This window comes from Eurosta solidaginis, chromosome 4, assembly GCF_040869045.1.
Source record: "Eurosta solidaginis isolate ZX-2024a chromosome 4, ASM4086904v1, whole genome shotgun sequence".
Taxonomy (NCBI): domain Eukaryota; kingdom Metazoa; phylum Arthropoda; class Insecta; order Diptera; family Tephritidae; genus Eurosta; species Eurosta solidaginis.
In genome coordinates, this window is record NC_090322.1 from 277,643,636 (window position 1) to 277,916,201 (window position 272,566).

Sequence of the window (272,566 nt, forward strand, 5' to 3'; positions counted from 1 at the left end):
ACAATCAATAAATATTGATAGTAGATCTAGATTATAGATTAACCAAGCCCCAAAGAGTGTTTCCCAATATTGCCTATTACAAAGCCTTTAAAAATTGTAATTCTCATTACTAAAGTGATATTAACTGATAATTTTTTGCCTTCTCCAACATAATTCTATAAAATCAAATCTATGTATATGTGTTTATATAAATTTTACAATTATGTAAGTACCTATGTATTTATTTTTACTGTATCGCTTAAATAATGTTGCTTTTGAATAGCTTTTTATAAAGTCGGATGATCTAAAAGCTTAAATAAAACAAATCAATAAGAAAAAACTTGAAGTATTATCAAAATTATTTTAGTCAATCCTTTGAACAAATATGGTAAAATAATGATAACTGTATGCCGAGTCCGAATGGCATATGGGATGTTAGAGCCATTGTGGAATTACAGGTAAATCTGGGTTGCTCTTGTTGTTTCGATTGAAAACGAACAATCAGGGTTCTGTGCGGGGACGTAAATGAATAAAACAAGGCTTAAAACCCCGTGAAATAAGCAGCTTTTCATATAGATGTGTTTTACTCAATCTTATGCATTATGAGTAGATTGCACCTATTTTTATGGAGAACGGTAGGTTAAGCGACACTGGCGCCATCTAACATGAAAAAGTAGCCAACCTGCAACTTTTGTTGCAAGCAAAGCGTAAGAAGAAGACTTTGACATTTGCTTTGGCTAAGGGTGCTGGCGCACTTCGCAATTGAAATTATTTTTCCCGTTCGTTGGTAACTTTTCTAACCTTTACGCAATTAAAAACTGCAATATAAGAAATGAATACGGCACAAAATATGTTAGCAAGTATTTTTGTTGTATAGGGAGAATGTTTAAAACAGTGCTTCGCTAAATTTTGTATGTGAATGGGCAAGGCGAAATAAACTTCAGTTGCCAAGTCTGAAGTTCCTTCATATTTATAAACGCAACATCTTGGTTGATTGTGGCGATGTTACTGGAATGCATAACACGCGATAACCTCCGAAGAGCCGCACTTGTCTATAAAGGAAAAGTTAATGAAATGCATTTAAAAATTATATTTAATATTATAAGTTGGAGGTAGGTTCTTTTTTAAGTTTCACTTACTTTCACGTTAGACGCTTGACTTTTGCGGGGACAATGACATTTTCATCAAAATCATGACACCAGACGGAAAATTTTAAAAACAAATTTCATACGATGGATTTTATCGACATCCACGATAATTAAAATTCATGAAGTCTTATATATGTACTTGTTAGGCGCGGATCTACGGGGGGCAAATATTGGGCATTGAAGGTCGAGAAATCCGAATTTGGTTTAGAAATTAAAATATACACTTATTGAAATCATTCTACGTTCGGATATTGTTCATGCCTATTATCTATTTTCAAATTGTTATTTTACGATGATTTTGCTCCAAGTCCAAGGTGTGCAAATGAAAATATCTAGCATCAATACTTCGGGCCATTTTTTTCTCAACGGAATATCATAGAGAGTAAAATTTTGCGAATCTGGTTTTCCTTGCGTGCAAAAATGTGCTCCAGAACAATTTTTTTTTGCACGGTTTTTGCAAAAATTTTAAAAATAGAAACTTATTTCACAGAAATAAAAAATGTGCTCTTAAAGAGTTTTTAATTGCAAACAATTGGTGTTTGAATTGTCAAAATCGGTGAAGCCTATCGTTACTATTCAACTTTAAAAGAAAAAGGACCAGAAAAATTCAAATGGCGATAATTAAGGATACAGTTTTTTTGGAAAAATCGAAGACGAGCATTTGTTTGTATTATCTATAGCTATCGAATAAAAGCTTTGTTGCTCAAAAATAAATTATGACGTTTTTCGGTGATCACTTTCAGAAATTTTCACGCTGTGTCTTTATCATAACATTTATTTCGAAAATACTTTGAAATCGAAAGCTTACATTTTGGTATTATTAAGCGCTGTACGCAGATCAAAAGCGAACATTCAAGAAAAATTTGCATTTTTCTTGAGCATGGAAATAGCAGTAGGCACAAAATTTTGGCATTTCAAGATGCATGGCAATTTATACATGAATACCGCTTTTATAAAAATAAAACAAAATTTATGAAACTTTTTGATACCAATTACCCCTCAACAGCCAAATTCGCGATCCGCCACTGGTACTTGTACATATACATATTGTAACGAATTTGCTTGCAAATCCTCTTATTTGCAATCCTCTGCTAAGTTCGAATCACTAAACTGTTGAATAAATAACTCCAATTTGTAATAATGCAAAATGGCCTTTATTAAAGTACTTCACAATACACTCAAAATGTGCAACGAATAGCTTGCTTAATAACCACACTGATTGATAGCTCAATGAAACTCTACTATTCAAAATAATACTGCTATTGCTCGCTAGATATCGTCTTAATCGCAACTGCTTGATAACTCAAATCAAACTGAATTACATTTTACTCGCTTGTGCCGCTTTTATAGTTTACGCTGCATACATCTAGGCTCTTCTATTTCCAGAACTTACCAACTATTTCGAGTGTTTATAGTTCTCATATAGTTTCTACTTGTTTACAATTTTCTACTTTTCAGCGTCTCTCAGATGTATGCGAGTTTGTAGTTTACAGTCTCTCGCACACACATAGGCGTATAAGTAAATGCATCTGTGTGTGACATCTCTCGGCTGCCTTATATATGTGTATACATGATTTGATTATTGACGTGAACATCGCTTAGCATCGCCTTAGTGATGGTATAGCTTAGGGATGCTAATATCCGTGACAATATGTATATTTCTCTGTGTGTTTGTCACTGAACTCCTAAGCGGCTGGACCTATTTTGATGAAATTTTATGTATGTTCAAGGGGGTTGGATGAAGCTTTAGAACCACAATTTGGTCTGGGAATTACCAGGAGCCGACCTATTCTAAATAAAACCGTTTATAGTGCGATTTTCCTGAAATTTTGTACAGGGGTACTTCTTTGACAAAGATAGTATTTGAGTAAAACTTCATTCCGGGAAGTTGACCAGGGGCCAGCCTATTCTAAATAAAATAGTGTATGGTGAGGTTTGCTTGAAGGGGTACCTCCGTGACAAGCTCGTTATTTGAGAAACTTGTTCTCCGTGAAGCGGATCAGGGACAGACCTTTTCCAAAAAAATCGTATTTATAGTGCGATGCGGTACAGGGGTATCTCTTTGACAAAGATTTATTTGAGAAAAATTTCGCTACTGGAAGTGTACTAGAGGTCGATATATTCTAAATAAAACCTTTTATAGTGCCCACCTATTCCAAAAAGTCTTACTTTTGGTGCAATTTATTTGAAATGTATTGTTTAGGTAGCTTTTCGAAAATAAGATATCGGAGTGGGATTTGAAGAGTGGCAGAAAGAGAAGGGAAAATAAAGAAACTGTGAATAAGGAAAGAAAATAAAAATGAAGAAATTGCGAGGGGAAGATGAAAAGGAAGCATGAGTAAGGAAGGAGAAGTAGAAGAATTGAGTAATGATCAGGGAGAGGAAAGAAATTGTAAGTAGAAGAGAGAAAAATCGAGAATGTAAAAGGGATAGGTACTGAGGAAAGACATGGATCAAATATGGTGAGAAGAAGGGAGAGGCTGGCTAATGGTAGAGTCTTATTATCGGACAGAAGCACGGGTCATTTATCTATCTATATCTTATTTATAAAAATGAAAGCGATTTAAAAAATTTCTTTAGCTTCATATAGTTTCGCAAAGCTTTATACAATCAAATATATTGAAATCGGTCGGCCAGGTGAAGCAGGTATTCGATATTTGGTATAGAGATTCCACATATGAGGCAATTAGGTGAGAAAGGAGACGGAGTGGTAGTCTTTAATAACCCCATGCAGGAACTCAATAAAGTTTGTAAAGGAACAAAATATCTTAAAGCCGGACCCAATGCAGACAAAGCTCTGCTCGAAAGGAAGCTATAACGGGTTTAATTTGGATGATAATAATCACATCTCAGTTCCAAATCTCGAAAACAAATCTGGAAAGCAGCAACAAGTTTCCAAGTACATATAGAGAAGAAAATGTTCCCAAAGCTTTGGTTTTTATTTGTTTAAAGTTGACACCAAATAAAAAATGGGCGACTTCATGATATAAAAAAAAATATATATATATATATATATATATTGTTACGAATATTAGCAACACTAAGGGGTACTGCCATCTCTAAGCCGATGCTAAGCAGTGACGTGAATGCACATCAATAATTCAATCATTATGCCTACACATATGTACGTACACGCAGCAGAGAAGCAACGTACAAACACATGCAGATATCTATCTGAGATACGCAATTATAATTGTGGAAGTGTCGCTCACAAACACACTCGCATTTGAGAGCTATACACGTACATCTGTAGTTATAATTATAACAGATAACCAACTAGTAGATTCTAGAACAGAAGCGCCTAGAAGATGCAACGAAGAAATCAAAGAGTATAAAAGTACTCAACGGTAGAGGCGCTACAATCAGTTTCGATTAAGCACGCTATCTGTCGGGCAATAGTAGAGTTATTTATTGTGAAGTACTTTAATAAAGGCCATTTTGCATTATTAAATATTGGAGTTATTTATTCAACAGTTTAGTGATTCGAAATAAGAGGATTTGCAAGTAAATTAGTTACAATTGGTGTCAGAAGACGAATTGCTGAATAAATTCCAGAGGACAACAAGGACATGGCAAAGTTCAGTGAATTAAAGATCCAGCAACTGAAGAAGGAGTTGGAGAGCCGTGGATTAAATACAACCGGCATTAAACTCGAACTTCAGGCACGACAACGAGAGGCAATGGAAGCAGAAGGAATTAACGTGGAAGAATATGTCATTCATCTTGATGTTGACGAGGCAACAAAAATTGAAGAGAAAAATGAAACATCGCAGACAGTTACGAGCACAGACTTGAACATAATTTTAGCTTCAATATCTGCTCAAACATCGACAGTGTCATCTCAACTGCCAGAACAGAAGACATATATGGCATCCCAACTGGAATCGCAAGAGACACGCATAACATCCAAGATGGAAACTCAACTGGAAGAACAGAAAACGTATATGCCTCACAGATGAAATCCCAAAAGACACGAATAACATCAAAGATGGAAACACAACTGAAAGAACAAGAGGCACGCATAACAATACGACTCGAAGCGCAAGAGGCGCGTATATCATCAAAACTCGAAGCGCGTATGGACGAGAAAATAACACAGTTTGAGGAAAAAATCGAAGCCGAGGTGGATGCTTTGAGAGGTCGTATACAGGAGTTGCAATTAAATCGCCCAGCTGTTTCAGCAAGCAATCCAAAGATAAAAACACCATTCTCTGAAGGTTCTGTTCCTTTCCAGGTCTTTAAGCTACAGTCTGAGAAGACAGCAGCAGTGAACAATTGGAATGCTGAAGATAAAGTTGCAGCTCTATTCGTAGCATTGAAGGGGCCAGCAGCCGAAATCCTACAGATGATTCCCGAAGGAGAGCGGAACAACTATGAAGCATTGATGGCCGCTGTCGAGAGACGTTATGGAAGCGAGCATAGAAAACAGATATTCCAAATTGAGTTGCAAAACCGTCACCAAAGAGCGAATAAGACTTTGCAGGAGTTTGCCTCGGATGTTGAAATATTGGCTCCTCTCGCAAATGCGGACGCACCCGTGGAATACACCGAGAGGGTAAAAATCCAGAGTTTTATAAATGGCATACGGGACGTGGAAACAAAGCGAGCTACATACGCAAACCCAAAGCTGACATTTGCTGAAACGGTATCACATGCACTGATTCAGGAAACAGCGTCCCTTCTGTGTAATAGTTCCAACAATGTGGGTGGTCGTAAACGCAAAGCTGGAGGAAATGAGCAGGAGCGTGTCAGATGTAAAGAACGAAAACTTGCCCCAGCTATTGAATGTCCTGTGATATCTGTGTCGCAAATTGGAAGAAAATCGAGCAGTCTTGCCGTCGAAGGAAAGTTGGATGGCAAGGAGTATGTACTGACTGTAGATATGGGCGCATCTCATTCCTTAATCCGATCTGACTTGGTCAACAGGAGAGTAAAGGCAAGGTTGCGTACGTTCACTGGCGAGTATAATCAAGTCCAAGCAGAAGTGGTATGTGAGGTATTAATTGGAAAGGTCATAAAAAAAAAAAAAAATAAATGTAAGGCGCGATAACCTCCGAAGAGATCTAAGGCCGAGCTTCTCTTCCAATTTGCGTCGTGCTCCTCTTGATTTTTCCCTACAAATTGGCCGGACGGGACCTACATGTTTTATGCCGACTCCGAACGGCATCTGCAAGGCAGATGAGTTTTCACTGAGAGCTTTTCATGGCAGAAATACAATCGGAGCGCTTGCCAGACACTGCCGAGGGGCGAACCCGCTTAGAAAAATTTTCTTCTAATTGAAAAATCTTATTTCTAAAATTTTGATGTTGCTTTGCCCGGGAGTTGAACCCAGGGCATACGGTGTGATAGGCGGAGCACGCTACCATCACACCACGGTGGCCGCCATGGTGGAAAGGTCATGGTTCTACACAAATTCATTGTGTCGGAGATTGTTGATGAAGTCATATTGGGAGTGGACTTCTTGGTTGACCATGACATCAAGATCGATATGCAGAGAAGGGTGATGCGTTATGAGAACCAGGATGTGCCACTTAACTTCAGTTTGGAAAAAGGTTTCAGTAGTAATCGAGTACTGGTGGAGAAGACTCGACAAAGGCCACGAAAGTCAAAGGCAATGGATCGAATGGGCCAAATAAATCAAAACCAAAGGTATCTGCGAAGAAAACACTGGCATTGACAAACGCTAATGGACGCACTAAAATGACTGAAAGAATTTTCCAGAAATGATGCAAGGGTGGTTTCAAGCCAGCGCGCACTACTGTTGTGAAGCGTCAACACGATACTGATGATGTAAAGTCAATCCGTCAAGATCAAGCTCTACGAAGTAGTTCTTCATTGGCCAAGCAACAGAGTGTGAGGGAATGGCCCAGGGTAATGAGAAGTAAGATGAAACACAGGCATGCCAAGAACTTTAATTCGGAAGGTTTCTTGGAGGGAGATTTGGTACTGTTATGCAACTCTCACCGGCGGAAAGGTGTTCCATCCAAATATCGGTGCAGTTGGGAAGGGCCGTACAGAGTTGTGAAGAGGATCAGTGATGTCATCTACCGCATACAAACAATTGGGAAACCACGAAGTAGAAGGGTAGTTCATTTGGAGATACTAGCAGCGTTTAGATCGAGAGATTTGCCTGACCGGGACGATCAGACTTAGGTGGAGGGCAGTGTTACGAATATTAGCAACACTAAGGGGAACTGCCATCTCTAAGCCGATATTAAGCAGTGACGTGAATGCACATCAATAATTCAATCATTATGCCTACACATATGTACGTACACGCAGCAGAGAAGCAACGTACAAACACATGCAGATATCTATCTGAGATATGCAATTATAATTGTGGAAGTGTCGCTCACAAGCACACTCGCATTTTAGAGCTATACACGCACATTTGTAGTTATAATTATAACAGATAACCAACTAGTAGATTCTAGAACAGAAGCGCCTAGAAGATTCAACGAAGAAATCAAAGAGTATAAAAGGCCTCAACGGTAGACGCGCTACAATCAGTTTCGATTAAGCACGCTATCTGTCGGGCAATAGTAGAGTTATTTATTGTGAAGTACTTTAATAAAGGCCATTTTGCACTATTAAATATTGGAGTTATTTATTCAACAGTTTATTGATTCGAACTTAGCAGAAGGTTGCAAATAAGAGGATTTGCAAGTAAATTCGTTACAATATATACATATATATAACTCAAAAGCTGAATTTTAAATACATCGAAATTTGAACAATGTAAATTAGACAAACAATATTCTATCTAACAATACAATTGGATTTCTGAATATACTTATAGCAAGAAATAATCGTATAATGTATCGTCCGGGGAAAAATATTACTACCATTACTACTATTTCTACTCACATTGCTACCAATAAAGCATGTTTTCTTTGACCAGCTTATATTTAAAAAAATTGAAGACAACGTTTACTTGAAAACGTGTTTAAGCGTTAGGTTATATTGAACTGGCTGGTTGATAAAGACCTCGCATAGACTGAATGTATCCATACTGTTATCAGAGTTTGTTTGACGACCAAACGTAAGAACCCCAATCATGTGCCAGGACTTAAATATGTTATAGAGTAACTCCGTTCTCTTGGCAAATACTAGAAGTTTTCTAGGCCTAATGTCTGCCTCGATACCTGGCAACTCTGCCGCCCCTAATAGATGGAGCCTTGACCTGGAGCGCACGAAAACAGAACGTGCTAAACTATTTCTCCCTGCAGCTCGCACTTCCTACATCTTTTCTTACCGACGAGGCCTAAGATGTGACGCTACAAGGCAGTGTCCAGTTAGTATGGCCATCGGGAGCCTTAAGTCTTCTCTATTCAGAGATATGAACCACTTTGTGTCAATAATCGTAGGATTTGCCCATGATCTTGCAACTGCATTCTCCTTTTGATTTTTCCCAAACGCGTGCGTTTAGCGTTGATTCAGCGAGTGTTGTACCCTCCTTTGCCAACTCATTGGTCTTTTCGTTACGTTCTACCCATTAATGACTGGGAACACTATACAGATGTATGGTCTGGCCTGAGCTAAGTTTCTCCAATGTTTCTTCGCATTCCAGGACACTTCTTGATGGAGTACTGTGTGAGATTATTACCTTAATAGCCGCCCTACTATCAACCCCCGGTTCAATTGTCTCTTTCGACGATCAGGCATGGGACCATATATTCTATTTGCCATAAAACCTCCCATATGCAAGGCAGATGCACTTTTGTCTTTGCAGAAATACACTATTTTTAAACGGTTTTATTTAGCTTGACTCTGTGTAGCGGCCGGGCAATCGGACGCGTCAAATTTCTATTGATAGTCATAAGTATGACCAACTGAACCTTAATCAGGGTATGCGCGCATCGTATTTTTAGAAATTTCACGCGCCCAGCGCTTTTATTTAATTGTGTGATCAACGCCCTAGATTGATGAGGAGTGTGATGACTAGTACCTAGGACCTACCTAACTATTTTCTAGCTTTTCGTATTATTATTACTTAATGTAAGTGTTGTTTTCCATAAAACTGTTTAACTTAAAGTTTTTTTTTAATTATTTTATTTTCAAGTTTTTAGTCTTTATTTAATTGCCCAAATAATAGGCAATTCATTCTATTTAGTTCATTTAGTGACTCGTTATTACAAGGACTCTTTCCTGACAATTTGTTACAATCTAAGTCCTCAATACATAATCCTTCCAAAGACTTTACTCGACTTAGCGCCACGTATGCTTGTCCCTCCTCGAATTTTAAAGTATTTTAATGTCACTTCTACCGGTGTTACGGTCTGCTGTGATGGTCTACGGTTACGGTCCACTTGGGAGCGTTTTCGTGCGAACACACCTAGTGACTGGGGATGGGGCGAAAATTGCGATACAAAAGTATCGAAAAACAAGAAAGAAAGATCGGCGATCACTAGCGAAAATTGCCATGAGTTTCCGGCCGCAAGTAAAACGAAGAAGACATGGAAAAATTGAGAAAAAGAAAAGCAATAAGAAAGCACGTTTTTCCGGCCGGGAAAAAGCAAGATTTGGCTTTTCTTTTGCGCAGTTAATCGGAAAATTTTATAAACCAAAGAGGCAAAGGCGTCAAGCACAGCTCCTGCTTCATTAACACTATTGCTTACATCAACTGCACATCCCCGACTATATTCAACTCATCGCAAAACACCCTCGCCGTGCTGTGCACATATTCAAGAGAGTATTGTGAAGAACCACAAGACCGCAACGAGGAATTGCAGGCCGATTCCTTCACCCAACTACCAAAATAACAAACGGGACCAGTTCATTCCGACAAACCCCGTTTTTACTCGTCAACGTAAAGAATATCCAGTTGAAGTAGTAGGTCGGCGTTTCACAGTCACACCTAGTGAGGAAAGTTCTAGTGATTCCGATTCGGATTCGGACGGCACTAAACAAATTGTTGATGAGAAATCCTTGGTGTCCGAAGATAAATTCCTTTCTCTACGTTTACGACGTACACCACCACCTTTGGATAAGCGTCCAACACCACCTCCGCCTCGAGGGCCAGCAGTACACTGCAGCGTAATACAACGAACGCCAAAGTTAGCATCAAGTCATCCAGATCGTAAAGGTCAACACGAAGTTTTATTGCCACCAGGTTCACTTGGTCACCTCGGACCAGAGCGCAACAACCACCAATAGTACCAACACAGCGCGCCCAAGACCGCGCGCCATAACCAACAACAGCTACAACTTCACCAGCAACAACAACATCACCAGTAACCACGCCGGCAGAGGCCCACGGTACATATTCTGGTGGCCATGTAAGTACCAGCCATGTATGAACTTCAAAATAACTACCCTACAAAAAAATTTGGTCATAAAACTTACCCACGCCCATGCAAATGTGACTAGGAATATAACCTATGACTGTATAATAGCTAGTCAAATGACGTGGAATGACGAGAGCGTTTTTGCAGGGTAGTTAAAGAAACTTCTAAGTGGTACTTGGAGGGTTTTATACAGTCCGGTTGAACCATTTAACAAGGGTCGATTTTTCCCGTCAAATTTTATTATTGAATACTTGAAATTGTTAGCTTTACAACAAAGGGCATACATTTTTTATATCATTTTAATAATATATTTTGTTGCTTTAAAATGATTGAAGTTAGCTCTATAAATTTTATTCATAATAAGCCGTCTTCATCACGTGAAACGTTTTAGCGATCCATTTTTGGAGCTCAACCATAAATTGTTAGAAAAAAAATTTGCGACTGCAGCCATTGGTCGATTATGCACGAATTGGCTAAAAGATTTAAACTTTTTTTCTTATATCATACAAATACGATATATATATATATATGAATCAATATTGCTAGCAATATCGTTCGAACAACCAGAAGAAAATAATATACGTGCATATAATACGTAGTACTATCACAATTTGATCTTTATTGCTTTTATAACAAATTTTCTTAGCACATATTACATATTATTCTCATCGTACTATGCCATTATACCAAATTGATATTTTGTGACACTCAAAAATAAGTTCTACTACAACAACATAATAATTTTGTAAGAGAGCCCCAATTATCAGAATTTGTATCCAAACTTTATAGCCCTAAAATATGTTTTGTGAATGGAAAAAAAAAGGATATTCGACCAAATTCTTACTTTGTATGTAGTATATTTACTATACATAAGTACATTTAATTACATATTTTTCTCACACATAGCGTTTATAACGATTATAAAAAAAAACAAAGGGGGAGACGTAAATAATTGCATAATTTAAAATATTACGAGCAAAAGTAAGAGAAAAGAAAAGAACTCCCAACAGAACAAGCTTAGTCAGACTTAAGTATTCATATTAGATTTCGTTTCGATTTCGGCCCAATAAAGTGTGATCTGTTGGATCATTTTTTTTTCTCTCACTTATGCACTACACACACTTACCTACATTTTCATAGTGTAATTAGCTATTCGTAGTTCAACAATGCTGTAGCCCTGGTTAAGAAACCTGCACTATCGCATTTTTTTTTTTGTTGCATACATACGTTAATATGAATTGTGAATAAATTGTGTAATTTATAACGGGAATGCTGACGTCGCCCTTTATTTAGAAGGCATAGGGTTTACAGGTAAGGGGCCATCGAAATTTTAGGTGCGTCGGTGGCCATGGTTTTTGAGGGTGGGTATATGCACCGGGCGTCGCAACAACATCCGCGGAGCCCCCAAGTTATATTCGGCCCTTTTTGTTTTTCTTATTTTAATTTTCAGCGTTTTTTTTTTTTTAATTTCAGCTTTAGTAACCGGCCATGTCCGGTTCGGTAAATTTTTTTTGCGTTTGATTTTTTTTTTGAAGTTTAAATTTTTTTGAATGTTAAGGGTCTGTCCGTGACATCCGGTTCGACCGGATGTTGTTTTAGTTTGAATTTATAAGCGTTTTGAGTCGGTCTCTGCGCTTCTGTCAGGTTTTTTTGATTTTGACAGTTGACCATTTAATAGGCGTGATAGGAATTTTTTTCTGATTATGGCGCAGGAACAGTAAGTTTGGCAAGGACCCGCCCCAGCCGACAATGACTAGCCACTGTGCACCACCACATCATGCCGACCGCCTTCCTTACTGCTTCCACCGAAAATGCGTATCCATAACAGATGGCGCCCAACGGGATTTGGTGCCTGAGGCGCTGTCGCGCTGATCATTCCGGCTCAACTTGGGAAGTTGACCATCCCGCCAGTCCGAGGTGAGCAGCCGCAGGAGCAGTCATCTGCGTTGCGGTGGGATGGTTGGACGGATCAAGTTGTCCGAAGTGATCAACGTTGATAGTTGCTGAGGGCGCCATAACAGATGGCACCCAACGTGGCACCTGAGGCGCTGGTCTCAGTGGTCAGTTCGGGCAACGTGTGAAGGTGACCATTCCACCTGTCCGAGGTGGGCAGCCACATAAGCAGCCACCTGCGTTGCGGTGGAATGGTTGACGGATCAGGTTGTCCGGACCGGTCATTGGGGGCAGTAGTCGAAGGCGTCACGAGACTTCACGTAAAGTCATCCGGACTTTGTATTCACCCGATGAGGCAGTGCTGCACGCACTTTATTTTTTTTGTAATTGGGGTTTTTATTTTCCCGGAATGTGGTCCGTTAGTCGGCCTAGGTACATATATGTCCGCTAATTGGGATTGTTATAATTTTTTTTTTTTTAATCTTTTTTTTTTACTTTTTATCTGCCGAATTTGTTTTGTTTTGTGATGTTAGTGTGAGTGCGTGTGTGTATGCGATGAAAGGACCCCAGCTCATCCCACGTCCCAGGTGGTAAGGTTGAATACCACCTGTATTGTGACGGGTTGAGCTGGGATTCCTGTCCCACCAGTCTGGGGAGTGGCTCGAAAACCGTTCCACCCATTGCGGCGGAGGCAGCAGGGGTGTCCAGGGTGAATGACGGGAGGCCTCAACACCCCCAGCCAGTCCCACTAGCGCGTCCTTGGAGACCGTCTCTGCGTTGCGGCTGGGTGGGTTGGGACCAACCTGAGCGTGTAGGAAATTGACCCTAGTGGCCCCAACCAGTCACAGAGGCCGGTCCTTAAGACCCCCTTATGCGTTGCGGTTGGGAGCACTAGGGACAAGAATGAATGAGTTTGTGTTTTTTTTTTTTTTTTTGGAGCCCGAGTGCCTTCGGGGAACAGGAGATGTCAGCGTTCCCATTGAGTATCCAAATTTTTTTTTGGAGCCCGAGTGCCTTCGGGGAACAGGAGAAGTCAGCGTTCCCATTGAGTATCCAAATTTTTTTTTTGCCTTCTGTGGGGGCGATGACCACTAGCCTTTCGGAGTTTGGACGAGTTCTCCATATCATATTGCCACCAGGTTCACTTGGTCACCTCGGACCAGAGCGCAACAACCACCAACAGTACCAACACAGCGCGCCCAAGACCGCGCGCCATAACCAACAACAGCGACAACTTCACCAGCAACAACAACATCACCAGTAACCACGCCGGCAGAGGCCCACGGTACGTATTCTGGTGGCCATGTAAGTACCAGCCATGTATGAACTTCAAAATAATTACCCTACAAAAAAATGTGGTCATAAAACTTACCCACGCCCATGCAAATGTGACTAGGAATATAACCTATGACTGTATAATAGCTAGTCAAATGACGTGGAATGACGAGAGCGTTTTTGCAGGGTAGTTAAAGAAACTTCTAAGTGGTACTTGGAGGGTTTTATACAGTCCGGTTGAACCATTTAACAAGGGTCGATTTTTCCCGTCAAATTTTATTATTGAATACTTGAAATTGTTAGCTTTACAACAAAGGTCATACATTTTTTATATCATTTTAATAATATATTTTGTTGCTTTAAAATGATTGAAGTTAGCTCTATAAATTTTATTCATAATAAGCCGTCTTCATCACGTGAAACGTTTTAGCGATCCATTTTTGGAGCTCAACCATAAATTGTTAGAAAAAAAATTTGCGACCGCAGCCATTGGTCGATTATGCACGAATTGGGTAAAAGATTTAAACTTTTTTTCTTATATCATACAAATACGATATATATATATATATGAATCAATATTGCTAGCAATATCGTTCGAACAACCAGAAGAAAATAATATACGTGCATATAATACGTAGTACTATCACAATTTGATCTTTATTGCTTTTATAACAAATTTCCTTAGCACATATTACATATTATTCTCATCGTACTATGCCATTATACCAAATTGATATTTTGTGACACTCAAAAATAAGTTCTACTACAACAACATAATAATTTTGTAAGAGAGCCCCAATTATGAGAATTTGTATCCAAACTTTATAGCCCTAAAATATGTTTTGTGAATGGGAAAAAAAAAGGGTATTCGACCAAATTCTTACTTTGTATGTAGTATATTTACTATACATAAGTACATTTAATTACATATTTTTCTCACACATAGCGTTTATAACGATTATAAAAAAAAAAAAGGGGGAGACGTAAATAATTGTATAATTTAAAATATTACGAGCAAAAGTAAGAGAAAAAAAAATAACCCCCAACAGAACAAGCTTAGTCAGACTTAAGTATTCATATTAGATTTCGTTTCGATTTCGGCCCAATAAAGTGTGATCTGTTGGATCATTTTTTTTCTCTCACTTATGCACTACACACACTTACCTACATTTTCATAGTGTAATTAGCTATTCGTAGTTCAACAATGCTGTAGCCCTGGTTAAGAAACCTGCACTATCGCATTTTTTTTTTTTTTATTTTAAGCTTCACAAAATTCTAGTAGGTCACATTCACCACTTACCACAGCAGAATTTGTTAAACTACCACTGTCTGTAGTTGTTATTTAATAATTATTTGTAAACTTTTTATTCAGCTAATGTGTTCAGAATTTTAACTTTTACTCACTAAAACTCCAATCAGTGTATTTCTGTGCTTAAATTATGTTAAAAATTGTTTTAACGTTTTTGATGTGGTGAAAGTGACCTACTAGAATTTTGTTACGCTCCGCTGCTTTCCACCGAAGTTCGCGCATGCAATATCTTTATATTCAAAACTTTTTGTATGTACCATGTACGTATACGAGCAGCGGAGAGTCAATGCACTAACCCATGCATATATCTGAGAAGTTTGGGAGCTACTGGACTAGTAGATTCTGGAAGCGCCTAAAAGATGTATAAAATTGTACAATTTTAGTTACAGCTGTGAAGTTTGAGAGCTCATGGACAATGCTAGTAGATTCTAGAAAAATGCGAACGAGGAAACCAAAGAGTATAAAAGGCGACAGATGTAGAGGCGCTGTAATTCAGTTTGATTTGAGTTGTCAAGCAGTTACGACTAAGACGATATCTAGCGAGCAATAGCAGTATTATTTTGAAAGTCAGTTTCATTTAAACTATCAGTTTGGTTATTAAGCTATTCGTTGCACAGTTTGAGTGTTATTGTGAAGTATTTTAATAAAGCCCATTTTTGCATTATTCAATATTGGAGTTATTTATTCAACAGTTTAGCGATACGAACATAGCAAAAGGGCAAATAAGAGGATTTGCAGCAAATTCGTTACAATTGGTGTCAGAAGAGGAATTGTTGAATAAATTCTAGAGGACAACAAGGACATGGGAAAGTTAAGTGAATTAAGGATCCCGCAACTGAAGAAGGAGTTGGAGAACCATGGATTGAATACAACCGGCATTAAACTCGAACTTCAGGCACGACTACGAGAGGCAATGGAATTAGAAGGAATTGACGTGGAAGAGTATGTCTTTCATCTTGATGGCGATGAGACAACAAAATTGGAGGAGAAAAATGAAACACCGCAGACAATGGCGAACACAGACTTGAACATGATATTGGCTGCAATAGCTGCTCAAACATCGACAGTAACATCAATGTCGTCACAAATGTCATTACAACTGGAAGAACAGAAGACATATATATCATCCCAACTTGAAGCACAAGAAACACGTATGTCAGAAATGTCGACACAGATTACATCGAAGATTGACGCACAAGAAACGCGTATGGCAGAAATGTCGACACAGATTACATCAAAGATGGAGACACAACTGAAAGAACAAGAGGCACGCATAACAGTACAACTCGAAGCGCAAGAGGCACGTATATCATCAAAACTCGAAGCACGCATGGACGAGAAAATAACGCAGTTTGAGGAAAAAATCGAAGCCGAGGTGGATGCTTTGAGAGGTCGCATACAAGAGTTGCAATTAAACCACCCAGCTGTTTCAGCAAGCAATCCAAAGGTAAAAACACCATCCTTTGACGGTTCTGTTCCTTTCCAGGTCTTAAAGCTACAGTTTGAGAAGACCGCAGCAGTGAATAACTGGAATGTGGAAGATAAAGTTGCCGCACTCTTCGTAGCATTGAAGGGACCAGCTGCCGAAATCTTACAGACTATTCCAGAGTACGGACGGAACAGTTATGACGCATTGATGGCTGCTGTAGAACGGCGATACGGAAGCGAACACAGGAAACAGATATTTCAAATAGAATTGCAAAACCGCTACCAAAAAGCTAACGAGACTTTGTAGGAGTTTGCTTCGGACTTTGAAAGATTGACTCATCTTGCAAATGCTGATGCACCCGTGGAATAGACGGAAGGAGTGAAGATTCAGAGCTTTATAAATGGCATACGGGACGTCGAAACGAAGCGAGCCACATACGCGAACCCAAAGCAAAAATTTTCTGAAACTGTATCCCATGCATTGACTCAGGAAACGGCGTCATTATTGAGTAAACCAGCATACAAAGCTCATCGTGTGGAAGTAGAAAGGCCAGAGTGGGTAGATACAATTTTGGAAGCTCTGAAGGGATCACAACAGAAAAATGCCGGAGTTATGAAATGTTTCAAGTGCGGTAACCCAGGTCACATTGCACGTCATTGCAGTAGCAGTCCCAATAGTTCCAACAATGTGGGTGGCCGTAAATGCAGAGCTGAAGGAGACGAGCAAATCTCCAAATCCACTCAATCGTTAAACTAAAGCGAGTCAGCCGCAAGGGGCGACAGCTGGCTCCCTCAATTGAATGCCCCATAATCTCTGTCTCGCAAATTGGAAGAAGGTCAAGCAATCTTACTGTCGGAGGACATGTGGATGAAAAGGAACGTTTACTGACTGTAGATACGGGTGCATCCCATTCCATCATTCGATCAGATTTAGTCAACAAGAAGGTAAGACCATTGCTTGGAGCAAGATTACGTACAGCCACGGGAGAGGACACCCAGGTAATTGGAGAAGTAGAATGTGAAGTAGCAATTGGGAACGTCACGGTACTTCACAATTTTATAGTGGCAGGTATTGTTGATGAAATCATAATTGGAGTGGACTTCTTAATCAACCAAGGCATCAAGATCGATATGCAAAGCAAGACGATGCGATATAAGAACATGGATGTGCCACTTAATTTCGGCTACGAGATAGGCTACAGCAATAAACGAGTGCTGGTGGAAGAGAGTCAGCAAATACCACCAAAATTAGAAGCAGTCATCTGGGTTGATGGAGATTGTGGGACAAACAAATTGTGGGTTGTCGAAGCAGCAAATAAATCAGCACTGAACATACGTGTAGGAAAAACCCTGGCTATGACAAAACAAGATGGACGTATTCCGGTAAGAGTACTCAATGAGTTGAAGTCACCATTCAATTTGACCAAAGGAGCTATTTTGGGAAGATGCCAAGAGACCGAAGTAGTTATTAACTGTGAACAGCTCCAGGAATACGTCTCATCTATTAATACTGATCTTTCAAATGATATCACGGCATGGACGCATGGGCTAGAGGAAGCCTATCAGAGTAAGGCACAACAACTGCTCATAAAATACGCGAACATATTTGACCAGGATGGTTCCAAACCAGGCCGCACCAATGTTGTGAAACATCAAATTGACACTGGAGATGCGAGGCCGATCCGTCAAGCTCCACGTAGTGTTCCACTGGCGAAGCGGGAAGTTGTGAGTCAAATCATACAAGAAATGAGTAACAGCGGCGTCATCGAACTATCAGCTAGTCCATGGATCTCACCGGTAGTACTTGTAAAGAAGAAGGATGGAAAAATGAGGTTTTGCGTGGACTACCGAAAGTTGAATGACGTTACGAAAAAGGATAGCTACCCATTGCCAAGAATTGACGACACCCTGGACTCGCTATCTGGTACGAAATGGTTTTCCACACTGGACTTGAAAAGCGGCTACTGGCAAGTTGAGGTGAAGGAGGAAGATAAAGAAAAAACAGCCTTCAGTGTCGGTGATGGTCTTTGGCAATTTACAGTGATGCCTTTTGGACTTTGTAATACACCAGCTACTTTTGAGAGACTCATGGACCAGGTACTGAAAGGACTACATTGGAAAACATGCTTGGTGTACCTGGATGACATCATCGTATTGGGCAAGAGTTTTGATGAACATCTTAAAAACTTGGAGGAAGTTTTCCAGAGAATAGCTGGCGCTGGTCTGAAGTTAAGTCCCAAAAAGTGTACGCTGTTTAAAAAGGAAGTAAATTATTTCGGCCACAAAGTAACGACAGAAGGTGTCTGTACAGCGAATGAAAAGATAAAGGCAGTAAAGGATTGGCCAAGACCACAGAATCTGCATGAATTGAGAAGTTTCCTTGGGCTGTGCACATATTACCGCCGATTTGTACCAAATTTTGCCAGCGTAGCCCATAGTCTCCACGAGTTAACAAGGAAAAATAAAGCTTTTGAATGGAAGAAGGAGCAAGAAGTAGCTTTCCAAACATTGAAGGACCGGTTGTGCACTGCCCCAATGTTGGCATATCCGATTCCAGGAGCAACGTTTATTCTAGATACAGATGCGAGCGGATATGCTATAGGAGGCGTTTTATCACAACTGGTCGATGGACAAGAGAAGGTAGTTGCATATTACAGCCGTTCAATTGGAAAACCAGAGAGGAACTATTGCGTTACACGGAGAGAGCTGTTGGCATTGGTAGAGTGCATTACACATTTTCACAAATACCTCTACGGCCAGCGATTCCGTGCCAGGACAGATCACGCAGCGTTGAAATGGCTTCTGCAGTTCCGTAATCCGGAAGGACAATTGGCACGGTGGATCGAGCGACTACAAAGCTATGAATTTTCGATTGAGCATCGAAAAGGTACTACCCATGGAAATGCTGATGCAATGTCACGAAGACCATGTAGTCTGGAATGCAAGCACTGCTCAAAGGCCGAGGCTAAAGAAGACATTATAGATGTCCGGGTAATGACTATAACGTGTACGGATGAATGGGACAAGGAACAACTAAGAAAGTGTCAGCTAGAAGATACAGATCTGTCACGATAAGCAATTAATTCGAAAGGGTTTCAGGAAGGAGATTTGGGCTGCTATACAACCCACAACGAAAAAAAGGTTTGTCCCCGAAATTGCAGTGTAACTGGGAAGGTCCATATAAAGTTGTAAAACGGATCAACGATGTAGTGTACCGCATACAAACCACTACCAAACCACGAACCAAAATGAAAGTGGTTCATTTGGAGAGATTAGCAGCGTTTAGATCGAGAGACTTGTCTGATCGGGACGATCAGACTTAGGTGGAGGGCAGTGTCACGGATATTAGCATCACTAAGCTATACCATCACTAAGGCCATGCTAAGCGATATTTACGTCAATAATCAAATCATGTATACACATATATAAGGCAGCCGAGAGATGTCACACACAGATGCATTTACTTATACGCCTATGTGTGCGCGAGAGACTGTAAACTACAAACATTCACATCAATAATTCAATCATTATGTATCTACATAAACGAAACAATAACTGCGTCTACATATATGTACCATGTACGTATACGAGCAGCGGAGAGTCAATGCACTAACACATGCATATATCTGAGAAGTTTGAGAGCTACTGGACTAGTAGATTCTGGAAACGCCTAAAAGATGTATAAAATTGTGCAATTTTAGTTATAGCTGAGAAGTTTGAGAGCTCATGGACAATGCTAGTAGATTTTAGAAAAATGCGAACGAGGAAACCAAAGAGTATAAAAGGCGACAGATGTAGAGGCGCTGTAATTCAGTTTGATTTGAGTTGTCAAGCAGTTACGACTAAGACGATATCTAGCGAGCAATAGCAGTATTATTTTGAAAGTCAGTTTCATTTAAGCTATCAGTTTGGTTATTAAGCTATTCGTTGCACAGTTTGAGTGTTATTGTGAAGTATTTTAATAAAGGCCATTTTTCCATTATTCAATATTGGAGTTATTTATTCAACAGTTTAGCGATACGAACATAGCAAAAGGGCAAATAAGAGGATTTGCAGCAAATTCTTTACATAATTATATAAAGTGGACGATGAGTGAGTGGAAGATGAATGCTAAAGAGCCCAAATTGCAATAACATATCTAAAAATTTACTTAAATTATTGTGTTTACATCCGGACGGACGAACGGAAATGGCTAAATGTATTTTCTTTTTTACCGCGTTGTTTTTGACATATGAAATTCTATAATCATATCACATCTTCAAAAAAGAAGGTAGTTCCACTCAAAATTTTATGACGTATTTGGGGATTTTTGAAGTTTCATAATGTTTGTTGTTTTGCCAGAAACGTTGCTATACCGTTACTGTTTAAGCCGAAATTGTGATTTTTCGAGATGGAAATTTCTTTTAGGATGAAAATGCAACGGTCACCTGAGACAATAATAATACGCTTTACGTGATAATACGATTTATGTGCATATATATTGATTGAGAATACAGTAAAACGTGCAATTTTATTGAAAAATAGTGGATAATGACTCATATATTACGGTGTTTTCTTTTCTACACGAAAATGTCGCCTTCACGCCAACCCTTCAAAAAGTTGTGTTCAGTTGTAAAATCAGCTTAGCCTCAATAGAGGGCATCTCTTTTCTCAACAACCTACCCCTAAAAACTGGCAAAAATGCAACATTACTTGCCCCCGCTGCCATTGACGGTGCATAAAACAGCCCTGTCAATTAGCTGATGAATCACACGAAGCTGAAGCGAATGCTATGTATGTACGTATGTGTCGCATCATGCCTCACTCAAAAACAATTTGCGATCACAGTTGACAGCGAACAACCACACAAACCGCTTTTTTTTGTAAAAATTGTTACAATTTTTGTTCTTTTCAAGTCATGCAGGGTGGCACTGAACATTTTAAGTGGCTACAATTTCACAGGGCGAAGTGAGAATCTTAAAAATGTTTGCTCCTGAATCATGCCCCTACAGTGGATATTTCTGAAGGCATGTTGAGAAAAAGTGTACCTCCAAAGTCTACAGATCTATGTGTATAGGCGGGGCTGCCCCAAGGTGACCCCTGGTACAACGGACAGAAACGCTCTCATAATTAGTGGCTAACCTGCAGAGCTACAGGGTAATGTTCTCCCAAAAAAAATAGTTTAACAATTCCCTCCTAAAGCTCAACGCTTGAATTATACAATAAATAAAAAAACTAAAAAATGTGGAGTTGTAGCCAATTGATCAAGAAATTGCGGTGTCGATTTATAAGGACCTCCTTTGAGCAAGCAATTGACAAACGTCTATGTTTTGTGAAAATATTCTGACCAAACGTACGGACACTTAAGAAGGCTATATTCCCTTGCTTTGCATACATCGATCCATGTTTCTTCCACCAAAACAATTTTCGGGAGCTCAAAAAGCTTATTAAAAACCTCCTTTTCTATGCTGATATTTCGTACTAAAATATTTCCAAGGCATGGGGCTCACTTTTTTATTTAAAATAACTATGAAAGTAATTTAGTCGTATTCGTTAATATGAAATCCATCAAAATTAGAAAAATTCGGTAAATTTTTCAATCTGGTAGCTTGTTTTTGGTTAAATTGTCATTGTCCCCGCAAAAGTCAAAGGGCTAACGTCACACTAACAGCCTGATTCTAATGTGGTAACAACTTTCTTCACCACGGCAACTTTCTTCATGTGGAAACTTTTGTACCCTTTTGGTATTCTTCCCACGAAAGTAGCCGGATAATTATTTACCCACTCAAATAGGTGGTAACATCGATGTAACCACACAAAAGCTGTTGAGAAAAAGGCAATACTGAAAAATAGAGAATTGTAGGCGCAAATAAGTAAACATAATGGTAAAAAAGTGTTGCCTCTTGCTATACTTATTTGTTTCCATGTACTTTCACAGTATATATTACAATATAGCTATGTAAAAACGTATGCATGTATGCACATATGTATATACACATCGTCCCGTTTATTCGTTAACATCGTATCTACGAGTGACACATCGTCGGTAAAGCCATGACGGAACCATACACGGTGGCAGCATGGTGACATACCTACAAACATAAATAAAAATTCCATGTACTTCGAATCGCGATAAAACAACTGGTAACGATTTTCGGTTACATAATGTTCTGGGTACTATTTTACCGGTAACGCTAAGAATCGGGCCGTAAATGGAACTTCCTCCATTTTTTGTATCATGATCTCGCTTAGTCCATGCCGTTACAAGCTACCATTATGCAGCCAAAATAAATAATTATACTCTTTGAGATTTGCTCAGCTGTGTATAAAAATGTTTCTCAACTAAAAAAAGTATCGTTACAATAATAAACCAATTAAGCTCCATTTTGAACCCAACATTTTTTATTCAATAAAAAACTCCAAAAATTTACATAGATACACAGTAACCGTATGTATGTACAATAGCAAAGATAACAATATTAGCAATTCACAATTTCTTACTACCAAGGTAAATGTTTTCCATCATACTGATAGAAGCCTCCATTATCTGTCTTACCAAGTTTTAACAAAGTTTCTATTATTTTGCTAGAACTTGTTTGAACATCTAGTGGAGCATTTGCACCGCCCATGTCTGTACGGACCCATCCGGGATGTAAGCTTACGGAAAGAATTTCATTTTTGCTTAGATCAATACTCATCGATTTAGTAGCGGCATTCAACGCAGCCTATAAATAGATACACAAATAAAAAAATAAGATTATTGAAACGTGAAAGCTTCAGGGGACATATACCGGTTTCGAACCGGAAAACCACTATTTTTTCTTAAATACTCGAACAGTAATTCTATGCGACATCATGACATTCTTAATACATGTCCAATATCGGGAGGGGTGTCAAAAGACACGTTTTGCTCCTGTCAAAAGATATTCCAAAAAATCCGAAAAATTACCCCGGACCGCTTCAAAACGGGGGGTGGGCATAGTATTTTCGCGCAGAACACCTTTAAATTAAATTTGTGCAAAATCCCTTTGAACGCAATTTGTTTCCTGTGTACAGAAACCACATGAATAGTTTCAATTTCTTTTGCAGATATCTCTTCACACAAGCAACATTTTTAATATCCGTTTTCGGATTCGCGAAACCAGGCAACTTTTCATAGCGGCTCAATGGTTCATTCAATAAAATTTTCGATAGATAAACTCATGGTATAATAACTTCAAGGTAAATTCATTTGAAACTTTTTGACGGAAGCAGACATTTTTTTGAAGTCTTATTATTTGTATACATTACGACTAACCTTGCCATATTGGTTTAATTGAAAACTTGGAATTAACTTGGAAGTAACTAGTATTTATATCGGACCGGCCGATCATAGGCCCTTTCGTTCAGTTTCCCCTTAATTCGGACTCTAACATGCATTTGTGTGCAACAGTTAGACAATAAAAAAGTGCACATTAGGGTGGCACGAGATATTTAGCTTATCGGCCTAAACATCCCGGCCCCCTTGCGGTAAGAAAGCATATGTGTCTAGGGCAGCCGCAGAAACTACCATTTCGAAAGCTGTAAATGTTGTAAACTAGAATATAAAAAAACATACGTGGATTAAATTCAATTGCACTGTCCAATATATCTATCGAAAAAAAGAATGTGGTAGAGGCGATGCAATATTGTCACAATTTAAATATAAATTTAAAAATTCAAAATAGGTTTTGCATTTAGGCGCCTCATATAATATTCATTATTTGAAAGAAAAGAAATGATTTGTAAAACCTTAAGTTTGATGCTAAAAAGTTTAGACATTGGTGACTCCGGAGAGTACCCACCCAAATATCGTGCTTTGAGCTAGAAGAGGTCCGAATGTGTTCGGTACAAGGCCAGGTAACAAGATTTCTCCGTAGATGTCCGCTCCAAGAACTAAACGGATGGGCGTCGACCTATAAAATTGAGGGTCTGCCAGCCGAATGTGGGTGTAGCTGCTGGCTATTGACGAGTCCAGATGGCCCCCTGGCGACACCCTCTGATAATATGGGATTAGGGTAGCGTATGTGGATATACGTTTATTTTCGCCATACTTCCCTCTTAGACGCAGAGTACAGCTATCTTGCTCACTGATCCTGGACGGGGTTAATCCTAATTCATATGCCAAATCGGATGACATGATTGTATGTGGTGAGCAGGCGTCAATGAGGGCTCTGACAGGGTGGAGACGTCCCATGGCTTCTACTCTTACCACTGCGGTGGGTGCAATCGCGAGAGTTAGCCGCAATGTTGGTTGACTGGCTGCGTGTTGTCCTATTAGACCATTGCGAAAGGTTGTCGGCTTATGAAGCTGGCGTGAATTACTTATATCCTTCCCATGTCGCTGTCGATGCAGGTGGAGAGGCCTTGACTCCACTCCGCGCTTGGTGACTTTATTTTGTCGGGTAGGATGTTGGCGTTCGTGTTGTAAGCGGGGTCGGAGAGACCGAGTCTCCAATCCCCTGGTAAGCGCCGGGCGAAGAGGCCGTGTCTCCGCTCCGGACCGAAATACGTCGTAATTTGTTTGGGATTCAGGACGAAGAGGCCTGGTCTCCGTTCCAATTTCCGAGGCGTATAAAGAGATAACGTCGTCGTCTTCTTCTTCAGCTACTTGCGTGCTCCAAGGTTTGCTGCATGCTTCCCAAAGAAGGTTTAATTCTTCGTTGTCGTCCTCTAGGTGGAGAGTTGAGTGGTGCTTCTTGCCGCATTGACGGCATCTCCCTTGACTTGTGCATTCCCTAGGGAAATGGTCCATGGCCAGGCAATTTCCACAGAATGACCCTTTTAGGGCTTCGCGGAGTCGTTCCTCTGGTGTCTTGGCGCGGTATATGGGGCACAGACGTATAGGGTGTTTTTTTTTTCACAGAGATGGCACTTTTTGTTCAGGCTTTATGAAACCTCAGCATGCTGTTTTAATGTGCGGAACCGACTCATTTCTCCTGAAAAGGTTTTGGTTATAACTCTTAAAAAACAAAATGATTTGAGTCGGTTTTTTTTACTGAGGTCGGGTGACGAGAGATTTGACGATTTGTCTCGGGCGTCGAAAATTTTCGCTCGTTAATTTTGTTATAGATAATACATCATGCGATAGCAAATGTGGCTATGGCCTAAATTAAATTGAGCAGTTTGAGTGCCCGTGTATTAAAATGACGGATATGTGATTGTCTTAAAGTGCCAATAGACGGCGCGCTTGCAACATCTTAGAGCAGCTGACAGATCGACATATTCTAAAACGTGGTTGCTGATCACAAAAAATCAAACCCACAAAAGCTGCTGTCACTTCGTGTTGTAACGTCGTCGCGTCAAGTTCGTTTCCCCACAATTCAACCGCGTGCTATAAAAGGACGCTATTCATGCGGTTGAGAACAAAATGGCGGATAGTTTACTTGGAGTAAACCATTAAATCGAAATATATAATAACCTTAATTACGCAGAAACCTACGCACATGGTTCTGGCCATAGTGTATTACCTGTGTGTTGGTGGAGCAACTGTACAACAATTTAAAGACATTAAAATATGAATATATAACATGGTGTTATGGATTAACACCAATGGAGGGATAACCTGGTGTTTTATAAGCTTAAGCTTTAACCAAGAAACTAATAATCCAAAAAAAAAAAAAAACAAAAGCTGCTGATTGAAATTTACGTGTCGTGAAAAAATAAAGTATTTACGCATATTACTAAGATGTCTATACGTAAGCTCTCATTTCCTATAGGATTTTGTTAGCAGGCAACATTCAGTCAAAAATATGGCGAAAACAAAAAAAGTAGAAAACCATAATAAATCTGCCATCAATGAGGTAGTTAAACGTGAACGTACAATACATTTGTCCAAACGTGTGCATAATATTGGCTTCAAGAAGCGCGCAAAACGCGCTATCAAAGAAATACGCAAGTTTCCAGAGAAAGAAATGGGTACCAATGATGGGAGAATAGACACACGCCTGAATAAGCACATCAGGTCAAAGGGTATTCGCTCCACTCCAGTTCGCGTGCGTGTACGTCTGGCGCGCAGGAGAAACGACGATGAAGAGTCACCCAACAAACAGAAGATGTTGAATCCAGCGATGATTGAACAGAACAATTTGTGGCATGTATCAATGCAGTTAAGCTAAACGTCCGTGGTTAGGAGTTTATTAAAAGTACACTTTAAAGTTAATAAATGCATTTTATATTTGCAAAAAAAAAAATGTGCATGAAATTTGAAAAGGGAAAGCATTAAAGTTCATATCGATGAAAAGTGCTGTGCATGAAAAAGTAAAGTTTTTACGCATATTAGTAAGTTGTCTATAGTTCTTTAAATCTAAAATATGCAGTCAGGTGGCTCCTATGAGTTACGCCAATTTCCCGATTACAACAGTGCCAATAGTGTAAGCAGTCCACCAGCACAAATAAAGTAAATTCTCCAAGCCATTCGTCTGGCGCTGCAAGTGGTGGAGGCTTTGGTAATACTGCGTCAACGATTAAAGGTATGATATGTCCAACTCTGCTGGTATATTTGGTGATTTTGGTTTGGGTAGATATGCAGGCTGTTGCTGGTGCAACAAGGTATCCTTACGATGGAATATTACCAGCAATTCCTTAATGTAGACGCTTTTGTTGTATTGGAACGTATTGCGAATTCAATGATACAGAAACGTGCTGGTGCAAATTATTTGCGTTTGCGTATTGGACACAATCCCGATTTGTATGGCCCCTATTTGCACCACGCCAAGGATAACTCCCATTAGCGTTATAATTTTCATTTGGTATCTTATGCTGCTACTGGTATTTCCAACTATGCCAATCTTTTTCCAATGGCGTTATGGGCTGTACTCAAGTATAGCTTGAAACCAATTACTGATGATGTGGAAACTGAAAGTGGCGACTACTCCCCCTCTCTATTGTCCCTAATGTGCTTCTATGGTTATTCACTCAATATATATATATATATATATATATATATACCCGTATCTATGCTTTGGGTCATACAGATAGGCTTACTACAATGGCTACTTGTTATTACCGCGGCTCTACTCTCTGGCTCTGTCTTAATTATCGTACTTACACCTGCTCTGCGCAATTCTAAATTATCTTTATTTCTCATAATTGGCATGGCAAATACTTACATATGAGTGCAATATACATATGCCACAATAGCTGATGGTATTAAAATATTTAATTCCAAATGTATATTATTTAATTGTCATTTTTCTATAGAAAATACGCGCTTCTAAGCTATGGATAATGAAAATAAAAGACAATAAGAAGTATAATTATACTAAAAAAAGAAAACAAACCAAGTACTATCATCGGTATGTTATTTCAAAACATTAATACATATTAGGTACCTACATTAGGCCTATTATGGTTTCGTGTTTGTTGTCACGAAGACGTTAATTTAGTTTTGGGTGTGATATTTTAAGAAAAATATTCGTTGATTTAAAAATTTAAGTTATGCTTTTAATGACGTATTTCTCGCATATTTCTTAGACAATTTCAACAAATTTTCCATTCAAAAGAAACTTTCCACGCTGAAAACGTCAAATAAGATATTGGTTCATAGTGACTAAAACGCAGTTCTGCTCATCTATGTCGGGCAAACAAAACTAAAAGGATATATTAACGAGTATTTGCAGTGGCAGATTGGTTTTTCCTTCTTCGTTGGATTCATAAAGGGCCTCGTTAGGTGGGAACGAGAGCGGTGGCGCGGTTTCTCCTGGCTTCTCCGCGTTATCCGGTGGAAGTAAAACCAACTTGGTCAGTGGCCTCGTCACTTCGCCCCTTTCAGTTGTGATGTCGACAACTCTGACCCGGCCATCGGGACCAGGGTGGAGGTTGGCTATTCGGCCTAATCGCCATTCGTTAGGAGGTAGATTGTCCTCTTTTATTACTACAAGATCCCCAGTTTTTATATTTGTCTTGGGATATTTCCATTTATTGCGCTTCTGTAGCTCAAAAAGATATCCGTTTTTCCAACGCTTGCAGAAGTGTTGGTGTAAAACTTTAAGTTTCTGCCACCGGTTTACTAAGGAGGCAGGATTCTCGTTGGAATCAAGTTCCGGCGGAGCTAACAGATGGCCCCCTACTAGGAAGTGGCCTGGGGTTAGAGGCTCTAGGTCAGTGGGTTCGTTTGAGGATGGGCTAATTGGGCGGGAGTTGAGGCATGCCTCAATTCGGCACAGTAGGGTAGTAAGCTCTTCGTAGGTGAACTTGTGCCCCGTTGCCATTTTCTTAAAACGGGTTTTAAAACTTTTTACTCCTGCCTCCCACAATCCTCCCATGTGTGGTGAGGCAGGAGGAATGAAGTGCCACGAAAGCGTTTGATGGCTATACCTAGTTATAGTTCTATCCCTCGTTTCTGTGATAAGCGCCTTAAATTCGGATCGCTACGACCGAGCAGCTCCGACAAAGTTAGTGCCATTGTCGGAGTAAATATTTTTCGGACATCCTCGCCTGCTGATAAATCTGTCAAGGGCAGCTAAAAACGTAGGGGTACTAAGATCTGTGGTAGCTTCCAAGTGAATCGCTTTGGTCGCAAAACAGATGAAAGGGCCGACGTAACCTTTTGAGATCCGGCATCCTCGGCCGCAATAACTTTTGACTTCAAAGGGACCGGTAAAGTCGACTCCTGTATTCGTGAAGGCACGAGAGAAGGTGGTGCGTTCCTTTGGTAATATTCCCATAAGTTGTGTTTGAACCCGTTTTTTATAGATGGTGCAAGTTTTGCAGTTATGTATGACGGTTCTGATCAGGTTCTTGGCTTTGGGGATCCAGTATTGTGTGCGAATGAGACGCAGCATTAACTGGTTTTCCCCATGGAGTGCCACCTGATGAATGAACTTGACGAGAAGGCGGGAGAACTGGCTGCCATAGGGCACGTGACGGTGACGTTCTTTGAATGGTATATCTTGCGAAGCGCCAAGACGACCGCCTACTCTTATGATCATCCTTATCCAGAAAGTGGTCAAGGGGTAACAGTTCACTTTTCGTTTCTATTAACTCCTGTGATTTTAATTTCGAAAATTCCTTCCCATAGTAATATTTCTGTTGGATATGTATCAAGCGATGGGTCATTGTTTCGATTTCTTCTGGGGAAATTAACAGAGATTTAAAATGGAACGAGGTTTTTGTTTTTGGATGAGTCCTTTGGATAAATCTCCTCACATAAGAGAGTACTCTTAACGCTCTGGGCAAATCTGAAAACCTATCGAGAATGTCTGTTCTATTGTCAGTTCTGGCTATCGCGTGAGCTTGAACCTTTTTTTTCTCTATTGTTGTGTCGTAGTTGCCCTCTTGTATAGGCCAATGGGATTCGTCCTCTTGTAGCCAAGAGGGCCCCTGCCACCACAATGAATTTGTATTTCCCACTTTTTCGACTATTTTCGTTATGCGATGGGCGACGAATGTAGACCATGAACAGGGCGGCTTTCGAATCCACCCCAAAACGATTGTTGAGTCAGTCCATAAATACGTTTCCACCTGCCCTATGTTGAGGTTGTTGATGACTGAATTCATCATTTCCGCCAAAAGTACAGCTCCACAGAGTTCCAACCTTGGGAGTGATACCGTTTTTACAGGGGCTACCTTGGTTTTTTCTAGAAGCAAGTTAACAAAAACTTGACCATCTTTCTTGACCCTGAGGTACGCCGTGGCTGCGTAGGCTTTTTCAGAGGCATCGCAGAAACCGTGGAGTTCGATGCTGTCTCCCGGCGAAAAATATACCCAACGCCGAATCTTGATATTGTCTATTTCATGGTAGTGTTGAGTAAAGTTCTTCCAGCGTTCCAGCGTTGTAGTGGAAACTACCTCGTCCCAACCCGTACCTTCCAACCAAATACTTTGCATAAGTATTTTGGCTACGATTACTATTGGTGCGAGCCATCCTAGTGGGTCGAATAGTTTGGCTATGGCTGAAGAGCTTTTACTGTGCTGGTATCTTCGAATGCCAAAAAGTCCTCACTGAGTAGATGTTGCTTAGGGATGTCCTTAAGAATTTCTTCACAGTTGGAAGTCCATTTTCGTAAAGGAAATCCTGCTGAATGTAGAGCTTTCGTGATTTCGTCTCTTGCCTTTATAGTTGTTTCGATTGTGTGCCCTCCCGCTAACACGTCGTCCACATACATACATTTTCGCAGAATGTTGGAGGCCACAGGGAGAGAGCTTTCGACATCGTCAGCTAATTGTAGCAATGTGCGTATCGCGAGATAAGGTGCACAGTTTATACCGAATGTAACCGTTTTTATCTCATATAGATTAAGAGGTTCTTTTGGGCTGGCACGAAAGACTATACGCTGATACTTGGTATGATCTTTGTTCACCCATATTTGTCGACGTCTGAGTTAAACACGTATCGATATAATCTCCAGCGTAGAATAAGTATTGGAAGATCTGCCTGAAGTACCGGACCCGGGAGTAAAAAGCCATTTAAGCTTTTACCATTAGCCGTCGGGCTCGAGGCATTGAAGCCAACACGGACCTTCGTGGAGGTACTTTCGGCTTTTATGACAGCGTGGTGGGGTAGGAAATAGTTGTCGATTGCATCTGCTGATATGCTCCTACCAATTTTTGACATATGTCCCAATGTCTCATATTCGCTTAGAACCCTTGTGTACTCTTTTTGCAACTCAAGATTTTTTGCGAGCCTTGTCTCATTTCGGAAGAATTGAGAGCACCCTCTTTTAAGAGAAGAGCCTAAGCATATAGCTGCAGGAAATTCTTGTTTGAAGGGGAGGGACACTATATATTTCCCATCTTCATGCCTTTGCGTAGATTTTTCAAATAAATCTTCACAAAATTTATCGTCTGCGCTCATAGCTTTATTTGCAGGGATGTTTTCTAACTCCCAGAAAGCCGATAATTGTTTATCTAAGTTAACTTTGCTATGATACGCTACTATGTTATTGGTTGGATTTTGTGGTTCTGTGCGGCCGGTTAATATCCAGCCAAACACAGTTTCTTGTGCCAAAAGCGTGCTCAGTACATTTTTCTTCAGGCCGCTAAAAATTATTTGGGGATATAAATCGCCTCCCAGTATCAGATCTACATCTTCGTTTACATAGAACCTTTTATCCGCTAGAACCAAATCTGGAAATGCCTGCATAGTCATAGCGCTGATATGACAGGATGGCAGATTACCAGTCAGTTTGGCTAAAACTAGCACCGTGGCATGCATGCGGAAAATTGGATCAACTGGCGATCGTATTTCTATGTTGCATGCTTCTTTAATTGGCACAACTCTGGAATCTGTGATGCCCGAAACTTGAGCTCGGATCTTTCTAGCGGGAAGCTTGATTCTGCGTTTGAGTCGTTCAGTAATGAAGGAAGACTCAGAGCCAGGGTCGATAAGTGCCCTAGCGGAAAAATCTGTGTCATTAATGTGGATATTGACCCTTGCTGTACCGAGAAGCACGCCGGAAGTAGCATTCGCATGACAAGACACTACAGTATTTGTTTGCTTCTCAGTGGATGTATTCTTCTCCCGATTAGTTTGGGCCTGCTTGGAAGTCGAGGGTATATCGTCGGACTTGTGCTGTTCCGATGATGAAGTCCGATGTGCTGTTGTCTTTTGTTGATTTGTCTGCAGATGTAGGAGCGTGTTATGTCGTGAGTGGCATTTATTACAATTGTATGCGCTTGTACATCTCGACACAGTATGGTCACAGCTTAGACAATTAAGACAACCGTTTTCCTTTTTGATAAAGTTTAATCTATCCTTGGGTGTAAGCTTTAAAAAACGTGAACAAGTGCGCAACTTATGATCATTAGTGCGGCACATTTTACACATGAAATTGGTCACACTTGCTTGGAATGTACCAAGTTTCTTCGGGGTGGTTTCGTGACGTGTAGGTTGCGGCTTCGGTGCCTTCACCTTACCCTTCAAACCGTATAGTGTTTCCAGGGTTTGAAACCTGCTAGATAGGAACTTTCCCATATCCTCCCATTTTGACAAGCCACTTTTTTGTTCGATGGTTTGTTCCCAAAGTGCCAGAGTATTTTCTGGTAATTTTGTGGAACAGAGATAAATAATTATTGCATCCCAATTACAAATATCAACTTGGTGACACGTGAGGGATGACAAGCAATTGTTAATATCTCTTTGCAGTCTTTTTACGGAGCTACCACACTCACTTTCAATTGGACTAAGGTTGAAAAGAATTTTTAATTGCGTATTTACGAGGATACGCTTATTTTCGTATCTCTCGCACAAGTTTTTCCAGGCCATAGTAAAGCCCTCATTTGTTAGAGGACATTTTTTACTATATCTCTGGCTTCACCCTGGGTTTTGTTGGTGAGATGACATAATTTTTCAACCCCATCGAGGTCCTCGTTTTTAATATATATAGCCGAGAACATGTCTCGAAAAGATGGCCAAGACAGATAGTCACCTTTAAAAACCTCTGTATCGCATGGAGGTAGGCGAACATGGTGTTTGCGTTCGGTCTTTTTTTGGGTTGACTGTTCCAGGTTCTCTCTTTCTGCTTTATTCAGGATTTCTAATTGGGCTGTTATAGCAGACATACATTTTATATAACTATTCATAGATAGTTTGTTTCTTTTTTACGGCCTTATTATCTTCTTTTGAAAGACCCTCTTGTTTCACTAAGTCGTAATAAGCCTTTTTGGTAGCCTGCCACATGCCTTTCAACTCTTCTTGTTGTATCAAAAGAGTATGCTTGTTGGCATCTTTTGTGGCGCTGTGATCTGTCTCAAAGTCAATTACTGCTTCAGCAAAGCATATGTAAGCATCCATTTTGGAGTATAATGTATGGACAGCTTAAGATATAAATGTTTGAGATGGTTCAGAACAGCTGGTGGTTTAGTAGTAGTTACTACGAAATGGCCAAGACAGTGGCAAGGGGAACTAAGAAGGAATTTGCCCCAAACGAAAATTTTCTGTCACCCGATACAATATAATGGTTTTTTAAATATTTTATTGGTTATATAGCAAATGTGTGTCAAATGTATATATGTATGTGTATATTATAAACTATCCTAACTCGCCACCCGACAGTGCTATTTGTATTTATGTTGACACAAAAAATACGTGCCAAATAATGTTGTACTATGTACTACCAATGTGTTTTCAAGATAAGTGATATTTTTGTGCAACAAATTTAAAAGGAAATGAAATAATCAGGTGAAAAAAAACTTTAGATGTTTACGAAAAAGTGTGGTTATGAAAAACCTTAGTGCAGTGTTTGTGGAGTAAATGTTATGTTGGTTATGTTAACCGAAAAAACAATGCATCAACAGCCCGTTTCTGCATCGAATATTCTTACCTTTGGTTGGGGGAATACTCGAGTGCAAAGGTGCTGCGTGCCACCTTTAAACTAACACAAACACTAGCGCACTTCTGTTGCACAAAAAATTAAACCACTTGCTCAACACTAAAAAAACGTCTGTTTTCCACGCACTCGTAAATAAAATTTTCTCACAAAACCTTATTTAATTATATCAAAAATATTTTAGTGCAATTGAACACCCACGTACCTTTGATTTTATGAATATGGTGATGTGTTGTAGTGATGGAAAAAGTTGTTGTGTTAAGCCGGGTTTAGCAATATAGCAATTCCGCTGTTTTGGACTGTATTTCAGGTATGTGCCGGTTCGCTTTCCTACGGGGAGATGGACCAAAATGTCAAGCCGGGGCACTCTCTATGGGCTTATGCTCCGGAATGACTCATATTATGGGAATGAGACGGGAGAGATAAAGTACACCAAAATGAAAATGAATTAGTTTGAATTCGGTACAATGGTTTTATTATATTTATATAATAAAGTATAAAAAAGGATGAAAATATAAAGGTATGTATTTAACTTTAAATTACCTTCGATGTGGTAGCTGCTCCCATGCTCCTGACTGCAGTTGTTGAAAGTCAAAAAGGAAAGAAAAACGAAAAGTAACTAGGATTTACATCGGACCGGCCGATCATAGGCCCTTTCGTTCAGTTTCCCCTTAATTCGGACTCTAACATGCATTTGTGTGCAACAGTTAGACAATAAAAAAGTGCACATTAGGGTGGCACGAGATATTTAGCTTATCGGCCTAAACACCGGTAGTACTATGAAGTAATTTGGACCACAAAAATGCAGTCGTTTGAACCAATGGAGCATAAAAAGGCCCTCAGAGTCATCAACAAGGAGTCGGCAAAGTCATATGCCGATAAATACGCGGCGAACCCAGTTCTCAATGTCAAATGCCCGGAACTCACAATTGAGGAAAGTAGCCTCTCAGGGAGACGAGCGTCACTTAGGCACAACTTTGATATGGATACTGTAATACAAAGAACCCCGACATATTTCGCACGTGTAATGGGTGTCCAACCATCTTTTCAATTGTAATGTGAAACCAACGCCTCTAACACACTTTCTTTGGTTCAACCCTGTTGAAACTGCAAGTTTCCTTGAACTTCCGTTTGTTTTAATTTTATTAATTTATTAATTTTGTGTTCTGACACGAGTGACAGTTAACGAGCCAAAATGAATGTGTTCATTCTGGTAGTATGAAATGTCATCATGACAGCTAAGGTCAAACGGTTAAGATGGCTGCTTAGTCAAAGAGTGAATTTACTTATACCATGGATAAACTTATGTAAAATTTTTGTTTTTTGTTTACTATTTGACATTATCAATTTTGTTAAAATTCAGTACCGTTCAGAAAATTTATGAAATTTCAAAAGAACCGAACAAAATCCCGATTCAAAAACCGTTCTTCGATCACTGAATCGAACCGATCACATTATTTTACTGGTGCACGTCCCTGGAAGGGCTTATAAATGTGTGCTTGCGTGCATACATAAATAATATGTATATGCTTACATTAGACCGATTAAGGAAAATATTTGTTCTTCGAAGCAGGCTCATTTAGTTTCTGTTGCGTTCAAAGAGCTTAAAGCCCCGTCACCAAATAAACAGTTTTTCATATAGATGTGTTTTACTCTATCGTATTCATTATGAGTAGATTGCACGATTTTTATGGAGAACGACAGATTGAGCGACACTGCTGCCATCTGACATGAAAAAGTAGTAAACTTCCAACATTTGTTGCAAGCAAAGTATAAGAAGAAGAATTTGACATTCGCTTTGGCTAAAGGCGCTTTCACACTTTGCAAGTGAAATTATTTTCCCCGCTCGTTGGTAACCTTTTCTAACATTTTTCACAGTTAAAAACTGCAATTTAACAGATGAATAGGACACAAAATATGTTAGCAAGTATATTTCTTGTATAGTGAGAATGCTTTTACAGTCACCCTTATCGCGAGTTTTATTTTCACGCGAAAATATTCACAGTTTTTGTTCACCCTATCGCAGGTGGCGAAAAAATGTTTCGTGTTCGAAAAAGATTTCACCTTATCGGCAACTCTTTGTTCGGCGAAATGAACAGCGGGGAAGCCCAAATTTGTTCACTTATATTTTACAGGCGAACGAGAGGAAAACAAAATGTAAGTAATTTTTTGTTTTGAAATTTGATACTCTGATAATTATATGTACTTTTATTATTACCCTTCAAAAACGCGAGTACTCCATAAATAGCGTAAGGAATACTCCTTTAGGAGTATAGGAGTGTTCCAAAACTAATCTGTATTCATACAAAAAATGTCCTCGAATTAACATTGCGATGTTCTAGGAGAGGAGTAGGTGATCCCACTCTCGCTTTGTTTGTGAGTATTCCATAGAGTACATACGTGAGAGTACTTTCCAAAGTACTTTCACTGTAGTACTCCATGGAGCTCCCACAGAGGATCATATGCCAAAGTACTAAAGTGGAATTGTGTCGGAAAGAATTATCGGAGTGAATTTAATTTAAAATGAAAGTAAATGAAGAGGGGCAATACAATTTTTATATTTTATACTACGTATATTCTTATGTTTTTTAGCATTTGCATGAATAAAGAAACTAATATTTCTCTATACTATAGTATGTATACATAAAACCAGTGCGCGGTTGCATTTTATCAGAGTTGTCATAGTAAAATTTTATTATCAGTTATTTGTATGCAATATTTTACTTTTGGCAACTCTGTTCGATCGTCATCGTGTCGTGATCACGGTCGTTAAAAAACGAGCAATGATCAGCTGATGGTGGTCCGCAAACGCATTGCAAAGGAGTATTGTTACAGTACTCCAACATGAAGAAAATGGAACACGTAATCCAACAATTTTTGCAGGGTAGAAATAAATCAATAAATAACGCACAATCGGAAGCTGTATAGTAAAAAGTGAAGTATGTAAATTCTATTTTTTATGACAACGTATCAGTCTGCCAAGTTATCCATTGTGAACAAAGCAACGGTTCCAAAATGTTGAGTACCCCACTGAAACAAGATTGGCTAAGACCCACTTCATGGTCCTTTCCAACGCCTTTTCTCTATGCGATTACAATTGGTGGAACTCAAATTTTTGCTTCAATGGTGGCAAGGAGTTGGTAAGAATATCTAGCAAACATTATAATGCCGGCCTGTTTAGCCTGTAATATTGGCGAAAGCTAATTGAAAAAAAATTAACTTGTTATTCACAAGTGTTGAAAATAGTATGACGGATATTAGTGACACTAAATGATACTCACATCACTAGTCTGATGCTAAGTAAATGAAGCCACAACAACAATAAAGCAGGCAGTCACTTGTATCTACATAAAAGAATCAATCATTATGTCTACACATATGTACGTACACGCAGCGGAGATGAGACGCACAAACACGTGCATATATCTTATCTGAGATGCTCCCAAAAGTAGGCAATTATAATTGTGGAAGTATCACCCACATATACACGCGCATATGAGAAGCTATACACGTGCATCTGTAGTTATAATTATATAGCAGTAACTAAGTAAATTCTGGAAGAGCCTAGAAGTATGCAAACGAGAAATCACAGAGTATAAAAGGCAGCAACAGTAGAGGCACGACAATCAGTTTGATTTAAGACGCTATCTGGCGAGCAATAGAAGTGTTATTTTGAAAGTAGTATAATAAAGGCCAGTTTGCATTATTGAATAGTGGAGTTATTTATTCAACAGTTTAGTGATTCGAACGTTAGTAGAAGGTTGCAAATAAGAGGAATTTCAGTATATTCGTTACGATTGGTGTCAGAAGAGGAATTGTTGAATAAATTCCGAAAACTTCGAATACAACTTGGACATGGCAAAGGTAAGTGAATTAAGGATACAGCAACTTAAAAAGGAGTTGGAAGCCCGTGGATTGAATACAACCGGCAATAAGATCGAACTTCAAGCACGGCTACGAGACGCTATGGAGTTGGAAGGAATTATTGTGGACGATGATGTCTTTCATCCTAATGGGGACGAGACAACAACAAAAATTGAAGAGAAGAACGGAAGTCCGAGTCCAGTCGCAAGCGGCGAGAATAATGCGATATTGGCTTTGTTATCACAGATATCGGCAAAAATGGAAAACCAGAAAACACGCATAACAGAAATGTCATCACAAATATCCACAAATATGGCATCCCAACTGGAATCGCAAGAGACACGCATAACATCTAAGATTGAAGCACAGGAAACGTGTATTTCAGAAATTTCGACACAGATTACATCCAAAATGGAAACTCAACTAGAGGAACAGAAGACATTTATGACATCTCAGTTGGCTGAACAATTGAAAGCACAAGAGGTTCGCATATCCTCGCAGCTGGAGGCGCAGGGGATAAGGGTATCATCGAAGCTGGAAGCACAAGATGCAAAAATTTTGCAACTCGAGGATAAAATCGATGCCGAGATTGAAACATTGAGAGGTCGTATACAGGAGCTGCAACTAAATTGCCCAGCTTTTTCAGCAAGCAATCCGAAGGTAAAAACTCCATCTTTTGACGGCTCTGTTCCTTTTCAGGTGTTTAAGCTTCAGTTTGAGAAGACCGCAGCAGTGAACAACTGGAATGCTGAAGATAAATGCCCCTATTACCGTTTACAACTCAACTCTGATTGGGTTGAAATTTCGCAATTTGGTATTACGGATTACAACTCAACCTGTCAAAAAAAAATGTCGGTTGAGTTGTCTAGTCTAACAACTTTTTGTGGCATTACCGTTTACAACCTTGTGTTGGTGTAGTTGTCAAAGACTTCAGAATCTTACAACTGATTACTAGCAGTTGTCTCATACAATTTTGCAGTTGTTTTGAAAAAATGTTAAGTTTTAGAAGACGGTTCACCACCTAATTTTTAACAAAAATTTTCAAAGTTGGTATCAAAAGACACGTTTCGACCTCCGATTTAAGAATCCGAAAACAAAAATTAAAAATTTTATTTCTGTCATATCATTTCGGTTCAAATTTTCATGTGGTTGTTGTATTTTGCCAGATTTTTTGTACACACTAATGCAGAAAGGCGTTGGATCCACCCAGGGTTATTTTTATAAATCGCGGGCAAAGGCCGCCAACGCAGAAAGATGTTCTGTGCAAAAAAACTGTGCATCGGACCTCATATTTCGGAGCCTCTCGGGCCATTTTGTGAGTTTTTGTAAATATCTTTCGACTGAAATAAAATTTTTAATTTCCGCTTTCGAATCCTAAAAACGGAGATCGAAACACGTCTTTGGTACCACCTTTGATAAGAGTTAAATGGTGCACGGTCTCATAAAACGTTACCTAATAAAAACAAAAAATTGAAAACCGGTAGTTAAACGTTTTTTAATCAAACAATAAACAACAATTTTGTATGGAAAAAACCACGTTTAAATGAAGGATTACATTGAATAATTTTTTGACTCTATGGAGCGACATTCCGAAGGTGGACGAGACTGGCCGCAGTTCGGATGCAGCCAAAATAGGTGAAATAATGCGAACATGAGTCCCATTGATACTAATTACTACTCCTGGGAATCCTGTTTTAGAGTAAAATACAATTGTTACTGTTTGGGTTTTAATCCACTTCGCACAAATATGCTCCTCAATAATATCTAAAACCAGTCCAACACAAAAATCATTTCCACAGCATATTTGATAGCTGCCGTCAGCAAGGAATCGGAGTGTGGCGCATAATTTTTAAATACGAAGGCGTATGCAGAAATGGTCCTTAATTTTGTTTAGTAATGAGCAAAATGCTTCCTTTTAATACTGCAAAATAACTTCATGAGAAGCTGATCATTTGTCACTTAAACAAACATTCTTACTTGGTGCTTGGTAGTTCCAAGGGATTGGAATGATCACGCGAATGTTTTCCACATTCACGACATGTCAATCACCAACATTTTCGCCATTATAAAATAGATTTTCATATAATTTCCGTTTTGCTTTTATTTCGTAAATGCTTAAATTTCCTCCACAAATTGATCAGCTGTTCATTTATCTGTCAAATCATCACTTTCTGAAGTTGGCAACTCAATTCAACTTCAACTGAAATAAGTTGTAATTCGTAATACCAACTGGTGTTGAGTTGTCTAAAAGTTGAGTTGTTTTAATTACAACCCAACTAAGTTGAGTTGTTCACCGTAATAGGGGCAAAAGTTGCAGCTCTATTCGTAGCATTGAAGGGGCCCATTGATGGTTGCTGTAGAACGACGTTACGGAAGCGAACACAGGAAACAAATCTACCAAATAGAATTGCAAAACCGCTACCAAAAATCTAACGAGACTTTTCAGGAGTTTGTTTCAGACATTGAAATATTGGCTCATCTTGCAAATGCGGACGCACCTGTAGAATACACTGAAAGGGTAAAGATTCAGAGTTTTATAAATGGAATACGGGACGTCGAAACAAATCGAGCTACATACGCAAGCTCAAAGCAAACATTTGCTGAAACGGTAGCCCATGCACTGAATCAGGAAACAGCGTCACTTTTGAGTAAGCCCGCATACAGAGCTCATCGCGTGGAAGTGGAAAGGCCAGACTGGGTAGACACAATTTTGGAAGCATTAAAAGGAACGCAGCAGAAAAACGATGGTGGCGTCAAATGCTTTAAACGTGGAAAGCCAGGGCACATTGCACGTTATTGCAGTACCAATCCTAACAGTTCCAGCAATGTGGGTGGCCGTAAACGCACAGCTGAAGGAGATGAGCAAATCTCCAAATCCACCCAATCGTTTAACTAAAGCGAGTCAGCCGCAAGGGAAGACAGCTGCTGGTGGAAGAGAGTCAGCAAATACCACCAAAATCAGAAGCAGTCATCTGGGCAAAGGTTGATGGAGATTGTGGGACAAACAGATTGTGGGTTGTCGAGCAGCAAACAAATCAACACTGAACGTACTTGTAGGAAAAACCCTGGCTATAACAAAACAAGATGGGCGGATCCCGGTAAGAGTACTCAATGAGTTCAAGTCACCACTCAAACTGACCAAAGGAGCTATTTTGGGAAGATGCCAAGAGGCTGAAGTAGTTATTAACTGTGAACAGCTCCAGGAACACATTTCATCTAGAAATACTGATCTTTCAAATGACATCACGGCATGGACGAGGGGCTAGAGGAAGCCTATCAGAGTAAGGCAAAACAACTGCTCCTAAAGCACGCGAACATATTTGACCAGGATGGTTCCAAACCAGGCCGCACCAATGTTGTGAAACATTAAATTGACACTGGAGATGCGAGGCCGATACGTCAAGCTCCTCGTAGTGTTCCACTGGCGAAGCGGGAAGTTGTGAGTTAAATCGTACAAGAAATGGGCGACAGCGGCGTAATCGAACCATCAGCTAGTCCATGGAGCTCACCGGTGGTACTTGTAAAGAAGAATGATGGGAAAATGAGGTTTTGCGTGGACTACCGCAAGTTGAACGACGTCACGAAAAAGGCTAGCTACCCATTGCCAAGAATTGACGACACTCTGGACTCGCTCTCTGGTACGAAATGGTTTTCCACACTGGACTTGAAAAGTAGCTACTGGCAAGTGGAGGTGAAGGAGGAAGACAAAGAGAAAACAGCCTTCAGCGTCGGAGATGGTCTTTGGCAATTTACAGTAATACCTTTTTGACTTTGTAATGCACCAGCTACTTTTGAAAGACTCATGGATCAGGTACTGAAAGGACTACATTGGAAAACATGCTTAGTGTACCTAGACGACATCATCGTATTGGTAAAGAACTTCGAAGAACATCAGAAGAACATCCAAAGAATAGCTGGTGCTGGTCTGAAACTTAGTCCCAAAAAGTATTCTCTGTTCAAGAAGCAAGTTATGTACTTGGGTCATAAAGTAACGACGGAGGGCATCTGCACCGCGAATGAAAAGATAGAAGCAGTGAAGGTTTGGCCAAGAGCACAGAATCTGCATGAATTGAGAAGTTTCCTTGGGCTGTGCACATATTACCGGCGATTTGTACCAAATTTTGCCAGCGTAGCCCATAGCCCCCACGAGCTAACAAGAAAAAATAAAGCTTTTGAATGGAAGAAGGAGCAAGAAGTAGCTTTCCAAACATTGAAAGAGCATTTGTGCACTGCCCCAATGTTGGCATATCCGATTCCAGGAGCATCGTTTATTCTAGATACAGATGCGAGCGGATATGCTATAGGAGGCGTTTTTTCACAACTGGTTGTTGGACAGGAGAAGGTAGTTGCATATTACAGCCGTTCAATTGGAAAACCAGAGAGGAACTACTGCGTTACACGGAGAGAGCTGTTGGCATTGGTAGAGTGCATTAAACATTTTCACAAATACCTCTACGGCCAGCGATTCCGCGTCAGGACAGATCACGCAGCGTTGAAATGGCTTCTGCAGTTCCGTAATGCGGAAGGACAATTGACACCGTGGATCGAGCGGCTACAAAGCTATGACTTTTCCGTTGAGCTTCGAAAAGGTAGTACCCATGGAAATGCTGATGCAATGTCACGAAGACCATGTAGTTTGGAATGCAAGCACTGTTCAAAGGACGTGGCTAAGGAAGACATTATAGATGTCCGGCTAATGACTATAACGTGTACGGATGAATGGGACAAGGAACAACTAAGGAAGTGTCAGCTAGAAGATACAGATTTGTCACATTTATGCAAGGGCTCGAATGAAACGAAAGACCAAACAGAGAGGAGATGTCAGCAGAGAGTCCCATTGCGAAGTCATATTGGGCACAGTGGAACAGTTTAGAACTGATATCCGGTTGCTTGCATCGAGTATGAGAGAGTGAGGATGGTCAATGCAAGAAGAAACTGATAGTTGTTCCCAGAAAGAGGATTCCTAACGTGCTCAGCGAGCTGCATAATGGTCCAAGCGGAGGTCATCTTGGAATCACGAAGACGCTCGAGTAGATTAAACAGAGATTCTATTGGGTTGGTTGCCGTCAGTCTGTCACTGAGTGGATTACGAACTGCGAGGTTTGCAGCAGAGCGAAAGGGCCCACGCGAAGTCATGGCCAGATGAAGCAATATAACTCAGGTGCGCCATTTGAAAGGATCGCTATGGATGTTGCAGGTCCATTTCCTACTAGCAACTGCGGAAACAAATATGTACTGGTGGTTATGGATTATTTCAGCAAATGGCCAGAGGTATACCCAATCTCAAATCAAGAAGCGGAAACAGTAGCAGAAGTGTTTATAAACAATTGGGTTGCAAGGTATGGTGTACCAATGGACTTACATTCTGACCAGGGCAGGAATTTCGAATCAGCTGTGTTCCAGGAAATGTGTAAATCATTAGGCATTCTAAAAATACGGACAACTGCATTGCATGCTCAGTCCGATGGTATGGTGGAACGTTTCAATAGAACCTTGGAGGAGCATTTAAGGAAAGTAGTAGACAAGTACCATAAGGAGTGGGATATCCGCATACCATTATTTTTGATCGCTTACCGATCAGCAGTGCATGAGACAACGGGCCAAACCCCTGCAAAAGTAATTGTAGGCAATGACCTTCGACTGCCAGCTGATTTGAAGTTTGGGATAGATGCCGATGCGGAGAGAAATGTCAAGAAATCCACTGGTGTCTTGGAAGAAGAGCTGAGAGAGATACACGATCTTGTAAGGCAACGAGCAAAGATTATGAGTGACAAGATGAAAGCCAGATACGATAAAGCAATTAATTCGGAACGTTTTCAGGAAGGATATTTGGTGCTGTTATACAACCCGCAACGAAAAAAAGGTTTGTCCCCGAAATTGCAGTGTAATTGGGAAGGCCCATACAAAGTTATAAGACGGATCAACTATGTAGTTTACCGCATACAAACCATTGGCAAACCACGAACCAAAATGAAAGTGGTTCATTTGGAAAGGCTGGCAGCGTTTAGATCGAGATATTTGTCTGATCGGGACGATCAGAGTTAGGTGGAGGGCAGTGTGACGGATATTAGTGGCACTAACATGCCAACCTAATAAAACCGCACTGCGTTTTTTTAGCGCAGGCAAACAACCGGCATTTTTTGCCCTCACCCCAATAAGCATGCGTTGCGACTATGTAAAGCATGTGTGCAAACGTCAAATCTAAATGTCACGCAGAACAAAAATTGGAAATCGAGTTAAGCCGGAGTCATTGGTGCCGTATGTCGTATCGCTGTATCCGTATCCCTAACGTAATCAGCTGTTTATCGTTACGACGGTAAACCAAAACCCAATTGGTTGGCTACGATACGGTTACGACCTTACTCACATCACTAGTCTGATGCTAAGTAAATGAAGCCACAACAACAATAAAGCAGGCAGTCACTTGTATCTACATAAACGAATCAATCATTATGTCTACACATATGTACGTACACGCAGCGGAGAGGAGATGCACAAACACGCATATATCTAACCTGAGATGCTCCCAAAAGTAGGCAATTATAATTGGGGAAGTGTCACCCACATATACACGCGCTTATGAGAAGCTATACACGTGTATCTGCAGTTATAATTATATAGCAGTAACTTCTGGAAGAGCGCAAACGAGAAATCACAGAGTATAAAAGGCAGCAACAGTAGAGGCACGACAATCAGTTTGATTTAAAACGCTATCTGGCGAGCAATAGTAGTGTTATTTTGAAAGTAGTCTAATAAAGGCCATTTTGCATTATTGAAGAGTGGAGTTATTTATTCAACAGTTTAGTGATTGAACGTTAGTAGAAGGTTGCAAATAAGAAGAATTGCACTAAATTCGTTACAATAGTAATTTTTAGCTTACAATGAATCATTTAGCTCCAAAAAGTTAGAACTGTCCCTTAATTGCCTCCGAATCGCTTTCACATTTATATTCTCCTCGCGCTCAATCAATACAAACCTAAGCACAATACTAAATATTATTTTATAAATTTTATATTTCCATTTTTGTTGTATTTGAAGGAAATATATGCTTTACACAATTGTAAGTAAATTATTTGTTCACTGCCAATTCACAATAGAGCATCAGCTGTTTCGAAGTGAACTTTTGTTCGCCCGAAATTGCCGATAGGCGGAAAAAGTTCACCCGAACAAAAGAAGTGAAGGCGAACACTTTTGCGCTTGAACTTCGCGATAAGATGAGTGATTCGCAAAATTGTGTACGTGAATGGGCAAGGCGAAATAAACTTCAATTGCCAAATCTAAAGTTCCTTCATATTTACAAACGCAACATCTTGTGCGATTGTGACGATGTTACTGGCATGCATAAGATTGCGTTGAATACGTCTATATTAAAAATGTAATTGTGCCTCGGCCATTAGAGGTGCGTACATATAAAATAAGTCCAACGCATACGAATAGTGGGAAACTATAAGCCAGCAAATCAGTGGTATGAATAATTTGATTCGTAATTCGACAATTTTAATGCTAGCAAAGGCGTTTAGTAATCTTTCAAATCGATTTAAACGACTAACTTAATTAATTATATAATTTTATAATATTAGTTTGCCGTTAATGGCATACTGTTTATAAGCCAGTTTTAAAGCTCGTTCACGAATGGGTTTGAAAACTTATACGAAATCAATTAATCGTACGAACGTGTAAATAGAAAACAATGTATACCTAGTGAAAGTTAGTTTTCGTATGTTGCTACTAATTAGAATTTTTGATTTGATTATAAAGAATGAGTACTTAGATACCTTAGAAGTGCGATACGCATACATAGCACCGTCTGTATTAGCTCCAATAGAACCAAGAATTGAACTCATATTAATAATAGCTGCACGTCTAACGCCCATTTCCATGTTGCAATTAGCCTCTGAAGCTTGTTTTAGAAGTGGAAGGCAAGCCTTAAATTACAAGAAATGTAAATATGTATGTAGTTTTTTAAATAAGTCGGTATAGGGTAAAACGCATCAGTATCCGGACAGTGTTAGTGTCCGGACACTATGCCCTTTTTTTCGTTAATAAAATAATCACCCACACATACATAGTCTCAAATAAAAAAAAAATCGCAATCCTGTATATTCCTTAAGTATGCTCAACAAATTTTAATTAGAGTGAGAAGTAAGAGAAGTAAGTGACAGTTTATGCCGATTGTAAAATGTAAGACAATAAAGGAGTGTTTTTAAGAGTATCGTAATAAAATTAGTTATCTCTGTTGGGTATTGAATAAACTTTGGTTTTCTAAATAAAAAAACAAATTTATTAAATTGGTTGCCTAATTTATAGGCGTACGGATATTGAAACCAAAATTTAGCAAGATTTTGAGACTCCGGAGAGGCTGCCCGGTTAACGAAATTATGGCAGAAATAACCAATTACCATTGTAATCCTTTTAAATGATAGTATTTTATATGGTTTACAAAAAGATACATCAGTTTTGGTTTTATATTTTCAGTATTCGGACAAGATTTTCTAAGTACGCATGTCGCTGTCCGGATACTATGATTTAAAGGTACGTTTCAGTGTGGGGACCTCTCTTTTGTATACAATTTGTGGTTGTTAACCGAATTAATATGCCCCCTTCTTATTACCTCCAAGAAATTGATATATTTTTTTTGTTTTAATGGACGTTGTGACAGCGTCCTATCGTCAAGTGGCCCAATGAAACGGGCTAATCCTTTTCAATTTGTTTTTTTTGTTTTTGTAATTTTTATACCTATGTATATATTATATCTATAATATTTTTTTTTTGTCTAGTCGTTGATGGGTAGCGGTTTGTCAAGCATCGGGATTTAAAACTCCTCAGCTACAGAAGAGATCATCAGCTGAGTATGATAGAGATAGAGAAGAAATATTAGAGACATACTATACTACATTAATTATTAAGGAAGGACAATCTTTAATATAGAGAAGAGACTCCGAGCTACCAAATGTGTTAGAGTGAGAGTTATAATCCTGTCATAAACACCGAAAAGGTTCATTGAGTTCGAAGTTCGTTCTACATTATTTTAAAGGAAAAGGTTTATAGTGCCTCGTAGTTCGAGAGGAAGCACAGGGATTGATCGACCGGTGTCTGTTCCCTCATAGCTCTCACTTTCCTGGTACTATGAACTAGTACCTGCCTCGCAGGTGCCGTTCGAAGTCGGCACAAAACATGTAGATCCGTCCCACCAATTTATAGGGAAAATTAAAAGGATCACGACGCAAATTGGAAGAGTAGTTCGGCCTAAATCTCCTCGAAGGTAAAATCGTGCCAAATATTTTTTTTTTTTATGAAACAATGCACAAAATTATTTCTTAGCAAAACCAAGGTTGCCGGGTGAGTTTTTTCCTAAAAATCTTTAGGAAATAGTAGTGGAAATTTTTTAAGAACTGCGCACTTCATTTTACAAACGAAATTTTTCTTAAGCATACGGCTCTTAATAATGTATTAATAATAATCCTCTTAAGGGGTCTTCTTGATTTTGGGTCTTTCTTACATCCACCTTTTTTCATATGAAAAACAGTTTCACTACACTATTTCAAGATGAACTGTATTTTAGAAAGAGCTAATTAGATTTTAGAAAGCAAGCGTTGGAATTTAGAATTGTAAATTGGAATTTTTAAAGCGATATTAGAAAGTATTTATTGGATTTAGAAAAGGGTGAAAAGATCAAATTCATCTTTTTAAAATCCGTTTGACCTTCTCTAAAATCGTTTTTTTTTTTATCAATTTGAAATAGTAAAGAACTGTCATTTGGATTCTAGAAAATGCTTATAAAATCCAACTTACTATTCTTAATTATAATTAACCGTTTCTGAAATCCATCTGGAAATGCTAAAGAAAAAAAGCTTTCAAAAATCCAAAAGTCTTTTAAGGGAATTAAGATAACATTATTACAGTAAATGTCACTCACAAAATTCTAAAAACTTTTAGTAAATTGTTTAGACTTTTCACGAAAATTGATCGATTTTTCCAAGGAGTTTTAAGCTTCCATTTAGATTGGTAGTCTTAAACACTGATATGTACATATATTTTTAAGAAAATTAAGCCAATCTAATTTAGGTTTAGCCAAAGTTAGTGAAAGCTGCATAGTCCTGTTTGACGGTGAAATTTGTTTAACGAATATACGTACATATATACATAAGTAAAATATATTGATTTTTCAAAACTGCACTTTTCGCAGAGATTTGGATTATGTATATATGGAGCTACATCTCCAGTAAAAATTTAAATGTGTTAGAACCAATCGCAACGAAGTTATAGCACTTTTAAAATGCTATATCTTCATGAAGTGAATTTAAAAAAAAATGGCTTTTGCTTCTCCCGTAAAATTAAATTAGTTAGAGCCATATATGGAATACTCCTATTGCTACTATTAGCTAGGTACACTCACAAACATCAGAGTGCCGATATATTGCTGTTTATATGTTTTTGTTTTTTTATTCAATAATCGAATGTACCTAAATTAAAATTTTTTTCTTGTCACACTTATGCTGCTACAATCACAAAAATTTTGTGGACTCTCTTGTTTTGATTTCTAATTAAAAACTAATTGCGAGCATTTTCTATTAGCAATATAAGAATATTACATACATATATACATTGTGGAGTACCTGGGCGACCGAGCGACGGAAACGTTTCGTTGTGCTGGCAACGTTTCTTTTTTTTAATTTCGAATAGGTGGCAACCTTAAATGGCAACCCTACTCAAAAATGTCCCAATTGTAATGCGGAGTGAAATATCTTTCGAATAGGTGGCAATCCCAAATGGCAACCCTACTCAAAAGTATCCCTATTGTAATGCGGAGTGAAATACCTTTCGTTTGATACCCATATCGGCATATTCCATGCAATTTTTTTTTTATTTCGAATAGGTGGCAACCGTAAATGGCTGCCCTACTCAAAAATGGCCGTATTGTAATGCGGTGTGAAATACCTTTCGTTTGATACCCATATCGGCATATCGCATGCAATTTTTTTTTATTTCGAATAGATGGCAACCGTAAATGGCAACCCTACTCAAAAATGTCCCCATTGTAATGCGGAGTGAAATACCTTTCGTTTGATACCCATATCGGCATATCTCATGCAATTTTCTTTTAATTTCGAATAGGTGGCAACCTTTTGAAACATTCTGAGTGGCAACACCTAGGTAGAAAGTCTTAGAAGGTGATACATTATCTCTGTGCCAAATTTTATTTAAATCGGTTGAGCCATTCCCGAGATTGTTCGGCTATACAAACAAGAATTGCTCGTTTAAAGTTATAAGATAAATCATATCCGTCAACTGCTTGACAGATGGCGGCGCATACCTTCGCCTATCTTCAGCGGGTGATAGAAAGACATACAGGATGAGAGCACGATAGACACTTTGAAAATCAGGTAATCCATTCTATATTTGTAATTTTGACGTCTATGCAGAAGTTATCACACTTGTCTTATCCACAATGATTACATATATAGTTAGAGCCTTTGTGAATTGATCTAAATATAAATAATAAATAAAACAATGATCTGTATAAAAAGCACAAGTAGATATATAAATATAATTATATGCCATTTTTTAATTAATCATTTCGTAAAAAATTTCAATTGCTCCTTTTTAAATTGGTTCTGGTATATGCACCTGTAACCGAGTATTTTAATTTCAGAACAGTCAGTGCTTATAAGCGGCACTTTAATATAAGCACCCCCACTTATAAGCACAGAATCTTGTGCATTTATAGCAGTGCTTATATCCAGGAATTACTGTATTTACATTAGTTGTTCTTTTAATTTGGCCGATATGACACAATTTCAAAAAAATTGCATATTTTTGTTATAATTTGTAAGTAATATAAATCAAAACCAAGGAAAACAATTTTTAGTTTTTGCTCTCTCTGTTGTGGAAGGCATTGGGCAGCTGCAGGTAACGCAGTTTTCTCCAGTCACTGCTACGACTTCCGCCTTGGCCTTCGCATTTCAAATATACATATGTAACAACTACATATTCATTTACAATATAATATACAATTACAGTACAGTTTGCTTATAAAAAAAGTACCTTTGTCAGCATTATAGGCGCAACGGTATTGATTTGCAAAGCTTGCATTAAATCATCCAGCTTAATTGTTGTTATTCGAGTTGATTTGGGAGCAAAACCAGCATTATTGAATAAGACATTTAGGCCTTCATCCTTCACCATCTCATTTATTTGCTTTGTTAAGTTTTCATAGCTATTGAAATTATTCAAATCTAAAAAGTAAATTAGCATATTACATTACGCTGTCTTGTCTCCCTCAAAAAAGAAGTTAATTTTTTCCACCTGGGTTATAAAATTTAGGTATGTTTAGACTTGGGGCGATCTAAAAATGTTTGTAAATAAAAAAATGTTTGCTTCAGTTGGGAACACCTACGAAGATCAACATCAATTAATTAATTAAAATATACATATAAATACCTATATTGGTAGGAGTCTTAAAGCACGCCAAATTTTATACGTCCGGTGAAAAGTTCAATAATTCTAGTGATCTACCATAATATGCACAAATATTAAATATAAGAAGTAAACTATGTAGTTTAAGTTCGGATGTAAATATGGTTGTTCCGATACGAATAATATGAGTAAATTTTTTTTATTTTGCTTCGACAATTCACCCTAATTTGTATTTTAAGATTTCCTACATTTGGCAATTTTGAGTTCCCATATAAAAATGCTTCAAAGCATTGAAATAATTTCTGAGTCTTCTTAAGAATTAAGCGTATCGTAAGGATCTGGTCTATACTGCAATTTTCAGGTCTGAAGCTGCGCTTAGAAGGTCCAATATGTTAATTGACTTTGGACTTCGGTCTTTTTCGTAAAGGAATTCCGCAACTTAACATGTATTGATCGGTCAAAAGTTATGAGTAACTCAACTAATGCGCATAAATTTTGCATAGACTTTACTGCAATTTTATTTTTCGTTCACCAAAATCCAATCTACATATCTATTAATATTGTGGCGAATTTTAGCATTTCGATACATCACAACAGTAAGCAAGCAGCCCCATACATGTAAATATCAAAGCAGACAGCCACACATACATGTAAACAACGAAGCTAACAGAAAGAGAATATTTCACATATATACATGTAGGCAGCTGCTAAGAGCAGAAGTCATTTTATTACTCACACGTACACACGCACACAACTCGAAGGCAAGCGTGAATATCAGAAACGTAAAGGAGAAATAAATAAGCAGCTGTTCACGAAACGTCTAGAGCTTAGGAGAAATATGTGAACGAGGCAACAGAGAGTATAAAAGCAGCGCAAGCTGAGGAATAATGAATCAGTTTGATTTAAATAAAATAAATAAATGTAAGGCGCGATAACCTACGAAGGCAGAGCTTCTCTTCCAATTTGCGTCGTGCTCCTTTTCATTTTTCCAACAAATTGTCGATACAGGATGCACTTGTTCTATGCCGACTCCGAACGGCATGAGTTTTCACTGAGAGCAAAATTACACACGCAGTGTTTGCCAAACACTGTCAAGGGACGGCCCCGCTTAGAAAAATTTTCTTTTTTTTTCAGTTTGATTTAAACACTCTATTAGTGAAGTACGTGATAATTGTAACTGTGAAGTACTACTCCCAAAGTAGTCTAAATAAAGATCGTCTTGCTATACTGAATATTAGAGTTATTTATTCGGGAGTTCAGAGATTGGAACGTTAACAGAACCTGCAAAATAATCGGGAATTTCCCAAAAATTCGTTACAATATAAAATGAAGTACCTACACAGAAGTTGACCGGGCAAACCTGCCAAACGGCTTTACCGATTTTCATGAAATTTTCAATGAGCATAGATTTCAGTCACGATAATTTTTGTTCAAAAATTGTTTAAAACTATGCAGGAAAGGAGTAACACGCCTTTAAAATCCTACAAAAAAACACACACATCAATAATGTCACTTTGATTCCCCTACTGTGTTGTCTAAGCACTCTTTTCTCTCTTTGGTACATGTCTACAAGTGTACACACGTTGCAAATCAAACTTATTTAGTGAGCTTCGTTTATTCATTTCGTAAGCAGTGCTCGCATCAAACGAGTTTAATTTCTCATTAACGCCCCGATTCTCCTTTTAGGCAGTAGCCACGATTAGGTACTTTTCTTTCTTTTCACTCAGGTAAAAATTCACAATACTGCCCAAAAATTCGCCACATTTTCGTTAGCCCCCATATAATTTTGAATTTACTTCAATGGAACTCTCACCATAAAAAATTACTCAGTCACTAAAATGTACCAGAACAATAACATTTCACCTAAGATATAATTTATGCTAGGCATTAAAAAGAAAAGTGTTGGCAAACACATTGTCGTTAATTATTGATGAAATAACCGACTAATCAAAAAAAACTCCTTTTTATAATAATATTAAAAACGGCTAGATATTTCGATCGGTTGTACAACACTATGTAAAATATATGAAAATAAAAATTGCTTCTCGCCTAGCATAGCTTATAGCGAGGACTCTGCCGTGAGCCTAACACTTTCAAAACTTATACAAAGAAATTCTATGCATTACTTCTCGTTTGGCACGTTGATATTTAAATCTCTCTCACCCAGCACCCCAGCGGGTTAGGGGGTCAGAATATACCCGTGGTAGGTATGCCTGTCGTAAGAGGCGACTAAAATACCAGATTCAAGTGGCTGTGTGGCGCAACCCTTCAGGTTGTCAGCGCAATATACAGCTTCTCCAAACCCAATTGTCGACCTCACCTATCCGCGGCGAATCCTGTTTCACGACAGACGAGGCTCTGGCGACCCAAGCTCCTCATGGAACTTGGGGGTGGGGAGGGAGGGATGATGGCCTGAAGGTTTAATGTGGCCATATAAATCGTTCCCGAGATGGTCGGGCTAGCACCTTAATGGTGCTGTGTTACCGGAGCGTACCGGATCGGTATCTGGCAAATGACTATCACAACGATAACACTCCCAAAAGCCTTCGGGGAGCAACCTTATCACTACAACAACAACAACATTTCAAGGAATTCCAGGACTATTGTGGTGTTAAGCCACGCAAGGTAATTGAAAACTAAGTATCTCGGCCCAAGAAATATTTTAACTCGAAGACAGAAGGAAGAGATTTGATTTCGGAAGAAATGTTTTGTATAAAATTATTCCCGTAGGTGCTAGCAGAACCCCTGGGGACTGGGATCAAAACTCACACTTACTGAATCTAGGCTCTGATATGAAGTTTAAACGTTAAGGGAAAAAGTATGCATTTATAAAAATAGCACTAACAAAATTGTCTAGTTTCATTTACGATTTACTGAGTTTTCCACATACATAGTTCGGCAACACCAGAACGCAAATTTTGAACCGTTTCTTACTAAAACCTAACTGCACTATACATTTTATTTCATTGCAATCAACAACATAACGCTAGAACCAAGAGCTTTGTGACCAAAACTAGGTTCACAATGTTTGGTTGGTGAAAGACATAGATAGACTTATCCTATGTCAAAATAAGTACCATTTTCGGTTGCATGCACATATATTTGTTTGTTCAGCTTGAATTAAAGGAAAGTTTTCACTATGTTTAGTAAAATTTCATATGGAAACATCCTAAAATTTTGTATTTTACACTAATAAAATAAAACAAAAATTTGGTCCTTTTTTCGATGAATTTTGGTCCCAAATTAAAACATGGTGTGGCAACGGTGTTCGCTTTACAGAAAATGTCTCGCTTGTAGATACGAGGTTAACGAATAAACGGGACGCTGTGTATATGCATATTATGCATGATAAGTTTCTACATATGTATATTGTAATTTATTCTGTGAAAGTACATAATGTAAACAAATATGTATAGCAAGAGGCAACACTTTTTTACTATTATCTTTACTTATTTTCGCTTACAATTCTTTATTTTTCAGTTTTGCCTTTTTCTATACAACAGCTGTTGTGTGGTTATTTCGATGTAACCACCTACTCTTGTGGGTAAAAAATTAGCCGGATACTTTCGCTGGTAGAATACCAAAAGGGTGTAAAAGTTGCCACATGATTTCGTTACCGTGGTGAAGAATATTGTTAGCACACTAGAATCGGGGCGTAAATATGAAAACAAAATGTACTAAATCCACTCACTGTCTGTATGCAGACATATATCTTCTATCTATAAATCTTATTAAACAAAGTCCCGAAAGCCCATTGAGCGCCCATCATTTCAGATAGAAAGCTCCGATTTTAAACTTGGATTTTTACATTTGAAAGCTTAGCTACGTTAGATGGCCATTTTCAATATAATTTGAAGTTATACATTGATATATTATAGGGGCGTGTGAAATTGCCAAAATGTAATAAAAAATCATTACATTTTTGTTTACGCAGTTATTACTCAAAAACGGATAGATCGATTTTATTTCTTCTTTGAAGTAAACCTTTGAAATATTTACCTTCGTTCTGCATCAAAAATATAACTCTATTTCCTTCTAATATGAGGAAAATTGTTTAAACAAAAGGAAAATGTTTTAAAAAAATGAAGTGCGGGTGTTTGTTCGCTGTGAACTGTTCGAATAAACTTGCTTTGAGTGGGACATTCACAAGTTTATATCGAATGATGAAAAAATCCAAAATTCGCTAGCGTTCTTTAGCTTCGTTGGCGACGCAACATAAATGGTTAAGAATACATACATCTCATAAAAAATACTCTTTCGTTAAAGTCCTCAAACAAAAGTTCTATTTTTTGGTATTGGGACGAATGTTAGCAATTTCCATGCGTAACTGTGCCGCTAGTAAATAAATGCACAACAACAGCAAAGTAAACAAGCACACATACATGCAAACAGCGAAGCTAAGAGCGAAGTGATTATTTCACATACACACATATAGTCATCACCTAAGAGCAGAACCATGCAAAAAATCGTGCGATTAACCCCTAAAGAGATTGATCTCCGATTGTTTCTTTTGTCTTCATTTGGGTATAATTGATCCCCTTTAGTCGCTTTCGGGTACAGTTGGGATTAGTCAGTGTGAAATCTATGTAGCCCATTTTAAGAAATATTAAAAAGCCGGCAACGAAATGAGTAAAATAAAAAAGGTGATTGAATCCAATTATTCAAGAAATATGCGGAGCCTTATACCGAACCTAAATTACTAGGATTTAACGAATACGCCGGAAATAGGGTTAAATTTTCGAAGAATATTTTTTTATTCCTTTTTGAAAAGCGGGCGAAAAACTGACATTAAATAGATTTGGTGGCTTCACAAACCCTTGTATTGTGTTTCTGCCATGAAAAGATTCTCAGCAAAAAAGTCATCTGCCTTAGCAATTGCTTATTTCAATATAAACCGGAAACGAAAGTAAAACAATTTTAATTATTGTTTTATTTTAAACTGGATTACATCGGTGAGTATCATTCTACTACCATTGGGATTAAAAATGCCACTGTGCCCTATTTGAGTCCTTATTGAACCGAAAAGGGACTAGTCTTCATATGTCCCCATATGAGGTCAAAGGGGATTGGTCCTATCGATACCTTTCGGATATAAATGGGTACAATTAATCTCTTCATAGGACATGCTCAAACAGAAGGAAACAGTTCAACTCATACAAAGAGACTGGCATTGATTGCATATTCCTTACTTACACGCGCATCTAATTAGAAGACAAAAGTAAATACCACATACATAAAGGAGGAATAAATAAGCATCAAAGTCTAGACCCTTGGAGAAATATGAGAACGAGGCAACATATAGTATAGAAACAGGGCAAGCTGAGGGTAAATATAAAATTTCAGCGCAATCGGGAGACGCTTACAAAGCTTATATGAGGAATAGCACTATATGGGAGTGTGACTAACTAAAAATTGATCAATGTAAAAGGGTGAATAGATTTTTTTTAATAAATTCATATCACGGAATTGATCAATATTAACACTTTTTTTTTGAGTAAATATGTATATGTATATGTAATATGTTTGTTGATGTTAGATACCGATTTCCAAAATATGTATTGAAGGATTGATGGCAGCCAAGTCTTTTAATTCCTGAAATAAATGAGAAAATTTAACTGATTAATTTTTCTATATATGTAAATAGAATTATTTTAACACTTGACTCTATAAATTTACGAAACATATAAATTTATACTGTTACCAGTTCATTTAGATGAACGCTCTATATAAATTTATGTGCATTTTTTGTCAAACGCAAATTTTAAATGTAGCAACTCGTAAGCAAAAGCACATCTTTACACTAAAACAAGTAAGAACGGGACTGTCTTCGGCTGTGCCGAAGACTTCATACCTTTCATGAATGGAGCTGAACAATAATCTTATCCCGCTTGTAATCTCCGAATAATCGGATGTATAAGATAAGAAATATATAGTGAACAGATCTACATACCTTAACGATTTTTAAGATAAATATAAAATAAAAAACAGGTAGGTACTTTGTGTGAGGATCCAAAGTTTCAGGTTCTGCGTGTAAAATCTATGACTACGAATCACGTATTTCAACAATATATGACGTAAACGTAACTATTTGATGAAATTTGATGAATTTTGAAGCTTCTAGCCGTAAAAAGGGGGCAAAAATTAGAGTTTATATGGGGTATATAATATATATACCACCGATCTCTATGATTTTTTCAGACAACAATATATGCTATATACGTAAGCATATGGTGAAATTTGAAGCGTCTAGCTGTTAAAAAGGGGCAGAAATTGCGCACAGTTTCTTATCTGAACAATCGGTTGTATGAGATATATACTATATATACCACCGATCTCAATGATTTTTTCAGACAACAATATATGCTATACACGTAAGCATTTGGTGAAATTTGAAGTTTCTAGCTGTTGAAATGGGGAAGAAATTGCGCAAAGTTTCTTATCTGAACAATCGGTTGTATGAGATATATACTATGTATACCACCGGTATCTATGATTTTCTCAGACAACAATATATGCTATACACGTAAGCATTTGGTGAAATTTGAACATATCTAAACGATTTTTAAGATAAATATAAAATAAAAAAGAGGTAGGTAATCTGTGTGAGGATGCAAAGCTTCAGGTTTTTTGTGGTCTGCATGTAAAAACTATGAGTACGAATCACGTCTTTCAAAAATATATGACGTAAACGTAACTATTTGATGAAATTTGATGAATTTTGAAGCTTCTAGCCGTAAAAAAGGGGCAAAAATGACAGTTTATATGAAGTATATAATATATATACCACCGATCTCTATGATTTTTTCAGACAACAATATATGCTATACACGTAAGCATTTGGTGAAATTTGAACATATCTAAACGATTTTTAAGATAAATATAAAATAAAAAATAGGTAGGTAATCTGTGTGAGGATGCAAAGCTTCAGGTTTTTTGTGGTCTGCATGTAAAAACTATGAGTACGAATCACGTCTTTCAAAAATATATGACGTAAACGTAACTATTTGATGAAATTTGATGAATTTTGAAGCTTCTAGCCGTAAAAAAGGGGCAAAAATGACAGTTTATATGAAGTATATAATATATATACCACCGATCTCTATGATTTTTTCAGACAACAATATATGCTATATACGTAAGCATTTTCTGAAATTTGAAGTTTGCAGCTGTTAAAACGGGGCAGAAATTGCGCAAAGTTTCTTATCTGAACAATCGGTTGTATGAGATATATACTATATATACAACCGATCCCTATGATTTTTTCAGACAACAATATATGCTATATACGTAAGCAATCGGTGAAATTTGAAGCTTATAGCTGTTAAAATGGGGTAGAAATTGCGAAAAATTTCTTATCTGAACAATCGGTTGTATGAGATATATACTATATATACAACCGACCTCTATGATTTTTTTCAGACAACAATATATGCTATATACGTAAGCAATCGGTGAAATTTGAAGCTTATAGCTGTTAAAATGGGGTAGAAATTGCGAAAAGTTTCTTATCTGAACAATCGGTTGTATGAGATATATACTATATATACCACCGATCTCTATGATTTTTTCAGACAACAATATATGTTATATACGTAAGAAATGGGTGAAATTTGAAGCTTATAGCTGTTAAAATGGGATAGAAATTGCGAAAAGTTTCTTATCTGAACAATCGGTTGTATGAGATATATACTATATATACAACCGATCTCTATGATTTTTGCAGACAACAATATATGCTATATACGTAAGCAATCGGTGAAATTTGAAGCTTATAGCTGTTAAAATGGGGTAGAAATTGCGAAAAGTTTCTTATCTGAACAATCGGTGGTATGAGATATATACTATATATACAACCGATCTCTATGATTTTTTCAGACAACAATATATGCTATATACGTAAGTATTCGGTGAAATTTGAAGCTTCTAGCTGTTAAAATGGGGCTAAAATTTGCGAAAATATATATGTATATATATACTATATATATATACTATATATACCACCATATATATAGTATATATACCACCGATCTTTATGATTTTTTCAGACAACAATATATGCTATATACGTAAGCATTCGTTGAAATTTGAAGCCTCTAGCTCTTAAAATAGGGCAGTAATTACGAAAAGTTCCTTATCTGAACAATCGGTTGTGGGGGATATATACTATATATACCACCGATCTCATCAATTTTTCCAGGCAACAATACGAGCAATATACGAAAGTATATGGTGAAGTTTGAAGCTTCAATCTGTTAAATTGGGTAAGATATTACAAAAATCCATATACATAAATCTGAAAAATCGGTTGTATGGAGGATATATGCTATAGTGGTCCGATCCGGTCGGTTCCGACAAATGTCTAATCGGACGCCCAAATACACCCGCTCACCAAATTTCATCAAGATATCTCAAAAATTGAGGGACTAGTTTGCATACAAACAGACAGACGGACAAACGGACAGACGGACATGGCTAAATCAACTCAGCTCTTCAACCTGATTATTTCGGTATACTTAATGGTGGGTCTATCTATTTTCCTTTAAGGACTTACAATTTTCGGTTTCGTGACGAAATTAATATACCATTTCATTTTCATGAAAGGTATAAAAATCCTGAAATCTAGAAAAATAGATGTTAAAATAAGGAAAATGTTATATGATATTTCGCCATAGAAATCCTCTCTGCAAATAAAAACTGCTTTTTCTAAAAATGTGAGGCGTAGCATAACCTGATTAAGGTTCAGTTGGTTTTACTTATGACTATCAATAGAAATATGACGCGTCCAACGCTTTTATTTAATCAGACAATCAACGCCCTAGATTGATAAGGAGTGTGATGACTAGTACCTAGGACCTACCTAAATTATTTTCTAGCTTTTCGTATTATTATTATTTCATGTAAGTATTGTTTTCAATAAAACCGTTTAACATAAAAATTTTTTTTTAATATCTTATTTTCAAGTTTTTAGTCTTTATTTAATTGCCTATTATTTCTCATTCTATTTAGTTCATTTAGTGACTCATTATTACAAGGACTATTTCCTAACAATTTGTTACAACCTAAGTCCTCAATACATAATCCTTCCAAAGACTTTACTCGACTCTGCGCCACGTATGCTTGTCCCTCCTCCAACTCCAAAATATGTTGATGTCACTTCTACTGGACTGTATGCAATATTTGTTCCAAATATGAGCCAAATCGGGCATCATAGGTCGCTTTCTGTTCATGTATGTATTATGTGTTCCAAATATGGACCAAATCAAATCGGGCCACAAATACGATTTTTGTGAATATCTCGATCCTTGCGCCACCTAGCGGCGATTTTTTTTGATAGGTCGCTTTTTATTCGTGTATGTATTATGTGTTCCAAGCATGAGCTAAGTCGGACCACACATACGATTTTTGTGAATATCTCGATCCTTGCGCCACCTAGCGGCGATTTTTTTTTTCATAAGTCGCTTTTTATTCTTGCATGTATTATGTGTTCCAAATATGAGCCAAATCGGACCACAAATGCGAATTTTGCGAATATCTCGATCCATGCGCCACCTAGCGGCGATTTTTTTCACAGGTCGATTTCTATTCTTGCATGTATTATGTGTTCCAAATATGATCCAAATCGGACCACAAATGCGAATTTTGCGAATATCTCGATCCTTGCGCCACCTAGCGGCGATTTTTTTTCTTATTATTGCATTGTCATCGGGTTCTGAACTATATTCCAAGTTTCAAGCTTGTAGCTTATCGGGAAGTTACTTAAATTTCAATTACAAGATTCGTTCACAACGGCCGTGCGGCCTGCCTGTCAACTCAAGCTAAATAAAACCGTTTAAAAATAGAGAAAGCAGTGGCGTAACAATAGGGTGGCAGGGCGGGCAAAAGGCCATGGGCCCTCGACCCAAAAGGGGCCCGGGCCAAAGGCCGCGAGCTCAAACATATTTTTTTACATTGTACATGAGTATCATGGCTCAACTATACTCGCCGATTTTGACAATCTGAACAAAGGTATGTTGCTGCTGTAGAGATGAGCCAACCATATAGTTTAGCCATGCTGAGTATTTTATTTTATTTGAAAAGTATATTTTTATAAGCTCATACATTTTCAAGTTAATCGTTAAGCATATCCACCAAACTCAATTTTAGAGATGTACACGATACACAGGTTATTGATATGCACAATTTTTTTGGATATAATTCAACAAATTTATAATTTTTTTGAGCATAGTACCTAAAGATTAAATATTTTATAAAGTTTTATATTTACCCGGCGTACGTTGTAACTCCCGAGATCGAATTAACGTTGCGTTATTTTTTCTGTTTTGTTTGTTGATAATTTAGTTTGTTTTTCTGTAAATTGAATTGAATTTTGTTCGCATATCTGGTGAAATTTTCGTGTAAGACATTTTATTATTGTATCTTATTGTTTAACAGATTCTTATTATTATTAAGAAAAATAATCAAACTTGACAAAATTTTATTAGAGTAACGCCATCTGTTGGAAACAGAACGCAATTTCGTACGTATGTCATGCGGTTTTTCTGTAAAGTGGTATAAATCAGTTCTATTGTAATTTTGAAACATTTTTTGCAATTTGGCTTGGAAAAAAAGATATTTTCAAAATTCCGGAGAAAAAAAACGAATTAAAAAAAAACCTTAATTGAAAAAAAAAAATTTTTATTTAAAATTCTTAGTTCTGAAATATGAAAAACCTTCATCTTGATCGAAGGAACATATAGCCAAAATTTGGTGATGATTGAAGTGTGGGAAATACGTTTCCATAGGGAACACACATACAGAATTTGATTTTTATATATAGAGATAACGAAAGTGAGTGAGCAAATCAGATGAAAGAAATGAAGCTGTTTCACTGAAAAAGAAGATCGAAAACTACATTTTTTTTTTTTTTTGATGATGGATGTAAAGGCCATTTTGATGAGCTTTGCGAAAATGATCTCCCAGAACCGGAAAGTTTGTTCAAAGTGAACGTATTTTATCGAGTATTGGACATCAATATAAACCAACCAACTGGAATCAGGTTTTGTCCATTAAATAAAATTGTTTCAAGTTCCAATGATTTACAGCCTTCCACTTTAAAAGTTTTAAATGACACTGATCTGTTTAAAAAAGCTCTAGAATTTGTTGAGATATATAAAAAAAAGACATATCTGAATCATTTGCCACAGAAATTCTCAGTTTTAGTCCACTTCCAGAGACGAAATGGAAAAATCGCTTTGCTGATTTATTAATAATAAAAAATCATTTTATGTCTTGAAGCTTTCCTGAAGTATGCACTGCATTACTGTTACTTCTTACAACTCCTGTGACTACAGCTAATGTTGAACGATCATTTTCAAAACTAAAATTGATAAAAACCTACTTCAGAAACTCTATGAGACAAGACAGGTTATGTAACTTGGCTATACTGTCTATAAAATAAAATTCTATAGCCCGACCTTTAAACTTTGATTAAATATCTTATTAAAATTAAATTATTTTTATTTCATTATAAATGCATTCAGGTTTCCGCATTGGGCCAGCGTGGACTACAGATCATTTTCTCTTGTCTAAGGAGGAGGCATATGGCCATTAGTGGGATATATAACACGTGTTATTGAGTACGCTGTAAATCTCGAAGTTTATTAAAATTAAGCTGAGTACAACGTGACGTTTTTTATTGATAAGGTCCCATTAAAAGAATTTGCCACGGGCCCAAGATGGTATAGTTGCGCCACTGAGAGAAAAGTGTATTAAAAAAACTATATTATGTTATGTTATTGTGACGAATATTAGCATCACTAAGCTGATACTAAATAAATGCACAACAGCAATAAAGCAGCCACTCTTATGTAGAAGGCGACGAAGAGATATCTCACACACACAAATATGTAGTCATCAGCCGAAGTAGTTACTTACACATACACACGCATATGGGTATGGGAGAGGCGTGGACTACATATATACATTTATGTAGCTGGTAACTAACCACGCATGAGCTACAACTGTTCGCGAAATTACTAGAGCTTAGGAGAAATGGGTGGACGAGGAAACCGAGAGTATAAAAGTAGCGCAAGCTGAGTAATAGTAACTAATCAGTTTGATTTAAACACGCTATTAGTTGCGAAGTGAAGTATTATTATGCTACTCCCAAAGTAGTCTAATAAAGACCATTTTGCAATACAGAATATTGGAGTTATTTATTCGACAGTTCAGCGATACGAACGTTAGCAGAAGGTGCAGTAATAACCAGGATTTTCCCAAATTCGTTACATTATTATTATGAAGTGCATTGTAGATTAGTGTGGTACACAATGCTTTGAACGAAACGCTCATCTTGGCGTGCAATCGCAGATTTGTTTAATAAACAGTGGTTTTCGACCTTTTATTTAATTTTACATTTTTCTTTGCTTTTCCTTATTTTTCGTAACGCTCGAGTTCAAGGTGAGTGATGTGTAGTGCAAAAAAGGGCAAAAAATAAGTATGGTCCTTCGGGCCGGATGTGAATCCTCAGCCCAGCTGGTTTCTCCTTAAAAAAGATTACAGGAAATCACACCTAAATATAAGTAAAGAAAATCTATTAGATACAATTGTAGTTTGAAAGAGCAGCACCAAAGCTCTGGGGATACAATGGAATGCAATATCAGATAAATTCTCAAACACGCTTGAAGCAATGCCTGCAATATCCCCAACAAGTAAAAGACAAATTCGGTCATCAGTGACAAAGCTTTTCGACACCGCAGGATGGTTTGCGCCAATTATGATACAGCCCAAGATACTCATCCAAGAATTATGGCTACATGGAACTGATTAGGATGAAGTGATTAAACCACTCCGATTAATAAAACGGTAACAATTCGCAAATAACACAAGCCACTTATTAGTAGCAAAATGCAAGGACGCACCACCAAAAACCGTAAGCATACCACGGCTTGAGCTATGCGACGTACTTCTGCTTGCCAAACTAGTCTCAGCCGTTCAAACAAGCTTAGATCTGAGGACTCGAAAATTATATTTATGGTCTAATTCCGAAATCGTCCTAGCCTGGTACGAAAAACAACCCCATACATGGAAGACATACATGTCGAACCGCACAACCTAAATCATTGACCTAGTTGGACCAGAAACTTGGCGACATGTTGCCAGTGCTGATGACCCTGCGGATCTTGACACAAGAGGATGCAAACCCTTGCATCTAAGGACCACCACACTTTGGTGGAATGACCCCAATCGGCTGATAGTATCACTAGAAACATGGCCGCAATCCCCTGCATACAATATCATAGCCCCAGAATGCCGAACAATCGATGGTTTCCACAGCACCCTGGAGGATAACGACATCCTTGAGCTATTTTCGTCGTTCCCCCAGCGATAAGGGTAATAGCGTAATGTTTCAATTTGTAAATCGCCTAAAGAATAAGGTAAGAGGAATACCAAATAATACCAGTTATGCTCTAACACATCAACAGGTGAAGCGGCCAAAAATATCCCTAATCGAATTCACACAGAATCGATATTATAACAGCGAAAAGACACTGTTGATAAATTTAAGGCCGATTGACAAAAAGAGCTCACTTTCAGATCTTACCACTTTTTTAGACTCGCAGGTCGATTTCTATTCGTGCATGTATTATGTGTTCCAAATATGAGCCAAATCGGACCACAAATGCGAATTTTGCGAATATCTCGATCCTTGCGCCACCTAGCGGCGATTTTTTTTCTTATTATTGCATTGTCATCGGGTTCTGAAATATATTCCAAGTTTCAAGCTTGTAGCTTATCGGGAAGTTACTTAAATTTCAATTACAAGATTCGTTCACAACAGCCGTGCGGCCTGCCTGTCAACTCAAGCTAAATAAAACCGTTTAAAAATAGAGAAAGCAGTGGCGTAACAATAGGGTGGCAGGGCGGGCAAAAGGCCATGGGCCCTCGACCCAAAAGGGGCCCCGGGCCAAAGGCCGCGAGCTCAAACATATTTTTTTACATTGTACATGAGTATCATGGCTCAACTATACTCGCCGATTTTGACAATCTGAACAAAGGTATGTTGCTGCTGTAGAGATGAGCCAACCATATAGTTTAGCCATGCTGAGTATTTTATTTTATTTGAAAAGTATATTTTTATAAGCTCATACATTTTCAAGTTAATCGTTAAGCATATCCACCAAACTCAATTTTAGAGATGTACACGATACACAGGTTATTGATATGCACAATTTTTTTGGATATAATTCAACAAATTTATAATTTTTTTGAGCATAGTACCTAAAGATTAAATATTTTATAAAGTTTTATATTTACCCGGCGTACGTTGTAACTCCCGAGATCGAATTAACGTTGCGTTATTTTTTCTGTTTTGTTTGTTGATAATTTAGTTTGTTTTTCTGTAAATTGAATTGAATTTTGTTCGCATATTTGGTGAAATTTTCGTTTAAGACATTTTATTATTGTATCTTACTGTTTAACAGATTCTTATTATTATTAAGAAAAATAATCAAACATGACAAAATTTTATTAGAGTAACGCCATCTGTTGGAAACAGAACGCAATTTCGTACGTATGTCATGCGGTTTTTCTGTAAAGTGGTATAAATCAGTTCTATTGTAATTTTGAAAAATTTTTTGCAATTTGGCTTGGAAAAAAAGATATTTTCAAAATTCCGGAGAAAAAAAAACGAATTAAAAAAAAACCTTAATTGAAAAAAAAAAAAATTTTATTTAAAATTCTTAGTTCTGAAATATGAAAAACCTTCATCTTGATCGAAGGAACATATAGCCAAAATTTGGTGATGATTGAAGTGTGGGAAATACGTTTCCATAGGGAACACACATACAGAATTTGATTTTTATATATAGAGATAACGAAAGTGAGTGAGCAAATCAGATGAAAGAAATGAAGCTGTTTCACTGAAAAAGAAGATCGATAACTACATTTTTTTTTTTTTTGATGATGGATGTAAAGGCCATTTTGATGAGCTTTGCGAAAATGATCTCCCAGAACCGGAAAGTTTGTTCAAAGTGAACGTATTTTATCGAGTATTGGACATCAATATAAACCAACCAACTTGAATCAGGTTTTGTCCATTAAATAAAATTGTTTCAAGTTCCAATGATTTACAGCCTTCCACTTTAAAAGTTTTAAATGACACTGATCTGTTTAAAAAAAGCTCTAGAATTTGTTGAGATATATAAAAAAAAGACATATCTGAATCATTTGCCACAGAAATTCTCAGTTTTAGTCCACTTTCAGAGACGAAATGGAAAAATCGCTTTGCTGATTTATTAATAATAAAAAATCATTTTATGTCTTGAAGCTTTCCTGAAGTGTGCACTGCATTACTGTTACTTCTTACAACTCCTGTGACTACAGCTAATGTTGAACGATCATTTTCAAAACTAAAATTGATAAAAACCTACTTCAGAAACTCTATGAGACAAGACAGGTTATGTAACTTGGCTATACTGTCTATAAAATAAAATTCTATAGCCCGACCTTTAAACTTTGATTAAATATCTTATTAAAATTAAATTATTTTTATTTCATTATAAATGCATTCAGGTTTCCGCATTGGGCCAGCGTGGACTACAGACCATTTTCTCTTGTCTAAGGAGGAGGCATATGGCCATTAGTGGGATATATAACACGTGTTATTGAGTACGCTGTAAATCTCGAAGTTTATTAAAATTAAGCTGAGTTCAACGTGACGTTTTTTATTGATAAGGTCCCATTAAAAGAATTTGCCACGGGCCCAAGATGGTATAGTTACGCCACTGAGAGAAAAGTGTATTAAAAAAACTATATTATGTTATGTTATTGTGACGAATATTAGCATCACTAAGCTGATACTAAATAAATGCACAACAGCAATAAAGCAGCCACTCTTATGTAGAAGGCGACGAAGAGATATCTCACACACACAAATATGTAGTCATCAGCCGAAGTAGTTACTTACACATACACACGCATATGGCTAAGGGAGAGGCGTGGACTACATATATACATTTATGTAGCTGGTAACTAACCACGCATGAGCTACAACTGTTCGCGAAATTACTAGAGCTTAGGAGAAATGGGTGGACGAGGAAACCGAGAGTATAAAAGTAGCGCAAGCTGAGTAATAGTAACTAATCAGTTTGATTTAAACACGCTATTAGTTGCGAAGTGAAGTATTATTATGCTACTCCCAAAGTAGTCTAATAAAGACCATTTTGCAATATCCCTAATCGAATTCACACAGAATCGATATTATAACAGCGAAAAGACACTGTTGATAAATTTAAGGCCGATTGACAAAAAGAGCTCACTTTCAGATCTTACCACTTTTTTAGACTCAAAGGGAATTATTCGTGCCAATGGCATGTTAGACAGTCGATAAGTGCTTGCAGGACTCCCTGTCTTGGTAGACCTACCTCCGGGGTAAAACACAGATCAATGTCCGTTGATCTTCGGCCCAACAAGTTGGTACCAATGGGTGAGCTGGGGTGTTCAAGTCCACCAGCCTTGGTTTGGCCGAGGAGGACTATCCATCCTCCCCTTCCATTTTCGGGTAATGGCACCCTGTTGCACGGCAACTCCACCGCGAGTTCCGTGCTTGTCTCAGTGTCCCTCCTTCATTGATTTTGATATCTCGATATCTGATTAACAAGTTAATCAGACTGAGATATTGTGTTTTGTCGCAATTTAGGAATGTGACCAACCTTTCCTGTCCTGCAGTGTTACAACAATGTAAAACATTGTTGACGACGGAGCTGGTTTTGCTTAGATATTGCTTAAGGGCCGCACTACGTTGACAAACAGAGTGAGCTTGGAACCTATTATGCTCCGTATTAAACTCTCTTTACAATTAAAATCAAGGGATGTGACCAACCTTTTCCGCACACAGACCTGTGAGTGCCGAGTGCTCGCCTCAGCAATGTCTCTCGACATCGCTTAAGACCACACTCGTTGACTTGACATTGCGCGCCATATTGTGCTACATTTGGCTTCCATATTTGCTACTATTATTTCACTCCAATTTCCACTCAATTACGCAACAATTCTGCTCCATTTTACACTCCAAATTACACTCCTACCACAATTAAAGGGATGTGTCCAACCTTTTCCGATCACAGACCTGTAAGTACCGAGTACCTGCTCCAGCAACATCTTCGCATAGCAGTCGGCCACACTGCAGTGATTTGACAGCATCAAATCTTGCCACATTTTTGGATGTGGCCATCCATTCTGTGAACGCCTCCTATTCGCTACGCAGTCTAAAGCAGCCTCAAACATCTCAAAAGACGAGATGAGCACCGGCCCACTCGTACAATTATCGATTGTTGTTCGGCTGGCAATAGACATACGTTGCATCTCTCACCATCTTTCAACCGTGTTTCACCATCTTTCTCCGGCATCTCCGGTTGCCACAATTATGGGATGTGACCAACCTTTCATCTGCCCCTCAGGGTCAGTTTCTCAATGAATTTGGGTATACTGTGACAAGCAAGAGACCCAAGGGAAAACAAGTCTACTCAGAGCGTGTAATAAAGTGAACTCTTACTTGAAACCACAACCACCGCGATGCTCCCACAAGGGGGCCATCCCAGGACAGGAGGTGAGACCTGAATACAAAGCATTGTTCGATGCAGTGCATCAGGACACACTGGCTTCTCCTGCTCCCGCGGTAGCAGTATTTATAAAGACCTTGCCTAGGGTCCCACAGGGTGATACCCGCGTCCACCCTGCTACCTTTCGAGTAAAACACCTTACTCATGGATTGGGTACCCATGGTATTATGGTCGCATTTTACGACCGGTATACCTACCGTGGGCATATTCTAACCCCTAACCCACAGGGTTTAGACAGCTGACACGAGCGGCATCCTATTCTAATTCCGGAAAAATCCTTTGCCACACTATATTAATTATCTGTATCACTCAATGTTACACGCCGAACATCGGCTAATGTAACAAATGATCCGACAAGAATTTTATATTCCACGATTAAAGTGCCTGATAAAAGAATGCATTTTCATGTGCAAAATATATAACTTGCATTAACAAAAAATGCGCAAGCAGATCTACCACCTAAGCGCTGTAATTTTACTCTGCCCTTCACTATCACTGGTGTTGATTTTGCCAGACTCTACCAGCAAAAGGTCTCGATGCTAAGGTCTTCTACCATAACGAAGGGTTACGTTGCCGTTTTTGTATGTTTTACGACAAAAACCGTGCACTTAGAGTTATGCTCCAATCTTAAAACTGCGGCTTTTTTTGCAGCATTTGCATGCCTTGTTGGGCGGCGAGGATTTCCATAAAAAATCATGAGCGGCAATGCATAAACATTTAAGGGTGCAAAAAAAGCCACCGAAAAAGAATTTATACAGTTCGCTAAACAAGTCTCGCAGGAAATCATTGAAAATAAAGCACCCCGAGGCATTAAGAAACATTTTTAAACAGCGAGTGTAGGTTTTACGTGAGTACCTGTCTTCGAAGACCTAACCTCACGTATGTACCAAGTACACAGGTCAAAGCAGGTCTAACCAGCCCCCAAGGCTCGCTTACCTTGGTACCAATCGATAATTTGAGTGGACACATCATCACCTTGGTGGGGTTGGAGGCCTATCTAACACCTCTTCCATTCTATGGGTCATGGCACCCGGTTTCAATGCAACTCCACATTCGAGCTGACCAACTCTTACCGCATTCGGATATCAACCACAGCCACCACGATGCTCCCAAAGAGCCAACCGCAATCGAACAGAAACGGAGCAAGCTTCGCGGGCTATCTGTTCCCCGTGGTACCACTTTAAAGTCTTGGTATGACTTTCGCAGCCGAAGCCACTTCCGGCTGAGTATCCACCTACTCCGGACCGGCCGCCTAGGGGAGAGGTGGGGTTAGAACCCCCCCCCCCCCCCCCCCCACATCCACGGACACACACACGAAATAACCACCACGATCACCACCACGTCTCCTCCGTCCAAAACACCTCCAAAGCATACCTATTGAGCAAATCAATAGTCCGACTAGTGGAGAGCGCTCCACTCACATCAACCCTTCCTTCTTCAACATTAACTCCAAAACTACCTAAATCCCTTATGTCCGAGTACTCCGGGAACTCGCACAACACATGCACCCAATCCTCACATACAGCCCCACATCATTAAGAAGGAACAAGATAGTACTGTGTTGATTGGAATCTGGTGCATTCCAACAACGTAAAAAACATGCTTTTTCATGAGTCACTGACCGGAATCGTATGCATTCCGGCAGTATAATCTTATGGGTCAGGCATCGAGCTGATTGGAATCCGGTGCATTCCAACAACACAGGTCATGTTACTTTTTTATGCCTTGTGATGGCGTATCCTCATTACACTACTCTTAGCACTGCCGGATTCCCATGACATGCTGATTGGAATCTTGTTGCATTCCAACAGGGAGATTGGAATCCACTGCATTCCGATATCATGCTGAGCGGAATCTGATGCATTCCGCCAGTATAAGATTTCGGCATAAGATCTTATTTCCACTCATATTTCTTATTATTATTATATTTTGAAATTAAATAGTAATGTTCATTAATATTTCTTTGTTTGTAATATAACATTGTTGAAATCTCGATATATCTTAAATTTTATCTTTTGAGTTGTATATTTATATATCTTTTATATTATGCAGTCGACCATAGTTTGTCGTCGACAAGCCCCTCTTATGCAAGAATGCATTAAGAGGATCATGACCCGTAAGCAGAAAACCCAGGATCAGATTAAATCTGAAGTCTGGATTTTCCGCCACAAATGAAACGTCCCGGATGTACCCGTACGTTACCCTGCCGTTGGGACTATTGTCCCAGCGCTCCTTCACTTCCCTCTAACCACCCCTTCTAATCGACGCCTATTTTCTAACCATCCACTCTCCACATTATCGTCGGCGGCCCATTCATCCTCCAACAGCGGCAAACTTGCCCTCCTTCTCAGCCTGAAGGAAACAGCGAGCTGTATAACCACCAGGTCGAGAGGGGGTGCACCAAGAAGCACCTGCATCCCATCCGTAGATACGATACGATACAAGGGCAAGCATGGGAGCATCATGCACCTCTGTATGCTCAGCACGCGCCTCTGACCATGAGTAGTCATGACCGTTCGGTACCATATGGCGGCACCAAAAGTAGTGCATGCTACGAATAGGCCACGATATATTGTACGAACGGCACGGCGACTCAGGCCCCAGTCACTCCGAATGATAAGTCGTAACTGCCCCGAAACATTCTGCATCCTGTCCCTGACAGCATCCAAGTGTGGCAGAAAGTTCATTCGCTCACCCATAATCAGCCCTAGGTATTTGACTTTCGTCGCATATCTGATGCTGACCCCGCCGATGTGGACAACCGGTGGGCGATTCGGTGACAATCTGCCCTTAAGCAGCATCATCACAGTTTTGTCCACCGAAATCTCTACGCCAACATGGGCGCCCCTGCCAGCCACTATTTGGCATAGGGACCCGCTGGTACGCTAAATGCTGGCGCGAGAATCCCCCTCTACTAATAAGAGGAGATCATCCATATATATGGACCACAGATGGATCCCTGCGGACAACCTCGAGCCACCTCTCTTTCCACACTTTCACAGGCACCAACGATAGTAGCTCGTCTGTCCGAGAAATAGCTCTTCCAAAGAGAAATTTCTGGGCGGCCCAGCTCCACTAACCGCTCGATAGCCCTGTCCCAGCGCAGGAAGTCAAACGCCCCCTTGAAGTCAATAAATATGCCAATTACATATTTATTGGAGCTTCTCTCAACACATTTTTAAACAGCTGGAAGAGTTTACGACGCTCTTAATTCGATTCGAAGCCGTACTTAACTCACAGCCACTCTCAACTCTCTCGCAAGATCCCTCCGCCTTTACATCCCTATCTCCAGGACATTTTCTGAGAGGAGCTCCACTTCTGGCTATACCCGAAACAGATGTGGACTCACTTGCTCTAATAAACCGATGGGAACAAACCAAGATTATCCGTCACGAATTCAGTCGCCCATTGGAAGGAAGAATAACTAAAATACCTATATAGTTGACCTACGTTCGCAAAACGATATACTGACTCGACCGCTCGTAAAGCTTTGCTTTTTACCAATCGATTATAATAACGCAAATAAAGACCGCTCAAATAACTAAAAAGTACAAATTAAATATGCAAATGGTCTTAAATGAGTATGATGCACAAAAATATAACATCGCTTAAAAGTTATCAAGTTATATAAGAGTAACACACTATATATCTCCATGCTTATGTATACATATGCTATTGTAACGAACTTTGGGAAATTCCGCTTTTTTGAAACCTTATGCTAACGTCCAAATCGCCAAACTGTTGAATAATTTACTCCAATATTAATTACTATTAATTACTTACCTATCTTAGATTGTATTATCTTTTATTAATTTACTTTTCTGTATCTGTTTTATGTATAATGATTTCTATGAATAGTATAATATACACTCCTAACTGGATGTTTAGTTTTGATATAATTTTTAAATTTAAATTAAATTGATTTTAAATAAATATTATTGAGTAAGGGTTATGTGATAAAAGTTGTACTAAAAAAGACTGCAGTCAGGTCTTATTGTATTAATGTTTCCTAAATATATAATAATAACTAGCCTTTACCCGCGGCCCCGCCCGCAAGGAGAAAATAAAATATATGTGGTATTCACGTTAGCCTGCTTATCAAGTTATCTGTTTAAAAATTATTTTTGTCTAATGTATTTTATTTTTGTAATTAAGTAAAAAAAAGAACTAAATTAGAAGATAAGCTGAAAGGTGCGCTTTCATGAATAGTACAATATAGTTTTCTCGAATTAAAAAAAATACATTTTGTTTTTAAATTAAATTAACTGATATGAGAGGGGTGAAAGAATTACTACTCATAGAACAAAGGAGTGAAACTACAATTACCTAAAACCAAAGAGAATTTTTTAAATGAAAATAGTGTTGCTAGTGTTGTAGTCCCCAAAAATTCCTGAAATGACCCTGACGGGATCCCGAAAACCATCCAGAATTGATCTCTGAAGTGTCCGCAAATGATTCCGAAATAGTCCGGAAAAAGACCCGAAAAAATCCGACGGAATCCTGGACAGATCACGAAAATCATACAGAAATTATCCCGAAGAGTCCCAAAATGATCCCGAAATAATCCAGAAAAAAGTCCCGAAAAAGTTCCGAAATAACTCTGACGGGATCCCGAAAATGACCCAGAAATTATTCCGGAGGAGTACCAAAATGATCCCGACGGGATCCTGCAGGGATTCCGAAAATCATCCAGAAATTATCCCTGAAGTATCTATCCTGAAATGATCCCGAAATACTCCCAAAAAAGTCCCCAAATGTTTTTGACGGAACCCGATATAGCCCTGAAAAAGTTCCGAAAGTACGCTGACGGGATTCCCTATGGATCCCGAAAAACATCCCGAAATAATGCCGGAAGGATCTCCAAGTGATCTCGAAATAGTCCCGAAAAGTCCCAATTTGACCTTGACGGGATCACGAAAACCATCCATGAATCTGGAGGGATACCCAAATGATGCCGGAAATGTCCAGAAATAATTCCGACGGTATCCCGGACGAATCCCGAAAATCATTCAGAAATTATCCCGAAATGGTCCCAAAATAGTCCCGAAATAACTCCGACGGGATCCCGGACAGATCCCGAAAATCATGCAGAAATTATCAAGGAGGGTCCCAAAATGATTCCGAAATAGTTCCGAAAAAGTCCCGAAATGACACTGACGGGATCCCGGACGGATCCCGAAAACCATCCAGAATTGATCTCTGAAGGGTCGGAAAATGATTCCGAAATAGTTCCGAAAAAGTCCCGAAATTACCCTGACGGAATCCCGGACGGATTCCGAAACCCATCCAGAAACGATGCCGAGAGGGTCCCCAAATTATCCCGAAATAATAGGGAAAAAGTCACGAAATTACCCCTAAAGGGTCCCCAAATGATCCCGAAATAGTCCCGAAATAACTCCGACGGGATCCCGAACAGATCCCGAAACCCATCCAGAAATTATCCCAAAATGATCCCGAAATATTCCCAAAAAGTCGCAAAATAACCCTGATGGGATCCCGGACGGATCCCAAAACCCATCCAGAAATGATGTCGAGAGGGTTCCCATATGATCCCGTAATAATAAAACAAAGTCACGATATGACCCCTAAAGGGTCCCCAAATGATCCCAAAATAGTCCCGAAAAAGTCCCGAAATTACCCTGATGGGTTCCCGTACAGATCCCGAAATCCATCCAGAATTGATGCCGGAAGGGTCGCTAAACGATCCCGTATTAGTCCCGAAAAAGTACCGAAATGCCCCGACGGGTTCCCAAACGGATCCCGAAAACCATCCAGAAGTGATACCGAAAGGCTCCCCAAATGATCCCGTATTAGTCCCGAAAAAGTCCAGGAATCCCGAAAACCATCAGAAATGATGCCGGAAAGGTCCTTAAATGATCCCCTAATAGTCCCGAAATGACCCTGACGGGATCCCGGACGGATCCCGAAAACTATCCAGAAATTATGCCGAAAGGGTCCTCAAATGAGCCCGTATCAGTAGAGAAAAAGTCCCGAACTGACCCCGATGGGATCCCGAAAACCAACTAGAAATGATGCCGGAGGGTACCCCAAATGATCCCGAAATTGCACCGACGGGATCCCGAACGGATACCGAAAACTATCGAGAAATGATGCCGGAAAGTTCCCCAAATGATCCCCTAATAGTCCTGAAATTGCCCTGCTGGGATCCCAAAAGGATCCCGAAAACCATCCAGAAATGATGCCGAAAGGGTCTCCAAATGATCCCGTATTAGTCGGGAAGAGTTACAAAATGACCCCGACGCGATCCCGGACGGATCCCGAAAACCATCCAGAAATGATGCCGGAAGATACCCCTAATGATCCCGAAATAGCCCCGAAATGGCCCCGACGGGATCCCGGACGGATCCCTAAAACCATCCAGGAATGATTACGGAAAGGACCCAAAATGACCCCGAAAAAGTCCCGTAGTGATTCCAGAAACCATAAAGAATTTATCTCTGAAAGGTATGCAAATAATCCCGAAAAAACCCCGACGGGATGCCGGACGGATCCCGAAACCCATCCAGAAACGATGCCGGAATAGTAAAAATGTTCCAAAATAACCCCGAAGGGATCCCGGAAGGATCCCGAAAAATATTCAGAAATGATACGGAAAGGGTCTCCAAATGATCCAGTATTAGTCGAGAAAAAGTTACAAAATGACCCCGACGCGATCCCGGACGGATTCCGAAAACCATCCAGAAATGATGTCGGAAGATACCCCTAATTATCCCAATCGTTTCTGGAATGATAACGGAAAGGACCCAAAATGACCCCGAAAAATTCCCGTAGTGATCCCAGAAACCATAAAGAATTTATCTCTCAAAGGTACGCAAATGATCCCGAAAATACCCCGAAAGGATGCCGGACGGATTCCGAAACCCATCCAGAAACGATGCCGGAAGGGTCCCCAAATAATCGCGAAATAGTCCAGAAATTATCCCGGAATAGTGCCGAAAATGTCCCAAAATGTCCCCGACGGATCCCGAAAACCATCCAGAAATGATCCCGTAAGGGTCTCGATATGACCCTAACGGCATTACATATAAGGTGAAGCTAATTATAAAATCATGTTAATAAGGCAGCAGGCGCGTTGGAGCAAATGAAGAGTTACTTTGAAACATACAGGTAAAGCTAATAAAAGCGTGGCAATAAAAACGATAGAGGGAGGGCGGATGGCAGGAGGAGAAGGAGAGGACCCTGATCGTTTTTCCAAAATTGTTTAGATCTCGATCTGTATGAGCCAGATACAAAAAATTATTGATTTACCAGAAAATTTACATTGAGTTTGTAACGACAGCCTGTCTCCATACTGGCTTGAATGAGTGACAGGGGACAGACTCATGTCAGGTTTGGGGGCACTGTAAGGTAAATAGGAGTCAGCACAGTGCCCACGGTGCAGTGCAAGTTGCACTGCAGAGGGAGGGTAGACTCCACCTGACAGGACAGGCCTTCACCTTTTTCTGCCCCTCATGCTTTCCCCTCTATAACTTTGCCCCTCACGTCTATTTATATCTTTTTCAGCTTTTCTTTCATCCTTTTTTTTTCATCATGCAGGTATGAACCCCAATTTTGTTCATGTGGCTGCGGGTGAGGTCGGTGGTGCAATACCCCGCCCAAGACGACGAGCTAGCCTGGGCCCGCAAGCATACCTGCTTGCCGCCGCTCCTCACCACCCAAACAGTCAGCCACGTAACAAGTTGTAACAATTTATAGATTTTGCACCAGAGCGGGAGAGGAGGGGGGAGGGTGGTTTCACTGCTCATTTTGTAAGCCCTCGACTTATTTGACCCATTGAGTTTGTAATATTGGTGAAGGTCAGTATACGTTAAGTTATACTGTGTAAAAATTATTAAAAAGTAATTATTCGAAGGGGTCGTGGGACCTCCGCCCCCCTCTCCATGTTCGAAAAAAATTTCGCCAGTAGAGTATTGTCTGTGTTCTAAATTTCATCAAAATCCTTGAAGCCGTTCTGGCGTGATTCAGTCACATATACGAAAAAATACAATAATTAAATTATAACTGTTCCTAGGGGGCGGAGACCTCCACCCTTTTCAAAAAAATATAGCTAGTAGATCCTTCTAGACTATTGGCTATATGTGTGCCAAATTTCATCCAAATCCGTCCAGCCGTTCTCGCGTGATTGAGTCATAAAGACAAACGTCTGGACAAACATACAAACATACAAACATCCAAACTTTGCCATTTATAATATATATTAGATAAGACAATAATAATAATATTGTGTATTGCAAAATGGTCTTTATTAGACTACTTTGGGAGTAGTACAATTATAATTCACTTCGCAACTGATAGCGTGTTTAAATCAAACGGATTACTGATCGCTCAGCTTGCGCTGCTTTTATACTCTCCGTTGTTTCGTTCGCATAGTTCTCCAAAGGTCTAGACGTTTCACCTTCTAGAACTCTTGTATCTCCTGCTTGGTAATTAGTTATATGAGTACATGCATATTTGTAGTTTATAGCCATATGCGTGTGTATGTGTGAGTAACTACTTCGGATGATGGCCACATCTGTGTGTGTGAGATAGCTCTTCGTCGTCTTCTATATAAGTGTTGCCAGTTTTAATGTGTACATGTACATAAGAGTGGCTGCTTCATGTTTTTGTTGTACTGTGATTATTTACTAACAGCTTAGTGATGCTAATATTCGTCACACTATATATATTCATACCTACATACATAGATGCATCTCACATAACATAAAGTAGGTTACATCATGATATAGTCATAACGCCTCTCCCTCTCTCGGCAAACGAAAATCATACTCTACAAGTCACTTATCGTTCCCGTCCGGGTGCAGAAGCATGGACCATGATATCATCAGATAAAACGGCTCTGGGAGTTTTCGAGAGAAAAGTTCTTCGAAAGATTTATAGACCTCTACGCGTTGGCGATGGCGAGTACCGAAGAAGATTTAACGATGAGCTGTACGAGCTATACGCAGACATCAATATAGTACAGCGAATTAAAACGCAGCGGCTGCGCTGGCTAGACCATGTTATGCGAATGAAAGATGACGCTCCGGCCAAGAAAGTGTTTCTATCGGAACTCGCCTATGGAAGCAGAGGTAGAGGGCGGCCCCCACTTCGTTAGAAGGACCAGGTGTGACCCATTGGCGCCTGTTGGCAGAGAGAAGGAGCGACTGGCGCGCCTTGTTGGACGGCCATAACCGTTTAAATGGTTAAGCCATATTCATAACCATAGTTTTACTTATCCATATCGAATTGGCATCAGTTATTGGTGCCTTAACCTAAAAATCATGAAAATTTCATAAAAATGAAGAAAACGCAAAAAATTGGAAACATATACCACAAAAAATAAGTCTCTTATCCAAAACAATAAATAAAATCTAAAAAAGTTAATAAATTCTCCAACTCAAATATTTTTAGGTTATGGATATGGCGAAAAACAAAAAACCAATTGGTTGGCTACGGCGTTATGGTATGGCACCATTAATCGATTACATTGATTTCCATAAGATTGGCTCGATCAGCTGTTTTATCTGGTTATGGTTATGTCACCATTAACTGGCCCTTAAAGTGTTTCTTCAAGCAGAGAAATGGGCCAAATCACCCCTAGACCAGCAATACGTTCAGCTCGCAACGCATGTTTACATAGTTCAACTATACATGGTTGGCTCATCTGTAAAGCAACAAAATATATATGTTCAAATTGTCAAAATCTGTGCATTGGTGTTGGTGCGAATGGTATGGAATGGAAACATAAAACTTAGCAGTTTTCGTATGTGTAAGTAAAATGTTGCCAATGTGTTGGTTTCATTTTGAGTTTGCCATCTCCTTTTGGCAATCCCTTCGACCATGCAATGACAAATAAAATTAGCTGATGAGATGAGCCAACCTGTATAATTGAACCATGGCATGTTTACAAGTATGATATTTATGAGAAGGAAACAATTCCTTTCTAACACACTGCCGTTTGACACTTCGGTCAGTGTCCAAAATTCACACACACAAGATTGCGCATTCACGAGTTCAAAATTGCTTCGTTCTGCGCATCTACGTCACACTTGAATGCTTCAGCGAATGAAAGAAAGAGAAAAAAAAAACAAGATTTAAAGGAAAATGACGTAAAAATTTACCATAAAAAACACCTGATCTTTTGTTTATATGCGCAATGCGCAATCTTGTTTGTAATTTGTCAGTGTCAAACTATTGTGGAACTCAGTGGAACCTGCGTGGAACATGCGTTTGACCATGGTTCAACTATATACAGGTTGGCTCATCTGTAAAGCAACAAAATATGTCTGTTTAAATTGTCAAAATCTGTGTATTGGTGTTGGTGCGAATGGTATAGAATGGAAACATAAAACTTAGCAGTTTTTGTATGTGTAAGTAAAATGTTGCCAATGGGTTGGTTTCATTTTGAGTTTGCCATCTCCTTTTCACAATCCCTTCGACCATGCAATGACATAAATAAAATCAGCTGAAGAGATGAGCCAACCTGTACATAATTGAACCATGCGTTTGACACTGAACGAAGTGTCAAAATTACCGGGTTTGCCGTCGTGGAAAGCGTAGTTATTCCAGTATTAAGAATACAAACACGGGTGCTAAGTTTTTCTACCCGCTCAAAAACAGTGTGAAACCGAGGTCGACTGCGATGACCCGTCCAAAAATGTGGAAAGAGAAATGAAAAGACCCGTTTTTTCCTGTTATCAATAGTCCAAAGGCGAACCAGTATTCGAATTATTGGGGGCGAGGCAAAAACGCGTCTATTACTACCTCCCTCGACGGTTTTGGTCGTGTTTTAGCAGGGAGTGCCCCTAAATCTCCCAAGAAAAAATCCCCAAACACAGAGTCCCCAGCTAAAAAAAATCGCAAATACATAATCCCCAAATTTAAAATCCCATAAACAAAATCCCCAACACAAAATACCCGCACTTTTTTGGGGCTAAATCCCCAAACCTTTTTTGAGGAAATATCAAAAAACCTCGAGCACAAAATCACAAAATTTTTAATTAAATCATAAAGTTCTGACGCGTATAAACATTACGCATTTATATATATGTAAGTATGATAAAATATATAAGCATAAAGTAAAATGATGCGGAATAACCTAACGGTATACGTTCTATTTGCATTGTGTTTTCATATCTTCTTTCTGTTAATGTTATATTGCGAATTTGACAACAACATCTCATGTACATCAGTGGCACAGAGGCTTAGGTCTCAACTACCATACAAAAGTCGTCGGCTCAATGCCAGATCACGGATTTAAATTTTATCTTTTTTTATTTAATTTTGGAAGGCGAGGTTTATAAATTTATTATTAAAAATACTGTGAAAAAATATTAAAAAATTTAAATGAAAAACTTAGATCTAGCAGTGAACCGACGATGAGAAAGTATCGCAAATCTAGCAAAATATCGTTAATATAGCTATTGAATAGAAGGAAACTACGAAAGCAAACTGCAAAAGTTCTCAAAATAATTGAAAAAAGGAAAATTCAAAACGTTACAGATCTCCATCGCCCAAATATCTTCTTGCAGAAAAAATTCTGTTAAACTATAAATTTTTATGTCAAATGAATATCTATCGCCTTATTAACTGAAAAATGTATCGAATTAGTTACTTCTTGGCGATAGACAATAAAATTATCAGAAAACTGCTGGCTGGGTTTTGTAATGTAATTTATACATAAAAATATATGTACATATGTATGTATTTATAATTTGTAAAAGCAAAAAAAAGTGTTCCGGTGTTTATCTGCAATGCAATGATTTTTGAATTTTTTTGTTATGTAAATACTATATTAATTGTATTTATATGTTATTGAGTTGTACTGTATTTACTTTAATGTGCCCATTAAATATTTGTGCAATCATCAATATTGAAGTGTTAATTTGGAAATAGAATAAACACAACTATCCTTTTTCTTCGCGGCGATTTTAAACCTAATTTGAATACTTTTCACACAGAAAATGGGGATTTCGTGTTGGGGATTTTGATTATGGGTTTTTGATTTTGGGGATTCTGATTTGGGGATTTAGGTTTTGGGGATGAAGGTGGTAACCCGTTTTAGCAATCGTCCCCGGTAATAAAGTATCACAATTTGTTAATTAAAACTGTCCAAAACATATGGATTTTAAAGAAATATGTAATTAAGTGCTCGTTTGAAAATAAATAAGGATATTTCTTCTTACAACAAAAATTTTACGCAGTTTCTTTAGCAGCTATTACACTTTTGTTGGACCTAAGAAGTACAACAGTGCCAAATAGCATCCACAAAAAAACAACGAACAACAACAAGCATTTTATCAGGTGAGCGTGGCTGTGTATGTGCGTGCTGCCGCAAATCACGCACACAAGATTGCGCATTGCGCATGTAAACAAAACATCAGCTGTTTTTATGGGCAATTTTTACGCCATTTTCCTCTAGCTCTTGTTTTTTTCTCTCTTTCTTTCAATCGCTCAAGCAGTCAAGTGTGACTTAGATGCGCAGAACGAAGCAATTTTGAACTCGTGAATGCGCCATCTTCTTTGTGTGATTTGTGGCGTGCTGCTACATATCCTACTTATAGACCTTTACAATGTCGCAACGTCTCACCGGGCGACACACAAGACTTGGAGCGGTTGCAGCTTTAACTAACAAGTGTCTGACTCATAACTCAAAAACATAAATTTTTTACGAGAGCCATGCAAAGATTTAAACTCCCATGTGATGCGGATTATGAGGCGGGTTTGGTCAAAGGCTGAGGTATGCTCAAGTCGATCCAGAGTCGGATGGAGGTCCCACTCCCCCCACCTAAATAAATACACAGTAAATTAGTGTTTTGACTTCGAACACACGCGGCTTCAGGCTAAAATATCCACAACCTTTAATCCAGGAGAGAGAATGTGGATAATCGGGAGGGCGTCCGATAGGCAGGGGGCGTACCATCGGTGGAGCCGACCTTGTAACGGACCCCCCTAACCCAAAGGGCACCCCTTGTCGACCGCCAATGGCGGCCGGCAAGCCCTTCACTTACTTACGGCGAAGTGTGCCTGGTGTATTCCGACAAATCATTTTATTCATATGCAACTATGAACACATTGGGAATTATGCTCGCATTGTCGCGCACAGCGCGCCACGAATGAAAATTCCCAAGGATTGTGCGTTCACCATCGCTGGCTTCGCCTTGTGCTTGCGCGATGATTATTGGGCCAGTATGTATGTATATGTATGCCGGTACATACACTACTGGGGGTGGGCAGTAAATAGAAAATATAATGTTAGGGGTGGGCGCTAAATGGGAAATAGATATTGTGGCGTAGCATTTGCTACGTTACAGCATATAAAGGCAGAGTGTACACGTGCTTAATTTTTAATGGATTACAAAGACTTTTTTATATAACATAGGTCATGGTCATTGTGAATTCGTACATTCAATTAATTCAAACATCATGTTTTTGAGTTATGATACAATTGAAGTAAATAAGCGATATGTTGGTCCATCATCCAGCAATGTTCTTGATGTCACATTGAGGTCTGGCCGCTCTTGTTGTTGCTGTTGTAGCGATAAGGACACTCCCCGAAGGTCTTGGGAAATGTTATCGATGTTGATGTTCCTTTGTCGGATGCAGATCTGGTACGTTCCGGTACAAAGCACCATAAAGGTAATAGCGCAACCATTTCGGGAACGATTTGGTATGACCACATGAAACCTTCTAGGCCATACCCCCCTCCCACTCCCAAGATCCAACAGGAGTTCGGGATCGCCAGAGCCTCGGCTGTTAATGAAACAGGATTCGCCACGGGTAGGTGAGGTGGACAATTGGTTTGGAGAATCTATATATTGCGCTGGCAACCCCTTGAGAGGTTGCGCTACACAACCCTTTGAATCAGTTTGGTATTTTAGTCTCCTCTTACGACAGGCATACCTACCGCGCGTATATTCTAAGCCCCCTTGCCCGCTGGGGCGGAGGTCTGGCCGTTATATATCACGGTATATTTGGAGGGTCCTTGACAGGAATCTTTAGAAACCCTAATTCAACGAACTGGACCAAACTCCCGAAACATGGTGAAACGAAACTTGGACAACCAAAGCGGTGTGAAGTTAGCCCCCCCAACTAAAAATTTTCAATTTTTTAAAATGCTAATCGTTTGATAGTCGTTTGATAATGATTGATACGCTTCTATTTTCGTTTGATAGTTATTCGTTTGTTAGAAAAAAAAAATTTAAATATCTATGTGAAGTTAGCCCCCCCAACTAAAAATTTTTAATTTTTTAAAACGCTAATCGTTTGATAGTCGTTTGATAATGATTGATACACTTCGATATTCGTTTGATAGTTATTCGTTTGTTAGAAAAACGACATTTTTTAAAATATCTATGTGAAGTTAGCCCCCCCAACTAAAAATTTTTAATTTTTTAAAACGCTAATCGTTTGATAGTCGTTTGATAATGATTGATACACTTCGATATTCGTTTGATAGTTATTCGTTTGTTAGAAAAACGAAATTTTTTAAAATATCTATGTGAAGTTAGCCCCCCCCAACTAAAAATTTTTAATTTTTTAAAACGCTAATCGTTTGATAGTCGTTTGATAATGATTGATACACTTCGATATTCGTTTGATAGTTATTCGTTTGTTAGAAAAACGAAATTTTTTTAAATATCTATGTGAAGTTAGCCCCCCCAACTAAAAATGTTTAATTTTTTAAAACGCTAATCGTTTGATATTCGTTTGATAATGATTGATACACTTCGATATTCGTTTGATAGTTATTCGCTTGTTAGAAAAACGACATTTTTTAAAATATCTATGTGAAGTTAGCCCCCCCAACTAAAAATTTTTAATTTTTTAAAACGCTAATCGTTTGATAGTCGTTTGATAATGATTGATACACTTCGATATTCGTTTGATAGTTATTCGTTTGTTAGAAAAACGACATTTTTTAAAATATCTATGTGAAGTTAGCCCCCCCAACTAAAAATTTTTAATTTTTTAAAACGCTAATCGTTTGATAGTCGTTTGATAATGATTGATACACTTCGATATTCGTTTGATAGTTATTCGTTTGTTAGAAAAACGAAAATTTTTAAAATATTTGTGTGAAGTTAGCCCCCCCAACTAAAAATTTTTAATTTTTTAAAACGCTAATCGTTTGATAGTCGTTTGATAATAATTGATACACTTCGATATTCGTTTGATAGTTATTCGTTTGTTGGAAAAACGAAATTTTTTAAAATATCTATGTGAATTTAGCCCCCTCAACTAAAAATGTTTAATTTTTTAAAACGCTAATCGTTTGATAATGATTGATACACTTCGATATTCGTTTGATAGTTATTCGTTTGTTAGAAAAACGACATTTTTTAAAATATCTATGTGAAGTTAGCCCCCCCAACTAAAAATTTTTAATTTTTTAAAATGCTAATCGTTTGATAGTCGTTTGATAATGATTGATACGCTTCTATTTTCGTTTGATAGTTATTCGTTTGTTAGAAAAAAAAATTTAAATATCTATGTGAAGTTAGCCCCCCCAACTAAAAATTTTTAATTTTTTAAAACGCTAATCGTTTGATAGTCGTTTGATAATGATTGATACACTTCGATATTCGTTTGATAGTTATTCGTTTGTTAGAAAAACGACATTTTTTAAAATATCTATGTGAAGTTAGCCCCCCCAACTAAAAATTTTTAATTTTTTAAAACGCTAATCGTTTGATAGTCGTTTGATAATGATTGATACACTTCGATATTCGTTTGATAGTTATTCGTTTGTTAGAAAAACGAAATTTTTTAAAATATCTATGTGAAGTTAGCCCCCCCAACTAAAAATTTTTAATTTTTTAAAACGCTAATCGTTTGATAGTCGTTTGATAATGATTGATACACTTCGATATTCGTTTGATAGTTATTCGTTTGTTAGAAAAACGAAATTTTTTTAAATATCTATGTGAAGTTAGCCCCCCCAACTAAAAATGTTTAATTTTTTAAAACGCTAATCGTTTGATATTCGTTTGATAATGATTGATACACTTCGATATTCGTTTGATAGTTATTCGTTTGTTAGAAAAACGACATTTTTTAAAATATCTATGTGAAGTTAGCCCCCCCAACTAAAAATTTTTAATTTTTTAAAACGCTAATCGTTTGATAGTCGTTTGATAATGATTGATACACTTCGATATTCGTTTGATAGTTATTCGTTTGTTAGAAAAACGACATTTTTTAAAATATCTATGTGAAGTTAGCCCCCCCAACTAAAAATTTTTAATTTTTTAAAACGCTAATCGTTTGATAGTCGTTTGATAATGATTGATACACTTCGATATTCGTTTGATAGTTATTCGTTTGTTAGAAAAACGAAATTTTTAAAAATATTTATGTGAAGTTAGCCCCCCCAACTAAAAATTTTTAATTTTTTAAAACGCTAATCGTTTGATAGTCGTTTGATAATAATTGATACACTTCGATATTCGTTTGATAGTTATTCGTTTGTTGGAAAAACGAAATTTTTTAAAATATCTATGTGAAGTTAGCCCCCCCCCCCCCAACTAAAAATGTTTAATTTTTTAAAACGCTAATCGTTTGATAATGATTGATACACTTCGATATTCGTTTGATAGTTATTCGTTTGTTAGAAAAACGACATTTTTTAAAATATCTATGTGAAGTTAGCCCCCCCAACTAAAAATTTTTAATTTTTTAAAACGCTAATCGTTTGATAGTCGTTTGATAATGATTGATACACTTCGATATTCGTTTGATAGTTATTCGTTTGTTAGAAAAACGACATTTTTTAAAATATCTATGTGAAGTTAGCCCCCCCAACTAAAAATTTTTAATTTTTTAAAACGCTAATCGTTTGATAGTCGTTTGATAATGATTGATACACTTCGATATTCGTTTGATAGTTATTCGTTTGTTAGAAAAACGAAATTTTTTAAAATATCTATGTGAAGTTAGCCCCCCAACTAAAAATGTTTAATTTTTTAAAATGCTAATCGTTTGATATTCGTTTGATAATGATTGATACACTTCGATATTCGTTTGATAGTTATTCGTTTGTTAGAAAAACGACATTTTTTAAAATATCTATGTGAAGTTAGCACCCCCAACTAAAAATTTTTAATTTTTTAAAACGCTAATCGTTTGATAGTCGTTTGATAATGATTGATACACTTCGATATTCGTTTGATAGTTATTCGTTTGTTAGAAAAACGACATTTTTTAAAATATCTATGTGAAGTTAGCCCCCCCAACTAAAAATTTTTAATTTTTTAAAACGCTAATCGTTTGATAGTCGTTTGATAATGATTGATACACTTCGATATTCGTTTGATAGTTATTCGTTTGTTAGAAAAACGAAATTTTTTAAAATATCTATGTGAAGTTAGCCCCCCCAACTAAAAATTTTTAATTTTTTAAAACGCTAATCGTTTGATAGTCGTTTGATAATGGTTGATACACTTCGATATTCGTTTGATAGTTATTCGTTTGTTAGAAAAAAGAAATTTTTTAAAATATCTATGTGAAGTTAGCCCCCCCAACTAAAAATGTTTAATTTTTTAAAACGCTAATCGTTTGATAATGATTGATACACTTCGATATTCGTTTAATAGTTATTCGTTTGTTAGAAAAATGACATTTTTTAAAATATCTATGTGAAGTTAGCCCCCCCAACTAAAAATTTTTAATTTTTTAAAACGCTAATCGTTTGATAGTCGTTTGATAATGATTGATACACTTCGATATTCGTTTGATAGTTATTCGTTTGTTAGAAAAACGACATTTTTTAAAATATCTATGTGAAGTTAGCCCCCCCCAACTAAAAATTTTTAATGAACATATGACGACTGAATTTCATTCCAACTGTTCGTCGCCCTTGACAATTTCGATCAGAACATTTCTTGTTTGTTATACCATATTGGCTTTTTATTTGACTCTCGATTATACCGAATCCCTCAGATTCAACTTTATAATAATCATTCACCTGTAATAATAGTTTGGTTTCTTTTTTTGTAGTACCACAAGTTCCTGAACAGTCTTCTGTATAATAAGCACTTGGTTCGGATTCCATAAGCTTACGTAGTACTCCAATAATGCTATCCCAAGCGTTAATGGTAATTGTTGTAGGAACACCCTGTTGCCGAAAATTTACAGTTGGGGGATATACTGATTCTAAAATATTTGCTCTATGTAAATATGTTTTGCTAGTTGCACCATTGTCCAAAAAAGTCTTTATGAACAGCAGAAATTTATTAGATGACTCTCTCACATATTTTTCGTATTTGCTATATTCGAGAGCACTCACTAATAGTAAATGTGCAACTGAATCAAATGGACACGTGTTTTCTAAATTAGCTACTATTTTCACTGAAGTTACATTGCTCAGTTGAATAGTTCTCAAATCTACCGGTCGGAGCACTGAGCCGTTTCGCAAAAGAAATCCAACCTGCATAGACCTCAAATTATTTTTATATTTTGTTTCGGGATATGGTCTCAAATATTTAGTTTTTTTCTGCCGTTTCTTTGTTGTAGATTCAGTTAGAACTGCATTTTTCTTGATTTTGTTGATAGCTATGTGACATTATAAATAACTCTATAATACCAATACTAATTCTATTTGACTTTTCGTATAAGAGAATTAACAGTACATCATACCAGTTTCGATGTGATCAGATACTTCTGTGTTAATATTTACTGAGTCATGATTTTCTTTCTCATCATCTTCAATTAATTCGATGGATTTACTCATATCAGCAGGCGCAGTATTGAAGTCTGCAAAAAAATTAATAATTCTTAATACGATAGACTTATTAAACAAGCAGCTAAGAAAATCACCACCGGGGATGCGATCAATGTTTAGTACATCTTGATTCGCTTCATCATCTTCAATTGAATCGTGTAAATTAGCTGGTACATCATCGAAGTCTAAAAAATGATATGTAATAAAACAGACTTGATTAAACAGCTACAAGAGTTACATATGCATTTCATATACCGATAAAACTACCTGAGCTAGCAGCTCCAATTCTCGAAGGACTTCAGATCAGAGTCATTTAGATTTTCAATTAAAGAGCTGTTGGCATTTATATCAATATCACTGGCGGTTACATTATTATCCCTGCACTGCCACTCTTGAATTTGAGTTTGGGCCATTTTGGCTTTAAAAAGAATAGCACTACCCTTTTGTTCGGGAATTTCGATTTTTAAAAATCGATCTGCATCAATTGGAAGCGTGTATTTTTTCAAAAGATTATTCTTCCTTTCGGAGAAATGCGATTCAACATAACTGGAAGATCCACGCTTATATTTTGACTTGAAATGTGGGATCATCGTACCGGACCATAAAGGAAAGTCTTTCATTAAATCACCAAGTTGTTTGGCAAATTTAAGTAAATAAAAAGCATTTACGGGCCCTTTTGCAACATCAGCCTCAATACCAGCACGAGATTGAATATCTCTTATCCAGCTGACGATATCTTTTGCAGAGTCATCATCATCGTCGATATTGCATTCATCGGGTAAGGACGAGATTGTCTTGGAAGTTTTCTCAGCCAACAATAGAGCTTCTTCAACCTCCTTCACTTTCCATTTCTCTATGTACTTCTCTAATTTTTTCCTAGAATTTATTGCACATTGATCATCCAGTTTTTGATTCTCGTATCCATCAAACTGCTGAAGAGCAACATGGGAAACTGAGAAAAATACGTCTTCCAATTGCTGAAATTTCTGACAATCGACCATGAATGCCAAGCATCTGACGTAGAATTCTTTGACAAAAGGGTGGTTATCTTTTGTAAAACACTTCCATTTACATGCAGCATGTATTAAGTGAGCTACATCAATCCTCATGAAGGTTGGTGCTATTCTTGGAATTGCAGATAATCCATGAATATTGGAATGCGTTGCAAGTACTGAAAAACAGTCATTTATATAAGCTTTTGTTGTCCGTTTGTTACAAGAAAGCGACAGTGCATTGAGAAGTGCTCTTGAATTGTCACACACAGTTTCGGGAGGTATAGGCACATGTCGTAGCCATTGCTGCAGCCATAGACAAATAAATTCAGTATCGGAATTTTTTATGTAATTGTACAAAATGGATATCAAATAAAGATGCTGATGACATAAAAGTAAACTATTTGGTTTATTTAAAGCCTTTTAACAGATATAATCAAAACTACGGATAAGAGGTACCCTGAAATTAATGTTTATCTTCTTCCTATATATATAAAAATGACATAAAATTTGTATGCCCTTCTAACTTAAGAGCCGTAACGAGGGGAGTGCAGCCAGTTGCATTATCACGTATTATCAACCAGAGAATGACATGGACATCGCTTCGAGCTCCTAGGCCTCTAGAGCCTGAAAAATTATCAAGTGGGGGCAATTTGACATATGTAGATGTTTAAATTTTTTTTTTAACGAACGAATAACTATCAAACGCATATAAAAGCGTATCAAACATTATCAAACGATTAGCGTTTTAAAATATTAAAAATTTTTAGTCGGGGGGGGGGGGGGGGGGGGGGGCTAACTTCACATAGATATTTTAAAAAATTTCGTTTTTCTAACAAACGAATAACTATCAAACGAATATCGAAGTGTATCAATCATTATCAAACGACTATCAAACGATTAGCGTTTTAAAAAATTAAAAATTTTGAGTTGGGGGGGCTAACTTCATATAGATATTTTAAAAAATGTCGTTTTTCTAACAAACGAATAACTATCAAACGAATATCGAAGTGTATCAATCATTATCAAACGACTATCAAACGATTAGCGTTTTAAAAAATTAAACATTTTTAGTTGGGGGGGGGGGGGCTAACTTCACATAGATATTTTAAAAAATTTCGTTTTTCTAACAAACGAATAACTATCAAACGAATATCGAAGTGTATCAATCATTATCAAACGACTATCAAACGATTAGCGTTTTAAAAAATTAAACATTTTTAGTTGGGGGGGGGGGGGCTAACTTCACATAGATATTTTAAAAAATTTCGTTTTTCTAACAAACGAATAACTATCAAACGAATATCGAAGTGTATCAATCATTATCAAACGACTATCAAACGATTAGCGTTTTAAAAAATTAAACATTTTTAGTTGGGGGGGGGGGGGGGGGCCTAACTTCACATAGATATTTTAAAAAATGTCGTTTTTCTAACAAACGAATAACTATCAAACGAATATCGAAGTGTATCAATCATTATCAAACGACTATCAAACGATTAGCGTTTTAAAAAATTAAACATTTTTAGTTGGGGGGGGGGGGGGCTAACTTCACATAGATATTTTAAAAAATTTCGTTTTTCTAACAAACGAATAACTATCAAACGAAAATCGAAGTGTATCAATCATTATCAAACGATTAGCGTTTTAAAAAATTAAAAATTTTTAGTTGGGGGGGCTAACTTCACATAGATATTTTAAAAAATGTTGTTTTTCTAACAAACGAATAACTATCAAACGAATATCGAAGTGTATCAATCATTATCAAACGACTATCAAACGATTAGCGTTTTAAAAAATTAAAAATTTTTAGTTGGGGGGGCTAACTTCACATAGATATTTTAAAAAATGTCGTTTTTCTAACAAACGAATAACTATCAAACGAATATCGAAGTGTATCAATCATTATCAAACGATTAGCGTTTTAAAAAATTAAACATTTTTAGTTGGGGGGCTAACTTCACATAGATATTTTAAAAAAATTCGTTTTTCTAACAAACGAATAACTACCAAACGAATATCGAAGTGTATCAATCATTATCAAACGACTATCAAACGATTAGCGTTTTAAAAAATTAAAAATTTTTAGTTGGGGGGGGCTAACTTCACATAGATATTTTAAAAAATGTCGTTTTTCTAACAAACGAATAACTATCAAACGAATATCGAAGTGTATCAATCATTATCAAACGACTATCAAACGATTAGCGTTTTAAAAAATTAAAAATTTTTAGTTGGGGGGCTAACTTCACATAGATATTTAAATTTTTTTTTTCTAACAAACGAATAACTATCAAACGAAAATAGAAGCGTATCAATCATTATCAAACGACTATCAAACGATTAGCATTTTAAAAAATTAAAAATTTTTAGTTGGGGGGGCTAACTTCACACCGCTGACAACCAAAGAGGTTGCCACTATAGATGAACTGACATGATTCAATTACAAGAGGTTCCGGATGTAGCTTTTTTTTAAATTTGACACTCCGCACTCATGGTTATTTTTAAGAAGGAGAGGAAAAAGGGGAAGAAGTTAATCCCGTTTTAAAAAAGGTACTAAATCTTTACAAAAATGTATGGATAGAAGTTGCTAAAATTGTTTTAAAATCGCATATAATATAACGAAGGTAATGAATTTATTGCCCGGTTTTTCATTGCGAGTTTAAACTCCAGTTAAAGTTGACTAGAGTTTAACCCTGCCACTTCGGCCGCTTAAGCAGAGATGAGACCCAAAATTTTATGTTATTGAACAAAGTGGCAAGGTTAAACTCTAGTCTGGAGTTTAAACTCTCACTGAAAACCCGGCATAGGCATGTTATTTGCAAAACTAGCCCGGAGGTACAGTGTTGAATTTCCTAAAAGCGGTTTGCTACGTTCCACCCGCCTTTGTCGTTGCGTCTTCTCTATGCGCTTAATATTAGCAATGCCAAGTAAAATAAAATTCATAGTTTAAGTTAACGTTTCTAGAGAAAACCCACCTTTAATACCTTCTCTTAGTTTTTTGGACATTTAATAACAATTGTTTAAATTTTTAATCCGAAAATACATTCGACATTTGAAAAAAAGCTTTTTGACATCTAAATTTATGTTCAGATATTCGGCGCATGATAATAACTTTTGCATATAAGATGACACACCCGAAATGCCGTTGCCGTTAAATTTAATAAACACTGATTCCAGCAGCTGTATTTGTTTTAAAAAGCAGTCGTTTGGCTTAAGAAGCCCACCACAGGCCACAGGCAATCATCATAAATATTCGAGGACTCATTTTCAACGTACTCTGTAAGGCCTAGTTTTCGAATTATCTATCCGGCGACATATTCCAATGCATCTTCTTTCAAAATATCGATATTACATTCCTGATTTGACGGTGGGGAGAATTTGGAGTCTTGAAAAGCAATCTCCTCTCCAGGAAGGAGAGTGGTTATATCTTCAACCGACAATTCATCCATTGAGATCCACGCGGTTTCATCAAGTTCCGTTTCTGAGAGCTGCGAGAATTTCCGTGCTACGAGCTAAGGAAAGAAATTATAATTAGTTATAAGCCCTGCAAAAATCGTTGGATCATGTGGTCCACTGGAGTACTTACCATTGTAGTCCACTGTAATGCAGCAATGGACCAACTCATGTTTCTACACGAACACATTGTAAGCGTTTAACAAACTTTTTCATAAGGTTAGTTTCTCTTGGGAGGTACACGAATTCCCGAAGGAAATTTCTAGGATCGATGGTTGCCTTATCCGGAAGTATAACGTTGCAATGTAGTATTCACTTAACGATCAGAAAACAGTGGCACCGTTACTTTATGTGTTTAAGTGAGCTGCTTCCATCTAGTCTGAGCAGCGGCTAAAAGGATCTTCTTTGAAATTTTACAATACCGCATTAGATGATCCACCATTTTTTTACTGAACTCTGTAATTCCTCAAAACTCACTAAGGGGAGCTGCCAACAGGGACTATCTATCGCTCATCCTTAAAGCACGTTCTTTTGAAACGTATGAAAAGTGAGGTGTTAGGTTGGCTTGGTGACTAATGCAAATATGTTTATTGGTATTATATAAAATCTTACTCATTCAAGGTTCGAATCGAGCTCAAGGCCAGAACAATAATTTTTTTCTAATGATAATTATTGTTATTTTTTAATTTTTCTAAATTTGAAAAATTGAATTTTGTTTTTGGAATAGTAAGTAGAAAATTTTTCAGACAAACTGCCATAGCTGCGCAGATAGATCCATTTCGAAGGGTGCTAAGCCTTCATCATCAGTACGCTTTAGGCATGCTGCGCTAACCATTTAGCTATACAGCGGTGGTTTGTTTGACTGGCAAATTTGCTACTTCTATTCCTTTTTACCAACTATATTTATTCAGTGTTGCGCCATCTGGTGCAAAGCACTGATAATGCTGGATTTTTGTTTATTGTCAATTACTTTGTTTGACATTCCCAAGTGCTCATGGTTTATTAACAATTGTTTTTGTTTTTATCGGCCTATTGATAAATCATTCAAGGTTCGAATCGAGCTCAAGGCCAGAACAATAATTTTTTTCTAATGATAATTATTGTTATTTTTTAATTTTTCTAAATTTGAAAAATTGAATTTTGTTTTTGGAATAGTAAGTAGAAAATTTTTCAGACAAACTGCCATAGCTGCGCAGATAGATCCATTTCGAAGGGTGCTAAGCCTTCATCATCAGTACGCTTTAGGCATGCTGCGCTAACCATTTAGCTATACAGCGGTGGTTTGTTTGACTGGCAAATTTGCTACTTCTATTCCTTTTTACCAACTATATTTATTCAGTGTTGCGCCATCTGGTGCAAAGCACTGATAATGCTGGATTTTTGTTTATTGTCAATTACTTTGTTTGACATTCCCAAGTGCTCATGGTTTATTAACAATTGTTTTTGTTTTTATCGGCCTATTGATAACACAAAAACAAAAACAAAAACAATTGTTAATAAACCATGAGCACTTGGGAATGTCAAACAAAGTAATTGACAATAAACAAAAATCCAGCATTATCAGTGCTTTGCACCAGATGGCGCAACACTGAATAAATATAGTTGGTAAAAAGGAATAGAAGTAGCAAATTTGCCAGTCAAACAAACCACCGCTGTATAGCTAAATGGTTAGCGCAGCATGCCTAAAGCGTACTGATGATGAAGGCTTAGCACCCTTCGAAATGGATCTATCTGCGCAGCTATGGCAGTTTGTCTGAAAAATTTTCTACTTACTATTCCAAAAACAAAATTCAATTTTTCAAATTTAGAAAAATTAAAAAATAACAATAATTATCATTAGAAAAAAAATTATTGTTCTGGCCTTGAGCTCGATTCGAACCTTGAATGATTTATCAATAGGCCGATAAAAACAAAAACAATTGTTAATAAACCATGAGCACTTGGGAATGTCAAACAAAGTAATTGACAATAAACAAAAATCCAGCATTATCAGTGCTTTGCACCAGATGGCGCAACACTGAATAAATATAGTTGGTAAAAAGGAATAGAAGTAGCAAATTTGCCAGTCAAACAAACCACCGCTGTATAGCTAAATGGTTAGCGCAGCATGCCTAAAGCGTACTGATGATGAAGGCTTAGCACCCTTCGAAATGGATCTATCTGCGCAGCTATGGCAGTTTGTCTGAAAAATTTTCTACTTACTATTCCAAAAACAAAATTCAATTTTTCAAATTTAGAAAAATTAAAAAATAACAATAATTATCATTAGAAAAAAATTATTGTTCTGGCCTTGAGCTCGATTCGAACCTTGAATGATTTATCAATAGGCCGATAAAAACAAAAACAATTGTTTATAAAATCTTACTTTTACAAAGAAAAGCCTGGTATATGAAAAGCAACTAGTTGATACAAAGTCCTGAAAATAAGAATAGCAATACAGAAGACATATTTACTTTATTTTTACATCACTTTCGATTATACTTACTTTTTTCTGATTAATTTCCTGCAGGAAAAGCCAAAGTCCTGTAAAACCTTAATATGGATATGCTCGTGTATTGTAAATCCCACCTGCAAAAGAAATTCAGAGTTAAACCAATTAAAAAATTGAATTTTGGTTTGTGACTTACCTCAGAAAAATATTTTATTTTTTAACGGATGAGAACAAAATAAACTATCAAAATTATATAAATGTACCCAACTTGTACTTTTTTCTTAAAAGTTAAACTTTAAATACGTTTTTAAAATTGTTGTTCAATGTTCTGAAAGGAGTTTAAAAAGCAGTAACACCTTAAGTTTTAGGAGCAATGTGGGAGTTTGGAAGGTGAAAAGTACAGAGTGACATTGTGCTACAAGGGTAACCTTGTATAATTAAACCATGTGAACTGATGGAATCCAATAACTTCCTATCATAGACGCCTATGACTGTATACCAGAGCTTACCCACTGAGAATATTCAGAGGAAAAGCATACGCCGCCATGGTGGAGCAAGGAGCTGAGTCTTCTTAGAAGACAGGTAAAATAAATGTTTAAGCTTGCAAAGGTTGCGGAATGCGAAGTTTGCCCGCTCTACCTTACAAATTAGTGACCGGTTTTGTGAGCATGTGGACCGGAGAGGTAGGTAGGTTGAACTGGCCGGTCCATGAGGACCTCACATAGACTGATTGAGTCCGTAGTGTTACCAGAAGTTTGTTTTAATGACCAAACTGAAAAACCCTATCAAAAACCAGGACCTATGTTATAAAATAACTCCGTCCTCTTGGCAAATACTAGAAGCTTCCTAGGACTTAAGCCACTTGCTGCTTCTAGATCTGACAGCTGTATCACTCCTAATAGCTGGAGTCTTAGCCTGGCAAGTGCAGGGCACGAGCATAGAACGTGCTCGATCGTTTCCTCCTCCAACCCGCACTTCCTACACCTGCTATCACTGACCAAGCCTAATTTAAAGGCATGTGACGCCAGAAGGCAGTGTCCAGTCAGAATACCCGTCATGAGTCTACAGGCCTCTCTTTTTAATAATAGAAGCAACTGTGTTAGTCTAAGGTTGTAAGACCTACACATAATCTTCGACACTTTACAGCCCCGCGCTTGAACCCACGCCTTTTCTGCTTGGTCGATCATGTGCACCTCTCGCCTTCGCTTAATCTCGCCCAATCTAATTGGGACGTCTACGGAGCAAGCTTCAAGGGATGCGCCCTTTTTAGCTAATTCGTCCGCTTTTTCATTCCCATCTATTCCCATATGCCCTGGGACCCAATATAGATGTATGCTTCTCCCTGTCCCGATTCTCTCCAGAGACTGCTTACACTCTAACACGCATTTAGATGATGTGCTATGCGAGATTATTGCCTTAATTGCTGCTTGACTGTCAATATAAAAGTTAACACGGTTGCAGCTTAAGCTATTCTCTTCCAGGGTTTCTACTGCTTTGGTTACGGCTACTATTTCCGCTTGGAAAACGCTACAGTAATCCGGCAGCCTGTAGGATCTGCTTAATTCTGGATCAGCGCAGTATACCGCAGACCCTACTCCTTCCACTATTTTGGAACCATCGGTGTACACATATATCGCCTCGTCCGCCATTTGCGCACCCTTGCGCCAACCGTCCACCTCTATTGTGGCCTTAAGATCTCCCTCAAAGTGCAGGTAGGGAATCATGTAGTCTGTTCGTCTTGTGACTGAGGACGCTATACTACTATGGCCATATGGTCGGCGCTCAAGCTGCCCCGAAGCACCGAGCCTGGTTGCGGTCGTTAATGCTTTGTTCTTTGCTACCAGGTCTACAGGTGGAATGTGCAGAATGGCATACAGTGCAGCCGTCGGGGTTGTTTTCAGGGCTCCCGTAATGCAAAGCATCGATAGTCTGCATACCCCCTCTAATTTTTTGAGGTATGTTGTTTTTTGTGTGGCTTTCCACCAAACAAGAACTCCATAGTATAGAATAGGGCTTACAATCGCTGTAAAAACCCAATGAGAAAGAGAGGGCGATAGGCCCCACGTACACCCCAGCATTCTTTTACATGCATAGAGTGCCGTTGAGGCCTTCTTGACCCTCTCCTCCACGTTGAGCTTCCATGACAGCTTACTGTCTAGGATGATTCCTAGATATTTTGTGCAAGGTTTCTCCTGTAAGGTCACCGCTCCTAACTTAGGCCTGGTCCAATTTGGGACCTTGTACCTCTTTGTAAACAAGACCATATCCGTCTTCTCCGCATTGACTTTCAGCCCGACATTAGATGCCCAGGTATGAATATCCCGAAGCGCCCGATCCATCAAAGAACTAATCGTTGGAAGGCATTTTCCACTTATGACAATTGCAACGTCATCTGCGTAAGCCGTAAGTTTTACGGGTCCCTCATCGAATTGCCTGAGCAGTTGGTTGATGACCAGTGTCCACAGCAGAGGTGATAGCACCCCTCCCTGCGGCGTGCCCCTGTCCACTGATTTCGTGGCCTCGTACAATCCCCATTGTGATGTAATCTTTCTGCAATTTAACATGCAGCCGATCCATCTGATTAAGGCAGGATGTACTTTAATGTAATTAAGACCATCCATAATCGCCCATTTTGCAACATTATTGAAAGCCCCGGCAATGTCCAAGAAGACTCCTAGAGCATACTCCTTATATTCCAGGGATTTCTCTATGCTTATTACCACCCTATGCAATGCGGTGTCTACCGACTTGCCTTTGGTGTACGCATGCTGTGTTGTGGAGAGCAGCTTTCCATCCACGTTGGACTTTATGTACACATCTATCAGCCTCTCAAAGGTTTTGAGCAGAAATGATGTTAAGCTAATGGGTCTATAGTCTTTGGGATACACGTGACCGATCTTCCCCGCCTTTGGTAGAAAAGCTACACGAGCAGTTCTCCAAGAGTGCGGAACATGATTCAGTCTTATGCACCCATCGAATATTATTTTAAGCCATTCCACGACCGCCCTGCTTGAGAATTGTAGCATGGCCGGGAATATACCATCTGGGCCCGGCGATTTAAACTTAGAAAACGTCTTCACTGCCCACTCGATCTTGGTATCGGTCACCAAGCCCGGCACCACTAGCTCCGTGATCGAAGTGTGAGTGATGTCTGCTGGTTCTTCTAAACCGTATCCCGATGGGAAATGTGTACCGAGAAGCACCTCAAGGGATTCCTCACTATCACGTGACCATTCCCCGTTCTCTTTCTTTATTAGTCCCTGGACTATGTTTCCCTTTGCTAGGACTTTTTTCAACCGTGCTGTTTCACTGGAGCACTCTATGTCCGTACAGAAACTTTTCCATGAGTTTCTCTTCGCCCTGGTAATTTCACGCTTGTAGATCCTCAGTAGATCCCTGTACTCGTCCCGACACGATTCGCTTTCCGCGGTCTTTGCGAGTTTAAACATTTCTTTTACCTGTCTTCTTAGAAGACTCAGCTCATTGCTCCACCATGGCGGCTTTGCTTTTCCTCTGAATCTTCTTAGAGGGCAAGCTTTGTTATACGCAGTCATAAGCGTCCTTGTTAGGAATTCATTCGACTCCTCCAGTTCCTCTACATTAGCAACCTCTTTGGGTTGTCCCAGTTTCGTTTCTACATGTTTCTGGAATTTAGTCCAATTCGTTGCCCTAGGGTTTCTAAAGGTTCCTCCCTTCTCTACCCTCTTTAGTGGGATGCTGAAGCTTATATACGCATGGTCGGAGAAGGATGGTCTATCGAGAACCATCCAATCATACCTTGATATATCACGCTCGGAGCTCAATGTAATATCCAGAACATTGCTGGATGTTGGACCAATGTATGTAGGAACATTTCCCCTGTTGGCTATCTGCAAATTGGTTTGCAGGATGTAACAAAATAGAGATTCGCCTCTCTCGTTCGTATCTGCTCCTCCCCACGCATTGTGGTGCGCATTTGCATCTGCGCCTATGACCAACCGCCCTTTGCGCCCTTCCTCCTGTACTAGCCTTTTGCACTCCATCGGTGGAACCTCCGCAGCATGGGCCATGTAGCAGGACGCCAGGATAAATGCCTGCTTATTCTTTTGCTCAACGGCCACCGCTACGAGATCCTCGGTGGTGTAATTAGGCAGCATATATGAATGCAGCTGTTTCCTTACCATTACTACAGCTCGCACCCGTCCTTCCGTTTGTGCGTAGTAAACGCCAAACCCGCGCGCGCTAATTCCAGAAACCTTTCCTCCCGATGAGAGCCACGGCTCCTGGATCAGCGCCACGTCAAACGAACCCTCCTCAAGGGTTAGGAGGAGTTCGCTCGACGCCACTTTACTGTGTTGGAGGTTTATCTGTAGGACTCGCAGCACCATTGGGCTGTTTGTCCCCCTCCAGCACCTTCGTCTTGACGTCGTCGTCCTCCTCTTGCCCTTTTGGTTTAGAGTATTCGAGGCCCCCTTCAGCCCCTCGTGAATGTTGTGCCGTGTGTTCCTCTGTGCGAGTCACAGCACCATTTAGCGGTTGGTCCTCTTCTAGCACGTTCGTGGTGACGTCGGGGACCTCCACCTGTCTTTTTTCCCTTAGGCTTCTGAGGTCCTTTTCGACTTCGCCCACTTCCAGCGTGTTAGGATTTTTATCCTCGGGACTTCTTTTCCTGAGTCGCATGTAAATTTTGCCAGTGCCAAAGGACATTTTGCCAAGCTGCGTGTACAGAATATCCTCCGCCTGCTTGTTTATTTGGAAGATGTAGAACTGACCATCCTCGGTAGGCCGAGATACAGTAATTACCTTCCAATCCTGTATCGGTATGTTCGGATTCTGATTCTGCAGAAGTCGCAGTGTATCCTCCGACTTCATCATGCATGGTATCCATACCTTAACTTTTGGTACCGTGGGGATTTGCGCTTTATCCACCACCTCAAACCGCGCGTTCGTGCCTTGCCTTTGGAGGTTTGGAACGACTTCCTCCAGCCACCGCAAGCTCGCGATGTTGTCGCACGCTATCATCTTCACACCATTATACCATCCCCCCGAATCAAAGGTTGGAAGGGGCTTACTTGGTTGTTCCCGCATCATCTTAAGCATTAAGCTAATAAGCTCCCTTTCCACAGATCTCCACCTTTCAGTAGTCATTTGTCCGAACGGACTGCTACGATCAACCAGCGCCACAGTCAGTGACTGCTTTGCCACATCACTCATCTTCTCGGGAAAAGCAGGAGTCTTAGTGTTATCTCCCTTTAGAACCTCCGAGAACACCGGAGTCTTCGCGTTAACTCCCTTTAGCGCCTCCGAGAAAGCCGGAGTCTTAGCGTTATCTCCCTTTGGCTTATCTCCTACTTCCGTAGTTGGAACTTCCCTCTGACTGGCAGCTTTCGAGGTAGTTGCTACCTCGCTATTGGAACCCATCTGTCTTACAGCTTTGGGCCTACTTGTCTTGTCTATGCGACTGCCCTGCCTCGCGGCTCTAGGACTGGGTCCTTTCTGCCTCTTGAAAGCAGGCTTGTCGCCTTCTGCCGAACGTTTCCTCTTCATTCTGCCATTCGACGCTTCTTCCTCCTCGTACCGGTTGCAGAACCGAGGGTTTCTCGCAGCAAACCTTTTGAACTGCCTTCGACCTACTTCTACCGCTTCATGGGCCCATTCCAAGCGCTCGATCTCCACTTCTGTTGGGTCGTGGACCGGAGACAGCATAGCAAATTAATTGTTCAATTGACCGGATCTCTTAACTGAACAAGTGAACTAGATCTTCGATTTCGGTTCTATTTGTTCTTTTAGTTCGTTTTATCTAATGTTATTCTTTCTCTCTTCTCGTTCGCGAACATTGTAAATTCATACATACATACGTAGAAATTCACAGGGAGCACGAATGTCGATGATACCACTTACACTAAAAATACACATACACAAAGCATTTCTGCATACACACCCCCATCAATACTTGTTGACTTTTTTCGTGGGTGTGAGCAGGGCCCGAATTACGTATTCCGTGAACTGAACACTCGTCTCTTAAAAGTACTTATTTGGTATTACGTGATACGTGAACGAATAGCTGCTATCGAAATTCGGTATTATGTGTTCAGTGAACGTACACAACAAATCGTAAACGTCAAAAAATTTCATACGATAGCAAAAAGACGTTCGAGTGCATTAAAAATTGGTTGTAGTTTGAAAATTAAACGAATTAATTTATAGTTCTTACGTTTTAAATTTGTTTTTAAAAAAGTAAAGTGATCTTAGCACAACTAAAAAGGAAAATTTTATCAATCATTAAAAGGAAAATTTCGAGTTTAATAATGTAAGTAAATAAATATAAAATTAGTTAAAAGTATTTATAATATAAAATGTTTGTTTCCCCAAAGGACGCATCTAAATAAGCTTAATTATAAGCAAAAGGAGATGATGGGAGAATTTATGCAGCAGCACCCCAACCTGGCCAAAAACATCATACCAAATTGTGCCCAAGGAAAGGCGACATCTCAACGATTGTGGGAGGATCTATCTAAAAAACTTAACGCTGTAGGCCCACCTATGAAAGATGCAAAAATGTGGAGAAAGGTAAATCAAACAACCGATCGGAACACTCATCTCTTGGTATGATAATTTGTAATTCTGTGATATTTATAATTTGTAGGTATATGCTGACTAAAAATACCAAGCGAAGCGAAAACTAACTTTTAACCGCAGCTCAAAGTCTCGGACTGGTGGTGGAACATACGAGGAGAAATTGATAACATCAGCGGAGGAAAATATCATTGAAGCAAGAGGAGGAACTCTCTTCCACCTCTTTTTTATATTTATTATTAATTGTGCACTCATCACTAGAATTACCTGTGTTAATTTCTTTGTAAGCAATTCTTTTCCCCTTTTTTCCTTTTAAAATTTGCATAGGAATTTATTCCACAATGTAAATAAATAAATGTTCTTATTTACAATCAGAATATGACATTTAACTGTCAAAGTATCTATTACAAATCACCATTCAATCTATTACTGCCTGTCATAAATTACGATACGTTACTGAACGTACCTCATAATACCAATATTGCTATTCGAACGATCAGTCACGTAATCTTTATTCGTACGATTGCAGTTTCGATCACGGAATATGTAATTCGAGCCCAGTACTTAACAAATTTGCTTGAAAAAAAGGAACAGATGAACAAAAAGAACAACTTGTTCGTTCATCACAAAAAGAACGAAAGAACCGAATCTCTGAAATGAACGAAAAAACACAACTCTATTCCAAACTGATTTTCACGCCAAAATGTCTAATGTAGTGATTAGAAACGGCCAAGGCGAATTAAGTACCAGGTGTTATCCCAACAGCTGATTGCTTCCTCTTGACTATTTTCCATACAGCGCCTTGTACTTTAATATGTCAGTTAATCGAAATAAATTTTATTTTGACTTGACACTCTTCTGCACGGCGAATTGGTTGAATTCGGTTTGCCACCACATGGGGGCAAGGCGAATCTATACTAGGTGGTGGCAAAGCGAATTCAACCAATTCGCTGTGCGGAAGAATGTCAAGTCAAAAGAAAATTTTCATTGATTTCGATTAACTGACATGTTGTAGTACAAGGCGCTGTATGGAAAATTATCAAGAAGAAGCAATCAGCTGATGGGATAACACCACCTGTAATAAATTCGCCTTGTATGGGGGTCAATTCCCTAACTGTGAAAAACTGAGAAATGTCCATTTATTGAAAACTCATTTGCACACAAAATTTAAACTTAAAAGTATTGTGCACATTGTTTTACTGAATGAGCGCTGAATGTAAAAGTAATATGTCAGTGAGAAAATGTTCATGAAACGCCCTGAAAATAAAAAAAGTTATTCTGCAACAGTGCATATGAGTTTTGAATATCACAATAATGTACACCAAGGATGATAAATGGATTTTTTCATTTTGTACCAAACGAGGAAAAAAAATGTACAAAATCATCCAAAAATGTACCAAAAGTCTTCGGATGTGAACTTGAACCAAACGAGGGATATATTCTGCTTCTTTATCCAAGAACTGTTTTTAGTCAGAAAACTTTCTAATACAAATTAAAGGTAGTATAACAGGGAAATATGATTTATGAAGAAATACTTTTCCAGTAAAAATCCTAAAATAAGTTTTTCGATTGAAGCGTAAAATTATGTATGTACATATATAAAAACATTTCATTATTGAGTACCAGTAAGGAAAATAAAATTAATATTTAAAAAAAATATCAGCTGCATTCAATGCAAAAACATTTCATAAAAACATTTTAGGTACAAAAGTTTAAGATTCAGGTATAAAAGTTGACAAATTGTCGCCTAATCTATACTAATAACTCGTGTTTCAATCACTACCTTAACAGTTCTTCTTCTTTGAGTTCCTTAAATACCTCAGTTGATAAAAAGCTTTTTTTCGTATCTAGATTATGACAAATACTTTTATTTGATTATATCAAGTCTTTAGTTTTTATTAAATTCGAAATATTGTTTATTTGGAGTCTATTTCTACACTTGATTATACTCAGTTGAGCAGAGCTCACAGAGTATATTAAGTTTGATTGGATAACGGTTGGTTGTACATATATAAAGGAATCGAGATAGATATAGACTTCCATATATCAAAATAATCAGGATCGAAAAAAAATTTGATTGAGCCATGTCCGTCCGTCCGTCCGTCCGTCCGTCCGTCCGTTAACACGATAACTTGAGTAAATTTTGAGCTATCTTGATGAAATTTGGTATGTAGATTCCTGGGCACTCATCTCAGATCGCTATTTAAAATGAACGATATCGGACTATAACCACGCCCACTTTTTCGATATCGAAAATTTCGAAAAACCGAAAAAATGCGATAATTCATTGCCAAAGGCAATTAAAGCGATGAAACTTGGCAGATGGGTTGACGTTATGACGCAGAATAGAAAATTAGTAAGATTTTGGACAATGGGCGTGGCACCGCCCACTTTTACAAGAAGGTAATTTAAAAGTTTTGCAAGCTGTAATTTGGCAGTCGTTGAAGATATCATGATGAAATTTGGCAGGAACGCTGCTACTATTACTATATATGTGCTAAATAAAAATTAGCAAAATTGGATGAAGAACACGCCCACTTTTTAAAAAAAAAAATTTTTAAATTCAAATTTTAACAAAAAATTTAATATCTTTACTGTATATAAGTAAATTAAGTCAAAATTCAACTCCTGTAATGATATGATGCAACAAAATACAAAAATAAAAGAAAATTTCAAAATGGGCGTGGCTCCGCCCATTTTCATTTAGTTTGTCTAGAATACTTTTAATGCCATAAGTCGAACAAAAATTTACCAATCCTTCTCAAATTTGGTAGGTACATAGATTCTATGACGGTAACTGTTCTCTGTGAAAATGGCCGAAATCGGTGGAAGCCACGCCCAGTTTTTATACACAGTCCACCGTCTGTCCTTCCGCTCGGCTGTTAACACAATAACTTGAGCAAAAACCGATATATCTTTACTAAACTTATCCCACCTACTTATCTGAACTTACTTTATCTCGGTATAAAAAATAGCCGAAATCCGACCATAACCACGCCCACTTTATCGATATCGAAAATTACGAAAAATGAAAAAAATGCCATAATTCTATACCAAATACGAAAAAAGGGATGAAACATGGTAACTGGATTGGTTTATTGACGCAAAATATAACTTTGGAAAAAATTTTGTAAAATGGGTGTGACACCTACCATACTAAGTAGAAGAAAATGAAAAAGTTCTACAAGGCAAAATCAACAGCCCTTGGAATCTTGGCAGGAATACTGTTAGTGGTATTGCATATATAAATAAATTAGCAGTACCCGACAGATGATTTTCTGGATCACCTGGTCCACATTTTGGTCGATATCGCGAGAACACCTTCACATATACATCTAAGGGCCACTCGCTTTTAAAACCCTCATTAATACCTTTAATTTGATATCCATATCGTACAAACACATTCTAGAGTCACCCCTGGCCCACCCTAATGGCGATATCTCGAAAAGGCGTCCACCTATAGACCTAATGCCCACTCCCTCTTAAAATGCTCAGTAACACCTTTCGTTTGATACCCATATCGTACAAACATTCTAGAGTCACCTCTGGCCCACCCTAATGGCGATATCTCGAAAAGGCGTCCACCTATAGACCTAATGCCCACTCCCTCTTAAAATGCTCAGTCACACCTTTCGTTTGATACCCATATCGTACAAACATTCTAGAGTCACCCTTGGTCCACCTTTATGGCGATATCTCGAAAAGGCGTCCACCTATAGACCTAATGCCCACTCCCTCTTAAAATGCTCAGTAACACCTTTCGTTTGATACCCATATCGTACAAACATTCTAGAGTCACCCCTGGCCCACCCTATTGGCGATGTCTCGAAAAGGCCACCTATAGACCTAATGCCCACTCCCTCTTAAAATGCTCAGTAACACATTTCGTTTGATACCCATATCGTACAAACATTCTAGAGTCCCCCTGGCCCACCCTAATGGCGATATCTCGAAAAGGCGTCCACCTAAAGACCTAATGCCCACTCCCTCTTAAAATGCTCAGTCACACCTTTCGTTTGATACCCATATCGTACAAACATTCTAGAGTCACCCTTGGTCCACCTTTATGGCGATATCTCGAAAAGGCGTCCACCTATAGACCTAATGTCCACTCCCTCTTAAAATGCTCAGTAACACCTTTCGTTTGATACCCATATCGTACAAACATTCTAGAGTCACCCCTGGCCCACCCTATTGGCGATGTCTCGAAAAGGCCACCTATAGACCTAATGCCCACTCCCTCTTAAAATGCTCAGTAACACATTTCGTTTGATACCCATATCGTACAAACATTCTAGAGTCCCCCTGGCCCACCCTAATGGCGATATCTCGAAAAGGCGTCCACCTATAGACCTAATGCCCACTCCCTCTTAAAATGCTCAGTCACACCTTTCGTTTGATACCCATATCGTACAAACATTCTAGAGTCACCCTTGGTCCACCTTTATGGCGATATCTCGAAAAGGCGTCCACCTATAGACCTAATGCCCACTCCCTCTTAAAATGCTCAGTAACACCTTTCGTTTGATACCCATATCGTACAAACATTCTAGAGTCACCCTTGGTCCACCTTTATGGCGATATCTCGAAAAGGCGTCCACATATAGAACTAAGGATTACTCCCTTTTAAAATACTCATTACCACCTTTCATTTGATACCCATATCGTACAAACACATTCTAGAGTCACCCCTGGCCCACCCTAATGGCGATATCTCGAAAAGGCGTCCACCTATAGACCTAATGCCCACTTCCTCTTAAAATGCTCAGTAACACCTTTCGTTTGATACCCATATCGCACAAACACATTCTAAAGTCACCCCTGGCCCACCCTAATGACAATATCTCGAAAAGGCGTCCACTTATAGACCTAATGCCCACTCCCTCTTAAAATGCTCAGTAACACCTTTCGTTTGATACCCATATCGTACAAACATTCTAGAGTCACCCTTGGTCCACCTTTATGGCGATATATCGAAAAGGCGTCCACCTATAGAACTAAGGATTACTCCCTTTTAAGATACTCATTACCATCTTTCATTTGATACCCATATCATACAAACACATTCTAGAGTCACCCCTAGCCCACCCTAATGGCGACATTTCGAAAAGGCGTCCACCTATAGACCTATTGCCCACTCCCTCTTAAAATGCTCAGTAACACTTTTCGTTTTATACCCATATCGTACAAACATTCTAGAGTCACCCCTGGCCCACCCTAATGGCAATATCTCGAAAAGGCGTCCACCTATAGACCTATTGCCCACTCCCTCTTAAAATGCTCAGTAACACCTTTCATTTGATTCCCATATCGTACAAACACATTCTAGAGTCACCCCTGGCCCACCCTAATGACGATATCTTGAAAAGGCGTCCACTTATAGACCTAATGCCCACTCCCTCTTAAAATGCTCAGTAACACCTTTCATTTGATACCCATATCGTACAAACACATTCTAGAGTCACCCCTGGTCCACCTTAATGGCGATATCTCGAAAGGGCGTCCACTGATAGACCTAAGGCCCACTCCCTCTTAAAATGCTCAGTAACACCTTTCATTTGATACCCATATCGTACAAACAAATTCTAGAGTCAGCCCTGGTCCACCTTTATGGCGATATTCCTAAATGGTGTCCATCCATAGAACTATGGCCTACTCTCTCTTAAAATACTCTTTAATACCTTCCATTTGATACACATGTCATACAACCACATTCCAAGGTTACCCTAGGTTCATTTTCCTACATGGTGATTTTCCTTATTTTGTCTCCATAGCTCTCAACTGAGTATGTAATGTTCGGTTACACCCGAACTTAGCCTTCCTTACTTGTTTTAATTAAATTTTGTATAGAGCTCAAACATACTTTGAAAATATCCTTTCTAAGTTTGTGGATGAATGTGGAATCGACAATATGCCTTGAAATATTCTATAAATATTGGAAAACATTTGCGCATTTAATTTATTTTTAACTGATCTTAATTCTTCCCAAAAGCTGCATATATTTAATGTCTTGAATTTTTTAAGGCTCTGATGCTCTGCTAAAGCTCTAAATTCAGAATGAATTTTCTACATTTTATCAAATGCAGATATTGGAAACGAGTCCATAACTAAAGGCACAGTACTATTTGTGTCACCGCTTAAAATACTTGCTTCACCTAAAATATAAGAAATAAATGTAAAATATACTTTATAAATAGGAATTTAAAAAATTTCAGATATAAGATTAATATTTTGATTACTGCTTTTATTTTAAAATACGTAAAGATTTAAATAATACTTGGGGGCATCCCATTGCTCAAGAATTCTATCTATGAATGCTTGTCTAGAAAGCCACCTTGTTGGGGGCGTACTTTAGTATAACATGCATTTCTGTACCGAAATGTTTTGGAAAACTCAGAGAGTGTACCCTCCTGTTACAAAAATGATAGTTTACGCCTTTTAAAAATTTATCAATTTTGTTGGGAAATTCATCACAAGCGGCCATTGAAGCTAAATTTAAAATGTGATAAACACATCAATTAACATGCAGATTTGAAACAACTTGCTTTAGCATTGCTTGCACTCCGCTTTTTGTTCCCATCATAACCGAGCAATTGTTGGCAGTGAAACCAATCATTTTTTCAAGTGATATTGAATGGTCTTTCAAAGATTTAATAATGACATTAATAATACCCTCCGTGCTACTATCGGTCAAAGATATCAAACCTAAAAATCTATCAATGCACATTTTATCAAAAATTCGAATCGAAACTGCCAAATCACTCGTTTCATCTATTATTAGAGAGTAATCATTATTCTGCAAAAATGCAATTATGGATATATAATTTTCTGGCCCTGTTATTTGAGTTGTTATTTTCTGTGCTTTAATTCTATTGATGCAAGATTTGTTCACAATTTTAGAATCAGTTATGCTATTTCTCATAAGCATATATAAATGATCCATAATTGCAAATGGTAAATTGTGCAAAACAACTTAACTAAATATTTTCTTCGAAAAATTTAAAATTTTTTTGTACATTCAGAGCTGCTTGGCAAGTGACTTGAAGTGTAGTGCTGCATTTTACAAAAATGTGCCAAATATGTCAATGTAGGGAAGCGAAATGTACCAAAAAGTACAAATGTACCATGATTATCATCACTGGTGTACACTGACTGTCAAGAAAACTCACGAAGTTTTTATCAGTGAGTTTTCTTGTTCACAATTTTGCTTTACAGAATCAGAATTCTAATGTTTACACAATTTCTTGTGTACACTTTAAAACTCACATATAGTGAATTGGCCCCTTGGAAACGGCTTACTGAATTTAGCTGTGAAGGGCGAATAATGGTGACTTATAACCATAAATCCATAACCAGATAAAACAGCTGATCACACCTACCTTATGGAAATCAATGTAATCGAGTTAGCGTTATCGTATGGCACCAGTTTGTTCAGCTGTTTTATCTGGTTATGGCTTTATGGTTATAAGTCACCATTAATTCGCCCTTAATGGTGCCATACCATAATGCTAACGCCATAACCATACCATAGCCAACCAATTGGTTTTTGGTTTCTGGCCATATCCATAACCTAAAAATAATTGAGTTGGTGAATTTAATAACTTTTTGTAGATTTTATTCATTGTTTTGTATACGTTATAACTAAGAGACTTATTTTTTGTGGAATATGTTTGTACTTTTTTGCGTTTTCTTCATTTTTATTAAATTTTCACGATTTTTAGGTTAAGGCACCATTAATCGATCACATTGGAGATGGTTATGGATATGGGTGTGGTTACGACTATGGCGTTAGAGTTAAGGAGCTTTAAGCCGGAGTCATTTGTGCCGTATGTCGTATCGCTGTATCCGTATCCCTAATGTAATCAGCTGTTTATCATTACGACGGTAAACCAAAACCTAATTGGTTGGCTACGATACGGTTACAACCTTAGCGGCACCAATAATCGGTTGCATTGATTCTCATAAGGTTGGTCGAATCAGCTGTTAAAAGGTTACCGATACGGTTACCGATAAAGCACCAATGTCTCCAGCTTTAATTAGCCCTTAAAACAAGCTTGTCAATCAAGCAAAAAAAGTTGGTACATGGCAACAATATTTCCAAAAGTATTCAAACTAGGTCTGGCAATAACAGATTTGGAATTATTGGAAATTGGAAGCCGAAGGAACATAGAAATATGGATAAAAGCGAAGTGAAGCTAGGAAAGTAGTTTATTTCTAGTATAATTTTTGTAGATCTGGGCGCTGTTGGCTGCTACTCTAAATATTTAGTGAATAGTTTTACATTGTGCATAATTGAAATTAAATTGCTAAAGTGCTTTGTAATAGTTGTAAGAAATTTGTCAGATATATTTTCTTGGTCTTAAACGTAATAGTGATACCGAATTCAGAAAACATTCAAAGAATGGCGCCCATCAACAGTATGTGCTTTAATTATTTTTACTTAATTTTAAAGAGCTTTTAATATAAAATATATGTGAAATTAACTTACCGTAGCGTTTGCTAAATCACGACATGTTGCGAAAATGTGTTGTGGAGGTTTTGATGATTTCACCAGCACTTTGACTAGACCTAAGCCTAAGCCACGATTGCATCCAGTAATTAGTATTGATTTCATTTCGAATTTTCCTCGCACTGCACCAACACTTGAACTTTATAGTACCTATATACTTTTAACTGGTTTTTACAGTTACGCAATTAATTTCCGCGATTAGATACAGAGCGAGCCAAGATGAAATTATGATTCACAAATAGAATGTAATAAATGTTTTATTAATTCGGCTGGTGGAATGCGGTTTGCGAAGCGCTGTCTCCCTCGGTTTCACCACATTGTTGGTTTTGTTTTATTTTTCCTCCAAATGAGCATCGGCAAATAAGTTTCCTTCCAGTCCGCTTTCCACGAATGTCAGTGAAAAGTCAAATCGTGACTGGTTAATTTGTAATATATTCGATTGCTGAATTTTTAATAGATTTGATCTGAATTATTGTGCATTAATGGAAGTAAAGTTTGTATTTATAAAGAATAAAGAAAATGTCTATATATACGCTTCGTAGTTCGAAAGTCATAGTAACAATCTTTCGCTTATCGACGCCGTTTGGGATCAATGCAACGTCTTTCCCAGGCAAAATATTAAGTGTTGCGACGAGATTCGTCTCAACAATAAAAAAGCGTAAGTTTGTACCGCCAAGTACATTTGAATGATTAAAATGTTATAAAGGTATGAAACTGGATTCTTTTTTAGAATATGGTTATACTTTCGAGTACAATCGTTAAGCCAATAACTGCTGAGTCATTATCATGAACAATGTCAAAAATAAGTTATCTTCAATCTTTTAAAGAGTCTACGTGAGAATATCAGAGTTCTGTATATGACAAACACTTAACACCATTTTTAGTAAATATTATATGGTTTATAGTTAAGTGTCAGTGACGTAATTGTTTTTCGCGCTTATTGTTAGTATGTTTGTACATTATTAATTTGGGTAATAGTCTAGTTGAGGGGTCGACTGCTAATACGCTACCAAAAATATCTAGAGGGATGTCAAACGACGCGTCTTGACACCAGTATTAATAATCCGAAGGCGGAAAATAAAAATTTTAACGCGTTCAAAAGATATTAACGAAAAACCGAAAAAAGACCCGCGGTTACCTCCGAAACCGAGGGTCGGATCCATAGTATTTTTGCGCAGAACACCTTTCTGCGTTGGCGGCCTTCGGCCGCGCTTATAAAAAATAACCTTGGACTACGCCATGCCAAGTCCAGCTATGTTGTATAACCGTGGCTACCGCCACGGTGATGCACAGTTTTTTTTGTGGGTACAAACACAACAACAACCACATGGAAATCGCCTACTTCAACTGCAAATATCTCCGGACAGAGAAAAAATTTTTCTTTTCCGCCTTCGGATTAATGTTCTCGAGATTAATACGCGTCTTTTGACACCTCACTCGATATTTTTGGTAGCGTATTAGCAGTCGACCCCTCAACTAGACTATTACCACGAAATATTTTAAGATACATACATATGTACATATATATGTGCCGAGTTTTTTTATATCCCACACCTAGATCTAAACAGCGACCAATTAAAAATATCACAATGTTCAGAAAACTAAAGAAAATTGCTTTCCCGTATGCATGCCCTCAAAATTTAAAAGTTTTGACTTAGTCCACTTAAGGCGTAGGTGGGCGATTTTATGAAATCTTTTGAACTATATTTAGAACTACTGGTAATTCTAAACGACACCATGACGTTTAGCACGGAAGGGATAATCATGCTTTTCAATACCAGGATCGTGAATCCAAAAAAGGAAACCAAAAATTGTGCCTCTATCAAAAGATGGTCACAATAAACCGAACATGACCCCGTACTTCTCCGCGCAGTGCACCCTTCTGCTTTGGCGGCCTTGTTGTTGTTGTTGTTGTAGCAATGCTCGCCCCACCTAATAGCCGCGACCGATCACAAATTGTCATCAATATCCTCTAACGGGAGTCCAAGGAAACTTGCCGTTTCAACAGGGGTGGACCATAAGGAAAGAGGTGTTAGAGGCGTTGGTTCCACATTACAATTAAAGAGATGGTTGGTGTCATGTGGGGACACATTGCAAGCAGGGCATACATTTTGTATGTCGGGGTTGATTCTGGATAGGTAAGAGTTTAACCTGTTACAGTATCCAGAACGAAGTGGAGCAAGAGTGACACGCGTTTCCCTGGGGAGTATGCGTTCCTCTTCTGTGAGTTCTGGATATTTTTCTTCAAGTACTGGATTCACCGGGCAATTCCCGACATAAAGGTCCGACGCCTGTCTATGGAGTTCACCAAGGACCTGCTTGTGTTTTTCCGCTTCATACGGCTGGGTTCTCAGGTGCCGTATTTCCTCAAAATGCTTACGGAGATGACTCCTTAGGCCCCTAGGCGGTGCTGGTTCGTCAATCAGATGTCTGTTGGGATGCCCAGGTTTCTGGGTATTCAACAGAAACTGTTTGGTCAGCATCTCATTTCTCTCCCTGATGGGGAGTATTCTCGCCTCATTATGCAGATGGTGTTCTGGGGACATAAGAAGACAGCCCGTGGCGATTCTGAGAGCAGTATTTTGGCAGGCCTGTAGTTTCTTCCAGTGGGTGGTTTTTAGGCTTGGCGACCATATGGGTGACGCGTAGCACGTAATCGGCTGGCTAATTGCTTTGTATGTGGTCAAGAGCGTTTCTTTATCTTTTCCCCAGGTACTGCCAGCAAGGGATTTGAGGATTTTATTACGGCTCTGAATTCTTGGAACAATTGCGGTTGCGTGCGCATCAAAATGTAGATCCTGATCAAACGTCACACCCAAGATTTTGGGGTGTAGGACAGTCGGTAGCGTAGTGCCATCGACGTGGATGTTCAATATGGTCGACATGGCGGCCTTCGTGCGCTCTTGTAAAAAGCACGCAAGAAGGGTCCAAGACCAGGTCGGAGATCAAAAGTGTATCCGCACAAAACGCAAAAATTACAACAACCACATTTAAATTTCTTTTGCCAATATATCGAGACGGACGCAATATTTTTAATTTCCGTTTTCCGATTTGCGTTTCTGGGACCAAAACACGTATTTTGACACCCGTTCCGATGTTTTTTAGCGTGTGATAAGATTGCCGTGCTGTCGTATGGAGTTACCGATCTATTTGCGCACGTACGCTATGTGCGTGATTGAAAAACGAGCATGCTAAAAGGTTTTATGCATAAACTAAGAAACATATTTTTTAAGTAATATATAGAATATTTATTTATTCTACACAGAGTTGTAGATCTAGCTTACATCTATAAGATCTCAATTTGTTATTAAAAAGTTATCGAAAGACTAGCGTTAAAGGACGACTCGAAAGCCCTGGAAAAAATTCTCGTTATCATTTGTTTATATTAAATTATTATACATAGAAAATTAGTAAATTAGAAAAAAAAAAACAAAGTTCTTAGATCGCATAGAAATACTCGGCTTTACGACAATAATTTTTAAAAATGATCTAAATGAAAGCGGTACTCATCAAAAAGTTATTGGTAGGAACCGAAACTTACAAGTTTGTCGAGGATTAATTTGTATTTGTATTTGTATTTATTATTTATTGGTTTATTTAGTAATAATATTACCGTAAATTAGACATATTTATGACGAATAACAAAAGTATAAGATAGGTTAAGCTGATACATTTCGTTTTAAATAGGTGATAACACTTTCGTTTTCTATATTCGATGCCATTGAATTAAATAAGTCCTTTGTAGAATATGGTATTTTGAAGTTGGGTGGTCTGAAATTGCTCACGTTCCTAAGACTGCGAGGCTGGACTTCGCCATAGTATATAATTTTCTCTTGTGTGTATTTTGCGGTTTGCCCTGTTTTGGCTTGTAAACTAATGATAGGGTATTCAACTCTAGACGTTGTTTTATATTTAGCCACAGAAGTGGTTCCGGCATAATATCCACAGGTGTGTATTTATTGCATCTTAGTACATATGCATCGCATGTTTTTTGTTGTTGCTGTTGTAGCGATAAGGTTGCTTCACGAAGGCTTTGGGGAGTGTTATCGGTGTGATGGTCCTTTGCCGAATACAAATCCGGTACGTTCCGGTAACACAGCACCATTAAGGTGCTAGCCCGACCATCTCGGGAACGTGCTTAGATATGCTAGTTACTGTGCTAGTCGGATTGTTATGTATTCTGATCAATTTTGTAAATTATAAGTCAGAAAAGGAAGTCTGGCTGGGACAGTTTGATTGCTTCTTGAGCGAACAACTTTTAATGGTTTTGCGATCACACGTACGACTGATGTTTATTTTCGTGCTCTTACGCACATATCCACCTTTCGTCACGTGATTTATGATTAACTTGTAGCTTGCCGCTTTTCCAGCAAGTTACTTATACAAGGGAACGGGGGCTTTTAATTAAAAATTACGGTTTTTCTTTTGCAGCTATTATTGTCATTTCTTATTTCATTTACTCAGGGGTTTAACAAGTAGTACAATAAGTTTTGAAAAAAAGGCGTGAGTATAGATAGGTAGTTAAACAAAAGTAGTAGTTTTTAGAGAAAATTTAATTCTTGAAATTGAATTCTATCTAGCAGCTGAGATTGAGTTCCAGGGAAGCGTGGCATTGACGACGAACAGTCTTGTGGAAGTTACATAGTTACAATGAAATTACATGGGCGCATGTATTTACTAAATACTAGTTTTTCATACAAATACAACGCTGTTTTCTCTGAAATCAGCCGCTAAAGAGAAATGCAACTTCTAGCCTTCTGAAACCCAGAAATACTGCTACCTAAAAGTTTCAACCTCCAGGCGGATATGTGGTCAAACTTTTGCAAGCCGTATACATATCCTGTGACTTGATTAAAAGCAATTTCAATTTTATGTGCGGATGTAGAATCTAGCTTGTACACTAATTCTGAGTAGCATATTAAATGCAAAATGGGTTCCATTGCTAGCTTTTTCCTTATATGAAAAGGCGTGTATGTTGCATACTGCCACAAGTTAGGCAAAGTTCCATCAGACACATAAAGTTTTTAATTTTTCCTCTAACGCCTGGCATCAGTGTAGCTAGTATTCCCTACCTTATTTCACAATACCTTCCCTCGACATTAATGGCTATTCAAAACAAGAGTTTTGGTATAAACTACCCAGGAAAAATAAACCGGTTTAAGTCGCCATTGTCAATTTCTATAATTTGTCTCCAAGTTTACTCAAATCTCATTCAGATACAAACTTCATATTACATATTTGCAATGTTGTCATCGAATTATCGGAATATAGATATATAATTTTTTCTTTAATAATTAAATTCAATTTAATGCATTAACGCTTTATTACAGATGAATATGATTACGATTTAGTGGTGATAGGAGGCGGATCGGGAGGTCTTGCTTGTGCCAAAGAAGCAGTGGCCTTAGGTGCAAGAGTTGCCTGTTTGGATTATGTTAAACCTTCACCAGCTGGATCTAAATGGGGTCTTGGAGGAACTTGTGTAAATGTCGGCTGCATTCCAAAAAAGCTGATGCATCAAGCTGCACATTTAGGAGAGGCTGTGCACGTATGAAAAATTTAGATTTTGTAAAAAGTAAATTTCATAACTTTTTTTAATTTGTATACTGCAGGAATCAATTGCTTATGGCTGGCAAATACCAGAGCCCGAAAAAATAAAGCCGGACTGGAACAAATTAGTGCAAGCGGTACAGAATCACATTAAGTCTGTTAATTGGGTTACACGTGTGGACTTGCGGGATAAGTAAGTATAACAATTATCTTTATTATAGTTTCGTAGCTCAATATTTTATTATTATTTCATAGAAAAGTCGAATACATCAATGGTTTGGGCTACTTCAAAGATCAACATACAATTGTTGCTAAGATGAAGAATGGAACTGAACGCTCACTTACTGCCCAGAATATTTTAATTGCGGTTGGTGGACGTCCAAGATATTCTCCTATCCCCGGTGCAGTAGAGTATGGTATAACTAGTGATGATATATTTAGTTTAGACCGCGAGCCTGGCAAAACTCTCGTAATTGGCGCTGGATGTGAGTATTCATTTTCTTACTTCATTTTTAAAACGTTCAAAAATTAATCGTAGTTGTTCCCCTTCATATTTTTGTCAGATATCGGATTGGAATGTGCTGGCTTTCTTAAAGGACTAGGATATGATGCCACTATCATGGTACGTTCTGTCGTACTTCGGGAATTCGATCAACAAATGGCTAACATTATAAAAGATTCATTGATCGAACGTGGTGTTAAATTTTTATTTACAACCTTGCCATCTTCTGTAGAGAAGCAAGGTGATCGATTGCTAGTAAAGTGGACAAACAGTACAACTGGTGAGGAAGGATCCGGTATTTTTGATACCGTACTTTTTGCGATTGGCCGCAAAGGTTTAGTTGACGATCTCAACTTGGGAGCAGCTGGAGTTGAAGTCAAAAATGACAAAATTGTCGCCAACGACGCCGAACAGACAAATATTCCACATATTTATGCAGTTGGTGATATTTTGTTTGGTAAATTGGAGTTAACGCCTGTCGCTATACATGCTGGCCGATTGTTAGCTCGTCGCTTATATGCTGGGTCAACACAGTTGATGGATTACACTAACGTCGCAACAACTGTGTTTACACCTCTGGAATACTCTTGCGTAGGTTTATCGGAGGAACAAGCTGTTAAACAATATGGGGAGGATAATATTGAGATATTTCACGGTTTCTACAAACCTACAGAGTTTTTCATACCTCAAAAAAGCGTTCGATATTGCTATCTTAAAGCGATTGCTGAAAGAAGTGGCGGTCAGAAAGTGTTGGGTTTACATTATGTAGGTCCAGTAGCCGGGGAAGTTATGCAGGGATTTGGCGCAGCAGTAAAGTAATTATTACTTGTAATTATAAAATATTTTTATTTTTAATGTAAAAATCTATGATTATAGAGCTGGCCTAACGATGAAAATTTTAATGAACACAGTTGGTATTCATCCAACTACAGCTGAGGAGTTCACGCGGCTCTCAATAACGAAGAGGTCGGGTCTGGATCCCACACCTGCAACATGCTGTAGCTAAGCAAACATTTTGATATATGTACTTATGTAGCGTGAACTAATCACTGAATATCTAAATATTGTATATAAAATTGTAAGAAGCTCAAGTTTATACACCGTATTAGTTTCCTAGAAGAAAACAATAAATCGTTGGTATATGCATATGTATACATATTCTATATTATTTGTCGCTGTTGATGATTAACTAAGGCTAGATCAAGTGCTTAAAACTTAAAGAAACGTTATGATTACTAATCGAGGAGGATCACACCGTCCGATATCTTTCCTGTCGCCAACAACACAGGAATTGAAAACCGTTCCGCATCTTTATTTTCCCTCTAATCGGCAAGCCTGTCATCGGCATGGCTTCCGGAAAGAGATTACTACAACTACCAAGCTGAACGCCATTTACACCCAAATAAATTGTAGATTAAATCACGGCCGGACCAAATCAGGATTTTTCCCGAACAAGTACTATCATTTCAGTGTAAGCTCATTTAATTTGTAGTGTCTCTCCGACAAATTGCCATCCTTGAAGCAGTCGGTCGGATCCATACTCTTGCTCTGGGAAATGGTGGAGCGTAGCCCCAAACCAGAGAAGTAGGTTTGCTGCATTTGCGGGAAATGATTTTCAAGGGTGCAATCGTGACCCCGTAATTTTGTTAAAACTTTTATGGCACGTTGCTGCTCTCGCTTTGGGGCGTCCCATACTATGCGCCTTAACATAAACACAGTAGGCCTCCCATTACCGCCAAAGTGGGAGGAGTAGCGATCAAATCCAGTAGACTCGGTAGGAATTGCCATGCCTATGCTAAAAAAAAAAACTTGGCAATGAAGGACTTAGTTACCTAGCGCTTGTCTTCAACTTGCGTCTGTACATTTTTGTCATCCTTTAAAAATTGCAATGGTGTTACCACCACTAAAGCCTGGAAAACGAGTTAACATAGAGGCGGGAATATCGTAAAGGATAGAAGCGAAACACTGAACAAAGAGTTTCTGTTAAATACTCAGAAACCTGGGTATCCTAACAGACATCTAATTAAATAAGGCGCATCTCCGAGGGACATAGGGCGTCATCCCACACACAAAGAAGCCGTCAGCCCCATCCACAAAGACGCCTTTGTTCTTTTCCCATATGACACCACCCATCTTTCCAATTGCAATGTGGAACCAACGCCCCTAACAACCATATCTCCGGTTCAAGCCTATTGAAACTGCTAGTTTCCTTGAACTTTCGTTAGAGGAGGATATCGGTGGCAATTCGTAAGTTATCGCACGTATTGAATGTGGCGAAGATCTGCTTCCAGAGGAAGATTAAATGAAGTAACGTACCACCGGACAGTTCTTGTGGAGCTCAACAGCGTGCACGGGACAGAAGACAGATTTATAGGACGTCAACGTCGATGGTATTACGCTACTGATTGCCGATTATGAGTAACATTTAAAAAGTTGTGTTGATTTGGTTACCAATTTGCAATAACATAGCTGGAAAGTTATTTATGTATTTAAAACTTTTTTGATATCTGAAAAAAGGTTCACTTAAAAAGTGGGCGGTGCCACGCTCATTTCGACAAAATCGAACGTAACTCAACTTAGTTAACACGATGTCAGTAATATATAAATAAAAAAAATTGATGTTCGATAGCCTCCGAAGAGATTTTAGGCCGAGCTTCTCTTCCAATTTGCGTCGTGCTCCTTTTTAATTTTTCCTAGGAATTGGCGGCACGGGACTGACTCCTAACGGCATCAGCGAGACAGATGAGGGTAAAAGTCTAGTTGACGGGTCGACTGCTAATACGCTACCAAAAATATCGAGAGAGGTGTCAAAAGACGCGTCTTAATCTTGAGAACAATAATCCGAAGGCGGAAAAGAAAAATTGTATCTCTGTCCGGAGATATTTGCAGTTGAAGTTGGCGATTTTCATGTGGTTGTTGTTGTGTTTGTATCCACAAAAAAAATTGTGCATCACCGTGGCGGTAGCCACGGTTATACCACACACCCGGACTTGGCATGGCGTAGCCCAGGGTTATTTTTTATAAGCGCGGCCGAAGGCCGCCAACTCAGAAAGGTGTTCTATGCAAAAATACTATGGATCCCACCCCCGGTTTCGGAGGTACCCGCGGGTCTTTTTTCGGTTTTTCGTTAATATCTTTTGAACGAGTTAAAATTTTTATTTTCCGCCTTCGGATTATTAATACAGATGTCCAGACGCGTCGTTTGACACCTCTCGATATTTTTGGTAGCGTATTAGCAGTCGACCCCTCAACTAGACTATTACCCAGATGAGTTTTCACTGAGAGCTTTTCATGGCAGAAATGCACTCGGGGTGCTTGCCAAACACTGCCGAGGGGCAACCCCGCTTAGAAAAAGGTAATAGTCTAGTTGAGGGGTCGACTGCTAATACGCTACCAAAAATATCGAGAGAGGTGTCAAAAGACGCGTATTAATCTCGAGAACAATAATCCGATGACGGAAAAGAAAAATTTTATCTATGTCCGGAGATATTTGCAGTTGAAGTTGGCGATTTTCATGTGGTTGTTGTGTTGTACCCACAAAAAAATTGTGCGTCACAGTGGCGGTAGGCCCATATATCTTATCTGAGATGCTCACAAAAGTAGGCAATCATTTGTGCAAGTATCACTCACATATACACGCGCAGAGAGAAGCTATAACGTGCATCTGTAGTTATAGCTGGTAATTTTATAGCTGGACCAAGTTAAATTCTAGAAACGCCTAGAAGTATGCGAGCGAGGAAATCGAAGAGTATAAAAGAGCGCAAGCTGAGCAATCATGGAATCAGTTTGATTTAAGCACGCTATCTGTTGAGAAGTAGAAGTGTTATTGTGGAAGTAGTCTACTAAAGACCATTTTGCATTATTGAATATTGGAGTTATTTATTCAACAGTTTAGTGATACGAACGTTAGTAGAAGGTTGCAATTAAGCGGAGTTTCAGTAAATTCGTTACAATATGTATATACATAGTTGCAAGATCAAACTGAACAATTGGGATGAGCGGTTCCTTCGTTATGGAGCCAAATTTTTATTCTGACCTCGAAAAACAAATTTCCGGAATTATAAAACAAAATTTCAAATTTAATAATTTATCTCGGATTAAAAAATTTAAGTCCGGAAATGATATTTTTTGGAGGACTTTTTATAAAACGAAAATTAGTTTGGATACCAGAATTTTGGGATTTCATTTCGCTATACCTACTTTGGAAATGCCGATTTCGCCCCGCAGTCTTCATTAACCACTACCTTACTACATTTTTTGGGAAAACCGGTTTTTATGTGAAAACACTGATGTCTTCACAGGCCAAATAAATGTACGAGTACATACCATGTAGATATTTGTTATATAATTTATTAAAATTAAATTCCATGTCCTAAAATACAATATTAATTCTAATCTTATTTACATTCTTATGAATAAATATAAATTGCTATATATGTATGCATGTTTGTATTTATTTACGATGCATTGCTGTGTATAAAAAAAGTTTTATTATGCATTTCCATTTATTTGAATTTCCCTTGCATCTGTTGGGGACGATAAGTGATTTGTTCCGTTGCTCATTATCATAACTTTTTTTTTACATTTTCTCTTTCTTGCTTATCCACATATGTGCATATGTATATGTATATATGTATTTAGGTATGTGTTTGACTTGTTAAAGAAGTCATTATTTAATTACATCTTTTAATACTCATTTTTACATATAAATCTAATGCTAAATAGTTCGGGACTTAATTATTTCTACACATTTAAATTTGTTATTTAGATATTGAATTTTTAATTTTTTGTATCTTATGTAACTTTCAGTTGTGATTTTTATTAAAAATTGATGCATAACTATACATTTATATTTATAAGTATGTATATATGTATGACATACATATGTCATTTGTGGGTATATTTTCGTTTTGAGTCTACATACATACATACATATTGGAGACGTTTAATGGAGTTATCATATTACATACATACATACATAGATATTACCGCCAATATAGATACATAATACTAAAGTAGTCATTCATTAATCACTTACATCTGTATATAATAGATAATATCGTTACAAAAGTATGGATAAATTTGTATAAATTTTCCTTTGGTGGTTTTAGTTACGAGTGCGTTTCTTATTGCCGACATAAGACCGGAATAACTTAGAACACTCTGTCGCATCAAAGCGAAGCAAGGCGGCAAAAGCATTTATGTATTTCAAGGCCTACTCGTCGGCAACTAAATTGCATACACACGGTGGTGACTTCTTACGATTTAAAAACAATTTATAGACATTTATTTCAAAATAATCGATTTCTTAAAGAGCAGCCAAGATCCATGCATATGTATGAAAATTACCTGTGTGTGTGTAATTTTCTAGGCAATTTTATAAGCTTTGCTATTTGGAGTTTCATAGTAAGCTCTACACATCATCTTGGACACTTTGCATCCCGCTCTTTTTTCCACGCCTTTCCTGGTTATTTAATCAGCTGTAGTATGGATGTAGGTTTCTCCCCAAGTCAAAGCTTTTTCGTGCTACTTTGCTCTTCAGCACGCTTTTGGATAAAGTGAGACAATTGCTTTAATAGCCGGCAAAAAGGCACTACAGTGATCTGCAGCTTGTTGGATCTCGTTTTTCCGAATCATATCATTGGCTTGTATGTGTTTCGTATCCGGGGCTAAAACCGCCGAATTACCGTGATGGGAAGAAAAAGTCCATAAAAGGCAATTAATTGAGAATGGTTAATATTCTCAAACCCGTAAGCAAAACGACAAAAAGACAGCCGCCTAGCTGCCCTCCCTATCCCGACTGATGCCCACCAAGGGGAGCGTGCCTTCCGTAAGGTCATTAAATCCGCCTCGGCACATTTCATTCCCCCCGGGAGAATTCCCGAAATCCGGCCCCACTTCCCGGCGGAGGCCGCAAACTTAGCGAGAAAACGTGACCTTATAAGACAGCTTGACCCAGGCGACCCCCAAATAAGGGATATAAACCAACGCATCAGATTGCTTGTAGATGAACACAAGCGGGCGAAATGGGAGGAGCACCTAAGAGGTTGTAACCTCTCTACCGGTGTGGGTAAACTTTGGTCCACCGCAAAGTCCCTATCGAATCCGACTAAGCACAAAGACAAAGTTTCCATCGCCTTTGCCGACAAAGTGCTGTCGGACGCGAAAAAATGCGCGAGCGCCTTCTGCCGCCAATAGACGCGCACATAAACACAAATTCAGCGCGTCACCAATCACCATCACCGCTAAAGAGGTTGAGGACGCCACTGGTCGTGCTAAACCATCCAAAGCAGTGGGCCCAGACGGCATAGCCATGCCGATGCTTAAAAACCTAGGGAAAGAGGGGATCAAATATTTAGCGCATGTCTTCAATCTGTCTCTTTCCACCTTAGTCATACCTGAGAAATGGAAAATGGCCAAGGTGGTCCCGCTACTAAAGCCTGGGAAACCAGCTAACATAGGTGAGTCGTATCGTCCGATATCTCTCCTATTGCCAGTGGCAAAGACGCTCGAAACCATTTTGCTCCCTTATTTCCAAGCAAATTTGCAGCTAGCCCCTATCAGCATGGCTTCAGAAAACTCCATAGCACTACCACCGCGCTAAATGCCATTAGCACCCAGATAAATTGCGGTTTAAATCAATACCCCCACCATAGAACAGTACTCGTAGCGCTAGACCTATCAAAAGCTTTTGATACGGTCAACCATGGCTCGTTACTGCAGGACCTGGAAGGGTCTACCCTTCCCCCATGTCTTAAAAGGTGGACCGCAAATTATCTGGGTGGTCGGCAGGCATCGGTGCAATTTAGAAACGAAACATCAAAACCAAGGAGAATTAAACAGGGGGTGCCACAGGGTGGTGTCCTATCCCCACTTTTGTTTAATTTCTACATATCTAAGCTACCTTCACCACCGGAAGGAATCACAATCGTTTCCTACGCCGATGACTGCACAATAATGGCCACAGGCCCAAAGATCGATGCGCTATGCAATAAAATAAACGGCTACCTCCCTGATCTCTCCAGTTTTTTCGCCTCGCGAAACCTGGCATTATCACCGACTAAATCTTCCGCGACCTTATTTACAACATGGACGCCCCAAATGTCGACCATTTTGAACATCCACGTCGATGGCACTACGCTACCGAGTGTCCGACACCCCAAAATCTTGGGTGTGACGTTTGATCAGGATCTACATTTTGGTGAGCACGCAGCCGCAATTGTTCCGAGAATTCAGAGCCGTAACAAAATCCTCAAATCCCTCGCTGGCAGCACTTGGGGAAAAGATAAAGAAACGCTCATGACTACATACAAAGCAATTAGCCAGCCGATTACGTGCTGCGCGTCATCCATATGGTCGCCAAGCCTAAAAATCACCCACTGGAAGAAACTACAGGCCTGCCAAAATACTGCTCTCAGAATCGCCACGGGCTGTCTTCTTATGTCCCCAGAACACCATCTGCATAATGAGGCGAGAATACTCCCCATCAGGGAGAGAAATGAGATGCTGACCAAACAGTTCCTGTTGAATACCCAGAAACCTGGGCATCCCAACAGACATCTGATTGATGAACCAGCACCGCCTAGGGGCTTAAGAAGTCATCTCCGTAAGCATTTTGAGGAAATACGGCACCTGAGAACCCAGCCGTATGAAGTGAAAAAACACAACCAGGTCCTTGGTGAACTCCATAAACAGGCGTCGGATCTTTATGCCGGGAATTGCCCGGTGAATCCAGTACTCGGGGAACAGTACCCAAAACTTGCGGAAGAGGAACGCATACTCCCCAGGGAAACGCGTGTCACTCTTGCTCAACTTCGTTCTGGATACTGTAACAGGTTAAACTCTTACCTATCCAGAATCAACCCCGACATACAAAATGTATGCCCCGCTTGCAATGTGTCCCCACATGACACCAACCATCTCTTCAATTGTAATGTGGAACCAACGCCTCTAACCCTTTCCTTATGGTCCACCCCTGTTGAAACGGCAAGTTTCCTTGGACTCCCGTTAGAGGATATTGATGACAATTTGTGATCGGTCGCGGCTATTAGGTGGGGCGAACATTGCTACAACAACAACAACAACAACACGACTTTGAGGCCATTAATAAACTTCTAAAAATAAATGTTGATGCTGAAGGCTTGCTCAACTTTAAAGTCTGAAATAGATGTGCAAAGGTTCTGCATGCACCGCACCGAAGTACAATGCTAAATGGGAGCTCTTCGATTCAGACCTTTATTAGACCGCCTCTGCAACCCCAGCGGGTTAGGGGAACAGAATATACCCGCGGTAGGTATGCCTGTCGTAAGAGGCGACTAAAATACCAGATTCAAGGGGCTGTGTAGCGCAACCTTTCAGGTTGCCAGCGCAATATATAGCTTCTCCAAACCCAATTGTCAACCTCACCTATCCGCGGCGAATCATGTTTCACTAACAGACGAGGCTCTGGCGACCCCAAGCTCCTCATGGAGGCAAAAAGCAAACATCGAAAATAGTAGATATGCACAAATAGGGTTTGCTCGAGCTGCCAAATAATAACAGTAGTAAGCTAAAATGCTAATTCAAGTAGCTTGAAATTTTTTTTTTCTAAATTTCAACAAATCGTTCATAATATTTGTGTATATACATAAATGTACATACATATGTATGTATATATACTTAGTAAAGTAATGATGTTACCTATACATACATATACCTGGTTAGCACGTTCTGTGTTCAGTCAGACTAATAATAAAAACGATATTAAAATGTCCGGGTTGAAGCTGGAAACGTGTCCGGACACTTTTTTATACATATATTTTACGTTTAAAAAATCAATCTTAGCGGGAACATTTTCAACACTAATAGCCATTTTAAGTTTTTTTAATGGTCGCATAATTTGTTTTTGGAGAGCGTTAGAGGTGAAGATTGTAAGGATGTCGAAGGTTGGAACTTCCGAACGATTTTTTGAAAATTTTCCATTATTTCCTTCTACATTTTTTATGAAATAGATTTTTCCGTGTTTCAGTGGTAAAGTTGAAAAATGAATTTGGCTAATAATAATGGCGATTTTCGACAAAATATTGCACATTAGTAATAAATCCCTTGTACATATATTCCTTATAGAACCATTTGTACAACGTATTTATGCAGCTTAAACAAATTAAATAATTCTTAGCAAATATAATGTCACCTCAAATATGAGGAACGTTTTCGAAACGTCCGCACAACAACTTTAAGTCGAGATAAAATGGTTGTGTATCACTTATGGAAAATATGGAATATCATTCATATGAAAAGAAGGCACCTGCTAAGTGTGTGCCATAATGGAACGTCCATAACGTTGGAAACACCCATACATATGTATGTATATAAATATGTACATATATAATCTGCAAAAACAATTGTTATTCACGTAATTTCCTCTCATATCAATAGTTGTCGATGCGACCAACGTGGTGTGGTGGTAGCGTGCTCCGCCTGCCACGCCGACGATCCTGGGTTCAATCCCCGGGCAAAGGAACATTAAAAATTTAGAAACAAGTTTTTTCAACTAAAAAAGTTTTTCTAAACTGGGTCGCCCTCGGCTATGATATGGCAAACTCTCCGAGTGTACTTCTGCCAAGAAAAGCTTCTCAGTGAAAAATCATCTGCTATGCAGATGCCGTTCGGCAGTTATCGAATTTATTTTTATTTTAGTTGTCGATTCGTACTCATATTTTACGATGCGTAGTTACAAAAAACCGTATTAATTCATTCGTAACATTTCATCTGCCGAAACATACCAACTACATACATTGTATGATTAAAACATAACTTATTATCTGGCGCGATTTACCTCCGAGGACATTAAAGCCGAGCTTCTCTGCAAATTTGTGTCGTGCTCCTTTTAATTCTCGGAATGTTTGCCAAACCGAGCCCGCCTCGTAGCAATATTGTTTCTAAATTTTTGATGTTCCTTTGCCTGGGACTTGAGTCCAGGACCTTCTTTGTGGTAGGCGGGACTTGGGGCCACCGCACGACGGCGTACACTCTTAATTTTCTAGGCGTACATAGCGGCATCGGCACTTTTGCAGGATATTTATGAAGACGTGTAAATGTTTATTAAATTTTGTGTTCAAATTAAAACGTAATTTCCATTCATAGTGTACAAGTACAAGTGTGTTGACTTCTTTCTGACAGGCACTCGCTTAAGTGAGCATAACGGGAAAATCTGGGTTGCCATTGTTGTTTCGATTGAAAACGGTCAAATAGGGTTCTGTGCAGAGACGTAAAAGATTGAAACAGGGTTTATGTAGTCACAAAAGTGTTGCTCCTGTTCCACAGCATTTTAAATTTAGATCATGGCGAAAAGTGTTCAGTTCAGAGTTATTCATTTTCATTAAAAGTGTAATTTATTACGGAGGGTTACTCCTTTAAGTGCAAAAAGCAGAGAAAACGTAAAGTTTTTCTAATTATTGTGAAAAACTTTAATTTGAATTTCTGTACCCAAGTTTACTATATTTATGTAACACAAGAATCTGGAGGTCAATTCCTTAACTATGAAAAACTGAAAAATGTACACTTATCGAAAACTCATTTGCACACACAATTTTAACTTTGAATTTAATTGTCTTTTTATGCACAAAATTTTGAAACTAAAAACAAAGTTTTCATTTGTCAGAAAAAATAAAGAAAAAACGGCCTAATGTCAAAAAACCCTATCGAAATACAAACTGGCTTGTGTATTTCGTGGGTTTTTATATTATCTTAGTATATAAGAAACACGTGTCATACAATTGAGGCCAATGGACTCCTAAACTACTAACCCGATTTTGAATTTGTTTTGCACCCCGTTTGTAGTTTGATCTAACTTGAAATATAGGATAGGTGACTGGGTGACTAGGGTCTCGAGATATAGGCCAAAACGTGGATCCGAGTACCCCTAGAATGTGTTTATAGAATATGTATATCAAATGAAAGCTGTGGATGAGTGCTTTAGCAGAGGGTAATTTTCCTACCCCTGGGTGACTAGGGTCTCGAGATATAGGCCAAAACGTGGACCAGTGGATGCCTAGACAGTGTTTATACAATATGGATATAAAATGAAAACTGTTGATGAGTGCTTTAGTACAGAGTAATATATTATCCAGAGACGGACTGGGACTGGGATTAGGACTAGGACTGTGACTGAGACTCGGAGTGGGACTTGGACTGGAATAAAATACATACCACCTTCTGGGACACGCAATAAGGGATGCAGAAGAATGAGAAGAAATTGAGAGAAGAGAAAAGAGAGAAGGAGATTGAGAAAGAGATAGAATGAGACGAAGATGGAGATAGATGAAGCGAAAAAGGCGGAGGGAGGAGTGAATAAAAGGATTAGGAAAAAGTTAAGAGGGAGGGAGGGCATAGTCAGACGGAAAAAGGTTATTAAAATGTAAGCAGATTGGCCAAATTTAGGGCAGGAGAACGTCTGCCGGGTCTTCTAGTACCTTTATATTAAGTCGCTTTCATTTTTGACCCACGGAAAAGTATTTTTCGGTAACTTCCCGTTGAGTTAGACACTTGATACTTAGAGCATAGTTCAGATCTGGGGAAGTTACAATGCAAGTGAAAAAAAATCCGACAGGTCGCGCACGGGACGAGATATACAGAAAATTTATTTTAAAATGGAAATTTCGAATTTTATCTAACTTCTCGGTGATCCAGAGACTTGAAACTTAGCACATAGTTTGCGAGTCGATGGCACTACAATTCGTGGAAAACAGAATGCCGCCAGGTGGCAGACGAATCGAGATAAACGAAAGTCTCTGAAGAAACGCAGGGAATTTTGCGTTCGATTTTTAGGTAACTTCCCGGTGAGCTAGAGACTTGGAACTTGGGCGTGAGCCACAACCCGGTGACAATGCAATATTTGATCAAAAAAATTTGGCTAGACGGCGCATGGATAGAGATATTAAGAAAACTAGTTTTGATTTGGGAATCTTTCAATCCATTTTCAACTAACTTCCCGGTGACCTAGAGATTTGAAACTTGGCACAGAGTTCGAGACTTGGTGACAATACAACCTACAGAAAACAAAATTCCGCTAGGTAGCGCGCTAAGTGAGATAACTACAAATCCTTGCAAAACGAGGGGAATCTTGCAATCGATTTTATACTAACTTCCCGGTGAGCTGGAGATAAAGTAGTATCATACAGGAGTTTGATTTGTTTGCATTTACAGCACCATTTTATTTGCAGGAGACTTTCACAGCTACAAAAATTAAGGCGGATTTACATAGACGCTTTGGCTGTGTTGCATTCATTAATTCATCTGTCGGGCGAAGTGTCGAAAAATTTACATAAATGCCTTCGTTGCGTGCATGGTTCAACTATATACAGGTTGGCTCATCTGTAAAGCAACAAAATATGTCTGTTCATATTGTCAAAATCTGTGTATTGGTGTTGGTGCGAATGGTATGGAATGGAAACATAAAACTTGGCAGTTTTTGTATGTGTAAGTAAAATGATGCCAATGTGTTGGTTTCATTTTGAGTTTGCCATCTCCTTTTGACAATCCCTTCGACCATGCAATGACATAAATAAAATCAGCTGATGAGACGAGCCAACCTGTACATAATTGGACCATGGTTGCGTGCCTACGCTTTGACAACGCCGTACGAAAAACAATGAAACACCGTACGTTATCATTGCTTTCAAGCGACCCAAGCGTTTATATAATTTTGCCCTTATGCATTTGTGTAAACAGCCTTAGAAGTGAAAATGTTCCATGTTACACGTGTGGCGCTTTATATTTTGACTTTAATTTAAATAAATTTTGCTTTCCGTATGTTTCCGCATTGTTGCAGGCTACAAATCTTCTAGTATTCTTATTTACGCGGGAATATATGCAACTTTTTCATCTGTAAATACTACAAAGTTTTATTAAACTATTAAATGCAACTCAGCTTGCAGTACTCTTACGTACGAAAAATGCAACTCTAGACCTGAGATTTGCATCAGGTGAGCGAGGCTGTTTGTAGTTTTGACGTTCATCGCTTAGTTGACACACTTGTCTAGGTACACTATGTTTCCATTCCGTTGTATATCGTCTGCTCAGAATGTAAACCTGGTAAGTGACATGCAAAAAATTTGCCAAAATAAATTCTTTTTTCATAGGCTGAACATAAAGGAAAAGCTGTAAAATATTGAGTCAATTGAGTGTGCATTCCATCTGCACTCTTTTAAAAATTGCGATTTTTTGGTGCCATATTGTAGACCTTCATTCCTGAATGGCTTAAAATACTTTGACTCGAAGCTCGAAGCTAAACTGTGTGTTATTGAATGGTAAATTTTAATTCAATATAGAACATTGTTTACTATATAGTTTGGCAGCTTAAGTCGAGGTTATGTTGCGAATGAGTGGAAGGCAGTGGACTAGGCAGTCGAATGTCATATAATGAAGGAATGGTGTTCGGAGTTTTTTCAAAGTTAAAAAAAAAAAAATGATAAAGCTTTAATATAAATAAAACTATTGTTTTAATAACAACAAAAACGCCTTATATATTCTATAGACATAAATTCGTAAGGATTATCTCAGTTTAAAATTTGAATTAAATAATCTAAAGTTTTTGTTTGAAACTGAGTCGAGAACTGTGCGTGTTAATGTGCGAATTTTCACCGATCAGCTGTTAGTTGCGCTACTTGGTAAAATTTACAATGATATAGAATGTGAATGCGAGAAGCATTCGCAATCAATAATGAATGCAAACTTGAAATCATTGTTTACTATATAGTTTGGCAGCTTAAGTAGAGGTTATGTTGCGAATACAGTGGAAGGCAGTGGACTAGGCAGTCGAATGTCATATAATGAAGGAATGGTGTTCGGAGATTTTTCAAAGTTAAAAAAAAAATGATTAAAGCTTTAATATAAATAAAAATATTGTTTTAATAACAACAAAAATGCCATATATATTCTGTATACATAAATTTGTAAGTATTATCTCACTTGAAAATTTGAATTAAATAATCTAAAGTTTTGTTTTGAAACTGAGTCGAGAACTGTGCGTGTGAATGTGCGAATTTTCACCGATCAGCTGTTAGTTGCGCTACTTGGTAAAATTTACAATGCTTGAAATGAAAGCACACTTTTTTACTATTCAGTAATAATATTTTGTATTCTTTCATTGTTTACCCTTATGTTAAAACAATTTAGGATTTGAGTGCAAAAAAGGCGTAAAACGTGTCATTAGAAATAAAAGTCCCTTCTAATTTTAAAGCGGGTTGCGTGATTCTAAATCCATTTTTATTGAAAATTCAACTTTAAACCAAAGAAAAATAAAAAGAATTTTTTATTTGTTTCGGCATCAAAATATAAAATATTTTTTATTTGTTATTTGATTCTTCAGCCAAATCAAAGATCCTGTTTTTTTTTTTGGCTTCAGCCAAATCAAAGATAATTTTTATTTTTTATTTGTTTTTTCAACCAAATCAAAGATGCTTTTTACACTTTCCAAGCAAATGGAGTGATACATTAAGTTTGGTTAGAGTCTCGAAATTGTAATTGTCCTTAAAGGAGAACTAAGAGACCTACCGATAAAAATACGGACATGATCAGGACGATGACCTGAATTGATTTGGCCATGTCCGTCTGCTGTTCGAACGCAAACTAGTCTCTCAATGTTGAGATATCTTGATGAAATTCGGTGAGTAGGTATATGTGTATTGGTTTCAGATTAGAACTGTATAGTACTAAAATGTATATTTGCAAAAGGAAGTTTATACAACGAAAGGTTAAATGAGCACGGTTTAGATAACACTCGTAGCAATTATGGGTTTTATCGAGTTGCTCTTTCTAGATCTCAAAAAATTCGATAAAATAAAGCATGAAGAACGCATTTTAGGTCTTGGGCTTCAAAATAGTTCCTGCTCCATGAGAAACTTGGCCCTGTATGAAAGAGAAAAGGGATACCGATGGAAGTTGAGACCAGAAAGGAGATCAGGTTACAAGAGGGATGAAAAGGTCGCAGCTCGAAATCGCATCAGAAATGTCAACAGGTGTTACCGAAGAGGTAGGGTGCAAGCACCTACAACAACAGTCGACATTTTGGGATAAAGCCGACGTGTAAGGCTAGACATATCAATCAAACACATCCAAAATAGTAAAAAGATTCTTTGATTTGGATGCCGAATCAAATAAAAAATAAAAAGCATCTTTGATTCGCCTGAAGAATCAAATAACAAATAAAAAATATTTTTTATTTGGATGCAGAGCTTCCAAATTCTGAAAATGTCGATGAAATTTCGTTGATTTCCATGGAATCGTCCTACAGCGATTCAGGCTTTTTCTATTCCTCTGAGTTGTCTTCCCCATTTTCCTTCACCTGTGCCATAAAAAAAAGTGTTCCATTGGTAGAAACTGATTGATTTCTCCATAAAAAGATTGAGGGTCCCATTGGACTACAGTTTTTGTGACAGTCTTTGGCGGGATATAAATGCAGGACCCGAATGATATGAGAACGACCGTTAGTCTATCTGCCTACTTGCACGGCACCCGTAAAGGTTGAAATTGTTTCGAAAGGTCCGATTCTCCCGTTTTGAGCAGTATTGAAAGTCAATTTTCTTTTCTGTCAAAAAAGCTATAGCAAACTATAGAGCCTACCTTTATTGACCATGATTACGAACCATTGCATAAACAAGAATTTTAACCTAATACCTCTCAGAAGCTTGTATGAAGGAATTTGTTCAAAGGGCCTTTATAATTGCTTACTTTTTTTTTTTTAATCACCAATTAAGATCGTATATGTGTAGAGTAGTACTTTTTATGGAATTGCCTTTTATATGGCACATTGGCAATACTTATTTCGAACGATGACAATTTTCGAATCAGAGATGTGGAAAAATTTGCCACTTGCTTTCTTTTGATTATTAAATTATTATGAGAACTTCAATAACTATATTTTCCAAGTTAACTTTCTTGGGTTTTATTATCATTTGAATAAAGAAATAAGTGGTCATAACGCTCAATAAGTAATTTTCGATATTTATGTTTTGAAGCGTCTTTAATAAAAAGCAACAATGTGATATTTGGACGGGTTTTGTGCATAAATGATATTTGTCAAGATTGATTGGTAAATAAGTGTTGGACATTCACCAAGGCTGCATTCATTTGCATGCTTATTCTAAGTTAAAATATTCTTGTGTTTCATTCAATTACTTAATTTTTTTTTCTAATAAGTTCGGGAGTGCAGACTTTTCTTTCACTACTGAATAAAGAATGGGTGAATTTAAGCCACATTCTTTACCTGCTTTACGAAACTGTTCACAAAGTCATTTTTGACAGAAGTGGTACTTAGCAGATTTGCACTGTAATCCATTGTCGACAGGATGTTCAAGATGGCTACTTTTTCGCGTTTTAACAAGATGTTCAATATGGCGGCGGCATACGGCTATCTTCAGCGGGTTATAGAAAGAGATACAGGATGACGCTACGATAGTCACTTTTTTACTCAAAGAAATATAAAGGATATTATATAAAACAGTTGCTATTGAACATATTGTACTGAGCTTTTCATTAGCACTAAAATTTAATGAAGTTTATTTTCACAACCAAGAACAGGAGACTGTCACTCTTAAAAATATTTACATTTTGCAGATTTTGATTAAACTTTATTAGTAGTGAAACATTTCCGCTCCTACTATTTTTTTTTTTAACTTATTTCCATTCCAGATTTTCTGGATTTTAAAAGGCAAATATTAGCACATTTGTCGGATGAGTTCAAATTGAAGGTATTTACTCACGTTTGTTCCATTATTTTATTTAATCGTGCCTTGACCTATTTTTTATTTGCTCCGTTATCACATTCTCAGTCGCAGTGGGAATTGAAACAAAAAATATGTCTGAATACGAACGTTGAATCAGCCTTCATGATTTTCATACTTAGCTCCAAATATGTATACATGTATGTCTGAACCTCCTTGTAGTTTGGCACGGTCTGTTATGATGAATTCAAGGATTGATTCCTATATCTACTGTCGCAAATCCGGTGAGACACAGCTATCAAACAAATAAACAGGAACTGTAATCATTACACTTTACAATTTGTCCGCTTTTCGAAGTTAGCATCGAAAAAAATCTCTGGTTTAGTTTATAGCTCTGTTCTGCATTTCAAGGAAAATTTTCATCGCAATGGTAATGTGTTATATGCTGTCAAACTATAGCAACCGAAAAAGGGAGGAGGAAAGAAAACATCACCTTTAAAAAACCGCTGACTACAGCTGGATTTGATTTTGAAACCTGTGGTTATTTCAGTTTGGCTTTATGTACATATGTGGATTGTTAAAAAATTACTATTCAAAAGCCTTCGCAAAATCTATTAGGAAATAAGCCAAGATTAAAAGCTTTTGATAAAAAATTTTTTATGTTCGATACTTGAGTGCATCTTTTCGCTATTATGCACAAACTGCTGTTATTCCAGATGCCAAGAATGAAAGACCTAATGATATATATATGCATATGAACAATCAGTATATCCCAAAATTTCGAGATACTCACGTTAAACATTCAAATTCTGCCAAACATTTTCCTGTTTGTATGTATAGAATACTAAGAACTAAACAAATTTGTACATCTTATATTTACATACATAGTTACATATTTAATGATGGATTAGGTGATGGATGGTCTTTTCTTCATTCACTAATACATATACATAATAGTAGCACATATGATTTTTAGCATCTACTGTGAGTTTTGCGAAAATGTCGATAATAACGGCTTTGACTATGTGTGAGAATTCGGTTAAGAATATGCTCGCTAGCGTAGTTTAAAAATATTGTTTCACACCAAATGACATCCCCGTAATGCTTGGAGCATTATAGCTATCAGGAATAAATAAATATTTAGTTAATATTAATATTATTAAAAAATAACTATACATTTTTCAATTTGAATAATTGGGAAGTGGCTATTCGCCCGGAAATTCCCCGGATCATTTCCCGGTTATTTTCGTGATCTTTTCGGGACTATCTTAAAGTATAATTTAAGGATTGTTTTCGGTATTATTTCAGAATTCTTTAAAATACATTTCGGTGTTGTTTCAATGAGCATACTGGGACCTTTTGGAATTGTTTTCAAGTTAATCAACCCTATTCTGCATTTCGATTACGTTCCCGTTCTCCGCTCCGCTTTAATCGAAGTTTGGTATTCTGCATTACGACGGAATCGTAAAGAGAAGAGGAAGAGCAAATGATTTTTCGAAATCATCTGTTGGTACGGAATGTGTGAACATTGGAACAAAATAAATTAAAGCAAATTTGTAAAAAACACTGAAAAACGTTTATATTTTATTATCCACGCCATTTTGTTCAAAAAAAAAGCAATAGAATATATTGCCGGAGTGTTATATTTTTTTGAGTGAAGTGCTTTCATAATTGTAAGTGTTTTTTGTCGTTTTTTTGGCCAATTCCCTGCTGTGGCCACCAAGTTTTGTTAAAACGGATTCCTGCACGAATATAAATGACATTTTCTGAATTTTAAGGATGCTAATTTCATTGCACTGGCCTAAAATACTTTATAAAGGTTTATTTATTCCTTCCGCAAGGATTGTTTACGTTTTCGCTTCACCTTCCTCTACGCCGGCAGCTTGCTTTGGCATATAACTAGACCCAACGAACAGACACAAATTATAGCTGTCTATTATAATGGAATCAATAGCCGCGGCATATTTGTGGAGTTGGAAAGCAACGCATACGAAAATGGCCAGACGAGAATGGAAAGGCAAATATTGCGACATTTGTGTAATCCATTTGAGATGAGTGACGAATTGTAAGAAATTGAACTTAAAAGTGGTAAAGTTTAAAGACTTATTCTCTTATTTAGGTCCAAAAAAACTCTCGACTTAACAAGGATGCTTTCAAGTATGTGTTAGATACTTTTGCGGGGCAAATACGTCCAAGGACTTCGACATCGACATGTTGTTTTTGACCTGGAAACATATAAAAAACAACCATCATCAAGCCTTCTACGTTTCTTAACAAGTTTTACTTACATTTTTGTTAAAATTCTGTTATGAATTAATAAAAAAATAAAAAGAAAATATTTTTCCGCCAACTAATTTGCAACTTAGAAAAACGGAACTACGATCGAAATGCAGAATACAAAAAATCGAACGATTCGAAGTTGGATCGAAAGAGATTGGAACACAGAATACCAAAATTGCCAAATCGAAAAAATTCCAATCCAAGTCGAAATGCAGAATAGGGCTGAATATCAGGATTTTTCAAAACTATCTCCGGAAAATACTGTTTTTATCACTATGTGACGGTTTGGGGATTATTTCGGGACTACTTCGGAATAAGTGCTAATTCGATGGCTGAGTGGAGTATCACCCTATTTCAGCCGACAGTTCGAAAACGCCCCATTTGAGAATTTTTTTCAAAAACATCCTTTTTCGAAATTTGTTTCAAATACCCCCTATCGCAAAATTCGGTAGAAGACCGTCCTACACCAGAATTTGTTTCATAAACGCCGCAGCTTATGTCAAAATACCTTTATCTTTATTCTTTACCTTTATTTAATTATGAGTCTTTGGAATACAATCCTTACAGACCATGTACTTAACTAATTTATAGGTTACATACTAATTTTGTGTATAAATCGAACCACTTATAGGGCTGAGTTAAGCATCGCGAAAAAAGCATTAATTGGCATAAAAAAATCCAAAGTGATAGCATCACTTAGTGAATTAAACTCCCTTAAAGCACGATTTACGGGAGCATTACGAGCATATAGCGTTCTCGTTTTAACCCCATAGAAAGGATACATATTACGAAGAAACCGTTGAGGGACATTAAACCAAATCCAGGGATGCACCTTAACGTTAAGCTAATCGTTTATCAAAAAATTTCCACCGTTTCCGTTGAAACACTTCGAAATATTATCGATAAAGAAATTATCAAGATAAATTGTCTCTCGTTTTTAACCGAAACGAAAAGCTTTCGTTAGCGTTAAAAACGTTAACAGAAACGTGATACTTTATGTTTGAATTGTGCTGGCAATGCTATAGCCATGGTGAAGCCGTAAGGTGGCAACAACGAGCGCACATACACACACAAACTCTATGTAATTTGTTTGTGTAATTCGTTGGTGGTAATGTCAAAAATACTCTGAGAAATGTTCGTACTGTCAAAATTCATGAGAAAAGTTGCAATCAGCTTGGATAATGCTTTCACCTTTAATGACTCCGCCATCAATCAGCTTTGCCAGCATAGTTTGAAATTAATAATCAACATAAACGATTTGATTTCGTTTTGATATGGCAGAAAACGAAACGAAATCATTTCGTTAATTTGACGATCTTAACGTTAATAAACGAAACGAAATGACTTCGTTTCGTTTATTAACGTTAATTATCGTAACGAAATGATATCGTTTCGTTGGTTAAGCATGCCTGACCAAATCCTTTCTAATAAGTATGGACAGTCAATTAGGCCCTTGACAATTTTGAAATAAATCAAAGTTTAACTCAGATCGGGCGTTTTTGAAACGAATTCTGAGCCGTTCTTCAACCGAATTTTAAGATAGGTCATTTTTGAAACGGCTGCCGAGGTAGGGTGATATTCCACTCAGCAGTAAACTTTACGCTTGTTGATATCCCTGGGAGCAGTTTTTTTTTTGTTTAATGAGACATTTTACGTTTAACCAGAAATGTTAAAAAATTAAGAATAGTAATCTAGACATTATATCAAGAATCAGCTTGAATGTGTTGGTGAAGTTAATTTAGTTACACCTACTAACTCTGTATTTAGTATTAAGTCACAAAGTAATCGAAATTTACGGAGATGGAGAAAAATTCGAAAATTAATTACGCATAGACGTGTGTGGCTTTCTGAGCGAGTCAACGCGTACAAAGATGACTCTCAAATCAGACTTACCGTTTATGGACGAAAAATACTTACATTTTTGATATTGCGAAGGAGTGAGAATGGGAGATCAAATAGGGAATTAAATGCAAAAACAAAATTTCGTTGTTCTTTCAGGGTGGCAAAAAATGGTATTTGCGCTTTCAAAATCCTTATGAGCTAAGGGAGTCTAAGGGAATTTGAAGTTTCAAAAGGGTTTGACCATAGGAATGCTGCTTTTAGACGCATCGGTTCCACATTACAAATGAATGAATGGTTGGTTACGTATGTATGCCGTGGTTGGCTCGTGATACGCTTTAACATACAAAGACAAAAGGATGGATTTTTAATATTGGGCATTAACTAGAGCTGTTAATATACCGCAGTCAAATTATTACTGTTACAACAGATATGTGGACATTTTAAATCGTGCATATTCCTACCCTGCAAAAATCGTTGGATCATGTGGTCCACTTGTGTCATACTAGAGTACTTACCATTATACTCCACTGTAATTCAGCAATGGACCAACTCATGTTTCTACACGAACATATTGTAAGCCGATCATTGCTCGTTTTTAGCGATTTTAATCTCAACACGATGTTTATTGGACTGTGGGTACTCCATGGATTACTCTGATGTAATGCGGAGCTGGAGTATATGGTCCAGTCCTAGGACATCGCAATGTTAATTGGACCATATTTTTTGTATGAATTATGGTTAATTTTGGAGCACTCGCTTGGTCTATAGAGAGTACTCCATACATGCATTCATGGAGTACTCGCGATTTTTGCAGGGTAGTGGTGAATAAAGTTCTTAAAATATTCTCAATATTTACCATTATTCGAAGAACTAACGCTGTTTGCAGGCGCAGATGTTGCTATTATTGGAGCGGCTGTCGACGATGTTCTATTACCGACTGTTGCACAAGAGCCCGCACTTGTTACTCTATTTACACCAACTGAATTGTTTCCGCTTATCTTTAAGTTATTCGGAATACTGACAGTCACACTTCGTCCACTTACCATGCCATTCAGAGCACTCGGTGGTGATGATGATATCAATGATGATGACGATGAAATGCAACTCGAAGATGATGGAGATGGGGATGGAGTTGAAGGAGTTGGGGAGTCCCGTGTTAGCGACATGGCTGAAATATTTTTAGCCGTCAACGAGAGTGCTGCATTATTCACATTTACAATTGATCCATTTGCCAAAGTTAAAGTTGCATTTGCAGGCAACATACCTGTCGGACTAGTATTTGCAGGTATTGAAGATGTCTTAATCTGATGTTGTTGATTATGCTCCAACACACCGATAGACCTCGATGTCATGCTTATATTGGAAGAATTATTGTTATTGACACTACCCGAACTGTTGGAGATGTTGCTATTTATATAAGTTTTAGATATCACAGGTGATAATGCAGTGGGCAGGGATATCTGTGTTTAAATAAAATTCATTTTATATTTAATTGTAAAAATAAAGTTTATTGTTTAACTTACACTTGCACCAACCGGTGAGGACATGGTCGTGCTGCCATTACTTCCTCCGCTCGATAAGGAGCTTGACGAACTATATAATATACTTCCTCGGCCAGAAGAAAGAGATGTAGTTTCATTCAAATGCTCTGAAATTGGTAAAATAATATTAAGTTCACGTACACTAATTTCTTAATTACTCAATCCATTGTGGATAAGCATATATGTAATACTCCTATATTGCTAATATCAAATGCTCGCAATGTGTTTTGGATGCGAAATCAAAACAAGACAGCCTATAAAATTTTTGTGATTGTAGCAGTATAAGTGTGACAAAGAAAAACTTTAATTTTGGTACATTCGATTATTGAATACATAAACAGAAACATGTAAACCGCAATATATCGGCACTCTGATGTTTGGGAATGTACTTAGCTTTTTGTAGCAATATAGAAGTATTACATATGTATATGTGGATAAGACAAGTGTGATAACTTCTGCATAGATGTCAAAATTTTAAATAGAACCGATCACTTGATTTTTAATTGACTATGGCGGTCTCATTCAGAATCTCTTTCTATCACCCGCTGAAGATAGCCGATATTGAACATCCTGTCAAAATGCTGCCAAAACGCTTACCCAGAATGTAAACATGGTGATGGCAGAGCGACTTCAAATCAAATTGCGTGTAGAAGAATTTCAAGTCATTTCATTTCGTTTTCATTCAAGCGATAACAATAAGGCCATCAAAAGATTAAAAAATAATAATAATATATCATGGATCTAGTGAGTACGCGTTTACCCTACCCAAAGTTTCATATTTCTTTATTTCATATTTCATTGGTTGAATTCGCTTTGCCATCACCTTGTATAGATTCGCTTTGACCCTAGTTCACATATTTCATTAATCCGATACACCATTTCGGAGCTATTGTGATTTGAAAAACTGCATTCTCTCACGGATAGTATGTCACGATTCGGCTACAGAAGAAAATTTGCATTGAATTCGATTAACTGACATATTGTTGTATGAAGGCGTTGTATTAAAAATAATCAAAAAGAAGCAATCAGCTCTCTTGGAATAACAACACCTGGCACTGAATTCCCCTTGCGTCTTATTTAAAAAATTCTCACAAAAATGTCACAATGTTAGCGGAAAACTCCCTAGAAACGGTTGAACATATTTCAATGAAATTTTGTGTGAACATTTGTACGTAGAAGGTCTGAGAATAGGTTTTAAACAATATTTCATGCTGCTGGGTAACTATTCGATCTCATGACTTATCGTGGTCCCAAGTAACCGATAGTGCTATTCACTTGAGGATTCATTTTTAATTTTCTTATTCCAATAGAGTAAGACTGCGCATACAACGGGCTGTTATTCCATTATTGCTTTTTCTTGATAATTTCCAAGCAACGCCTTCAGCAATATTTCTTTTCACAAAATTTTCTGTTGAATTGACATCAAGGCGAATTCAGTACCAGGCAAGGCGGATTCAGTACCAGGTGTTGTTATCCCAACAGCTGATTGCTTCTTCTTATTTTCCATACAACGCCTTGTACTTTAATATGTCAGTTAATCGAAATCAATTCAAATTTAATTTTGAATTGACATTCTTCTGCACGGCGAGCTGGTTGAATTCGTTTTGCCATGATGTAATAATAAAGGTGATGTCAACAACATAGCCTCACTTTTTCGGCAGCTCTATTTGTCAGTATTTACTTGTATAACAAACGTAATAAATTTTGATTGCTTCTTTTTTCGTACAAATTTGCTCAAAATATAATACAAAGTTGCGCTAATCTTTTGTCTAAAAAATTCTGGGAGCGGCTTAAACATATAGTAAAATCCTCTCTACAACAACTAAGGCATGACGTGGCTGAATGCGTTTATAACACTTCAACCATCGTAGGAGTGCGGGTTCAAATCCCACTCCCGCGAGAACATTCTTTGAAGTGTTTGTTGTTGTTGTTGTTGTAGCGATAAGGTTGCTCCCCGAAGGGTTTGGGAGTGTTATCGATGTGATGGTCCTTTGCCAGATACGGATCCGGTACGCTCCGGTACCACAGCACCATTAAGGTGCTAGCCCGACCATCTAGGGAACGATTAATGTGGCCACATTAAACCTTCAGGCCAATTCCCTCCCTCCCCACGCCCAAGTTCCTTGAGCAGCTTGGGGTTGCAAGAGCCTCGTCTGTTAGTGAATCAGGATTCGCCGCGGATTGGTGAGGTTGACAATTGGGTTTGGAGAAGCTATATATTGCGCTGGCAACCTGAAGGGTTGCGCTACACAGCCCCTTGAATTTGGTATTTTAGCCGCCTCTTACGACAGGCATACCTGCCACGGATATATTCTGATCCCCTAACCCGCTGGGGTTCATTGAAGTGGTAGGTATAATCGAAACAGCTGTCGCCTTGTCCGGCCGGATGTCACGTTGTTTAAAATTTTCCCAAATCATTAAATTAAAAAAACCATTCTATTTTCTCGAAGTTGAGTTTTTACAATGCTTTAAAATTATTTTTACAAAGAGAGTAGTTGCTGCCATTTAATTTCAATTTCTTCCAATTTCAAAATTTTGTAATTTAATTTATTTTAAAAGAAAATGTTTGAAGCACTATAATGTACCCATATACATACATATGTATATACATATAGTAAGTAATTAGCCGTACCCTTTTCACAATTGTTTAGGTCAAAGTCCAAAAATGGTCCAGGAAACATTTGTTCATACTTTGGACCTAACTCCCTTTTTAATGAAACAAGCTTAAGTTGCGAATTTATTTTCGTTTTAGCTAATTGCTCCACTTCAGCTTCAAGCTCTTGATCTTTCTTTTTAAGGGTCTGGAAGCATAATTGATAAATATCACATATTACGACAATAGCATATCAAAAACTTGTCTCACTTTAACATATTTAATCGCTTCGCCAAGTATTGCTAAATTGGAGGTTTTCTTGCGTTCATCTTCTTTTAAAGGAAGTTGATTCTTCAGCTGTTCATAGCATTCTTTGAGGTGCGCCCGGCGATTTTTTTCCAATTTGTTATGCACTTCCCGGGTACCAGCCCTTTTAAATAGATAAATAAAAGGGATAAAGTATTAATTATTCACATCTGTACATTACATAACAATGATAAAATAAAATCTTAAAAAGCTTAAGACATATTTGTGGGGCCTACATGGCATCTGCTGAGAGGCTTTTCATGGCAGAAACATCCCTGCAATGAAACGCACTACTTCGAAACTAGCACAGAACTATGACATTAAGAGGTAGTGTACTAGGGCTAATTCTGTGTCCTCGCGGAGCTTTTAACCGACAGTTTTAACATTGTGATGCCCTTACAAATGGCAAGTGCCCTTCTTTGAAGACCCTTCGAACGCGTTTTTAACTGGGATTAATTTATTCACATATATACATAGCACATACATATATACATAGCACAGCCTCCAACGCTGTTTTTTCTTTTCTCGCTGATTAGTGGAAGTTTTTGTAAATGAATATAGTTCGGTAGATATTGACAGAGATGGGTAGTAATGATTACTTTAGGTATTAAATTACAGTCAATTGCATATTACAAGTATTGGAGGAAAGTTATAAGTTCTTTTCCCCCACAGAAAACGAATTGATTACATTTCAATTCCTCAAGAAAAATACCGAAAGGAGTTTCGCGTACATAATATTTTTTGTTTGTAATACTTACTATGTGGGACCGCCGTTAGGCATAACGTCACGGAGGGAAAAGCGATTTAGTCGCCACTACTTCGTATGAGCGGCGGCCGCCGTGGTGCGAAGATCCTGGGTTCACGCCCCGGGCAAAGCAACATCAAAATTTTAGAAACAAGGTTTTTCAATTAGAAGAAAATTTTTCTAAACGGGTCGCCCCTTGGCAAGCACTCCGAGTGTATTTCTGCCATGAAAAGCTGTCAGTGAAAACTCATCTGCCTTGCAGATGACTTTCGGGGTCGGCATAAAACAAGTAGGTCCCGTCCCGCCAATTTGTAAGAAAAATTAAAAGGAGCGCGACGTATGTATATTGGAAGAAAAGCTCGGCCTAAAATCTCTTCCGAGGTTATCGCGCCTTACATTTATTTATTTTACTTCGTGTGCACATTTCTCTGGGCTTCTTTTGAGCATGCATCAGTTGCGTCATAACTAAAAAGGCCTACTCTCCCAGAACTCTGTGTACAGAGAGTCTTTCGCCGTGAAAACAAGGGCAGTGAAACATTACATGTTCTGCGCTTTCCAATTCGGAGGGACAGTGTGGACAAAAGGGATCCTCCTCTTTTTAAAAAAGGCGTATTATCTTTTAATTTTGTTTTATTTTGTACTATTCTATATTATTTTTATTTTCATTTTTTTTATAAAAAGGGAAATAGCGCCCGTGGGCGTTATTGCACTGCACCATTTCTAATACTTTAGCCGTGTTTTTTTTAAATGCATATACACCTACATTTTCAGTCATAGAAGTTGAGAATAGTATCGAGATAAAATGGTGAGACACATTTCAGTTGCAATTAAGTATAATGCATACTGAAATTTGACAGTACTAATTTTCTGCGCAAAAATTTCATAAGTGTAGATAAAGTTAGGCACTTGGCAATCCATGTAAAGTTTCAGTGTATATATACATACATACATGTTAAAAACATTTTCATTTCATTTTTTCATTTCATTTTTTATTCATTTTCTTTCAAAACAGCATATATGTTACAATAGCGACTTAAATTAAATTAACCATAATTACAGAAAGAAAAGTAAGGCATTCTGTAAAAATATATGTATTTTAGTATCGAATGCCATCTCCGAATAAAATTGAATTCAAAAACATGTAAAATAGTGCGTGGGGTGAAGTTTGATTAAAAATAATGAGTAATAAAATATATTAATACAATATGTACATATACTTTTTTAAGTGCTATGGTTCAGCAAAATTTTGATGTCTTCGTGTGATTTCTCTAGTAGAAAAGATTTAACCTTTCCCAAAAACTCATTCAGATTTCTAGTGACACGTATACATGCAGGCAACGCATTAAAAGCTTTACAAGAAACGATAGTAAAGAAGTTGTTGAAGCTGGTTGTTCGAGAGGTCGGGACATACACAAGTCCATATGAGTTTTGCCTCAAGTTATAACTATCCGATACCAGGCTATGTAAATACCCACAGCGAATGAAAAATATCTTTAACGTTTTATAGTAGTACATATGCTTAACAGGAAGAACTTTCAGATCCCTAAACAACTCCATAGAGTGGTGAAAACGATCAACATTACATATTTTTCTTATGACCCATTTTTGAATAGTTAGAAGCTGCTGGATTTTATTACCTGCAGCGCCACCCCAACAGGTTATACCATATTGGAGCTTGGAGTGGACTAAAGCGTAGTAAATAGTTTTAAGTGTTTCGTTTGAACAAACTTTTCTTAAATTGTAAAAATAACGAACGGAAGATCGCAAGTAGGACTTCAAACGAGAAATATGCGTAGACCAACTCAAGTTTTGGTCAACAATAACACCAAGATATTGGAAGTCGCTTACTTTTTCAATAGTGAAGCACTTATCGGAACAATTTACTTCAGCTTTAAACGATGCACAGAACAGAAAATTATTTAGTACAAAACGTTTGCAGTCAGTAGCATGGAATACAATGGCTATGTCAGGTGAGGATTTTGGATGCAAATTGAAATACATCAACTTCGTTTTCTTGCTGACACAGAGCTTATGTGCTGCAAACCACACTCTTAGCAAATGCACATCGTTATTGATTCCTGCTACTAAATCCAGATAGGTCGATGAGCCATAGGCGATAGCAAGGTCGTCAGCGAAGGCTGTTACTTTTCCATACAATGGCAGCGAGAATATTGAATTAAGGTAAATCAAAAATAGAATAGGACCTAAGACAGATCCTTGAGGTACACCTAAGCTAATTGTAACTGGGTTACTTATACTACTTCCAACTTTTACTTTTTGAATTCTTCCTGACAAATAAGATTTAAACCAATTATATATAAAACCACGGAAGCCCGCAAAATACAATTTGTCTAATAAAATTTGATGATCAACCATGTCAAATGCCTTATTGATATCAACGAACAGTCCAGCACAATTCTTTTTATTGTCTAGTTCCCTATATATGTGAGAACAAAAGTCCAGCAGGGCATCTTCTGTTGACCGCCCATATCTGAACCCGAATTGCATTGAGCTGAAATAGTTATTATTGTCAAGAAATGATAGGATTCGACCTTTAACCAGTTTTTCAAAAATTTTTGAAATTGAAGACAGTAATGAAATAGGCCTGTAGTTATTTATATCCGTTTTGTCACCCTTTTTAAATAAAGGAATGGCAATAGCGCATTTTAAGTCTAAAGGAAATGATCCACCTAAAATACTCATATTAAACAAATGCGTTAGGATATCAACTAAATTTAGTGCCACATATTTAAGAGTCTGATTCGAAATTCCATCACAACCACATGATCTAGAGTTATTCAGAGAATTAATTGTTTTTAAAACTTCAATGCCAATAAATGGCTCGAAAAAAAAACTATTTCCCGAATTCGAGAACTCAGGTATCAGAGCGGAGGATTCGAAAACAGGTGATTGCCCTATTGATAGAAAGTGATCATTGAAAAGGTTTGCCACTATTGGAGGATCAGAAAAGCTCACGCTACCATCACATAAAACAATTGATGTATTATTAGCTTTACAACTGCGATTCAGAAGACCGTTAATAATATTCCATTCCTTCTTTGGATTGCCATAGGAAGACCTAAACTTATTTCGATAGAAATTATCACGCTCCACGTGTACTTCTTTTTTCAGTTCTCTACATAATTTCATATACCTGCTGCGAAGATTTGCGTTTGATGGGTGGTTTTTACACTTTTTTCCAAGCTTGTTTTTTAGATGAATTTTTTTGAGCAACTTTTTGCTAATCCATGGTTTTAACTTATAATCAGATCTGCGAGGGATAAAAGAAAAGCTAGCAGACTTAATGTGTCTGTTAAAAATGTTCAGAAAAATATTAAATGCCTTGGATACGTCTTTTTCAGAGTAACATTCATCCCATGACTCAAATCGCAATAGTTCGTTTAGAGCGTCAAAATTTATTTGCGTTAAACAAGAACTAACCTTTTTATTATTGTTTTTTGCACAGGCCTTGCTTAGTAGTACACCAGTCATAGTGTGATCTGTTATTCCGACATCAAGATTTAGGCTACGCAAACTACTGAGAAAATGATTACTAACACGACAGAAAACGTGATCCAAGCAGCTTCCAGACATACTACGAGTTGGTTCATTTAAATACGATGTTAAACCATGACCAGCCATTAGATTTAGGAAACTATCTATGGTAGGATTAGCGTTAAGAATATCTAAATTAAAGTCACCTAAGATGACAATATTGGCTGAATTTTCACTACGGAGAAGATTTGAGAACTCTTCCACAAATATCTGAACAGGTATCGCATGTAGCCTGTAAACACATATAAAAGTAAAGACTGCACCGGAAATACTTATTGAAACCTTTAGGATGTCAGCACTTGTGAGATTGCATTCAAAATAATCACACTCATACATATCCCGAACAAAAACTCCAACACCACCTGCAGAATAACTGTCATTAGTGTTCGCGAAAAAATTATAACCAGGTATAGTGAAATCATGAATTTCGTGGGAGTATATCCAGATTTCAGACAAAAGTATTACGTCGGGATAGTTTTTAAACATCTCTAGATTGCACAACAATAAATCAAAATTTTGCCGAAGACTACGTATGTTTTGATGAATAGCAACAAACGAATCCGTAGAATTATACATCAAATCAAGATCATTAATAGGGCTGATTATAGCGAGGTTGTTTATATATAAAATATTTGAGAAAGCCATTTGAAATATGCAAGTATTAAATAATAATTAGAAAACTACGTTACTTTTGACAAATCGTCAAAAGTACTAAGAATAACAACGTCGCTATTATCAGTCTTTTTCATCATTATTCTACCATGATTTATCCACAGGTACTTATAATTTTGTGCTTTTTTTGTTTTCTTCGCTACTGTAAGCAGCGCTCTGTTGTAGCTAGTGAGACTATCGTTTATGTAAATATTGGTGCTTTTCTGTCCATCACCAAAAAGCTGAGAAGTTAATTTCCCCTTTTCTCTCCGTTTTTGGGACATAACTTTACTCTTCAACTCAGTAGAGGCAAAATGAATACGGAGCACGTTTGTTTGCTTGAATTTTTTGATGTAGCACTTGCTTATCTCTTCTGGAGAAACAGATAAGTTCAAAGCAGCGCCTAAAATTTGCTTTGTGCATTCATTCGCATTATCACTTGTTAGCGCTGGTACACCAATAATATCGACTGCACTGCTTAGTAGTTGTTGTTCACGCCAATTTAATACACTTTCAAGCCTCGATACTCTCTCGCTCAGTTTGTGATTTTCCTCTTTGAGTTGTTTCACCGTGCTTAGAAACTCGGTATTCACTTTCTTTAGACTCACAATTTCGTCATAAAGCAACTGCAAAGTTATTTCCTTTGTATTTATGTCGCCATCAATATGTATTTGCTGTGGCGGCTGGATTGATTCCGTTTCGTATGCGTTTGTGTTGTTGTTATTTACGATATTGCTTCGTTCACTTGCACTTGAACGTATATTGTCACGGTTATTGCTGGGTATCTTGTGTGTTTGCTGTTTTTGGCTGCTGTTGGTGGTTATTTTTGGTTTGCTAAGTGCTGTTGTTGCCGATTTTGTGGTCGCACCGCTCGATCCGGACGCAGCAGATGCGTCCGCTATATCACCCGAACAGAGCCCAGATGCAGCACCAGGTAATGGCTGTTGATGTAGCGATTTACGGCGCAGAACAATGCACGGCTCACATCTATGCTTTACATTGTTCAATTTCATAAAATCGAGATCAGCGGCTGTGACTTTGGCACAAGAAGCATGAAAAAAGCCACCACAATCTACACACGCGACTTTAGCCACCTTCGTGCGGTCGATTTTGGTGTTACAAGCTGAACATTGCATTTTGTTAGTGTTCAAAAAGAAAGAAAACGAAATAAAACGTATAAACAAATGCGCGCACCCCACGACACAGTGTAAACACGTCCACTCACATCAAACGATTCTTAACACAATTATATTTCGATATTTTCTTTTTCGACGTTTTTATTTTTCGGGATTTTCGGTTTTTTATATTATTTTTTTCCACATTTCGTTTTTCTACTTTTGTTTTTGTTTTATCGGCTTATTGATATAGGGAGACATTCACAATGTCGAAAACCAGGATCCAGACACACCAAAATACAGGCAAAATTCAAAATTTCCGATAAGTCAAAATACAGACAAACCAAAATTAAGACAGGTGTTTTGGGCAGAGAACCTGGGGATCATGTAGCCGGTGTTGGATCGGCTAAGGGTTATGTTTTTTCAAGCGCGGCCGAAGATCGTCTACGCGGAAAGGTGTTCTGGACAGAAATGCTGGGGATCGCGTGGCCAGTGCGTGATCGGCTAAGGGTTATTTTTTTCAAGCGCGGCCGAAAGCTGCCTACGCAGCAAGGTGTTCTGGGCACAAATACTGTGGACTGCGTAGCCAGTGTTTGATCGGCTAAGGGTTATTTTTTTGTAGCGCGTCCGAAGGCCGCCTACGCGGAAAGGTGTTCTGGACAGATATGCTGAGGATCGCGTGGCCAGTGTTGGATCGGCTAACGGATATTTGTTTGTAGCGCGTCCGAAGGCCGCCTACGCGGAAAGGTGTTCTGGGCAAAAATACTGGGGATCATGTAGCCGGTGTTGGATCGGCTAAGGGTTATTTTTTTTTAAGCGCGGCCTAAGGCCGCCTACGGGGAAAGATGTTCTGGACAGAAATGCTGGGGATCGCGTGGCCAGTGTTGGATCGGCTAAGGGTTATTTTTTTTAAGCGCGGCCGAAGGCCGTCTACGCAGCAAGGTGTTCTGGGCACAAATACTGTGGATCGCGTAGCCAGTGTTTGATCGGCAAGGGTTATTTTTTTATAGCGCGTCCGAACGCCGCCTACGCGGAAAGGTGTTCTGGACAGAAATGCTGGGGATCGCGTGGCCAGTGTTGGATCGGCTAAGGGTAATTTTTTCGTAGCGCGTCCGAAGGCAGCCTACGCGGAAAGGTGTTCTGGGCAGAAATACTGGGGATCATGTAGCCGGTGTTGGATCGGATAAGGGTTATTTATTTTTAAGCGCGGCCGAAGGCCGCCTACGCGAAAAGGTGTTCTGGGCAGAAATGCTGGGGATCGCGTGGCCAGTGTTGGGTCGGCTAAGGGTTATTTTTTTGAAGCGAGGCCGAAGGTCCCCTACGCAGCAATGTGTTCTGCGCACAAATACTGTGGATCGCGTAGCCAGTGTTTGATCGGCTAAGAGTTATTTTTTTGTAGCGCGTCCGAAGGCCGCCTACGCGGAAAGGTGTTCTGGACTGAAATGCTGGGAATCGCGTGGCCAGTGTTGGATCGGCTAAGGGTTATTTTTTTGAAGCGCAGCCGAAGGCCGCCTACGGGGAAAGGTGTTCTGGGTAGAAATACTGTGGATCGCGTAGCCGGCGTTTCATCGCGTAAGGTTTATTTTTTGGAAGCGCAACCGAAGGCCCCCTACGCAGCAATGTGTTCTGCGCACAAATACTGTGGATCGCGCAGCCAGTGTTTGATCGGCTAAGGGTTATTTGTTTGTAGCGCGTCCGAAGGCCGCCTACGCTGAAGGGTGTTCTGGACAGAAATGCTGGGGATCGCGTGGCCAGTGTTGGATCGGCTTAGGGTTATTTTTTTTAAGCGCGGCCGAAGGCCGCCTACGCAACGAGGTGTTCTGGGCACAAATATTGTGGATCGCGTGGCCAGTGTTTGATCAGCTAAGGGTTATTTTTTTTATAACGCGTCCGAACGCCGCCTACGCGGTAAGGTGTTCTGGGCAGAAATACTGGGGATCGCGTAGCCGGTGTTGGATCGGGTAAGAGTTATTTTTTTGAAGCGCGTCCGAAGGCTGCCTACGCGGAAAGGTGTTCTGGGCAGAAATACTGGGGATCGCATAGCCGGTATTGGATCGGCTAAGGGTTATTTTTTTGAAGCGCAGCCGAAGGCCGCCTACGGGGAAAGGTGTTCTGGGTAGAAATACTGTGGATCGCGTAGCCGGCGTTTCATCGGGTAAGGGTTATTTTTTTGAAGCGCGGCCGAAGGCCGCCTCCGCGAAAGGTGTTCTGGAAACAAATGCTGGGGATCGCGTGGCCAGTGTTGGATCGGCTAAGGGTAATTTTTTCGTAGCGCGTCCGAAGGCAGCCTACGCGGAAAGGTGTTCTGGGCAGAAATACTGGGGATAATGTAGCCGGTGTTGGATCGGATAAGGGTTATTTATTTTTAAGCGCGGCCGAAGGCCGCCTACGCGAAAAGGTGTTCTGGACAGAAATGTTGGGGATCGGGTGGCCAGTGTTGGATCGGCTAAGGGTTATATTTTTGAAGCGCGGCCGAAGGCCCCCTACGCAGCAGGGTGTTCTGCGCACAAATACTGTGGATCGCGTAGCCAGTGTTTGATCGGCTAAGGGTTATTTTTTTGTAGCGCGTCCGAAGGCCGCCTACGCGGAAAGCTGTTCTGGGCAGAAATATTGGGTATCGCGTACCCGGTGTTGGATCGGCTAAGGGGTTTTTTTTTTTGAAGAGCGTCCGAAGGCCGCCTATGCGGAAAGGTGTTCTGGGCAGAAAAACTGGGGATCGCGTAGCCGGTGATAGATTGGCTAAGAGTTATTCTTTTGAAGCGCGGCCGAAGGTCGCCTACGCGGAAAGATTTTCTGGGCAGAAATACTGGGGATCGTGTGGCCGGTGTTGGATCGACTAAGGGTTATTTTTTGAAGCGCTGCCGAAGGCCTCCTACGCAGAAAGGTGTTCTTAATAGAAGAATCAGATTTTGGGACCAACAAGATATCATTTTTTTGTTTGTCTGTATTTTGATTTGTCTGCATTTGGATTTGTCCGTATTTAGTTTTGTCTGAATTTTGGTTTGTCTGTATTTTGATTTTTCTGCATTTTTATTTGTCTGTACTATGATTTGGCTATATTTTGATCTGTCTTTATTTTAAATTATCTTTATTTTGATTTGTCTGCATTTCGAATGTCGACATTTTGAATTTCGGGTTTTTGGTTTTCTGTATTATGTTATACACCCATTGATAAAGTATTCAAGGTTCGAAACGAGCTCAAGGTCAGAACAATAATTTATTGTAATGATTATTGTTTTTTTAATTTTTCTATAATTGAAAAATTGTGTTTTGTTTTTGGAATAGTAAGTAGAAAATTTTTCAGATAACCTGCCATAGCTGCGCTGATAGATCCATTTCAAAGGGTGCTAATCCTTCATCATCAGTACGCTTTAGACACGCTGCGCTAACCATTTAGCTATACAGCTATACATTTTTTCTACTTTTTAATTTTTAACATATATGATCGATACCAGATACCAGACTTGGGAGACACCATATATGTAATACTCCTATATTACTACAAAAAGCCAGGTACATTTCCAAACATCAGAGTGCCGATATATTGCTGTTTAAACGTTTTTGTTTTTGTTTTCAATAATCGAATGTACCTAAATTTCAATTTTTTCTTGTCACACTTATGCTGCTACAATCACAAAAATTTTATAGGCTGTCTTGTTTTGATTTCGAATTCAAAACACATTGCGAGCATTTTCTATTAGCAATATAGGAGTATTACATATATGGGAGACACTTACAATGTCGGAAATCAAGATCCAGACACACCAAAATACAGACAAAATTCAAAATTTCCTACAAGTCAAAATACAGACAGATCAAAAGCAAGAAAAACCAAAATTAAGACAAATTGAAAAATAGACAATTAAAATTTTGACAAACCAAAATACAGACAAATCTTAATTTAGACAAATCAAAATATAAACGAATTCAAATTCAGAAAAATCAAAATACAGACTAATCATAATACGGAAATGACTAGACTCTCCGTCCAAAAATAAATATGATTTCTTGAATAAGTATATACTTTAAAGGACTATGGATTCTTATTTCAATTAATATTTTGTACCTTCATAAATGAAGATAAACCTATATATGTTTAAATAAGCTCAGCGAGGGCGTAGCCGGTGTTGGATCGGCTAATGGTTATTTTCTTGAAGCGGGGCCGAAGGCCGCCTACGCAGAAAAGTGCTCTGTGCAGAAAGACTGTGAATCGCGTAGCCGGTGTTTATTCAGCTAAGGGTTATTTTTTTGAAGCTCCAATATGCTCCCAACTACTGTTCCGTTTACGAAAACGTTTTGGATGAGTTTCCCCGAACGAAAAATAATGTTGAAGCATGGCATCGCCGACTTTCCAGTTTGGTTGGACAACATCATGTTAATATATTTAATCTTATATCCAACTTGATAAAAGAACAAGTTCTGGTAGAAACCAAAATAGAAAAGGTGTTAACTGGTGAAAAACGTAGTAAACGACGACGGCTGGAAAAACAAGAACATTGTTTTACAAATATTGTCAGGGAAAGGGAAAACTATCGTCCCAAAGAATATCTGGAAAATATAGCTAAGTACTTAAATGTAGCATAGTAAATTATTGTCTGTTAATACTTGTTAAATTAATCGAAATAAATTGAAATTGATGCTATGCAACTGGTTGGTTTAAATAAAATTATTAATGGAAGACTCAGATTTTGGGACCAAGAAGATACCATTTTTTAGTTTGTCTGCATTTGTCTGCACTATAACCTCAATGCAAAAAGGAAATTAGTCTTTTAACTTCAGAATACTTCATTTATTGAATTTATTTACAAAATAGTATTTTAACCATAAAACAGTGATTAATGCGTCGCTCGAGTCGTAGAAAAAAAAACGGAAGTGCCGATCAGCTTGTGTATGCGTTGCCACTTAATTGTTTACACAAATAATGTTTCTGTGCTACCAACACCTTCCCTTTATTTATTTATTTATTTATTTGTCTACAAATTTTTCAATTAATCAGACTAAATATAATTACGGATTACAGAACAACTTACAGAAGCGTACATAGTGAGCAAAATTATATTATAAAATATGTATATATATAATAAGGTAGTGGATTTTTGGTTCTGATTTATTTCACCTTTATTTTCCAACTGGACACATATTTTTTCTTAACGACTAATTGAGCTTAAATATTAAATTAAAAATAACGGTTTATGAAAGAGAGTGAGTTTAAATGAAAGTAAGAGAAAGTAAATTATAAACTACGTAAGAGTAAGTAAAATAAAAACTAATTAAGAGAAAGTAGATTATGAAGAGGAGGTTGGAGATAGTATTTATATTGTTACGAATATTAGCAAAACTGAGGAGTGCTGCCATCTCCAGGCCGATGCTAAGCAGTGACGTCAATTCACATCAATAATTCAATCATTATGATCTACATAAACGAATCAATAATTGCGTCTACACATATGTACACATTCCGACAAGCAACATTTACATACAAGGCAGCGAGAGATGAGATGTCACACACCGATGAATTTACTTATACGCTTATGTGTGTGCTGGAGACTGTAAACTACAAACACATGCATATATCTTATCTGAGTGGTCACAAGAGAGGGCAATAATTTGTGCACGTAGTTGTGGCTGGCGATTTTATAGCCGAAACAACTAGTAACTTCTGGAAATCGAAGAGCCTAGAAGTATGCAGCGTAAACTATAAAAGCGGTGCAGGCGAGTAAGAAGTAATTCAGTTTGATTTGAGATTTGGATTAAGCGCTATCTAGCGAGCTATAGCAGTATTATTTTGAATAGTTTTCATTTGAGCTGTCAATCAGTTTGGTTATTAAGTAAGCTATTCGTTGCAAAGTACAAGTGTTATTGTGAAGTACTTGAATAAAGGCCATTTTGCATTATTACATATTGGAGTTATTTATTCAACAGTTTAGCGATACGAACTTAGCAGAGGGTTGCAAATATGAGGATTTGCAAGTAAATTCGTTACAATTGGTGTCAGAAGAGGAATTGTTGAATAAATTCCGAAGATTGGGAATACAACTTGGACATGGCAAAGTTCAGTGAATTAAAGATCCAGCAACTAAAGGAGTTGGAGAGCCGTGGATTGAATACAAGCGGCGTTAAACTTGAACTTCAGGCACGGCTACGAGAGGCAATGGAAGCAGAAGGAATTGATGTGGAAGAGTATGTCTTTCATCTTGATGGCGAGGAGACAACAAAAATTGAAGAGAAAAACGAAACATCGCAAACGGTTACCAGCACAGACTTGAACGTGATATTGGCTGCAATATCTGCACAAACGTCGACAGTAACATCGAAAATTGAAGCACAAGATACACGCATTTCAGAAATGTCGACACAGATAACATCCAAGATGGAAACTCAACTGGAAGAACAGAAGACATATATGGCATCACAATTGGAAGAACAGAAAACACACATGGCGTCACAAATTGCAGAACAATTAAAAGAACAAGAGGCACGCATAACATTACAGCTCGAAGCACAAGAAGAACGTATCTCAACAAAGCTGGAGGCACAGGAAACAAAATTCTCATCGCAGCTGGAGGCTGTTAGTGAACGACAAAATAAAGTGGAGGCCGAGATGGATGCTTTGAAAGATCGGATTCAGGAGTTACAATTGAACCGTCCAATCACTTCAACGTCTACTCTGAAGGTAAAATCCCCAACGTTTGATGGTTCTGTTCCATTCCAGGTATTTAAGCTCCAATTTGAGAAGACGTCGACAGCGAACAACTGGAATGATGAAGATAAAGTTGCAGCTCTGTTCGTGGCATTGAAAGGGCCAGCAGCCGAAATCCTACAGACGATTCCCGAAGGAGAGCGGAACAACTATGAAGCGTTGATGGCCGCTGTCGAGAGACGTTACGGAAGCGAGCATAGGAAACAGATATTCCAAATTGAGTTGCAAAACCGCTACCAAAAAGCAAATGAGACATTGCAGGAGTTTGCTTCAGATGTTGAAAGGTTGGCTCATCTCGCAAATGCGGACGCACCCGTGGAATACACCGAGAGGGTAAAAATCCAGAGTTTTATAAATGGCATACGAGATGTGGAAACGAAGCGGGCTACATATGCGAATCCCAAACTAACATTTGCTGAAACGGTATCGCATGCTCTGATACAGGAAACAGCGTCGCTTCTGTGTAAGCCAGTTTTCAAAGCACGCCGTGTGGAAGTAGAAAGGCCAGAGTGGATAGAAACAATTTTGGAAGCACTGAAGGGATCTCAACAGAAGAATGCCGGAGTTATTAAATGTTTCAAGTGCGGCAACCCAGGTCACATTGCACGTCATTGCGATCTTGGTCCTAATAGTTCAAACAATGTGGGTGGCCATAAACGCAAAGCTGGAGGAGATGAGCAAGAGCGAGTAAGAGGTAGAGAGCTAGATCCAGCTGTTGAATGTCCTGTGATATCTGTGTCGCAAATCGGAAGGAAATCAAGCAGTCTTACCGTCAGAGGGAATGTGGATGGTAAAGAGCGTGTACTGACTGTAGATACGGGGGCATCTCATTCCTTGATTCGATCTGATTTGGTCTACAGGAGAGTAATCATTACCTGGAGCAAGGTTGCGTACGGTAACAGGCGAATATAATCAAGTCCAAGGCGAAGTGGTATGTGAGGTATTAATTGGAAAAGTCATGGTTCTACACAAATTCGTTGTGGCGGAGATCGTTGATGAAGTCATATTGGGAGTGGACTTCTTGGTTGACCATGACGTCAGGATCGATATGCGGAGGAAAATTATGCGCTATAAGAACCAGGACATACCACTTAACTTTAGTTTGGGAAAAGGGTTCAGCAGTAATCGGGTACTGGTGGAAAAGACTCGACAAAGACCACGAAAGTCAAAGGCAAAGGTTGATAGATCGAATGGGCCAAATAAATCAAAATCAAAAGTACCTGCGAGAGAAACACTGGCATTGACAAAACCTAAAAGACGCAGGAAAACGAAGCAACGAATTTCCGAGAAAGAATGCGAGGGTAGTTTCAAGCCGGAGCGCACTACTCTTGTGAAATGTGGGAACGATACCGATTATGCAAAGCAAATCCGTCCAGCGCAAGCTCTACGAAGTGGTTCATTGACCAAACAACAGAGTGTGAAGGAACGGCCCAGGGTAATGAGTAGTAAGATGAAACACTGGCATAACAAGAACTCTAATTCGGAAGGTTTCTTGGCGGGAGATTTGGTACTGTTAAACAACCCTCACCGGCGGAAAGGTGTTCCAGCCAAATTTCGGTGCAGTTGGGAAGGCCCGTACAAAGTTGTGAAGAAGATCAGTGATACCATCTACCGCATACAAACCACTGGGAAACCACGGATTAGAAGAGTGGTACATTTGGAGATGCTAGCGGCGTTTAGATTGGGAGATTTGTCTGATCGGGACGATCAGACTTAGGTGGAGGGCAGTGTTACGAATATTACCAAACTGAGGAGTGCTGCCATCTCCAGGCCGATGCTAAGCAGTGACGTCAATTCACATCAATAATTCAATCATTATGATCTACATAAACGAATCAATAATTGCGTCTACACATATGTACACATTCCGACAAGCAACATTTACATACAAGGCAGCGAGAGATGAGATGTCACACACCGATGAATTTACTTATACGCTTATGTGTGTGCGGGAGACTGTAAACTACAAACACATGCGCTTAACTGTGGAAGATACAGATAACATACACAAGTTAATTAAGTCTCCCTCTGCTAATAATTTTGGGTCACTTACTCTCACTGAGGCAGACATAATTGAGGGGATTATAAAACTTAAAAATTCCTCCAGAACTGATGTTGATAATCTTTCAGTTATTCTATTGAAAAATTGTCCTTCTCTAGTACGACCCTTAATGATTATATTCAATAAATCATTGGAATCGGGTATTTTTATTGATGACTGGAAACAAGCATCCGTCACTCCCATTTTTAAGTCTGGCAACAAAAGTAACTGTTCTAATTACAGGCCTATTTCCAAATTGTCTACAACTTCGAAGCTATTTGAATGTGTTGTCAATGACAAGCTTTACTTTAGCATTAAACACCTGATTTGCGCCAATCAACATGGTTTTGTCCCGGCCAGATCCACATTAACGAACCTCGCTGTCTTTTCTGAGGATTGCTACGCGGCATTTAGGCGGGGTTTTCAGGTTGATACAATATACCTTGACTTCTCCAAAGCATTCGATAAAATTTCTCATAAAATTTTAATTGCGAAATTAGCTTGTTATGGGTTCCACTCTACGTTCCTACAGTGGATTAAATCTTACCTGCACAACAGAAGTAATGTTGTAAATATTGACGGTGTTTATTCGAAACCATTTTGGGCCACCTCTGGAGTGCCCCAGGGCAGTATTCTGGGCCCTTTACTATTTATCTTGTTCATTAATGACATTAGCTCTTGCTTCTCATCTACCAAATTTCTGCTTTATGCTGATGATCTCAAGATCTATTCTGAGATCAGTTGTTATAATGATGTCGTTGTTCTTCAATCTGAGATTAATAAGCTTTATATCTGGTGTGTTAAGAACCGTCTTTTCCTTAATATAAGTAAGTGCCACACTGTGACGTATGGTAAAATGCTGAGGCCACTTCATACCTCCTATCATATTGCAGAAACCTTTCTTCGAACGAATCTTGAAGTTAAAGACTTGGGGGTATACTTCGACTCAAAGTTTAATTTTAACACTCACGTCAGCTTCACAATTTCTAAGGCGCTTTCAATGCTTGCTTTTGTCAGACGCCATTCCGCAAACTTCTCTGACCCCTACACACTCAAAGTTTTATATACGTCCTTTGTGCGGTCCAAACTTGAGTATGCGGCTTTCATTTGGCGGCCCTACCACACAGTTCACATCAACCGCCTGGAGCGGGTTCAAAAAATCTTTATGCGCTTCGCGCTTATTTCATTACGTTTCTCTGAACCGATCCCGTCTTATGAGTCTCGATGCCAACTAATATCCTTATTATCCCTTAACAATCGCAGAATTCTTTTGGCCTCGTTGTTCATTTTCGATCTTTTCACGGGCAAAATTGACTGCGCGCTGCTTCTTGAAAGACTATGCTTAAATACTCCCTGTAGAAACCTCCGCCACTTTGAAATCTTTTTCATAGGGCTGAGTAGAACTGTTTATAACTCAAAAGCGCCTATTAACAGAGCCCTATCAGAAATTAATTGCTTCTCTAGTGTTTTGGATATTGATTTCTCCGACTCAAAATACGCTTTTCAACTTAAACTAAAAAATTACTTAATCTGTAATAATATAAATTCTTCTTGTTAATGTTCTCCATTGCTTAATATAAGCTGGTCTCTGTAATTTAGTCATAAGTGTCTGTACTAAACATTTGTTACTAGACTAAATAAATAAATAAATAAAAAAATATATCTTATCTGAGTGGTCACAAGAGAGGGCAATAATTTGTGCACGTAGTTGTGGCTGGCGATTTTATAGCCGAAACAACTAGTAACTTCTGGAAATCGAAGAGCCTAGAAGTATGCAGCGTAAACTATAAAAGCGGTGCAGGCGAGTAAGAAGTAATTCAGTTTGATTTGAGATTTGGATTAAGCGCTATCTAGCGAGCTATAGCAGTATTATTTTGAATAGTTTTCATTTGAGCTGTCAATCAGTTTGGTTATTAAGTAAGCTATTCGTTGCAAAGTACAAGTGTTATTGTGAAGTACTTGAATAAAGGCCATTTTGCATTATTACATACTGGAGTTATTTATTCAACAGTTTAGCGATACGAAATTAGCAGAGGGTTGCAAATATGAGGATTTGCAAGTAAATTCGTTACAATATGTATATAACTCCTCCACCCTTAAGATATTTGCGGCTCTGCAAATACCAAAATTTAATAACTAATTGTAATTATATATATATATTTTTGTTTTTAATATTATAAATAACAAATATGTATAACATGATAGCAAATTTTTCTTTATAACAATGTATTGATTCAAAGAATTTTTTGTTGTTGTTGTTTTTGTTTTTTGTAGTCTAAACAATATCTGTATTTTGGCCTTTATATTTGCGTTTCATTTGAGATTTGTAGTATTTCACATTTCTTTTATTGGATGTATCGATTACATAATTGCCTTCTTTCTTATAGTTGCTAAGCTCTTTGTATTTAGGTGTACATTTGGCAATTTGCCTATTCTTCACAATATTATCTAAATAACTACATTCTTCCTTTACATTTTTATTTATTTTGTTAATTTTATCAATTTTGTTTCGCTCATATTCTTTACCTAATTTTTCAATATATTCTTTATCAAAATTTTTTTGTATGAAATCGATTGGCCTCTTTGGAGTCGTTGTATGTATTGTGCGGTTATACAACGTAAATATTTCGAAAATTTTATCATCTAGGCTGAGAGATTTATTTTTTTTTATCAACTTCCATGATTCGTAAGTGTTCGTTTAGTGTGCCATGTAACTTTTCAATGTCAGAGTTGCCTGTTTTTAAATAAGGTGTTGTTTTGTGAGTTTCTATATTTTGTTCATTTAAAAATAGCTCTACTGCACTATGTAATATACATCTTTCGTTGTCAAAAACCAGTTTATCCATTTTACCCAAATACGAAATTCGTAGCTTTATTGCCTCTATAATTGAAATCCATGTTCTGTCATTTAACTTGTGATATGTCGCATATTTTGAAAATTTGTCAATTGCAGTCTGGTACATACAATTCCTAGAAGGATACCATATATCAATATGTACGATATCGTTAAAATGTGTTGGACGTTCACTTATTTGATAAGGAAATTTTATGGGATGCCTGTCATGTTTTGCAATTTGACAAATTTTACAATTATTAACAATCAACGTAATTAACTCAAATAACTTGGGATAAAAGATTTTAGATTTTAGCTCGAGAAAGATTTCACTAATACCTGGATGGTTACTTCGTGTATGTTCATTTTTAATAATAGTTAATACCTCATTTTTGTCACTTATGTCAATTAATCTTTTGTAAGATCTGTATAAAGTTACATTATTATTTTTGAAATTGCTAACATAAATTTCCTGAAATTTTATAAACAAACCATCGTCTTCGCAAAAAATACACATAAAGCCCTTTTCAATTAATACCTTTTCCATTAATTTTTTTAAATCGGAGCTGTTTGTGACAGTTATATAATTTTGACACTTACTATTTATTATCTTGGTAATAAAACATTCGTGCTTACCATATTCTAAATAAATTTGATTTTTATAGGAGTTTATGCTTTTATCAGTTATAAAAATATATCTCAAATTATCTTCAACCGCGCTGTGAATAGTTGCGGCAGTAGACCATCTATCTACCTCGTCCTCATCTTTACCAGGACTAACTTCGTTAGTAAAAACATCTACATGTTTGGGTTCATCATCTTTACGTAAATATCTACTCAAAGCATCCGCGACTGTATTGTCCTTTCCTTTTATATACGTAATATCAAAATCATACTGGTTTAATTGTATCTTCCATCTTTGCAACTTCATGTTTTGCTCTTTAATATTATGGAGCCATGTCAATGGCTTATGATCCGTTTGAACAATAAATTTCCTACCATAAAGATATGTTCGAAAACGCTTAATTGACCAAACTACTGCGAGCAATTCATTTTCAATAGTGGAGTATCGAATTTCGTGAGTGGATAATGTCCTAGAAGCATAGCTTATTGGATGATTATCCTGGGACAAAACAGAACCAATTGCGATGCATCTGTTGTTAAAACAAATGTTTTCGTAAAATCTGGTGATTTAAGTACAGGTTCATTAGTTATTAGTTGTTTTAACTTATCAATTCTCTATTTGTATTTTTAAATTAAACTTGCGAAGTGTGCTGAAAATGTTTTTGATCGAATCAACGTGCTCTTCAAAGCTTGTTGAGAAGATTAAAACATCATCCAAATAGACTACACATATTTTGTTGATGCAGTCTTTCAGTACAGTATTAATTAGTCTTTGAAAGGTAGCTGGAGCTGTTTTTAGCCCAAACGGCATACGCGTAAATTCATAATGCCCATTTGCGGTAGAAAAAGCAGTTTTAGCTTGATCATCAGGGTGAACTTCTATCTGATGAAAGCCCTTCGCCAAATCGATAGTACTAAAATATGACCACTTTCCTAGTTTATCAAACATGTCTTCCATGTTTGGGATAGGAAATTTATCATCTACAGTCTGCTCGTTAAGCTTGCGGTAGTCTATTACTATCCGCCATTTCATTTTGCCGCTATTATAGGGTTTTTTAGGCACCACCCACAACGGTGAGTTGTACGGGCTGGTGCTCGGAGCTATAATTTTTTTCCTCAACATTTCGTTTATCTGGTGCTCTACTTCCTCACGATGTATAATAGGATATCTGTAAAGCTTACAGTAAATTGGAGTATCTGTTCGCGTTACAATTTTATGTTTAACTAGGTTTGTGAAAGATAGATCTTCACCATCTTTATAAAAAATGTCTTTAAACGAATTTAAAACTGACTTTAAGACTTGTCTATCTTTTTGATTTAAATGATCCGAAAATAAATTTGTAACAGGATTTAAATATTTGTAGATTTTAGTTCTCTTCGAACAATTGTGCACATTTTAAACTGTTTATTGAACAAATCGTGACACTTTAATTTTTTTTTTCCCGACTGCGCCAATAAGGTAGTGGATTTTTGGTTCTGATTTATTTCACCTTTATTTTCCAACTGAACACATATTTTTTCTTAACGACTAATTGAGCTTAAACATTAAACTAAAAATAACGGTTTATGAAAGAGAGTGAGTTTAAATGAAAGTAAGAGAAAGTAAATTATAAACTACGTAAGAGTAAGTAACATAAAAACTAATTAAGAGAAAGTAGATTATGAAGAGGAGGTTGGAGATAGTACTTATATGTATATAACTATATTATTAAATCAGTTTTCGGGATGGACGGTGGTGCTGAGCAACGGAATTGATTATTAGTGCTGTCGGAATGGACGTGATTTCGAGCAGCTGATGTATATTTAACACACAACGAGTAGGGCTGCGATGTGTGAGAGGTTGGAAAGGACGTGATTCCAAGCCATCCGCCGAAAGTAACTGGAGCTGGTAACAGATTTAGTTTAACATGTTTATTTTGAAACAGTTATGAGTTCAAGGCAGTGAGCATATATTTTTTTATACTGTATAGTGTGTCACAAGTATCAATATTATTGCAGTGATTATTGAAATCTTGACACAGACAAAGAAGAGGTTCATGCATTTGAAAATTCGATCTACATGTAATTAAATATAGCGGTTGGAAATACCGAGAGGGCCTAAAAGGGACATTCTTCAATATATTTATTAGATAAATTTTCTCTAAGTTGGCTTAAAACTAAAGACGGGTTTACGAACACGCGGTGGCCTTTTAAAAATATTCGAATAATTCGATTAATCGAGTATTCGATTTTAGATTTTTGTACGATTACAAATCGAATTTCACTATTCGAATATTTTATTTTTTTCGATTATTCGAATAATTGCACACTAAACGATTATTGGATTTTCAACATCGAAGTTCCATTTTGTGTTCATACAAAAAATTACGTATACGCCATGCATGTACAACATATATGTATCTTCTTTTTCTTCTTTGTTGGATATTTATTAATTTAACCGATTAGTAGAGCCCTTAGAAGGGTGTGTCTCAAAAATGGTGTCCCCAAGTAAAGTTCCGATTCTGGTGAGAAAAACATAAGTAAGCGTCTTTGTGTAAATTTTAAAATGTGATCAAAAATATACATCTTTACCATTTTTGGGAACGTATTTGAAGTCATCGCAAATATCTTTACCTTCAAAAATAAAGTGAACGTCCGTATTTTTCCAAGGTGTCTTCCTGATCTTTCTACGATGAAAAGTACGCTCGAAATCGACCGAGTTGTAGTGGGTAACAATCGGATAGCATGAGAACGGGAGAAAAGTATTTAAATGCAATTTTCGACCACTTTGTATAAGGCCAAAGGATTAAATTTAAATCCGCATAATTAATCGCAAAAATGCAGACGGTCTTTTCGAATACATCCTTGAGTAACAAGAATCTAGTCAGTTTTTAGAGCCAGAGCATTTAGGGCCGGATACGCCAATTCATCAATAATGTACGCAGCATTACAACGACAGTATTTTGTAAGAGACAACATAATTGCAACCTCGTATATCTTTTGATCAAAGAAACCTTAAATGATGCAAGTGGGCTAAAATTAGTAATTTATGCCCCTATTGCCGTTTACAACTCAAATTAGTAGGGTTGTAATTAAAACAACTCAACTTTAAGACAACTTTAAGACAACTCAACGCCTGTTGTATTACGAATTACAACTTATTTCAGTTGAAGTTGAATTGAGTTGCCAACTTCAGAAAGTGACGATTTCCACAGCTAATCAATTTGTGGAGGAAATTTAAGCATTTACATAATAAAAGCAAAACGGACATTATATGAAAATCTATTTTATAATGGCGAAAATGTTGGTGATTGATATGTCGCGAATACGAAAAACATTCGCGTGATCATTCCAATCCCTTGGAACTACCAATCACCAAGTAAGAAAATGTTTAAGTGACAAATGATGAGCTTCTCATGAAGTTATTTTGCAGATTTGAAAGGAAGCATTTTGCTCATTACTAAACAAAGTTAAGGACCATTTCCGCATTCCGTGTTGGACTGATTTTAGATATTTTTGAGGAGCATATTTGTGCGAAATGGATTAAAACCCAAACAGCAACAATTGTATTTTACTCTAAAACAGGATTCCCAGGAGTAGTGATTAGTATCAATGGGACTAACGTTCGCATAATTTCAACTATTTTGGCTGCATCCGAACTGCGGCCAGCCTCGTCCAACTTTGGAAGGTCGGAAATTAAAACTTTTATTTCTGTCAAAAATATTTACAAAAATTCACAAAATGGCCCGAGGGTCCGAAATATGAGGCCCGTTCCACAGTTTTTTTTTTTAAATAACCCTGGGTGGGTCCAACGCCTTTCTGCGTTAGTGTATACAAAAAATCTGGCAAAATACAACATAAAAATAAAAATAAAAAAATAAAAATAAAAATTTGAACCGAAATGATATGACAGAAATTAAATTTTTAATTTTTGTTTTCGGATTCTTGAATCGGAGGTCGAAACGTGTCTTTTGATACCAACTTTGAAAATTTTTGTTAAAAATTAGGTGGTGAACCGTCTTGTAAAACGTTACATTTTTCAAAACAACTGCAAAATTATATGAGACAACTGTTAGTAATCAGTGTAAGATTTTGGCGTCTTTGACAACTACACCAACACAAGGTTGTAAACGGTAATGCCACAAAAAGTTGCTAGACTAGACAACTCAACCGACATTTTTTTGGCAGGTTGAGTTGTAATCTGTAATAGGGGCATTAGCTATTTTGTGATTTTTATTTTTCCAACTGCCGGAGCAGTGAACACGAAAAGAGAATAAAACTGAGCCGTAGCTTAAAATGTGATAGAAAAGCTTTGGCTTTACCATTGTGGTCTATTTTGGGGGCCTTCCGGGCCATTTCTTAATACTTTCGAGGGTTTGAAATTGTTGCCACAGTCATCGTAAAATTATTCCGGGATAACCCTAAATAAACCAAAAGATCATTGCAAAAAGGACCAAAAATAGACCTTGAGGTGATCCCAAAATTACGCTCGAATGATCTCCAAATGACCTGTTAGTACACTGAAATATTCCCATTAATATTACGACATGGCCAGAAGTTGACCCCATAATTACCCCAGGGGGCCCCAAAATAATCTACGACATCATATCGACGTTGACCCGAAGTGAACCCTAAATGACTTGGGAGTATCTTGAAATAGGTCCCAAGATCATCAGGAAATGGCCATGTATTTACCTCAAAATGACCAGGGAGACCCACGAAATTGTCCCCAAATGATCTTAAAATTACCTGAAACAGCTCCCAAAAGCATCCCGAAATTACCCAAAATTATGCAGTAGCAAAGCATTTTTTTTCTCTGCTACTGCTGCTCTGGAGCAGCAATCACAAACTTTGGTTTAAAATTAAAAATAATGAGTTTTTACGCTTAAAGTTTACCGCTGTATATTATAACATTCGAATAATCGTTCAGCAGCGATTATTCGAATATCGACAACGGGCAACTATTCGAATAATCGACGATATACGATTATTCGATTTAAACTAACCGAATTCGGAAAATCGAATATTAGAGCATTTGAATAATTCGAATATTGGTATATTGTTGGTCCCAAAATGTGATGATTCCATTAATAAGTTTAACCAGTTGCATAGCATCAATTTCAATTTATTTCAGATTTATTTTAACTTTAGCAAGTATTTACAGATCATCACATCTATGCTAAATTTAAATGCTTAGCTATATTTTCCAAATATTCTTCGGGACTATAGTTTTCCCTTACCTTAACCATACTTTCAATACATTTTCCTTGTTTTGCCAGCCGCCGACGTTTATCACGTTTTTCACCAGTTAGCACCTTTTCTATTTTGTTTTCTACCAGAACTTGTTCTTTTATCAAGTTGGATGTAATATTAAATATACAATATCATGGTAAATGTTGTCCAACCAAACTGGAAAGTCGGCGATGCCATACCTCAACATTATTTTGTGTTCGGGGAAACTTTTCCAAAACGTTTTCGTAAACGGTCGAGTAGTTGGGAGCATATTGGAGCTTCAAAAACTAGCCCATAGCCGATCCAACACAGGTTACGCGATCCCCAGTATTTCTACGCAGAACACCTTTCTGCGTAGGCGGCTTCCGGCCGCGCTAAAAAAATTAGCCTGGGCCGAGTCACTGCTACGCGATCCCCAGTATTTTTGCGCTGAGCTTAATTAACCATACATAGGTTCTATCTTTTTTTTTTCGAAGAAACAATATATGTATTAATTGAAATAAAATAATAGTCCTTTTAAGTATGGACTTATTCAAGAAATAACATTTATTTTTGTATGGAGAGTATCGGAATTTCCGTATTTTGATTTGTGTGAATTTTGATTTGTCTGTATTTTGGTGTATCTAGATTTCGATTTCGATATTGTGAGTGTCTCCCATTTCTTCGTTTTTTTTTTTTTAATTCGGCAAACGGTTTTTTCGACAAAATATGATTTCGATATTGTGAAAAATTAAAAATTTCTGTTGTCTGTTTCAGCTTTAATGTAAATATTAAAGGCTGTGGTTTTCAGGGGCTGTTTGGGCGTCCAAACGAAATTTTTAAGCTTGGTGCCGAGAGAAAAAATGGTATTTTAATTTTTTGAAATGCACTTATATACATACATGCAAATATTAATAAAACTTACCCATTACTATTGGAACTGATTGTTCGCCTCCGGCCGCTGCCACCAATAACCGGCGTGACGTGCATCATTTGAGACGCAACTGCCGCTTGTTGTGCTGACATCATCTGCAAATAGTGACTTCCAGTCGTACCTTGTCGCGATGGCGACTGATTACCACCAATGCAATTCATTGTATTGACGTCCTCGATGATCATGTCGCCATCATCTCCATTATTTAGAAGCGATTTGTTAGCTGCAATTTTATGTGAAAGTGAAAAACTGCGTATGCGCGTATGCGTATCATCAATTTTTCTACACGTAACGGGTGGTGGGGTAAGAGGTTCTGAAGTTTTATAACGTATTGAGGAATTTGAAGGTGCAGATGTGCTGTTGATCAGCGAAAATTTTGATGATATTGTCACTGATTGATGTTGTTGATGTGTTTGTTTTGGTATGCTTATCGCTTTGGATGTTGCATCACCAAGTGTCGCTGCTGGCGATGCAACACGCAAACCATCATTCAGCAACATTTGTTTATTGGCAGCAGCGGATACGACAATAATATCGCCACCACTGCCACTATCAACAAGTCTAAATGTTTTTGTTTTACTATTATATTGACTACTACAATTCCCCATACTGTTTTCCTCGTGCATTGGCTGTGGGGGAGTTTGTTGTTGTAGTTCTTGCTGCTCGTTTAAAGTATGAATAGTTTGTCTTGGCGGGTATAATACGGCGAGCCCATTGTGCTTCGTGGATGAATTTGAATTTGAGGAAAATGCATCCTCTACAAAAATAAATATATATGTAAATAAAACAAAATTAGAAATTTAAACAAATCAAAATGTACAAAAAACCAATATCAATACATATTATAAATGTATTTATGTGTGTACGTACATAGTATGTAAATAATAAAATCAAAACTATTTGTAAATTATAATTTGATGATGTCAGCGTAATGGAAAAAGGTAGCACTAAATAATACATTCAGAATAGGGAACGAGTTGAGACGACTTTTCGCCATCGATTTTTTTCACAATTGAGGAGTTGGGTGCAACAAGGGACGAAGGGTCAAGCTTATATCCACACCAAATAATTTTTTTTATATCCCGGAAACTTACTTCGTGGCATTGCAAAATGTGCTCCCGATTTCGCTAAAACTTTATATTTGATCTTTTTTATATAGGGGACATACAAAAATTTCATTGTCGTACCAATGCTGCTTCTATGTTACGTGCAAAAAGATAACATCTATCCCCAATTTATCTCGCCATTTTTGGCGAAAAATTTGAGAAATTGATTTTGTCAGCATACATTGGAAAGATTATATATGAAATTTACTATATATTATGAAAATGTTACAAAAAATACAATAGCAAAACTGCTATATCCCCTCAAATGTTAAAACACGAAAGTTTAATTTTCAGAGAAGATCCCTTTTTGCACCCAACTCCTCATTTTAACACACATAACATGTGGATGTATGTACATATGGGTGTTCCTATCCTGTCACACTCTTGTGTTGCGTTGGGTCAGAAATTATGTATCTTTTGTTATAAACGATATACGTAGCCGTATATTCAAAGCAATTTCAAATATTTTCATAAATGATAAACAGCACTTAAAGTTGCTGTTTGTGAATGGTTGATTCAGGAATATACAAGAATCAATTTTGTCTCTGCAGCAATCATGGTTCAACTATATGGTTGGCTCGTCTCTACAGCAACAACATACCTTTGTTCACATTTGTCAAAATCAAGTCAAGGGCGGCATCTTGCCCCGGGCGCTACGCACAGGGGGGCGCCAAATGCCTTCTTGGATAATTTGTATTTTTATTGTAACTGCAGTGTATATGTGTATAGTAATAATAACAAAACCTTGGTGCGGTTAAGGTTAAGTGGTTTTAGGTCATCGCGTCAAAGATATGCTATTTAACAGCAACCGCTGTATTATAGATAGGCAACCCATGAGTAACTAGCAAATCAACTTGTTTTCTCAATCAATTATCTTCATCTCATTCGTCGAACAGTTGAAGGTAGATTGGCGTATGCCCATCTATTGGTTGTGAAAAGTTTGTCTTTTGAACGTAACCCCAAAGGAAATTTTTGTTCGCATCCAAATTAAAATTATGTTATTAAATAATAGCTGTTTTTGTTTACATGTATATACATATGCACTTAAACTTAACATGGACTGCTAAGTGCATAACTTTATATACACTTGTGAAATTGTTGCTAAAAAAATAGTACTGCTAAATTTCAGGGCCCGTATCGTGTGTTACAATTCGTATCGAAATCAAGTTTTCACTCAAACATTAAATCGAAATAGCTCTGAAACTATGGACTTCGCGTACTAGTTGCACTTATAATTTATCATAATTTGTATAAATAGATTAGCAGTTTCATATTTATAAATTGAGTGAAAAATGGATTCCGCTACGAATCGTAACATCGTAACATACGATACGGGCCCAGAAAAAATTATACTCAGTTGCAACTGAAATTTGTCTCGCCATTTTATCTCCACTTCTATGACCGAACACTGCCGCGAGTCTAAAATAATTGCCGAAAATGTATATGTTAATACATTTAAAAAAAAACTGCTAATAATAACCATACGTAAAAGTTCAACTGGACGCACACAGCGCTGCCTACTATTTATTGGATATCCCGGCCCTTATCTGAAAATTTTAAGGTCGCAAGAAAAACCTTCCAACAGTTTCCTTTATTTTAAATATTGAAAAATCCTTAACTTAATAACGCATTAAAACATGCACTAAAATCAAACTTACCGGGAATGCCTGCTTCCGTCGCTGTCTCATCATTTGTAGCAATTGGGGAAAATGATGATATTTTAGAAGATTGAGTAATACCCTTTAAAGTTGTTATGGCTCCACCAACATTGATGTTTGTAAACTCATAATCAGTCACGTCTTTGTTGTTATTTTGCTTAGGATGATTTTTTTTCGTTTCAACTACCAATTGGTTTCCATTTGGGGAATTGCTGTTGTTAGTTATGATCACCCCGTTGGCAACATGATGAAATCTGGCACTTGCAGCTGGTGCAGAAGATGAGACTTGCTGACATAAATCCGTTGTGTTTCGCGCAGTTCTTGTATTTATAACATTGTTGCCACAAACACCGCTCGCTATATCAAAACCCGTAGAACATTGACCGACATAACATAGCTCTACAATATCATTTGAAGCCGTTATTGGGGATCTCTTTAATTTCTCTTGATGCTCAATATATTGAGCTGCATCTAATAATACTTTTAACCCTGTCGACATAGCAATTTAAAGAAGTTCAACTGGATGGTACTTATTTAAAAATAGTGATATTTCAATCCAATGGAAGAGATCAATACACGTCAAAATGTCCAGTTAAATATGTGAAGGCAAAATGTCCAGATTTGAATTGTCAAAACTACAACAAATATAAAAAAGGCGATAGTTAAAATAGAGCATTTGTTGGCCAAATCATGGCTGTAATTTTAAACCTATTAACTGCAACCCGGTTATCGGGCTTAACCCAATTATCTAGTGTTTTTGCTGCTGGTGAAAGGAGGGATATTGATCGATGTGACTGTTATTTACTAGTTTATTTGTTCCACAGATTTAAACAAGGAGTCATACCCCAAAGAAACAACGCTGGTCATAATACATATAAAAATTCATGGTTTTTTAATTAATTACAGCTTTTTTGATTGATAAATCATTGAAAATTATGTCAATAACCTGTAATTAATTTTAAAACATTTTTTATTTTGACTATGACTGTGCGCCCTTCTTTTATTATACCCTGCTGCAACTGTACACAGCACATTATAACTTTAATCAGATAACAGTGGCTTGTATTTATATAAAAGAATCGAAATAGATATGGACTTATATACATTAAAATGATCACTGTCGAAAAATTTGGATTGAAACATGTCCGGCCGTCCGTTCTTTACCAGGGACTTTGTATGATGAAATATTTTAACTAATGATTAACATAAAACTTAAAGTATTAGGATCGCGGGTTCGAATCGAGCTCAAGGCCTAACAATAATTTTGTATCATTATTATTGTTATGATAAATTTTTTCTTAATTGAAAAAATTTTTAAATTAGAATAGAAGAAAGAAAAAATTTAGACAACTGCCAAAGCTCGTTGTATAGATCCATTTCGGGAACTGCTAAATTCCTTCATCGGCAACGTTTAGGCGCCGCTGCTATAACCATTCAGCCATCACAGCGGTTTTTTGTTTGTCTTCATTAATCTTACTTCTATTCTGGTTCGTGCCAATTGATATTCACAACACTGCGACATCTGTTGCAGAATGGATGTGAAAATTGGACTTGTTTGATGGCAATGCCGCCATAGTGTCATATTTTATTGACACTTTTTCCCCGTGCTCTGGGATGTATTAACAATTTTGGCACGAACCAGAATAGAAGTAAGATTAATGAAGACAAACAAAAAACCGCTGTGATGGCTGAATGGTTATAGCAGCGGCGCCTAAACGTTGCCGATGAAGGAATTTAGCAGTTCCCGAAATGGATCTATACAACGAGCTTTGGCAGTTGTCTAAATTTTTTCTTTCTTCTATTCTAATTTAAAAATTTTTTCAATTAAGAAAAAATTTATCATAACAATAATAATGATAAAAAATTATTGTTAGGCCTTGAGCTCGATTCGAACCCGCGATCTTAAAATCAGTAGGCCGATATAACAACAAAAATTGTTAAAGTATTAGGGTTATTCGACCTATTGTGGGTTCCAGTAAGAAATAAAAAGATGGTAATTATTCCACTGTTGCGGCCCTACGTTTCGCTAGCCGTCCTAGCTTCTTCAGGGGCGAAGTCTATTTATTTTCAACAATAAAACATAAGAAATAATTACATTAGTTTTTTGGTCACAATATAATCACAAGAAGCTAGGACGGCTAGCGAAACGTAGGGCCGCAACAGTGGAATAATTACCATCTTTTTACTTCTTACTGGAACCCACAATAGGTCAAATAGCCTAAAAACAAAATAATAAAACTTAAAGGTTACTTAAATATAAACTACATCCTATTTTAAAAATAATAAAAATCTGTCAAAGTTTTAAAGAAACTTTTGTAACTGTTATTCGTCGACATGCTGCAAAAGAAATTTAAAAAGACCGTATACGAACATATGTTAATATTATATTATTTATACTTTTTAACATTTTATGGCCAGTAAGAAAATAATACCACGTTTTTTCCAGAAATAAACTAGGTCCCTAGGAAACCTAATGTATACTAAATTTTAAAGAGGATTTTTCCTACTTCGGCCAATCATTAAATTTAAATAACACTGGCGATGATAACCCTGACCCTACTACCGACTGTAGTAGCTCCCAATCATGCAGTGACAATAACTTTGGGTTTAAATGTCCCTATAAATGTATAACCACCTACCACATATATTTTATAAATAGTTTCCATCTTATCCCGAATTGCACGAACTTAAATTTTACAAATTAGCCACATATTCGATATCGACACTCGAAAACTTGTCGGAAATGGCATTTAAACTAACTAGTGTAGTGTAAACAGCCAACAATTTCAATGCCAAATGAGTAAACCAGTTAATGTGCTACCCTGTAACAAAAAGAGTCTAAATTTTAATCAACACAAAAGGGGCATTTGCTAATTTTTGCTGACAGCGCAATTCACACGATTTAATACAGATGTGTGTACACCACACGACTAAACCAAATTTGCATTTAGGCAAATTTGCTGACATTGCATTTCCCACAGACGTAACAACTCAACACAGTAGGTAGGTACATATTTGTGTCGATTTGTATATAGGTATGTAAGTATGTATATTTAAAGAAAACATGTATGTAAGAATATGTTTAGAACAATTTAGTATAAATAAGCTAACAATATTTGAATAAAGGTTCATTCACTCATTCACACTTACACCTCACAAACACTCTATTCATTTTACGCCTTTTATACTAGACATGAGAGATAACTTTTGTACTCCGAGAATCTCCGTTTGTCCCACTGTGCGTCGCCTAAAACTTGTCTTCAAACACTTTCAACAAAGTACCCGGATACGAAAACTACCCAGTTCTTAAAAAGTATCCTGTCCTGAAAAAGTAGTTGGAACTTAAAAAAGTGTTCCGTTGTTATACATATGTACATGTAGTGCTGGATGTAGGACACAACACTGGTGACAGGCAACTCCGACGACCGACAACACTGATGACAGATTATACTGAAAATGAACGAACTGAACGAAGCTTGACATAAAACGACCTACATTTGAATATTGACGAATACGAACGAACAGTTGAAGTTGGAAAGAGCATAGGACTATCGGAAGAAGACGCCACTGAGTGCAATTACTTATTAATTCTTAAATATAAAACATTAACTACTAATTTAACCATTTAATAATAATCAAATGAAATGTGATTAATAAACTTTTATATTAACTTTATAAACATATGTGCGTGTGATTATTTATCTTTGGTGAGTGAGTTTTGTACCAATTCGACTCTAAGTCCTACAAAAAGTGGGGGCTCAACCGAAAATATCAAGCAGCGAAAAGAAAAGTGCAAATATGATTGAAATAATCAGTAAAACGGCACAGTGAAACTTTCAGTTGATGGTGAAATACACACCTGTACCCTTAAATCTAACAAGACACCGAAAGAAGTAAAGTCTAGTGATGGAAAACTATCGATGGCACTATCGATAGTATCGATAGTCGGGCACCATCGCCGTCATCGATAGTTTGGGAAAACCATCGATAGTTTTTCGACTTTTGTTACCATGCCTAAATTTTTTTAAAACACGAAAACATGGATAAATTTGTGATTAGAACCAACGAAGGTAAGTTAAATAAAGCATACAAATCTTGCGTTTTAATTTTATTTTAACGCAATACCATTATTGTAGAAAATGAGTTCCCTGTTACAAATGCCGATTCGGCCGAAGTTGAAGCCACTGACGAACCTGGCGGAAATGGGAGGATTAAGGGGCTATCTTTGGTAAATATTTATAATTCCTACCGTTTGCATGAAGATGTTAAAACGTTTATCTTAAAGGTGTGGAAATATTTTAAAAAGTCTACCGACAAGAAGTTGGCTAAATGTCTTATATGCCAAAAAGAATATAGGACAAGTGGCAACACGTCCAATTTGCGTGACCATTTGAAGAGAATGCATCCCAACATGGAAAATGAAAATGATCGTTGCTCAAGCAGCTCCAGTAGCATCCTATCATCAATGCGCTCAATAGACTCGCATTTCAAAAGGGGTGCAGAATATGATCCTACATCATCGCGAAAAAAAGAAATTGATAAGGCTTTGGCTAGACTAATTGGAGTTGACTTGCAGCCTTTCAGTATTGTTAATGATGAAGGATTTAGAGCCTTTACAAAAATACTAGATTAGCGGTATGTGTTACCGAGCAAAACCACTTTAAAAAACGTACATATACAAAATATGTATAATCAATTCCGGTCAAAGCTGCCTGATTTGCTCTCCGCTGTTGAGTATCTCGCTATAACAACGGATTGCTGGACTTCGGCCGCCACGGAAAGTTACATAACAGTATCGTGTCAATTTATTGATCCAGACTTTAGTATGCGAACGGCAGTACTATAAACTATGAACTTGAAGCCACTAATCACAACGCTGACAACATTGCCAAATCTTTGCATGATATTTTTATTGACTATGATATTTTGGATGAGGTTACATACATTGTTACTGATAATGCTTCTAATATGACTAAGGCGTGCGAAATTTTGAAAAAGAAGAATGTTCCATGTTTGGCCCACACTTTGAAGTTGGTAGTACAAAATAGTCTATTGCAAGACAAGAACAACATACATCTGGCTCCTCTGCTACAAAAGTGTAAAACGATTGTCACATTCTTTAAAAAAAAGTTCAAATGCAACTGAACTGTTTAAGAAGGCTCAAAATACCGAGACCCCTCTGAAACTTATACAAGAAGTTGCAACACGCTGGAATAGCTCATACGCGATGATCAAACGAATATTGGAAACAATAGATGCCATTTCATCGGTTTTAATGGCAAATAGAAAAGCACCTGAACCGTTTACCGAGGAAGAAATGGTTACGCTAAGCAAGTCGAGAAAATACTCTCGCTTTTTTATACATTGACGGTTAGGTGTTCCGGAAACGGGCTAACAATATCGCCTATAATTCCTTTGGTCAATGGGCTTTACCGAAATCTTTGCGAAATGGAAACTAAAATAGACATATATGTTTTAATTATTTTTTGCTGTTTAAAAAACTAAAAATCGCTATATTTACCCTAACCAGATAACGATACCGCTTTACGTTTGTGTAAAAGTTTAAAAGAAGGGGTTGTAGAACGTCTCTTTCCATACGAGAAGAGAACCGCAACTAAAATTTCAACACTACTGGATCCTCGTTTCAAGAAAAAGGCTTTCATCTCAATCCTGGACGCAAACTCAGCTGCTATGCTTCTTGAATCAGAAATGAACTGTATAACACCTTCAGTGAGCGAACGGCCGATCGAAAATATTTCCCAACCCGGACGTGATCCACTATTTCAATTCTTAGAAGATGCAAGGAATGAAGAGGTGACATCCCGAAAAGTAGACAATATAATCATAAAAAGACAATATCTTGAAAGACCCAATTAAATTCAGAGTGCGAATATTTTCGATTTTTGGAAGGTATATATTTTCTAAAACAGACGAAACAGACTAAAGCCTAAAAATATGGATAAAATAATTTTTCTCAATAAAAAACATTGGCTTTCTTGAAATACAAATCAAAATAATTGGGGTATTCACAAAATATTGTAAAGTATTATATCATTGTATAGTTTAAAACCGCTTTTATCAGCATTGTTGTTTATTGTACATAACTTGAATATCGCCGTACAGCTGGCTTTCGTCGCTATTCAAATTTTTTACAGCAAACAACAATGCTGATAAAAGCGTTTTTAAACTATACAACGACACAACACTTTACAACATATAGTGAACTCCCTAAATAGAAGTTAAGCGTTTATTTAAAAACACATACAGACATATGTATATATGTAATATACATATACGAAGTAAATGAAATGTAGATACATATGTATGTAGGTACGTTGAAAACCTTTTTGAAAAACACAATGTATATTTACCCTTCTCAGAATAGTTTTTAAAATAAAAACATACATAAAATTAACAATAAGTGTTTATTAGCAATATTATTTCAGAAATCAACTTTATAATTTTTGCTATATTCATACATGAACTTCGCATAGTCAACTTAAGAAAACTATCGATAGTTTATTCGATAGTCAATCTCAAACTATCGCAAACTAGCGATAGGTCTGACTATCGATAGTTTTCAAACACTAATAAAGTCGCCATCAAACGACAAAGCAGTAAAGAGACGCCAGAAAACAGCGAAGTAGGCGTCAAAAGCCAGAGCAGCAAAGCCTAAGATTTGCGACGTTGTTACTACATTAGCGGCGTTCATCATAATCCGCATATTTCAAATTAAAACCAGTACAGCTGTATTAGTAAAATTTCAACTAAGCACCAAACCAAAAATAGCGAAGTCGGCGTCAGGAAGCATCGTAGAAGGTTCAAGTTGGTTTACCCGTAGTGGTTAAATTTCGAGACGCCAAAAAGCAGCGAAGTCGACGTCGAACTGCAGCGCAGCGCACCGAAGTCAGCAACAACCAAGATCTTTCAGAGGACGCAGCATTCCATGTTCAAATCGTAACCGACGTGACACTTCGAGTAAGAAGCAAAATTGTCAAAAACCGAAGACAAATGTAAAGAGGCTATCGAAAAAAGTCGTAAGTATAGAATGAGAAAATACGAAGAACAGATGTAAAGATATTGCAAGTGGAAAGAGAAGAGCATAGTGTAGGTACCTATACAAGTGTGTCAACTAAGCGATAAACGTCAAAACTACAAACAGCCTCGCTCACCTGATGCAAATCTCAGGTCTAGAGTTGTATTTTTGGTACGTAAGAGTACTTCAAGCTGAGTTGCATTTGATAGTTTAATAAAACTTTGTAGTATTTACAGATGAAGTAGTTGGATATATTTTCGCGGAAATAAGAATACTAGAAGATTTGTAGCCTGCAACAATGCGGAAACATACGGAAAGCAAAATTTATTTAAATTAGAGTCAAAATATAAACCGCCAAACGTGTAACATGGAAAACTTTCACTTCTAAGGCTGTTTACACAAATGCGTAAGAGCAAAATTATATAAACGCTTTGGTCGCTTCAAAGCAAAGATAACGAACGTACGGCATTTCATTGTTTTTCGTATGGCGTTTTCAAAGCGTAGGCACGCAACCAAAGCATTTATGTAAATTTTTCGATACTTCGCCCGACAGATGAATTAATGAATGCAACACAACACAAGCGTCTGTGTAAATCCGCCTTAATTTTTGTAGCTGTGAAAGTCTCCTGCAAATAAAATGGTGCTGTAAGTGCAAACAAATCAAACTCCTATATGACACTACTTCATTTTCTATGTATTTTTCTTGTATTTTCTCTTATATTTTTTGTCGAGGGAGCCAATAAGGTTTCAGTACTGGTATAAGTGTGTAAACTATATTCAAAACAACTAACGAAATACAAGAAACATACAACGTAGTTCATTAAAAACAAACAAGCCAGTTTGTATTTAGATATGGTTTTTTGACAATAGGCCGTTTTTTCTTTATTTTTTCTGACAAATGAAAATTTAGTTTTTAGTTTAAAAATTTTGTGCATAAAAACACAACTAAATTCAAAATGTAAATTGTGTATGCAAATGAGTTTTCAATAAGTGTACATTTGTCAGTTTTTCATAGTTAAGGAATTGACCTCCAGATTCTTTTGTTACACAAATATAGTGAACATGGGTACAGAAATTCAAATTAAAATGTTTTTCACAATAATTTGAAAAACTCTACGTTTTCTCTGCTTTTTAGACTTAAAGGAGTCACCCCGCGTAATGAATTAAACTTTTGATGACAATCAATAACTCTGATCTGAACACTTTTCGCCATTATTTATTACTTTTGTTCTTTTCTACATTGCGATTTATCTTTTTGTTGTACTATAAAAGATCCTAGATCTTATTGTACTAATACTATTTCTGCAATAAATGATTATGATGATGATGATGATATAAAATTAAAATGCTGTGGAACAGGAGCAACACTTTTGTGACTACATAAACCCTGTTTCAATCTTTTACGTCTCTGCACAGAACCCTAATTGACCGTTTTCAACCGAAACAAAAATGACAACCCAGATTTTCCCGTTATGCTCACTTAAGCGAGCGCCTGTCAGAAAGAAGTCAACACACTTGTACTTGTACACTATGGAGAAGAGAAAAATAAAGCTGTAAGCACAAACGTAGAAAAATTTAAAGCATTGTTTACTATATAGTTTGGCAGCTTAATTCGAGGTTATGTTGCGAATAGAGTGGAAGGCACTCGCAGGCCGTGAAAATAGGCACTCGAATGGAGTGGAATGAAGAACAGTAGGAAGACCAGAGTTGTATTGGATCAATCATTGCATCAATATTAAAGATAAATTTAGAAAAAATAATTAAATACTTGAGTATAAGCAAACATTTTCTTCCAATTACTGCAATTAAGGTGTCCTAGATGCTATTTATTCCAAAATTATAACATTTTATGTCTGTTTAAAAATTTAACTTAAATTTCCCTAAGATTTCCGTAATATGGCCATTAGTGATGTTTGTGTGTGTGTGCAAATTTTGAGCGATCAGCTGTTAGTTGCGCTACTTGGTAAAGTTTACAATGATTTAAAGTTGTGCAAACGTAGAAAGGCTCAAGTGAGTGAAGTTGTATTAACAAAACTAATTCTTGTTAAATAAATTAAAATGCTTCAGTAGCTAAGTTGTACAAAAACTGTGGGTTAAAAGTAGTTTAAAGTTGATAATGTTGTAAAAAGAAGTTTCAAGTTGATAAATTGGTAAAAGAAGTTTTAAAGATGAAATAAGACATACGAAAAAGAAGAAGTAATAAGAAGAATAGCTCGATAAAAGAGTAAAGTTGAAAATAAATAAGAAGAGTGAAGAGTTTAAGTTGAGACGAAATATGTAAGTAGAATTGTGAATTCGAAAATACGTAAGAAGAAAGGAGAAAGAGAATACATTTTTCGTAGCTATACAAGGTAGAAGCTGAATAAAAAGTAGACAAAGAATTTCGCACAAAGTGAGGTGAATAAATCAAATTCTAATCAGACTTTGTATGTAAAAGAAATTCTTAAACTATAAGTTCTGATAGAAAGATATCACATTAAAGGAAAAGTTGATTTACGAATTCAAATACTAAGAAGTAGGCCATGATACAAAAAAGAAGGTAGTTCCACTCAAAATTTTTTGACGTATTTGGGGATTTTTGAAGTTTCATAATGTTTGTTGTTTTGCCAGAAGCGTTGCCATACCGTTACTGTTTAAGGCGAAATTGTGTGTTTTCGAGATGGAAATTTCCTTTAGGCTGAAAACGCGACGGTCATCTGAGACAATAATAATACGCTTTAGCACGGTTTATGTGCATATATATTGATTGAGAATACAGTAAAACATGCGGACTTGTAGGCAATTTATTAAGAAATTGCGGTGTCGGTTTATAAGGACATCCCTTGAGCAAGCAATTGACAAACGTGTATGTTTTGTCAAAACGTTCTGAGCAAACGTACGGACACTTAAGAAGGCTATATTCCCTTGCTTTGCATACTTCGATCCATGTTTTTTCCACCAAAACAATTTTCGGGAGCTCGAAAAACTTATTAAACACCTTTTCTATGCTGATATTTCGTGTTAAAATATTTCCAAGGCATGGGGCTAATTTTTTTTTCTGCTTCCATAATACAAAAAATGAAGGTAGTTCCATTTAGTGTGACGTTAGCCACTTGACTTTTGCGGGGACAATGACAATTTCACCAAAAACAAGCTACCAGATTGAAAAATGTTACGAATTTTTGTAATTTTGATGGATTTCATATTAACGAATACGAATAAATTACTTTCATAGGTATTTTAAATAAAAAAGAAAAAAAATGAGCCCCATGCCTTGGAAATATTTTAACACGAAATATCAGCATAGAAAAGGTGTTTAATAAGTTTTTCGAGCTCCCGAAAATTGTTTTGGTGGAAAAAACATGGATCGAAGTATGCAAAGCAAGGGAATATAGCCTTCTTAAGTGTCCGTACGTTTGCTCAGAAAGTTTTGACAAAACATACACGTTTGTCAATTGCTTGCTCAAGGGATGTCCTTATAAACCGACACCGCAATTTCTTAATAAATTGCCTACAAGTCCGCATGTTTTACTGTATTCTCAATCAATATATATGCACATAAACCGTGCTAAAGCGTATTATTATTGTCTCAGATGACCGTTGCGTTTTCAGCCTAAAGGAAATTTCCATCTCGAAAACACACAATTTCGCCTTAAACAGTAACGGTATGGCAACGCTTCTGGCAAAACAACAAACATTATGAAACTTCAAAAATCCCCAAATACGTCAAAAAATTTTGAGTGGAACTACCTTCTTTTTTGTATCATGTCATGGAAGTAGGCAGTGAATTTATAAGAAGAAACCAATAAAATAGGAGTGGTGAATAAGAAATATAAGCAAATGAATTGAGGCTGTGAAGAATACATTCTAATAAGAAATATATTAATTGTTAAAATTCAAGAATTACATTTGATTTGTTCTTAAGCCAACGCGAAACCGATACAAAAAGAAAAGAAAAAATTATTTAAATGTGAAATTAATTGCATGATTAAAAAGATTTGACCAAATTTTGTTTTGCAGTTAGGTTGATCACTCAAAGTTTAATCATAATTTTAGAATTTAGCGTTCAATTCATACTTAAAAATGGACGTTGACCAAATAACGACGCTGACAGTTAACGAGCTTAGAGAAAAGTTGAAAGGCCTTGGAATCTCAACCTCCGGCCAAAAGCATGAACTTCAGGATAAATTAATCCAGCACTACGGCTTGTCTCGAAATGAGCCTAGTGATAATGAGTCTACCCAGTCAGAATACGATGATGTTGAAGAAAGTAACAACATTATGCCTTCTCGTTTTTGTGGGAACGAACAACAATTCACCCTTAAAGATTTAGGCGATTGCATAGGTACTTTCACTGGGGAAGGATCCCTTGATATTAGGTTTTGGGTTAATGAATTTGAAATAAATGCAGCCATTGTAAAATGGAACGATCTACAAAAATTTGTATACGGTAAGCAGCTTCTGCGTGGAGCCGCTAAATTGTTCATTAGAAGCCAAAGTAGTATCAACAATTGGGTAACTTTAAAGAATGCGTTGCTTGAAGAATTTGGTTCTAAGTTGTCTTCATCGGAAGTTCACAAAATTTTAAAAAATCGTCGTAAACGTACAAATGAATCTTTTCTGGAGTATTTATACAATCTAATGTAGATAAGAAAACAAATAAATTTGAAAGAAAAAAGCATCATAGATTATTTTATAGAGGGAATTCCAGACTCAAAATTTAATAAGACAGTCTTGTATCAAGCAAAAACTATCAAAGATCTAAAAGAGCAAGTGAAAGTTTATGAAAAAATACGTAGGGCTAATGTGAGCCAGGTAAAAGCAGAAACAAGCGATGAAGTGAAAGCCAAGTTCACCTCCTTTGAAAAACCAAAAGAGGTATCAACTAAAAGGTGTTTTAAATGCGGTGATAAAAGCATAGGTCAGCTCAATGCCCACAAAAGCAGTTCAAATGTTTTAAATGTAACGAAATGGGCCATCGTGCTTCCGAGTGCAAAGGCAAGAGTACCAGAGAAATAAAAAAGGAACCGAGTTCAGTCAATACCAATAGCGTTAGGCACGAGTTACATTTTAAGACTGTCAAAATTAATAACTTCAGATTTGAAGCTTTAATTGGTACAGGGTGTTCACTTAATATAATACGTCATGATACGCTGTTAATGAGTGGATGAGTAGGTAAGTTGAGTAGTGATAAGAGGAAGCTTTACACCGCATGTGCAAATGCGATAGAAACAATAGGTAGCTTCGAAACTCCGATGCATGTGGACAACTTATCGTTAAACGTAGTTTTCCATGCTGTTAGAGAGCAGGATATTCAGTTCGCAGGAATGATAGGAAAGGCTATCCTCAAAGATGTTGATATTACTCTTACGGAAGATGAAGTTGTTTTCAAGAAAAAATGTTCTACGACAAAACCACCAGTTAAAGACAGTAAGCCAGTATCAAACGTAGAAGATAACATTGAAGAAGTTAATTTAGAAAAACCAACGGTCGAAGAAAGGTGGATTAAGGAGTTTGATGTTATAAATTTAGGAGAGCTGAAACTAGAACATACACCTGATTTGGAGCATTTAGATAAAAGCGTATGTAAAGAAGTAGAAAGTTAAGTTCGTGCATATTCACCGGAAGGAAATTGTTCATCCCCAGTGACCATGCAAAGAGTGTTGTCAGATGATATACCCGTATATCACCGGCCACGACGAATGTCTATTGCAGATCAGCGTTTTGTAGAAAAGCAAATTGACGAATGGCTAAAGGAAGGAATAATCCGACCAAATAACTCCAATTACTCTTCGCCTATTGTAGTTGTCTCTAAGAAAGATGGAAATAAGCGATTATGTTGCGATTACAGACGTTTAAATCAGAAAATCTTAGAGACAACTTTCCTATGGTTCTTATGGAAGATGTGTTTAGGCCCGAAGCCTAAATTCTTCTTAATTTGCGCCACCCTAATAGCACCACTTTATCGACCCCTAGTTCGCCCACCTGCATGTATATGTGTACATAGATAGGGTTATGTTGTCCGTACACATCTACATGCATGCCGGTACAACTATGTGGGGGAGCTTCCCCTTAAAACCGGAGACTTTTTCCGCGGTTCAACGGTTGTCCTCGACAAGGCAACCGTCTACTTTTCCAACGATCGTTGAGCGAACTACAACACCGTCCGAGGAGCCCCGCCACATTTTATTATAAAAAGGTAATTGTTGTTCAAATTTATTTCTGCACTATAATAAAGAAATTATTATAACGAGAAATATCTCTCGCCTTTCTTTTCTTTTCTTTTCTTTTCTTTTCTTTTCTTTTAAACTTAACCTAAACGCAATTGTGGTGCCTCCACTCCGTTGCTGATAAGCTTCAAGGGGCACGGGTCTTCACAACGTTAGATTTGTTAAATGGGTTTTTTCACTCACCGGTAGACACTCAGTCAATGAAGTACACATCATTTGTTACGAGTAACGGGCAATATGAATTTTGTTTTGTACCGTTTCGTATTTGTAACTCCCCAGCGGTCTTTTGTAGATATATCAAGGCTGTATTTAGGACGCTAATCCAAAAAGGTACAGTCATTACGTATATGGACGATTTAGTAATTCCGTCCGAAGATGAAAAAGAAGGAGGAAAAAGTTTAAAGAAGTTTTACAAGTATGCGCCATATATGGTTTGCAAATAAAGTGGTCAAAGTGTCAATTTCTCAAGCGGAGAGTAGAGTTCTTAGGGTATATTGTTGAAGGCGGTACTATACAAATTTCAGAAGAAAAGACAGCCACCGTGAGAAATTTCCCATTACCATCTGCAAGAAAAGCCTTCTAGAGGTTTTTAGGGCTAACATCATATTTTCGGAGATTTATAGCAAGTTTTGCGGTGATTGCAAGACCTCTTTCAAACCTATTGCGAAAAGACGTAGTTTTCAAATTAGGTGAAGACCAACCAGCAGCTTTCATGCAACTAAAAATACTTTTGCAGAAAGCACCGGTACTGCGCCTTTTTTCACAAAATGCACTAACGGAGGTCCATACCGACGCCAGCAAGTACGGATATGGAGCGATGCTGCTGCAGAAAGATGCCGATGATCAAGAGTTACATCCTGTCCAATATATGAGTAGGAAAACGAAGCCAGTTGAAGAAAATTATCCATCTTATGAGCTGGAGGTATTAGAGGCTCATAAAAAGTGGAGTATATATCTTTTAGGTATGAAATTTAAAATTGTAACTGACTGCAATGCTTTTACAATGACCTTTAAGAAAGAAGATGTGCCACCGAAGATAGCAAGATGGGCATTGTTCCTTCAAGATTTTAATTATGAAATTGAGCATCGTGCAGGAACAAGAATGGCCCATGTTGATGCACTGAGTCGAGTATATTGTTTAATGCTAGAAGACTCGATAAAGTTTCAGCTTAAACAAGCTCAACTGAAAGATGAATGGACAAGGGCTGTGCGGAAAATTCTGGAAAAGGACGTATATGAAAATTTCTATCTAAAACATGATATTCTTTTTAAGGATCCTGAAAAGGAACTTATAGTTGTTCCAGTACTTATGGAGGAGGAAATAATAAGAATGGCTCCCAGGCAAGGGCATCAAAGAAAACCAAAGAGATATTGGAGAAAACTTTTTATATTCCTCATATAAGTACCAAAGTTGGAAATATTGTACAAAGTTGCATAGAATGTATTGTAAGCGAAGCAAAGTCGGGAAAAAAGGAAGGATTTCTCAATACAATAAACAAAGAGGACAGACCATTGAGTACGTACCATATTGACCACGTAGGGCCGTTAGAAACAACAAGTAAATCGTACAATTATATTTTAGTGGTAGTCGATGTATTTAGTAAGTTCGTTTGGTTGTAACCCACTAAAAACACAGGAGCAGAAGCGGTAGTATAAAGACTTAAGAAGCAGGCCTCGATGTTTGGCAACCCTAAACGAATTATTACAGTTAGAGGCGCTGCGTTTACGTCTAATTTATTTAAGGAATATTGCGAGCCAGAAAATAACTACAGGAGTCCCGAGAGGAAACGGGCAGGTTGAGAGGATGCATAAGGTCGTCATACCTTTGTTGTCGAAACTATGCGTGGAAACTCCTGAAAGCTGGTTCAAACACATAGACCGTGTTCAACAATTTATAAATAGTACACCGCCACGTAGCACAAAATAATCGCCTTTCAAACTGCTAACAGTACTTGAAATGCGTATGGCCAATATGCCAGAGCTTCAAGAACTGCTTGAGGACGCTGCAGTAGATGAACTAAACAAAGATCGCGAGGTAGTCCGTAAACAAGCGAAGGAGAACATTGAAAAGATGCAGGAAGAAAATCGTAGGTAAAAAAGAAATGAATTGGTGGCGGTCAAGAGAACCCAATTTGGTTCAGGTTTAAAATTAAAGCCAAAGTATTTAGGGCCTTATAAGATAACAAAACAGCTTAGGCATGTTCGATACGAGGTAGAAAAAGTAGGTTATCATGAAGGGCCGGGAAGGACATCAAGTGTGGCTGAGTATATGAAGAAATGGACAGGCTCATTCGAGGGCGAATGAGAAATCAGGACGGCCGAATGTAGTGCTGGATGTAGGACAAAATGACAGGCAACTCCGACGACCGACAACACTAATGACAGATGATACTGAAAATGAACTAAATGAAAGAAGCTTGACATAAAACGACCTACATTTGAATATTGACGAATACGAACGAACAGTTGAAGTTGGAAGGTCAAGAGCGTAGGACTATCGAAAGAAGACGCCACTGAGCGCAATTACTTATTAATTCTTAAATATAAAACATTAACTACTAATTTAACCATTTAATAATAAACAAATGAAATGTGATTAATAAACTTTTATATTAACTTTATAAACATATGTGCGTGTGATTATTTATCTTTGGTGAGTGAGTTTTGTACCAACTCGACTCTAAGTCCTACATACATACAAATTTGTGTGATTTAAGTGATCTTTTGTGGAGAAGGAAAATGCATACTAAAATTCATCAATATGGATATAATCGTTCTGGAGATATCGCTACCGAAATTCGACGCACAGCTTTTTTAAAAGGCTTGAGCTGCATAATGGAAAACATTAGCAGTGTTACTGCGAAAATTCGCAAATAGGCGTAAAAAGATAACTTGCCGTTCTGCAAGTGAGCCTTAGAGGCTGGAGCTAACGTAATTGGGCCATTTTAGTCGAATACACCAAGCAATAGGCCTACTCATGGCGAGCTCTTTTCCTCTTAGCGCAGATGACCACTCCAGCCCACTTTGGATAGTTTCCGACCAAAATTTGCCAACATCTTTAACTTGAAGCACCGTTACACAAAATATAAACGCCTTGTAATACAATTAAATTTCTTCTGGAAAGGAATGACCAAATTCACTTGTACTACAAAGCTTGTACTTTTGAAAAACGGGCCCCTGGTCAAACTACGTACATATGTGTATGAAAAAAGGGTGGGTGTACTTATGTACGCGCAAGGGAAGTTATACTTCTTTATCATCATTAAACTAGGCAAAAAGCTATGTACGTATATACCAAATTTCAGCAACTCGAACAGTGAATAGAGTTTGTTCGAATAGATAGGTCCCTGGTCCACATACCGGGAAGAAATTTTAAAGGAACTCTCCCCGGATCGTTGTGAAGATATCCAGGAAATTGGAATAAAATCGGCGGAGTGGTTTCGGAGTCCATAAGCTGCATACAAACATATGTACATCCTTCTATATATATTTAGACAGATTAAATCTCCTTAGTGCACAAACATTAGCATACATACATACATACAAACATACCAAAAATAAAACTTTTGTTTAAGAATTTTAACGAAAAGTTTAAAAATGCTAACAAATAGTATTTTTCAGAGAGGTATGCATTCTTAACCATTAACAACATTAACACGCATAAAAATGTATGTACATATGTCAAGCTGATAATGATATGAAAATACATTCATATGAACATAAATACATTCCCGAAGTTAAATAACGCCAGCGATTGCTAACTTTTTTCCGAATACATACAATGTATGTCATACATCCATATATGTATGTATATCCCACTCAAAGCAAGTTTGCTCGTACAATTCACAGCAAACACACACACGAACTGCATTTTGAACCTATGACTTTTGTGTCAAATTTTTTTAAATTTTCAGCTTTCATCATTTTTTCATAACGCGCCTAAAGAAGTATAACTTCAAATATTAGATCTTTGTGACATACATATATTGCAACTAGTTGAATGAAGCGAATGCATAACATATATGTACATACATATGCCTGCAACTTGCAACATTTTCCCACACCATATGTGTAGGTATTTATTTATGAACGTCGAACTATTTGCGTTTGGAAATATAAAGAAACTTCAGACATGGCAACTGAAGCTTATTTTGCCATGCCCATTCAAATACAACATTTCACGAAGCACTGAAGCATTCTGACTCTACAAGAAAAATACTCGTTAACACAATTTGTATCCTATTCACTGTTAAACTGCGGTTTTTAACTGTGAAAAATGTAAGTAATGTAGTTGGTACACTAGTGGGAAAAATAATTTCACTTGCAAAATGTGAAAGCACCCTTAGCCAAAGCAAATGTCGAATTTTTCTTTTTATGCTTTGCTTGCAAAAAAAGTTGGAAGCTGTCTACTTTTTCATGTCAGATGGTGCCAGTGTCGCTCAATCTGCCGTTGTCCTTAAAAATACGTGCAATCTACTCATAATGCATAATATTGTGTTAAACGCAACAGTGAATGCAAAAGGAAAAGTCCGTGCTACTTTTTGGGCACATAATAAAAACAATATGCTGCAATGTTAAAGTGGCTTTTAATACGTTTTAGTTAGTATTATTATGTTCCTTTGAACATACATACATATTAATATTGACAATTTAAATATTAATAATTAATAATAATTAATTAATTATTAATAAATATTGACAATTTAATATAAGTAACATTTTATACGTTCTACTTAGTTTTATTAATTTTTATACATTTTTTTTTTATTGAATAACTTTATGTTTTGAAAATATATATTTCTATCTTTACATTTACTTTGTTTTATAGTTCTTTCTTGATGAAAAAGTGATTTTTTAAGTAAATTTTGCATTGAAGAAACACCAAACCTTCTTTTATAAAAAAGTTTTATCTGGCTAGCTCGACCTCCGCGTTCTTAGTTATATGAATATAAGTAAGTATTGTCAGGATTAGCTTGAAATCAAATAACCAAAGTCCTTTTTAATTTCAAACTTCACAGTCCACATTTTCTTTTAGCACACTGTTGGGAGTTGTCACTCAATTTTTACACGCACTTATGCAATTGTTTTAGTATTGTGTGGCCGGCTCTGTCATAATGCATAAGATTGAGTAAAACTCATCTATATGAAAAATGTCGTTGTGTTCAGTGGTTAAATAACTACCCTGCCAACCATGACTACCCACTTTTAACCACTTTCCCCTGAAATTCCAACACCATCGAAAATTTCGGTGTAAAAAAATTCAAGTTTTTGGGATATTTTTCAGGGTGGAAAAAATTTCCCATAAATATAATGAGTGCGAATGAAACGACGTGAGTGTCTTGTTTAGAAAAAACCCAAAAATGGGAAATAAACAAAAATTATTTGACGTGCCATTGTCGTTGGAAATTTTCAAAAATTCAAGCGAAATTTTTGCAATTTTGCTTGAAATTATTAATTATTCGAGTTTTAATTGTAAAAAATATCAAAAAAGTGAACAAACGGTGAAGCACTCTTGCTTTTCATAAAACAATAGTGGAACGGACGACCATATTTCTAAGAACTGCCGTTTTCATCGCCGCCATACAGTAAATACTCCAAAAAAATGTGTATTATTATCCTAAATTTATATATTATGGTGTCCAACATAATATAGAGATGCAACTGCGCTGATGCATCTATATATTATGATGAATACCAAAACAAGTGAAGTGCTAAGTCCCTGACAAATTTCAGGAAGATTTTATGGTGTCATCATAAAATATATCTGTACATGCGCTGGGACATATATGCATGATGGTGTATATCAAAGCGGGTTCAGTGCTAGGCCCCTGACCAAGTTCATGAAGATTTCATGATGGTATCATTAAATATATATATGCATGCACCTGTACATATATGCATCATAGTGTGTCAAAACGGGTTCAGTGCAAGGCCCCTGACAAAGTTCAGGAAGATTTCATGATGTTATCATAAAATATATATACGCATGCGTCTGTACATATATCCATAATAGTGTACATCAAAACCAGTTCAGTGCAAGGCCCCTGACAAAGTTCAGGAAGATTTTATGTTGTCACCATAAAATATATATATGCATGCGCCTGTACATATATGGATAATAGTGTATGTCAAAACGGGTTCAGTGCAAGGGCCCTGACAAAGTTCAGGAAGATTTCATGATGTTATCATAAAATATATATATGTTAGGGTCATTTCAGGACTTTTACGGAATCATTTCTGTATAGTTTTCGGGATCCATTCGGTATAAAAATATTTATGTATGTTGATATATTAGTTTTTAACATTTGTTTTTTTTTTTAACTTTTTATTTCCAGTTCTTTTGGAGAACACACTGCAGAACAGCACAACAAAACAGGATAACACCTACAAAATTTTTTAAAATTATCATCATCATTAACACCATCATCAATATTAATATTATTGTTTTTATTATTATTATTATTTATATTGTAGCGATGCAAGAGAACGTTCTCAAATTTAATGAGCAAAGAAAAGGCATATTTTGAGGAATTGAAAGAAAAATTTAGGAAATTAAATGAATCATCTGGGCAAGATATAGATAATATACCGTCAACTAGCAGGGGGGCAATTTCTTTAGATAGAGATGAAGTACCATCAACTAGTGTGGGGGTGGTTTCTTTAGATAGTAATGATGTACCATCAACAAGTACAGGGGTGGTGTTTCATATTTCATCTGCCAATGATGCACCGTGCGCTGGTGGGGAACTTCCTTCCTGTTATGACAGCGATAGTGAATATGATAGCGATAGTGAATATGATAGCGATAGTGAATATGAGTTATTTATTTGAAGATAATGAACTAGATGAGAGTGTAGACGAGGTAGGACCCACGGACATGACGGGAAGGGTACGTTCAGCGTTGAAAGGTTGGGCAGAGTAGTCTTTCTGATCTTTTGCACTCTTTGGAAGGAGCAGGACTTAAGGGATTGCCAGTGGACGCCAGAACAGTTCTGGGTACAAGCAGGGAACTAGTAAGTATTAGGCCTTTTTCAGAGGGCGAGTTTTTGTATTTTGGGATTGAATATAACTTTTACTTTAAAGAATTTGATTTTCTCCAAAGTTTAGAGCGAATTTCAATAGATGTGGGAATAGACGGGCTTAAAGTTTCAAAAGTTCTAACAGGGTATTATGGCCAATTTTGGGTCACGTTGTAGATTTCCTCAATTCGGAACCATTTATGATAGCTTGTTATTCAGGGATGAGTAAACCCCCAGATGTAAATGATTTTTTAAAAGAATTTTGCGAGGAGATAGGCACTTTAGCTCAGAATGGGGTGAAAGTGGGATCTACACAATTGTTAACGGAATTTAGTGTTAGGCTATTTACTTGCGATTCACCAGCTCGGGCATTTATAACTGGGGTAAAGGGTCATACAGCAAAAATTAGCTGCCCGAAATGTTTGCAAATGGGGCAACATTTAGATCGGGTGTGCCTATCCCAAGAAGTGGGCGAGCTAAGAACAGATGATTAATTTAAAAATAGGCTAGATTTGTCATTCCATAAGCAGAGAGAGGTTTTGCTAGAATCAGTAAATATTGGCATGGTATCTCAATTTCCCTTAGAACCCATGCATTTAGTGGACTTAGGAGTAACAAAAAAACTACTCCAATTGCTTATTAAAAGAGGGAACGTAACGAGAATGAACGAAAAATTGATGTTTCTGAATAATTACGTTCCCTCTGAGTTTTCTAGACGAAGCCGTGATCTAGACGAATTAAGGAACTGGAAATCGACAGAATATCAGATGTTTTTATTGTATTCTGGCAAGTTCGTTTTGAAAGACTGCATACCGGATAACCTTTATTATCACTTTCTTTTGTTGCATTGTGCTGTTCGACTTCTCTCCTGTGAGAAGTCTTGTAAAGTAGAATCTAATGTTGCGAATGAAATGTTAAAAGAGTTTGTTAAATTATTTAGTAATTATTTCGGCGCGAATTTAATTAGTTTCAATGTCGACGGCCTTTTGCATTTAAGCGATTGCGTAAAACAATTTGGTCCGTTAGATTCTTTTTCAGCATATAAATTTGAGAATTATATGCAATACATTAAAAAACTTATTCACAATCCATCTAAGATACTGCAGCAATTGTTTTTGAGAACAGAAGAAAGAAGAAATTTTACGGATTGTAGTAAAATTTTTAAAAATGATAATTTTATTATAAATTTTAAGAAGAATAAGGACAGTTTCTTCTTAAGTAGAACATTGGGTTCTATAAAGATTGTTAACCAACAAAACGAAAATAGTTTCGTAGTTCGAGTTTTAACAAAAGTTGGAAACGTTTTTATAGAGCCCCTTGTGTCCTCATCTGGATTAGGTATTTTAGTTGCTCAACTTATAGATGAGGACATACATATTATAAACAAAGAAAATTTAGTCCTTAAGTATTATTCCATACCTGTAGGCCCTAGATTTATTTTAATTCCGTTATTACATAATTTATTTTATAAATTTGCATAGGTTATATATAGTTAATATTGGCGTTGTGAATAGTAGTTTGTAGATATATTTCACTATTTCGTTTTACTATTTAAGTCTTTCCGTTTCCTTTTCCATTTTGTACATAATAACCTGCATTGTTTGTATTATTTATTTCTTTGTATACAATTAGTATTAATATATTTTTAATAAAATAAATATTATATGAATTAACAAAAAAAAATATACATAATAGTTATTTTAAAAAGTTCTAATTTATTTGTAAAATTATGTATATGTATATTCTACTTTGGAACTAAAATTTTCTAAATTAATTGTTTAATTTTTTTTGCTTTTCAAAATGGGAAGATGAAGTCTTCTTAAAAAATTATGTTGAATTTTATTACAAACTTAGAATTTTCTTCTTCTTTTTTCTCAGCAATTGACTGGCAAAATTCAAAAAGCTATTGTTTAACCCGAGCTCTAAAAAAAGGGAAGATCAAGTTTTTAAAAATTGTGTTGAATCAATAATTAATTTTGGCTTTTATTTTTATTTCAGCAATGCAAATATTCACGCAGGACTTTGGAAAAGGTAAATAAAGCCCGTCTCTGAAGTTGTGTTGAATCAATAACTAATTTGGTCTTTTATTTTTTCTATTTTTCCAGTAGCAAATATATCTTTGGGAGCATAAGGAACAGCATGACAACCACTCACGCTGATATGGATCTGCTGGGAACGGAGAAAATATTTTTTTTTTTTTTCATATTAGTTAAATTTATATAGCTAGAAATAATGTTAAGAAATTGTACAAAGTTGTAACGAAAGTGACTACTTTTCACTCATTGTAAACGAGTAATAAATGCTAGTATATATCAAAAGAAAGGTAATTCGATTACTTTTCTTTCGATGCTAGTATCGTTAAAATTGATAAAAGATTTCTGAAAATTTTTTCAAATTTAGATACACATATATGTAACTAGTAAAAATGTTGACAAATTTTATAAAGTTGTAACGAAAGTGAATATTTTTCACTCATTGTGAACGAGTAATAAATGATAGTATATATCAAAAGAAAAGTAATTTGATTACTTTTCTTTCGGTACTACTATCGTTAAAATTGATAAACGATTTCTGAAAATTTTTTCAAATTTAGATACACATATATGTAACTAGTAAAAATGTTGAGAAATTTTATAAAGTTGTAACAAAAGTGAATATTTTTCACTCATTATAAGCGAGTATTAAATGCTAGTATATATCAAAAGAAAAGTAATTTGATTACTTTTCTTTCGGTACTACTATCGTTTAAATCTATATCTGATAAGAAATTTTTGGAAAATAAGAGATACATGTATATAGCTAGGGAAAACTTGGTAAAATTTTGTAAAGTTGTAAGAAAAGTGTATGTTTTTTACTCCTTGCAAATGAGTTTCAAGTTTGAGCATATACCAAAAGAAATATAATTAAATTATTGTACTTTTGATAGTACTGTCAATAGAATCAAAAATTTTTATCCCAAAATTTTGTATATTTTAGAAAAACACCTCTGTAGTAAGAAATTTATTTGCTAAGTTATACAAGTATTATTTGTTAAAAACAACTGACGGCTCTCTGATAAATATCAAAGTTTATTAAATCGAGTGATCAAAATAATAGAATTAAAAAGATACTTATCACAATAATCCTTAGTTTTAATTGATTTGAAAAATTTAGCTTATAGATTGATTGGTTTTTAATGGAATTGCCCTTTTGCCAATTATCGAATTAATTACTTTGATAAATAAACAAATGTCATTTTAATGTCAAAAATCCGAATATTAGGCTGTTTTTTAAAATTACTTTATTTCAATGTTATTTGTATTTATTTTTAAATTTATATAAAAAATATTATAGTTTAGTAAATACTTAAAAAAAGTTGTGATTGCAAATAATTTATATTTATGTTATTTAATAACTTTAAGACCGTTTTATCTTAAACTTTATGTGCGATGAAGATTAATTTAATGCAAAAAGTCCTTTTAACAGATGTATTCTTAACATTTTATGATAAAACGGCCTACAGAACAATTGTAAATGAATTTTTATATTATTAAATAAACGTTTTCATTAAAAATTAAAAAAAAGTTTGGAGATTTTTTTGGGTATTTTGAGTTTTTTTGGGCATTTTTTAGATATAAAATTGTTCCGATATGGCATCCCTACAAAAATACAACCCTGTGTTATGGGAAATTTTCAGTTAGAGAGGAGCAACTATGCATTTTTCCTTATGGCACTTTGGTATAAGTGCGAGAAGGATGCGCGATCACACGTACACGGCTCGCTCAAGGGGAAAATGGATAAAATCCGCACACCGCCTATACAAAATTATCCATTTTTTTATCCACTTTTTTACTCAGTCATTATCCAGTTTTTGACGCAGTTTTGGTTGGCAGGGTAGCTACAGCACAGGGTGCACCGAAAAGCGGAGACACAACCTTCTGATGGCCATAGTGTATAACATGTAGCTGAATCAGTTGCGATGAATTGTGGACACGCACCATTTTAAGAAATGAAACATATACACATATTTTAGTTACATCTGAGTAGTTATAATGCGTATTGAAATTTAGCAGTACTAATTTTATGCGCAGCAATTTCAGAGGTGTATTTAAAGTTTGACGCTTAGCAGTCCATATAAAGTTTAAGCTTAAACTAGAGATATACGCCACCGCCGATTTTCGTCGTGTTTCGCACGCCGCCGCCGAATTTCAAAAATATCGGCGCGTTACTATATTTTCTACTCTTTTAAGACTGTCTAGTTCATTTCGAAAAGTGGTCCGATATGGTCGAAAGGGGTATCAACGTATGCGCAATTAATTGCGAAATTTAACACTTTCTAACCGTTCAAAAGTTATTTGAGAAAACAGGCGCTTTCAATGCCAGCTTAACACGGATTTTGCTTCACCGAATTCACCCAGTTATTAAAGCAAAACAATAAAAGAAAAGTTATGTACTTAATTTAAATGTTAAATTTGCATAATTTTTTCAAAAAATTAATAAAGAATAATGAATTCAAATAAAATGACCCAAGTTGAACATGTTTTCAAATTCAATTGTCCTCAAGTTGTTAAAAAAACAAGTTACCCGAAAAAGGTGTAGATTTTTTCAAAATGTCTATGTCCCGATTAGCTGAAAGAACAAGCGACGACATCAGCGATGCAAAATCCTTTGGTAGGCTCCAGTGGCTTAAATACTCCTTTAAAATGATTCCCAGCTCATACTTAAGTTGAAGATATATGCACGTATGATAAGGGTTACAAGAATCACTTTATTTGCTTAACTTATTTGCGAAACTATACAATAGCGTCTGAAATGTTAATTTTGATTTTCACACTTCATCATTCAACAGCCAAGTCTCCCGGTTTGACATTTCCTAAAGTCGACCGCCCTATCCCCAACTAGTCCCTTGAAGTGAATCACATTGGATATAGCTTATCCACCGTGTTTAAATATCACCTACACGTTACGGCACATATATTAACCAGGTTAGACTTTGTCCTTCGCAAGAACACTCGAGATGGTGAAGCAAAAGATTTCTCAAGACAGTCGAACAAATTACAGGATGTTCTACTACCCTAACGTAGGGAATAGTCGAACTCGTCTGAAAACGGCAGGCCGTAAACGAAGATTATCGAAGTCACTGTTTCGAACACAAACGTCTGCAAATTTTCGTCTAAATTTAAAAAAATTTATCCACGGTCCTTGCAAAGCTTAAATTATGTAGATGCAGCAAGGATTAATCGATTTTCACCCATGAGTTACGCAATGGTATCGACTTAGACTGCTTATGATTTCGAGGGCGGCATTCTGGCCGAATAATTACTCCCTAACGTTTCAAAGTGTTTCTTTGGTGTAGCCCGGCAGCATGGCGCGACAACAAGTCTTCGGAGCTACACCTAGAGCTTCTAGGAAAGTGACGTAGAAGAAAGTATTGGTTCGAAGTCGCAGTCCTATAGCTTCTTTGCTGGCATATGGTATGAGGGCCAGGAGGCGTGGTAGCTCTTAGAAACAGCCGAAAAAACTGGCGCGATCAACAGTAAGCCAGCATTGATGCTAATCGTTAAAACTGTGCCACGAGACTCATGACTATTAGTAGATAATTGATAGCAACCGTAAGTCGCCTTTGTGCCACAAATGATTTAAAGCAATCGTGCCGACGACGAGTATTAGAGTTAGCCCAGAACATCTCCTTCGGTGTAACTACGGTACAAAAGTGTGACCATTTTAAGTATTTCTCCCGCCCTCCGCAAGGAGCTACTTTTGAAATTTTTTGAACGTGTCGTGAGATTTTGAGGCCAAAACCCCGGATCTTTCCAAAATGGCCGAAACGTCGATTTCCTTAAATACATATAAACAAAACCTTTCCAAAAATTATTTCTTTAAATTTTCGTATTACAAGCCTCCCAGATACTCATTCGTAACTTCATTATATTGTTCCAGATCGTCAAACATGCCATTGACGTTAGCAGTATGTTTCCATATTCATTAGTTGTGGACAATGTGATAATCTGAAGTCCAGCCATTCTGTTTAGAGGTTTACGGCGATCATTTTGTCGGCGCGCCGGCCCCAATTCTCTTGCCGGCAGCACATGGGGTAAAGACAAAGAAACGCTCATTACTACTTACAAAACAATTGGACGGCCGACTGCGTCCCCGATATGGTTGCCAAGCCTAAAGGTTACTCACTCGAAGAAAATACAGGCCTGCCAAAATACTGCCCTCATAACCGCCACGGGCTGTCTTCTTATGTCCCCAGAACACCACATACACAATGAGGCTAGAATACGGCATGAAGCAAAAAAGCACAAGCAGGTCCTCAGTGATATCCACAAACAGGCGTCGGACCTATATGCCAGGAATTGCCCGCAAAGAAAAACACCCAGAACTAGCAGAAGAGAAACGCACTCTCCCTAGTGCACCTATTGGATGGGGCGAAGCACTGCTACAACAACAACAATAACAAAGCCTGACGTATATGTACGTAATGCAAGAGATGACGTTTGGGGCAGCCTGTTCTCTAACATCAGCACAATGTGTTAAAAACAAAAACGCATTAGAGTTTGCAGATGAGTTGAGATGGAAATCCAACTCTAGAGCTGTATTAAACAGTCTTGAAGAGATAGAAGAAGAAACTCCTGTACCCATTAAGTATCCGTCATCTGAAATAGGAAACGAGAAAATCCTGGAAATGTGGTGGCCTAATGAGAGTGATGTATTCACTTTCCTTAAAATTGTATTGAGTGGATGAGGATATTCTCAATTGGCATAAAAAACCGACAAAGACAGATGGGTAACGTACTCTGATGTCTTTATTCGATCCTCTAGGTTTCCTCTCACACTACATTATTTATCTTAAGATTATATTACAAGAAGTCTGGAGAACAACTGAAGGTTGGTTAAATGAAATTAGCGAAGAAGTGTTTGAGAAGTGGCTTATTTGGTTGAAGCTCGTACACGGCATTGAAAAAGTTAAGATTCCAGGATGGTACTTAACAAAATCAGACTCAGATATTCAACTGCACATATTTGTAGATGCCAGTGAATTGGCGTATGCAGCTGTACGATGTTTTCATATAAACTCTTCCTCTGGACTGCCTGGTGTTTGCTAAAGCAACGGTCGCTCCAAAACAACCAGTTTCCATCCCTCGTCTTGAGGTGATGGCTGCTGTACTAGGAGTTCGAATAGGTGATATGATTTGCAAGCAAAATAATCTGCAGGTAGACAGTAGAACTTTTTGGTCAGACTCCAATACCGTCCTTTCTTAAGCTTAATGTTGCAGATGGTGGTACAAAATCGAAGAAACCTTTCTAGTTTAATTTGAAAAGTAGGTGGTTTGTAGGACGAGATTTCTTGTGGCAACAGAGTAGTATGGAAATGCTGGTTTTAACTCAAATGGTGAAAGGAAAAGTGTGTATGTGTATGTGTGTGTGTGTGCGTATGTGTGTATGCGGTTACACACACCCACACATACATACTTACTTTTCCTTTCACATTTTTCCTTTCCCCCTTTGAGTTAGAACCGGCATTTCCATACTACTCAACAGGAATTTTCGTGGCCTGAAAGAATCACGAGCAGCATAGAAACCAAGGAGAAATTAAGACCACATATAGCATTTGTTCACGTTATGGAAAATTTCGACGATAATTTTCTGGACTTGACCAAATTTTCAAGCTGGAAGTGGCTAGGCCACTTTGACATAATCGGTTTAAGGGCTAGCCGGGGGAGATCTCATCGGCAGCGTCTGTACACCTCTAGGTGCGGCTGCAAACGGGCGTCTGTCTTGGAGCAAGCGGCTCGCTATATAAACGTGCCAAGTAATATTTTCACCTTCGCTAAGCGGGTTGTGCGCTGGGCTTGGGACCCGCCACGTAAAAACATACTCCAATGAAATATAACAACAAGCCTCGGATAAATACACTCTCTATTGATGACGACCATGGCAAACGTTTGAAGGACAATGAATTGAGGGCATGCACCTGGAACGTCCGCTCCCTGATTGGGATTGGTGCAGATGCCCGGCCCGGTTGATGTCCTCGTCAAAGCAAAATCTGACATCACCGCCATCCACGAAATGCGTTGGACGAAGCAAGGAAGAAAGAAGATCAAAAATTGTGACATATATTGGAGTGGCCATGCGAATAAGCGCAGTTTCGGCGTCGGATTCGTGGTGGGAGAGAGACTTTGTCGCCAAGTGCTGGCGTTCACGCCTGTGGACGAGCGTCTCGCCGCTATCCGAATAAAAGCAAAATTTTTTAATATATCATTCATCTGCGCCCATGCGCCGACAGAGGAGGAAGACGATGAGGTGAAAGACACTTTTTATGAACAATTAGAACGCACATACGAGCGCTGCCCCCGTCATGATATAAAAGTCGTGCTTGGCGACTTTAACGCCAGGGTGGGCAAAGGTGTTTTTGGCCCTACAGTCGGAAAGTTCAGCCTACACAACGAAACTTCTCCTAACGGACTGAGGCTGATTGACTTTGCCGGTGCTCGAAACATGGTCATACCCAGCACGAGGTTGATGCATAAAAAGATACATCAAGCTACATGGCTGTCTCCTGATCGAAATACTCGCAATCAGATCGATCACGTTGTGATAGACGGACGGCATGCCTCCAGTGTTTTAGATGTGCGCACGATCCGAGGACCTAACATCGACTCGGACCATTATCTCGTTGCAGCCAAAATACGCACCCGGCTCAACGTGGCTAAAACCAAGGAACAAAAAACACAAGGAAAGCTAGACGTCGAAAAGCTTCAATCACAACAGACTGCCAATGATTTCGCAACTCGACTCTCACACCTGCTCTCTGAGAGCACAACTCAACCTGAAGGAATACAGGAGCAGTGGGAGCATATCTCCAAAGCACTTCGTACTGCCGCCGAGGAAAAAATTGGTTACCGGCGGCCACGAAAAAACAACTGGTATGATGAAGAATGCCGCGTTGCAACCGAAAGAAAAGACGCTGCCTACAGGGCTACGTTAAAAGCGAGCGCGACAAGAGGAGTGTGTGAACGCTATCGTGAGTTGAAAAGAAAAGCGAGACGCCTTTTCAGGAAGAAAAAAGCAGAAGCAGAAAGGCGTGAGTGCGAGGAGCTTGAGATGCTAGCCACCAGGAATAACGCCCGAAAATTCTACCAAAAAATACGGCGACAGACGGAAGGTTTTAAGACCGGGGCAAACTCCTGTAGAGAGTGCTTAGATTATGGAGGGAATACTTCTCTGCTCTCCTAAATGGAGGCAGCAATTCACCGCGCAGAGATGAAGAACCCGATCCCACAATCGATGATGATGGAATATATGTCCCCCCGCCCGATTATGACGAAGTTAGAATAGCAATAACCAGATTGAAAAACAACAAGGCCGTGGGCGCTGATGGATTGCCTGCGGAGCTATTCAAGTTCGGCGGCGAGGAGTTGGTAAGGCGCATGCAGCAGCTTCTTAGCAAAATATGGGCGGACGAAAGCATGTCCCACGGTTGGAATCTAAGTGTTCTTTGCCCAGTCCACAAGAAGGGGGATACTGCAAAATGCACCAACTATCGTGGAACCAGCCTTCTTAATATCGCATATAAGGATCTTGGAAAAAACCCGTGAAAAGAGAATCGACACGCATCACCTCTTCGTCGACTTTAAAGCCGCCTTCGACAGCACGAAAAGGAGCTGCCTATATGCCGCTATGTCTGAATTTGGTTTCCCCCCAAAACTTATACGGCTGTGCATAATGACGTTGAGCAACACCATCAGCTCAGTCAGAATTAGGAAGGACCTCTCCGAGCCGTTCGAAACTAAAGGAGGTTTCAGACAGGGTGACCCCCTATCGTGCGATTTCTTTAATTTGATGCTGGAGAAAATTATACTAGCTGCAGAACTTAACCGCACTGGAACAATATACTATAAAAGCGTGCAATTACTGGCATATGCTGATGACATTGATATTATCGGCCTAAACACCCGCGCTGTTAGTTCTGCCTACTCCAAACTGGAAAAAGAAGCGGTAAAGATGGGTTTGATGGTGAATGAGGACAAAACGAAGTACCTGCTGTCATCGAGCAAAGAGTCAGCGCATATGCGCCTTGGCAACCACGCTACTGTTGGCAGCCATAATTTCGAAATAGTAAAAGACTTCGTTTATTTGGGAACCAGCATCAACACTAGCAACAACATCAGCACTGAAATCCAGCGAAGAATCAGTCTTGCCAATAAATGCTACTTTGGACTAGGTAGGCAATTGAAAAGTAAAGTCCTCTCTCGGCGAACGAAAATCATACTCTACAAGTCACTTATCGTACCCGTCCTGCTATATGGGGAAGAAGCATGGACCATGACAACAGCAGATGAAGCGGCTTTGGGAGTGTTCGAGAGAAAAGTTCTTCGAAAGATTTATGGACCTCTACGCGTTGGCGATGGCGAGTACCGAAGAAGATTTAATGATGAGCTGTACGAGCTATACGCAGACATCAACATAGTCCAACGAATTAAAACGCAGCGGCTGCCCTGGCTAGGCCATGTTATGCGAATGAAAGATGATGCTCCGGCCAAGAAAGTGTTTCTATCGGAACCCGCCTATGGAAGCAGAGGTAGAGGGCGGCCCCCACTCCGTTGGAAGGACCAGGTGGAAAACGATTTAAACTCCCTTGGTGTGACCAATTGGCGCCGGTTGGCGGAGCGAAGGAGCGACTGGCGCGTCTTGTTGGACGGCCATAACCGTTTAGACGGTTAAACGTCAATTAAGTAAGTAATGGCCTTTTATGAGTTACTGCTACTATTTTCGTGTTTGGTCTTAAGCTATAGAAGAGGATAGCCCTAAATCTGAACAAGGATTACGACATCCCACATAAAAGTTTAATGTTGGCAATGACAGAAAATTATTCATATCTTTATTCATATCTACCCTAACTAGGGTAGGCACCTTGTCGTTGGTGTGAGGGCTTAGCCGATCTCCATAGCGCCCGACTATGAGGCGGAGCTGTTTACGACTGGCATCTAAGCGGTTTGGCCTCATAGGAGAGGTTTGCTGCGAGACCCCTAGGTTCTGCAACCGGTACGAGGAGGAAGAAGCTTCGAATGGCAGAATGAAGAGGCAACGTTCGGCGGAAGGCGACAAGCCTGCTTTCAAGAGGCAGAAATGACCCAGTCCCAGAGCCATGGACAAGACAAGTAGGCCCAAAGCTGTAAGACAGATGGTCCCCAATAGCGAGGTAGCAACTACCTCGAAAGCTGCGATCCAGCGAAACAGCACGCTTGAGAAAAGTCCAAGCAAGGGGAAACATTTCCCATCGGGAGATGGTATAGAAGAGCCAGCAGACAGCACTCACACTTCGATCAGGGAGCGGGTAGTGCCGGGCTTGGTGACCGATACCACGATGGAATGGGCAGTGAAGACGTTTTCTAAGTTTAAATCGCCGGGGCCAGATGATATATTCCCGGCCATGCTAAAAGTTTAAAGTAGGGCGGCCGTGGAATAGCTTAAAATAATATTCGATGCGTGCATAGGACTGAATCATGTACCGCACTCTTGGAGAACTGCGGTCACGTGTATCCCAAAGACTATAGACTCATTAGCTTAACATCATTTCTGTTCAAAACCTTTGACAGGCTGATAGATGTGTACATAAAGTCCAACGTGGATGAAAAGCTGCTCTCCACAACACAGTATGCGTACACCAAAGGCAAGTCGGTAAACACCACATTGCATAGGGTGGTAATAAGCATAGAGAATATAAGGAATATGCTCTAGGAGTCTTCTTAGACATTGCCGGGGCTTTCAATAATGTTTCTAAATGGGCGATTATGGATAGTCTTAATTACATTAAAGTACATCCAGCCTTAACGAGATGGATCGGCTGCATGTTAAATTGCAGGAAGCTTACATCACAATGCAGATTGTAAGAGGCCACGAAATCAGTGGACAGGGGAACGCCGCAGGGAGGGGTACTATCACCTCTTCTGTGGACGCTGGTCATCAACCAACTGCTCAGGCGATTCGATGAGGGAGCCGTAAAACTTACGGCTTACGCGGATGACGTTGCAATTGTCATAAGTGGAAAGTGCCTTCCAACGATTAGCTCTTTGATGGATCGGGCGCTTCGGGATATTCATACCTGCACTGAAAGAAAAAGGCTGGTAAAATCATGCGAAATACGGGTCAATTCAACCGAAATTTCTGTTAATTTTTATCCATCGCAACAAGATGTTGAATCAACTGCGCACAAATCGTTGAATCGTAATTGACCGTTTTAGTAGTCAAATGAACAAAAAAGTTGTTGCGACAGCTTTGTACGAAAGTACCTATGTTGCCATATAAATAAATAAATGTAAGGCGCGATAACCTCCGAAGAGATCTCAGGCCGAGCTTCTCTTCCAATTTGCGTCGTGCTCCTCTTGATTTTCCCTACAAATTATCCGAACGGGACCTACATGTTTTATGCCGACTCCGAGCGGCATCTGCGAGGCAGGTGAGTTTTCAATGAGAGCTTTTCATGGCAGAAATACACTCGGAGCGCTTGCCAAACACTGCCGAGGGGCGACCCCGCTTAGAAAAAATTTCTTCTAATTGAAAAACCTTATTTCTAAAATTTTTATGTTGCTTTACCCGGGGTGCGAACCCAGGGCATACGGTGTGGCAGGCGGAGCACGCTACCATCACGCCACGGTGGCACTTACTAAGCAAACGTTAATTGGGCTTACAGCAAATATGCTGGCACACATTAAACATTATACTCTTTATTATTTTGTTTTATTAAACGCACTTTCACCAAATTTTATATTTTGTAATTTATTTAATTTATAAGGTATAAATGTAATTTATAGTTTTGAACTTCGCTTTGCAAATAGAAATGAAAATAGTAGTCACAAAACTGATTCTCAATTCTTTCGGTTGCAGCTCAGCTCATTCTCAATTTCTTCTCTCGCATGTAGTTGCCACACTTGATTATTTCGAACAAAACTTGTAAAAATGTTTGACATAACATTTTAAATAGAGAACTTGTAAGTTATAGAAAAGTAAAGAATCAAATCGCTAGAAGGTAATTCACTACTGAAGTAACTTTACATGTAATTCGGCAAGTTTAATTTTCGTAACACTTTAAGTTGAAACGATTCCAAAACAACTCAAACTTTTATTTTGTTGGAACCATCAACATTAAAAAAGGATGTTTTTTTTATTAGCTTATTAGATTCGTTCGCGTGAGTGAAAATTCGTAAAAACTTGAACAAAATGTTACTAACTTTGGAAAAATCCTGTTCGTTCAAACAAAACTTTTGCAACAAGAGAGAAGTTGCAAAATTGTACCCGATAAATAGGTGTCCCGGTATCTCATAATTTTTTGCATAGTAAATTCAAAAAAAGGTTTTTCGTTTTGTATTGATAACTGAAAAACTAGTTTTTTGTTGTTTTCCCATTTTGCGTGTTTTTTTTCGATTTGGTTGTTTTCTTATTTTGGTATATTTTCCAACAAGTGGCACCATCGTCATAAGTACAAAGTAGAGTTGTGTTAACAGAAAAATCAGTTAGATTGACCAGGTATCGGTCCATTTTACAGAATTTTGATAGACTAACTTAAGAGCGACAATTTCTCTTCTGTTGAAATGACTAAACTAATTTGTTCGTTTGACAAAGAACTCGGTCGAATTAACCGTAATTCGATCAATTTCACCGAATCTCCATTAAGTCAAGAACAACAGAACAGATATGCTGATTTTACTAGCACCATTTCTTTCAGTGCGGGCATCAAATGTCGGGTTGAAAGTCAATGCGGATAAGACGGATATGGTCTTGTTTACAAAGAGCTACAAGGTCCCAAATTGGATCAGGCCTAAGTTAGGAGGGGTTACCCTACAGGAGAAACCTTGCACAAAATATCTAGGAGTCATCCTAGACAGTAAGCTGTCATGGAAGCTCAACGTGGAGGAGAGGCTGAAGAAGGCTTCAACGACACTTTATGCATGTAAAAGAATGCTGGGGTGTACGTGGGGCTTATCGCCCTCTCTTTCTCATTGGGTTTTTACAGCGATTGTAAGCCCTATTCTATACTATGGAGTTCTTGTTTGGTGGAAAGCCACACAAAAAACAACATACCTCAAAAAATTAGAGGGGGTATGCAGACTATCAATGCTTAGCATTACGGGAGCCCTGAAAACAACCCCGACGGCTGCACTGTATGCCATTCTGCACATTCCACCTGTAGACCTGGTAGCAAAGAACATAGCATTAACAACCGCAACCAGGCTCGGTGCCTCGGGGCAGCTTGAGCGCCGACCATATGGCCATAGTAGTATAGCGTCATCAATTGCAAGACGAACAGACTACCTGATTCCCTATATGCGCTTCGAGGGAGATCTTAAGGCCACAATAGAGGGGGACGGTTGTACACAGATGGTTCCAAAGTAGTGGAAGAAGTAGCGTCTGCGGTATACTGTGCTGATCCGGAAATAAACAGATCCTACAGGCTGCCGGGTTACTGTAGCGTTTTCCAAGCGGAAATAGTAGCCGTAACCAAAGAAGTAGAAACCCTGGGAGAAAATAGCCCAAGCTGCAATTGTGTTAACTTCTATATTGACAGTCAAGCAGCAATTAAGGCAATAATCTCGCATAGCACAGCAACTAAATGCGTGTTAGAGTGTAAGCAGTCTCTGGAGAGGGACAGGGAGAAGCCCAGGGCATATGGGAATAGATGGGAATGAGAAAGCGGAGGAACTAGCTAAAAAGGGCGTATCCCTTGAAGCTTGCTCCGTAGATGTCCCCCTTAGTGGGCGAAATTAAGCGAAGGCGAGAGGCGCACATGATCGACCAAGCAGGAAAGGCTTGGGTTCAAGCGCGGGGCTGTAAAGTGTCGAAGATTATGTGTAGATCTTACAACCTTAGACTAACAAAGTTGCTTCTATCATTAAAAAGAGAGGACTGTAGACTCATGACGGGTATTCTGACTGGACACTGCCTTCTGGAGCCACATGCTTTCAAATTAGACGTGGTCAGTGATAGCAGATGTAGGAAGTGCGGGCTGGAAGAGGAAACGATCGAGCACGTTCAGGCTAAGGCTCCAGATATTAGGAGTGATACAGCTGTCAGATCTAGAAGCAGTATGTGGCTTAGGTCCTGGGAAGCTTCTAGTATTTGCCAAGAGGACGGATTTATTTTATAACATAGGTCCTGGTTTTTGATAGGGTTTTTCAGTTTGGTCGTAAAAACAAATTTCTGGTAACACTACGGATTTATTCAGTATGTGACGTCCTCATAGACCGGCCAGTTCAACCTAACCTAACCTAACCTAAGTCAATGGCAAAAGACCTTGCTAAGATTTACAATATTACCATAAATTAACTTAAAACTAATTAACGATGAGTTCAAGGAATAGTTGGACTTGCTCAGTAGTAAGACTCAATCAGTAACTTAAACAAAGGTCTTGACATCGTAAAGTCAAGATCCAGACTTCTACCCACATAGCATATGGAAGATTGATTAAAGTATAAATCACCACAATTAGACATTTTCGACTCCTTTTGACGACTAAAAACTGTTTAATCAATCATGCAATCAAAAGAAGACTCGAAATCGACTTCCTCTTATGAGTGAAATATGATTTATTGAAAAAGCAACAACAAAATGTAAAGCGATCACAATAAATGATTAAAATAAGATTCCTAATAGACTCTTAAATGTCTCGAGAAAGAATCGCAAAAGCTTTAAAACACACTTAAAAATTATTCCCACAAGACTCATAAATGATGGTAAATATGACTCGAAAAATACTAAATACTGATTAGAAATATAGGTTAAAAGAGGCTCACCAAGTGAAGTCGCACGTAGGGTACCATTTTCTCCCGACGAGGGAGTCTTTTCTGATCAGAAAATGAGCGCATATATGCTTATTTTGATCATGCTGGAGACTCCAAAAAGACTCTAATATGATTAGAGTTGGGATTCTACCGGGTATTTACCATTTTTATGGGTAAATACCAGGAAAAAACCCGGAATATTCCTTTTTTGTATCTTTTTTTGGGTATTTAAAAATCATTTTAATCGAGGCTGCTTGGAATTAGAATTCAGCAATTAAATTTGTACGTCATTTGAAATTTAAAAAATTTCGTTTTGATTTTAAACAAACAACCCAGCAAACAGTTTTATACAGGTCTCCTTCCGATATATATGAGCCTTATTGGCGTCATATACTGCTAATTTTAAGCCTTTTAATGACACTTCTTCAGGGCGTTTAGGAAGAATTTTGGATATATATCCGAAGCGGAAAACATAGGGGAGAAAATTGTTGTGATAAAACTCCCATGAAGATAAGATAGAAATAAAATAAGTATTAGTTGAATTATTTATTTATTTAGAATAAATTGTCGCAGAAAATTTTCGAGTTTTTATTCCGGAGCTGCCTAGTTTACTGATTTTAATATTTTCGGTAGGGTACACATATTTACGCAAACAAAGCTACCCCTCAAACATACTCACGGCGCTCATAATTTAAGAATCCGAAACGAATCCAAAATAAATGGCCAATATAGGAATCAGAAAAGCGTCGACACGCGTAGGAGGGTAAAAGAAAATGATATTTTTGTCTTTTGTTTAACGGCCTAAAAGCTCCTCACCTACCATGCAAAATTATCATTTATCAACTATTTATGTTAGTCACAGCGAGTGTGGAACAAATTTTGAAACTTTGTTACAATTTTTCATTTTAATAAAAATGAATTCATACATGTTAAATTCCAATTAGAATTAGCAATTGATGCAATTAGTTTATATTCTCTAATTTATTAAACAATTAGAAATAGTTCAACTAATTCCCATTGGATAATTGAAATTTTTATTCTAATGGTAAATATAATTGCAATTAGTTGCCATTAGCAAAAAAATTGGATTACCTTTACAATTAAAAATTTAATTGAATTCTGCTAATGCAATTAGATATTCAATTATCTCGAATTAGAATCAATTATTTATGTTTATTTACATCATTATTCGTTGACTTCAATAATTCTTTGAAAAAAATTTATTTTTATCAAAATAATTGATTCTGATTCGAGCTAATTGAATATTTAATTGCATTAGCAGAAAATGAAGGTTAATTAGCAATCATTAGCATTATCTAATCATTACTTAACATCTATGAATGAATTACATTTGAACATTATAGTTACCCTTGCTATTCTTTCTTTGTATAAGCATCGACGTTTTTCCGCTCATGGATGCTTCTCGACATCTTTAATGTGACCGCAAAGCTGACACGCTCTGTTCAGGTGTGTCGAACTATATATGACCCCAATAAGCGCTGACGATGCCTAATAAATAGGTCATATAGGTTCAGATAATCAAAGTTTATTAGAGTTAAAAATGACGTCGGAGAGTTCCAGAAGAGTATAATATGACCTGTTTAAAAGCCTTTTAAGACATATGTCGGACTCTTATTTAGGCTCAAATGATATAAGTTAATAGGCTCATATAGGACGACCATTGCAAGAAGGAAATACATTGGTTACGGCATCCCAAATGAGCACATACCGACTGTAAACGTTCCAATTTAGATATTTTTCCGACTCTTGTTTGACTTAAAATGTTAACTGGATAAACTTAAATTTTTACAACGGATTTATTATTGGCTAAATATTTTTGATAAACGCTGGATTACAGATTAAAACTAATTCAACCGATAGCGTAATGGCTAACTACTAGGGCGGGTCGATTTAAAAATCGCTCATTGCTCTGTGAAAATCGTATTCTAGGGATCAAACTAAGAAACTTTGCCGAAGGAACCATACCTCTCAAACGAATTCTGATGATTTTGAAAAATCCCACTTTGACCCATTTAGGGTGCTCCAATCGAGTCCAAATGTATGACCGACCTCCACTAACTTTGGAGGCCCCACCCACCGATGCCAGTGGCACACCCCCTGGGGTTCACCATACAAACATTTCAAAAAATCGGCGGTTTTGCACTTTACATGAAAAAATCAGCTAAATGGCTATTATTTTTCTTTATTTTTATTTATTTATTTATAATAATATTTATTATTTATTTATAACAATATCTATTTTTTCTCTTAAGAAATTTATTTAGTCAGAACATATGTAAATGAAAAAATTAATTTCAGTGAGTTATAGAAAAGAAACTAAAAAAAATTATTGTTTGAAGTCTTTTTAACTTTCAAGTCTGGCCAATTTCGCACGGCTCTCTAATGTCGTCGCCATAACAGCCTATACATTTTCCGGTATACCCCGTTTGGAAACGCTAGCTAGCAATTGAACATGTCGTTCCGTTCATTGTATGTGTGATGGAATTTTTGGATCATTAAACGGTGGATCATCTTGATTTAAATAATCTTTCAATGTATCGTACGGAATGCTTCGCGTGAATGGTGGTTCAAATACGATATTTATATCATTCAAATTGATCATTTCCGTATAACTTGTGCAATTAAAGTTTATATCTGGTTTTTTATAAACTCTAAGTTCCATTGGCTCGTCAACATTGGTTTGATAGCGTAGAATTTTCTTGATGACACAGTCGCGCTTTTCTTTGCTATCATCAAACAACATTGATAACAAGATATTTTCCGAATGCGCATAATATGAATTATCTTTAATTACTTGATTGACAATTTTGCGTAAACGAGGTTCTAGAAATCGTGACCAACCAATGAACTTGAAAAATAATGCACTGCCGTACACGACAGAGCTGTAATACTTGATATTGAAGTACATTGGCACATAACATTTAATTATAAATTCAACCAGAATTCTTAAATTTGCATCTGGATTTTCCGTTGTCACATATAATCGCAATAATCTAGCGGCCTTGGTGAGCCGCCGAGAATGTACAATTTTCCCTGGTTTGATGTTAGCCAGATCCACCGGAACCACGCCGTTAGAAATTGCATGGGCCATGTCGTATAAGTACTTCGAATCGGTGGAAAATTCAATTTTTTCTGGAGAAGGGGGCATATTTTGCAACTCAATTTTCTGGACGCCGTTAACCACCTGAAAATATATAATAATAAAATAATTAAAAATGGTTGACAATTATAATAAATGAGTGATAGCAATAACTTACCGGAAGAGTTTCACAAGTAAAAAATTGTTTCCAGAGATTTTACATACTCTGTAAATTGTTGGGTGTTGTTTCTTCTCTTGATTTGCTCTTGATACTTGTCAAGCAATTTATTCAATTTATTAAGTACACTTTTTCAGCATTATTTTCGTACCAAGTTTATCCCAAATTCCAATCAACTTATCTTGTACTTGAATAGTGAATGATTTATGGGAAAACTTTTTTTGTTCTGTTTTAGCACGTTCGCTTAAGTAAAAATAATATCTCAAGATATCCAGATGGGTTGGTAAATTAAGATCAGTTAAATCAGTAGACACACCAAAAACAGTAACATCATGCTTGGGTATATGACTCATTGGGTTTTCGATAGTTGTTGATGTAGTTGCTTCATCTTGCGGTGTAGAGGATGATGGTGGATTCATTGTAAACTTTTTGATTTGGAATGGTCACTTCACTTATTTTTTTTTGTTATATTTTTTTATCTGAAATTAGCACTTCACACTTTGAGTTCTTCACAACGACGGTAATAAGAATGAAATGGTAATTTCAATTCTACCTGTTGTCTTGTGGTGGCTTAAACACAAGCAATTTTAGGATCTGCAATTGTGTCACAGTGATACCCGACCTACTAACTACCCACCAAAATTGGGTACATTTTGGATTGAATTTATGTGTTTGTTTCCCATATTTTCCGAAAGATTATTTTTACCCTTATTTTGGGTAAATATTTGGGTATTTACCCATTTTTACCATATATACCCAATTCACCGGGTATTTACCATTTGGGTATTTACCCATTTCCCATCTCTAAATATGATTAATAATTTCAAAAAATGCTGGGTGGGTAGATATTCGATTAAACTCTTCAAGTCCTCTAACGAGAGGTGCAAAATTAAGATAATTAGATCTCCGAACTTCAATGTAAAATATATTATAAGAACGGAGAGTTCTATTGGGAACGTTAAGACAAATTTGTCCAAGAAGAGCTGGGCAGTAAATTATACCAGCGATAGTGTCGAAGATAAACATTAAATTTTGAACAGAACGTCTGGCTTCGAGCGGCAAAATGTAGATAAGCATGCACCTAGCAATATATGGAGGCAAGGGATTATCAAAATAAAAGGGTTGAAGAGCGAACCGAATGAATTTGCGTTGAACCCTTTCGATTCTCGCCGAGCGTGTGGAGTAAATTGGATTCCAAATGACAGATCCATACTCTAACTTAGATTGTACTAAAGAACTATACAAAATTTTTCTAGTATATGGGTCCTTAAAGTCCTTCGCGTACCACCTTAAAAAAGCTAAATTAGCATAAGCATTCGGTATTATATAGTTAACATGGTTTACAAAAGTGAAAGAAGAGTCAAAAATTATACCGAGATGACGAAATTCGTTCCGAAAGAAGATCTATACTTGAGATATAGGATGTTGTCGCAAGCGCATTTATAGATTTAGAAAACGTCATATGGCAACATTTACTTGTATTAAGACGCAGATTATTATGGAGAGCCCAGGAATTAAGAGAATTTAAATCATCCTACAAGAGTAATGTATCTGATGGACATGTTATACTTCTATACAGTTTTAAGTCATCTGCATAAAGTAAGTATTTTGAGTGTTTTAGACATAAACCAACGTCATTGATGAAGATTAAAAAAAGTATCGGGCCGGGGATGCTACCTTGTGGCACTCCGGATGTTGCTAAAAACTCATATGGCTTCATATTTTCAATTTCAACAAAAGACGTTCTATTTGACAGGTATGTTTCCAGCCAAGACAGAAATGTTGAATGGAAACCTATATTTTTAAGTTTTAAAAGATGTAATTTGCGGGAAACTGTATCAAGAGTCTTGGAAAAGTCGGTATATATGGTATCCACTTGATACCCTTCCTTGAAAGCAGAAACACAGAACTGCGAAAAACAGCAAGATTTGTAATAGTAGAACGACCTGCAACAAACCCATGCTGGCAAGGATCGATTATCCCCTTTATAGAAAAAGCTAACTTGTCTTTAACCACTTTCTCGAAAAGTTTGGAGCAAGTTGACAATTTAGAGATTGGCCTATAGTAGTGACTTCGTTTTTGTTTCCCGACTTAAATATTGGACTGATAGATGCAAATTTCCATCGATCAATGAAGGTGCCCGAATAGAGCGAGATATTGAAAATAAGACAGATCTGAACGCACAGAGAACTACTGCAGTTTTTAAACACAAAGGAGGACAATCCATCAATATCATTTTTCATAGAGGCTTGTAAGGAGGATATACCATTAATAATATCCGTTTCAGATACAGACAAGAACCCAAATGGGTGTATCAAAGCAATACCTATTATCAGTTATATCAGAATCAATCACAAAATTGGATTTGAAGAAATCGGCAAAAATATTCACTGTCTCGGCTAAACTATGCGAACTAATACCATACATATATCGAAAAATACATTTTAGTACTTTTAAGGATGAAATTGCTACTATGATGCAAAAACGCAATATTCAAAAAGCTTGTCCTATTCTCAAGTGTTCGGCATATTTAGAGTACATTATCCGTATAAAATGTAGAATCGATTTGCCGCTGACTATACCCGAAAACTCGAAACGACCTATAATTTTGCCAAAAAAATAATTAAGGAAGGAGTCTAATAATTCGCCATTTTCATGAACAGCTACGTCATATGCACCACGATACCTGCTTACATGAAATCCGACAAAAATTCTACATACCTCGTTCACGAGTAGAGCTTAAAAGGGTGCGTAAGCTTTGTTAGTTTTGCAGGAATACAGCAGCTATGCCAGCGGTTCCAAAAATAGCTACACTACCACGGTCCCAACTATCGCACGTCCATTCCCTTATGTTGGTGTTGACTACTTTGAAAAGAAAAAAGATGGGAGTGTCTTATCACTAGCCTCACTGTGAGGGCAATTCACATCGAGATCGCAAGAGGTATGACAACAAGTACCTGCATAATGGTAATTCAGAATTTCATTGCCAGAAGAGGTTTACCGATCGACAATGGTACAAACTTTCATGGCGCTGATACTGAATTAAAGAAAGCAGTTCGTGAATTGGATTTTGAAGTGCTAGCTGAAAAGTTTGTTACTTCATCAACAACATGGCATTTTAACCCACCACCAGCACTACATGAGCCGTTTATTTTGAAAGTGGCATAAGTCATTTCATGTCGTTTAGGTTCAGTGATAATTTGTTTGTATCTCTCCTCGCCTCCAGTTTGTTAAAGTCCACTATCCAAAAGATGCAATTCTTATTATTATTTTATAATTGTAGAACCATCTATATATGCATTCGTTCAAAAATAACAATGCATTTAAGACCATGAGTTGGAAATGACTTATGCCACTTTCAAAATAAACGGCTCACATATGGGTGGAAGTTGGGAACGTTTAACACAATCCATCAAGAAAGTACTTTACACGATCATGCCAAATCATACTTTTAAAATGTTTTCTGCGCTTTTGGAACGTGAGCGTATTGTAAATTCTAGACCAATGACTTACGTAGAAAAACACAGAATATGAAGTCTTAACTGCAAATCATTTCTTGCTTGGATCTTCCAGCTTACTACCAGCCCTTGGACAAGTTTTCTGAGGACCATTGCAACTTGCAAAAGAACTGGCGAAAGATACAATACTTTGCTGATATTTTCTGGAAACCTTGGATTCAAGAATATTTTCCAACTTTAACTCATCGAATTAAATGGTTTCAAAAGGTTGACCCAATCAATATTAATGATGTTGTCAAATAATTGGCCAAAGGGGATTGACTGATCAATTTGTAATGCAAGCAGCAGATGGATATGTAAGATGCGCTACCGTAAAACCAAAATATGGAATCCCTGCAAAAATAGTTGGATGATGTGGTCCACTGGAGTACTTACCATTATACTTCATTGTAATGCAGCAATGGACCAACTCATGTTTCTACACGAACATATTGTAAGCCGATCATTGCTCGTTTTTAACGATTGTAATCACTACACGATGTTTATTGGACTGTGGGTACTCCATGGATTATTCTGATGTAATGCGAAGCTGGAGTATATGGTCCAGTCCTAGGACATCGCAATGTTAATTGGATCATATTTTTTGTATGAATTGTGGTTAATTTTGGAGCACTCGCTTGGTCCATAGCGAGTACTCCATACATGCATGCATTTACATATATATATATATATATATATATATATATATATATATATATATATATATATATATATAGGGCCGCTATTTTTCAAACCGTTCCGAAACATATTTGTATCTTCAACCTAAGTATGAGGTGAGAATCATTTCAAATCAACCCCATTGAACACCTGAGGGTTGGCAGTAACTGTAGAAGTGAAACAATGCTACATATATAAGTATATCTATGTATGTAAATTAGAATTTCCTATCAAACATATAATTTCTTATTTTTCCCCAAACACAGCGTAACTTTAGTTTTCCGACTAGTTCGACTGTCGCCTACGTTAGGGTAGTAGCACACTTATATCATTTGTTCGACTGTCTTGCTAAAGGTTCGCCTTTACCACTTTCGAGCCTTCTTGGGAAGGTCAGGGCCTCACCTGGTAAATATATGTGCCTACATATTCACAATTGTAACAGACGCCGTAACGTGTAGGTGATACTTGGTTTTGATAGGCTATAATCATTATGATTCATTCCAAGGGACCAATTGGGGATAGGGCCGCTATTTTTCAAACCGTTCTGAAACATATTTGTATCTTCAACCTAAGTATGAGGTGAGAATCATTTCAAATCAACCCCATTGAACACCTGAGGGTTGGCAGTAACTGTAGAAGTGAAACAATGCTACGGGCACCACCACCGAATATTATATACCCATTTGTGTTCTCTTACATATATTTTAAGGATACATTTAAAGAGAAACGTCACGAACATTAAATAATTTAAAAGGTCGACTTGTGGCATTTAAAAAACCTTTATCAATTTAGAAATAAGTTTTTCTAAAAAGGATCGCCAGTGGTTTCGCAATCACACTGGGTGTATTTCTCTCTTCCCAGTGAAAACTCTTCTGACTTGCAGGTGCCGTTCGGAATCGGCATAAAATATGTATGTTTCCTAAATTTGTAAGGAAAATTAAAAATAGCACTACCCTAATTGGAAGAGAAGCTCGGACTTAATCTCCTCAGAGGTGAATAACGTCAAGTATTTTTTATCGCATTAAACTTTTTGTAGAGAGATTAACTAAATAGAAGGGGAAGGGGTTTTTAAAACTATTTGTTTTTTGCACTTCCATATCTCTACTGGTATTATTGTTACGTACCATATATGTATGTATGTATGTATATATAGAAAATTTTGTTAAGATTAAAACTTCAAGCCCTTTTTTTAAGTATCGTATAAACAATACGAACCTTGAATTTTAACAAATGGATAGGAGACAAAATTTGGCTAATAGTCTAGAACAGGGGTCGACTGTTAATACGCCTCCCAAAATATCTGGAGATGTGTCAAACGACGCGTCTTGACATCAGTATTAATAATCCGAAGGCGGAAAATACAAATTGTAACTCGTTCAAAAGATGTTCCGAAATGCAAAAAAATTAGCCCGGCTCCCTATGAAGCCGGGGCTGAGATCCATAGTAGAACTCCACCTTTCTTCGTTGGCGGTTTTCGGGCGCTCTTATAAAAAATTACCCTGCCCAGTCCACCAATGGGGTGGGATCAAAATTAAAACCGTGCAAAATCCCTTTGTACGCAAATTTTTTGCAGTGGACAACATTACAACAATCACATGAAAATTGCCAACATCAACTGCAAATAACTCCAGACAAAAGCAAAATTAATTTTTTTCCGCGTTCGGATTATTGTTTTCGAAGTCAATAGGCGTATTTTGACACCTCTCGCGATATTTGTGGACGCGTATTAGCAGTCGACCCCTGTTCTAGACTATTAGCCAAAATTTGTTATCGAATATTTCAGAATACTTCAGTGCTTCGAGAAATTTGTATGTTAATTGGCAAGTCGAAATAAGCTTCCCTGCTAAGTTTGAAGTGCTGTTTATATTTACAAACACATCTTGACCGATGTTAGCTACTGCATCAAAACTTATGAACATGAGAAAATCCATTCAACGAGCTCCAACTGATATCACTTCTTTTAATAGCCCGATTAGGGTCTCAGGGGATTCAAGCATTTTGACTGGATCAAGGAGTAACAGATTACAAGCCCATTGATTCCTAGGAGATAATTTATCAGATTTGAGTATTATTTCGATTCGTTTTGACATACGTCATGCTCGACTGATGTCTTGTACTTAATTTTTCGCCATTTATGGCGAGTGTCTGTGAAAAATAAGCTATTATTTTGATAATGGAAACAGCCCTTAGAGAAGATATTCATGTTTTTATGTACACACGGAGAACCCATTGCAAGTACGTTTTCGTAATAAAACTTATTAAACAAAAATTCTTATTAGAGATATGGATGCACGCATATGCATGTGTGTATACTCAAGCTGCTGTACATGCATGGATACATAACATACCGTCCATAGAAAAAAAGACAGAAAAGTTCACTTACCTATTGTCTTAAGGAATTTTCACGTCAATGAATATCTGCGATAACAATTTAATCGTTTACTATACAAGTACTCGTTAACAGGTCACAATGAAATATAAAAAAAGGTTTTAAATTTCATGTTTCCTTGAAAAATCTTTAATTTCCTAAGTAAAAATTAAATTTTCTCCGATTTTACTTTTTACACTTTACTCCCTTTTTGCTATGGAAGGCAGTATGCATAGATACATATTTATTGATGTATAAGGTATATTTTGCATTACTTTGCTTTGATGATAATTTTCTCTTGTTTAGCCCGGATACCTGGCTCTTTTGAGTATATAAGACAGAAAACATTTCGCGCAATATACAACCCCCTTTTGGCTGTTAAGGCGCACTCAGGCTTGGCAAGTTGTATATGTACTTATCCAGATCATTTCGGTGTTAATTACCGAAAGTTAAAGTGTGAACGGCCCAAATTTACTTTAAGAAAATAATCTCCGGGAGTACTATCGAATTTTTGACTTGCATATTTAAGCGGAAACTACTTTCACTTGTCAAACCTGTGCGCACCCTTGCCTTCGCATTTGTAGACCCATTTTGCCAGCCACCCACTTCTTTTAACGGAGCACAAAATTTAGCACTTCCCTTTTGATTGCCGTTTAGCACTTATTGCGTTATTTTATCATTTCTTATAGATATATACATATATATGTATTTATCTACATATATATGTATATGAATTTGTGAGGCACTTGGTGTTTCTGTTTCTCTTTTCTAGTTTTAGATTACACAAAAACTTGAATTTACACGCCTGACGGTCCACGGAACTTAGAAAGAGAGACCAAAAGGAACGAAATTAATTGTGTGCATAATTATATATATGTATGAATGTATGCAAAATGACGCACACAACTGTGATATCTTTTTGCTTGAGCGTATTCTAGTGTGCGTGTTCACGTGTTGTTTTTTCGTTATTGATGTCGTTGATGTGGTGACTGTTGCTTTTGTTGCTTTTTACAGTGTTTCCTATAAAATAAAGTTATATATATGCATATGGATATGTGTAATGACAGATGCAGAGTGTTTTGCGGTAATACTGATTGCCTTTGTTTGTCCTCTACTTGCAAAGTCGATAGCCACGAAACAAAAACATCAAGATGGCCTAAAAATATGCATACATATAATTCTTATATATGCTGGTATGTACATACATAATTAGATATGTATAGATGATAAATATATCTAGTATATTTTATAGTTATTTTGTTTTTTTAAAGATTCTAGCCTTTGTAACATAGATACAAAAGCCCACGCACACACGTACACACACTCACGCCCAAATGCATTTTATATATATTACACTACATATACATATATGTCCATAAAAAAAATTTATATAGTTTATGTATGCATTTGACGGGCGAAAAAAGCAACAAATTCGCCCATTATCATAATTGTAGTTAAAATTTTTGGGATGAAAATTCTGAACTATTTTGAACTTTTTACACACTTGTACTTGCATACAATTACTCATCCACTGGTGTTATTTTAATCTTTTATTTTATTACACTTATGTATTTGTTATAATAATGCAGAAGGAAGATGACGTGTGAAAAAAAGTATGACGATGACTAGTTCGCAATGAAATTATCACGAGTATTTACTTATATTTGATGGTTTGTTTTATCAAACACTAAAAAAAAAATTTCTCTTTACTGATTCACAAGACTGTATGCGCACTTCACTGTTATGTCTATATAACTTTGCCTGACTAACTGGAAGCTCATTTCTAGCTATGTTTCTTGTTTTTCTTTTTTTTTTTTTTTGTTTAAAGCATAGCGGAACGATACGAGGTGGGAGCATGGTGACATACCTCCAAACCATGGTTCAACTATATACAGGTTGGCTCATCTGTAAAGCAACAAAATATGTCTGTTCAAATTGTCAAAATCTGTGTATTGGTGTTGGTGCGAATGGTATGGAATGGAAACAATACTTAGCAGTTTTTGTATGTGTAAGTAAAATGTTGCCAATGTGTTGGTTTCATTTTGGGTTTGCCATCTCCTTTTGACAATCCCTTCGACCATGCAATGACATAAATAAAATCAGCTGATGAGATGAGCCAACCTGTACATAATTGAACCATGCCTCCAAACATAAATAAAAATTTCATGTACTGGGTTTTTGTAAATTCGATGGACAAATGTAAAAATCGTACTACGCCGTATTTTGATGTATCAATTCAAATAAAAAAAAGCTTAAAATCAGCTATCCCATGCTGCCACCTTGTATCGTTGCGCCATGGTTTAAGGGTTCTCTCGTGCTCGATTATATCGCTAGCTGAATACATAGTTTACCTATACAAGTGTGTTCACTAAGCGATAAACGTCAAAACTACAAACAGCCTCGCTCACCTGATAGAAATCTCAGGTCTAGAGTCGCATTTTTGGTCTCAACGACATTTTTGCGCTGGGTTGCATTCGATAGTGAAAAATATTTAAGTAATACTAAAAGGTGAAATGATTTTGAATATTTTCAAAAACTTTAAAAATAGCAAGTAAATAAAGGTCTATAATATAAATTATATAATTATAAATACTTTTTTTAAAGTTTAACTTAAGTTTTACCCGGGTTACAATTTATTTTTGCAAAACTTTCACTAACGTTTTAAAGATTTTAAAAAATACTTGAAAATGCAACAATGTGTATAAAAGCAACTTGAATCTCTCGGAGGTTATCGCGCGTTATATTTATTTTTTTTTTCAACTAATATTCCAATGAAAATTTCCGGCACTAATACAACTAAGGTACAAAGCTGTCAAAACTTTTCGAGTACATTTGACAATCTAATTCCAATTTCACACAGAGGATTAATGAAATAATTAGTAATTTTCGACATTAAAGCCCAAATTGAACTCAATCTTCCATACAAAATCCAAATTCTTAATTATCTCATTATTGCTTTATTGAATGCCTAGTAGAGTGAAAAATCAAGTCGGCTTTGCTTGGTGCTTCGATTTTTATTGTCAGTGTAACAAATGACAATCCAGCGAGTGCCTGTCAGAATGCTTGACAGATAAGTCAACACACTTGTACTTGTACACTATGGCTGAATAGCGATATGAATGTGTTGTTGGTGTTGCTGCTTTTATGATATTATTGCATTGTGTTGGACTTTTTTAACGAATACTTTTCGGTGCCTAGCTAAAATTTTTAAAGCCCCGTCACATAAGCAGTTTTTGATATAGATCGTTTAAAGGTCGAGTCACAAGAAAGTTTTTATAGGCGGTGACACAATGACATTTTTCATATAGATGCGTTTAACAGAAGCTTATGCATTCTAATAACATCGCCACAATCAACCAAGATGTTGCGTTTGTACATATGAAGAAACTTCAGACTTAGCAATTGAAGTTTATTACGTCTTGCCCATTCTCATACAAAATTTCGCGAAGCACTGTTATAAACGTTCTCCCTTTACAACAAAAATACTTGCTAACATATTTGGTGTCGTATTCGATTGTTATACTGCAGTTTTTAATTGCGAAAAATGTTAGAAAATTTACCAACCAGTGGGAAAAATAATTTCACTTGCAAAGTGTGCCAACACCCTTAAGCGCCAAATACACGACACGAACATTTCCGCGAACATTCCCGTTATGTCATGTTTCTGCGACCTTTTCTGTCGTGTATGGTGGTGTTTGCCAGTTCGCGCAAATGTTCGCCAAAAATCAAAATATTTTAATATTTGGCGAACATTTGCGTGAACTGTTCGTGCGTGTATGGCAAAATAGCTCATAATCGTAGTAATTTCTGAACGGAACAGACGTGCGCGGAAAAGTTAAATGGACAATAAAAAATTTCTCAGTGAATTTATTGAAATGTATAAATTTTTGCCATCATTGTGGCAAGTAAAAAGCAAAGATTATTGTAATAGAATTAAAAAGAATAATGATTATGCGACTTTAATCGAACAATTAATTGCCACAGCGAGCAATATTGCTGCAGCACAATTGTTGTCCGTATTCATCGCTGTCTGAAAGAGAACTAATGTTCGGCCAAAAGTTCGTATGGTGTATGGCCAAAGCTGCGAACAAGATTGCGGAATGTTCGCGGATATGTTCGTGTCGTGTATTTGGCGCTTTAGCCAAAGCAAATGTCAAATTCTTCTTCTTATGATTTGCTTGGAACAAAATTGGGGAGTTGGCTACTTTTCAATATCAGATGGCGCCAGTGTCGCTCATTCTACCGTTCTCCATAAAAATAGGTGCAATCTACTCATAATGCATAAGCATGTGTTAAACTCATCTATATGAAAAACTGCTTATGTGTCGGACCTATTAAGCGGGAGTCATTGGTGCCGTATGTCGTATCGCTGTAGTCGTATCCCTAACGTAATCAGCTGTTTATCGTTACGACGGTAAACCAAAAACCACGATCCGGCTACAACCTTAGCGGCACCAATAATCGATGGCATTGATTCCCATAAGGTTGGTCGAATCAGCTGTTATAAGGTTACCGATACGGTTACCGATAAAGCACCAATGTCTCCAGGTTTAAACTCATCTATATGAAAAATTGCTTATGTGTCGCGGCTGTAACCTTCGTTGCAAGCAAAGCATAAGAAGAAGAATGCAGCGTTTGCATTGGCAAGGGTGCTTTCACACTCTGCAAGTGGGAGAAATTTGTGCCACTCGTTGGTAATCTTCTAACATTTTTCCCAGATAAAAACTGCAATTTACCAAATGAATAGGTCACAAAATATGTTGGCGCGAAATTTTTCTTGTATAGTGAGAATGTTTATAAAAGTGCTTCGCAAAACTTTGTATGTGAATGGACGCGAATTAAACTTCAATTGCTAAGTCTGAAGTTCCTCCATATTTCACATACAAAATTTCGCGAACGATACATCTTGCGTGATTGATGCCGATCTGCCGTTCTCCATAAAAATATATGCAATCTACTCATCATGCATTAGATACGTTAAATCTTCTGTCACGGTGTTAGAGGCTTAACTCCTCCGAAACGGCTAAACCGATTCTCATGAAATTTTGTGAGCGTATTGGGTAGGCCCGAGAATCGGCCAACGTCTACCTTTTCTTTCGCTACGTGCCTAGGGTCTTGAGATAAAAACGTGGATCCGGGTACCCCTAGAATGTGTTTATACAATATGGATATCAAATGAAAGCTGTTGATGAGTGCTATAGTACAGGATAATTTTCATACCCCTCGGTGACTAGGGTCTCGAGATATAGGCCAAAACGTGGACCCGGGTACCCCTAGAATGTGTTTATACAATATGGATATCAAATGAAAGCTGTTGATGAGTGCTATAGTACAGGATAATTTTCATACAACTGGGAGGCTAGGGTCTCGAGATATAGCCCAAAACGTGGACCCGGGTACCCCTAGAATGTGTTTATACAATATGGATATCAAATGAAAGCTGTTGATGAGTGCTATAGTACAGGATAATTTTCATACCCCTCGGTGACTAGGGTCTCGAGATATAGGCCAAAACGTGGACCCGGGTACCCCTAGAATGTGTTTATACAATATGGATATCAAATGAAAGCTGTTGATGAGTGCTATAGTACAGGATAATTTTCATACAACTGGGAGGCTAGGGTGTCGAGATATAGCCCAAAACGTGGACCCGGGTACCCCTAGAATGTGTTTATACAATATGGATATCAAATGAAAGCTTTTGATGAGTGCTATAATACACGATAATTTTCATATCCCTGGGTGACTAGGGTCTCGAGATATAGGCCAAAACGTGGACCCGGGTACCCCTAGAATGTGTTTATACAATATGGATATCAAATGAAAGCTGTTGATGAGTGCTATAGTACAGGATAATTTTCATACAACTGGGAGGCTAGGGTCTCGAGATATAGCCCAAAACGTGGACCCGGGTACCCCTAGAATGTGTTTATACAATATGGATATCAAATGAAAGCTGTTGATGAGTGCTATAGTACAGGATAATTTTCATACCCCTGGGTGACTAGATTCTCGAGATATAGGCCAAAACGTGGACCCGGGTACCCCTAGAATGTGTTTATACAATATGGATATCAAATGAAAGCTGTTGATGAGTGCTATAGTACAGGATAATCTTCACACAACTGGGAGGCTAGGGTCTCGAGATATAGCCCAAAACGTGGACCCGGGTACCCCTAGAATGTGTTTATACAATATGGATATCAAATGAAAGCTGTTGATGAGTGCTATAGTACAGGATAATTTTCATACAAATGGGAGGCTAGGGTCTCGAGATATAGCCCAAAACGTGGACCCGGGTACCCCTAGAATGTGTTTATACGATATGGATAACAAATGAAAGCTTTTGATGAGTGATTTAGTACAGGATAATTTTCATTCAACTGGGAGGCTAGGGTCTCGCGATATAGCCCAAAACGTGGACCCGGGTATCCCTAGAATATGTTTATACAATATGGATATCAAATGAAAGCTGTCGATGAGTGCTATAGTACAGGATAATTTTCATACCCCTGGGTGACTAGGGTCTCGAGATATAGGCCAAAACGTTGACCCGGGTACCCCTAGAATGTGTTTATACAATATGGATAACAAATGAAAGCTTTTGATGAGTGATTTAGTACAGGATAATTTTCATTCAACTGGGAGGCTAGGGTCTCGCGATATAGCCCAATACGTGGACCCGGGTACCCCTAGAATGTGTTTATACAATATGGATATCAAATGAAAGCTATTGATGAGTGCTATAGTACAGGATAATTTTCATACAACTGGGAGGCTAGGGTCTAGAGATATAGCCCAAAACGTGGACCCGGGTACCCCTAGAATGTGTTTATACAATATGGATATCAAATGAAAGCTGTTGATCAGTGCTTTAGTACCGGATAATTTCCATACAACTGGAAGGCTAGGGTCTCGAGATATAGCCCAAAACGTGGACCCGGGTACCCCTAGAATGTGTTTATACAATATGGATATCAAACGAAAACTGTTGATGAGTGCTATAGTACAGGATAATTTCCATACAACTGTTAGGCTAGGGTCTCGAGATATAGCCCAAAACGTGGACCCGGGTATCCCTAGAATGTGTTTATACAATATGGATATCAAATGAAAGCTGTTGGTGAGTGCTATTGTACAGGATAATTTTCATAAAACTGGGAGGCTAGGGTCTCGAGATATAGCCCAAAACGTGGACCCGGGTACCCCTAGAATGTGTTTATACAATGTGGATATCAAATGAAAGCTGTTGATGAGTGCTTTAGTACAGGATAATTTTCATACAACTGGGAGGCTAGGGTCTCGAGATATAGCCCAAAACGTGGACCCGGGTACCCCTAGAATGTGTTTATACAATATGGATATCAAATGAAAGCTCTTGATGAGTGCTATAGTACAGGATAATTTTCATACAACTGGGTCTCGAGATATAGCCCAAAACGCGAACCCGGGCACCCCTAGAATGTGTTTATACAATATGGATATCAAATGAAAGCTGTTGATGAGTGCTATAGTAGTACAGGATAATTTTCATACCCCTGTGTGACTAGGGTCTCGAGATATAGGCCAAAACGAGGACCCGGGTACCCCTAGAATGTGTTTATACAATATGGATAACAAATGAAAGCTTTTGATGAGTGATTTAGTACAGGATAATTTTCATTCAACTGGGAGGCTAGGGTCTCGCGATATAGCACAAAACGTGGACCCGGGTACCCCTAGAATGTGTTTATACAATATGGATATCTAATGAAAGCTTTGATGAGTGCTATAGTACAGGATAATTTTCATACAACTGGGAGGCTAGGGTCTCGAGATATAGCCCAAAACGGGGACCCGGGTATCCCTAGAATGTGTTTATACAATATGGATATCAAATGAAAGCTGTTAATGAGTGCTATAGTAGTACAGGATAATTTTCATACCCCTGTGTGACTAGGGTCTCGAGATATAGGCCAAAACGAGGACCCGGGTACCCCTAGAATGTGTTTACACAATATGGATAACAAATGAAAGCTTTTGATGAGTGATTTAGTACAGGATAATTTTCATTCAACTGGGAGGCTAGAGTCTCGCGATATAGCACAAAACGTGGACCCGGGTACCCCTAGAATGTGTTTATACAATATGGATATCTAATGAAAGCTTTGATGAGTGCTATAGTACAGGATAATTTTCATACAACTGGGAGACTAGGGTCTAGAGATATAGCCCAAAACGTGGACCCGGGTACCCCTAGAATGTGTTTATACAATGTGGATATCAAATGAAAGCTGTTGATGAGTGCTTTAGTACAGGATAATTTTCATACAACTGGGTCTCGAGATATAGCCCAAAACGCGAACCCCGGTACCCCTAGAATGTGTTAATACAATATGGATATCAAATGAAAACTGTTGATGAGTGCTATAGTACAGGATAATTTTCATACAACAGGGAGGCTAGGGCCTCGAGATATAGCCCAAAACGTGGACCCGGGTATCCCTAGAATGTGTTTATACAATATGGATATCAAATGAAAGCTGTTGATGAGTGCTATAGTACAGGACCCCTGTGTGACTAGGGTCTCAAGATATAGGCCAAAACGTGGACCCGGGTACCCCTAGAATGTGTTTATACAATATGGATAAAAAATGAAAGCTGTTGATGAGTGATTTAGTAGAGGATAATTTTCATACCCCTGGGTGACAAGGGTCTGGAGATATAGCCCAAACGTGGGCCCGTGAACACCTATAAATAAATAAATGTAAGGCGCGATAACCTCCGAAGAAATCTAAGGCCGAGCTTCTCTTCCAATTTGCGTCGTGCTCCTATTGATTTTCCCTACAAATCGGCCGGACGGGACCTACATGTATTATGCCGACTCCGAACCGCATCTGCAAGGCAGATGATTTTTCACTACGCCTAGGCAATGTTTTTACATTGTGGGTATCAAAATGAAGCTGTTGATGAGTGCTTTAGTACAGGATAGTTTTCATACCGATTGGTGACTACGGTCTCGAGATATAGGCCAAAACGTGGATCAGGGTAACACTAGGGTGTGTTTTTACATTATGGGTATTAAATTGAAGCTGTTGATGTGTGCTTTAGTACAGGGTAAGTTTTATGCGGCTGGGTGACTAGGGTCTCGAGATGTAGGCCAAAACGTGGACCCGGATACACCTAGAATGTGTTTTTATATTATGGGTATCAAAGTGAAGCTGTTGATGTGTGCTATAATACAGAGTAAATTTTACACCGCTGAGTGACTAGGGTCTCGAGATATAGGCCAAAACATGGACCCGTATTCCCCTAGAATGTGTGTGTATTATGGATATCAAATGAAAGCTGTTGCTGAGAGATCTAAAGTTCAATGTGATATTCGATTTAGTCGCATCAGCCTGGCAAAACTGATAAATATGCATGCGAAGCCGAAATAAAGACAAGAAATAATAATACCCACATACCTATTTACAAACATCCTATTCGATTTGCCTGAAATTTCATATATAAATTTGCCTATATTAGTATTTACAATGCTTTTTTCCGAGAAGCATACCAGAGACGGACTGGAACTGGGATTAGGACTAGGACTGAAACTGAGACTCGAAGTGGGACTGGGACTGAGACTCGGAATGGGACTGGAACAAAATACATACCACCCGCTGGGACTGGCAATAAGAGATGAAAAAGAAGGAGGAAAACTTGAGAGAAGAGAAAAGAGAGAAAGAGACTGAGAAAGAGATAGAATGAGACGAAGATGGAGATGAAGCGAAAAATACGGAGGGAGGAGTGAATAAAAAGATTAGGAAAAAGTGTTAGAGGGGTAGGGCAGAGTTAGACGGAAAAAGCTTATTAAAACCGATTTTTTTTTCTCCAGGGCCCAATGGTATTCCTGGCTGTATGCTTAAGTTCTGTGCTGTGAACTTAACAGAACCGATTGTAAAATTGTTCAATTTATCTTTGCAATCGGCGTCATTTCCATCAATTTGGAAACAGTCATTTATCATACCTCTGCACAAGAAGGGTAGTAGATCTAATATTGAGAATTATAGGGGAATTGCTAAGCTTTCAGCTATTCCTAAAACTTTTGAACAAATAATTACCTGTCAGCTTCAACATTCGTGTACTTCCATATTATCACCCTTTCAGCATGGGTTTGTGAGATGGAGGTCAACCACCACAAACCTAATTGAGTTTACTTATTTAGTTCGGGATGGTTTTTTGGCTTGCAAGCAAACTGATGTGATTTATACGGATTTTAGTAAAGCTTTTGATTCAGTGAATCACGAACTTCTGATTCTGAAGCTTGATTTACTGGGCTTTCCGAAGAGTCTGACTTCATGGCTCTCAAGCTATCTTTCTAATAGAACCGAAAAGGTGCTTTATATAAATATTATAGTACAGCTATAGTACAGGATAATTTTCATACAACTGGGTCTCGAGATATAGCCCAAAACGCGAACCCGGGCACCCCTAGAATGTGTTTATACAATATGGATATCAAATGAAAGCTGTTGATGAGTGCTATAGTAGTACAGGATAATTTTCATACCCCTGTGTGACTAGGGTCTCGAGATATAGGCCAAAACGAGGACCCGGGTACCCCTAGAATGTGTTTATACAATATGGATAACAAATGAAAGCTTTTGATGAGTGATTTAGTACAGGATAATTTTCATTCAACTGGGAGGCTAGGGTCTCGCGATATAGCACAAAACGTGGACCCGGGTACCCCTAGAATGTGTTTATACAATATGGATATCTAATGAAAGCTTTGATGAGTGCTATAGTACAGGATAATTTTCATACAACTGGGAGGCTAGGGTCTCGAGATATAGCCCAAAACGGGGACCCGGGTATCCCTAGAATGTGTTTATACAATATGGATATCAAATGAAAGCTGTTAATGAGTGCTATAGTAGTACAGGATAATTTTCATACCCCTGTGTGACTAGGGTCTCGAGATATAGGCCAAAACGAGGACCCGGGTACCCCTAGAATGTGTTTACACAATATGGATAACAAATGAAAGCTTTTGATGAGTGATTTAGTACAGGATAATTTTCATTCAACTGGGAGGCTAGAGTCTCGCGATATAGCACAAAACGTGGACCCGGGTACCCCTAGAATGTGTTTATACAATATGGATATCTAATGAAAGCTTTGATGAGTGCTATAGTACAGGATAATTTTCATACAACTGGGAGGCTAGGGTCTAGAGATATAGCCCAAAACGTGGACCCGGGTACCCCTAGAATGTGTTTATACAATGTGGATATCAAATGAAAGCTGTTGATGAGTGCTTTAGTACAGGATAATTTTCATACAACTGGGTCTCGAGATATAGCCCAAAACGCGAACCCCGGTACCCCTAGAATGTGTTAATACAATATGGATATCAAATGAAAACTGTTGATGAGTGCTATAGTACAGGATAATTTTCATACAACAGGGAGGCTAGGGCCTCGAGATATAGCCCAAAACGTGGACCCGGGTATCCCTAGAATGTGTTTATACAATATGGATATCAAATGAAAGCTGTTGATGAGTGCTATAGTACAGGACCCCTGTGTGACTAGGGTCTCAAGATATAGGCCAAAACGTGGACCCGGGTACCCCTAGAATGTGTTTATACAATATGGATAAAAAATGAAAGCTGTTGATGAGTGATTTAGTAGAGGATAATTTTCATACCCCTGGGTGACAAGGGTCTGGAGATATAGCCCAAACGTGGGCCCGTGAACACCTATAAATAAATAAATGTAAGGCGCGATAACCTCCGAAGAAATCTAAGGCCGAGCTTCTCTTCCAATTTGCGTCGTGCTCCTATTGATTTTCCCTACAAATCGGCCGGACGGGACCTACATGTATTATGCCGACTCCGAACCGCATCTGCAAGGCAGATGATTTTTCACTACGCCTAGGCAATGTTTTTACATTGTGGGTATCAAAATGAAGCTGTTGATGAGTGCTTTAGTACAGGATAGTTTTCATACCTATTGGTGACTACGGTCTCGAGATATAGGCCAAAACGTGGATCAGGGTAACACTAGGGTGTGTTTTTACATTATGGGTATTAAATTGAAGCTGTTGATGTGTGCTTTAGTACAGGGTAAGTTTTATGCGGCTGGGTGACTAGGGTCTCGAGATGTAGGCCAAAACGTGGACCCGGATACACCTAGAATGTGTTTTTATATTATGGGTATCAAAGTGAAGCTGTTGATGTGTGCTATAATACAGAGTAAATTTTACACCGCTGAGTGACTAGGGTCTCGAGATATAGGCCAAAACATGGACCCGTATTCCCCTAGAATGTGTGTGTATTATGGATATCAAATGAAAGCTGTTGCTGAGAGATCTAAAGTTCAATGTGATATTCGATTTAGTCGCATCAGCCTGGCAAAACTGATAAATATGCATGCGAAGCCGAAATAAAGACAAGAAATAATAATACCCACATACCTATTTACAAACATCCTATTCGATTTGCCTGAAATTTCATATATAAATTTGCCTATATTAGTATTTACAATGCTTTTTTCCGAGAAGCATACCAGAGACGGACTGGAACTGGGATTAGGACTAGGACTGAAACTGAGACTCGAAGTGGGACTGGGACTGAGACTCGGAATGGGACTGGAACAAAATACATACCACCCGCTGGGACTGGCAATAAGAGATGAAAAAGAAGGAGGAAAACTTGAGAGAAGAGAAAAGAGAGAAAGAGACTGAGAAAGAGATAGAATGAGACGAAGATGGAGATGAAGCGAAAAATACGGAGGGAGGAGTGAATAAAAAGATTAGGAAAAAGTGTTAGAGGGGTAGGGCAGAGTTAGACGGAAAAAGCTTATTAAAACCGATTTTTTTTTCTCCAGGGCCCAATGGTATTCCTGGCTGTATGCTTAAGTTCTGTGCTGTGAACTTAACAGAACCGATTGTAAAATTGTTCAATTTATCTTTGCAATCGGCGTCATTTCCATCAATTTGGAAACAGTCATTTATCATACCTCTGCACAAGAAGGGTAGTAGATCTAATATTGAGAATTATAGGGGAATTGCTAAGCTTTCAGCTATTCCTAAAACTTTTGAACAAATAATTACCTGTCAGCTTCAACATTCGTGTACTTCCATATTATCACCCTTTCAGCATGGGTTTGTGAGATGTAGGTCAACCACCACAAACCTAATTGAGTTTACTTATTTAGTTCGGGATGGTTTTTTGGCTTGCAAGCAAACTGATGTGATTTATACGGATTTTAGTAAAGCTTTTGATTCAGTGAATCACGAACTTCTGATTCTGAAGCTTGATTTACTGGGCTTTCCGAAGAGTCTGACTTCATGGCTCTCAAGCTATCTTTCTAATAGAACCCAAAAGGTGCTTTATATAAATATTATTTCAAAATCAATTCATGTTACCTCTGGTGTACCTCAGGGCAGTCATTTAGGCCCATTGCTTTTTACTCTTTTTATAAATGATCTGCCACAGATTTTGAATCATTCACGAGCTCTAATGTATGCCGATGATGTAAAAATTTGCTATACATGCTTGCCTTCGGAGTTAACTCGCTCAAATCTACTTCAGGTTGATTTGGACTCATTTCAACGCTGCTGTACAATAAATGCATTAGTTCTAAACTGTTCCAAATGTAAGTTCATGACATTTCATCGCGTGAAGCCTGTCCTGTCGTCTTATGCACTTTATGGCACTCTTATGGAGCGTATATCTTCGATTAACGATTTAGGGGTTCTGTTTGACTCGAAACTGAGCTTCAACTCACATATTTCAGCTATTACTAATAAAGCAATGGGTACCCTTGGTTTTGTGAAACGCTGGGCTAAGGAGTTCAAGGATCCGTATCTGACCAAAGTCGTCTACACTTCGCTGGTCCGCCCAATACTTGGGTATTGCTCGTGTGTTTGGTGTCCATTATATATTACTCATATAAAGCGTATTGAGTCTGTGCAGAAACAATTTTTAATTTTTGCTCTACGGGCCTTTAACTGTGACTCAAACCTTCATCTTCCGTCTTATAGAAGTAGACTTCTTCTCATTAATTTGCCAACTCTGGAAAATCGTAGAATATTACTCGGGGTAATGTTCCTGCATAAGCTAATTCTAGGTGAGGTTGACTCCTCTGAGCTGCTAAGTCGATTGAGCTTTGCAGTTCCTGCTAGGACGTCCAGACACTACGTGCCCTTCCATTTACCCCTGTGTCGTAGACATTTTGGCAAAAATGATCCTATACGTGTTTGGTGCTCGTACTATAACGACTTGTATAATTGCATTAGTATCAAATGTTCGTTTGTTGCCTTACGCAATGGTATACTTTTCAGTCTCAACTGATATCTTAAAGTTTATTTGTTTAATTTGTAATGATAGTTTAATTTTAGTTCTTGTTCAATGTTAAAAGAAATTGTAAATTTTTAATTTATTCCATTTTTAATTCTATACTTGTATATATTTTTACGCTATCTTTTTTTTATGTTACTTTCCTTTGTATTTTGTTAGTTGACTTTAAATAATTAAATAAATAAATAAATAAATGTATGCCGATAGGCCAAATTTAGGGCAGAACAACGTCTGCCGGGTCTGCTAGTGCGTATATATAAAAACAGATTATGTGACGGGGCTTCGTGAAAGTTTGTACGTGAACATAGGCAAGGTGCACACGAGGCTACGCGTCATAGACGCGTACGAGATATGAAATATAATGTGAAAACGTATATGCACATGGTTGTATTTCAATGCACGAAAATGCTTTAAAAATGCATGAAATTGCTAAATTAAAGTTGAAAAAATAAATGTTAAAAACTTTAATACAAATAAAAAGCATCTTTTAATAACAGCACATACGCCTTATATATTGAGTCGAGAACTGTGCGTGTGAATGTGCGAATTTCACCGATCAGCTGTTAGTTGCGCTACTTGGTACAATTTAAGCTGCAGACATTGGTGCTTTATCGGTAACCGTATCGGTAACCTTATAACAGCTGATTCGACCAACCTTATGGGAATCAATGCAATCGATTATTGGTGCCGCTAAGGTCGTAACCATATAGCTGGAGACATTGGTGCTTTATCGGTAACCGTATTGGTAACCTTATGACAGCTGATTCGACCAACCTTATGAGAATCGATGCAATCGATTATTGGTGCCGCTAAAGTCGTAACCGTATCGTAGCCAACCAATTGGGTTTTGGTTTACCGTCGCAACGATAAACAGCTGATTACGTTAGGGATACGGATACAGCGATACGACATACGGCACCAATGACTCCGGCTTATCGTAGACAACCAATTGCCCTACAAAAATTTTGGTCACAAAACTTACCCACGCCCACGCAAATATGACTGTGAATATAACCTATGACTGTAAAATGACTAGTCAGATAACGTGGATTGACGCGAGCGTTTTTGCAGGGTGGTTTTTGGTTTCCATGGTAACGATAAACAGCTGATTACGATAGGGATACGACTACAGCGATACGACATACGGCACCAATGACTCCCGCTTTACAATGATAAACGATAAACGCTAACGATCGGGTTTCACACGCTAGAATTTATTTCATAATACGGCATAACATATTGCAAGCGTTTATCGTGTATCGTATGAGTTCATAATAGGGGTGCATATCTATTTCCACTGATAGCTCAAAATCGCCATATCGTCCATCAACAGCTAAAAGAAAATGACATAAAAATTGCCCACAAAAAACATCTGATCTTTTGTTTACATGCGCAATGCGCAATCTTCTGTGTGTGATTTGTGATGTATTACTGCTTAATGGCTTACAGAATTCTTTCTGCTTTGTAAAGCTTGCAAGTTTCTTCCTCGTTTCGGTTACTGGGGGATAATTGCCAAGATCAAGGGGTCCAACATGGTTCTTCAATTGGGCCTCCAAACGTAGTGGGATTTTTAGTGTATTCTCAAGGACCATCAACATCGATAGCACTCCCCAAAACCTTCGAGGAGCGTCCTTATCGTTAATACAACAACAACAACATACCGAAGTATCATATTTTCTTTTTTTTTTTTATTTATTTACAGTAGAGCATATTCATTTTTTTAAGATATTCCAATTTGGTTCTCAGTTTCTTCAAAAAGTTATGCTTCCTCTGCTATGGTAAATTAATTAAACTGAAACAAATTCTTGCCAATAACCCTTCATAAAGCTCTCACCAGTGCTGCCCCGAAAAGTCCTGCCAACGATCTATGATCCTCTCTGTGATGGCAACTCATATTATGTGAATGCATGAAGACGCTTCAAAACAGAAAGTATTTCTATCGGCACATGTATTTGGAAATAGAGGAAGAGAGAGGCCTCCGCTAAGAAGACTTGATCTCTCTTGGCAGGGGCGGATTAAAGGAGGGACTAGCAGGCGCAATAGCCCCGGGCCCCAGCATCGGGTGGACCCCTCGAGCTCGAATAAATAATATCATATTACGTATTTGCGTAAACATAATTAATTTGTGCACTTCAAAATTTATATACAATAATAATATGGAAAAGAATACACGCACTCGTTAAGAATAAGATAATATAAGCAAGCAAGTTCAGAGTTCGGACTGTAGTAAGTATATCATGACATCTACTCACTGTAATCTGAACCCACTTGCTTAGATTATCACATAAACACCATCGATGGCACTTGGAGGTTTACCGCAGAAGCATAGATGATAGGATTTGCAACTCTTTGTTTCGATAGAGCGCTGTCAAAATGCACATTTTTTATAACATTTATCAATGATGCCACTCCAAACAAAAATGAATAGTACTCAATATGGGGATTTATGATATACATTTCGGCGATTATAGTTTCAATAATTTAATAAAATGATAGTGGTAAAATATTAATTTCTTTAAACCTATTTTGCAACAATGCTACTAGTTAGAGTTAAATATAAACAAATTTAAGTAAAATTTACATTTTGATTAAATTAATTAGTCAAATATTGTAACGCATTTAAGTCACAGTGAGAACCATATATTCTTTTGAAATATCAGTAAATCGGACCTATGATATAATAGTTAACATCATTTAATGGATAGGGCTTATCCTATATGTCTGACGTTCCCGGTTTTGTGATGAAAATGGACTGGTTGCATCGGGACTTCATATTTACAAAACCTGTTTTTAGTGATAACTTTTGAATGGGAAATAATATTTACCCTCCGCCTTCGGACTAATAATATTTACACTAAAACAAGTATTTTTAGCTTTTTCCCATTATTTTTGAACGATATTCTATAGTTGTAGATCAAACTAAAGTTTATCGAAATTTTTGGCCCGTTTTTCGTTTTAGCTGGCACATTTTTTCTTCTGGCACCCGCTTCAGCTGCCGCGAGGGATTTATCTGTGATTGTTGCTAGCACAAATTTGAGATAAATTCCTCGTGAGAGCGCAAAAAATGAGAGAGTTTCGTCTCAAGTCATCTTTGGCAGAAGCCGGTCGAACGTCTATGCATGTTTTAGTTCGCGAAAAACGTCATAGTTGCCAAGGCGAATTCATTACAGGTGGTGTTATTCCATCAGCTGATTGCTTCTTCTTGATAATTTCCCATACAGCGCCTTGTACTACAACATGTCAGTTAATCGAAATCAATGAAAATTTTCTTTTGACTTGACATTCTTCCGCACGACGAATTGGTTGAATTTGCTTTGCCACCACCTAGTATAGATTCGCCTTGGTTGCGGCGCTTCAGAAGGCGCCGCTGTTTGCGAGCGGGCACCACTCGATACTTGTTTAATGTTTATTTTCGCGGAAAAACACCGAAAGACGAAATGACGAAGTTCGTACTAGTGATGGACGATATGGCGATTTGGAACTATCAGTGAAAATAGATACATATGGCGTTTTTTGAATCGGGCCTATTTTTTATAGCTATAGTGATTTTTAACAAGCGAATGTGCAATTTGTATTCTTAGATATAAAAAAGGAATGTTTAAGTTTGTTTACTGGAGCAGATTGAATGTTATACTTTAATTTAGTTTAGAATATATGAACCAAAATTGCAATAAAAAGAAAAAAATATGTACCTTTGATTGTAAACTGATATAATGTGAAATTCTAATTTTCTGAGATTTTATGATATATTATTAACTGGCTGACGATATTATGTTTAGTCTCGTTTACACTCAATGAGATGAAACTAGCGGAAATAGATGTCTACGCATCTTTGTTTTATAAATTTTGCTAATTGAAAATGATTTGATTGTAAGATGAATCAACCCGAAATAAATCTGCATATGTAACACCATAAACACATGATATATTTTTATACTACAACGATGTATTCAGAAATACTCCGTATGAATTTATTTTGAAAGATGTATTTGGCTGCATAATGTTTTTATGGTAAAGTGAATTATTTTTAATGAAAAATGAAGAGCAAAAATATAGCAAATTCTTCAAACTATTATAAAAATTTTTGCGAGAATAAATTATAAAAATAATTATAATATTTTGCTCCCCTTAAGTGGGCCCCATATTCTTTTTAGTCTCGGGCCTCGAAAATCATTAATCCGCCCCTGTCTCTTGGTGTTTGAAATTGGTGTCAGTTATGTTGAAGTAGGGATAGTTGGCCTAACTTTTTACGCAACGCCAAAATCTCCTAGGCGGCTAAGCGCCAATTATGGCGATGGTAAAAACTCTTAATTTTCTCCTTTTACTGAAAGCCGCCAACACAAATGCGCATAGTCAAAGTTTTGCTTCTAAATAAAGTTCAGGTTTTTGGAAATTGAAAAACTTTTTCATGCGGACTGTGAATTTGCGCCAGTAAAGCTAAATTTATAAAAAAAAAACTATAAATATGTATATTTTATGCCCGTTTTTATCAAAAAAGTAATCAGACCAATTCTAAATATTCTCGCGGAATTTTGTTCGCGTGGATTTTTTTATTCCTCCAATTCTGTTCTCCTAGGGAGAAAAATAATTGGGGAATAGGAATTTCGAATTTTCGAAGTCAGCTGTTTTGTCAATTAAAATTTCGTTGCACATTTCTTATTTTGTTTAAAAAATTGAAAAGTTTAATTGTTGTTGCAAATTTGTTGGAAATTAAGAAATAAAATATAAACAATGCACAGTATTTATTGCATTTCATGTGGTATTCACTGAAATGAGTAATGAATTGGTGCCACAGCAACATCAACAGCGGAACATAAGAAGAAGACGGCCGCATAACACAAATCTGCCGGAGTTGCCTGCTTTCATTCAGCAAAGCAATTTTCTGGCGGCCAAGTTGAGTTAAATTCGTCCTTCATCATATGCCAAAATCTATTTAAGCCTTATTAAAAAATCTTTGCGCAATTTCTGCATGGCTGCATCAAATTTGTATACCAAGAGCTCTACCGTTGCTTATGATATACTTTTCGACTTAAAATAAAGAATATTGTGGTTGTTGTTGTATTAACAGTGAGAATATTGTGGTAGAATGTAAATACATATTTTAGAACAAATTTGTACAAATAAGTGTTCTTTCTTAAAAGAACCAATTTCATTTAACTATTTCGATGCATTTTCTTTAATTTAACAAGTGAAAAAACTCCTATGGAATGACAGAAAAATCTCCCTCTCCCTCACATTCATAATACCTACTTTTCTCCCATAACCGGTTTCCGCTTTTTCGAACATTGTTTAAAATAGGAGGAAAGCGAGAAGTGAAAAAACTCACAAGGAATTTTTATTTAGAATACGAGGAATGGGAGTAGGGAAAAAACTCGCACGGAATTTTTGTTTAGAATCGGGCGAATATGTAATATCAAAACTTCGAAGACAAAAAAGTCGACCGATTATAAAAAAAATCTATTCTTCATTCCTTAAAAAAAGATCGATTGATCGATTAAAAATCGAATCGAAATCCAGCTCTAGGGGCTTCTTCAAGTTTTGTTGCGCTCAGTCGCCTTCTGAGAAAGTAAAATACCATAGTGTACATGTACAAGTGTGTTGACTTCTTTCTGACAGGCACTCGCTTAAATGTGCATAACAGGAAAATCTGGGTTGCCATTGTTGTTTCGGTTGAAAAAGGTCAATTAGGGTTCTGTGCAGAGACGTAAAAGAATGAAACAGGGTTTATGTAGTCACAAAAGTGTTGCTCCTGTTCCACAGCATTTTAATTTTATATCATGACGAAAAGTGTTCAGTTCAGAGTTATTGATTTTCATTAAAAGTTTAATTTATTATGGAGGGTTACTCCTTTAATTGTAAAAAGCAGAGAAAATGTAGAGTTTTTCAAATTATTCTGAAAAACTTTTTAATTTGAATTTCTGTACCCAAGTTCACTATGAAAAACTGAAAAATGTAAACTTATTAAAAACTCATTTGCACACACAATTTACACTTTGAATTTAATTGTGTTTTTATGCACAAAATTGTGAAACTAAAAACAAAATTTTCATTTGTCAGAAAAAATAAAGAAAAAACTAACTAATGTCAAAAAACCCTATCGAAATACAAACTGGCTTGTTTGTTTTTAATGAACTACGTTGAATTTTTCTTGTATTTCGTTAGTTTTTTCAAATATAGTTCACATACTTAGAAAATAAAGTAGCGTCATATAGGAGTTTGATTTGTTTGCAATTACAGCACCATTATACTTGCAGGAGGCTTTCACAGCTACAAAAATTAAGGCGGATTTAAACAGACGCTTTGGTTGTCTTGCATTCATTAATTCATCTGTCGGGCGAAGTATCGAAAAATGTACATAAATGCTTTGGTTGCGTGCCTACGCTAAACTATATTTCAAAAAACTAACGAAATACAAGAAAAATACAACCTTTCATTAAAAACAAACGAGCTAGTTTGTTCTTCGATAGGTTTTTTTGACATTCGGCCGTTTTTCTTTATTTTTTTCAGACAAATGAAAGTTTTTTTTTTTAGTTTGAAAATTTGGTGCATAAAAACACAATTAGAATCAAGTTTCTTGTGAAAAAAGTGAACCATTAGAGATCGAAATAATTTGCGCGTGTTATTTGCATTGTTTTATTGTTAAAAATGTTAATGTAAAAATAAAATGTAAAACATAAACAAAAACATAACAAACTCGCTAATTATGGGGGAATAGTGGCCTCGCTTTTTCATGATAGAAATTTTGTTTGTGTTTTGAAGTTCCGATAAAGTTTCGTTAGTTTTTTTAGCTTGAAATCCAAGCAAAAATAAAGTAGTGTCATATATGCTTTTGAAGTGACCAAAGCGTTTTATATAATTTTGCCCTTATGGATTTGTGTAAACAGCCTTAGAATTGAAATTTTTCCATGTTACACGTGTGGCGCTTTATATTTTGACTCTAATTTAAATAAATTTTGCTTTCCGTATGTTTCCGCATTGTTGCAGGCTACAAATCTAGTATTCTTATTTTCGCGGAAATATATGCAACTATTACATCTGTAAATACTAAAAAGTTTTTTTTAAACTATTAAATGCAACTCAGCTTGAAGTACTCTTACGTACCAAAAATGCAACTCTAGACCTGAGATTTGCATCAGGTGAGCGAGGCTGTTTGTAGTTTTGACGTTTATCGCTTAGTTGACACACTTGGTATACGTACACTATGTAAAATACACAAGAAAGTCCAATATAACTAAACCGAGATGTGTTGAGTGTCAAACAACAGAAACTCTTCTTTGGAGGCTGGTGGGGAATGGGGAAGGCAAAATTTGTCAAGCTTGTTACGAGATCAAAGACAGTAAATATTTAGTCGAAAGCAATGCTGCAGTTGGCGATAAAATAAATGCAGAATTGAAAACTAAAGCACAGAGACTTGAAAGATTTTAGCGAATCTTTTCCGCTAGTGATGGCGGGTCTGTCTTTCCTTCTTTTTCGATACTTTTTATCGCAACTTTCGCCACATCACTAGGTGTGTTCGCGTGAACACGCTCCCAAGTGGATCGTAGCCGTAGACCGTAGCAGCAGACCGTAACAATATGTAATATCAGAACTTCGAAGACAAAAAAGTCGACCGATTATAAAAAAAATCTATTCTTCATTCCTTAAAAAAAGATCGATTGATCGATTAAAAATCGAATCGAAATCCAGCTCTAGGGCCTTCTTCAAGTTTTTGGTGTTTAATTATATGTTGCGGTCAATCTCCTTCTGAGAAAGTAAAATACACAAGAATGTCCAATATAACTGAACCGAGATGTGTTGAGTGTCAAAAAACAGAAACTCTTCTTTGGAGGCAGGTGGGGAATGGGGAAGGCAAAATTTGTCAAGCTTGTTACGAGATCAAAGACAGTAAATATTTAGTCGAAAGCAATGCTGCAGTTGGCGATAAAATAAATGAAGAATTGAAAACTAAAGCACAGAAAGACTTGAAAGATTTTAGCGAAAATAAAACAGTTATTGGATCAGATGAAAAAAAATTACGGAAGAGTACTAGATCTACGCGGTTTAAAGCTAAAGCTTCCAATACTTCTGTCAGCACCACATCAACAAATTATAATGCACCAGGTGCTCCAAACAATAGCAAAGCTCAGAGTAAGGGGCGAAATAGGCGAAACATTTTCAAGAAATTCCCGTTTAAAACACCTGTAGCTCAAGCCACTACGCATATCGTGGACAGTGTATTTTACAAAGTATTGTATTTTATTTTCTTTTTTAGTAAAAAACGTAATCAGTTTAGAAATACAACTATTTTCTTTTATTTTAGGGTTCATACCTGCAAATTGGTGACATTGTATCTTTAATGGATGACCAGCAAAACGTATACTATGCTCAAATACGAGGCCTTCTAGTTGATAACTATTGCGAGAAATCTGCTTTTCTAACTTGGCTAATTCCAACTCAAGCTAGTCCAGACCCTCGTGATGGATTCGACCCCGCATCATATCTGATAGGTAAACTCAATAAAGGATTTTATATAATGCGTAGGCATCCATTAGGGATGCTATTTATATGCATACTAGTATGCAAAATCTTACATCTTGCGACATGGCGCCTTAAACGCTGCATCGCAATATAATAAAATTTCGAAAAACGTACGGAGCGTAACAACACGTTTTCATCGCTCGAATGAGCTGCAGAATGCTGATTCCTAAAGTATTTTGATGGTGCTTTTGCCGAGGACCTCGGAGTGGTAGGCGAGTACGCCACCTCCACACCAGGGCGACCACATTCGTTTACATGGTGAAGACCACCATATCCTCATCAATGCTCAGTGACTTCGAAGTATATGGTATACTAGCTAACATCATATGAGCGAACTATATCCTTAGCAGAAATTATTGTCTGCCTGCGTAGAAATAGTGTATCACCGCAAAATTCAAACATTCTAACTCTCAGGAAAGTTACCTCAGTAAAGTAATTATATGTGCAAAGCTTCAATTTTTATTAAAATTATATAAATAACATTTTTTTTTTGGAAGCTCAATACCTAAAAAGATTAAACACAAATATTTCTTTTAAATGCTTTCCCTAGACTTTAGATAATATAATTACATAAAAAAATTGTTCATAGAAAATAATTATATGAGCAAAATGAATTATTTATCCTCAAGCGTTTAATGCGGCAAAATGTCAGCAAGTTTAGTATTAAGTCCCATTCCTAAGTACGTACAAGGCAAACTATGCAAAAAAAAAATTGGAATTAAACCACGTAAAATGTTGGGAAAAAATGAATGGAAAGAAATTGCATGTTAATTACAGTTAAACAAAAAACCAACTAAGTCCAGTACGAGTAAGCTTATATGCCATACATGCGCTAAAGATGATCCGCACAACCAGCGAAAGCTGTTAGTACCCAACGGGTAATGGCCTCCATGAGAGCCAAAGTGGAAAGTAATCTTAACGCAAATAGGCAACATCCCCCGCACAGAATAACTTTACGTTAAAACCATGGCAAAGATGAAATTTTTATTTTAACTGTAAGACGGGAATAAAAGAAAAAAGTAACAATAAAGAATATTCCGATCATGATGTTCAGTTTGAAAACATAAATTTTTTGTGTAGCTGAAAATTTCAAAAACATTTAAACTGTGCCCCTCGTTTTTTATTTTTTTTAGAATGATTTGCAAAAAAGACCAAATTATACGACGATCATGGCTTATACGCTACCCACGGCAGCCGGTTCTATGTACCGAAGCGACCCGGGTTTTTTTTTCCGACCAAGGGCTGCCAATTCAGTGTAACCTCTTAATTCGTTGCTTCCCTCCCACAAATTGTTATCCTTGGAGCAGCTCATTGGGGTTGGACTGTTCTATACCCTCCTGCTCCGGGGAGGTATTTAACCTAACCCCAGTCCCAGGCTGTGGTTCTGCTGTATATTTCGAAAAAGGATTAACCTCATATGGTCATACTCTGGCCAGTGTGTCACGTGTAAAAGTTGGTTACACCTTTTGAGTTGTTCTGGGTTAAAACAACGTTCGTCACCCCCGAAATTTCTACAAAACATTTCTGGCTCCCTGCTCGCCACCTGGCGAGACAACTCGACCCTGGTAAATGAACACAAACGAGTGAAATGGGAGGAGCATCTAAAGAAATGTACTCTCTCTGCTTGTGTTGGTAAACTGTGGTTAACTGTTAAATCTTTGTCCAATCCAACAAAACAATTATAAAGTATCCATCCCCCAGCGGTTTCGGGGATCAGAATATACCCGCGGTAGGTATGCCTGTCGTAAGAGGCGACTAAAATACCAGATTCAAGGGCTGTGTAGCGCAACCCTTCTGGTTGCCAGCGCAATATATAGCTTCTTTAAACCCAATTGTCAACCTCACCTATCCCCGGCGAATCCTGTTACACTAACAGATGAGGCTTTGGCAACCCCAAGCTCCTGTTGTTGTTGTTGTTGTAGCGATTAGGTTACTCCCCGAAGGCTTTGGGGAGTGTTATCGATGTGATGGTCCTTTGTCGGATACAGATCCGATACGCTCCGGTAACACAGCACCATTAAAGAGCTGGCCCGACCATCTCGGGAACGATTTATATGGCCACATTGAACCTTCAGGCCATCCCTCCCTCCCCACCCCCAAGTTCCATGAAGAGCTTGGGGTCGCCAGAGCCTCGTCTGTTAGTGAAACGGGATTCGCCGCTCGAAGGTGAGGTTGACAATTGGGTTGGAGAAGCTATATATTGACACAACCCCTTGAACCCCAAGCTCCTGTTGTTGTTGTTGTTGTTGTAGCAATGCTCGCCCCACCTAATAGCCGCGACCGATCACAAATTGTCATCAATATCCTCTAACGGGAGTCCAAGGAAACTTGCCGTTTCAACAGGGGTGGACCATAAGGAAAGGGGTGTTAGAGGCGTTGGTTCCACATTACAATTAAAGAGATGGTTGGTGTCATGTGGGGACACATTGCAAGCAGGGCATACATTTTGTATGTCGGGGTTGATTCTGGATAGGTAAGAGTTTAACCTGTTACAGTATCCAGAACGAAGTTGAGCAAGAGTGACACGCGTTTCCCTGGGGAGTAAGCGTTCCTCTTCTGCGAGTTCTGGATATTTTTCTTCAAGTACTGGATTCACCGGGCAATTCCCGACATAAAGGTCCAACGCCTGTCTATGGAGTTCACCAAGGACCTGCTTGTGTTTTTCCGCTTCATACGGCTGGGTTCTCAGGTGCCGTATTTCCTCAAAATGCTTACGGAGATGACTCCTTAAGCCCCTAGGCGGTGCTGGTTCGTCAATCAGATGTCTGTTGGGATGCCCAGGTTTCTGGGTATTCAACAGAAACTGCTTGGTCAGCATCTCATTTCTCTCCCTGATGGGGAGTATTCTCGCCTCATTATGCAGATGGTGTTCTGGGGACCTAAGAAGACAGCCCGTGGCGATTCTGAGAGCAGTATTTTGGCAGGCCTGTAGTTTCTTCCAGTGGGTGGTTTTTAGGCTTGGCGACCATATGGGTGACGCGTAGCACGTAATCGGCTGGCTAATTGCTTTGTATGTGGTCAAGAGCGTTTCTTTGTCTTTTCCCCAGGTACTGCCAGCAAGGGATTTGAGGATTTTATTACGGCTCTGAATTCTTGGAACAATTGCGGTTGCGTGCGCACCAAAATGTAGATCCTGATCAAACGTCACACCTAAGATTTTGGGGTGTAGGACAGTCGGTAGCGTAGTGCCATCGACGTGGATGTTCAATATGGTCGACATTTGGGGCGTCCATGTTGTAAATAAGGTCGCGGAAGATTTAGTCGGTGACAATGACAGGTTTCGCGAGGCGAAAAAACTGGAGAGATCAGGGAGATAGCCGTTTATTTTATTGCATAGCTCATCGATCTTTGGGCCTGGGCCTGTGGCCATTATTGTGCAGTCATCGGCGTAGGAAACGATTGTGACTCCTTCCGGTGGTGAAGGTAGCTTAGATATGTAGAAATTAAACAAAAGCGGGGATAGGACACCCCCCTGTGGCACCCCTTGTTTAATTCTCCTTTGTTTTGATGTTTCGTTTCTGAATTGCACCGATGCCTGCCGACCACCCAGATAATTTGCGGTCCACCTTTTAAGCTCCTCATGGAACTTGGTGTTGGGGAGGAAGGGAATGGCCTGAAGGTTTAATGTGGCCACATAAATCGTTCCCGAGATGGTCGGGTTAGCACCTTAATGGTGCTGTGGTACCGGAGCGTACCGGATCTGTATCCGGCAAAGGACCATCACATCGATAACACTCTTAAAAGCCTTCGGGGAGCAACCTTATCGCTACAACAACAACAACAACAGCATAAAGTAACCATCGCTTTCGGCGATGAAACTTTATCGAATTTGAAGTAATACGCGCGCGCCTTTTGCCGACAATTTATAATGCATCCTTCAGTAGGCAAGGCCAGACGTCGTGCAAACAGACGGGCACATAAACATTAGCACGACGTGTCATTGATTACCACCACCCCCACAGAGGTTGAAAAAGCCATTCAAAAGGCTAAGCCCTCTATCTCAATATGCGACCGAATAGCTATGCCAATACCAAAAAACCTTGGCGCTGAGGAAATAAACTACCTAACGCACGTTTTCAAGCTGTCACTAAAGTCCTTTATCATTCCCAAATAAGCGAAAATTACAAGGACAGTGACATTGTATCTTTAATGGATGACCAGCAAAACGTATACTATGCTCAAATACGAGGCCTTCTAGTTGATAACTATTGCGAGAAATCTGCTTTTCTAACTTGGCTAATTCCAACTCAAGCTAGTCCAGACCCTCGTGATGGATTCGACCCCGCATCATATCTGATAGGTAAACTCAATAAAGGATTTTATATAATGCGTAGGCATCCATTAGGGATGCTACTTATATGCATACTAGTATGCAAAATCTTACATTTTGCGGCATGGCGCCTTAAACGCTGCATCGCAATATAATAAAATTTCGAAAAACGTACGGAGCGTAACAACACGTTTTCATCGCTCGAATGAGCTGCAGAATGCTGATTCCTAAAGTATTTTGATGGTGCTTTTGCCGAGGACCTCGGAGTGGTAGGCGAGTACGCCACCTCCACACCAGGGCGACCACATTCGTTTACATGGTGAAGACCACCATATCCTCATCAATGCTCAGTGACTTCGAAGTATATGGTATACTAGCTAACATCATATGAGCGAACTATATCCTTAGCAGAAATTATTGTCTGCCTGCGTAGAAATAGTGTATCACCGCAAAATTCAAACATTCTAACTCTCAGGAAAGTTACCTCAGTAAAGTAATTATATGTGCAAAGCTTCAATTTTTATTAAAATTAAATAAATAACATTTTTTTTTGGAAGCTCAATACCTAAAAAGATTAAACACAAATATTTCTTTTAAATGCTTTCCCTAGACTTTAGATAATATAATTACATAAAAAAATTGTTCATAGAAAATAATTATATGAGCAAAATGAATTATTTATCCTCAAGCGTTTAATGCGGCAAAATGTCAGCAAGTTTAGTATTAAGTCCCATTCCTAAGTACGTACAAGGCAAACTATGCAAAAAAAAATTGGAATTAAACCACGTAAAATGTTGGGAAAAAAATGAATGGAAAGAAATTGCATGTTAATTACAGTTAAACAAAAAACCAACTAAGTCCAGTACGAGTAAGCTTATATGCCATACATGCGCTAAAGATGATCCGCACAACCAGCGAAAGCTGTTAGTACCCAACGGGTAATGGCCTCCATGAGAGCCAAAGTGGAAAGTAATCTTAACGCAAATAGGCAACATCCCCTGCAAAGAATAACTTTACGTTAAAACCATGGCAAAGATGAAATTTTTATTTTAACTGTAAGACGGGAATAAAAGAAAAAAGTAACAATAAAGAATATTCCGATCATGGTGTTCAGTTTGAAAACATAAATTTTTTGTGTAGCTGAAAAATTCAAAAACATTTAAACTGTGCCCCTCGTTTTTTATTTTTTTTTAGAATGATTTGCAAAAAAGACCAAACTATACGACGATCATGGCTTATACGCTACCCACGGCAGCCGGTTCTATGTACCGAAGCGACCCGGGATTTTTTTCCGACCAAGGGCTGCCAATTCAGTGTAACCTCTTAATTCGTTGCTTCCCTCCCACAAATTGTTATCTTTGGAGCAGCTCATTGGGGTTGGACTGTTCTATACCCTCCTGCTCCGGGGAGGTATTTAACCTAACCCCAGGCCCAGGCTGTGGTTCTGCTGTATATTTCGAAAAAGGATTAACCTCGTATGGTCATACTCTGGCCAGTGTGTCACGTGTAAAAGTTGGTTACACCTTTTGAGTTGTTCTGGGTTAAAACAACGTTCGTCACCCCCGAAATTTCTACAAAACATTTGTGGCTCCCTGCTGTACCTCCGCCACCTGGCGAGACAACTCGACCCTGGTAAATGAACACAAACGAGTGAAATGGGAGGAGCATCTAAAGAAATGTACTCTCTCTGCTTGTGTTGGTAAACTGTGGTTAACTGTTAAATCTTTGTCCAATCCAACAAAACAATTATAAAGTATCCATCCCCCAGCGGTTTCGGGGATCAGAATATACCCGCGGTAGGTATGCCTGTCGTAAGAGGCGACTAAAATATATATAAAATATATAGCTTCTTCAAACCCAATTGTCAACCTCACCTATCCCCGGCGAATCCTGTTACACTAACAGATGAGGCTTTGGCAACCCCAAGCTCCTGTTGTTGTTGTTGTTGTAGCGATTAGGTTACTCCCCGAAGGCTTTGGGGAGTGTTATCGATGTGATGGTCCTTTGTCGGATACAGATCCGATACGCTCCGGTAACACAGCACCATTAAAGTGCTGGCCCGACCATCTCGGGAACGATTTATATGGCCACATTGAACCTTCAGGTCATCCCTCCCTCCCCACCCCCAAGTTCCATGAATAGCTTGGGTTCGCCAGAGCCTCGTCTGTTAGTGAAACGGGATTCGCCGCTCGAAGGTGAGGTTGACAATTGGGTTGGAGAAGCTATATATTGCGCTACACAACCCCTTGAACCCCTTTTGATGATGGGATTTGAGGATTTTATTACGGCTCTGAATTCTTGGAACAATTGCGGTTGCGTGCGCACCAAAATGTAGATCCTGATCAAACGTCACACCTAAGATTTTGGGGTGTAGGACAGTCGGTAGCGTAGTGCCATCGACGTGGATGTTCAATATGGTCGACATTTGGGGCGTCCATGTTGTAAATAAGGTCGCGGAAGATTTAGTCGGTGACAATGACAGGTTTCGCGAGGCGAAAAAACTGGAGAGATCAGGGAGATAGCCGTTTATTTTATTGCATAGCTCATCGATCTTTGGGCCTGGGCCTGTGGCCATTATTGTGCAGTCATCGGCGTAGGAAACGATTGTGACTCCTTCCGGTGGTGAAGGTAGCTTAGATATGTAGAAATTAAACAAAAGCGGTGATAGGACACCACCCTGTGGCACCCCTTGTTTAATTCTCCTTTGTTTTGATGTTTCGTTTCTGAATTGCACCGATGCCTGCCGACCACCCAGATAATTTGCGGTCCACCTTTTAAGCTCCTCATGGAACTTGGTGGTGGAGAGGAAGGGAATGGCCTGAAGGTTTAATGTGGCCACATAAATCGTTCCCGAGATGGTCTGGTTAGCACCTTAATGGTGCTGTGGTACCGGAGCGTACCGGATCTGTATCCGGCAAAGGACCATCACATCGATAACACTCTTAAAAGCCTTCGGGGAGCAACCTTATCGCTACAACAACAACAACAGCATAAAGTAACCAACGCTTTCGGCGATTAAACTTTATCGAATTCGAAGTAATACGCGCGCGCCTTTTGCCGACAATTTATAATGCATCCTTCAGTAGGCAAGGCCAGACGTCGTGCAAACAGATGGGCACATAAACATTAGCACGACGTGTCATTGATTACCACCACCCCCACAGAGGTTGAAAAAGCCATTCAAAAGGCCAAGCCCTCTATCTCAATATCCGACCGAATAACTATGCCAATACCAAAAAACCTTGGCGCTGAGGAAATAAACTACCTAACGCACGTTTCAAGCTGTCACTAAAGTCCTTTATCATTCCCAAATAAGCGAAAATTACAAGGATAATTCCACTACTACAGCTAACGAAGGCGGGTCATATCGACCGATATCACTCCTTTTGCCAGTAACGAAGACATTGGAAACCATCTTGTTTCATCATTTCACGGCGAACGTTCGCCTAGCCACCCTCCAACATGGCTTCCGCAAAATGCATAGCACCACTACCGCGCTAAAGGTCATAAACACTCATATAAATTACGGTCTAAATCAGGAAAATTCTCATCACAGGACGGTGCTCGTGGTTCTTGGCCTGTCAAAAGCTTTTGACGCAGCCAACCACGGCACACTACTCCAAGACATAGAAGGCTTACACCTTCCTCCTTGTCTAAAAAGATGGACCGTAAATTATCTGAATGATCGGCAAGCATCGGTTCAATTTAGGAACGAAATCTCAAAGCTTAAGAAAATTAAACAGGGGGTATCACAGAGTGGTGTCCTATCCCCGCTTCTGTTTAATTTCTACATATCAAAGTTCTCTTTCCCGCCAGAAGGAGTTACAATCAGTTCCTATGCCGACGACTGCACGATTATGGCAACGGGCATGACCCTTCAATAGATGAATTAGTTTTTAAAATAAACAAATATCTCCCTGGTCTTTCTAGTTTCTTCACCTAGCGAAACCTGGCATTATCACCGACAAAATCCACGGTAACTCTGTATCCCCAGCGGGTTAGGGGCTTAGAATATACCCGCGGCAGGTATGCCTGTCCTAAGAGGCGATTAAAATACCAAACTGATTCAATAGGTTGTGTAGCGCCACTCTTTCAATGGATTGCCAGTGCAATTTATGGGTTTTCCAACCCAATTGTCAACCTCACCTACCCGTGGCGAATCCTGTTTCTTTAGCAGCCGAGGCTCTGGCGACCTCATCGATCTAGGGGATGGGAGGGCGGTATGGTCAAGAAGGTTCCATGTGGTCGTACTAAATCGTTCCCGAGATGGTCGGCAAAGGACCATCAATATCGATAAACCTTCGGAGACAATACTCGTTCACCTGCCATCGAAATTGTATCTAAAAGTGCAAATGCAAATTCCGCGCAGTGAATGATAATTTTGCTGAGTTGAAAATAGTTAACTCTCAACTTCTTTCTGCCTTGACTGCTCAACAAACTGTTTCTCTTCAAGCCGAAGTTCGTGACTTGCATTGTAAGCTCAACGAAAATAACTCAGTTTTATCTAATCTGCTCACACAATTTGAAAAATTCATCAATAACAATAACAACTGCTAAATCAATGCAGCCAGCTTCTTCGTGTGTACCAATGGGCTGCTTGATCAAGTCTGTGTTCACATCCGAGGCACCCCAGACTCAATATTTCTGTGTGCATCTTATATTCCGCCCAACAGTAGCCATAACTTATACACAGCGCATGTTGACAATATTGTTTCTTTAGCTCTGAATAAAATTGGTGGCGATCATCTCTGCGTGCTAGGGGATTTCAACCTTCCTAACATAAATTGGTCTCAAGAGACTTCCAGCTCTTCATTAATAGTGGGTGATGTTACCAGCCTGAATGAAATATATTTATTTATTTATTTATTTATCAGTCTACAAATTAAACAATTATACAGACCAAATATACCGACACTTAAATCTCAGATGTAATACACGATATAAACAACATAAGCAGTCATCAATTTTAAAGTAATATTTAAACAGTATTGAATTAAACGCTTGACAATTTCAATTGAAAACTTAGAAGTAAGCAAAAGATAAAATGTTGAAAATGTGTTAAAATGTACTCATGAAGGAGCTAGTAAATAGTAATTTATGAAATTGACAATAAAGCAAATTAATAGTAGATAAAATATATACAGAATAGAATTTATACAGAGTAAATTTGATTGCATACATAAAAAAAAAATAATGATCACAACGCAATTTTGCAAACAAGTTTCAAGTAACTGGTACTTCAAATTTGAAACAGAGGGTTGAACAGTATATCACGGTTTAGCGTTCTTTGCTTCATTTCGAATTACAAATTTAATGTAGTTAAAAGGTATTTTTAATACCAAGAAACGAGTCGCAGACGTCTAAATTTTTACAGTGTTTATTAAAATCACGACATAAGCAGTGAAGTGGTTCGTGCATTTCATAATTCGACCTGCATGTAGCTACAAAAATTGATTGAAAATGTCTAGATGGCCTAATAGGAACGTTAAACTTAATTTCACCAAGCAAAAATGGACTATTTATTGACCCTCTTATTAATTTAACAATAAATAAGACACCCAGCATCTCCCTGCGGCTCTGCAATGTAGGTAGCTGTATTAGTTTTAACCGCCTGCAATAGGGGGGAAGATTTTTAGAAGGATCCCATGGTAAGTGTTTTAAAGCGAAAAGCAAAAATTGTTTCTGGACCGATTCCAGCATATGTGATTGATAGCTTTTTACAGCATTGATTTAAGGCAAATTAATTGTTACCCAAATCTACTTGGTCGCACCTTAGATTTAGTTTTTTAGCTTTTTGAATGCATAATCCAAGAAAAATTACTTTCTTCGTTAAGAATATTGTATGTCCAGAGCAACATGGCTTTCTTCCCGGACGCTCAACTTTGACTAACTTAGCTATTTTTTCTGATGACTACATCGCAGATTTTTAGTCTGGGTGTCAGGTTGACGCAGTATATACTGACTTTTCTAAAGCTTTTGATCGGGTTTCTCATGTAGTCCTGGTTAATAAGCTGGCCTGTATGGGTCTCCACTCAGTGTTTCTAAAATGGATTGAATCATACCTACAAAACCGCAGTTGTAGGGTTGTTGTGGACAATGTGAGGTCTTCGCCTTTCGTGGCCTGTTCTGGTGTCCCACAAGGAAGCATCCTAGGACCACTTTTCTTCATATTGTTCATTAATGACATTCGCTCTTGCTTCTCTGCAGTTAGGTTTCTACTATATGCGATCGGCATCGGTTAAATCTTAACTTAAAAAAATGCTTTCATATAACTTTTTCAAAACGCGTTAATGTCATTGATACCTCATACCATTTATCTAACTCGCCCCTTACAAGGGTTAGTGAAATAAAAGATCTGTGAGTAACTTTTGACTCCAAATTTACTTTCGCAAACTATATTAATCTTTGCATCTCGAAATCGTATGCCATGCTTGCATTTCTTAGGCGTCATAGCTCGGAGTTTTCTGACCCTTACACGCTAAAGCTTTTGTATACAGCGTTTGTGCGCTCTAAACTTGAGTATGCCTGTTTCATTTGGTCGCCGTATTATCAGTGCCACATTGCAAGAATCGGGCGGATCCAGAACGTATTCTTATATTTTGCTTTGCGCAGCTTACGCTTCTCTGAACCCATTTCGACTTATAAAGCTAGATGCCTATTGATTCATTTAAAGTCACTGCAGAACAGGAGACTAATTTTGTCGCTGTCGTTTATTTTTGACGTTTTTCGCGGTGCGACTGACTGCCCAATGCTCCTTGAGAGGATTTTCATAAACATTCCTGCCAGAGCGCTTAGGAACTCTGAATTCTTCAATGTTCGTCTTTTCAAAGCTCGTTATGCAATCAATGCTCCAATTACTAGAACCTTGATTGAGTTTAATAGAATTTTAAATTATTTGGAAATAGATTTTTCTTGCTCAAAAGAGCGCTGTTTAAGTACAATAAACCCCTTTTATAAGTAAGCCATTTATTTATACTAGTAATTTGCCTACTGTTACCACATATTTCTTCTTAGCCTGTAAGATTTTGTATTCTAATTGGCTTAATAAATAAATACTAAATAAATAAATACTAAATACTAAAATAAAAACCGCAACAAAATCCTCAAATACTTTGCCGGCAGCAGCTGGGGAAGATAAAGAAACGTTGCTAACCACTTACAAAGTAATTGTTTGGTCGTCTGGTCTTACAAACACATACTGGAAAAGGCTGCAGGCCTGTCAAAATGCTTCAATCTACCTCACCTACCCGAGGGGAATCCTACACATCATACACATATTTAACAGGCGAGGCTCTGGCGACCCCAAGTTCCTCATGGAACTAGGGGTGGAGAGGGCGGTATGGCCTTGAAGGTTTAACGTGGTCATATTAATCGTTCCAGAGATGGTCGGGCTAGCACCTTAATGGTACTGTGTTACTGGAACGTACCGGATCTATATCCGGCAAAGGGCCATCAACATCGATAACACTCCCCAAAGCTTTCGGTGAGTGTCTTTATCGTAAATACAACAACAACAGCAGTCAGTTCTTTGCGGTTTCTGAACAATGCAATTTTTTTTAGTTGTCCACTGGTTTTATCTAGGTGTTAGATATGTGCGTAAGTAGGTAGGGGTAAGAAAGTATTTGTGGGCAAATTATTATTCGTTATATTCGAATAGTAAGCTTGTATTCGAATTACTTGAAAGGAATACTATCGTTTGTTCTAATAATGTTTATTCGAAAATAATCCCACTACTATATAACGAATTACAGGTCCGGATGAGGAGCTCTCTCGAAAACTTTCCGCCTTACAGTTCATAATGCACGCCCCCAGCAATTATTATTATGATCGTACTACTCCTTTTCCGCTACCAGATGCGATGGAAATTGATGGCAAGACAAAAGGATTTATATGGACCACGCTACCTGAGTTTCAACGAAAAGTTGATTAAAATTTAACAGCATAGAATATGTATCCAGAAAGAAACCATTTCACATTATTATTTTTCAGCCTAAAATCTTACTTGACTTACTTAGCCAAACCGTGTAATTTCATATATATAAGTTTTGCTAAAAATGCAAAAACAATGTTTTTTCTTGGTTATTTTTGGAGATGCAGACAGCAAGATAGTAGGTGGATTATGAAATAAAATACCTTCAAACCAGTTTTTGAATAATTTTTTTATCGCTCAAAAAAGATATATTAGTAGGAGAGCTGGTAAGCATTTCTGCATTGTTCAGAAACCGCAGGTATTTGAAGCACAATGAAAATTATGTGCAATACTTTTTTAATGGTATCTAAATATAGAAACGCAGAACTGGCTCAGGGGTGAAACAATCCTTGAATTTAACAAAAAAATTAATTTTTGTATGCTAAAAATGTTTTTGAGGCACTTTGAAAATTAGATATGTTAAAATTTAATATTTGAAATATATAAAAAGAAATAAGCCAGATTATTAGGTAATATAGGTAATAGATATTTTTTTTTTATTAGGGGGACTCATGATAGCATATAAACTTATAAGGTGTAAAATTATATCCATTTACACACGCGGTTATATGAACGCACCTAGTAATACTCTTGATAAACTTGATTGTTTTTCAGCTGTATTATTTCCAAAAAAATTTTTTTGATTGTTATACAAATTAAAAAATACCAAGATTAAGTGAAAAATCAAAACTAAAACGCCTTTACTTGCTGATGTTGGAGATTTTTGATGAAAATGCCGTCTGTAATGTCTGCAAGGTTGCATTCCTTTGAGTTTACCGCGTTTACACAATGAAATGTGCGCGTAAATTTATACAAATTGTGTAAATGATTTTTCATACAAAATTTGACAGCTCGTGCGTAAACTAGATAAATTTATACGTTTACACACTTTATAAGGCATTTATGCGGTTACATGAGTCCCCCTACTGAAAAAATGTTTTTGAGGCACTTTGAAAATTAGATATGTTAAAATTTAATATTTAAAAAATATAAAAAGAAATAAGCCAGGTTATTAGGTTGGGTCTAAAACTTTGCAAGGTCATTGCAAAATAATTTTTTTTAATTAAAAAAATGTTTTTGAGGCACTTTGAAAATTAGATATGTTAAAATTTAATATTTGAAAAATATAAAATGAAATAAGCCAGATTATTAGGCTGGGTCTAAAACTTTGCCAGGTCATTGTAAAATAATTTTTTTTAATTGAAAAAATGTTTTTGAGGCACTTTGAAAATATTGATAAGTTAAAATTTAATATTTTAAAAATATAAATAGAAATAAGCCAGATTATTAGGTTGGGTCTAAAACTTTGCCAGGTCATTACAAAATAATTTTTTTTATTGAAAAAATGTTTTTGAGGCTTTTTGAAAATTAAATATTGTAACGAATTTAGGGAAGTTCGGCTTATTTGCAACCTTCTTCCAACTCTAGAATCGCTAAACTGTTGTATAAATAACTCCAATATTCTGTATTGCAAATGATCTTTATTAAACTACTTTCGGAGTAGTACAATTATATTTCACAATTAAACTTCACTTCGCAACTGATAGCGTGTTTAAATCACACTGATTAGTTATTACTCAGCTTGCGCTGCTTTTATATCTCTGTAGCCTCGTACATCCATTTCTCCAAAGCTCTAGCAATTTCGTGAAAAGTTGTAGCTTATGCTTGGTTACAGTCATATAAGTACATGTATATCTGTAGTTTATGTTTGTTTTATAGCCATATGTGTGTGTATCGGTGAGTACTACTTGGGCTGATGACTACATGTGTGTGCGTGAGTAATCTCTTCATCGCCTTCTATATACGTGTGTAAATGATGATTAATGTGTTAGCATATCTAATTTTCAAAGTGCCTCAAAAACATTTTTATACTCAGCTGAGCAGAGCTCACATAGTATATTAACTTTGTTCGCGTAACGGTACCCCGTAACGGCATAAACTAATCGAGATAGATATAACAATAATAATGATAAAAAATTATTGTTAGGCCTTGAGCTCGATTCGAACCCGCGATCTTAAAATCAGTAGGCCGATATAACAACAAAAATTGTTAATACATCCCAGAGCACGGGGAAAAAAGTGTCAATAAAATATGACACTATGGCAGCATTGCCATCAAACAAGTCCAATTTTCACATCCATTCTGCAACAGATGTCGCAGTGTTGTGAATATCAATTGGCACGAACCAGAATAGAAGTAGGATTAATGAAGACAAACAAAAAACCGCTGTGATGGCTGAATGGTTATAGCAGCGGCGCCTAAACGTTGCCGATGAAGGAATTTAGCAGTTCCCGAAATGGATCTATACAACGAGCTTTGGCAGTTGTCTAAATTTTTTCTTTATTCTATTCTAATTTAAAAATTTTTTCAATTAAGAAAAAATTTATCATAACAATAATAATGATAAAAAATTATTGTTAGGCCTTGAGCTCGATTCGAACCCGCGATCTTAAAATCAGTAGGCCGATTTAACAAAAAAAATTGTTAAAAAAATTTTAGTAAAATTTTAACAAAAAATTTAATATCCTTACAGTATATAAGTAAATTATGTCAACATTCATCTGCAGTAATGATATGGTGCAACAAAATACAAAAATAATAGAAACTTTCAAAATGGGCGTGGCTCCGCCCTTTTTCATTTAATTTGTCTAGAATACTTTTAAAGCCATAAGTCGAACAAAAATTCACAAATCCATGTGAAATTTGGTAAGGGCATAGCCTCTATGACAGTAACTGTTTTCTGTGAAAATTGGCGAAATCGGTTCAAGCCACGGCCGGTTTTTATACACAGTCGACCGTCTGTCCTTCCGCTCGGCCGCTAACACGATAACTTCAGCAAAACTCGATATATCTATACTAAACTTCGTTCACGTACTTATCTGAACTCTCCTTATCTATGACCACGCCCATTTTTTCGATATCGAAAATTTCGAAAAATTAAAAAAATGCCATAATTCTATACCAAATAAAAAAGAAGGGATGAAAAATGGTGATTGGATTGGTTTTTTGACGCAAAATATAACTTTAGAAAAAACTTTGTAAAATGGGTGTGACACCTACCATATTAAGTAGAAGAAAATGAAAAAGTTCTGCAGGGCGAAATCTAAAGCCCTTGGAATCATGGTTCGATCAGAATTCGACAAGAACAATATATACTACGAAGGGTTGAGAGAATACAACAATCTACCATGTGAAATAAAACGATGTCCAAATATCGATAAATTTAAGAAATTATTATATAACTATTGCAAAGCACTACCATTTAGATAGTGATCTCATACATACATTTACCTAATTTAGGTCTAGAAGACCGTAAATAAATAAAATAAATAAATAAATGGCAGGAATATTGTTCGTGGTATTACATATTGTGACGAATATTGGCAACACTAGTATCCCTTATACTATCATCTCTAAGCCGATGCTAAGCAGTGTCTTGTATGCACATCAACAAATCAATCATTATGTACGTACACGCAGCGGAAAAGAGACGCACAAACACATGCAGATATCTGAGATACTCCCAAAAGTAGGCAATTATAATTGTGGAAGTGTCGCTCACAAATACACGCGTATATGAGGAGCTATACTCCTGCATCTGTAGTTATAATTTTATAGCAGATAACTAACTAGTAAATTTTAGAAATGGAAGCGCCTAGAAGTATGCGTATGAGAAATCACAGAGTATAAAAGGCAGCAACAGCAGAGGCGCGACAATCAGTTTGATTTAAGACGCTGTCTGGCGAGCAATAGAAGTGTTATTTTGAAAGTAGTCTAATGAAGGCCATTTTGCATTATTGAATAGTGGAGTTATTTATTCAACAGTTTAGTGATTCGAACGTTAGTAGAAGGTTGCAGATAAGAGGGATTGAACTAAATTCGTTACAATATATAAATAAATTAGCGGTAGCCGACAGATGATGTTCTGGGTCACCCTGGTCCACATTTTGGTCGATATCTCGAAAACGCCTTCACATATACAATTTAGGTACACTCCCTATTAAAATACTCACTAACACCTTTCATTTGATACCCATATCGTACAAACACATTCTATAGTTCTATAGAACTGTAGCCCACTCCCTTTTAAAATACTTTTTAATACCTTCCATTTGATACCCATGTCATAAAAACGCATTCCAGGGTTATGCGGCAGTTACCCACCGACGTGTGCCGTACGTAAGGACGTTTGTTGTACGAAGCACGTTTGACCGAACTCTCAAGCCCGTAGGAATCAATGTGTGCGTCTGTGTACATGGTCATAACATATTTGTGTGTGTATTGTTTACAGATAAGCACTGTTGCCATTGACCATTTTGCATGTATGCTTATGGAAACATCAACTATTTCCAATTTAATTTTTGATATTGTAAAAGGCCGGAATAAATATTAAATAAGTATAAATAGATTACATTATTATAATCTGCACTTTTACATAATTATTTCGAATTATTTCACAATTTTTCAAACTTTAATTAGGTGTTTTTGCATAAAAGTGCAAACGGTCAAAAAATTAGCGCACAAAGGTTTACTAGGCAACTCTGTCTAGTGAGAGAGCGATCAGCTGACACGTTCTTACGGAAAAAATCAAAATTGTTTTGATTTCTACGTTCCGGGCTACGTACGTACGGGCGTTGCACGTCGGTGAGTTTTCGTTTACATTTCACACTCATAAGATAGGTCGTGTCAGCTGACACGTTTTTGGCACGTACGTTCGTGAGTAACTGCCGCATTACCCTATGTTCATTTTCCTACATGGTTATTTTCCCTTAATTTGTCTCCAAAGCTCTCAGCTGAGTATGTAATGTTCGGTTACACCCGAACTTAGCCTTTCTTACTTGTTTCAATTTAAAAAAAAGAAATATTTTGCAATGACCTGGCAAAGTTTTAGACCCAACCTAATAATCTGGCTTATTTCTTTTTATATTTTTGAAATATTAAATTTTAACATATCTACTTTTTAAAGTGCCTCAAAAACATTTTTTCAATTAACAAAAAATATTTTGCAATGACTTGACAAAGTTTTAGACCCAAACTAATAATCTGGCTTATTTCTTTTTAGATTTTTCAAATATTAAATTTTAACATATCTAATTTTCAAGGAGCCTCAAAAACATTTTCTCAATTAAAAGAAAATTATTTTGCAATCATCTGGCAAAGTTTTAGACCCAACCCAATCTGGCTTATTTCTTTTTATATTTTTGAAATATTAAATTTTAACATATCTAATTTTTAAAGCGCCTAAAAAACATTTTTTCAATTAAAAAAATATTTTGCAATGACTTGACAAAGTTTTAGACCCAACCTAATAATTTGGCTTATTTCTTTTTATATTTTTCAAATATTAAATTTTAACATAACTAATTTTCAAAGTTCCTCAAAAACCACATTTTTTTAATAAAAAAGAAAATATTTTGCAATGACTTGGCAAAGCTTTAGACCCAACCTAATAATCTGGCTTATTTCTTTTTATATTTTTCAAATATTAAATTTTAACATATCTAATTTCAAAGTGCCTCAAAAACATTTTTTCAATAAAAAAAAATATTTTGCAATGACCTCGCAAAGTTTTAGACCCAACCTAATAATCTGGCTTATTTCTTTTTATATTTTTCAAATATTAAATTTTAACATATCTAATTTTCAAGGAGCCTCAAAAAGATTTTCTCAATTAAAAGAAAATTATTTTGCAATCATCCCAATCTGGCTTATTTCTTTTTATATTTTTGAAATATTAAATTTTAACATATCTAATTTTTAAAGTGCCTAAAAAACATTTTTTCAATTAAAAAAATATTTTGCAATGACTTGACAAAGTTTTAGACCCAACCTAATAATTTGGCTTATTTCTTTTTATATTTTTCAAATATTAAATTTTAACATAACTAATTTTCAAAGTGCCTCAAAAACCACATTTTTTCAATAAAAAAGAAAATATTTTGCAATGACTTGACAAAGTTTTAGACCCAACCTAATAATTTGGCTTATTTCTTTTTATATTTTTCAAATATTAAATTTTAACATAACTAATTTTCAAAGTGCCTCAAAAACCACATTTTTTCAATAAAAAAGAAAATATTTTGCAATGACTTGGCAAAGCTTTAGACCCAACCTAATAATCTGGCTTATTTCTTTTTATATTTTTCAAATATTAAATTTTAACATATCTAATTTTCAAAGTGCCTCAAAAACATTTTTTCAATCAAAAAAAAAATATTTTGCAATGACCTCGCAAAGTTTTTGACCCAACCTAATAATCTGGCTTATTTCTTTTTATATTTTTCAAATATTAAATTTTAACATATCTAATTTTCCAAGTGCCTCAAACATATTTTTAGCATACTTAAATTAATTATTTTGTTAAATTCAAGGGTTGTTCCAGCCCCGCCACCCCTTAGCCAGTTCTGCGTTTCTATATTTAGATACTATTAAAAAGGTATTGTACATAATTTTCACTGTGCCTCAGATACCTGCTCGAAAATGCTTACCAGCTCTTAGACTATATGTGGAGGTCCACACTAAAACGCAACGTTTATGTACATATTTTGAAAAAAATTTCGTGCAGTGCAATAACGCGCGCGGAATTTATTTCAAAAAAAAAAAAAAATAATAATAACGCCCGCGGGAGTTATTTCCTTTTCTTGACAGTATGAAACAAAACAAAAAGTTCCGAAAGGGGGCGCACGGATTTGGATATTAAGAAAAATCGTACGGAACGGGGGGAATCTGGCGATCAATTTTTAAGAGACCTCCCATTTAGTTACAATCTTGGAACTTCATCGAGTATGTGTTATCGCCAACGTTTTTACAACAATTTTTTGAAAAAAAAAAAAAAAATATCTTTAGGGTTTTTGGGAAGTGTTTTGGTCGAAAAATTTACTCTTTCGCCATTTTTTTTTTCGCAGGCTCGTAAATTATTTTTTTGGGTATGTGTAGTGGAACTTTTTTTCCTGAGCCCAAATCCTATCGAAAAATCGATGGCGCGATATCGGTTAATAAATTGACCCAGTCTAGTATACATACAAGTAGGTATTGTATGCATTCTGAATTAATGAAAGTATGTTTTTCTCCTTTTAATAAAGTAAGTAAGGTAAGTTTTTCTCCACCTAGAACTAAAAAGTAGAAAATAAAAAGAAAAGAAAAAAATGTTGAGCATTTCCGAAACCGAACTATATATACGCAGCTGTGTGCTCTCATATATATACATATTAAGGATTCAGCCAAATAATTAAATCACGAATATTACGTGTTATAAAAGCTGGTATATGTACTATTAATGTCTTTGGTAAGAAGCTATAAAAACAGATAGAAACAATGTTCTTACCAAACCTCGTTAAAAATTGCAGCAGTTTGTTCGATTTTGTTATTGAACGTTTTGTGAAGAGCTTTACTAAGAGAAGCCTACCATGACCATTTAGAACATTGAATTTTCGTACTTCGCACCAACATATTGTAACGAATTTCTGTAAATTCCGCTTATTCTAAATCTTCTGCTAACGTTCGAATCGCTAAACTGTTGAATAAATAACTCCAATACTCCAATATTCAATAATGCAAAATGGTTTTTATTAGACTACTTTGAAAGTACTTCACAATAACACTTATACTTCACAATCAATAGCGCGCTTAAGCCAAACTTATTAGTCATGCCTCAGCTTGCGCTGCTTTTATACACTCGGTTTCCTCGTTCACCCATTTCTCCTAAGGTCTAGTAATTTCGTGAACTTCATGCTTGGTTACTAGCCACATGCGCGTGTATATGTGAGTACTACTTCTGCTGATGATGACATGCGTTTGTGAGTATCTCTCTGCTGTCTTGTATGTATGTGCGTAAATGATGATTGATTTGTTGATTGAGTGGCAGCTTGCTTTATTGTTGTGCCTTTATTTAATAACCTAATAAGCGGCGGCCACCGTGGTGTGATGGTAGCGTGCCCCACCTACCACACCGAATGCCCTGGTTCACACCCCGGGCAAAGCAACATCAAAATTTTAGAAATAAGGTTTTTCAATTAGAAGAAAATTTTTCTAAGCGGGGTCGCCCCTCGGCAGTGTTTGGCAAGCATTCCGAGTGTATTTCTGCCATGAAAAGCTCTCAGTGAAAACTCGTCTGTTTCGCAGATGCCGTTCGGAGTCGGCATAAAACAAGTAGGTCCCGTCCCGCCAATTTGTAGGAAAAAATAAAAAAAAGGAACGGGATGTAAATTGGAAGAGAAGCTTGGCCTAAAATATCTTTTTTTTTTTATTTAATAACCGCTTAGTGATGTGAGTATCATTTAGTGATGCTAATATTCGTCGCAATATCTATAATGTTTATGTATTTATATATATGCCTAAATACATGGCCACTTTTTCACTTTCACTAAACTTTTAAGCAACTTTAAAAACAAGTTATAAAAGCCTTGTGTACAAGTATACTCTGCGTATAAAGAGTCGAAAATGTCACCTCATACATTTTTCAAGAAGGCACAATTTTGAAGTAACGAGTACAAAATTCATCCCCATATCTGAAATGCAATCGAAGATATATCGACTCAAACGTACACGTGTTCACCTGCAGCTTGATAAAATCCCAATGTGACAAAACGCCCATCTCAAATTCACCATTTGTAATCGATCAAATTTTGTACACTTTCGATTAACTTATCGTCTTTTGCGCGCTTTCTTATTGTAGCTAGAGACATTGGTGCTTTATCGGTAACCTTATAACAGCTGATTCGACCAACCTTATGGGAATCAATGCAATCGATTATTGGTGCCGCTAAAGTCGTAACCGTATCGTAGCCAACCAATTGGTTTTTGGTTTACCGTCGTAACAATAAACAGCTGATTACGTTAGGGATATAACTACAGCGATACGATATACGGCACCAATGACTCCTGCTTGTGGTTTCACATCATTGAAATCATTAGTGTCCTGAGGAAGGGCGCAAAATGCGGTGAGTAAATTACATCTGATATAACTTTGTAATGTATTAAAATTGCTAATTTCCTTTAACAGAAATAAATAGTTTGCAACAGGAAATCCGACGCTATTATGTTTCAACGTCCCTGACAGGTACACGGCACTACATCTTTATTTCACATTTTGGGAATTTGCAATCTTTTTTTGCATTTTGGTAATTTTGGATTACATTTGCATAACGTAACGACATAGCGGTATTCATCTGAGTCCGTATTAACGCGTGCAAAGGTCGTGACTTGAAAGTAAAACATTATTGAAATATGTTAAAGCGTACAGCGCTGATACGCAGCCCGCGCCTACAGCAAGATACAACATGTCCGCTGCCCCAGCCGATGCAGCAACAGGGAGACCATCAATTCTTCATACTAATGCCAGTGCCGTTCAGTTACCAATAGCCACAGCCACTGCCGCCGCCACCCAAATCGTTACGTTTTCCGCCAATGCAACCACGGTCACTTCAATTGTCAACACCGCCACAACGACGACCGCACCGCCAATTGCCATTAGCGCTAGTGCAACTAGTTCACATGATTTCAACGCGTTAACAACTATTGCCACGCCAAACGGCAACATCGCGTACGTATATACCCCCAGCATCGCCGCCATATCTGGGACAGACAATTTGGTAAATGATGGTAGCTCCATTTCAGCACAGCAGGTGAATTTTTTGTTCAATAAAATAAAAGATTTAGAAAGCCAGCTTCGAAACATTCAATCGCATATAGTTAGCAATCAACGTCAAGCATACGACGTGAGCACCCGTTATAACGGTAAACAAGTAAATTTTTTAGCAACAAATAACATTATTGAAATATGTTAAAGCTGATACCATTCGCAACAAAGGCCAAAAATCTCTGTCAATGGGGTGCAACATTTGTCCAACCCTACCCTATTGGAGGAATTAATAAGCAAGCTTCCCGTTAGTAAAAGAATATAGTGAGCTAGGTATGCCGCCGCGATTAAACCGTATCCAACCGTAGTCGATTTCAGCAATGGGCTTAGCGAACCTAGTTTGTACCCTGCAACAAAATGAAAGTCGTCGAAAAGTAGTAATGCATGCCACGAGTCGCTGAAATGTCCAGTTTGCAAGGGCCAGCATAAAATGTATGTATGTTAAAAATTTATAAATGCCAGCGTAACTGATAGGTGGGCTCAAGTAAAACAAAGTCGTTTATGTTTTTCGTGCCTAAGAGGTGGACATTCATCTCGTGATTGCCGTAACCGAAAGTTGTGCATGACCGATGGCTGTCAACGGAGACACAATAAGCTGTTACATGAGTCCAGCCGCGCTATGAACGTTGTAGCCACCACGCCACAAAACGAACCACCAGTAGTAGGTACCACAATTCTGATGGAGCTTAACATTGCTTGATAGAACCAATCGTCAAGGACTGTTATTCCCCGTACTGCCAGTGACATTATATGGGCCCCGTAAGAAGGTGGACACGTTTGCTATGCTGGATGAAGGATCGTCCATCACGATGATAGACAGAAGCCTCCTGGACAAACTAGGCATCCGCGGAGAAGAACATAATCTAAACATGCAATGGTTTGGAGGTAGACCTGCCCAAGAAACTGCCACGGTCGTTCATATGGAAATAAGCGGAAGAGGATTAAGGAAGCGTCACAGACTGCGCCGCGTTTATGTTTTGCCAAATCTAAATCTGCCGGTTCAAAGCCTGAGTAATGACGATTTACGTACTTTGGCTGATCGTATTTTGCCAAATATGCCAACGCCGTTTTCCAACGCTACTCCGATGATTCTCATAGGACTAGATCACTGCCACTTAGGTCTTCCATCCGTCACAACGCATCTGGCCGACCGAGGTCCATATGCCGCCAATACGGAGCTTGGATGGGTAGTTTTCGGGCCGACTGACCACAGATTTGTTCCAAGTCCAGTGTGTCTACACGTACAGGAGGTACCTGATCTTCATGCCCTTGCCGAAGAATATTTTAATATCGAAAGTTTTGGAGTGCGGGCTGCTCCCGCTTTAAAAAGTCATGAATATGCGCGCGCCGAACGCATACTAAAGCAAACGACTGTAAGGGTAAATGGTAAATTCCAAACTGGTCTCCTTTGGAAGGGCGATTGCATCAAATTGCCTGATAGCTATCTCATGGCCAAGAACAGATTGTTTGGAATGGGGCGCAAATTTAAGAAGGACCATATTTTCCATATTTACGCAATATAAACAAATCATACACAACTACATTGAGAAAGGTTACGCTAGAAAACTGACGCCTGTTGAACGTGAAACGAGGAATGAGAAGTTGTGGTATCTGCCGCATTTCGCTGTAGTGAATCCTAATAAATCCGGGAAATTGCGACTGGTGTTTGATGTTGCCGCTTCTGTAGGAGGAGTCTCTCTCAACTCGTGTTTGCTTAAAGGCCCGCAAGAGTATCAGCCTATGCCTTCAGTGCTTTTCAATTTTCGCAATGGATCAGTTGGCGTATGTGGCGACATAGCAGAGATGTATCATCAAATTTACGTTCGGCCCGAAGACAGATGCGCGCAGAGGTTTCTATGGAGAGAGGATGACACGGATCAACCGAGCGTTTACGAAATGCAAGTCATGACATTATGGGCAGCGTGCTCGCCATGTGCAACTCAATTTGTAAAAACGATGAATGCGTTAGAATATGCTAGTCAATTTCCTCGTGCGGTGGAGTCTATAGTAAAGCATCACTATGTGGACGATTTTGTGGACAGCTTCGAATCGTGGAGCAGGCAATAAGCGTAGCCAAGCAAGTTGCCGAAATACACAAGGCAGCTGGATTCCAAATGCGAGGGTATATATCCAATTCGATTCCCGTGTTGGAAGAATTAGGCAGCGATGGGCAAGCTGACAGCGTTAAGAGTAGGTGCTTCAATACCAATAGTCCGTCCACCGAAAAAGTGCTTGGATTGTTTTGGCAGCCGAAAGATGACTCGTTCAAGTATGAGTTGAGATTCCCAAGATTGGAGGCAGAAGTCATCAGCGGTAGCAGGCCACCAACGAAACGTGAAGTATTTAGCGACGTTATGTCCATCTTTGATCCTTTGGGATTTTTAAGTCATTTGGTAATTGGAGCTAAGTTGATTATGCGCGAAATATGGCAGCGCAAGATTGTTTGAAGACGAGCCCCTACCTGATGATGTTACCATGGCTTGGAGGAACTGGTAAAAAGAGGTACGCAGAACGGGCGATGTTAAATTTCCACGTTTTTATTTCAGCAAAGGAATGCCAAAGCAGTTGCAGCTGCATGTTTTTGTCGACGCCAGCGAGGAGGCCTTTACGGCGGTATGCTATTGGAGGTACGTCACTTCAGATGGAACTGTAAGCGTTTCGCTTGTGTGCGCGAAATCAAAATGCGCTCCCATGAAACTTATGACGGTACCGAGACTTGAACTTCATGCAGCAGTACTGGGAGCGCGTTTATCACAAACTGTCCTCGACGAACATAAAATCGCAGTCTCCTGGCGCATTCTTTGGAGTGACTCAACAACGGTCATCAACTGGATATATTCCAAGCATCGCCAATAAAAACCCTTTATGGTGCATCGGAAAGCGGAGATCCTCTCGACAACCCTGGCGAGTGACCAACGAGAACGTAGACGACGCTGCGACGCGTCGAAGTGGTGCTATCGACATGAATCCTTCAACGCGCTGGTTCTCAGGGCCAAAGTTCCTGTCCATGCCCAACTCCCATTGGCCTCATAAGCCAGCAGTTATCAATAGCCAGCATGAAGTTGATGAAGAAATTCGCGTGAGTCCTGTTCTCCTAACAAGCAGCAACAATTTAATTGATTTTAATGGATTTTCGACGTATATTAGACTGAAGAGAGCTACAGCTTGGGTGTTCAGATTTATAGATCGCACGCGGGTAGAAGTTCTGGTGATGGCCATTTTGGATTAACCTCGAATGAACTAAATATAGCTGAAGCCTATCTTTGTCGGCAAGCTCAACTTGCAGATTACGCTATGGAGCTGAAACTACAAGATAACCAAGCAGTGTCACGTGAGAGTCCAATACGCGATTTATTGCCATACTTGGATACGAATTCAGTTATGAGGGTAGGTGGTAGGATCCAAGCTGCCAGATGGTTACCACCCGATGCCATACTTCCAATTGAGCTGCCACCGAAACATCGCGTTACCTTGCTGATGGTATCTTATTATCACCGTTAGATGAAACACCAGAACACAGAAGCAACAATTGGAGAAGTGAGGCAGAAATTTTTGGTTGCCAATATAAGACAAGTTTTGCGAAGGGTGATAAGCAGCTGCGCTGAATATAAGATTGCTCGAAGCCAACCAGTGACGCCAATCATGGGCCGGTTGCCCGAGGATCGAGTGACTCCATATGTCAGGCCTTTCAGCTACACTGGATTGGACTACTTCGGCCCAATAATGGTGACGATTGGGAGACGCACGGAAAAGCGATGGGTCGCACTCTTCACCTGCCTCTCAGTCCGCGCAATTCATCTGGAAATAGCCCACGATTTGTCCACTGATTCGTGCATCCTAGCGATCAGGAACTTCATTAACCGACGCGGTGTTCCAGTGAGGATGAGGAGCGATAACGGGAAGAACTTTGTTGGCGCTGATCGGAAGGCAAAGCGGTTCGTCGAGGTATTCCATTGCGGGCGTGTGGGCGACGAATTGTCATCGAAGGGCATTCAATGGGTTTTTAATTGCCCCCACAACCCGGCGGAAGGCGGAATATGGGAGCGTATGGTGCGATGCGTCAAGCGCGTGCTGAACCACATGCTGAAGGAAGTAGCTCCTTGGGAACATACCCTGCAAAGCGTGGTGATAGAAGCGACCTCTTACGCATTTGCCGATTTCACCGGATCAAGAGGAGCCCCTTACACCCAATCATTTTTTGTTGGGGTCCGCGAATTCGGCGCAAACACCGAGCATATGACAGCTCGAGGAGAAGGCGTGCGCGCTGCGGAAACAATGGCGGATAGCAAGACAGTTGCGTGATCGACTTTGGAAGCGTTGGGTGGTGGAGTTTCTACCAACAATGACGAGGCGAGCTAAATGGTGTGCACCGTCGAAAGCGTTGAGTGTGGGTGTGGTATTTAATATATAAATCACTATTTAATAATAAGCACTATTTATTTTTATAAAATATTTTTATTTAACCGCTCCTAAAAGTATGTTACAAAACGTTTTTAAATATTTCAACCGAATGAAAATTTTTGAAAGACAATATTTTACAATTGAAAAATAAAAATTAACAAGAACAAAAAAATTCAATTTATTTAAAGTAGGTACATTTAAAGTTGAATATAAATATAACCCTACAATACTCCCACTTCCGGAGATTTAATGTTAAATAAATTAAAAGTAACTTTCTTTTTTGTTTTTGTGTTAGGTATCTGTATTTTATCGATCATTGCTGGTTTTAAACGATCAATAGGAATAGATTTAATTTCATTGTTTATTTCAATTTTAAATTTTTTAATATCTTTTTCAATAACTCTATAAGGACCTTCATACGGATGTTGCAAGGAATGTTTGTTTATTATACGTACAAAAACAAAATGACAATCTTTTAAATCTTTTGGAACAAAAATACCACTAGAATTTTGATGATGTTCCAAATTTGATTTAAAATTTTGAAAATGTTCACGCAAACTACTTAAAACATCCGTTGAAGTTATATTCTCTGTAGTTGAAACAAATAATTCACCAGGTAATCTTAAATTTTGTCCATAAACCATTTCAGCCGGTGTTGCTGAAATATCTTCTTTAAAAATCGATCGCAAACCCATAAGTACTATTGGTAACTCTTCATACCAATCTCTGGATCCATTCCTAGCCATTATTGAAGATTTAAGCTGTCTATGAAAACGTTCTATCATTCCATTAGCTTGGGGATGATAAGGAGAAGTTGTTTTTTGATGACTTCCAAGAAGTTTCGTTAATTCTGAAAACAAGTTTGAAGTAAATTGAGATCCCTGATCTGTTGTTATTTCTAATGGAACTCCAAAACGTGAAATATATTCTTTAATAAATTTATTTACAACCGTAACTGCAGAAATATCTCTTAGTGCGAATGCCTCTGGCCAACGTGTAAATTTATCAATTATAGTTAATATGTAACGATATCCTTTTGAAACAAGTAAGGGTCCAACAATATCTAAGTGAATGTGTTCAAATCTAGATTTTGGAATTGGAATTTTCATAACTGGAGATTTTGTATGACGATGTACTTTCGATTTTTGACAACTTATACATTCTTTAGACCAAGTATTAATATCTTTATTCATTTTAGGCCAAAAATATTTCTTAACTATCAAACGACGTGTAGCTCTACTACCAGGATGTGAAATCCCATGTAACATATCAAATATTATTTTTCTTAAATTGTTTGGAATGAAAGGCCTAGGATTTTCTCCTGACACTTCGCACCATATATTAAAGTTAAGAACAGGAATTTTTATTAGTTTCAAATTTAAAAATGTTTGCTCTGAGGTAAGTTTGCTTAATTCACTGTCTTGTTGTTGTTCACTTTGTAAAATTTTTAAATTAATGTCCGAATTATTAATCGCTTCTACTTCAAACGCACGAGATAATGTATCAGCTACAACATTTTCTTGTCCTTTAATATACCTAATGTCATTCGTAAACTGAGCAATGAATTCCATATGTCTAGTCTGTCTTGGACTGCGTTATGTTTTTGAATTTAAAGCAAATACAAGAATACAAAAAGAATGCAAGTGGTTCTGACTTATTATTAAACGTTTGATGTATGACACCACCTATTGCCGTATTGGATGCATCTACATTTAAAGAAAGTTTTGCATCTTTGTTAAAATGATTTAACAATATCGCAGATGCAAACTTTTCTTTAAAGCATTCGAAAGCTTTATTAGATGTATCGTCCCAAATTAAAATCTTGTCTCGCTTCTTATTTGTTCTATTAATTAAATCATAGATAACTGTCGTAAACTCTGCTAATTTTGGTATATATAGATGGTAATAATTAACCATACCAATAAATTTTTGTGCCTGCTTAATAGATTTTGGACGATCAAAATTTCGAATGGCTAAAACTTTTTCTTCTGAGGGTCTAATTCCCGTTTCAGAAATATTATGTCCTAAAAAGTCAACATTTGTTACGCCAAAAGTACATTTACTTGGTTTTATATTTAAACCGTACTCCGTTAGGCGCTGAAATAGTACGCGAAGATCTTTGAAATGTTGTTCCTCATTTTCGCTTGCCACTAAGAGATCATCAATATATGTAAAAACAAAGTCTAAATCACTAACTACTTCATTAATAAATCGTTGAAAAGTTTGCGCGGAGTTCCTAAGCCCGAAAGGCATTCGTACAAATTCAAACATGCCAAAAGGCGTAGTGATTGCAGTTTTATAGATATCCTCTTCTGCCATTGGAATTTGGTGATAAGCTCTTACCAAATCTAATTTTGAAAATATTTTCTTATTTCTTAGATTCATGTTGAAGTCATGAACATGGGGCAAAGGATAACGATCAGGAACTGTTACGACATTTAATCTTCTAAAATCTCCACAAGGACGCCAGTCATTTAACTCCTTGGGTACAAGATGTAAAGGAGATGCTACTGCTGAATTAGAAGGTCTACATATCCCTGTCTTTACTAAAAAATCGAATTCAGTTTTAGCTACTTTGAATTTAATGGGGTCTAAACGTCTTGGTTTAGAAAATGGCAAATTTCCTTCAGTGACTAATCTGTGAACTGTTGTATGTCTAACTGGTTGTGAATAATCTGGTTCAGAAAATAAAGAAGGAAATTCTTTTAGTAACTTTGTAAATTTGTTATCAACAGCGAAAACTTTTGGTATCGAAACATTACAAACACTTGAAATTGTGTTAACTGAAAGACTTGTTATCGGATCTACTAAACATTTGCGTTTAACATCAACTAAGAGACCATATTTACACAAAAAATCAGCACCGATAATTGGTTTAGCTATATCCGCTATTAAAAACGTGAACGGAAATTCGCGACGCAGTCCTAAATTAATATTTAAAAGTTTTTTACCGTATGTCGAAATCGTTGAACCGTTAGCTGCAGTTAAAATAATATCTGATGACTTTTTTGAACTTGAAGATTTTGAAACCGGAAGCACTGAAATTTCTGCTCCACTATCTATTAAAAAATTAAGTTTGTTTGTTTTATCAAAAATAAATAAGCGACGTGTACAGGTGTCTAAATGTCCGTTGTTTGTCGCCGTAACAACGGATAACTTTAGTTTGACGAACTATTATTTTTAAAAGCGCATGGTTGTTCGCACTTCAAAGCCTGATTACCAAACTTATAATGATACCTACAGAGCCAATTTGGGTTGTCACGAGACTTAGATCGATATCTAGAAGGACTTCTAAAACGATTCCTACTAAAAGATCGGGACCTTGAATAATTTTGACTCATCTGATTTTTAATTTCACTGATCTCTAATGACAATTTTTCAAAATTTTTGCACATCATGTTAGTTGTTTGAACCAAATTTGAAATAATTGCATTTTCGCTTTTAGAATTTGGAAAATTACTAACTGAGGCTATTTCATTTTTATTATAAACTTCCCAAATATTATTGGCTAATTTAACTAATTCACTTATTTCATTCAAATTCGAACTAGTAAGAATAATACTCAAATTTTTGGGCAACTTCCTTATCCAAAGCTTTTTAAGAATTTCTTTGCTAAAATTGTTTCCAGAGAGTAGCGCTAGAGACCGATAAAACTCAGAAGGTTTACGATCTCCCATTTCTGAATCGGATAACACTCGATCTAATTTGGCATTCTCACTTAATGAGTGCCGTTCAATTAAAATTTTCTTTAATGCAGAAAATTTGTCATTTTCAGGAGGATTTTGAATAAAAACAAGAATTGTCATAATTACATCCTGTGGAAGTGCAGTTATGACATATTCATATTTTGTCCCTTCCTGAGTAATGTTCTTTCGACTAAATTGCATTTCAGCATGGATGAACCATGCTTCATGCTGCTGATGTAGCAAAAATTTCATTATTTTGATTCATACATGGATTTGGTAAATCATTTTGATAATTTTCATTATCCAAATCAATAAGTGAATCGTTTATTTGATTTCGTGGTGTAGATGTACGTATATTATTTGATGGTGAATGAAACATTGTTAATAGAAATAACTACAAAAATTATATTATAGGAAGAAATAAAAATGTCCGGAAAGGAGCGTTTACAAAACCCAAATTATTAATCTATTTTGATACATATACAGATACATATAAATAATATTAATACTAGATACAGCTCACCAAATATTTGTCGCAATGGTTTTACAATTGATTGATGAATTTAGACAATGTATTGTGCAATGGCTTTAAAATTGATTGATGAAATTGGACAATGTATTGTGCAATGGCTTTAAAATTGATTGATGAAATTAGACAATGTTTGATTGAAAGGTTGATGTTAATGATGCAGCGGTAACGCCTGAAATAATGACAATCCAAAAATACGACGAAGACGACGTCGTGCAGTTGAAAATAAACTAATTTTATAGAAGTGAATCTAGTTTTTGGACCACCACGTCTACGTCAAATACGCGTTAGAGAGGGCTCTTGTGATGTTCACGATATATTTGGTATATATTTTCAACTTGTTTTTCAGATAATTCTTCGAGTAGTGAGGACACTTCACACTAGTTTAAAGGTACGAATTACAAAACTTTTAGCGAGTTAGAGCTGGACGTTGCAAGATGTTACGCACTTTATTTGAAAGTGAATTTTAATAAATCTCTTCGCTGGTCTTTTGTAAATCAATTAAAGTTTGTTCAAGTGCACCACCTTTAACAATTTGTTTAAGAATTTGCTGATAAAAACGTAATAAGTTGGATATAGTAAACAGAACTATGGTATCGTTTTCGGAAGTCAATATGGTTTCCACTCGCATAATATATAAAAGAATTAAAATTTGATTCGTTGTTTTTTGGACGGTTTTTATGTTTGGCTGGCTAGATCGCCAATGTGGTATTTAATATATAAATCACTATTTAATAATAAGCACTATTTACTTTTATAAAATATTTTTATTTAACCGCTCCTAAAAGTATGTTACAAAACGTTTTTAAATATTTCAACCGAATGAAAATTTTTGAAAGACAATATTTTACAATTGAAAAATAAAAATTAACAAGAACAAAAAAATTCAATTTATTTAAAGTAGGTACATTTAAAGTTGAATATAAATATAACCCTACAGTGGGCGATCTGGTTTTCTCGAGGCGACAATGGTGCCGTGGGGTAGTGGAAAAGGTTTATAGTGGTGCAGATGGCGAGGTAAGAAGAGCAGACGTCAGAACTAAAATGGGAGTACTTCGGCCCCCAACATCAAAACTGGCCGTTTTGGACGTGGTTCCTGGTGAACCCTAGTCGTTCACGGGGGTGGGGATGTGACAAAACGCCCATCTCAAATTCACCATTTGTAATCGATCAAATTTTGTACACTTTCGATTAACTTATCGTCTTTTGCGCGCTTTCTTATTGTGGTTTCACATCACTGAAATCATTAGTGTCGTGAAATGTAATTGGGAAGGGTGCAAAATGTGGTGAGTAAACTACATCTGATATAACTTTGTAATGTATTAAAATTGCTTATTTACTTTAACAGAAATAAATAGTTTGCAACAGGAAATCTGGCGCTATTTTGTTTCAACGTCCCTGACAGGTTCACGGCACTACACCCAACTTTCTTAAACAAACATACAAACAGACGCAGTGATAGCCTAATGGTAGGCATGCGGTATTAGAAATTTGGCGACTGGAGTTCGAATTTCACTCGAGGAGAATATAATTTCTTATTTAAAAATACAAAGATATCTGACCAGATCTTTGGCAGGGTCGAAATAGCTATAATATCAGCCGGTATACATATTTATTTCCTTTTAGTTTTCCCATCATAATAAAAACACAATAATTTAAGAGAAATTATTATGAATGCGTCTCAAACTGATGAAATTTACGAATGTAATAAATGAATTGAATTGATTAAATCAAAGATCAAACAAGCTAAACAATACTAGAGATGTTCCATCGTCACGGGTGGGACAGCCGTAGGTAATATTTCATCTTTGTTGAAGCATTCTAATAAAACCAGCTGGAGATTTGTGATTCTAATATATATGTTGAGACACGTAACGTTCAACTGTTACTGTTATGTAAAAAAGTTACAATATCTTTGTATATATATGCAATGCATATGTCACGGGTGGGACCAAAAATAGACGCAATCCATTAGCAAAGTTATGTATTATAAAGTCTGCGAATATATACATATAAGTAAAAGTAGCTTGTTTTGTGGAAATAATTTAGAAAAACGAAAATTTGGGAGACCAAATTTCGTAAAACTAATCAATTTTTCTTATATGGTTTCATTGCTAAAATCTAAAATATAAGTGTCATGGGTGGGACAGCTTTTGTCACGGGTGGGACATGTTAGAATTAAAAGCATTTAATAAACTTGTAAATAGAAAGTAAAGTATTCCAAAGCTTCAGAATATGGTTTACGTCATGGAATCATTTCATGGGCTAAATGAATTTGAGCTACGGACAATTATAAGAAATTTTACTTTCTAAGGCTTTGACACAGATTCAAGGGCCATGAAAAAACCAGCTTCATGGATGTCATATTTTGATAAAAAATTCTACTGGACCTAATTAGTTGATATCTCTATTAGGATTATATAGCGTATTAGCAATGCCTATTTATTTCTAAAAAATGTTTTTGCACACTTGTCACGGGTGGAACATATTTCATTGTTGAAAAATTCCCGAGAACATCTACTTTAGTGAATGCTTTTTGTTGGCATATTGCGATGGTACTATTTTGAAAAACCGCCACGTCAATTTCGTAATGTTTTTAATTATTTCAACAGATTTCACCGGGGCTCAAACCACGGTCGAACCGCTGAAATCACAATCGCTTAGCTATTGGGCTATTCTGATGTATTTGCTTATTTTTGCTTATTTCAGTTTTATCCCATTTTATTTACCGGTGTTAAGCTCATTGATTCTTAAAAATCTTAAGTAAAATTGAGCACACCATTAAATTAAAAAATACTAGTCTACTTTGAGATAACAATGGTTATGTGATTTAGGAGTATATCTTTTGCCATATGATCGCCCCGAAAATGGGGCTCGGCATATCAGAGACCACAAAATTACATTAAGTTACTTAAGAAAAATTACAAACTCACTTTAGGTTTTATTAATTGTTAATTTAATTAAGTTTATTAAAATCAAAAAATTAAGAACTAGAACACTCAAAACATTTGGTGTTACAGTTACATCACATTTTTGTGATATTTTTGTAGCCTTACATATGTACAGCTTATTTATTCCTCTAAGTATAGGCATCAAAGGAAACAAGTAATATTACCCCAAATTTGCAATTTCGATACCATTTTCTCGAATATGTGGACCATAATGAGAGGGGTGTTAGAGGCGTTGGTGCCACAATACAGTTGAAGAGATGGGTGGTGTCATTTGGGCACGTTACAAGCAGGACATATGTTTAGTATGTCGGGGTTGATTCTCGATAGGTAAGAGTTTAACCTGTTACAGTATCCAGATCGAATTTGAGCTAGAGTGACTCGCGTTTCCCTAGGGAGTGTGCGTTCCTCTTCTGCAAGTTTAGGGTTTTGTTCTTTGAGTACAGGATTCACCGGGCAATTCCTGGCATAGCAGTCCGACGCCTATTTGTGGAGTTCACTAAGGACCTGCTTGTATATTTTGGCTTCATACGGTTGAGTTCTCAGGTGCCGTATTTCCTCATAATGCTTACGGAGATTACTCCTTAAGCCCCTAGGCGGTGTTGGCTCATCAGTCAGATGTCTGTTGGGATGCACAGGTTTCTGGGTATTCAACATAAATTGTTTGGTTAGCATTTCATTTCTCTTTCTTATGGGGAGTATTCTCGCCTCAATATTTTCGCAGGCTTGTAGTTTTTTCCAGTGAGTAGTATTTAGGCTTGGCGACCATATCGGGGACGCGTAGCATGCAATCGGCTGGCCAATTGCTTTGTAAGTGGTAATGAGTACTGCCAGCAAGAGATTTGAAGATTTTATTGCGGCTCTGGATTTTCGGTACAATTGCGGCTGCATGCTCGCTAAAATGTAGATCTTGATCGAACGTCACAGCCAAGATTTTGGGGTGTAAGACAGTCGGCAGGGTAGTGCCATTGACGTGGATGTTCATAATGGTCGACATTTGGAACGTCCATGTTGTAAATAAGGTCGCCGATGATTTAGTCGGTATTAATGTCATGTTTCGCGAGGTAAAAAAACTGGAGAGATCAGGGAGGTAGCTGTTTATTTTGTTGCAAAGCTCATCGATCTGTGGTCCTGGGCCTGTGGCCATTATTGTGCAGTCATCGGCGTAGGAAACGATAGTAACTCCTTGTGGTGGCGAAGGTAGCTTTGAAATGTAGAAGTTAAACAAAAGTGGGGATAGGACATCACCCTGTGGCACCCCTTGTTTAATTCTTCTTGGTTTTGATGTTGCGTTTCTAAATTGAACCGATGCCTGCCTACCACCCAGATAATTTACAGTCCACCTTTTAAGACTCTTGCAGTAACGTGCCATGGTTGGCCGTATAAAAAGCTTTCGATAGGTCTAGCGCAACGAGTACTGTTCGGTGGTGGGGGTTTTGATTTGAACCGCAATTTATTTGGGTGCTAATGGCATTTAGCTCGGTGGTTGTGCTATGAAGTTTTCTAAAGCCATGCTGATGACAGGCTAGTTGCAAATTTGCTTTGAAATAGGGGAGCAAAATGGCTTCAAGTGTCTTGGCTACTGGCGATAGGAAAAATATCGGGCGATATGAATCTCCTATGTTAGCTGGTTCCCAAGGCTTTAGTAGCGGGACCACCTTGGTCATTTTCCATTTTTCGGGAATGACAAAGGTGGACAGTGACAGGTTGAAGACGTGCTAAATATTTGAATCCCTCTTTACCCAGGCTTTTAAGCATCGGCATGGCTATGCCGTCTGGGCCACAGCTTTAGAAGGTATAGCATGAGCGATGGCATCCTCAACCTCTTTGGCGGTGATGGTAATTGGGTTACGCGCTGAATTTATGTTTATGTGCGCGTCTGTTGGCCCTCCGTCTATCTTTGTCGACCGTAGAATGCATTATATATTGTCGGCAAAAAGCGCTCGCGCATTTTTTCGCATCCGACAGCACTTTGTCGCCAAAGGCGATGGAAACTTTGTCATTGTGCCTAGACGGATTCGATATGGACTTTACGGTGGACCAAAGTTTACCTACACCGGCAGAGAGGTTACAACCGCTTGGTGCTCCTCCCATTTCGCCCGCTTGTGTTCATCCACAAGCAATCTGATGCGTTGGTTTATTTCCTTATTTGGGGGTCGCCGCGATCGAGTTGTCTTATAAGGTCACGTTTTCTCGCTAAATTTGCGGCCTCCGCCGCAAAATGAGGCCGAATTTCGGGAATTCTTCCGGCGGGAATAAAGCGAACGGAAGCAGATTCAATGACCTTGCGGAAAGCACGCTCCCATTGGCGAGCATCAGTCGGGATAGGGAGGGCAGCAAAGCAGGTGTCTGTAAAGGATTTGTACTCATCCTACTTTCCTTTTTTAAAGTTTATGAAAGTGCGTTTTTCGGTGACGATGAAGTCGGCGGTACGCTCGAGCGAAATAAGTATAGGCAGGTGGTCGGATGCCAATGTTACCATCGGCTGCCAGTTGACGCAGTTTACGAGTCCTGCGCTCAAGATTGATATATCTGGCGAACTGTGACAGCTTCCTACCATACGAGTGGGGGCGTCTCCGTTTATGCAGATTGCAGATTGTATTGTATTTCATCCGCCAACATCTCACCCCTGCTGTCCTCCTGAAAGTTTGAATGCCATAGATCGTGATGGGCATTGAAATCGCCTAAGATGATGCGATTATCGCCAGTGAGTAGGGCTCTGATATTAGGGCGAGACTGTGCTTTTATTTGAGATACAAAATGGAAACACAATATTAATGATTAATAATAACTACAATTAGAGAACAGATACATGAACTACTATGAAAATGGTAGATTATAACATTTATAAATAAGAAATTTAAGCATTAAAAATTCAAATTCAAAGATGAAACAAGTTTAAAAATTTGTTTTATGATTCGAATATCTTGAATCTCCCAACCAAAAAGTAGTTTTTTAAAGCAAAAAAAAAAAAAAAGCAATATTAAATAAATATTACGTACTGCTTTTGTTCTCTGAAATTTGGTCATACATAGGAATGCTATATTTTATCATTAAAATAACTATGATACAATTTTATTGTAAAAAAGATTTCAAAGCAAAAAATGCAGATTAAGTCAAAATATTTCAACAAAAAAAAAAAAAAAACAAAGCAGTAAATCTCGGATTTAATTTTGATCCCAGCCCATTGGTGGACCGGCCAGGGTAATTTTTTAAAAGCGTGGCCGAAGTCCACCAGCGCAGAAGGGTGGACCCGGCGCACAGTGGACCGAAATTGAGAAATTGGGACTTGGGACTTTAAATGTACATTTTCGTATTCTGTGATCTTTTTCCATAATTTATTGTTATATAAATTTTTTTCGTAAAACCTAACAAACAAGTTATGACACTATAATCATATCGACATACCCTAACGAGCATATGCGTACATCTAGGTATTTTTCCAATTTCCAGCAATTTTCGCTTCAATAACCCAGAAGCTTTAAATTTTATTTTAAAAATTTGTGCAAAATTCGCGAAAACTCGACAAATCTTAGAGGTTATACAGAGTCAATAGTTGGTCATGAAATCAAAGTGACGATGAGATTTACTTATTATAAAAAAGGTTACAAAGAGTTGATAGTAGGCCATGAAACAAAAGTTAAGAAAATTATTGAAGAAAACAAATATACTATCACTCAAGAAATGAGTGCGATTCAATTCGAAATCGACAATTTAACGGAAAAAAAATGTGAAAAAGTTAAAGTCAGTCACTCATTAGTACTAACCATGATTGATGGAAAAGCTTTATCAATTTTGAGTGATACATCCACGCAACGTTGTGACATATG

At 37.7% G+C, this 272,566-nt stretch overlaps 5 protein-coding genes, 1 long non-coding RNA gene and 1 pseudogene across 25 annotated transcripts; 5 read left to right on the forward strand and 2 right to left on the reverse strand.

The window, feature by feature from the left end:
• Positions 1-22,678: 22,678 nt before the first annotated feature.
• On the reverse strand, positions 22,679-108,738 carry sni (SDR family oxidoreductase sniffer). The gene is made up of 5 exons (XM_067778460.1): positions 108,111-108,738; positions 55,408-55,459; positions 49,496-49,686; positions 45,226-45,375; positions 22,679-23,023 (listed from the first exon to the last, which is right to left on the reverse strand). Exons 1-5 carry the CDS (start codon positions 108,234-108,236, stop codon positions 22,799-22,801), a joined length of 744 nt encoding a protein of 247 aa, XP_067634561.1. The 5' UTR covers positions 108,237-108,738; the 3' UTR covers positions 22,679-22,798.
• On the forward strand, positions 25,618-27,433 carry LOC137247814 (protein YIPF1-like; annotated as a pseudogene).
• Positions 107,814-115,335, forward strand: Trxr1 (Thioredoxin reductase 1). Of its 2 annotated transcripts, XM_067778457.1 has the most exons (7): positions 107,814-108,039; positions 108,589-108,789; positions 113,462-113,679; positions 113,744-113,874; positions 113,937-114,166; positions 114,245-114,998; positions 115,060-115,335. In XM_067778457.1, exons 2-7 carry the CDS (start codon positions 108,651-108,653, stop codon positions 115,187-115,189), a joined length of 1,602 nt encoding a protein of 533 aa, XP_067634558.1. In that variant the 5' UTR covers positions 107,814-108,039; positions 108,589-108,650; the 3' UTR covers positions 115,190-115,335. The 2 variants fall into 2 exon arrangements, with proteins under 2 accessions (XP_067634558.1, XP_067634559.1); XM_067778458.1 differs by lacking the exon at positions 108,589-108,789 and having other exon boundaries at positions 107,816-108,039.
• A 3,171-nt stretch (positions 115,336-118,506) lies between these two features.
• Positions 118,507-214,286, reverse strand: LOC137247504 (uncharacterized). 19 transcript variants are annotated; one of them, XR_010951852.1, is made up of 10 exons: positions 214,105-214,282; positions 166,601-167,235; positions 163,828-164,593; positions 139,413-139,572; positions 139,182-139,350; positions 136,532-136,656; positions 135,865-136,468; positions 131,771-132,005; positions 131,680-131,710; positions 118,507-131,620 (listed from the first exon to the last, which is right to left on the reverse strand). XR_010951852.1 is itself a non-coding variant. In XM_067778474.1 (9 exons), the coding sequence occupies exons 2-9, from the start codon at positions 167,097-167,099 to the stop codon at positions 131,123-131,125; spliced, it is 2,316 nt and encodes a 771-aa protein (XP_067634575.1). In that variant the 5' UTR covers positions 167,100-167,235; positions 214,105-214,286; the 3' UTR covers positions 118,507-131,122. The 19 variants fall into 19 exon arrangements, 14 of the variants coding, with proteins under 14 accessions (XP_067634575.1, XP_067634576.1, XP_067634567.1 ...); XR_010951849.1 differs by lacking the exons at positions 131,680-131,710; positions 131,771-132,005 and having other exon boundaries at positions 118,507-130,859; positions 130,926-131,181; positions 214,105-214,285; XR_010951848.1 differs by lacking the exons at positions 131,680-131,710; positions 131,771-132,005 and having other exon boundaries at positions 118,507-127,048; positions 127,114-131,181; positions 214,105-214,285.
• Positions 178,943-188,345, forward strand: LOC137248844 (uncharacterized). Its single transcript, XM_067779736.1, is given in 4 exon segments — positions 178,943-179,197; positions 180,582-181,148; positions 186,320-186,663; positions 187,010-188,345. Coding segments are annotated over 4 exon segments (2,502 nt in total).
• Positions 214,287-233,995: 19,709 nt separating the features above from the next.
• Positions 233,996-247,708, forward strand: LOC137247506 (GATA zinc finger domain-containing protein 1). The gene is made up of 3 exons (XM_067778476.1): positions 233,996-235,003; positions 235,078-235,264; positions 247,317-247,708. Exons 1-3 carry the CDS (start codon positions 234,545-234,547, stop codon positions 247,493-247,495), a joined length of 825 nt encoding a protein of 274 aa, XP_067634577.1. The 5' UTR covers positions 233,996-234,544; the 3' UTR covers positions 247,496-247,708.
• Positions 247,709-256,256: 8,548 nt separating this feature from the next.
• Positions 256,257-261,745, forward strand: LOC137247507 (uncharacterized). The gene is made up of 2 exons (XR_010951853.1): positions 256,257-256,474; positions 256,537-261,745. It is a non-coding gene; the product is annotated as an uncharacterized lncRNA (long non-coding RNA).
• The last annotated feature ends 10,821 nt before the right edge of the window (positions 261,746-272,566 follow it).

Coding starts and splice junctions, on each gene's coding strand:
- sni (XM_067778460.1), bottom strand. CDS start 108,236: ATGAAATCAATACTAATTACTGGATGCAATCGTGGCTTAGGCTTAGGT. Junction 55,460..108,110: donor GTGATTTAGCAAACGCTACG/GTAAGTTAATTT, acceptor CATTTATTTCAG/GAATTAAAAGACTTGGCTGC. Junction 49,687..55,407: donor AATACATATTTTGGAAATCG/GTATCTAACATC, acceptor TTTACTTTTTAG/ATTTGAATAATTTCAATAGC.
- Trxr1 (XM_067778457.1), top strand. CDS start 108,651: ATGTCTATATATACGCTTCGTAGTTCGAAAGTCATAGTAACAATCTTT. Junction 113,680..113,743: donor ATTTAGGAGAGGCTGTGCAC/GTATGAAAAATT, acceptor TGTATACTGCAG/GAATCAATTGCTTATGGCTG. Junction 114,999..115,059: donor GGATTTGGCGCAGCAGTAAA/GTAATTATTACT, acceptor CTATGATTATAG/AGCTGGCCTAACGATGAAAA.
- LOC137247504 (XM_067778461.1), bottom strand. CDS start 167,099: ATGTCGACAGGGTTAAAAGTATTATTAGATGCAGCTCAATATATTGAG. Junction 139,573..163,827: donor ATCAGTTCCAATAGTAATGG/GTAAGTTTTATT, acceptor TCTATTTAAAAG/GGCTGGTACCCGGGAAGTGC. Junction 139,351..139,412: donor AAGCGATTAAATATGTTAAA/GTGAGACAAGTT, acceptor TTATGCTTCCAG/ACCCTTAAAAAGAAAGATCA.
- LOC137247506 (XM_067778476.1), top strand. CDS start 234,545: ATGTCCAATATAACTGAACCGAGATGTGTTGAGTGTCAAAAAACAGAA. Junction 235,004..235,077: donor TGGACAGTGTATTTTACAAA/GTATTGTATTTT, acceptor CTTTTATTTTAG/GGTTCATACCTGCAAATTGG. Junction 235,265..247,316: donor CCCCGCATCATATCTGATAG/GTAAACTCAATA, acceptor AACGAATTACAG/GTCCGGATGAGGAGCTCTCT.